This window comes from Marmota monax, unplaced genomic scaffold (assembly GCF_021218885.2).
Source record: "Marmota monax isolate L192 unplaced genomic scaffold, Marmota_monax_Labrador192_F-V1.1 WCK01_AAM20220418_F8-fsc00232, whole genome shotgun sequence".
Taxonomy (NCBI): Eukaryota; Metazoa; Chordata; class Mammalia; order Rodentia; family Sciuridae; genus Marmota; species Marmota monax.
In genome coordinates, this window is record NW_026695232.1 from 1,665,297 (window position 1) to 1,895,776 (window position 230,480).

The 230,480-nt window shown below is 34.5% G+C and overlaps 2 protein-coding genes, 2 non-coding genes and 1 pseudogene across 7 annotated transcripts; 1 reads left to right on the forward strand and 4 right to left on the reverse strand.

Moving 5' to 3' along the window:
- Positions 1 to 659: 659 nt before the first annotated feature.
- On the reverse strand, positions 660 to 35,944 carry Usp14 (ubiquitin specific peptidase 14). Of its 2 annotated transcripts, XM_046438522.2 has the most exons (16): positions 35,735 to 35,942; positions 30,026 to 30,171; positions 27,311 to 27,343; positions 22,506 to 22,610; positions 20,977 to 21,080; positions 18,035 to 18,093; positions 14,693 to 14,823; positions 13,526 to 13,606; positions 13,013 to 13,098; positions 11,879 to 11,993; positions 9,680 to 9,745; positions 9,443 to 9,535; positions 8,024 to 8,152; positions 2,663 to 2,723; positions 2,216 to 2,323; positions 660 to 1,565 (listed from the first exon to the last, which is right to left on the reverse strand). In XM_046438522.2, the coding sequence occupies exons 1-16, from the start codon at positions 35,748 to 35,750 to the stop codon at positions 1,414 to 1,416; spliced, it is 1,485 nt and encodes a 494-aa protein (XP_046294478.1). In that variant the 5' UTR covers positions 35,751 to 35,942; the 3' UTR covers positions 660 to 1,413. The 2 variants fall into 2 exon arrangements, with proteins under 2 accessions (XP_046294478.1, XP_058433073.1); XM_058577090.1 differs by lacking the exon at positions 22,506 to 22,610 and having other exon boundaries at positions 35,735 to 35,944.
- On the reverse strand, positions 12,850 to 12,956 carry LOC124088785 (U6 spliceosomal RNA). The gene has a single exon (XR_006850465.1). It is a non-coding gene; the product is annotated as a U6 spliceosomal RNA (small nuclear RNA).
- A 31,729-nt stretch (positions 35,945 to 67,673) lies between the features above and the next one.
- On the forward strand, positions 67,674 to 68,386 carry LOC124088757 (methylthioribulose-1-phosphate dehydratase-like; annotated as a pseudogene).
- Positions 68,387 to 78,375: 9,989 nt separating this feature from the next.
- Positions 78,376 to 230,152, reverse strand: Rock1 (Rho associated coiled-coil containing protein kinase 1). Of its 3 annotated transcripts, none has more exons than XM_046438524.2 (33): positions 229,979 to 230,152; positions 192,033 to 192,114; positions 170,066 to 170,166; positions 169,416 to 169,553; positions 167,724 to 167,899; positions 166,583 to 166,667; positions 165,241 to 165,385; positions 164,203 to 164,341; positions 162,045 to 162,136; positions 152,072 to 152,231; positions 148,507 to 148,567; positions 144,498 to 144,583; positions 140,891 to 140,939; positions 131,579 to 131,714; positions 129,785 to 129,876; positions 129,438 to 129,684; positions 120,684 to 120,790; positions 119,273 to 119,423; positions 114,851 to 115,011; positions 112,646 to 112,830; positions 110,800 to 110,869; positions 107,794 to 107,888; positions 100,553 to 100,718; positions 99,359 to 99,452; positions 99,020 to 99,108; positions 95,049 to 95,237; positions 93,930 to 94,089; positions 88,444 to 88,514; positions 88,159 to 88,247; positions 84,133 to 84,211; positions 82,349 to 82,610; positions 81,120 to 81,327; positions 78,376 to 79,860 (listed from the first exon to the last, which is right to left on the reverse strand). In XM_046438524.2, the coding sequence occupies exons 1-33, from the start codon at positions 230,069 to 230,071 to the stop codon at positions 79,857 to 79,859; spliced, it is 4,062 nt and encodes a 1,353-aa protein (XP_046294480.1). In that variant the 5' UTR covers positions 230,072 to 230,152; the 3' UTR covers positions 78,376 to 79,856. The 3 variants fall into 3 exon arrangements, with proteins under 3 accessions (XP_046294480.1, XP_046294479.1, XP_058433072.1); XM_046438523.2 differs by having other exon boundaries at positions 144,498 to 144,586; XM_058577089.1 differs by lacking the exons at positions 192,033 to 192,114; positions 229,979 to 230,152 and adding an exon at positions 176,071 to 176,453 and having other exon boundaries at positions 144,498 to 144,586.
- Positions 223,061 to 223,167, reverse strand: LOC124088784 (U6 spliceosomal RNA). The gene has a single exon (XR_006850464.1). It is a non-coding gene; the product is annotated as a U6 spliceosomal RNA (small nuclear RNA).
- Positions 230,153 to 230,480: the final 328 nt, after the last annotated feature.

A 230,480-nucleotide genomic window follows, 5' to 3' on the forward strand; every position in this document is an offset into this window, starting at 1 on the left:
AGAAAAATGGCCATTATGCTCTAGGAACCTTAATGGTTACCAATGTTCTGCCCTGCAGAGCATTAAAACAACATAGGCAAAAAAATGAGATCATGATAATCCTCAAACTTTATTATAAATATCTGACTCAAAATCAGACGATTATGTTCATATTCTATCCTTTATCATTTCCTTAGCAGTCAATCAAGATTCCTGAAACTGACTAATTAAACTATTAAAATTTAAGAAACTGATCATCTTCAAATACCCCATACTCTTGGTGTTTTCTTCCATTAACTTAAAAAATCACTAATGTTAAATTTCAAGAAGGACATTAAGACTTTGGGAATTAACGAGAGTTAAAAAACAAATACCAATGAGCCAAGGAATGAACCTGGTAACATCATTGCATTCAGCATGCAAAGAATTCCATTACTCTTATAACTTTGTATTGCTTTTTAAAGGGAATATGGGCAAAGTCTTATTTGGTTTGGGGTAGCACATGCTAGACAAGTGTTCTACTACCACTAAGCTACATCCTCAGCCCAAGAAAAGTACTTTAAATGGATGCTTAACAGCACAGGAATATTAATCATTTTCAGAAATTATATAGTATTAAACATTTGAATCTTCAGCCAAACTCCCAATACTCAAAAGACAAAAGACTTGAGGTCAAAAGCTGTTAATCCCTCCTTTTTTTTTTATTAAATATCCTCATTTTCTAAAAATAAGCAACCAGAGCTTGTTAACATTTTTTTAAGGTTGATTACTACAAAACCATTGCAAAGTCAAATGTACAAACCATAGTACATCAGAGAGAGACACAATAATAAATGTATAATCAAATGTACTATTATTGATCACAATTTATTTTAAAGTTATGAAAAGCCAGCAACAGTCAGGCTGGACAAATACTTGATTGCACCCATGTTTTCATGGGATGTGGACAGCAGCACTGAGTTACACAATGAGAGCAACACTTCCTTTTCCACCTTCCTGGAAAAATGTTTGTTAGATAAGGCAAAGGATGGGCAGCTACTGAAAGGCGATATGAACCATGCAAGAACAACAAAGAACAGGTAACGGGTGTGCAATAAATTGTTCAATCTTGGGCTGAGAGAGCAAGAAGAAAAACTGCAGGAGGTAATGGGTGAAAGGCATTTCAACTAAGAATTTTTTTTAAATTAATGCAAGAAATAACTTTTAAAGAATGTCTTCCAGCCACCTTTACACAGGGCAGCACAATCCAAGGGTAATTTTCTTTTCTGTAATTTTAGGTTGATGCATAAGTGGTCTGTTTCTGCCCTCTCTTGTTCCACATGAAGGGGGAACAGATAAAACCACCTAAATGTCTTCCTCTAAAGCTCTGGATTATAGAAATGATCAACAAAAAACATTTATTTCACACCTAGGCATAAATAGCTAAACTGAAGATTACTGTTCACTTTCCTCTTCCATTATTTCAACTCTGCGAGGCCCGTAGAGTAAAACATAAGCAATATGCCAGTCTCCACCACCAGAAAGCCGCAAGATATCTTCTGGTGTTACAATGCTGACTTTATCATCATCAAATTTAATCCATTCATCTAAATAACAAGAAAAAGAAAAATAGTATCATACCCAATTCTCTTCAGCATCCCACTGCAAAAACAGTACCAACCTGATGCACAGCAGTACTCTCCCCGCCTGCCAACACCTCCCCAAGTGTCCAGGGACCACCCAGGATCAAGACTACTTGAAGGATTCCACGATGTCACAACTATTTTAATACTACCACTAATGCATTATTTCCCTTTTCCATCCTCATTCTCTCAAGTGTACTTTGGAGTTTCCAGAGGCCACATGATGTGTGATAGTGCAAGAGAAGACTGAATGTAGAACCAGATGAGAATCCAGTGTCTTCTATTAAGACAGCAGACAGACAAAAACTGTAAATAACATTTCTAATTCTTTGTTTTGGAAAATGTCGGTATTACAACGTTATTTCTATTAATATGAAGTGGGTTTATTACTGTCAATTTTAAATTTCTCAGCTTTAATTGCTAATGTTGAAAATATGAATAAGTAAAACCTCATAAACAAAAGTCCAGGGCCTCTACAGTTACAAATGTAAAGAAGTTCTGAGACTAAAAAAAAAAAAAGAAAGAAACAAAAACAAAAAAGAACCCCACAGTGCTATAAAACTTATAATAAGCAAAGTAGCATTCAACAGTTGAAGAAACAATACACTTTTTACCTTGTTTCCTTTTCACCCATGACACATAATGACCTGAAGAACTAGACCTTCCCTGGTGCGTTAGCACTGCTTGTAAGTCATAGTATCCACAATTATTGGAGCCAATATCTAAAGAGAGATGAATCCAGTATTATCAAACAATGAACAGACATGTGCTTTTCTCAAACAAGGTTATAATAACTCAACAATAACTCAAGTTCAGATTAAAGAAGTACTACTTTATTAGAACCCAGTAAATGTCACTGTCCAGAGTTGAGACTTCATTAGTGATGTTTTAAAAAGTGTATCACCCACAAGTATACACTAAAAAAGTGATTTTACTGTCATATGAAGGCAAATTATTCTTTAAGAAACCTGGCTTTAAAAAAAAATTTGAACACATATGGCAAGACAAATAATTTTACCTTAAAACATAAATACACACAATTAAAATGAAATTTCACTTACCATCTGCAAATGAAAAGGGTTCATACTTAACTTCTTTATGAGGACTACTCTTCTTGTCACCCTGAAGGTGGAAAAAAAATGTTTCAGATAAAATCATTTGGAAATAAAAGCTTAAACTCTTGTTCAATGTTCACTAAGACAAAATGATGATTTACCTTACAAACTACTAATATAACTACAGTTAACATACAGCTGTTAAAGCCAGAGGTCCTGTTGTTAACAATATATAATCTTGTTAAAGTACAATAACAGACTCCCTGAATTTCTGACCAGTGGTTAGCCACTAATGCTAGAACATTCCAGTAAATCTAGCAGTGTACTTAAACATTGTTCTAGGGTAGAAAAGGAAAACCTAATTCTGTAATTTCCCCCCAAATACTATCAAACCATATGGAGGGGGAGGGGGTAGAGAACTACCTGAAAACACACAAGCAAATTCAAATTACTGCAACTTAGATGAAGTCTACTAAGCCATGGCTACCTTCCACTTTAGCTCAAATTAACTTAAATATTTACTGATCAAAAATTTACCTATGCTAAAAGAGTTATGATTACTATATAAGCAAGGTGCTTTAGTGGGAACTCACTGCCTCCACTCATTTTAGTGTATTAAAGAAATTAATCTATCCAGGCCTAGTTAACAAAGTTCTTGAAAACTATAATGGAAACTATAAGACATATAATGGAACACATATAATGTGTTATATATGTGTTATATATAACACATATAATGGAAACATAAAACTATAAGTTCTTGAAAACTATAAGACAGAGTGGCTAGAATTCAAGGGATCCCACAACCAAAAAAATGGCAATTAGGTCACCTAATCCTTTTTTAGAGCAAATACCAACCAAGAATAACCACTAAAAAAGCTATACAAGAATACATTCAGGGCTGGGGATGTGGCTCAAGTGGTAGCACGCTCCCCTGGCATGCGTGCGGCCCGGGTTCGATCGTCAGCACCACATACAAACAAAGATGTTGTGTCTGCCAAAAACTAAAAAATAAATATTAAAATTCTCTCTCTTTAAAAAAAAAAAAAAAGAATACATTCAATTTAAGATCTAAGACAGCATACTGATTCACAATTTGGAATCACTGTGCATTTTCTGTGCAGATCAGAACTGAACTGCTTTTCTTAATGATGACACAGTTTATTATCCTTTTTTCAGTAAAGTGAAAGTTCTTTTTGTTTTAATTCTACATTTCATAAAAGTACATATTTTAGTGCTCAGAATTTATTTTATCTTTATGTAAGCTTGTCTTTTACAAAATATAAAATTAATGGTAATTTTAAAAAAATACATTCAAAAACATTGTAGATAAAACAGAATTCTAAATTGTTTAACCCAAAAGAAAGCAAAAAAAGAAAAACAGCAAAAAACAAAATAGATTTAAATCCTAACATCAAAAGAGGCAACAGCTGCATGACATGTAAATGGTCTAACTATACCAACAGAATTTAACAGAATCTAAATCACCTGTGTTCTCTTACACAGGGGAAAACTAGAATCAAGACATAACAGGAAAATTTCTGAGACATTTCCTTTTGTTGTAGATGGACACAATGCCTTTATTTATTTATTTTTATGTGATACTAAGGATCAAACCCAGTGACTCACACATGCTAGGCAAGCGCTCTACCACTGAGTTACAGCCCCAGATCTTCTGAGACATTTCTAAATAATCCATGATCAAAGAGTAAGACTTGAGATAATTTTTGAAAATACAAGAAAGATAATTTAAATGAAATTAAAATTTGTGGGACACAGTAAAACCACTGTTAAAAGATATATAGTACAAAGTGGGTATAATTTTTTGATGGAAAGTTTAAAATTAATAATGTAGGTTACCACCTGAAAAATTTAAAAAAATAAATAAATAAAATAAAGCAAGGTGAAGAAAAGAAAAAAGGGCTGAAAAAAAATCAGATTAAAAACAAAACAGAAAATCAGCAAAACAGAGCCAGCTTTTTGAAAGATCAATGAAATTAGCAATGCTCAACTGGGGGAAAAAAATTACACAAATTAATAATATTAGGAATGAAACAGGTTAGATCACTGCACACCCTGCAGAAATTAAAAGGACAGTAAAAATACCAGGGCCAGATATAGTGGTGCAAACCTATAATCCCAGCTCCTTGGGAGACTGAAGCAAGAGGATCTCAAGTTCAAGACCAGCCTGGCAACTTAGTGAGACTCTTCCTGTCTCAGAAATGAAAAATAAAAAAGGCTGGGATGTAGCTCAGTGGTAGAACTCCCCTGAATTCAATTCTCAGTACCCCAAACTAAATAAATAAATAACAGGAACAACTTTGTAGACAGATTTGATAAGCTGAATGAAATTGATCAATTCTATAAAAACAAAAACTACCAAAACAAACCTAACATGAAATACATCATTTGACTAACCATAGAACTATGATTATATTAAGTCTGTGATTTATAAACTCTTGAAAAAGAAATCTGCAGACATGGATTTTAACAATTATACCATTAACACAAATTCTAGACAAACTCTTTCAAAAAATAAGTGTAAGGGGAAAATGAGATAATAAATGAAGTCAGCAAAGTTGAGGTATAAGCTCAATATACAAAAATTGATTATATTTCTATATACTAGCTAGAAACATTTGACAATGAAATTAAGAAAGCAAGCCAGGCACATTGGTATATGTTTGTAATCTCAGCTACTCAGGAGACTGAGACAAGAGGATCACTTGAGCCCAGGAATTTATGAACCTGTTTGGGCAACATAGTGAGACAAAGGAGGGACAGAAGGAGAGCGCCTCAAAAAGAATACAATACTGGGACTAGGGCTGGGGCTATAGCTCAGTGGCAGAACACTTGCCTTGCACGTATGAGGCACTGGGTTCGATCCTCAGCACCACATAAAGATAAACAAAAGGCATGCTGTCCATCTACAACTACAAAAAAATTAAAAAATGAAAAAAAAGAATACTTAGGAATAGATTTAACCAAAGATATGTAAGACTTGTACAGTGGAAATTATAAAAAAATTTTGAAAAAAATTAAGACCTATTATATACAAAATCATTATCAGTATCAAATACTATATTGAGATGGCAATATTCTCAAATTCCCAGAGTCCATGTGATCCCTACCTAAATTCCAACTTTTTTTTTTTTTTTTGAAGAAATGAAAAAAAGTGACTGTAAATACACTTGGGAATATAAGGGACTCAAAATAGCTGGAATATGCATGTAATCCCAGTGACTCAGAGGCTGAGGCAGGAGGATTGCAAATTCAAAGCCAGCCTCAGCAACTTAGCAAGTCCCTAAGCAACTTAGTGAGACCCTGAATTCAAATAAAATATAAAATGGGATGAGGATGTGGCTCAGTGGGGTTAAGCGCCCCTAGGTTCAATCCTAGGTACCAAAAAAAAAAAAAACACCTCAAACAATTTTCAAAAATTACAACTTTTGAAGGTTCACACTTCACAATGATGACAGACAGACCAATGAAATAAACTCAGAGTCCAGAAAAAAACTCATACATCTATGGTTAATCAATTCTCTATAAAGGTGCTAACATATTCATTGGACACAGACTAATAAATAGGAGCTGAGATGATGAGACACGTAAAAGATTGAATCTAAACATCACACCATGTAAGTCAATCCAGACTGGACCTAATGGAAGAACTCAAACTAAAAAACACTTTAAAGAAATCATGGGTATGAACTTTCATGGTTGAAATGCCATGAGATACCAAAGGCACAAGCAACTATTAAAAAAAAAAATGAATTTAATTTCATCAAAATTTTTGAAAACCTTTCCTGCAAAAGATCTCTATGTTAAGGGGGTGAAAAGCAAATTACAGACTTGGACAAAATATCTGCAAAAAATAGTATCTAGAATAAAAAAGAAGTCTCAAAACCCAAGAGTAAAAATATAACCAACCCAATTAGAAAACAAAAGAGTCATTTCAGCAAATAAACACATAAAGATATGTTCAATATCACTAGCCACTAGAGAAAGACAAAGATAACACAAGACATCACCACAAAGCTATCCATTCACTAGAATAAAAACAGTGACACCACCAAACAATGTATTTGTGGAAAACTGGGTGAGTCTCACTTACTGTTAATGGGAATATAAAATGGGATAGCTGCTCTACAAAACATCTGGCAATTTCTTGAAAAACTACATGTGTAACTACCTTGCACTCCTGGGCATTCATTCCAGGAAAATAAAAGACTATGTTCACACTAAAATCTAAAAATGAACGTTACGTTAGTACCAGCTTTCTTCATAACAGACAAAAAATGGAAACAACCCCAACATCCTTCAATAGGTAAATAGTTAAGCAAAACTATGTGTTTTTCACATAGAGAAATATTACTTGGGAGTAAAAAAAAAAGAACTACTGATATACACAACAACCTGAATCAATCTCCAGAGACTTGTACTGAGAAAAATCAATCCCAAAGATTACATTTAAAAATGTAAGTTTTGATTTCATTCATACCATTTTTTTTTTTTTTTTTTGTACTTGGGATTGAACCCAGGAGCACTTTACCACTAAGCTACAACTTTTTTTTTTTTTTTTTTTGAGACAAGGTCTCACTAAGTTTCTGAGGCTGGCCTCAAAATTATTTTAGTATTTCCAGGCAAACCAGTACCATCTACTAAAAAATGACTTAGTTATCAGTGCATATCCATGAACCAATATTGTGCACCTCTCATTCCATCTTTAAAAAAAAAAAAAAAAGAAAGAAAAAAGGATATTTCTTTATCTTATATGGAAAATAATTATACCAAAAATTCTAAGTAAAATTTTATATGAAGTGCCATGAGGAGATAAATATAAAAGGAAAGAAGCTGCACCTTATAAAGGAAAAAGCTTATTCTACCCCAAAGGACTGGTTTACCAGAGGTAGGGTTCCTGTTTCTTATGCCAGTGTTAATTTTACACTTAAAACTTCAAAGGAGGGCTGGGGTGCATGAATAAAATACAGATATTGTGTCCATGTATAACTAAAATATATCTTTAAAAAACTTCAAAGCTTACACCACTACATGTAGAATGTATATATGTCATAAGTGAAAAGTAGGTTCATTCCATTTTTATTATAGGTTAATAGTCCAAATAATAACTGCTGAGCAATGATTTAAGATTAAAATAATAACATTAGAAATTCAGCAATAGGGCTGGGGATGTGGCTCAAGCGGTGGCGCACTCGCCTGGCACGCGTGCGGCCCGGGTTCAACCCTCAGCACCACATACAAACAAATATTGTATCCGCCGAAAACTAAAAAATAAATATTAAAATTCTCTCTCTCTCTCTCTTTAAAAAAAAAAAGAAAGAAAGAAATTCAGCAATAAGAACCTACTGTATTTGGCTGTTGATTCACTTTTTTATCTTCTAGATCCTTGAATTTTGATCGAAAAGAGATCATTTTCTCTTGAAGTTCTGGTGTACACAGTTCATATACATCCAACATAAGAGGAAATTTAACATCCTATATACCAACAACAAAAAAAATTAAAGACATAAATAGATTGAAAATATAATAGGTATTTAAAAGAACAAAGTCATGTTTTCATAATTTCAATAAAGCTACAAAAAAAATCTGTAAAAATCATACAGAAGACTCTGCAGTTGAATAAGACCTCTTAGAACTTATTCTCCATTGGTTTCTAACTTTAAGGTAAAACTTTCCAAGTATGTCTTATCATGACATGCTAGCTTATGAAATTGACCACAGAAGAGGTACCAAAATTCATGAAGAAGCAGCAATTCACAATTAATTATTAGACTAGTTGCTGGGAAAATAATGGATCCCCAACACTGGAGTTAAATCACAGCTTTCTTTAAATTTGAAAACAATTTTACCTAGAAACAATTCTAATATAGTTAGTTCAATGACTTACATTAAAATATATTGACATAAACACTAGATACTTAACCTATATTTAACCTCTTATAACACTAAGGCTAAGAAGAAAATGTACTATGTTTTCAGCTCAAAAGGCTAGAATTATATACCTCTCAGAAGGAGCAGGAATTCTGTGGACTTGTAGCAGAGCCACAGTTCAACACAGTGAAATCATAAGGCTGGCTCCAGAAGCATGAGATTATCATTTAAATATTCTTTCAGCACTAGTGATTTGGCTTTCCGTTTACCTGGAGGAAAGGAACTACCTAAAATATAATGCAGTGTGCTTTACGGTCTTCTTTCTCACTCCCATCCCAAACCTACTGAATTGGTACCTAAGAAGTGAAAGAAAGATCTGATCTAAGGCAGTGTTTCTGGGGAATACAGGAGATCCATCAGAATTATCTGTGACTCTTTTGACAAATATAAGACCCCAGGTTTCACCCAAAATTTAAATTAGATGTTTGGGGCTAGAGGGAGAAGCCAGTTATTTATATAATTAAGAATAAAAAAGACAGGGACTGAGCACCATGGCACATGCTTGTAATTCCAGCAGTTTGGGAGGCTGACGCCAGAGGATTGCAAATTTAAAGCCAGCCTCACCAACTTAGTAAGACCCTGTCTCAAAAGAAAAAGAAAAAGGGCTGGGGATATGGCTCAATGGTTGAGAGCCCCTGGGACTAAAAAAATTAAAAGGACAAAAGATAATTCCAATACACATTCTTTGTTTAGAACCACATGTCTAATGTTAATAACTCCCCTAAATATTTCAAAAAAAAGCTCACCTATCCCTAAAGAAAAAAATAAGCCTATTATAAGTTAGGAGTTACCTTCAAAGAATTTTGTTTTATAGAAAAATAAAGTTCAACTAACCTTAAGAACTTTGGCATTCACAGATTCCTTCTCTTTATAAAAAAATCGAACCATCTGAATAGTTAAGTAAGCAGGTAGCCGGCTGATCTTGGACTGAGGAGAAAAAAATAGAAATCCTTTATATAGATGAATACCATAGAAGTTTTTAACTCTTTGGTGGTAGAAACAAAGATTGGGTAAAACTGGAAACCTCTCCATAAAATGAAATTCAATTTCAAAAGGAAATGTACAACTTACAGATTTGATATATAAAGCATTTCTTTGCAATGTCGGAGACTGTTTGGTGATTTCTTCCTGAAGTCGCTATAAAAAAAAAAAAAAAAAAGTTTTAAAATGACTTCTATCTGCAACATAGAATCACACCTTTAATTCTTTTTTAAAAAAACAGCACTAGGGGGCTGGGGTTGTGGTTCCATGGTAGAGTGCTTGCTTAGCATGTGTGAGGCACTGGGTTCAATCCTCAGCACCGCATACAAATAAATAAATAAATAAAATGAAGATGTTGTGTCTGTCTACAACTAAAAAAAATTTTTAAATAAAAACTAGCATGACTTAATAGACAACATAGTATGTCAATGAACTTACATCATTAGAAAAAACAATGTGATAGAAGACATTTAGATATTGTTTTTTAAGGCTTCAAATAATTTATACTGTTGAGAACTCCTAAATATAAAATGTTTCAAGTTTTTAACTTATGATCCAAATATTGCTCAGGTTCAGAGAATATTTTATATAACAAACTCTTCTGTCATTCCTCTATTATTATCAAAAAACTCAGAAAAATTAAGAGAATGTAGGAACCCTCGTTCTTTATGCTTTATATAAAAAAACCTTCCAACATCAATCGTGTATTTTTGAATATGAGAATAACACATAAATCTCTGTTAATCTAAAGGATGTGAGGAAGTTTTAGCCACTATGCATATCTCAACTAGCACAATCACCTTTCCACTTTTGACAGCCTATGTAACTTTAGGCAAGATATTAATCCCCTCTGGGTTATCACTTGGTTAAAGGTAATAACGAAACACATTATAGTGCTGCTGTTAGAAGTACACAAGTTAGTACACACAGAAAACCTGGGAAACTTCTTGGCATATACTATATATTCAATAAGGATCAGCTATTACTTCCAATGTTATAAATTAAAAACTTAGCCTCAAAAATTTGTAGTAAAATTTAGCACTACTAAACAAAAAAAGAAATCTGAATTAAAAACAACTTATACTTGGGGCTGGGATTGTGGCTCAGTGGTAGAGCGCTCACCTAGCATGCACGGGGCCCTGGGTTTGATCCTCAGCACCACATAAAAATAAATGAATGGAATAAAGGTATTGTGTCCAACTATAACTAAAAAAATATATAAATAAATATTTTTAAAAAACAACTTATACTTAAGCATGATATATGTATTAATTTTTTTGTTTGATTTTTAAAAATTATTAATCACTTTAATGACAAAAACCTTAAAAATTATAAAGAAAATAAATACACCTCAAGAATACATGTTTTTCAAGATAGATGATTGTCATCACACCAGCAATACTATCAAGCTAACCTATTATCACCAACCAGCCTTCCTATAGAATTTCCAAGTGTATTTTTCTATAATTTTACAAAATTATGAAGAAAATGTCATCTTGAAGAGTCCCTGTCCAAGCATTACATTCTGAACTCTCCAATTAACACTTGTATTTCATTATTTGATGCCCTGAACTTGTATGTCATGATTTAAGCAACCATGTCAATAGTGCTTTTGCCTGTGAAATGAAATCCTGAGGTTTGATTTCTGAATTTACCATTGATTCTTGTTATTCACAGTGCTCATGTTTACACTGTCACCATAAGCACTAAATTAGTAAATACCAAACCACTGTCCCTAGCAAAAACACAGTTAGGTTCCTGCAAGCCTCTGGTCACAATCTTTCCATCAATCAATCAATACATAACCTTGTTTTATGTGCAACTGTGTTTAAAGACACCTTATTTCAGATATAGTGTCAATTCAATTAACACTGAACTTATAGCCAACAGCAACATAACTCAGGTGCAAATGATACTCCTCTAATATATGTATTTTCTCAAGTACATCACAGCCATCGCACATTTAAGACACAGACAGCACTTCAGCACTATGCTTAGAGATCATATTAGACATTGAAATCACCAAAAAAAAAATTATTATTAAAAAAAAAGGATACTTGCATATAGTATGCAAATTGAAAAATGAAGGCAGAATATTTCCTTGTTAGACCGTGGCTGGGACTGAATGTGTCAGGCAACTGAAAATTTATGCTGTTCTGCAGTGTGTCTGCAAGTCATTATTAAGCACAATGAGTATTGTCTTTGGGGTTACAAATAAATTTTAGCAAGCAGGTATTTTTACAAATACAGAATCTGTAAAGAATGAGAATTGACCTTGACTATCCTTACCAATTTAAGTCCTGTAAAAAGATACTTGACTTCCTGATTGATAAAACAGCTAAGCTGAAGTTGATTTTCCTTTCCTTTGGTAACTTCTTCTTCGTCAGATTCTGTACATTTCATGCTTTGCAAAACAAGATAAGGAATGCCAAAAGGTATTCGATTTGTTTTAATCTTAAATATACTAAATTATCCTAATGCTATTAAATAAATAATCATTTACTGATTAAATTCATAATCATTTAAAAGGTATTGGTCTCCCACTTCACTATACTTCAAATGTTCATAAGCCTACCAATGACTTTATAAGTCATGATTATATTAAATATAAACTGCAATAAAATCTCAACAAATATGTTGGTATTTACTTATGATCTTAAAATGGCCTTAATAACCCAAAAATAAACAAATCTTTTCTAAGTTTCTACCCATAAACTAGAAAATAATCCTTTCTTGAATTCATGTTTATAAACTGGATCCATCTTGTTTATATAATGTAATTAAAACACTTCATTTCATACATTAAAAATTCTCTATGAGATAATGATGGAGATTCTAGTAAAGATGTTCAAGATGCTCTTAGGGAAAAGTCCTATTATTACAGTAAATACATTTATCTAAACTTCAAGATCACTCCAATATATATATATTTTTATGAATTTCTTATTTCCATTGTATTTTTTAAGTATGAAAACCTCTGAAGGGGGCTGGAGCTGTAGCTCAGTAGTAGAGTACTTGCCTATCATGTGTGAGGCACTGGGTTTGATCCTCAACACCACATAAAAATAAATATGTATTTTTTAAAATTTATTTAAAAAGGAAAAAAAAAAGAAAACCTCTGAAGAATTTTTTTCTATGCTATCCACCATACCAATCAACCAACTATGCTATTTATGTCAATTTATCTTTTTATTTTTGTAGCAAAATATATTTTCATAAGATAGTAACTATGGACTATTAATAAATTAAAATACTTCAAAGAAAATATGGAACACTTCACAAATTTGCATGTTATTCTTGTGTAGGGGCTATGCTAATTGTCTCTGTATGGTTCCAATTTTAGTTTATATGCTACCCAAGCAAACATACCAATTTACTTTTTCTTAAGTTATAGTCTATACAAATCTTGGCTCATAAGGATACGTTGTTTCAAATTCAACACCGAAGAACTGATCAATTAAACTTTTCTTTTTAGAAGGTGTCACTGCTGATGCAGATGAAGAATCTGACTGCAAAATTAAAATGAAATTAAAATTCCAGTTTTACTTTGTATAGATATTAATGTATTTTTCCTTTTACACAATCCAGTTTAGCAATACATATTTAAGATTTTTTTAAATGTAGTCCCATTCTGTAAACTCCTTCTGATTCACAAATATTACCAAAAGATTACAGATACAATACTAAAATTAAGATTACAATATAATACAATATTAACATTACAACAATATTAATAAATTAAGCTTAATAAATAATGCACTAAATTAAATATCAGATTCAATCTATCAAACTCCAACCACAGGTTGACCATCTAAAAGCATTCAAATGCATATCTACTTATTAAGATAAATTTATTTTTAATCTTTTTGGGGGATAAAATAAAAACCAACAGTGAATGATATAATGAAAGTCTATAATCACAAATGCATTAAGTACCTCTTTAACAGAATCATCATCTATGGCTTCCAATTTTTGTTGTAATACTCGCATCATTTGTATCCAACATTCATTAGCATCCTGTAATTTTAAAGAAACAACACAGTAATCCAAGCAGTGACAGTGGTTGGTCAATAAATCCTTCCAAAATAATTACTATTTCCAAAGGGGAAAAGTGATTTCTTAAAAATTTGATAAGATCTTAAAAAAAAAAGTTCCAGAATGGTTATTCATTCAGCAAATATTTATTGAGCTCCTACTTGCTCGTACTTGTGCTACTATTATAGATATCTAAAATATATAGTGAAGAAGAAGTAGTAGTAGTAGTAGTCCAGTGGCAATAACAGATACTCAAAATATAATTCAGGTGGAAACAAGGTCTATGAGGAAAAAAAAAAAAAAAGCAGTATGGGAGCAGAAAGTGACTGTGGGAAGGGAAGGACGTTAGAATGTTAAGACAGTCCAGGTGTGAGACCTGAGGGGGCCAGGCACACACATATCTATCTGTAAGCAAAGGGAACAAGAAAAAAAGACACTACTGGAAGAGAAAGGTTTAAAGAAGGCCAATGAAGTCATGAGGCTGGAGAGAGGTTAAGCAAGGAAAGGAGTAGTACTGATAAGCTCAGAGAGGCAGCAGGAGGCTAGTGTGATTTAGGACTATGGTAGAAAAATCATTACCGGGTACTAAACAGGAACCTATTCTTTTTGAGTTTGTGCTGGGGACAGAACTCAGGGCCTTACCTATGCTATGCACGTGCTCTGCCACTGACCTAAATCCCCAGTCCTATTTACATTTTTATAAGGACTGGGTGCTATATGGAAAAACACCGCCAGGAGCCAAAGCACAAGCAAGGTGAGAACTGACAGGCTACTACCCAACTCTAGGCAAGAGAATATTTTGTTATGAATAAGAGCAGACTGAGGGGCTGGGGTTATAGCTCAGCGGTAGAGCACTTGCCTCGCACCTGTGAGGTACTGGGTTCGATCCGCAGCACCACATACATACATACGTAAATAAATAAATGAAATAAAGATATTGTGTCCATCTTTAAAAAAAAAAAACCTTTATAAAAAAAGAGCAAACTGATATTTGTATTTCCAAATATATTAAGTAATAAATATGTTTCCTAAGTTTACATTTAATGAAAAAAATTTTGCCCTAATTACCTGTTGAAGATATTGTCCTTGTTCACCCTTCTCCGCAAACTGTGGGAAAGCCATGTGCAAAAACTGCAGTAGAATAATAGGTGGAATACTAGAAGAAGTTTTATCCATGGAATCAAACAAATCTCTAAGGGCTTAAAAACAAAGCAAATATTGCCTTAGAATAATAACATATTTAATACATGCTACTATAAATTCTTAATTCTTAAATTTAAAAAACCCTGCTCAACTATATTTAAGTATATCTATTCTTTCATAATTGTTGTACTACTAATAAGATACTCACTTTTAAATCTTGAAGAATTCACCAGATGTTTTTATAATGCAGTCACTAGCTATAAACAACTTCTGAGCCCTGCTGCTCTTTCTCCTTGCCAGCCTTTGTCTTCCCCAAACAAAGCAGGGTGTATTAACTCAATACAGAGAACACATAACCTCTGTCTAAGAATCAAACAAGCATATCATCACTGTTCTGCCATTCTGCCATTATCAGGCCATGAGATCACCACTTTCAAATTACCTTCCTTTAAACACACAGTTGGTTCCTATCTAATGAACTCTTGAATATTGAAATATGAATCCTTACATATTTCTTTACTCCATCAAACAGCTAAGAACCAAAACTACTTTGCCTTCTTCAAAACCTTTCCCCACTAATCCTCGCCTACCAGCCTTAAACCTCAGTCTTGAAATTAGCTATGCTAATTCAGAATACCTTTCCTCTGCTGACTTCATAGCTATCACACCTCACCTTTTCTTCATGTATTGCAAAATTCGGACCAATTTTATCTTGTATTGTTTTATTAACACCTAGGATGTAAAATGTCATTCATCTGTCATTATTGCAGAGGCTCAATAAATTGTTCTTGAATAAAAAAATTAAACTGGATGTTTAAAAAATATTAAATTAAAATATTAAGAAGATAGGCATGCTGGGATTACCCAGCAACTCAGGAGGCTAAGGCAGCATCGTAAGTTGAAGGCCAGCCTCAGCCACTTAGCAAACCTGTTTCAAAATAAAAAAGGCAGAGGGTACAGTTCAGTGGAAAAATGTCCCTGGGTGGTTCAATTCCCAGGACTACCAAAAAAAAAAAAAAAAGAAAGAAAGAAAAAAAACACAATACAGATTGAAAGACTAATAAGACATGACAACAACACTTCCAAGGCCAGATGAGACTGGCACATTCAAGGTGTATGGCAGTAAATGACAACAGTAACTAAATGCAATGTGTGATACTGAAGCTGATAAAAACATTGTAATGAAAAATAGTGGGACAGTGGCAATGAATGAAGTCTGTATTTTTAAACATCGAACAGTAAAGTGCTAAACTCCCAGATTCTGAAAATGGATCGCTATTTTACAGTTATAAATAACATCCTTATTCTTAGGAAATAATTAATATTCAAGAATAAAAGACATGATGTCTGGTACCTTATTCTAAAATGAGTCAGAAGAAAACTGCAAGCAGTACAGAGAAACAAGAAACTAAATAGATGTGACAAAAAGTAACTGGAAAATTCATATATACTTAAATTCTGTAAATTTAAATTTCAAAATAAAAATTTTGAAGGCAAAAAGCAAAAATATTTGGAAGGTAGGAAAACTTCAAGTTCAAGGCCAACCTTGGCAACTTAGCAAGACCCTAATTTTAAAAAGACAGGGGGTCTGGGAGCTCAGTGATAGTGGGGATTGAACCCAGGATGTTCTATCACACACACACACACTCACACACACACACACACACACATACACACACACAAAGCAAAAATGTAAAAAATAGTACTTTCACCCACCAATACTATAAACCTACTATACGATGCAGGACAAGTTGCTGAAATTCTGAATTACTCTTATTAAATACACAAAAAGAAAAAAAATCAAATGAACTAGATATAAATGATCAACTTTGTCACTGAAAACTTAAGAAATAAAACAAATATAGAAGTAAGTTCAGGTTAAAATTTAACTCAAAATGATGCAAAAAAAACCCCTACTGTTTATAGTACTAAAAATTAATGGTTGACAACAATGAGACACCACCTTGCATGCACCCCTGGGATGGCTAAAGTAAAAAAGTCATAATACTAAATGTTCACAAGGATGTGGAAAAATCAAAACCCTACTATATCACTACAGGGCATGTAAAACGGTACAGCTCCTTTGGGGAAGAGTCTGGCAGTTTCCTCAAAAGGTTAAATATTAAGTTACTTTATGATCCAGAAATCCCACTCCTGTTTATATACCCAATATAAATGAAAACACGTATTCACACAAATATTAACACACCAACATTAGCCATATTCATAAGTCAAAAAGGAGAAACAATCCAAATGTCCACAGATGATGAATAAATGAAATGTGATATGTCCATACAATAGAAGCTTATTTAGCAATAAAAAGAATGAAGTACTGATAAATGCTACAATGCGGATTATCTTTGACAACATTATATGAACTAAAGGAAAAGATTACACTGCAATAGTCTATATATATAATTTACAGAAAATGTCCAGAATAGGCAAATCTGTAAGACTAAAAGCAGATTAGAGGTGGGAAGATGACTGCTCAGTGTTATGGAATTGCATTACAGAGGGGTTTGTTTATCTTGAAGTAATAAAAATGTTATAAAATTAACTGTGGTGACAATCAGACAGTACTGTGAATATATTAGAAAATAATGAATAGTACACTTCAATGGGTGAATGTATGGTATGTGAATTATATTGCAATAAAGGTGTTGGGGGGAAAAAGCATGGCTGCAAAACCCTATCAATCTATTCCAATTATTTGAGAGAGTACTCACGTATAAAAAGATCCAAAATTATTCTCATATAAAAAAGAAACAAGGTATTTCTACCCTTTAAGAATTTCTAGGGCTGTATAGCTCAATGGTAGAGTTCATGCTCAACACACATGAAGCCCTTTGATTTTATCCCTAGCACGACCAGAAAAATAAAATTAAAATTTTTTCTTTTCTATTTCTCTTCATAACTTCTTTATACTAACAACCACTAAGACTTTTATAATGATCACATCAACCATGATAAAACTTATTTCTGGCTATCCCCAAAGTCATTCCCAAACATAAATGTATCTAATAGAACCTGAAATCAAAATAATAATTCAATCCAAAAAAATCCAAATATTATTTTTCAAAAAAAAAAAAATCACTGGTTTATAATTTGTTTAATAAGTTTCAAGTTATTTAATGTGAAATATAAAAGCAGTCCAAATTTTAATGAAGTAGTGTACAAAATACATTTTGTAAATTGAAAAGGTAGCTGAAAAATAAGTGAAAAGTAACACTGATTGAATATTATAAGTAGTCTATTTATCATACTGACCTGCAGTAATATACTGTGCTGAAGCCATTTCCCCTGAAGCTCTCAAGGCACCTGCATACCTAGGAAAGTTATGACAGAATTAAACAATAAGATTAAACTCATCTTGAAACTCAAATGGGAAGAAATCAATTAAAAGAACTGATGACACCCTCCAACTGATTCTCAGAATATTTTTTCTCTTCTTGTCTTGCTCATGTAAGCATTATATGGTTAAAAAAATGCTTAAATCAAAAAATCATGACTACATTCAGCATTAACTTCCTGTATAACATTAAAGATGTCATTTAAGTTTCAAGTCAGTTTGCTCATCAATAAAGAGTTTCTATTAAAGGAATTTTAAATTCATTTTTCAGATTTATGATGCCAGGTTAATTTACAATAGTACTATAGAATAATCATCCAAAGGAAATAAACCAATCATTATTCATATAGTATCTTATAACAAAGGATCAGAAACTATCATTCATAACAAACACTGAGGAAGGAGAGCAATCATACATTCACGGTGATGAAAACCATGCTTATGTGCTACACACCCACTATAGAGGCTAAAAGGAAAAAGATCAATAGCACCCAATGCTGACAAGAATGGACAAACAGAACTACTAATATAATCAATGATGTGAACAAATCTCAAAAACTTTTTGCTGAGTGAAACAAGTCAGACTTAAAAAAAAAAAAAAAAAGTACAACCTGTATGATTCCATTTATTTTAATTTCCAGAATGTGCAGACTAAAATGAAATCAAAAGTTGCTAAAGGTGAGTAGAAAGGATGAGGATTCACTGAAAAAAAGCATAAGAAAACTTTCTAGGATGACTGAAATGTTCTATATTCTGATAGGAAACAGATTACAGAGCAAATGTAAAACTCAAAGAAAAAAAAAACTGGTCAAACTGAGTACTTAAGGTATGTACATTCTTCTAGATCTGTTATGTCTCAATTTTAAAAAAGCAAAACTCTGTGCTAACATAAGTACAATGAAAGAGATCACAGAAAAAAAATATGTTAAACTATATCCAACTGAAGTGTTTTTTATTTTCATGTTTGTTTACATCCTTTTGAAACTGCCATGACTTAAAAAAAAAGCAAAGCATTCTGCACTTAAAGGATCAAATAGGAAAAAAAAAAAAAGAACTTTAAGTAAGAATACTTCCAAATTTCAGAGAAATGAAAGCAGGATTTACAACCAAAGAGAGAATAGAGGGGGGGGAGGAGGAGGAGAGGGAAGAGGAGGAGGAGAGGGAGGAGAAAAAGAACAAGAACATCAGCAACAACAACAACAAAACCCGTTGACAGTTATTTTTCCTTGGTGGTTCATAGGTATTTTTCCACTAATTTCATGTGTTTATGCTCACTGATGAGGACCTATATCAGTCTTGATTCTGATTCTTTTCTGTTAGTAGTTTTATTTAGCTTTTTTGTTTTGTTTTATTTTGTTTGTTTTAATGTGGTAGTAGGGATCAAACCCAGTGCCTCCACAAGTTCTAGGTAAGTACTCTATCACTGAGCCACAACCCCAAGCCCCTGTTTGTAGTTTTTAGGGCTATTTTTGTTTTTCAAAATTTTCTAAAAATCTAAGCGTGGGGTTTCTTTTAACTTATCCTAGTACTCATTGGAAACTTTTAGATATTGCCTGTCCTCTATCTAGCTACTTCTTTTTTTTGGTGTGCTGGGGATTGAACCCAAGGCCGTATGCACACAAGACTAGCTACTTCTTTTATTATAAATATTAACATTTCTAGAACTATTTTTTTTAATATTTATTTTTTAGTTGGACACAATATCTTTATTTTATTTATTTATTTTTATGTGGTGCTGAGGATGGAACCCAGGGCCTCGCATGTGCTAGGTGAGTGCTCTACCACTGAGCCACAGCCCCAGCCCTCTAGAACTATATTTCATGTCTAATTTTTTCTCCACATTCTCAAGAAAGATTTATATATTGTGCCCTGGAGAATGCCTCAACATTTTACTGATTTGTATGTCAGGTTTTTTTTTCCCCCACTGCTTATTTATCATGACAATAACTATTGGTATAGATGTGTAGAAATTATAACATTCTTATATTTCTAGTGAGAATGTACAATGGTACAACTACTTAAGAAAACAGTTTGACAGTTCCTCAGAATGTTAAACAGAGTTAACATACGTCTGAGCAATACACTCTGGTATATAACCAAGAGAAATGAAAACAATTTGTCCACGCAAAAATTTATAAATATCTGTTCATAGCAACATTACTCACAACAGCCCAGAAGTAGACACAATCCAAATGCCCATCAACAGAACAAAGGGTAAACAAAACTTTATAAACATATACAATAAAATATTTTAAAAGGAATGACATGTTGACATGAATAAACATGTCAACCTTGAATAAACCTTGAAATTATTATGCTAAGTGAAAAAGAAGCTGGTTCCAAAAGCCACACAGTATATGATTCCATTTACATGTAAGAAATGCCCAGGACTGAGGCTGTTGCTCAGTGGTACAGTGCCCACCTAGTGCATGTGAGGCGCTGAGTTCAATCCTCAGCACCACATATGAATAAATTAAAAATAAAGGTATTGTGTCCACCTACAACTAAAAAAAAAAAAAAAACTAAAAAGAAAGAAAGAAAGAAATGCCCAGAATGGGCAAATTCATAAGACAGAAAGTGGATTAATGGTCACCTGGCGCTAGAGGTGGGTGGAAGAATATTAAGAAGCAACTGGCAACAACTAATAAGTTTCCTTTTGGAGGGATGGATTCTAAATTTAGACTGCAGTGAGCTGCACAACCTTATAAATATAATAAAAACCACTGAACACTTGAAAAAAGAATTGGTATGATAAATGAATATCTCAATAAAGATGCTAAAAAAACAAAATACTACTACTATCCACCCAAATGTGAACCTTCCTCATCCAGAAATTTAAACCATTTCTCTTTAGTCTTACCTTTTAAGGGCATCTTTGAGTTCAGGCACAGATCGAATACATTGAACTGTAGCATTCATGTAACAAGTGTTACCAAGATTTGTCAACCCACATGGTAATTCCATCTGATTTTAAAAGAGAATTAATTCATATTTATAAAATGACATGGCATATATAAATCACTAAAGTTCACACAAATCAAGTACCATTTACCAGTGCCTAACAACTTATATTGCACCTTCAACCAACGAAGAAATTTTATTTGCGTCATGCTGGCATTAATTCTGTTTTAATTCCTTTCTTGAGAATAAGAACTACCATATCAGTCCTACCTCCTTTGCAAGCTTATAAACAGACTAGGGAAACAAAATATGCATAAAAGCACTGCAAAAACACCCAAAAAACTAACAAAAAAAAAAAAAAGAATGATGCGACTAAATGCTACATGTTAAAAAAAATATTGACTCATATGTATTGGCCAGTTTTACACTGATTCTGCATTTATATTCAAGATATGGGCTGGGTCATAGCTCACTGGTAGAGCACAAAAAGCAAGCAAAGCACTGGGTTTGATTCCCAGCACTGTAAATGAAAAAAAAAGAAGCTTCAGGGTAATTAGATAATTTAACATGGAGCACTTGAGAATTTAAAGACCCTAGCATTTAAAGTACTCTCTGAATCTGTTTTCTCATTAAGATAATAGTAAACAGTATTTAAACAGTGCTATCTGCCAGATATTTATTGCAGATATTAATTTACTTTATAACTTTATGTACATCCTACAACAACTCTTATCTGTAAAGTTACAGTCCTTAAAACCTCATAGTTTTGAGGCTTATAAGCATAAGCCCTAACTTATTAACTTTATTTTTAAAGCTAAATGGAAGTAAAGCCTAAATAAATTCACTTGCAAGTTAGAAAGGCAATAACAGGGCTGGGGCTGTAGCTCAGTGGCAGAGCGCTTGCCTACCACATGTGAAATACTGGGTTCAAACTTTAGCGCCACATAAAAAAATAAAGGCATGATGTCCATCTACAACTACCAAAAAAATTTTAAAAAAAGAAAGCAATAACAATCAAGGTGTAATGACTGTTTTAAAAAAAAATCTAGGGGCTGGGGTTGTGGCTCAGAGGTAGAGTGCTTGCCTAGCATGGTGAGGCACTGGGTTCAATCCTCAGTACCACATAAAAATAAAAGATATAACTAGAAAATAAGTATTTTTTAAAAAATCTAATTGTATGATTTATTATAAGCCAATTTCAAAAATAACAACATTCTTGGGCTGGGGTTGTGGCTCAAGAGGTAGAGCGTGCACCTAGCATGCATGAGGCACCGGGTTCAATCCTCAGCACAACATAAAGTAAAAGACATTGTGTCTACCTCTAACTAAAAAATAAATATTTAAAATTATAATAATAACTCTTATTTACTGCCAAAAACACATCTTGATATTAATGATTAAAATGTTTAGGTGCTACTTTCTGAAAGACATTTTAATAATTGTCTTTCTAAAAGTAGTGAAGAAATGCAAAATGTGATCATATCTTACAGCAGATGCTAACTGCTCTTCTGTCATGTCTTCTACGAAGACAGTTTTAGATGAGGGTTCCTCCGGAAGAGCATCTGCTGACCCCATCATTAGTAGAGTAATTCCCTATTTAAAAAAAATAATAATAATTTCATGAAAAGCCTAAAAGTTGATAATGTTTACATCCAGTAAAAAGAAACAAAAGAACACATATTAAATTATTCTACTGACTGATTACAGGCGTCCCAGCAATTAAAAAAAAAAAAAACATGCATAATGGTCACATCTCACTTTTTTTGCAAAAAATTTAGCATAAAATCTATGATTATGTAGTAAAATAGTTTATAACAAACATAAACTGCATGAAAGCAATAGCACAAAAACAAGAACAGGGAAATGGAGGTATACTGTTGTAAGGGTCTTATTACCGAATTCATTTGTTATTTGAAGATACACACACACACACACACACACACACACACACACACACACCCTTATAGTAACAATTTGAAGATACTGTTTAAGACCGCTCAATATCAGGAATCAACAAACTTTCCCCAGTAGGGCTATATGATACATGTTTGAGACTTGGTGAGTCACATAGTTGCATATTCTTGTTATTTTTCCCAATTGTTTGAAATTCAAAAAACCATTCTTAACTTTCAGAATGAAAAAAATAGGCTACAGGACATTTCTAGACTACAATTCATAATTCGATGATCCCTGCTTCACTGTGAAGAAAAGATTTCAAAGAGCTTTTGTTACGTGGATTTTATCTATCAATATTTATCACATTAAAAATTAAACCTGGGATTGGGATGTGGCTCAAGCAGTAGCGCGCTTGCCTGGCACGCATGGGGCGCTGGGTTCAATTTTCAGCACCACATAAAAATAAAATAAAGATGTTGTGTCCACCGAAAACTAAAAAATAAATATTGAAAAATTCTCTCTCTCCCTCTCTAAAAAAAAAAAAAAAAAATTAAACCTGAGGGCTGGGGATGTGGCTCAGTGGTAGAGTGCTCGAGTAGCATAAACGAGGCACTGGGTTCGATCCTCAGCACCACATGAATGTAAAATAAAGATATTGTATCCATCTAAAACTAAAAAATAAATATATTTTAAAAAAATTAAACCTGAGAAATTTTAATAAGTATTTATTCATTTAAATATACTCTACCCATTTAATGTTAACTTAAAGACAGGAGGCTGAGGCAGAAGGATTGCAAGTTCTAAGCCAACCTCAGAAAATTAGTGAGGCAACTCAGCAAGACCCTGTCTCTAATAAAATATAAAAAGGGGCTGGGGATGCGCCTCAGTGGTTAAGTGCCCCTAGGTTCAATCTCTGGAACAACAAAAAAAACAACAGCAGAAAAAAAAAATTGCAAGATGGTAATCGTAAATCCAAACATATCAATAATTACATTGAACATAAATGATCTAATACTCCAATTAAAAGGGAAAGATTCTAGATTGAATAAAAAAGCCAGACCCAACTAGATGCTATCTTTTAAAAATTAACTTTAAATATAAAGAAACAGACTAAAAGCAAGAAGGAAAATGAAAACAATGATTTAAAAAACAGTGGTCATGTAAAGAAAAGACAAAGTAAATCTCAGAACAAGAAATTTATCAGAAATAAAGAACATTTCATAATTAAATAAGATCAGTTCATGAAGACATAACAATCCTATGTTGTGTATCTAATAAGAAAATATCAAAATCTATGAAGCAAAAGGTGACAGAACTAAAAGGAGAAATGATCAAATCCACAATTATAGCTGGAGATTTGAATGCACTTGCTAAACAAGTAGACAAAACAAGTAAACAAACAAAAAAAGCAATAATGATATAGAGGACTTGAACAATATAAACCAACAGGACCTAACTGACATTTATAGTTTATAGAACATTTTATCTGACAACCGAGAATACATACAAATAATTAGATATAAACAAGTAACAATAAACTTTAGAAGACTATAATAACATTGGGCATGTTATCTGACCACAAGAAATTAGAAATCAATAGCACATATCTAGGAAAAGCTTCAAATGACTGGAAATTAACCTGATTCTAAACAACCCAAGGGACAAAAAGGAAATCATAAGGTAAATTAGAAAATGTTCTTTGCTATATGATAATAAAAATACAATATATAAAAAACTTATGTATGCAACTAGAAGAGAAGTTAATAAATTTAAATCTTAGGAAAAAATAGTTTTCAGAGTAGATATCAATTGGGCAATAATATAAATCAACAAAATCAAGAACTGGAAAGGTTTACTGATAAATCCTTAGCACACTGATCAAAACACAACAAGCAAAAACATCCAATTTATAGGCATGGTAGTAATCTCACTTACTTGGGAGGCTAAGCAGGAGGATCACAAATTTGAGGTCTGCCAGGGCATTTTTTTGTCTCAAAAACAAAAATAAAAAAAAAAACTGGGAATATAGCTCAGTGGCAACATAACAAGACTCCATCTTCAAAAAAAAAATTTTAAATAAACTACTATGTGTTGAATTTTGGTATTCTGTGAAAGGATGTCTATAATTTTATCTGAAAAGACACTTCATTTTCCACCTGTATGACTACGTGAGGCATAAACTAAAGCCACACATCACAACAGAGTGAATATAAAAGAAAGTACAGAATTTAGCTGTTTTCTATAAAACGAGTCAAAAATTGCCTGGCACAGTGGCGCACACCTTTAATCCCAGCAACTCAGGACTCTGAGGCAAGAGTATCACAAGTTCACGGCCAGCCTCAACAACCTGCCCCTGTCTCAAAATAAAAATAATCCAGAGATGGAAGTGTAGCTCAGTGGTAGAGTGCCTCAGGTTAAATTCCTAAAATGTTCCTCCAGCGCGGGCGCGCACACACACACACACACACACACGATTTGCAAATATTTATAACAATGCCAGTTCCTTTACTACATTTTTGTGTTGAAAAATATTTTTTAAATATCAAATGAACAATCCATTGATTATATTAGGTTTTAGATGTTTAGTTTGTTAATTCAGTTTTAGATGTATGTATGTACTTACTTATGGTGCTGTAGATTGAACCCAAGACCTTGCAGATATTAAGCACACATTCTACCACTGAGCTATATCCACAGTCCCGTTATTGTTTTTAAATGAATAAATATTTAAAAATGTATCAGCTTTAACATCTAATATCAATGGATATATACAAAACTCTTTGGGGTTTTCGATCCATAAAGTATGCAAAGGGGTTTGAGAACTGCACATTCCAGAAATGCAAAGGTTTACCAATTAAAAATTGCTGGGCCCAATGGCACACACCTATAATACCAGCTATTCAGGAGGCTAAGGCATGAGGATCATTTGAACCCAGGAGTTTGAAGTGCTTGCCTAGCAGGCACCAGCCCTGGGATAAGACCCCAGTGTGAAAGGGTATATGGGGGATAACCAAATTACCAAAAGAAAAATCATATGATCATTTTAACCAGAAGCAGAAAAAGTGCTTCATTCAATAGCCATTCATAATTTAAATCTTAGTGAAGTAGGAAAAGATGTCTACTCTCATCACTTTCTATTCAATATTAATGTATTAGAAGTCCTAGCAAGAAGTTATGAAAGAAAATGAAATTAGAAGTCATTTGTTTATCAATTATATGTCAACAATAATTTTAAAAAGAAGTGAAAAAAGAAAGGAAAAAGTAAAACTCATTATTTTCAGATAATATGCCTATGTACACAGAAAACATCAAATCTAAATCCAAAAAGCTATTGGAACTATTAAATGAATTAATTATAAGATCTCAGGATGAAAACAAACTTAGGAAAATCAATCATATTTTTTACATTCTAGCAATAAATGCTGAAAAACACATTTTATAAAATATCATTCAACAGCAAAGAAACCTTGTTCTAAACCATAAAAGATTCTAAACGAAAAACCTACAACTCAAAGACAAAATAAAGACCTAAATAAACTTAAGAATTTATTTATTTATTCATTTACTTCTTTTTTGGTACTAGAGACTGAACCCAAGGGTGGTTTACCACTGAGCTACATATCCAGGCCTTTTGATTTATTTTGAGACAAGATCATCCTAAATTCTTTATAAAGAATTTATAAATTCTTTATACTGGCTAAATTACTGAGGCTGGCCTTGAACTTGCAATCCTCCTACCTCAGCCTCCCAAATTGCTGGGATTATAGGTGTGTGCCACCACATCTGACTATTTAAGGATTTTAATACTCCATATTAAGACAGTCATTCTCCCAAAATTGAATTTAGATTTGATGAAGTTTCAAGCAAAATCCTAGTAGTCAATTTGTAGAAATTAACATACTTGGGCTGGGACTGTGGCTCAGTGGTAGTGCACTTGCCTTGCATGTGTGAGGCACTGGGTTCAAGTCTCAGCACTATGTATAAATAAATAAAATAAAGATCTATCAACAGCTAAGAGAAAAATATTTTTTAAAAATTATAAAAAAAATAAATTAACATACTTATTCTAAAATTATAAGCAAATACATAAGAGCTAAAGTAGTCTTTTAAAAGGAGAAAAAGTTGGAAATTTTTAAGACTTTTAATATAAAGCTTTAATAATCAAGACCATGTGGTAGTAGTACAACTTTAATCAACTAGATCAATGAAACAACAATCCAAAATTAGACCGACAATTGATTTTCAAGAAAAACTAACACAATTCAATGGAAAAAGAAAAGTATTCAATAAATGGTACTGGAACACATGGATATACATAATAAAAAAAAGTTATTTGGAATTTATTTTTGGTGTAATAATTATGTTACTGCATTGTAGGAAGTATTCTTAATACTTACATTTTTTATTTTGATGTTTCCCCAATCATCATCCTGTTTCAAAAACAAACAAAAGAAAATTTAACCATCTCTGCACAAGTACTAAGTTTTAAAAGCTTCCTCAAATAAAATTTATCCTGCTTATGAATTCTATTCAAAATTAATTCAATCAAAAAAAAAATATCTGAAGCCGGACACTGTGGCACACATCTGTAATCCCAGCAGCTCAAGAGGTTAAGGCATGAGGATCACAAGCTCAAAGCTAGCCTTAGTACTTAGCAATGCCCTTAACAACTCAGCAAAATCCTGTTCTAAATAAAATATAAATAGGGGCTGGGGATATGGCTCAGTGGTAAAGTACCCCGGGTTCGATCCCTTGTAACCAAAAAAAAAAAAAAAGGTTTCAAAACACATACAACCAAAAAGCCAGGAAGTCTAACGATTGCATACAGTGACACAATCTAAGTACAGGGCAGCACCAAGTACTAAAACACATTTAAGTATACTTAGCAAGTACTAAATATTTGATGACAAATGACAGATCCTAATGTTTTGCAAGTTTAGAAGAGAGCGAATTAATAACTAGGTTATATGACAAGAATATGAAGACTAATTTATAAAATAAGGCATAGGTAACTAATGTGACTATATAATTTATCATCCAAACCAGGAGGCTCTTGAGAACGTAAGTGCTATTAAAAATTATACCAGGGGCTGGGATTGTGGCTCAGTGGAAGAGCGCTCACCTAGCACAGGCGGGACCCAGGTTCGATCCTCAGCACCACATAAAAATAAAGACATTATATGTTGGGGCTGGGGATGTGGCCCAAGCGGTAACGCGCTCGCCTGGCATGCACAGGCCGCTGGGTTCGATCCTCAACACCACATAAAAATAAAATAAAGATATTGTGTCCACCCAAAACTGAAAAATAAATATTAAAAAAAAAAAAAATTCTCTCTCCTCTCTCTCTCTTAAAAAAAAAAAAAAAGACATTGTGTTGTGTCCATCTACACCTAAAAAATAAATATTAAAAAAAAAAAAATGATACCAGGCCAGGAGTGATGGCACCCACCTATAATCCCAGCTATTCAGAATGCTAAGGCATAAGAATCACAGGTTCAAAGCCAGCTTGGGCAATGAAATGAGACCTTGTCTCAAAATAAAAAATAAAAAGGGACAGAGAGGTAATCAATGATTACTAGCCTAGCACACGCAAGGCCCTAGTTTTAATCCCTAGTACCTCAACAAACAATAATAAAGTTTTAAAATTAAAAAATAAATTATACAAGGAGGGAGCTGGGGATGTAGTTCAGTGATAAAGAACTTGCATAGTATGCACAAGGCTCTGGCATTCAATTCCCATCAAAACAAAAACAAAACAACTAAAAATATATTAGGAAAGTGAACCAAACTGATCAAGACAAACAAACTCTCAGCAATATCTGCATGTCCACAAATGTTTTGAGTCCTAAATCTCACACTTATGAAGCAATTTACAAAAACTTTTGCTTCATGTGTTAAACCAAGATTTTGTTTTTTTAAGGCCATCCCTGTTCCACAGATGTAGTAACTTACTATAGCTAAGCCCTTCCCCTCATAAGATGAAGTCAGTCCCACATTACTCCTTTTCCTTTTTATTTTTTTAAAAATTTTATGGTGCTGGGGATCAAACCCAGGGCCTCATGTGCCAGGCAAGGATTCTACCACTGAGCTATATTTACAGCCCACTCTTCTTTTCACAGAAGGTACCAGATATTCAATATGCGTCTCCCCTTCATTAGTATGACTAATCATCTCTTTGGACACTCTTGTTTAAAAATGGAACAGTAACTTCCTAAAGGTCTTTTTCAGTTTAAGAACTAACTATTGCCTTTAATCATAAGAAATGGTACATCTTGGGGACTGAATCCAAGATCTTGTGCATGCTAGGCAAGCACTTTGCCACTGAGCCATACACAATTGCTTATTTAAAAAAAAAAAAAAAAATACTTTCTCATTTTTTTGTGGCCCTTCATCAGTGAAGCAGATATATGCTAGAGTCACTGTGATCATGCCAAAGGAACTAAATGAAAACTTAGGTCCCCTTGCTTTTTGAAAAATTTGACTCTCATCTCTTAGATAGGTGATAGCAATTGCTCAAGAGACAAAAGGCTTCAATGTGTAGGACATAAAAAAAGAAAAAAGGGAAAAAAATTTTAAGCTTCTAGTATTCCAGAATCAGAGTTTTGGAAGAGATGTTTAAGAACTTTAAATTTTAACATTTAAGTTCATGTACAATACATTTTTTACTATTTTAAAAAGAAAACAAATCTAATCATATTGTTGCATGTTTTTAAGAGAGAAAATTTTCCATCTCTATTAACTTAAAATTACTACAGAAATAAATTTTATGTTGGTCAAACAAAATTAAATACTTTTAATATGTATTCATAGGAAAACAAGTCAAATAATACTAATACCAATAATTATAAAATATCCCACTCCCCTAACATTCAAAGATATCTAATTGCAAAATAAAATCTAAAGTGATACTTTTATGTTTTGAAATAGGCACAATGTTCCTCCCATACGCAACATAAATACGAACAGAGCTTTAAACCCATAAAATTATATATTTTCAGTGAGTAAAAAAGTACTATAAATGGTATATTAACACTAAACAGATTTCTCAGTGTTAATTATTTTCACTAATTATATAATGATAGCATATAAAGAAAATCTCAACTAAATTTTACCTTCAAGGTTCCTCCTTTCACCATAACTTTCTGTCTGGCTGGCTGGACTCCAGTCAGTGCAAAAAGCTGAGCCTTGAACACCATTGGAGGTTCATCAGTATTCAATTCTACACCTTCAAATTTCTCCTTTCCCCATTTTACAGTAACTGTAAATTTAAAAAAAAAATTTCATTTATAAGATTTCAGGTTTAAGCCAGTTGCGGTGGCATACGCCTGTGATCCCAGCAGCTAGGGAGGCTGAGGAAGGAGAATCTTGAGTTCAAATCCTGCCTCAGCATTTAAGCAAAACCCTAAGCAACTCAGGGGGAACCCACCTCTAAATAAAATATTTTTTTTTAAAGGGAGGAAGAGGTTTGGGGACTTGGTTCAGTGGTTACACACCCCCGAGTTCAATCCCTGGTACCAAAAACAAAAGATTTCAGTTTTAGAAAACCCTCTGGGATCACCCACTGAGCTAGTTCTTGAAAGTCAAACTATGCCCTTTCATCTTTTTATGCTCATAATATCTACTTGATCAAGAAACATATGCATACAGTGTGACCTGAATAAAATTTTACTGACTCTAACTTCTCATTCATTATATAAATATTGGAACATTAGACTTGAATTGACTAATATCACAAAATTGGTTAATTATTAATTAATTAATAAATATACAAGTTTTGCCAGGCACAATAGCACATGACTGTAATCTCGGCTGCTTGACAGGCTGAAGCAGAAAGATCCCATGTTCAAGGCCTGCCTGGGAGACTTAGGGAGATCTTGTCTCAAAATAAAAAATAGGGGTTGGGGATGTAGCTCAGTGCTAGGGCACCCTTAGGTTCAATACTCAATTCTGCAGCAGCAACAACTACAAGAAATATCCAAGTCTTCTAAATCCTACTCCAGAAATCTCTGCAGACTGAAGTGGATTTCTCATCACACTCAAACTGAACAATTTCCCAGAATAAAGAGGTTCACAGCCTTCATGAAGTGTTTATCCAAAGAATCATTTGAATCAATACATACTGTTGGAACAAAAGGAGGAGAGAAAGGTTATACAGCTTACCAGGAGACAAGAAAATCTTGGAATAAAGTATACTGAGAATAGGCCAAGGATTATAGGTGTTGTTCCTGAGCAAGAAATGCTCAAATATTAACAATCTATAGATATACCTAAATCACTAAAAAAAATATATAAAAATCCCATATCACATTTATTAGGATGGCTAGTACTACTGGTTTTTTAAAAATTGTTTGTTTTTTAAACAGAACAAGTGCTAATGAGTGTGTGGAAAAAACTGGAACCCATGTACACTGCTAATGTAAGTGTAAAATGGCAGCCACTGTGGGAAACAATCTGGCATTTCTTCCAAAAAATAAACTCAGAATTAAGATATTCAACTACCAAGAAGTACTGAAAGCAGGTACTCAAACAGATAACAGTGTACATGTTCATAGCAGCATTATTCACAACAACCCACAATGGAACAGTATTCAGCCTTATGAAATTTTTACATATACTACACAACATGGATTAATCTTGGAGACACTGTGTTATGTGAAATAAGCTAGTCCTAAAAAGACAAATACTGGGCTGGGGTTGTGGCTCAGCAGTAGAGCACTAGCCAAGCACATGCAAGGCTCTGGGTTCTATCCTCAGCACCACATAAAAATAAATAAATAAAATAAAGGTATTGTGTCCAACTACAACGAAAAAATTAATATTTTTTTTAAAAAGACAAATACTATATGGTTCCACATATATGAGGTACCCTGAGTAATCAAATTCATAAAGACAAGAAGAGAATATCTCCTGTCATCAAGTAGGGTAAGAAGAAATGGGGAGTTTTATTTAATGGGGTACAGAGTTTCACTTTTAGAATATAAAATTTCTAGAGAGAGACAATAATGATGGTTGTGGAAAAATGTGAATATACTTAGTGATATCAAACTATACAAAAAACAGTTAAGATAGTTGCTGGGTGCTGTGGCTGATGCCTGTAGTCTTGGCAACTTAGGAAGCTGTCAGAGAAGGGCAACAGCCAGTTAAGATGGTAAATTTTGTTACATATATTTTACTCCAATAAAAATATCTTGGTCAGGGTTCGATCCTCAGCACCACATAAAGTAAAATAAAGACATAACTAAAAATATATATCTCCTGGTCAGCCTCATAAAACAGCTAACTTTTAAAACAAGTAATAATAAACTCAAGGATACACATTGTTTCCACTGAAAATTTTATATCTTTAAAAATGAGAATCTCACAACTAATAGTTGTCTGATTTCAAACTTCTGAAATCAGAATTTGAAAACCTGCTTCCAGTTCTATCATCAGTTCGTTGACTATATCAAGCACTCACTTTAATTGACAAGCACAGAACCTATATATACTTACTATATAAATTACACAATAATGTTATTATATATTATAAAGGTATGGAATACAGAGGAATGCTTCATGAACAAGAAAGGATTTTTTTATAGGAACTGCTAACTTTGGAATTATGACCATCAACTGTTTTTTGTTGTTTTTGTTGTTGTTTTGTTACTGGGGATTGAACCTAGGGGCACTTAACCACTGAGCCACATCCCCAGCCTTGATAAGTTGCTAAGGCTGACTTTGAACTCATGATCATAGAGTCTCTGGGATACAGGTATATGCCACCATAACTGGCTAGCCAAAGAATAAAAAAGTTTTCCTAAAAGATGAGATAGAGGCTGGGGATATGGCTCAAGTGGTAGCACGCTCACCTAGCATGCGTGAGGCACTGGGTTCGATTCTCAGCACCACATACAAAAAATAAAGATATTGTGTCCACTTAAAACTAAAAAATAAACATTAACAAAAAAGATGAGATAAATATTCAATAGCATAGAGCAATATGGTGCTTTCCAAAATGTAAAAAATCCCCAAAGTGAAGGGGAAATAGCAAATTAAACTGAAGCTGACTAAGGATCAAGTCAGGAAGATATGTAAGTCAAACTAGAACACACATGTGAGTTCTATGTTGTAGGCTATGTGTAATCCCTGAAAGACTTTCATAAAGGATATCTTGGTCTGGTTTTGAATAGTATTGGATTACTTTAGCAGTAGCAGGTAAAATCAATTTGCAGGTGGTATAACTGTAATCACTAAGAAAATAGAAATACAATAATAGGGGGCTAGAGATGTAGCTCACAATTGGAGAGCCTGCTTATGATGTTCTAGGCCCTGGGTTTGTTCCCTAACAACAGAAAAAAAAAAAAAATTAAGAAACATACAGTCAGATGCAGTGGTACATGCCTATAATCCCAAGATACTTGGGAAGCTGAGGCAGAAGGATTCAAGTTTGAGGCCAGACCAGGTAATTTAGCAAGTCTCTGTCTCAAAAGAAAGGGCTGGGGACGTAGTTTAGTAGTGGAACAATTCCCTAGCCCTGGGTTCAGTTGGCAAGGAGGGAGGGTACAAAAATAAGCCAAGCTAAAGATGATATAAGATTAAATCAAAATAATATTAGAAATTGCCAGTCCTACAGCACATGCCTGTATCAGCTGAGGCAAGAGGATCTCAAGTTCCAGGCCAGTCCAGGAAAAAAAAAAAAAAAAAAAGCTGAAGATTTAGCTCAATGGTAGAGTGCTTGCCTAGTTGAGAGACAATTGAGAAAGAGAGGGACCAACCAGAGAAACTTATTTAAAATTTATTTAGCTGTGTCACTAGCCATGGATGGCCTTCTTAAACTTTTTGCTTATCCAAAAAGGGAAATCATACCAGTAACACAGGATTATGTTAAAGATTAAAACAAGGCAAAGCATATAAAACCCCAGCTCACATGGCGTGGCACTGTGGCCCATGCCTGTAATCCCAGCAGCTCAGAAGCCAACCTCAAAAACTTAGAAAGGGGGCTCGGGATGTGTCTCAAGTGGTAGCGCGCTCGCTTGGCATGTGTGAGGCACTGGGTTTGATCCTCAGCACCACATAAAAGAAAATAAAGATATTGTGTCCACCTAAAACTTAAAAAAAAATCTATATCTATATATAGATATAGATATAGATATTTTTTTAAACTTAGAAAGGTCCTAACCAACTTAATGAAACCCTGTCTCTAAATAAATTTTTTTAAAAAAAGGTCTGGGGATGTGGCTCAGTGTTTGAGTGCCCCTGGGTTCAATCCCTGGGTACAAAAAAAAAAAAAAAATCCAGCTTACATTGGGTGTTCAATAATCTTTATCGTACTTATCTTTAATCATTTAAGAATCTAGATAGTAAAACTTAAGGAATGGTACTTAAAATGTTCTCTTCATTTTAATATAAGGCTTTTTGCTGATCTTGAAAATACACTCTCAACATGGAGATGTCAATGGAAGGGACCTTTGAAATTTACTTCAATACCTACATGTTGGGAATGAGAAAAAGATCTGATTAAATATTTAACACAGAACTAAATTTTTAAGTTAGAATCTATTGTGGCATTTTTTGCAGGAATAAAGAGAAAGACTGGTTTTGTTGTATGCTTATAAACCTACCAATGTGTTAGTAGGTAGCCTTCTGTATCAACCATTATTTAATTAATGCCCCCTCAATTTAATACTGCATATCCCATTTCAAGATAGGATATTTCAAGCTGTGGCTTTAGAAAAGGGTTGGGTAATTATTATTAAAGCTTGGATTCAAAATTCTAGACCATCAAGAATCCAGCTAGAGATTAAACAGTACTCTTGATTCACTGAAAATCCTGAACCTTAAAGGAACTATGACACAGTCGGGTAAGGGACAGTCAATGAATCACATATCCATACCTAATTAGGGCCATTATACACATGTTAGGTGCCATTTTGAATAAGACTGGAAAACAGTAGGTCCATTAAGTAAGTAAAAATGTGATTCCTGGTCAACATGTTAGGCAGCCATCGAGCAAACCAGTCCTGTCAAATGCCAAACAAAAACGCTGGCGGAGGGCTAGGAATATGGCTCAAGTAGTAGTGCGCTCCTCTGGCATGCATGGGGCGCTGGGTTCGATCCTCAGCACCACATAAAAATAAAATAAAAGATATTGTGTCCACCTAAAGCTAAAAAATAAACACACAAAAAAAAAACGCTGGCGGATATTTACATTCGTCTACCTCTCAAAGCTAACACAACACTTTGGTCACAGAAGTCCAATACAATATATGATGAAATGAAAATGAATAAGTAAATATACAGGTTTTTCAATCTGCCTCGGAATAGAACTGAAATGGGCATAAAGGGGGCAGCTGAGCCAAAAGGCAGCAAAGGGTGAGCAAAGGGCAGCTATCAACCCCAAGGAGGATGAAGGCCACTCTTAACATCCCTGAGTCCCTCCATCCCTACCCTCTTTCCCTACTTCCTTCCGCAGCTGCCACCAAGAAGCCCAAAGGAATAGCACTGCACCTGCAGCCTGGTCCCTGGCACCCCAGGACACACCCTCACCTTCCCCAGCACACTAGGACAGCGACAAACTATTCTGCAGAGTCATGACTCGGAGCAGCTTCCCCATCTCTACTCCGGCTCCCATCCCACCCAGCAGGCGGCTCCCACGCGTGGCAAGTCTCCGTCGCAACAGGGAGGGGAAGGTGCCAGGGTCGTTCCCGCTCTGCAGCCACCCAGAGCACCCCACCCTTGCGCTCCCCCAGTCCATGCCCCGCGCCCGCCTCTGCAAGCTAGGCCTAAGTGGAGGCCTAAGCGTCCGCCTCGAGAGTGCGATAAGAGGCGAGGAGGGAGCTCACCGGAGTACAGCGGCATGGCGGGGGTGCGCAGGGAGGTGGCGGCGGAGGAAGGCTGGTCCTGGCAAAGACCGCGCAGGGAAAGGGACCAGAAGAAGCTTGTGGAGGCGGCCGAGGTGGAAGCACGGTGGTGGCGGCTCGGGTGCGACGAGTCTCATTCAAACCGGCCACTGGCGATGACGCAGCAGCACGCAGTTCGCCCACAGAGAGACTGCAGGGCGGAGACGCGACAGGGAGGGCAGGGGCGGAGCCTGCAGGGTGGCTGGAGCCGGGCGGAGGCTGGAGACCGACATGCGGAGCGAGGCAGGGGCGGGCCGTGGGCACGCGGCCCCAGCCGCCGGAACAGGTGCGCGCCTGCGCACTGGACGCCCACTCGGGCTGACTGACCGCGTGGTCCACGAGGCCCCGCCCGCCCCGCGGGTTGAATGGGAACCTGCCTTACCCCTGGCTGTCTGATTTTTAAAAAGTTGACTTTTCCCTGTTTTCAAAAATGGTGGGTCATTGCAACCAGAGATTTTTGGTTTTCACGTACCCAGCTAGGGAGCTGGGAGTTGAGGGGCCTTGCTCTATGTCACATTTATTAAGGGGATTAAAATGTATTGAGCATCGTGATTGTACCTACATAAAATTAGTGATTGTACAAGGACTTATTCTAAATCCCAGCTCTTATGAGCTGTAGGACTCTGAGCCTTAGTTTATCTATATAATTGAAATGATAGTGTCTACATTCTGATTGTTTTGGAGATTAAATTAGGTTATGTAAAGAAGGTACTTTGCACAGTATGAAATAAATGATAACTATTATATCACTTATAATATTAGATAATTTATAGTTGTTGTTATAACAGTAAAGACTTGCAAGGGGTTTCATAGAGCATGGTTACAGAAGCAGGCTATGAGTAGCTTTATTGCCTGTTTTGCAAATGTCTGGTAATATAGTTCTCTAAAATAGATTTTTAAAAACAGTGCATGTGTCTGGAGTGGTGGTGCACGCCTGTAATCCCAGCTACTCAGGAGGCTAAAGCAGGAGAATGTAAGTTCAAGGCCAGCCTGGGCAACTTAGGGAATGACTGTCTCAAAATAAAAATGAAAAGGGCTAGGGATGGAGCTGAGCAGAAGGGGCCCCAGGATTTAGCCTCTAAGGTTGTGGGGAGTGACGTGGAATATATAATGCATAGGTCATTTATGGAAAAGTCTTTGCTGCCTCTTGTTGAAGTTGATAGGGAGACCTAAAGATGTAAGGGTGCAAGTGCAAATCATTCTCTAAACTGCACTCCCATTGCACCCAAATGTTCCCTTAGTAACTCTGATCACACTTCTCAATGTGTTTTCCTCATTATTATAAACATGAATCTTGGCTGTTAGGCACTTGGGCATTATTTGATGCTATGAGAATTGGATATGAAAGCAACATACTTTTGATACCACCCATTACCAGTGACAAGTCCTGCTTCCTCACATGTTGAAGTATAACATTAGAGAAGCACACTGAGGCAAACATATAAAGCAGGGTTTATTTAAAAGGGGTAACATAGACTTCTCCTGGGAGGGAGTAGAGGGCTATGGCTGGTATCCTGGTATCTCAAGAAGTGAGGGTGACCTGCCTTTTTATATGTCTTAGGCTTCCTTTGTTCTCCTGCCCTCTTCCCTTATCTGTCTCTTTCCTGCCCAGGAGATGCTCAGTGAGATCCCCAAAACGTGAGAAGCAGATGGGCCAGAGGGGCCAAGGTGGCATGATCTTGGCAGGTGAGGAGGGACAATCCCTTGGACAGGTTACCATAGCAACTGGTTGGAGCAGGGGCAGGTTATCTGGATAAGGGTGGAGGAAGGGCACTGAAGGCATTAGCATTTCAATCCCTCTCCGATTTTCTGAACTCACTCAAATTGGCCTCCTTGATCCAACCTGACTTGATTTACCTATCTATACAGACTGCTTGTCTAATTCTGGCTTCACTTTAAGCTTAGTTTTTCTATACATGACCTTCTAGCTCAAATTTGTTTTCAGCACCACAATGTCTCCTTTGGTATAGCTAACTTCTTCCAGCCTCTCTGGAGATCTGTTGAGCTAAATTTAAAATAGATAGGAGCTGTGAAACCATTCTAGCAACTGAAAGGGAACATAAAAGGAAATTTGCAGAGCTAAGTGCCTTGATGTATGCCTGTAATCCCAGGGGTTAGGAGGTTAAGGCAGGAGGATAGCTAGTTCCAGGCCAGCCTCAGCAATTTAGTAAGGCCCTAAGGAACTTAGCAAGACACTGTATCAAAATAAAAAATAAAAAAAGGGCTGGGGATGTGGCTCAGTGGTTAAGCCCCTCTCGGTTCAATCCCTGGTACCAAAAAAAAAAAGGAAATTTGCAGAACTAGCCTTCCACTGTGTCAGAGAGGGTTGTAGATGACAGCAATAAGCCCTGTTCTACCTATATTTAATGGATAGACTCCTCTTTGTAAGGTGGACTTCTTTAAATAATGAATATATTGGTAAGATCTCAACAAGCATGTTTATGAATAAATAAACAAGGCTATTAAAATATACAGTGAACTAACTACCTGTGGTTTATTGATTAGAATGCCCTGTGCTCATCTTGCTAAAAGAAATTTTGTACAACTTTAAAGTCTCCGTTTATTGCTAAATCTTTCAGATAAAACTTGAAGCCTACTCCCATTATTGCCCCTTCCTGCCTATGAAATAGTCTTACATTATTAGCTATTTTCTTCTTTTATTCAACTAGCATGTAGTGACCCGGACATGTAAAATAGAAGTTATGGGTGCAAAATGAATTAAACAAAGGTCTTGTCCTAATAGAACAAAGTATGTGTAGGAATATTAAAACATGCACATATTAGCTCCATAACTTTTTCCCTTAATTGGAGCACCTGACTGGAAACAGGAGAAACTAGATAATTGGTTGGTATAATATAGGGTAGCAGCCCAGCATGATGGCATACACCTGTGATCCCAGCCACTCAAGAGGCTGAGGCAGAAGAATCACAAGTTCAAGGCCAGCCTGGGTTATTTTAGCAAGACCCTGTCTCAAATTTTTTAAAAGAGGGCTGGGGTTATAGCTCGGTGGTAGAGCACTTGCCTGGCACATGTGAGGCCCAGGGTTTGATCTTTAACACCACATAAAAATACAAGTATTGTGTCCATCTACAACTTAAAAAAAATTTTTAAAGGGTTGGGAATGTACTTGGTGGTAGAGCACTGCTACATTCAATCCCAGCAACATACACACACACACACACACATGAAAATAATATAGGGTAGATAACATCATCAACAAGAAAACCAGGGAACCAGCACAGAAAATGGATTAGGAATCAAGAGAATTGGACAGCAGGGAGCAAAGGCAAGATCATGTCATACAAATAGCCTGCCCACTCCAGTCACCCTGGAACATTTCTAATCTTGTGTCTACATCACTCCCTCAACATTGTGCCCTGAGAAAGAATATGTAATTGGCCAATGTTCCCTTACCCTCTAAGCCTATAATGAAAGGAATTTCAGGCTCAGCCTCCCATCCAGACACATTGAGGGATGGGGCATGGACTATTCAAATGGAGAAGAAAAAAAAGGCCATATATTAGTTTTCCCTGGCTACTGTAACCAGCTACCATAAACTTAGTGGCTTAAAACAGTACAAATTTATCATCCTACAGCTTTGGTGAAGAGACATCCAAGGATGGTCTTAACTTTAATGTGTTGAGTCTTTAGCCTTTCTGCAGGCTCTAGAGAATCTGTTCCTTACCTTCTCCAGACTCTAGAAGCTGTCTGTATCTTCAACTCCAGTCTCCGTCCCTGCAATGGCATCTCTCCAACTTCAGCAGTCACTTCTCTGACCACTGCCTCTCTCTTTATAAGGTCCCTTGTAATTACATCGGCCCCACCTGGATAATCCAAGATAATCTTCTCATCTTAACCACATCACCAAGTCTCTTTTGGAAGGTAACATTCACAGGTTCAAGAGATTAGGACATGGGTGTATTTTCAGAAGTATTATTCTGTCTACTAGAGACGATCATAAATAAAAATAGTAAACATCCACTATACTTTTTTTAATCATGTATCATTCTAATGTTCTGATGTTGCTGTCTATTAAGTTATGTCTTTCTAGGAAAAAAAGCCCAGCCTTAAATAATTTAGGATCCTCAATATTTGTGTGTATACACATATACACACGTATATACATGAAGGGGGGAGAGGGAGATGGCCTAGAACAATACTTTCTTTTAAAAAATGCGTTCATAAGTATTTCATAAAATTGATGCAAAACCTATTTGGGGGTCAACAGATGATGCAGATTATATAAAGTGAATGTATGCTGGTATGATAAAGAGGCCTCAAGATTTAATTACTTAAAGAAGCTAGAAGGTTATGGAGGAGTCAGGGGAGAGCAAAGGCAAGGTTGTTTACAGACCATCATACTTTCTACCCATAAAGCGGCTCCACTACCTGCTGCAGAAGGGTGTCTCCAAGTTGAATATAAACTTAAATCACCTGGGATCTTGTTAAAGAGAGAGTGAGAGAAAGATTTTTTTAATATTTATTTTTTAGTTTTCGGTGGACACAACATCTTTGTTTGTATGTGGTGCTGAGGATAGAACCTGGGCCGCACGCATGACAGGCGAGCTCCCTACCACTTGAGCCACATCCCCAGCCCAGCAGATTCTCTTTCCACAGGTGTTTGGTAGAGTTTAAAATACTAATGAGCTCTCAAGAGACACTAATATTCATAGTCCAAAAATGACCCTTTTGAGTAGCAATGTGTTAAGGGTCTTGTCTTTTCCTTCTTGGTTGAAGATGGTTGCAGGCACATCCAAGTTTCAGCTCACAGAAAGAAGAAATAAAAGGGGGAAAAATACAAGAGAGCAATTTCCTTTTAAGCAAGAAGAACTACAGCAATGTTTACAAGTTATTTCCATTCACATTTCATTGGTGAAAACGGTTATATGGCCATGCTTAGCTACATGGAAGCCTGGGAAGTATAGTTTCTAATAAGACATAGCACACAAGCTTAAACCTATTATTATACAGGAAGGAGACAGTAGTTCATTTTGGTAGAAAACCAACAGTTTCTGCTATGCAAATGTTGGTTTCTTTTGTGAATAATCTTCAAGCTTATATTTTTTTCTAAAACAATTAACAAAATTCTTTGTTTTCTCAGCTATAAAATGAATATGATAATGTCTATGACTCAGGGTTGTAAGATTTAAAGTGCATATTATGTCAAAAATAATGGGCCAGGGATTGGGGTTGTGGCTCAGTGGTAGAGTTCTCGTCTAGCATGTATGAGGCACTGGGTTCGATAAAGGTATTGTATCCATCTACAACTAAAAAATATTTTTAAAAAAGAATAATGACTAAATACAGTTGACTCAGAACAGAATAACCGATGCACTTGTATTTTTACCTATTTACCTTCCAGATTAAGTTCAATTCCTACAGTTTCTTATTAAAAATTTTCTTTTAAAACAAAAATATTCACAATTGGACACAAACTGTGCTGCTTTATGCTTAATATTTTCCTCCGTATACTATTTCAATTAAAATTAATAATATTTGAATCAGACATGACAGCACATACCTGTAATCCCAGGAGGGGTTCAGGAGGCTGGAGCCAGAGGATTGAAAGTTCAAGGCCAGCCTGGGCAATTTAAACAGATCCTGTCTCAAAATAGTTTAGAAAGGGTCAGGGATGTACCTTAATGGTAGAGTGCTTGCCTAGAATGCATAAGGCTCTGGTTTCAATATCCAGTGCTACAAAACAAACAAAATAAATTGCATGATGTTTGAGTATACAGTCAGTCCTCTGTATTCACAGATGCCATATGCATATATATATAGCCAACCACAGATCAAAATTTTTTTTGTAATTGTGACTTCACTGACCATGTAGAGACTTTTTTCCTGGACATTATTCCCTAAATAATACAGTATAACAACTCTTTACATAACATTGACATTGTATTAAGTATAATAAGTAATCTAGAGATGATTTGAACTACATGGGAGGATGTGAATAGATTCTATACAAATACTGTATCCTTTTATATAAGGGGTTTGAGCACAGGAAGAGTTTGGTGTCTGGAGGAATTCCTGGAACCTGTTCTACTCAGACACCAAGAATTGACAGTACTGTGCCTGCCTTCTCTTTTTTGCTCCTTGCTCCTACCTTGGAAGGTGTACTAAATTTTTCTCCACTTACTCACATCTCGTGTCTTTTATATATGTGCCTTACAAACCGGAAAGTTTTTTTCTGCCTCTTTAAGCAACTGCAGCTTGAAAGCAATGTTTAGTTACTTTGTAGAGCATGATGTCCTAACATACACAAGGGTCTGGTTGATCCCCAGCATCAGAAAAAAACAAACAAAATTTGAATTTCTGAAATCCTAGATTTCAAGGAATTGAGATAACATTTAATTGCCTTCTATCTTTTAATATTTAATAACTTTTAACACTTAATATTACTTTTTTTTTACTTTCCATTGAACCTAGGATATGCTAGGGAAGCACTCTACCCTACCTAGCCCACTTAACCTCCTGCCTCAGCCTCCAGAGTAGCTGGAGGGATTACAGGCATGCACCACCTTGCCTGGCTATAGGTAGTATCCTTAACATTTAATACTTAATGTTTTAATGTGTGTACATAGCAAATATATACATATATATATGCATTTTAATCTTTTATTTTAAGAAAGGGTCTTGCTAAATTTTTAAGGCTGGTCTTGAACTTGTTTCAGCCTCTTGAGATTACAAAAATGTGGGATTACATGGGATTAAAAGTGTGTGCTGGGCTGGGATTGTGGCTCAGAGGTAGAGCACTTGCTGCCATGCGTGAGGCACTGAGTTCAATCCCCAGCACCACATACAAATAAAATAAAGATATTGTGTCCACCTATAAATGAAAACAAATATTTTTTAAAGTGTGTTCCATGTGTCCAGCAATAAGTTATATATATTTTTAATTTTTTTTCAAATGTTATTAGTTTATTTTTTATATGGTGCTGAGGATCGAACCCAGTGCCTCACCCGTGCTAGGCAAGTGCTCTGCCACTGAGCCACAATCCCAGCCCAACAGTTATATTTTAATCCTTCCATTTAAACTGTGAAATACTTCTTTGCATCTCCTTCAGAAATATTTGACAATTCAGTTAGATAATTCAGGATCATATTGTGCTCTGAAGTACTTTAATAATTATAATTAGATTGCTATCTGTTTATTATCTGCTTCATATCAGGACAGTGACTTGGATATATCTTATTCATCTCTATGTCCCCTAGGCCTGGAACAGATCCTGCATGGGGTAAGCAATCTACATATTTGCTGCATGAATGGATTAAGGGTATTAGTGACAGGAATTTAGAGAAGAAAGAAACTGAAGTGAGTGTAAGGCAGCTGGAGGTAGGAGAGCTCTAGAGAAATACAGAAAATGCAAAATTCCAAAGCAATCAAATTCATTAAATCATCAATTATTCATTGATTATTCATGGACCCTACATTCCAGGATGTTACAGTCCATCAGAATATGTAGGAAAAAAATATTAAAATATGTAATAACACTGCATATGGATCTAGGAAGAAGACTAAGAAGAGGGGCAGAGGACACACAAGGCAGAGGACCTATGTGTGGAACTGTGTCAACAGATAAGACAGGGTGGGTAAGATGAATGTAATTACAGAGAGCCTGAGTGCCAAGATAAAAAGTTTAGTCTCTACTAAGTGGAGTTCCCTGTATTCTTTTTTTTTTAAAGAATTTTTTTAATATTTATTTTTCAGTTTTTTCGGTGGACACAACATCTTTGTTTGTATGTGGTGCTGAGGATTGAACGCGGGCCGCACGCATGCCAGGCGAGCGCGCTACCGCTTGAGCCACATCCCCAGCCCCCCCTGTCTTCTTAAAGTAACTGTTTTTGGTAAAAAAATGGAATATTGACATTTCCATGTGCTAGACTTTTCCAGATACTCTCTCCATTTCAAAGATCACTGATTAGCAAAGATATAACCTAAATAAAGAATTATTTTTTATTATTTATTTTTTAGTTGTAGTTGGACACAATACCTTTATTTTATTTGTTTTTTTTTTTTTTTTTTTGTTAATGTGGTGCTGAGGATCGAACCTAGTGCCTGACACATGCTAGGCAAATGCTCTACCACTGAGCCACAATCCAACCCCTTTGAGCCCTTTTATCCCCCCATTTCACCTTCTGATTTCTTTCAGCTATACCATTTGTAAAGATCTAGCTTGATCTGACTGCAGCTGTCTTGGTTCATTTTTTTATTTTCTTTTTATTTTTTTATTATTAGTTGTTCAAAACATTACATAGTTCTTGACATATCATATTTCATACATTTGATTCAAGTGGGTTATGAACTCCCATTTTTACCCCGTATACAGATTGCAGAATCACATCGGATACACATCCACGTTTTTACATATTGCCATACTAGAGACTGTTGTATTCTGCTACCTTTCCTATCCTCTACTATCCCTCCTCCCCTCCCCTCCCATCTTCTATCTCTACCCCATCTGTTGTAATTTAATTCTTTCACTTGTTTTTTTCCCTTCCCCCTCACAACCTCTTATATGTAATTTTGTATAACAATGAAGGTCTCCTTCCATTTCCATGCAATTTCCCTTTTCTCTCCCTTTCCCTCCCACCTCATGTCTCTGTTTAATGTTAATCTTCTTCTCATGCTCTTTCTCCCTGCTCTGTTCTTAGTTGCTCTCCTTATAGCAAAGAAGATATTTGGCAAATAGTGATAATTTAAGTTCTTCTTTTCCTATTTTTATGCCTTTAATTTATTTTGTCTGTCTAAATGCTCTGGCCAGTGTTTCGAGAACTATGTTGAACAGAAGTGGTGAGAGAGGGCATCCCTGTCTTGTTCCAGATTTTAGAGTGAATGCCTTCAATTTTTCTCTGTTCAGAATGATGCTAGCCTAAGGCTTAGCATAGATAGCTTTTACAATATTGAGGTATGTTCCGGTTATCCCTAGTTTTTCTAGTGTTTTGAACATAAAGAGATGCTGTACTTTGTTGAATGCTTTTTATGCATCTATGGAGATGAACATATGGTTCTTATCTTTAAGTCTGTTGATGTGGTGAATAACATTTATTGATTTCCGTATATTGAACCAGCCTTGCATCCCAGGGATGAATCCTACTTGTTCATGATGCATGATCTTTTTGATATGTTTCTGTATCTGATTTGCCAGAATTTTATTGAGGATTTTTGCATCTATGTTCATTAGAGATATTGGTCTGTAGTTTTCTTTCTTTGAAGTGTCTTTGTCTGGTTTAGGAATCAAGGTGATATTGGCCTCGTAGAATGAATTTGGAAGTTCTCCATCTTTTTCTACTTCCTGAAATAGCTTGAAAACTATTGGTATTAGTTCTTCTTTAAAGGTTTTGTAAAACTCTGCTGTATACCCATCTGGTCCTGGGCTTTTCTTAGTTGGTAGTCTTTTGATGGCTTCTTCTATTTCCTCAATTGATCTTGGTCTGTTTAGGTTGTGTATATCCCCCTGTCTCAATCTGGGCAGATCATATGACTTAAGAAATTTATCGATGCCTTCACTATCTTCTATTTTATTGGAGTATAAGGATTCAAAATAATTTCTAATTATCTTCTGTATTTCTGTAGTGTCTGTTGTGATATTGCCTTTTTCATCCCGTATGCTAGTAATTTGAGTTCTCTCTCTTCTTCTCTTCATTAGCATGGCTAAGGGTCTGTCGATCTTATTTATTTTTTCAAAGAACCAACTTTTAGTTTTGCCAATTTTTTCAATTGTTTCTTTTGTTTCAATTTCATTGATTTCAGCTCTGATTTTAATTATTTCTTGCCTTCTACTTCTTTTGCTGTTGTTTTGCTCTTCTTTTTCTAGGGTTTTGAGATGAAGTGTGAGATCATTTATTTGTTGTTGTTTTTTTCTTTTTTTAAGGAATGAATTCTAAGCAATGAATTTTCCTCTTAGAACTGCTTTCATTGTGTCCCATAGATTCCGATATGTTGTGTCTGTGTTTTCATTTATCTCTAAGAATTTTTTAATTTCTTCCTTGATGTCTTCTGTAATCCATTGATCATTCAGTAACATATTGTTCATTCTCCACGTGATGCAGGATTTTTCCTTCCTTCTTTTATCGTTGATTTCCAGTTTCATTCCATTATGATCAGATAGGATGCATGGTATTATCTCTACTCCTTTATATTGTCTAAGAGTTGCCCTGTGACATAATATATGGTCTATTTTTGAGAAGGATCCATGTGCTACTGAGAAAAAAGTGTAACTGCTTGATGTTGGGTGGTATATTCTATATATGTCAATTGAGTCTAGGTTGTTAATTGTATTATTGAGTTCTATTGTTTCTTTATTCAACTTTTGTTTGGAAGATCTCTCCAGTGGTGAGAGAGGTGTGTTGAAGTCTCCCATAATTATTGTATTGTCATCTATTTGACTCTTGAACTTGAGAAGAGTTTGTTTGATGAACATAGCTGCACCATTGTTTGGGGCATATATATTTATGATTGTTATGTCTTGTTGGTGTATGGTTCCCTTGAGCAGTATGTAGTGTCCTTCTTTATCCCTTTTGATTAACTTTGGCTTGAAGTCTATTTTATTTGATATGAGTATGGACACTCCTGCTTGTTTCCGAGGTCCATATGAGTGATATGATTTTTCCCAACCTTTCATCTTCAGTCTATGTATGTCTTTTCCTATCAAATGCATCTCCTGTAGGGAGCATATTGTTGGGTCCTTTTTTTTGATCCATTCTACTAGCCTGTTTCTCTTTATTGGCGAGTTTAAGCCATTAACATTTAGGGTTACTATTGAGATATGGTTTGTACTTCCAGCCATATTTGTTTATTTATGTTACTTAACATGATTTGTTTTTCCTCTTTTATTATTTTTTCCCTTTACTGTACTACCTCCCACTGTTGGTTTTCATTGTTATTTTCCATTTCCTCTTCCTGTACTGTTTTGCCAAGGATGATTTGAAGAGCTGGTTTTCTAGCTGCAAATTCTATTAACTTTTGTTTATCATGGAAGGTTTTAATTTCATCTTCCATCCTGAAGCTTAATTTCATTTGATACACGATTCTTGGTTGGAACCCATTTTCTTTCAGCATTTGAAATATGTTGTTCCAGGATCTTCTAGCTTTCAGAGTCTGTGTCGAAAGATCAGCTATTATCCTGATTGGTTTACCCCTAAATGTAATCTGCTTCCATTCTCTTGTAAGCTTTTAAAATTCTCTCCTTATTCTGTATGTTGGGCATCTTCATTATAATGTGTCTTGGTGTGGATCTCTTATGATTTTGCACATTCGGCATCCTGTAGGCTTCTAGGATTTGGAATTCTGTTTCATTCTTCAAGTCTGGGAAGTACTCTCATATTATTTCATTGAACAGATTGCTCATTCCTTTGGTTTGGACCTCTATACCTTCCTGTATCCCAATAACTCTTAAGTTTGGTCTCTTTATGTTATCCTATATTTCTTGGATGTTCTGCTCATGGTTTCTTAACAGTCTCCCTGAGCTGTCTATGTTCTTTTCAAGTTGAAAAACTTTGTCTTCATTGTCTGATGTTCTATCTTCTAAGTGTTCTACTCTGCCGGTAATACTCTCATTTGAGTTTTTAATTTGGTTTATTGCTTCCTGCATTTCTAGGATTTCTGTTTGTTTTTTATAACCTCTGTCTCCCTGTATAGTTGATCTTTTGCTTCTTGGATTTGTTTATGTAATTCATTGTCAAAGTGATCTTTCATTGTCTGATTTTGCTGTCTAATGTCTTCCTTGAGACTCCAGATCATCTGAAGCATGTATGTCCTGAATTCTTTATCTGACATTCCATCTGCTGCAGATATTACCTCTTCTAAAGTTGAGTTGACCTGCATTGCTTATGGTCCTTTCTTTCCTTGTCTTTTCATACTGCTCACGTTTCTTTCTGCTTTGTGAAACTGTTGTGTTATTGATTTTCCCCCTATATATTTATATTGCTCTTGTGTAGTTCCAAAGTCTCCCTTTTGTGGAGAAAGACAATGTTAACAGTTCCCAGTATCAATAGTACATCATCTAAGCACATGTTTTCCTTATTTCTACATTTATAGCTAGACTCTATGTCTACAAATGTTGGTTTCGATTATCATTTACAAATATAGTCATTAGTTTCATGAAAGGTATACCATTTCTGGTAGCTTGAAGAATAACTGAATTTCAGGTGTAGGATGTTATGTTTAGGGGGAAAGGAGTGAGGGTATGTGGTTAATCTAACTTAGTAACTTTAGAAAGCTCTAACCAATAGATGGGTAATTTATGGAAGAATGTATAGATTCAAATTTCTATCTGTATTTATAAGATTACCCTACTTATAAATAGTAAAATTTAGGGGGTTGCAAGTGGGATAGAGGGAGTAAGAAGGAGAAAAACAAATAACAAGGAAAGAAAGATAAAAAAGAGAGCGGGAAAAAGAAAATAAGAGAAAAAAGAAAAGAAATAAAAAGGGGGGAGGGAGGTGGGGCATATGCAATTCCTCTACATTATATTATTCTGGTGATTCAGTTGTTAAAGACCTTTTTCATGCACAATTCTTGGTTTCACATATGTTGAGGTTGCGAGGACCAGAGGGGGAAGGGTAGAGGAGACTGGATGAATGGGCTCCTCCTCCAGTTGGGGTGGTCTGTCTACCCAGCAGGCGGGTGGCTGGGCCCCTCCTCCAGTTGGGGTGGTCAGTCTACCACGCAGGCGGGCGGCTGTGCCCCCTCTCCGGGTCTCATGGTCTGCCTACTGTGCAGACAGGAGGCTGGGCTCCTCCCCCAGTTGGGGTGGTCTGTGTACCACGCAGGCGGGCCGCTGGGTCCCTTTTCCGGGTCGCGTGGTCTGCCTACCACGCAGGCGGCGGCTGGGCCCCTGCTCCAGTTGGGGTGGTCTGTCTACCCCATAGGCGGGCGGCTGGGCCCCTCTGCCTTGGTTCATAATCACCATGATTGCCCCAGAGTAACTCTGGCCAGTCTTCTCCGCATAGTTTCCAAGCATACTACAAATAAATGAAACTGTTAGAGTGGTATGTGGGCTTTATGACCAGACCCAGGGTCATCAGGGCCAGAAACGTGTCCAATGTCTTTGATTTTAGCTTGAGGTAAACTAACTATATTCTGGTTTGGATGAAGTCACTTTTATCCAGACCCTAATTGTAGGAACCTACCTGTCTTACTGCCACCCAATACATACTTCCCCAGTAAATCGCATTCTGTGTAATCCTGGATATGTTTTCCTCTTGCTTTGGTCTCTTGCAGCCAGCTCTCATATGCTGGGACCAGTTTTTTGGTTTTTTTTTTTTTCCCCAGAACACATTTTTGTATAGTGAAATATTTCCAACAATAGAAACTAAAAATATTAGGCTTCCTTTCTAAGTAAGCATCTAATGGTTTTATCCATTCATGATGCTGCCCAATTGAATGATCTCTTAAGGTTGCAAGTGATTTCTAATTCGAGCATGCATTAAATACGGAGTACTCAAATATTCATTAAAGTATTCATTAAACCTTTAGTACTTTGCCTTTGAAAAGTCTGCCGTAAAAAATGCTGAAATGAGGCACTGAGAATAACTGATGCTCGGAGGGAAGATTCCATCCAATAGATTCCCTCTCCCCACTCTTGAGGGTCTTCCCAGCAGTGTTGCTCCCTAACCCAAACAAAATGGAAAAGGGATAAAGACAGAGTTTGACTTTCAGAAAAAATAATAAGTGTTTTGTACATTCAATGCTTGCTATTCATTTAGTACTTACCAGCTGTATTTTTCTGTAAAGAACTTTCTTTCTTCAACTCAGCTATGATTTGTCTAGAACATATTCATATAGGAAAAGCAGGGTAGATAAAATTTAATATCTTCCCCTTTATTGCCAATTTTCAGCGTCAGATATTGGTGTTCTAGTTATTAACAATGGCATCGGTTCTCTTGCTCATTCTCACGTAGCATTATTAATTCATTGTGTAGGCAGTGTGTTCCAGTCCACTGGCAAGATGATTTTGAGTAGAAGTCTTGCTCTCCCTTTCAGTCTGGTTTCATCCCTCCTATCTTCTGGTCTTCCGCCTGCTGATTGGGGTTCATTTTCCATGTTCATATCTGGCTATTACAGATTCAGTCACTAAGCTAAGGAGGGCTCCAGTTCAGTTAGTGGTCACTTCTGTTATTACTCTTCTCACCTTTTTAGACTCACAGCTCCTCATAAGGAGGTAGAGAGGGGATTTTTTTCTTTTTTTGTTTTGTCTATTTATTTATCCATTTTGGCTTCCAGCCTGTTTCATGAGAGGGACCCCTCCATTGCCTCTGGCTATAAGCATGAATCCACTCTTATTCTATCAGGTTGAGCATTTTAACCTGTTGTACAACAAGAGCTAACCTCTTTGTCACCCCTGCCTGCTTCAGACCCACAACCCAAGAGGTCATGACTTCATCTCCACTGCCCACTTTGATATGTCGCTCCATTTCTGGTCCATGTGGATGTTTATCTTGATCTTGAGTCCATCTGTAAGTTCTATATGTGGGGTGTGTGTGTGTATGTCTAAGAAAGTATTTCTCCATTTTTAAAAATTAGTAACTTTTGAAACAAGCAGTGTTAGGTTCACAGAAAATTGAGTGTTAATAAAAGAGATCCTATACACCCCTCCCAGCATCCCCTAACATTGGCAGGCGATTCCTATTCGTGAGGTGCATTTGTTAAAATCAATGAATAAACACTAACACATCAATATCACCCAAAGTCCATAGTTGAAATTCAGGTTCATGGACTGGGCATGACCCAGTGATAGAGTGCATGCTTAGCATGTGTGAGGCCCTGAATTTGCACTGTCTAAAATTCCTCTGTCCCCTTCTTGTTCATCCCTCCCTCTCTTTGGAAAGTTATAAAGGCCTTTTCAGATTTGCTTCTTTCACTTAGCAGGACACATTTAAGTTCCCTCCATGTCTTTTCATAACCTGGTAGCTCATTTGTGTGTGTGTGTGTGTGTGTGTGTGTGTGTTGTGCTGGGGATTGAACCCTAGGCCTTGTGAATGCAAGGCAAGCACTCTACCAACTGAGCTATATCCCCAGCTCTCATTTCATTTTTTTTTATCGCCCAATAATATTTCATCCTGTAGATGGACCACCAGTTCAAATGTTCATCTAGCCCAGAAACACCCTTGCAGAAACAAACAGAATAATAGCTCGACAGAAGTCTGGTTAACTCATGTGTCAGTCATATCAACACATAAAATTAACCATCACAACTGTTATACCAAAAATCATAACATCATTAAATTTGGAGGCACCTTAACTGACAGAACAGTGTTAGAAGTAAAGTTCCTTTCACTTCCCCCAAAAAACTGAGATGCTGAAACCAGAAGAAAGGCAAAACAGATGATGAGAAGCAACCTTTCAAATGTTTCCTATAGTGAGTCTCTGGCCCCACCAGCAAGTGAGGCTAAATAGACCCCAAAGCTTCACCAATGCTATGTACAAAAGCTTGTAAAACTGGTCAAGAACATTATGTTGTACTCGAGGAGGTTTATATTAGACAATTCTAACAGTGGTTAATTTGAAATCAGCAAAACATTATTTAATCCGTTTCTCAGTACAATCTCAATCCCTGCTCCTTATCACTGTCCTTTAATTATGCAAGCAACTTTTCCAGATGATATCACTGGCACTGTGGTAATGAGACTATTTTGGTAAGATTTAACTAAGTAAGTATTCTGTGTTGGTCCAATTTCTGTCAATATAACAAATACCTGAGGTGATCGACTTTTAGAGAGAAAAGACTTATTTTGCTCACAGTTTTGACGTTCTCTTCCATGACTAGTTGGTCCCACTGTTTGGGGCCAGTGGCAGCATGTGATGGTGGGAGCACGTGGTGGAGCACGACAGCTCACCTCATGACCAGGACGTGAAAGAGAGAAAGAAGACAGAACTGGGATCTCAACTTCCCCTTCAGGGGCATGTCCCAATGCCATGAAGATCTCCTGCAAGGCCTCTGTTTCTAAAGGTTCCACCACCTTCCAATAGCACCACCCTAAGGACCAAGCTTTTACCATGGGGACCTTTGGGGGACATAGAGATGAACAGAAGTCTGAACCATGGCACTAGCTTCTCTTTAAGTTAAAATGGATGCTCATGCATATTGACTTATGTTCACGTTGTTACTTTCAGGCCATCTGGTATAATTTATATATGGGCCATTTACTTAAATATGAAAAAGTGCATACCAAATTACTGAAATTGATTCTGACTTTCACACTCTTACAGAGAGATGGGGCCATTTATTTGCTTCTGAAAAATAATTCCTGTGACTCTGGAAGAAAGATTTCACTACCCTAATAGAGAAACATAGGCTTTCTCTAAACTGGTTTAAAATGAAGGGCTGAGGTTCTTGTAAATTTTGACAATGTCAGGTTCCTTGAAAACAAAGGTTTTGGACAAGGAGCCTAAGACAGGAGAAACAGACATCAAAGGCAGCCTCCACAACTTAGCGAGGCCCTAAACAACTTACAGAGACCCTGTCTCAAAATAAAAAAATAAAAAAGGCTGGGATGGGGCTCAGTGATTAAGCACCCTTAGGTTCAGTCCCTGGTAGCAAAAAACAATCAGACAAGTTGTGAGTTAATTGTTTTTTTAAATTAATTTTTTATTTATAGATGACAGTGGAATGCATTACAATTCATATTACACATACAGAACACAATTTTTCATATCTCTAGTTGTATACACAGTATATTCACACCAATTTGTGTCTTCATACATTCACTTTGGATATTAATGTCCATCACATTCCACCATCATTTCTAACTTCATGTCCCCTCCTTTCCCTTCCTACCCCTCTTCCCTATGTAGAGTTGGTGGAACTTTGTGGGTCTTCTAGGTATAGAATCATATCATCAGCAAACAGTGCCAGTTTGAGTTCTTTTCCTATGTGTATCCCTTTAATTTCTTTTTTCTGTCTAATTGCTCTGTCCAGCTTTTCAAGAACTATGTTAAATAGAAGTGGTAAAAGAGGGCATCCCCATCTTGTTTCAGTTTTTGGAGGGAGTGCCTTCAATTTTTCTCCATTTAGAATGATGTTGGGAAAAAAAAAAGGGCTTCTGTCGTGAGTGGCACACGTAGGGCAACTCGATTGCTCTTTGTGCGGAATCGACATCTAGAATGATGTTGGCCTGAGGCATAGCATAGATAGCCTTTATGATGTTGAGATATGTTCCTGTTATCCCTAAATTTTCTAGTGTTTTGAACATGAAGGGGTGCTGTATTTTGTCAAATGCTTTTTCTGCGTCTATTGAGATGATCATATGATTCTTATCTTTCAGCCTACTGATGTGATGAATTACATTTATTGATTTCCATATGTTGAACCAAACTTGCATCCCTGGGATGAATCCCACTTGATCATGATGCACTATCTTTTTAGTATGTTTTTGTATTCAATTTTCCAGAATTTTGTTGAGAATTTTTGCATCCATGTTCATTAGAGATATTGGTCTGAAGTTTTCTTTTTTTGATGTGTCTTTGCCTGGTTTTGCAATCAGGGTGATATTGGCCTCATAGAATGAGTTTGGAAGTGCTCCCTCTTTTTCTATTTCCTGAAATAAATTGAAGAGTACTTGTGTTAGTTTTTCTTTAAAGGTCTTGTAGAACTCGGCTGTGTATCCATCTGGTCCTGGGCTTTTCTTGGTTGGTTGGCTTGTGATGGTGTCTTCTATTTCATCACTTGAAATTGATCTGTTGAAATTGCATAACATTATATCAGTATATCATCCTGAGATGACTTTGATAATTTCTATTTTACTGGAGTACAAGTTTTCAAAATAATTTATAATTATCTTCTGTATTTCTGTAGTGTCTCTTGTGATATTTCCTTTTTCATCATGTATGTTAATAATTTGAGTTTTCCCTCTCCTCCTCTTCGTTAGCATGACTAAGGGTCTGTCAATTTTTTTTGTTTTTTCAAAGCACCAATTTTTTGTTCTGCCGATTTTTTTCAAATTTTTTTGTTTCAATTTCATTGATTTCAGCTCTGATTTTAATTATTTCCTGTCTTCTACTGCTTTTGTTGTAGATTTGTTCTTCTTCTTCAAGGGCTTTGAGATGTAATGTTAAGTCATTTATTTGTTGATTTTTTTCTTCTTTTAAGTAGTGAACTCCATGCAATGAACTTTTTTCTTAGAACCACTTTCATAGTATCCCAGAGATTTTGATATGTTGTATCTGTGTTCTCATTCACATCTAAAAAATTTTTAACCTCCCCTTGATGACTTTTGCAACCCATTGTTCATTCAGTAGCACATTATTTAGTCTCCAGGTGTTGGAGTAGCTTTTGTTTCTTATTTTATCATTGATTTCTAATTTCATTCCATTGTGATCTGACAGAATGCAGGGTACTATCTCTACTTTTTTATATTTGCTAAGAGTTTCTTTTTAGCATAGTATATGGTCTGTTTTAGAGAAGGATCCATGTGCTGCTGAGAAGAAAGTGTATTCTCTCATTGAAGGATGAAATATTCTATATATGTCAGTTAAGTCTAAATTATTGATTGTATTATTGAGTTCTATAGTTTCTTTGTTCAGCTTTTGTTTGGAAGATCTATCTAGTGATGAAAGAGCTGTGTTAAAGTCACCCAGAATTATTGTGTTATGGTCTATTTGACTCTTGAACTTTAGAAGAATTCGTTTGATGAACACAGCTGCTCCATTGTTGGGGGCATATATATTTACAATTGTTAAGTCTTTTTGGTGTATGGTTCCGTTGAGCAGTATGCAGAGTCCTTCTTTATCCCTTTGATTGACTTTAGCTTAAAGTCTATTTTAGTTGATATGAGGATGGAAACCCCTGCTTGCTTCCGCAGTACATGTGAGTGGTGTGATTTTTTCCAATCCTTCACTTTCAGTCTGTGGATATCTTTTCCTATGAGATGAGTCTCTTGGAGGCAATATTGTTGGGTCCTTTTTTTTTTTTAATCCTATCTGCTAGACTATGTCTTTTGATTGGTGAGTTTAGGCCATTAACATTCAGGGTTATTATTGAGACATGATTTGTATTCCCAGCCATTTTTGTTTATTTTGGTATTTAATGTGACTTAGTTTCTCCTCTGATTAGATTTTCCTTTAGTATAGTACCTCCCTCTGCTGATTTTCATCATTGTTTTTCATTTCCTCTGTGGAATATTTTGCTGAGAATGTTCTGTAGTGCAGGCTTTCTAGTTGTAAATTCTTTTACTTTGTTTATTGTGAAAGGTTTTATTTCATCATCAAATATAAAGCTTAATTTTGCTGGATACTATTCTTGGTTGGCATCCATTTTCTTTCAGAGCTTGGTATATGTTGTTCCACGATATTCTGGCTTTGAGGGTCTAGGTTGAAAAATCTGCTGAGGTACGAATTGGTCCCCCCTATATGTGATCTGATTCCTCTCTCTTGCAGCTTTTAAGATTCTATCCTTATTCTGTATGCTAGGCATTTTCATTATAATGTGCCTTGGTGTAGTTCTGATGCAATTTTGTACATTTGGTGTCCTATAAGCCTCTTGTATTTGGTTTTTCAATTCATTCTTCATGTTTGTGAAATTTTCTGATATTATCTAATTGAAGAGGTTGTGCATTCCTTTGGCTTGTGCCTTCCTCTATCCCAATAACTCTTAGATTTGGTCTTTTGATGCTGTACCATAATCCTTGGATGTTCTGTTCATGGTTTATTACTGTCTTCACTGTGTGGCCAACTTTATTTTCCAGATTGTATACTTTGTCTTCATTATCTGACTTTCTTTCTTCCAAGTGATCTAGTCTGTTTTTTTCAGTCTTTCTTTCTTGAAGTAATCTTTTGCTACCTGTATTTGCTTTCTTATTATTATCTACCTGTATTTGCTCTTTTATCTCTTTGTTGGAGTGATCAATTTTTGCCTGTATTTGCTCATTTAGGTCATTCTTTAAATCACAGATCATTTTAATTATGAACCTTCTGAACTCCTTCTCTGACAGTTCATCAACTTCGCTGTCCTTGGGTTCTGTTATTATAGTGTCCTGGTTTGTTTGGGCACTTTGCTCCTTTGTTTTTTCATGCTGTCTATGTGTCTTCCTTTCTTGCAGTGTGGATCTGAGATATTACAGTTTCTTCCCTATATTCTTATAGTACCTGTGCAGATTGTCTATATCTATACCTCACCTTGATGTTGGACTTCCAGACCCTACTGGTGTCCTCAATGTATGCTACTGCAACTAATGGCAGCAATAGCCAAGGTAACTCAAGATAATAGTTAAGGTGCCCAAAGATGGAAGCAATTTCTTACAAAGATGGAGCTGAAAGGGTGGGGCTCACACTCTCTTTGGGATGCCTTCTCTGAGATTCAGCTGCTTCTAGGCACTGCCTTTTGTCAAAAAGGTAGGGGCTACTGCATGGGGAAGGCTATGGCAATGACTGCAGTGTCCCAAGATGGAAGTGGGTTAGGCTTAGGCTCCCAGTGGGGGGTTTGAACTCAGATATACCCTGGATGCAAGGATCTGGGCTGAGCCTGACCTCCCCCAGTAGTCTGATGATCAGAAGGGGAGGTCCTATGCCAGAGGCTGGGCTCCTGGGCCTTCTGTGAGGCTGAGTCCCGAGCAGGCCTGTGTGGGAGGATCTGGCATGAGTTGTTTTCATTTTTGTTTTGTTTTGTTTTACATATCAACACATATCTTGAAATTCATTTTATTAATTTTATTAATTAATTCATCTAAAAATATAAATTTTCACTTTTACTAATATTGTCTTTCCAAAGTTGATGAGATAAATGATAATTTTCATATCATGTTCTTTGGAACACTGAAACAAAAAACATTAAAGTGGACAATTGGTAGCAGCAACAGAAATATTGGTTTAAAATCTGTTCTTGTGTTATCAATAATTTCTTCATGTTCCAGAATGCCCTATCAAATAATTACAGAGGTGTTATTGTTTTCCTAGTAACAACTCACTTGGAAACCATGGCAACAAGACTAGAAATTGCTCTCCTCGGTTAAACACATTTTAACAAAGATTGCTGGTGGGCAGGGTATGTGGGAGGAAAACAGTAAATATGTAGACCCCTCCCAAATGAGAACAGACTGATTTGGGTTTGTTTCTTTCTTGTGGTACTGGGATTGAACCCAGGGTCCAGCCATGCTAAGCCAGTACTCCACCACAGAACTACATCCCCCGCCCATTAAAATGGTATTTTGGGATAGGGTCTCCCTAAGTTTCCAAGGTTGGCCTGACATTTATGATCCTCCTGCCTGAGCATCTCAAGTAGCTGGGTTTACAGGTTTAGACTGTTTTTAAATCACATATATCTTATTACCAATTTGCTTTTTCAAAAAAATTGTATTAGTTTTAGTTATATACAACACCCAAATACAGCCTGACATAATCACAAAAGCATGTAACACAACCCGCTCTGATTCAGGCCCAGCACATCCTCCGACCTGGCAACCCCCTACTCCTCTCCTTTCACCCCAGAAATCCCTCTTCAATCCATTTACAGTCTACTCTTTTTTAATTAGTGTCCCGTGGATACACCTGGTATACAAAAGTTCAGTTAGATACATTCCAGTATTCTTCCCTTTTCCCATCCCTTTTTCCTCTCCTCCTCCACCCCCTTTGTCTGCTCTACTACTCTACTGATGTTTCCTATATTTTGAGGAGATTCTTCTCTTTTTTCCCCCTTTTTCTCTTTCTTTCTTTCTTCTTTAACCCACCTCCCCCATTTTGGATTAACTTCTGCATATCAGAAAACATTCAACCTTTAACTTTTTGGGACTGGCTTATTTCACTTAGTTTGATGGTCTCCAGTTCCATCCATTTACCAGCAAATGCCATGATAATTATTCTTTGTTACAGCTGAGTAATATTCCGTTGTGTATATATACCACTTTTTCTTTATTCATTCATATGTTGAAGGGCATCTAGATTGGTTCCCTAGCTTGGTAATAGTGAATTGTGTTACTATAAATATTGATGTGGCTGCATCACTCTAATATGCTGATTTTAATTTTTTTTGTATATATACTGAGGAGTGGGATAACTGCATCATATGGTGGTTCCATTCCTAGTTTTTTGAGGACTCTACATACTACTTTCTAGAGTCATTGCACTAATTTGTAGTGCCACCAACAAAGTGTGAGTGTACATTTCCCCCCACATCTTGGCCAGCATTTATTATTATTTGTATTCTTGATAATTGCCATTCTGATTAGAGTGGGATAAAATCTCAATATAGTTTTTTTAATATTTATTTTTATTTTTTAGTTGTAGTTGGACACAATATCTTTATTTTTATGTGGTGCTGAGGATCAAACCCAGGGCCTCGCATGTGCTAGGTGAGCACTCTACCGTTGAGCCACAATCCCAGCCCCTCAATATAGTTTTAAAAAATTTACATTTCCCTATATGCTAGAGATGTTGAGCATTTTTTAATAAATTTGTTGACCATTTAAATTTTTTCTTTTGAAAAGTATCTTTTAACCCTCACATTCAAATTTATTTTATTCCACAGAAAAGTTCACCACATTTTACACTTAAAATTTCATATAAGAAATATCCCCACATCTTGTTTCTACTAAATACCTGCCGCAGTCTGGCTGGGCACAATTCACGAGCCACTTATCAAGCAGGAACCAACTTTATTCTTAACACACACACCACACCACACCACCTGAGCTCTTCAGGAAAATCCCTGAGAGCCCAACTGCCACCTCTGGCACTTCCAGTGAGCACCTCAACTGGCCCTCTTCCCGCTCTTGAGGCCAATTGGCTGGATGGCGTGGGTGGAGCCAAAAGAGTCCCCCAATGAGCAGCTCCGTGGTCTGAAAGGGCAGGGAAACAGTCCAATGAGCGTCACCGCAGAGGAGCCAATCAGCTGGAAGTTTGCTGGGGCCGCTTCGGCTGCGGCTCTCAACATCTCCCCCCTTCTGTTTAATTAAACAACAAGCATGTGGCTTAGGGACCGTGCCTGTCTTAGGTTGTCCAATACTACATACGGTCCTTACCCGTCATCGGATGAGCTGACCTCAAGGCGTCAGCCTCCTGTCTTAGGTTGGTACCATTGCAATTGGATCTTACCTGTCATTGACTACTGGTCCAGCATACAGCCACACCTGTGGATAGGCCTTTGTACCAGTGGGGGGGTGAAGTTCTTTGCTTCACCTCTGTTCGCCCCCAAATTTTAGCTGAACAACCAGCACAAGCAGAAGGGAGGAGGATACAAAATGCCACGAAACCAAGCCAATTGACGGCTCCTTTTGGAATAATTGTACCACCGATGACATCATCAGCAAAAATACCCCGGCACTACCACAAGTTGCTGCACCAACAGATAGTTCACAATGCATACAAGTGATACATAGTCTAAGCAAGTTTTGCAAGCAGTTCAAAGCAGAGGAATTCATTAATATGTCCATTTCTTCCCAAAGCAAATCGACTTTTTGATTGAGCATCACTTGTTGAGTTACATTATTCATTGATGCATCAGTTTATACAGTTTGTTGTGATAGCTATTGCAGAAGCTGTAGTTTGGTTTTATCTTTGTTTTCACCAGCAATGGGATGAAGATAGGAATTCTGGCAATGATAACTAAAGAAAAAATTATGTAACATTCCAGCAGGCACTAAAAGAAAGCAATTTTTTGAATAATTTACATTATCCTGAACAGAATTATTAAATATAATGAAAAGGAAAGATGAAAGTAAACAAACAGATCTGTTAACCTCCTTTTTTGTTCACATATTAAAACAATCCTCAACAGGTGTTTACCCAATTTAAATTAAACCATTTAAATCACATGAATAAAAAAAAATATTTGGATCCATTTTTTAATGAGCGCTCATCATATATGATATGTGTACATACGCACATACAAACATACAACACAAAACACAAGTGTGCACACATAATATAATACATACAACACATAACATAATAGTAAAGGCCTTGTAACTTTTTATAGGTGAAATCTCCATTGCAATGTTTAAAAACTCCATAGTCAAAAAATAGAACTGATCAGCAAAACATTAACCTAGGTCTGTATGAGCTCAAAAAACAAAATAGAACTTCATGATGTGGGAAAGGGCAATAATAAAATAGATATTGAAAAAAGCATCCTGGTTTCATTAGCCTCCAGGTGTGGGAGAACCACTGTCGCAGATGTACGGATAGCCAAACTGGAGTTCTGGATATCAGCTGTTATGGATTTGAGCCAAATCATCTTCTTTTTGGTCTGTAGAAATCACTTTAGTTAGTCTCTCTGGAACCCAAATCAGCTGCTGTTCTCCCTGTGGAAACACACAAACAGACCTCCGACTCCAGACAATCACTGGGTCAGGACCTTTCCATTGTCCTGTTAAAATATCCTTCCAAAGTACCTTAGGCTTATGTACATTTTTTGGAGACATATGTCTTTCTGCAGCACTAAGCCCTGATGAATCCAAATTTAAAAAGTTTAGAGTAAAAAGGGTTATTTTAAGTTTATCTTAGGGGGATATATACCCCTTCCCAATTCCCTCTTTTTGCTTTAATAAGTACATTTTAATAGTTTGATGAGCTCTTTCAACTATGCCTTGTCCCTGTGGATTGTATGGGATTCCTGTTATATGAGTAATGCCAAATGATGAGCAAAATTGTTTAAAAGAGGTAGAAGTATAACCAGGGGCATTATCTGTTTTTAAATGTTTTGGAATGCCCACAGTGGCAAAATTTTGTAAGCAATGAGCTATAATATCTTTAGTTTTTTCTCCGGCATGAAGGGAGCCCATCAAAATCCAGAAGAAGTATCAACTGTAACATGCAAATATTTTTAATTTTCCAAATTCTGGCAAGTGTGTGATGTCCCTCTGCCAAATATGGTTAGGTATCAGTCCTCTAGGATTGACTCCAAGATTAACTTGTGGTAAAAAAGTCACACAATTTTGACATTGTTTTATTAAATGTCTAGCTTGTTCCTTAGTTATTCTAAAATGCTTTTGTAAAGTATTAGCATTGACATGGAAGGATTTGTGAAAATTTGTAGCTTCTTCTAGTACAGAAAAACATGTATGTCATGTGTAGTTTTATCTGCTAAATCATTGCCCAAACTAAGGGCTCCAGGCAATCCTGTATGTGCCCTGATATGTCCTATAAAGAATGGATCTTTTCTGTCCCAGATTAGACTTTGTATAGTGGAATATAAAGAGAAAACAGTAGAGGAAGGGGAAATCCTTCCAGCATCTTCAAGGGAATTTATAGCATTAACTATATATTGACTGTCAGAAAATAAATTAAATACAGAATCTTTAAACATCACAAATTTTGTAGTACTGCATTAAGCTCTACCTTTTGAGCTGATTGTTTGGGTACTAAAAATATAAAAGCTTGATCAGGGGTAACTACTGCTGCTGTACCATTATTTGACCCATCAGTAAATATTATTGGAGCATTCATGATAGGTGTTTTTTTTTTTTTGTCATTTTTGGAAAAACTACAGGATGCGAGGATCAAAAAGACAACAAAGGATTAGATGGTAAGTGATTATCAAATGAAACATTAGATTTACACATGATTATTGCCCAAGTATTTAACTCATTAGCTAACTCATTAATTTGATCCATAGTATATGGAGTAATAATTTTATTAGGAGAAATTCCAAACACTCCCTTTGCTGCTTTTATTCCTTTGAGTATTAATTATCCTACAGCCTCAGGATACCTAGTAAGAATAGTGTTAGGAGAATAAGATAAATGTATCCATAATAATGGACCTTGTTGCCAAAATACTCCTGTAGGAATATTTTTAGTTGGTAATACAATAAATAACAGAGGAAAACTTATATCAATTCTATCCAAATGCATATTTTCCATATATGTTTCTGTGGGGAGCCATTCTCACACGTGACTGGGCAACTCCCGGTTTGGGTCTGAGGCGCTCTGGCTAAACTGTGTCGGAGCTTTCCCGACCCTCTCCTGGTGCGAGAGCCTGTCCGTGTGGGGGTGTGACTGACCACTGACCCCGGGGGGCCAATCACTGACCCTGACCTTGGAGTGCTGCCCCCCTCAACCTTCATTGGATAGAATTCTCCCCTAAATTTCTTGTTCCCCAATAAAAGTCTACTCCCTGGCGTGCTCCCTCTCTCTCCTGCTAGCCCTGAGTAATCCCTGCTGCCCTACCGGGTGGTTCGAGGTGGGAGCCAGAGGGGGAGGAGTCTCGGACCTGGTCATAGAAAAAGGTAACTGAGTCTGTGTGTTTATTTCGATCTCACTAGTTAACGTTTATGCCAAGAACCTCTTTAATGAAACCAGTGCACTGGTCACATAGTAAAATGTTTCAATGAGTTTTAATGCCTTTCTTGCTTCAGGCGTTAACATGCGGGGTGAATTTGGATCTGATGGACCTTTTAGGATATCAAATAAAGGTCCCAACTCTCCTGTTGGTATGCCTAGATAAGGCCTTATCCAATTTATGTCTCCTAATAACTTTTGAAAGTTGTTAAGTGTTTTAAGTTGATCTACTCGTATTTGAATTTTTGGTGGGTGGATCATTGTCAAGGATAATAGAACTCCTAAATAATAAATTGGAAAATTTAATTGTACTTTATCTATTGCTATCTCTAGATTATAATTTTTTAATAAGTTTGTAAGTGTGGCATAACATTCTTGCAATGTGTTTTTATCTTTGTGTGCTAACAATACATCGTCCATATAATGAAATACTTGTAGTTCAGGATTTTGATTTCTAAGTGGCTGGATTGCTTTGTTAACATAAATTTGACACATAGTTGGGCTGTTAGCCATCCCTTGAGGGAGTACTTTCCATTCATATCTCTGATCAGGATCTTCATCATTCAGCACAGGGACAGTAAATGCAAAACGTGGACTATCCTCAGGATGAATTGGAATGGGAAAAAAAAAACAATCTTTAATATCTATAACTAAAACATACCAGGTTTTTGGCAAAGCAGACAATTGAGGAATCCCTGATTGAGCAGGTTCCATGATAACCATCTCATTATTAATAGCTCTTAAATCTTGCAATAATCTCCATTTGCCAGATTTCTTTTTAATAACAAAAATGGGAGTATTATGGGGAGATACAGAAGGTTGTATATGTCCTTCTGCTAACTGTTGTTTGACCAGGTCATGGGCTGCTTGTATCTTTTCTTTAGTCAGGGGCCACTGAGGAACCCATACTGGTCTTTCTGATTTCCAAGTAATTTTTATTGCCTCAGTGGCCCTTTCTGAAAACCCAATCTATGTCTATTTATTCCTTGATCTATTTGAATTGGTGCTGCTATACCTTGTTCTTGTTCTCCTAATCTTTTTTCTTTCCTGAAACCTTGTCTAGCCCTAATAGTGGGCGCATTTGGATTGATCTTATTTGTTAATGTCAAACCTAATTGATCTAGGACATCTCGTCCCATAAATTTATAGGAAGATGATCCAATACATATGGCTGTATAGTTCCTTCACATCCTTCAGGATCCTTCCAATCTAATACCATTGCACTTCTATGGGGATTAGTTGCCACTCCTAGGCCTCGAAGCATTTGAATGGCTTGTTGTAAAGGCCAATGTTTTGGCCATTCTTGATGAGAGATGATGCTAAGATATGAACCTATATCCAGTAGCCCATTAAATTCATGTCCTTGAATATTTCTTTTTAGCATGGGGCGAGAATCTAAATTTAAAGAAAGCATAGCCCAATCTATACCTGTGGAGCCTAATCCCCTGGAACCTCTTTCTACAGTACGCCTGGAAAATTTATCATATAGGCTGGGTATTATTAATAATTCTGCTATTCTATCTCCTGGTGAAATTACTGATATACCCTTTGGAGAACTGGCTATAATTTTTGTTTCACCTTCATAATTGGGATCAATTATCCCAGGACTTATCATAAGTCCTTTTAGAGTAGAAGAACTGCGTCCCAATAATAAGCCTACTGTTCCTTTGGGAAGAGGCCCTTTTACCCCTGTGGGAATGATTTGAACTCCCATCTCTGGAGTTAGTACTGCTCTGTCGGAGGCGCAGATGTCCAATCCTGCGCTCCCTGTGGTTTGTCTAGTGAGGGATCTAATGGATAATGTGTCCTGATGGTGTTGCTGGGTTCCTCCAGTGCCCCGTATATTTGTGGTCGTGGGCCCCGGAGCATTGGGCCCCCCTGTCCATTTTTTGGCAATGAAGCCTGATTCCTTTCTCCATGATATCGTGGGTAAACACCTGGTCCTTTTCCGTTTTTTGATAACGGAGTACCCTCTATGGTGGTTTGAGAACGGCATGAGCCAATCAGCTGGAAGTTTGCTGGGGCCACTTCGACTGCAGCTCTCAACAAATACCTATTCATCAAATCCCTTTTATGATTTTCACTTGGATAGTTTTTGTTGGGGGAGCGGGTACCAAGGATTGAACTCAGGGGCACTCAACTATTGAGCCACATCCCCAGCCCTATTGTATTTTATTTAGAAACAGGGTCTCACTGAGTTGCTTAGCACCTTGCTGTTGCTGAGGCTGGCTGGCTCTGAACCTGTGATCCTCCTTTCTCAATTTCCCAAGTGTCTGGTACTACAGGTGTGCATCACTGCGCCTGGCTTTTTTTTTTTTTTAATTATAACATTTCTGGTTTTCTCTGTAGAGAATCAGAGCAACTAGTGCCTATGAGAAAATTTTATTCTTTTGTCTGTTCTCTTTATTTTGGAAAAAGAGGCCTCTGCCTCGTTTCTCAAGGATGGTTGTTTGTTTAGGTCTGATCTCATTTGATCGTGGTGTAACCAATCAGACCATTGCTTGCCTCGGCCCACAGTGAGATGGTCAAGGACAGACATGACTCAGGCAATGAAGCAGTCCCAAATCCCTGGAATGATAAGCCAAAAGAGATGCTCCTGGGGATGACATGGCTATTTGTGAAACACAGACCAAGTGCCACAGTGACACAACTTCGATTGGAGAAGAAAGGTACCCCAAAGGAGAAAACTAAGTTGGAGATAAAAAGTTTCTGACAGCATCATTGGAGCCACTGGATTCATGCTGCAACCTTTCCCACTTGACTTTTAAATTAATTACATGAGTCAATAAATTTCCTCTTTTGCCAGTTTGATTCCTTATGCATATATTGTATGATTTTCTGATATGCATTATTTTTACATTTCTTTCCATACACTTAAAAGTATTTTATAATCATATTTTATATACTGAATAAACATCCTCATTTATTAAAAAGCATATCACTTTAATAACCCTTTTAGAAAAACACTATATGTGGTTGAAGAAGCATTAGATTATGAATTAGGAGACTCAGGTTTGATTTTGTTTTGTATCAGATTGCAGTTGAACACATTTGCATGTGTCCTCTCAGAGTGTTGATATCCTTATTAAACAATAAGTAGTTTCAACTTAAGTATTATAATTTTGTTATTCTCAAAAATATAGCTCAAAGGGGGCCTGGTGTAATGGCACATACTTGTAATACCAGTGACTCAGGAGGCTGAGGCAGGAGGATCACAAGTTCAAGATCAGCCTCAGAAACTTAGCAAGGCCCTAAGAATCTTAGAGAGACCTTGTCTCAAAATTTAAAAAAATAAAAATAAAAAGGGCTGGGAATATACCTTAATGTCAAAGCATCCCTGAATTCAATCCCCAGCACCAAAGGAAAAAAAAAAGGAAAAAATTTTAAAGAAATACAGCTTCAAGGAGAAAGTGGAAAAGATTTCATTAAGTGGGAGGAAACAAAAAAATTAAAACACTTTTCTTTCAGCAAGACATGGGTACTAATTTGGATATTCATCTCTTTGATTTGTTGGTCAAAGAAAAAATGTAATTATGCCCAAATACATATTGTTTCCTGACATTTCCTGCCCTTCCATATGGGAAGATTATGTATCTTCATCCCTTTGATGGCAGACCTGGCTGGTCTGATGACTTGTTTCAACCATGAAAAGTGAGTACCAGCGACATGGATTGTCTGTGCAGAGATGTTCTCTTTTCTTTTGCCATGATGATGAGCAATATTCAAGAGAGAGGCTAATCCATTAGCCTGGGTCGCAGAGTAAATAGGGTATGAAGCAACGCTGCTGCTGACCCTGATGAATGCCCAGCTGAAGGGAGAAATAAACCTTTGTTTTTGTAAGCCAGTGAGGTTTGGGAGACTGATACCACAGCATAATGCATAATCAACATTGTAATGGTGACTGTGTCTGTCAGCTTTCCATTTTTTATAAATGTATATATATAAAATACCCAAGATAAGCAGCTTATAAAGAGAAAAGGTTCATTTTGGCTCACAGTTTTGGAAGTTTTAGTCCACGATTAATTGCTTCTATTGCTTTGGACCTGTGGTGGCCCATCCTGGTGGAGCAAGAGCCCTTATCTGATGGCCAGAAAGAGAAAAAGAGGAAAAAGAACTGGGGTCTCAATATCCCCTCTAATGGCACTCCCCAGTGACCTGAAGACTTCCCACTAGACCGCCACCTCTCAGGGGCTTCCTACTACCTCCCAACAGTGCCACCCTAAGGACCATGCCTCTACCATATGCATCTTTGGGGATATTCTGGATCCAAACTATGGCAGTGACTAAGCAAAACTGTATTAAGGTGACCATGCAGACCCTAGAGATTCAATCCATAATCATAAAGATTTAATTTGTTCTATGTATATAAATGTAAATTTGAGGTCATCATAATATAATAATTAAGGTTAAAGCTGGCTCAATATTAATAAATATTCAAAATTCATACAGGGATTATTTTTTCTAGGTTTTCCTAAGACTAATTGGTTAGATGTCAACTAATACTTAATATTGGTTATTTTTATTAATGGAATAATAAAATTGCAGTAGTTATAGAATCAAAAGGGAGGCACATCTAAAGATTTCTTGTGAAATGAAGTGGTGATTGAAATAAGAAATGATGATTTTTTTTTGTACCAGGGATTGAATCCAGGGGCATTTAACCACCAAGCCACATCCCAGACCTTTTTGTATTTTATTTAGGAACAGGGTCTCACTGAGTTGTTCAGGACCTCACTAAATTGCTGAGGCTGGCTTTGAACTCGAGATCCTCTGGACTCAACCTCTTGCCACTGGGATTATAGACATGTGCCACCATGCACAGAAGAAATGATGATTTTTAAAAGTGAGGCTGATGATGAGGTAGAAGCTGAAATCCTGAGACTTAAAAAAAAAATAAGTTTTGGGGAATGCGGTTGTAGCTCAGTGGTAGAGCGTTTGCCTAGCATGTGTGAGGCACTGGGTTCCCTCCTCAGCACCACATAAAAAAACAATAAATAAATAAAATAAAGGCACTGTGTCCATCTACAACTAAAAATATTTAAAAATTGTTATATGAATCCCATCAGAAATTAGAAAGGAGGTTAAAAATGTTCTCTAAGCAGTAGGGTGGCACTTGAAGCACTTTTAATAAATTGTGTTGGTAATCTAAGGCCTTTTAGACTCTAAAAGAACACTTAGTAAATATAAAAATCGAGATTACTATTTCAAGGGACTTTATAAACGATGAGTTTCTGATTGTAGGCAATTTTACCTGCCATGTTCTGAAGTAGGAACTACACTATCCTGGAAAAAAAAATGACTCTAAGAGAGCTTGAAAGAAAAAGTGACTTGAAAACATAATGGAAGTCAGATATGGTGGCGCACACCTGTAACTTTAGTGACTTTGGGAGACCAAGGCAAGAGGATTGCAAGGTTAAGGCTAGCTGGCAACTAAGTGAGGCTCTGAGCAAATTAGTGAGATCCTGTCTCAAATATAAAAGGGGGGCCGGCACTGTGGTGCACACCTGTCATTCCAGCAGCTGAGGGATTACAGCTGAGGTAGGCTGAGGCAGGAGGATCTCAAGATCAAAGACAGCCTCGACTGTGGCCTGGTCATGGTAGATAGGTGGAATGCTGAGTGCAGAGCCTTAAGATGGCTGGAAACCATGGGTGCCCCTCCTCTGGACCATGTCTGGCTGCCATGCTCTGGGGAGACAGCTGCTCATAGTGTTGCAGTGTGCAGGACAATGAACATTCAAGACACCTGATCCCAGTAGTTTGCAAACAGTTTTACCACTTGAGTTGGGTCACTGGGACTGGAGGAGGAATTAGCTTGGAGTATGGCAATGAAATCTACATTGCTCCTTCAGGAGTGCAAAAGGAACAAATTCAGCAGGAAGATATGTTTGTTTGTGATGTAAATGAGCAGGATATAAGAAACTAAAAAAAAAAAATAGCCAGTGCAATCCTCTTTTCATGAATTCTTACACAATTAGAGGAGCAGGTGCAGTGATTCGAATCCACTCTAAAGCTGCTGTGATGGCCACCCTCCTCTTTCCAGGATGAGAGTTTAAAATTACACATCCAGAGATGATCAAAGGAATAAGGCAATGTACCTCAGGAGGGTATTTTAGATATGATGATATGTTAGTGGCACCTATTATTGAGAGCACAACTGAAGAACAAGACCCCAAAGAACTAAAGGCCCGTCAATGAATAAATATCCCGACTCCTGTGCAGTACTGGTCAGGTGTCATGGAGTGTATGCCGGGGGAAATACGTGGGAGAAGGCTAAAATCATGCGTGAATGTTATGACTATTTTATTGATATTGCTGTAATAATGATGAAGGTAGGACTTGATCCTATGCAGCTCCCAGTTGGAGAAAATAGAATTGTATAAGCCAAACAAAAGTTTAATTACACAGTTATAAAACTAAACTTAATTATTATTTAAGTAAACCTTGATTATTTTTTAAATGAGTTGAAAGTTTTCAAAACACTATTAATTGGTCACTAAATACTACAGATGATCACATTTAATCTCTTCTGACATGGAATGGTATTTGCTCATATTTTTGAGCATCTGTAGATTTTGGTATCCAAGAGGGTAGGAGGTCCTAGAACCAATCCCCTGTGAATACTGAGGGATCAGTGTATTTCTTGGTGGGAACATTTCCATGGGATCAATCATAGCAGTGAAATTTCATATCAAAGGCACATAAATACTGCCAAAATTAACTTCCCCAATAATAAATTGCCATTTTTTAAAACAATGCTTGAAAATGCTGAATATTGTAACACACACACACAAAAAAAAAAGAAAAGAAAAAGAAAGAAACCTCATAAGTTTAGTGAGTGAAAAATGACATATTGGTATTTTAGTTTGTAGTTTCCATAATTTGGTATTTTAGTTTGTAGTTTGTAGTTTCCATAATTTGTCTAAAGGGGTTAGCACATGGTAGACAAATGCTCTACCACTGGGATCTACTGCTTTTGGTGTTGGTTTGTTCTTCTTTTTAGGACTTTGAGATGTAATGTTAAGTTATTTATATGGTGACTTTCTATCTTTATAATAAATGAACTCAAAGCAATGAACTTTTCTCTTAGAAATGCCTTTATAGCGTCCCAGAGATTTTAGTATGATCTATCTCTTTTCTTATTTACCTCTAAGTATTTTTTTATTTCATCCCTGATTTTTTCTGCTTTCAATTGGTCGTTAAATAGTGTACTATTTGGTCTCCAGGTACCTCTATTTTTTTATTTTATTGTTAATTTCTATTTTCATTCCATTATGATCTGATAGAATATAAAGTATTATCTCTACTTTTTTGTATTTGCCGAGAGTTGTTTTGTGACCTAAGATATGGTCTGTTTTAGAGAAGGTTCCATGTGTTGCTGAGAAGAAAGTGTATTCAGTCTTTGATGGATGAAATATTCTATATATGTCTGTTAAGTATAAATTATTATTTGTACTTTTTAGTTCTATAGCTTCTTTATTTAGTTTTTGTTTGGAGTATCTATCCAGTGGTGAGAGTTTTGTATTAAAGTCACCCAGTATTATGGTCTATTTAATTCTTGAAATTGAAAAGGGTTTATTTGATGTACAGAAATGCTCCATTGTTTGGGGCATAAATATTTACAGTTATGTCTTTTTGATGTATGATTCCCTTAGGCAGTATGAAATGTCCTTCTTTGTCCCTTCCAATTAACTTTGGCTTGAAGTCCACTTTATCTGATATGAGGATAGAAACTCCTTTGTTATGGTTTGTATATGAGGTGTTCCCCAAAAACTCACGTGAGACAATGCAAAAAGGCTTGGAGGAGAAATGATTGGGTTATAAAGGCCTTAACCCAATCAGAGAATTAATCATCTGATGGGATTGAGTGGTAACTGAAGACAGGTGGGGTGTTGCTGGAGGAGGTGGGGCATGAGGGACATGGCTTTGGGGAGTGTACTTGTATCTGGCAAATGGAGATCTCTTTCTCTCTGCTTCCTGATCATCATGTGAGCTGCTTCCCTCTGCCACACTCTTCTGCCATAATGTCCTGCATCACCTTGAGCCCCGAGGAATGGAGCCCACTGTCTATGTATTGAGACCTCTGAAACTGTGAGCCCCTAAATAAACCTTTCTTCCTCTACAATTGTTCTGGTTGGAACCTTTAGTACAGCAGCGAAAAAGCTGACTAAAACACTCTGCTAATTTATAAGATCCATGTAAATGATGTTTTTTCCCATCATTTTACCTTCAGTCTTTGAATACCTTTGCCTATAAGGTGAGTCTCTGGGAGACAGCATATTGTTGACTGTTATTTTTTAATCCAGTCTGCCAGTCTATACCTTTCGTTTGATGAGTTTAGGCCATTTACATTCAATGTTATTATTGAGAAATGATTTTTATTTCATCATTTTGATTTACTTCTGGTTTTTAATTTGAATTAGTTTCTCCTTTGATTGACTATTCTTCTAATGTAGTTCCTTTGCTGGTTTTCACTTTTTATTTTTCATTTCTTCTTCATGAAATACTCAGTGTTTTGTAGTGCGTGCTTTCTAGATGTGAATCTTTTGTTTATTGTGGAAGATTTTTAAAAATATTTTTATTAGTTGTTGATGGACTTTTATTTTATTTACTTATTTTTATGTGGTGCTGAGAAGCAAACCCAGTGCCTCACACATGCTAGGCAAGTGCTCTACCACTGAGCTAGAACCCCAGCCCTATTATGGAAGGTTTTTATTTCATCATCAATTCTGAAGCTTAATTTTGCTGAGTATAGTATTCTTGCCTGGCATCCACTTTCTTTCAGAGCGTGGTATATATTATCCCAAGATCTCTTAGCTTTAAGGGTCTGGGGGGAGACTTGGATCGGTTTCCTCTAAATGTGAGCTATCTATCATATTTCTCAGGCAGACTTTACAATTCTATTCTTATTCTGTATGTTAAGTATTTTCATAATGATGTGCCTTGGAGTGGGTCTGTTGTAATTTTGTATATTTGAAGTCCTGTAAGCCTCCTATATCTGATTTTCAATTTCATTTGCAAATACATTTTCTTGAAAGCCTGGTTGTTATAAATATACCACAAAGATATAAAAGACACTAACCTAAAGTTTGACAATTTTTTTTTAAATGTAATACAGTCTGTTTAGAAAATAAGAAAATAGGGCTGGGGATGTGGCTCAAGCCGTAGCGCGCTCGCCTGGCATGCGTGCGGACGGGGTTCGATCCTTAGCACCACAAACAAACAAAGATGTTGTGTCCGACTAAAACTAAAAAAAAAATAAATATTAAAATTCTCTCTCTCTCTCTCTCTTAAAAAAAAAAAGAAAATAGGGGCTGGGGCTGCAGGTCAGTGGTAAAACCCTTGCCTCGCACATGTGAGGCACTGGGTTTAATGCTCAGCACCACATAAAAAAAAATAAATAAATGTTGTGTCCCTGTACAACTAAAAAAGTAAAATAAGAAAGAAAGAAAGACAATGAGAAAATAGTGAAGGTGATTTAAAACCAGTTATAGAGCTGGGCACCTTGGCACATGCCTGTAATTCCAGGCAGAGGCTACAGAATTGCAAGTTCAAAGCCAGCCTCAGCAACTTAGCAATGTCCTAAGCAACTCAGAAAGACCCTGTCTGAAAATAAAAAAACGAAAAGTACTGGGGATATGGGTCAGTGGTTAAGTGCCCTGGGTTCAAACCCTAGTATCAAAAAACATCACCAAACCAATTATAGGGGGCTTCTACAATGTGCTTTACATAAACAAAATATTTACATATAGGAGAAAACCATTATAATAGTTTCTCTCCTATTATTTCTTTCTTTTTTAATATTTATTTTTTTTAGTTGTAGTTGGACAAACACTTTTATTTTATTTATTTTTATGTGGTGTTGAGGATCGAACCCAGGGCCTAGCACGTGCTAGAGGTGCACACTCTACTGCTGAGCCACAACCCCAGCCCCTCCTATTTCTTTAAATGAAATAAATACTTCTTAGACTATAAATACAATGCTGAAATAAACAAGTTAGAATATTACATGTGAAAAATATACTGCTACTTATATAAATATAAAGGCCACTTAAAACAACTTTATATGCATATATGTAAGGATATTTTGTAAAGGGGTGGAATATGAATGAGAAGACTATACATCAAATTAAGAGAAAATAGAGAAAAGAGGTACAAATAGGCCTTTGGTTAAATCCGTATGTTTTATTTTTTTAAGAAAGCAGTTTGAGAGCTGGGGTGTGGCTCAGTGGTAGAGTGCTTACCTAGTATTCATGAAGGCCTGGGTTCCATCCCTAGCACCACAAGAAAAAAATTAAAAAAGCAATTTGAAGAAAACATGAAGATATTTAAGTTGCTAATTCTAGGTTGTAGATATTAAGCCACAATGTGTATTTTTATTTTGTGAGTAATTACAAATATCAATATTATGAATAAAATTAATAAAATGAGCCCATAAATGGTAGTGATTAATGTAGCGTAATTATATGAATAATTAGAGAACTGTGGCATATGAGACAGATATAGGAGTTCTTGCTAAGTAGTTTGAGTATAGCAGTGACCTGTAGTTGACAGAGAATGTAATGTATATATGATGTAAAAAAGAAATACCTGCTAAACACCAAATATTAGTTCTTAATATGATGAAATAATAACATCACACAACATATTTATACAATTGAACCATATATAGAGATGTTTTAGTGAATAAAGTTCTTGTTAAATGGCATATCATAAAGAAATATTATCTCTAGTGTCTATAACACTCAAAATTCACTATTTCCTTCATGAGATATAGGCAATCAATAGAGGCTTTCAGTCCAGTAAAAAAAAAAAAAATTCAAGACACTTATTAACTTTTTTGCACGTATAGTTCTCGGATTAAACTCAGAGGGCCTCCTGCATGTTAGACAAATCCTCTACTACTGAGTTATACCTTCAGTCGTGACAGTTAGTATTTTGTTATTATGTATTTCACAAACCGTTCCTATCTATAGCTCAATCTACTACGAGTTCCAATTATAAAGCTTAGAAAAATAATTGGTATTTTTTCATACCATGACACTGAAATCAAATGGTGGGTTTTTTTCCTCCCTAAATAATAGGTTATGATATGTGAAACATACTCAAGTCCAGTAAAGGAAGAGTCAAGATTCAAATTTGTGACTCTTTCTTTCAAAGCTGTAAGTTAACTTTCATATTTCATCTGGAAAATTGAGATTTGTAGCCATATAAGAGTAAAATTTCAAATTGTTTCCTCACCAATAAATTACGGATGGTAATACCTCATAAAGTTGTTGTGAGAATTAGATGGTTTTCACAAAGCTGCAAGTCATGTTTTGACTTTGAACTTCTGAGTTCAAGATCTTGAGGTATCTCACTAGAGGAAATAACTTGACATTTTCATCTAGTAGTTGTACATTTGACTTTATTTATGCTCCTCTTGTGATTGACATACCTTCAAGGAGACTGGATCTGAGTTAGCAAATGTGTTGCACATATAGAACTTACCCAAGTAGAATTAATGACACATTGAGGAGGAGTAATGAAGAGTAATCTAAGAAACATAGTAGGCCAAAGTAAAAGGCAGATCCAAAATATTTTCTTCTACACAGCTGGGCCCATGTTCCATTTTTGCTGTTTATAATAGTTGTTGTCTTTCTTAAACAATTAGACTAAGTGAATGTTTGATTTTACAATGCCAGTGATCCAGGCAAATGAACTAGTGTATTCAATTTAATGGCTAAATCATCCTATAATATTATTATATTAACGTTCATAAACTTGCAAAGAATCATATTAATAAAATTAAACAACAAATCTATTTCTAAATAGTTTAATTTTTTCCTTTTAACTCCAACATCTCAAAATACTTCATGGTAAATAGAGAGCTCAGGAAATAATGTCATATTTTATTGTTTATATGATTCATTAATATTTAACAAGAGAGCAGATTTTCAATTACTTTTAGTTCAGGCTTTCCCTATGTAAATGGAGTTAATATTATTCTTTCTCTACCTCACAAAAGTCCAAGTTACAATACTCTGGGGCTAATACATATCAAATTGGTTAATACTGGCAATGAAAGAATAGAGTGGGCAGGGGTTTAGGTAGGATAGAATTAAGCTTTTTACTATAATATCCTTTTACATTTCATTTATTGCCATAAGCATAGATCTTGCCCAAAATATAACACTAAAAACATAAAAGATTTGGTGAAAATATATCTAGAGCATTGAATGCAGTTTTATACACACATATTATCTAACCAGAAATTGATTTTAACAACTATAACAGGATAGCAATATATATTATAAAAATAAAGAACAATTGTGATTAAAATTTCTAAGTGTAGGGCTGGAGTAGAGTAGTTGCCTAGCATGTGTGAGGCTCTTGGTTTAATCCCAGCATCATTTAAAAAAAAAAAAAAGAAAGAAAAAGAAAAAAGATTTCCAAGTGTGGATTAAAAAGGCTAATCTTATTATATTCTCAGAATATAACCAATTTATTATATTAACCTTATGTGAAAGTGATCAGAGTTAAAAATTATTTCCATTTGTCTTTTTTAATTTCTTTGATTTTTTTATTATCTTCTTGGTAGATATATTATACTTCTTTCAGTGGATTTGTTTATTCTTTTAAATAGTACCATTAATTTTTTTCACTAATTGTCTGTTACTAGTATACAGAAAAACAAATTATTATTGTATACTGACCTTGTAGGTAGTAGCCTTTGAAAGTTCACTATAGACTTCTACATAAACAATTATAACATTTACAAACATGTCAGTTTCATTTCTGTGCCATGGCTTACCATGTTTTTCTTTATCTTAACATGTCTATAGACAGGAAGACAAAATTGTAAAGATATTGATTGATCCATTAGTAGTCTGAATGCAAAACCACTCAAAATGCTAGTAGCCTTATTTTTTTTTTTTTTTTTAGTGGAAATTAAAAATATTTTAAAGCTTCTACACAGCTGGGCCCATGTTCCATTTTTGCTATGTTTATAAGTTGTTGACTTGGAAATGCAAAGGGCAAAGGATAGCCAAGTCAAGAATGACAAAGTTGAGGGCTGGGGCTGTAGCTCATTGGTAGAGCACCTGCCTCGCACATGTGAGGCACTGGGTTCGATCCTCAGTACCACATAAAAATAAAGATATTGTGTCCAACTACAACTAAAAAAAATATATATATTAAAAAAAAAAAGAATGACAAAGTTGAAGCAGTGGCACACACCTGTAATCCTAGCAGCTCGGGAGGCTGAGACAGGAGAATCACGAGTTCAAAGCCAGCCTCAGCAGTGGCGAGGCACTAAGCAACTAAGACCCTGTCTCTAAACAAAATAAAAAACAAACAAACAAAAAAATAGGGCTGGGGATGTGACTCAGTGTTTGAGTGCCTCCAACTTCAATTCCTGGTACCTGCCTCTGCCCCCCCCCGCCCCCCCAAAAAAAGAATTACAAAGTTGTAGGACTTACATGACAGATATCTTATATTTAAAACAGTATGATATTGGCAAACAGAGAAACTGATTTATTATGCGGAAAGAATTGCCTTTTCAGTAATTCCTGCAGACCAATGGATATCCACATGGAAAAAATAAAACAAAAACAAATTCTTGATTTCTATTTCAAAAATAAATTCCAGCTGCATTATAGAACTGAGTGTGAAAGGCACTAAGTATAAAGGCAAAGTTCAATAAATCAGACTTAACTAAAACTTAGAATTTTTGTTCATCAAATGATATTAAGAAATCAAAAAGCAAATGTAGTATGTGTAGTACATTGTATCCACAAGTGACTACATTTTGACATTGCCTTTAATTGTTCATCATAATACATGCTAATAGATGATAATCTTGTGTTTTCTTTGTTAAATTTTTTTTAGTTGTTGATGGACCTTTAATTTTATTCATTTATTTATATGCAGTGCTGAGGATTGGACCCAGTGCTCTACCACTGGGCAACAACTCCAGCCCCAATTTTGTGTTTTCTTTCTGAGCAAAAAGCATTCTAAAAGTCTTAGACAATGGAAAACAAAAACTTGAAACTTAAATTAGCAATGCAGTAAGAAGTAACAAAATTACTTTTAGTTTGATTATTACATTATAGTCTTTTTCATTTCACTTTCTGCAGCTCTATTCATCAGTTTTATATTGTACACTGTTCTGAGTAGTGTGATAAAATCTCGTGATGCTGCTCAAATGTGCATGACCTGTTGGACCAGTGTTTACACACTGTATATACTCCTGATCTGTTATTTGGTAGACATTTTGGTTCTAAGACTGGTATCACAGTGCTTGTGCTCAAGTAACCTTTGTTTAACTAAAAAATGGTCCCAATGCAAGAGTAGTAATGATGGCAATTTAGATATGCCAAAGGTAGGCTGTAAAGTGCTGTAAGTGAAAAGTTCTTGACTCAATTAAAACATAAAATCACATGATGCAGTTGTTAAGATATATGGTAAGAATGTTTTCTGTAAAATTGTGACAGGAAGAGAAATTTGTGCTAGTTTTGCTGTTGCACCTCACACTGCAAAAGTTATGGACACAGCACGTAAGTGCCTAGCTAAGATGGAAAGGGCATTAAATTTGTGTATTTAGGTAGGTATAAGAAAAAACCGTGTATCTGATACTATACTCGTATCCAGGCATCTTAGATGTAACCCCCTCATGGTGGGATTACTGTATATAATTTCTAGTGGCATAAAAAGTAAATGAAAAGGGCTGGGGCTGTGGCTCAGTGGTAGAACACTTGCCTAACACGTGTGAGGCACTGGGTTTGATTCTCAGCACTAAAAATAAATAAAAATATAAATAAATAATTAAAAATAAAGGCCCTCAATAACTATAAATAAATAAATATGCATTTTGTTAAGTAATTATGAGTTTGAATGCCATGTTTAAATTTTTTGCTTACTGATATTTTTTACTTAAAAATGGAGGACAGGTTATTTTGTTCAAGTTGAAACCTCAAAAAACCACAAGTGATCACAGTTGGATTGAGCCTGGACATAATGACAATACCTATGTTTTCTTTATATTATAGAGGCTAAGTCCCAGTCAGGTCTTAGCTAAAGCTTGCTTATGGGTAAATGGGCTGGCTTGATGTTGAACTTTCATTTCATACTCTTGTGTCTTCCTGTAATTGAAGTGTAGAAAAAACTAAAAGATAGATACATTTCCCAGACTTTTTTGCAGCTAGTTCTGAATGTGATTTAATTTTTGGCCAAGTAAATGCACCTATATATAGAAGGCTGACGTGAGATGGAGGCTGTGCCGTTGTTGGCAAGTAAGGGTCATGAAAGTGATTTTTCTGAGGTGGTGTAGACAAAGAGATCCCAGTATATGGACATGAGATTGATAAGTGGCAAGAGGAATGGTATAAAGCATCTAACTGGGTTGGGATCATAGCAGGCACACAAAGTGTTGTAGAAAAACAGCAATGCCAGTGTGGCTTCCTGATCATGGTTCTCTCAGGATTCTCACATTGTTGAGGAGCCAGCTTTCCTGGTTGACCTCATCTTTCCTCAAACTTGTGCAGTTCTCAAGAATTTTATGTTCAGATTACTATTTTGTTTAAATCATTTCTTGCTTGAATTAATGAGAATTAACTGTGTTCTTTGCAACTGGACTTTAATATATTGGGTAATTAATGATAATCGTTCTGAGAAGGCATTAAGGACATTGGCAGACATGTAGAGGGTCTGAGATTTTACCCAATTTGTAAGCTACAATTAAGCAGTCATGAATCTAGGCAGAAGACCTCAAACTCCTAGGTCACAGTCAAATGACTTTATTATTCACAGTACAGGAAGCAGCACCAACCTCATGTTCCTTTTAGTTCCCTTTGCTACAAAGTCTTAAATGGTTAATACAGAGTGACACAGATGGGTACTGTGCATATGGTAGCTTTGCATCACAGGTAAGGAGCTTAAAGTTTATGGAACCTGAATCTTTTGTAATGAGCAAAGCTAGCTGGCTCTGACCACGGAGGGAGAACATTATTTTCATTATACCGGACAATAAATGGACCTGCCTTCCTCTAAATAGACACACTATCTTCTAAGGCTATTCACTATATAAAGACCCTTCAAAATGACAGCCCAGAATAAAGGTTGTCAGAGCCTCTGCTTACAAGAAATCGAAGTGGCCCATAGAGAACTGTTTCCTAATAGATACTTTAACTATAGCCACTCTTGTTTGTTTTAGAGTCCAAACCAGGTATTATCTTTTAGAAATACACATTTAATGAACATTTGTATACAATCAGGGACTAATTTGCAATGCTTTTCTATTCATTTTCAGCCACAAGAAAAGACCATAGCAGTCATCATTAAAAATATCCTTCCATAAATTACTTTTATTTCTCATTAAATGAGCACAGAGTCATTAGCATATTAATAACAGATATGTTTATTATTACATATCCATCAGTGCGGCTTTCAATACCACTTGAAACATGCATATCATCCTAGAGACGATCAGTTTTCCAGTGCTTCTTATTTGATACACATTACTGCAAAGCCATTATAAATTACTGAGGAGGTATTTGGTTAAAAAAATAAACAATAAATCATACTGCCCATACAAATCAACTCTTGTTACTAGACAAGAGTTTAACAGTATTTATATGGTAATTCCTATGTTAACTGGAAAACATCATGGATGTATTGCCATAATTTTCTTTTTACATTGGTGCAACCTTGAATAATTTCTGCAGATAGTTTTATAAAGTCATTCATTATTGTAGCAGGTAGTTTGATGCAAAGATTGTACTCAATTTATGAAAGTCCAACAAATCTCTAAACATTTTAAATTAAATCAATTATCAATGAAAAACCCACTGACACACATAATTTTTTGAAAATCTGTTTTTTTGAAATTTCTATACTTATGGCAGTAAAATAATTATCTCAAATTAAGGCACTAAAAGGGCAATGCAACTCCCACTGAAAGTGTTCTAAGAATAATTTACATTTCAAACAGTGCATACATTTCTTATATGTTTGTTAACTTAATGTCTTTATCACTTAAAACCACAAAGAAATACATTATATAATTACAGAAATGATGTACCCCACAAAATGCTTTTAAACTTGGTTCTTTTGTACAGTTAGTTCCTAATGTCTCTAGTAGTAAAATAATATGGCTTGGCAAAAATGCATAGATTAAGTGTAATTTTTTGTCTTTCCCATTCCCCAATCTACAAACTTGCTGAAACATATACAGTATTGTAAAGCATAATGTAAGATATTTAATTTCTCCTTCAAGTCCATCACAAGCAATCAACAGTAAGGCTTTTTAATTCTACAGTGAGGGCACTGAAGTTCAAGCAATGTCACTGTTTTCTTAAAATAATTTTGTAGTCTTGCAAGAGCACAAAAACTTAAAAGTCATTTAAAAAACAAAACAAAACAAAAAACTTCAGTTTGTCTCATTTTGAGATATTTTCTTTACTCCTTCCATGAGCTGATCTTGATAGTGATGGCCATTCCACTTGAAAGTGAAAATTCCTTCCTCTCACTCATATGAGGAAAACTGCATTCTATCACAACTGACAGGCGTTTTCTTAGAAATTCAAAAAGGCAGCACCTTTTTAAAAAAATATATCTAGCTAAGCTTTCCCCAATTGTATCTGCATTACATAGTAATAATTAATCTAATCTACCTGTAGGCAAACCCGCAATAATAATAAAAAAAACCCTTTCAGTGTGCTTTTGTGCCAAAGCAAGGACAGAATAACAGCAATCTTAACCCTGAAGCCTGTGATATTTGTGTCAACGAAACAGCCTGTCTGCTCTGCATGGTTAAAGAAGCCTGGTTTATCAGGTAGCATCCCACATGATTCCACAAGGCAGTAGGTCACATGGTTAACTGTTGGAGGAAAAAAAGGGGAAAAAAATCTGTAATTTAAGAAATATACTCAGTTTAAAAATACAAGAAACAAAAATTAGAGGGCTGGGGGTTTGGTTCATGAGTACAGAACTTGCCCATCAGGTGCAAGCCTGTGAATTTGACTCATAACAACTCGGGGAATAGGGGGGAGGTACATACATATTATCTTTATATAAAATAATCAACAATTACATAAAACTCAAAAAATAGGGAAAAGGAAAACCATACTTAAAATTATCTCCTTTTTGCTTCTACCCTTTTTTAAACATATTTTTTCACTCAGCTATACCCAGATGGTTGATATAGCCTTCTACTTAAAGAGTGATGTGATAAACTAGAGTTATATGTGACTGAGACATATGTAAGAAATATGCTATGAGTCATTTCAAAGATCTGGTTACTGACAGGACAGAATGAAGGAGAGATTTTTTACTTGCTTGAAAGATGTGGGTAACATAAGCAGAGACACAAATCAGTGTTAGGTATCATCTTCTATATTCTAATGGCCCTCTGCTCTAGTGATTACATCTGAAGGGGTGTTGGTAGTTGGTATCAGAGAAAGAACACATACTTTAGAATAGGACAAAAACTGATTCCAAATCTATAGGCTGTGTGACCTAGTGAAAGTTCCTTTATTTCTCCCATAGAAAACATTTAATTATGTACTGTAACTAGCATGTTAGGTATTTTTGAAAACATTTCATTGAAAATTAAAAAAAAGGGACTTAACTGAAAAGTTTATTTGTAATACCATCTTTATCAATAATACCAAATAATTTTAATTTTCATAGTTAAAGAAGATGAGGAAAGTTTCATATAACCTTATTTGCATTAAAAAAGGTATAAATTACTAGGTATAAAAACATTAATGGATAAATATGTGCTTTGTACATCAACTTATGATAGGGCTGGGGTTGTGGCTCAGCAGTAGAGCACTCGCCTAGCACGTGTGAGGCCCTGGGTTCGATCCTCAGCACCACATAAAAACAAACAAAATACAGGTATTGTGTACAACTAAAAAATAAATATTATAAAGAAAAAACTTATGACAATAAAATTTGACACAGAACTAAATATCACATTAATTAATAATATTAATTTTTAAAATGAATCATAGAGTAACTGTGAGTCTATAAAGACCTAATTATAAATGATGTCCTCTGTAGTGAAAAAAATGAGATTTCTGATTTTAACAGAGACTTTCACACTGTTAAAAAGGTTAACATTTTAATCCTTACCTAGTTTTTCCAGATGTATTTTTGACCACTTTCCGGAAAGACTGATTTGCAGTGGATCTTGTAGAAAGTGTTCGAGGTGAGGCACGAACAAAACCAGATGGTGGATTTTTAGGGATCTTCTTTACTAAATGAGTTACCCATTTTTTTTGTTCATCCTGAGAACATGCTAACAGCAGCATATCTCTTGCTGATGTTACATCATAACTTACTATATTAAAAAAAAATAAGCAAGCACAATTAAAACCATATAATATTAGAACCCCAAATCTATCAAATGTGTAATTTTTCATGTTTGTATAGTTTCAAATTAAACAACTATGCTTAATTAAGTTTGAACAATATATTCCTTTTTTCTTTAATTTAATTAAGGCTGAACTTAATTAAAAACAAACAAAGCTAGTAGCCAACAGTCATAAAGTAAGAAAAATAAAGTAAAAAGCAGAAGTGAAATAAATATATTTATAGAACTTAAGTTTCTTATCTTAAAATAGCTGTCTGTACTCTATGTTTTCCCTTTAGGTTCCCTCTGATTAAACTGGAAGGTATTTTTGTCTATGATACAGCATGCTGGTCCAGGCAGAGAAAGCCAGACAAAAGAAGGTAGGCAACAGGTAAAAATTCACAGAGGAATATAGTGAAACTCACCCTATAACTCTTCTCTCCAATTTAGGATAATTTCTTTCTTTTCTTTTCTTTTTTTCCCTAGTACTGAGGATGGAACCCAGGGGAGCTTTACCACTAAGTTATATCCCCACCCCCTTTATTTAATTTTTTTAGTTAGGGTCTCGGTAAATTGTATAGGCTGCCCTCGAACTTGTGATCTTCCTGACTCAGCCTCCCAAACTGCTGGGATTGTATGCATGCACCACTGTGCACCACAGGATAATTTCTTAATAGTTTTTCTTTTGTACAAGAAATTGAACCCAGGAGTGCCTAACCACTGAGTCACATCCCCAGATCTGTGGCTGGCTTTCAATTTGTGATCCTCCTGCCTCAGCCTCCCAAATTGCTGGGATTACAAGGGTGCACCACTGTGCCTGGCAAGGGGGTGATCCTCTTTAAAAAGAAAAAAAAATGTACTTAAAGCTAAATCTGTAGCTGTAAAATTATACCTGCAATGTTTCCATCAGTGTCAAAATAGTACTTCTCATAACCTACCTTTTCAATGCGATATAGAACTCATTATTTTATTGGGACTAAATTTGTAAAAAATAATTATCATGCTTTACCTTTACACGGAGAAATTAAGTCTTCTTTCTTATCTAAATGATCTCTGTGGCACTTAACATGGCATCTTCGACACTCTAGGGCAGGGGGTGGCTTAAAAACATGCCAGAGAGGTTTGGCACAGGCCTCACAATTGGCAGGAAAGTGGTAGAGGGTAGGAATGAACTCATGGCCTTTGTGATTTTGGAAATTAGTTTTTTCAGCTTGCTGTACTGGTTCCATCTCAACATCTTTTCTACATTCACCTTCATTTGCATATAGTATCTACATTCAGGAATAGAGAAAGAAAGAGAAAAAAAATCTTAATCTGTAAATAAAAGTTGCACATGTATAAAAGCAATGGCATATTTTTACACTTATTTCACAAAACACTCAGTACTTAGGTAAAAAGAGCCTTTTAACAATTATAATTTTAGGGCTGGGGTTGTGGCTTGGTGATAGAGAAATTGCTGAACATTGTGAGGCACTGGGTTCAATCCTCAGCACCACATAAAACCTAGGAATTAAACCAGAGACCCTGCTTCTAATAGAAGAAAAAGTAGGCCCTAATCTCCTTCACGTTGGGTCAGGCCCCAACTTCCTTAATAAGACTCCTGTAGCGCAAGAATTAAAATCAAGAATCAATAAATGGGATGGATTCAAACTAAAAAGCTTCTTCTCAGCAAAAGAAACAACCTGTGAGGTGAATAGAGAGCTTGCAATTTGGGAGCAAATTTTTACCACTCACACATCAGATAGAGCACTAATCTCTAGGGTATATGAAGAACTCAAAAATCTTAACATCAAACAAACAAACAAACAATCCAATCAATAAATGGGCCAAGGAACTGAACAGACACTTCTCAGAAGATGATATACAATCAATCAATAAATCAAACAATAAATATGAAAAAATGTTCAATACTGCTAGCAATTAGAGAAATGCAAATCAAAACTACTCTAAGATTTCATCTCACTCCAGTCAGAATGGCAGCTATTATGAAGACAAACAACAATAAATGTTGGTAAGGATGTGGGGGAAAAGGCACATTCATACATTGCTGGTGGTACTGCAAATTGGTGCAGACAATATGGAAAGCAGTATGGAGATTCCTTGGAAAACTGGTAATTTGACCCAGCCATTTGACCCAGCTATCCCTCTCCTCGGTCTATACCCAAAGGACTTAAATACTACAGGGACACAGACACATCACTGTTTATAGCAGCACAATTCACAATAGCTAAACTGTGGAACCAACCAAGATGCCCTACAGCAGATGAATGGATTAAAAAATGTGGCATATATACACAATGGAATATTACTCAGCAATAAAAGAGAATAAAATCAGGGCATTTGCAGGTAAATGGTTGGAGTTGGAGAATATAATTGCTAAGTGAAGTTGGCCAATCCCTAAAAAACAAATGCTGAATGCTCTGATATAAGAAAGCTGATTCACAGTGGGAATTCACAGAGCATGGGAGGATTAGACAAACTCTAGATAGGGCAAAGGGGTGGGAGAGGAAAGGAGGGGACTTAGGGGTAGGAAAGATGGTAGAATGAGATGGACATCATTATCCTAAGTACATGTATGAAGACACGAATAGTGTGAATATACTTTGTGTACAACAAGAGATATGAAAAATTGTGCTCTATGTGTGTAATATGAATTGTAATACATGCTGTTGACATATAACAAGTTAGAATTTAAAAATAAATAAAATAAAATGGTGAGACAGGGGAAAAAAGTTATTGTGTCCATTTACAACTCAAAATATTTTTAAAAAATTTACAAATCCATATTTTTACCTGGAATATTTTAGGAATTTCTTCAGTTTCGGCTCTGTACACATCTCCTTGAGTTACAGGTCGAACATGAAACAGCTTACTAAATTAAAAATAAATATAAGCCATTATTAAAAATTCATTTACAGCAAAGAACATCCAGGTGGCAAATAAGCAAATGCAAAGATATTCAACATCGTTAGTCATTAGGAAAATATACTGTTAAAACTACAATGAGCCAGGTACAGCAGCACACCCTATAATCTCAGAGATTCAGGAGGCTGGGGCAGGACTGCAAGTTAGAGCTAGCCCAAATACCCAGCAATTTAGCAAGACCCTGTCTCAAAATAAAAATAAAAAGGGCTGGGTGTGTACCTCAGTGGCAGAACACCCGTTGGTTCAATTCCCAGTTTTCCACCAAAACCCCCCAGACCAAACAAAAAACCCTATAATGCATATCACTATCAAAAATTTTTAGAACAAAAATAACAATAACATCAAATGCTGCAGAGAAATTGGATCCCTTATACAATGCTGGTGTAAATGTAAAACTACAGTACTACTCAGAAAAAGAATATAATAACTTCTTACCAAACTAAACATATACTCAACATATCACCCAGTGATCACCCTTTTGGATCTTTATTCTGGGAAATGACAATTTCTATCTATACAAAAATTTGTTTGTGAATATTCATAGTTGCTTTATTCATAATAGTCCCAAACTGGATACAACACAAATAAATGGTTTAAAAAACTGCATCTGTATTATGGCATATAGTCATTCCTCAGTATCATTAGGATTGATTCCAAGACCCATTTGCAAATATCAAAATCCCAGTCCCCTTATATAAAAAGGGTATTTGCATAAAACCTATGCACATCCTCCCATGTATCTAAAATAAATTCTAGGTTACTTTTTAAAATTTTTTTTTGGGGGGGAGGGGAAGCACAGGGGATTGAACCCAGGGGTTCTCTAATACTGAACTACCTAGCCCTTTTTATTTTATTTTGACACAGATCTCAAGAAGTTGTCCAGGCAGGCCTAGAATTGTGATCCTCTTGTCTCAGCTTCCCAAGTTGCTGAGATTACAGGTATGTGTTACCATGCCAGTTTAGATAACTTGTAAAACCTAATACAATATAAATTGTATGTAGATAGTTGATACATTGTATTGTCTAGGGAACAATGGTGAGAAAAAAAAATCTGTACATATTCAGTACAGACACAAATTTTTTCCTGAATATTTCTGATCTGTGGTTGGTTGAATCCTCAGATGCAAAATCCAGAGGGTCACCTGTACAACTCAATAACCATAAGAAACATCAATTACAAGTACAATTTATTTCAAGGTAATTATGCTGAGTGAAAAAAATGTGAGTGCAAAATACTTGATTGCAAAATATTTTAGTTCATTTATATAACATCCTCAAAATGACAAAATTATAGAGTTGGAGATCAGATTAATATTGCCAGGGACCAAGTAGGTAGAGGGAAAAAACTGTCTATGGTTATCAAAAAAGGTGTCACAGGGATCCTTGTGATGGAATTATTCTCTATTTTGACTCTGGTAGTGTTTTATATAAATCTATGAGACAGGGAGGTAGATTGCAAGGAAAGAAGTTAATTATTTGGAAATAACATGATTTCCTATATAGAAAAGCCCTGTGAAATTGATTTTAAAAATATTTTTAAAAAATCTAAAAATAAAAAAAGAAGCATGGTTAGAGAATTCAAGGTCAATATATAAAAATGTATCTAGCTCAGACTTAGCTTTAAAGAAAAAAATAAAAAAATAAAAGTGCTGAAACAACCAGATACCCATGTGGGGGGAAAAAAAAATCCCTGACTTCAACCATTGCTTTTTACCAAACACAGAAATTAATTATAAACTTAAATACATAACTTAAACATAAAATGTGGAACAGTAAAGCTTCTAGAAAAAAAAAAAAAAAAAACAGGAAAATACCTTGCCTCTGGGCAGGCAAAAATTTCTTGAACAGGATATAAAAGGCACTAACCATTTTAAAAGCTGACACATTGATCTTTATTAAAAGACACCATTAGGCTGGGTGTGGTGGCACATGCCTGTAATCCCAGTCGCTTGGGAGGCTGAGGTAGGAGGATGGAGATTCGAGTTCAAAGCCAGCCTCAGCAAAAGCGAGGTGCTAAGCAAATCGGTGAGACCCTGTCTCTACTGGGAATGTGGCTCAGTGGCCAAGTGACCCCTGAGTTCAATCTCTAGTCCCCCGTCCCCCTAAAAAAAGATACCATTAAGAAAATGGATTGGGGGGGGCTGCTTTGTAGCTCAGTGGTAGAGCGCTTACCTCGCACATATGAGGTACTGGGTTCGGTCCTCAGCACCACATAAAAATAAGCAAACAAAACAATAAAGATAAAAAGAAAACTTAAAAATAAAGAAAAGAAAATGGATGGGTAAGCCACAGACTGGGAAATACTTGCATAACATATTTCTAACACAGGGTTCTTATTCTAAATACATGTATATATATTCAGAATAATATTTATTTACATATATACAATAAACCAATCTCAAAAGGATAAGCAGCCCAATCAAAAACTGGGCAAAAGACTTATAGTTCAGAAAAGATATAAAAATGGCCAACAAGCCAGGAATGGTGATGCCTGCTTATGGTCCTAGCTACTTGGGAGGCTGAGGCAGAAGGATCATTGTCAGCCCAGGAATTCAGGGTCACCCTGGGTGACACAGTGAGAACTTATTTCTTAAACAAACACTCAAAAAAGATAACACACAAAAAGATTTTTGATGTCATTAGTTACAAAGAAAATGCAAATTATAACAATGAGCCAGGCCTGTAATCTTGCAGCTCAGGAGGCTGAGGCAGGAGGATCTTGAGTTCAAAGCCAGCGCCAGCAACATAGCAAGTCCCTAGGGCAACTTAGTGAGACCCTATCTCTAAATAAAATATAAAAAAGGGATAGGGATGTGGCTCCTTGGTTTATTGCCCTGGATTCAATTCCCAGTACCAAAATTCAAAAAACAATGAGGTAGCTCCATATCCACTAGAATAGTTGGCCACAAAAAAGAAGTCTGACACCGTCAAATGTGACATGGAGCAACAAAATGTATACCTTGTAAGTAGATATAAAACAATAAAATCATTTTTGAGAAATATTTTAGATTTTTAGAAAGTTAAATACAGATCTATTCTATAACCCAGGATTCTATTCCTATCTTATTTACCCATGAGAAATGAAAACATGTATCAGTAATTTTTAGTACTTGCTCAGTTCTACTTACATCCTAACCATGATCAGATTCACAAATATTTAATTCTGAACAGAAGTAATTCTTTTTTTTTTTTTTAATTTTTTATTGTGGGTTGTTCAAAACATTACAAATAGAAGTAATTCATTTAAATTTACATTTCTCTTGAATAGCACCTATTATTTCACTTTGAATTTATGTTGTGTTACATGTTCTACCTTTTCTAGTACCAGTCTCTGAGCTCCTTAAATATGGAACTTAATTATCTTTATAACATACTATTGTTCCTATAGAATGAACACTAGGAAAATAAAAACTCTATACTAAACATGTTTCTCTGATATATTACTAAAAAAACCACAGGTATGTTAACAATACCTCTTAGTAGTGATCAAAGAATTCCATACTTTTTAAAGATACTCTGAACTCAAAACTACCAAATGCTTGAAATAAAAAATTTGTCTTTCAAGTACGTGAATTAAGTACACAAAATTTTCCTTCTCATATTGTGCCAAAGATTTCATACAAAGTGAATAAATTTAAGTCTATTAAAAACAAAAGTAGAGGGACTGGGGTTGTGGCTCAGTGGTAGAGCACTTGCCTTGCACGTGTGAGGCACTGGGTTCAATCCTCAGCACCACATAAAAACAAACAAACAAATAAATAAATGTAAGAAAACAAAAAACAAAAACAAAAGTAGATAACATTGTTTAAATAACATATAATGCAAAACAAGTCTAAAAATAAATTTCATATGTTAATACTCAAGTAACTTAAAATTCAATCAAAGTCAACTTACTCTATGTCCAATACCATAGATGGATTGGATTGTTCCTTATCTTGTTCATCATTATAGAACAAAATTTTTTTGCTGCTTACGACAACATACTGCAATCAGAAAAAGGGAGAAGAATTATAAGAGTAACATTAGCTTGTTTTAAAGTGATAATTGTAACATTTGCCATTTATGTCTAGACTATTTTGTATTAATCTAAAACCAGTGTTAATAACAGAGCAGTTAACATAAGTTTCATGCTTCAAACATATTACAAAATATCAATTAAAAAAAGTAGGTATATATTACCTGTTTCTTCCAGCCATATCTTTTGATATTTCCTCTATTTGGTACAGAAAGCCAACCTTCAATTCTTGATTCTAAGAGAAAAAGCATATTATACAGCAGTCAGTGTTAAATTGTAAGTGAAGGAAAAACTATTTTAAGTTGTCCTATAGCATGCAGCAACAGGCAACTGAAAATGGCTAAATGAATAATGCTATAATTCGCTCTTCATGCTTCAGTCACACAAATCAACTTTAATGGCCATACAAATATTGCAGAAAAAAATTCCAAGCCACTTTTCTCATCAAATGGACATTTAGTACTCAATTACAAAAGTATGAAGTAACAGTATCTGTAAGAGCAAGGCAAAACTGGAATGGATTGCAGCTTAAATGGGACATAATATAGAACACTTTAAATCACTTAACATTCATATAAAAATACTTAGCAAAAAGAAAAACAAAAAAAGAAAAAACTATGCAGCAAGTGGAACAAATCAGAGCCATGATTTACACAAGAAAGAGCAAGCAAAAGTACAGAAGTGTCCTATTACTCACAGAAGACAAGAATAGAAGATAAATAAATAAGGAATGCAGGCAGAATCAACTAGATATAAAGAATAAGAGATAAGCATTTTATTTGTTTTCTCAGTGCAATTTTCTGATAAACTTTCTGGCAAAATATTCACAACAATTTTAATTCAATTGTCCAAATTCTACAAGCAAGTTCAAACTAGGTGTGAAGCCTTTTAAGTTCACAAACTTAATAAACAGAAAAAGAACACAATTAAACTGATCAACTGCTAATATTTATATTAGTTTCTGTGTACCATAAATTCTCTATTTCAATCAAGGCCTTTTATATGATAATTATTGCTATTTAAATAAAACTAATGTTTATCAGAAATAACTGGGGGATAAAGATGATTCCATTAGAAATTACTATTTAAATAAACATTAAGTATTTTCTTATTTGTCATATTCAAAACATGAAAGAACAAAAAGGCAACCAATTTTAAAGTATGATGCTATAATGTAATTGATTGTATTATGGCTCAAACCATGATCCTAATGGGACCATGTATTGTCCCTCTATAATACAACTTAAAAGCCGTAAAGCTCAGTCTTGGGATAATAACAACAGATGACATTTACTGAGTTCAAACCCAGGCTAATTTATGAGCTTATGTTTCTGCAGCACAATGCTAGTTTGTGTCCCCAAACAAACCCTTGCAGTTCATTGAATAATGGTAATGTTCCTCCTGTTCCCACTTTTCACCAGATAGTTAATGTCTCCAAATTTTGTTTGTTAATCTTTCATATAAATTATAGTTATTATAGGAAAAAATAAGAAAACTGAGGTTCAAAACACTTAAATTCTCTTATGCAACTTTTTTCTTAAATTGCTTCTATTTATCAATTATTATTTTGTTTCCTTGTGTAATTTCTTCATAAGTTTTGTAAGAGCAGGGATCCTAAAACTTGTTTCATGTTTTAGGATCCCTAACACACAAAGAAGGTGCTTGACAAATTTGTTGATTATTTTGCTATTCTGATTTTTATCTAAATTAGCAATTAAAGACATGCTCCGTAAATACTGGTTACAATTTAACAACCAAACAGGCAGTTTTATATTAAATAAAGTGTAGAAGGCTGCTGGTCATATATTGATCATTCATAAATACTTTACCTTACAAAAGGAAAAAAATTGTTGCTAGGAAGTTTTTCCACTAATAGTGCAAAAATTGCAGTTTTTGTCTTAAAGTATGGTTTGGAAAACATTAAGTTGAACAGTAGCACAGTAGTTCGAATGAAAAGTAGTGTTAATATTTGACGATACAAATAAAGCTGATTAACACGTTATTCTTTACTGAAAATAAAGGCCCATAAATTTTGACCTTTATACAAAATTGTGTATTCCTAAATATTCCACCTCCTGCAAAAAACTTCTCTAAGAAAATCAATGCCCAAAACATTTATGCTTTTCTGGATTAAGGTATGGGTCAGGAATTGAACTAAGTTCAGTGATACATACTAGCTTCTCTTGTTTCCTTTCTTACTCCTTAGATGCAGATTAACATATTTACTAGTTTTTATATATAAAGATCTCCTCTAAATCAAGACTCAGTATAACCTAAGTGGCAATCTGAAGGTAAAATGCTATAAACTCTATCTTTCACATAACAAACATAGAATTTTGTTTCTCCAGATAAGTGAAAGAAACTCATGCTGAGAACTTATTATTCTTTTTATTGCAGTGCTATGAATGCAACCCAGGGCCTTGTACATGCCACTCTACCACTGAGCTACATTCCCAGCCCAAAACTGAGAACTTTTAAGTGTAGATTAGCATCAACATTTTGCTACAGAAGTACAAAACAACCTGGCTCCAGGTTTTATACAGTGTATTTGTAGAACAATTTTAACTTACAAAAAATTAGATATTTATTATTGCAAAATCAGCAATTGATTCTTTTATTCAAATAAGAGATCCTAATTATATGCAAATCAATATATAATATAGTCAATTTAAACATCAAAGCTAACCTCTGAAGACTACCAAAGTGATTACTGGGATAAACCACATACTATTTAAAAAAGAGAGGCAGAGAAACATTCTAAAATATTTTAATTATATACAAAAGTAATATAAAAAAGAAAATGAAAATAACTAATGTTCAAGAATTCAGATGCACTGAATTCAGAGACTTTCATATATTCAAATACTTGGAAGCACACCAAGCAATCCACCAATCTAAGGTTCCAAAGACTGAGATCAAGATGTATTAAAAAGAGAATGATGCAGATAATTCCTAAGAGATAATGAATATTAATGGTGTACTTTTGCCAAGTGTTTTTGTATTTCATCTACTACCTTTTCTTTAGGTAACTAGGTCAATGGTTCCCAAAGAAGGAAAGAGAAAAGAGGAGAAAGTAGAGACTGTTATCACATAAAAATTTTTGTAATTTAGACAAAAGGCTAACTATAACTTTATGGGTGATCTTTACATTTATACAGTGTGCTACGTCACAACCTGCCACAGAATCAAGAGGAGGATGAGACATAAAAAAGAATTAAGAGAATGTAAGTATCTTCAGTTATAAGTCAGAGAAGGCATACTATTTTTTTCCCCTACGATTTTTGGAATTGAGAAACTTAGAAGATTTTTTTTTGGGGGGGGGTGCTAGGGATTGAATCCATGACTTTGTCCATGTAAGGCAAGCACTCTACCAACTGAGTTATATTCCAGCCCAAGGAGAGACTTAATCTGTAGTTAGTGTCAAGATGCCCACTGAGCAAATCTACAAGAGGCTGATTCCTAGATGTAGAAGATAATTAAATTAGAATCTTTATATTGAATATTAAATCTTAGAGAAATCATAAAAGACATAGTATTAGTTCATTTACCAAACTACTCAAAAAGTCAAATCATTCATTTCTACTTCTAATATGAAAACTGAGGTTCAAGACTGTCAGATCTTTGTAAAGTTTCAACATTAAGAACACAGTGACAGGGAAAGGGCTGGGGTTGTGACTCAGTGGTAGAGCACTCACCTAGCATGTGTGAGGTGCTAAGTTTGATCCTCAGCACCACACAAAAATAAATAAAGTATTATGTCCAACTACAACTTAAAAAAACAAAACAAAACAAAAACCACCACAGTGATGGGGAAAGAATTACCTAACTGGCTTGTTTTATAACAAAGGAGAAATGCTAGCAGTACTTTTGTCTGGAATTAAAAAACTTGAAAACAAAATCCCTGAAAATACATTAATATTCTAAGTAATAAACAGAATAAAGACAGTAGAAATATTTAAACTCTCTTTGCTAACTGACTCCTAAATTAATTTGGATTCTGAAATCTATATGGATTCCTAGCCCAAATCTGCCTTTGAATTTAGCCTTCTCAATATGCCAGGATGGAGAATAAAATTCATCACCTTCTTTGGAGGTCCCATCAATACATCTTTCAATTCAATTTGTCTAATGAAATGTCTAACCTACTAACCTAAGACAGAGAAAACTCAGGTGCACATAAAATATTAACCAGGTTAGAGAGAAATGGGTAGGAATAAAGAAAAAGTTCTGGGGCTGGGATTGTGGCTCAGTGGTAGAGCACTCGAGTAGCAGGGTGAGATCCAGGTTCGATCCTCAGCAACACATAAAAATAAAGGCATTGTGTTGTGTCCATCTACATCTAAAAAATAAATATTAAAAAAAAAGAGAGAAAAAGTTCTAGTCAATATTTTAACTGACATTGAATAGAGTTAAGAATCCCTTTAGCCCATAAATATCTTGGGGTTAACAAAGAGGGAATTAAACTATAATTTCAGGTCAAAAATTAAAACAATGTAGCCAAAAACCTCTAAAAGTCATGTTTTTACTGATGATTAAAACTAACTTTAGAAATATATTTAAAAAGCTGAAGCTGGAGGTACTTGTTAAACCTAAAGTGATCTTCCTATAATGTGTTTCTCAAGAGGTAGGTGATTTCAGATAGGCAAAAAGTGGAAAACAGAAGGAATTCCTTGACAATTAGAACAGGAAATATTCTTCCCCTGCTCTTCCTTTTCCAGATATCAGAGTTTGGGCTAGTAAAACCAGCAAAGAATGGGGCAGGGATCACATGATATGCAAGTAGGAATTGAATTCAACTTTCCAGTTGGAGTTCCAATTTCTGGATCAAGAAAAATAGTAAAATTTTCTAAATAGTCCATCAAATTTCTTCTATGAAATTTTCAAAAACAAGCAATGTATTATCAATAGAACCCTGATAATAATTTATGCTGTTTTATAAAATCATCTTATTTATGAATCACTCAGGAAATACACTAATTAAAGTCTATTTTCAAGTTTAGGTAGAGCAAATTTCTAAAACCCTGAACTTGTGCACATGCATATACACCACACACACACGTAAATGTTTTAATATTTACAACCCATTCCCTTCATTTCTACTATAATTAAGCCAATAATGAAGTTGTGTCTATTTTTAACTGGATGTCATTGGGAAAAAAAAGAAGACAAAAAAGTTTGAAATCTTAGCCACTCGCTTCTGCCTTATTTGGTTCCCTATCCCTTACTGCATTTTACTATCCCTCTTATGTATTTCTCCAAATTTAAAATTCAACAAAGTCATATTTAAGTTTAATACTACTACATTATGTAGGTTTCTATATATAGCTGTTATGGTTTTTATTATGAAGTACAGTTAGTTTTAGCATGAGAATATATAAAACATCAAATAGCTGCTAGTCGGAAAAGTATAATTTTTAGGTTTCTACTCAGGTGGAGCTAAAATTTTTTAAGCCTAAGACTGCTTATGACTGTATTTTATAAAATGCACCTAGTATATAATTAGCATATGTCTTGGCTATCAGAAATAATTTCTTCTTAAAAATCCATGGACAAAATGAGATAGAAAACCAAATGGGTTAAAAAAAAATTCTATGTTAAACCTAAAGTGATAAAAAAAAAAACCTGAATGGCATAACAGAATTATTCTTACCTGGAAGGTTTCCATCAGTTTCATCAGCACTAGGAAAACTAGCAACACTAGTAGAATCCGAAAGATCCAAAAGTTTAGCTCGTAATTGTTCAATATCACTCTCTTTGCTAGCCAACTGCATCTGAAGTTCATTCCTATGTGTACATTCTTCTACCAATTGCTATTTTTGAAAAATATCAAGATAATATCAAGGTCAAGTAATTTCCATCATTAAGAATTATAAATAAAAGTAATCTAAACTGCTAATATGAAAAACTTACTATAAACCATGAATATTTACTACTACAAATTTTATTTTATTCTTTTTGAGACAGGGTCTTGTTACGTATGTTACCCAGGCTGGCCCTTAACTTCTGAGCTCAAAAGACCCTTCTGTCGCAGCCTTCTGAGCATGTCACTGAATATGGCTACTACCATATATTTTGATGCTTTTCTCAGTAAAGCAATACTAGGATAAGCTGCTTTTCTCCTTGCTTTTAGAAGAATTTCTGAAGTTTTTTTTTTTTTTTTTTTTAACATAAGGAATAAAATATGTTAAAGCATTAGGAAATGCTTTTCTGGCTCCATACAAATTAGTTTAAAATGAACAGAAAACTTCTCCAGATGGTTGAACCATAAATGATGGAGTCAGTTTAGATCTCAGTCTGTGTTTTTTATCAGAGATCATGTTCATAATTTTATGTTATTAACATGCCAGAAGTATAAAAAAATTAAACTTGATATTTAGATTTCAGAAAAGTCTTGACTAGAAAAAAAGCTATAATACTTCAAAACCTCTACCCCAACTATAATCAATATTATAACAGCCATATTCCAATTTCAGTCTGAAACCAAGGAAAGAAAACCCTTGATTGTATCTCTTAAAGTAGGCCCTCTTAAACAAAGCAGCTGTTAATTGATAAAAAAGGTACAGTTAACTAACAACCATATGGCAGCTTTCAATCTTTTCAAGATGAATATTTATATTAAATTAATAATGATAAAATTATGAAAGTATATATTAACGTATGAACTTTTTTATATAAGAAAATCCAACAAGATAGGTAACAAATATGTACAGTAATAACAATTTATGAAAATAATCCTACATGTGCCTGTTTGTACACACACAAACCTTACCGCTTGCATGTCATTGAGTTCCTTCTGATGTTTCACTACCATCTGGTTGAATTTCTCTCTTTCTTGGTTGAGTTCCAGTTGTAGCTTCCGATTTTCCTTCTCTTTCTTTCTCAAATCTTGAGTATTAGCTTTCTTTCTATCAATTTTAAAATCTTTGCGATTCATTATTTCTGCCAACTTGTTAACAGCCTATTAAAATATTAAAATATTATTAATAAGGATCTATATTATAGTCATTCAATTTAAATCTCCACTAAAATTTTTTTTTTTTTTAATCAGGAAGCAGAATTTTTTGTGGGTCTGAAAATTAGAACAACCTAATGAAGCCTGGAATATGGTAACTGGTAGCACAAACCACTAATAATGACTTATCTCACTATTCCAATGTAAGAACCAGATAGTCTTGCAAAAATCAATTCATTGTTCAATAATTATGCACTACTTATTATGTTGCAGGCACTTTATTAGACACTAGATATAAATATAGGAATACAGTTATATACCAAAGGCATCCTAGTCTGGTGGAAGAGCTAGACATATAAGCAATGCAGTCATAGAATAAATGAGAACAAAGAGGCATGCAAGGGTACTATGGGAACAGTATCCAACTGAGACTTGGAGAAGTCAGGATGCTTCCTGGAATACCTACAAATGTGTCCACATGTTTCTTTCTTTCTTTTTTTTTAATGTTTATTTTTTATTTATACACAATACCTTTACTTTATTTATTTATTTTTATGTGGTGCTGAGGATCGAACCCAGGGCCTCACACGTGCTAGGTGAGCACTCTACCACTGAGCCACAACCCCAGCCTCCTTTCATTCTTTTCTTTTTTGTGTGTATGGACAGCATGTCTTTATTTTATTTGTTTATTTTTATGCAGTGCGAAGGATTGAACCCAGTGCCTTACACATGCTAGGCAAGCACTCTGCCACTGAGATACAGCCCCAGCCCTACATATATTTCTTCTTTTTTTAAAAATATTTATTTTTTAGTTGTAGTTGGACACAATACCTTTATTAGTTATTTTTATGTGGTGCTGAGGATCGAACCTAGGGCCTCACATGTGCTAGGCAAGCACTCTACTGCTGAGCCACAACCCCAGCTCTACATGTTTCTTAAAGAAAATGGGAGTTGAATAAGAAAAGGAGAAATGATATAAAGGAGAAAAATCCAGAGATGGTGCTAAGCACAGGAAACAATACATAGGCAAAATGGCCCAAGATAATTTTTCCCCCCTTTGGACAAGTAGGAAAACAGGGAAAAGGCATCTGACTAGGTAGTTATCATAAGGCTCTTTTCAAAGTAAAAAGTCATGTTAACATAGTTCAGGTTAATTCCTTTTGCAAGAAAGAAAACAAGTACATTCAAATTGAGATAGTAAAATTAGTTACATAAACTATAAAACATGTTATGCATGGTATATTTGTTCTGCAATACTGTTTAAAAAAATATTTTTCCAGTAAGAAAAGAATGCTATGGGGATGGGGCTATAGCTCAGAGGCAGAACACTTGCCTACCATGCTTGAGGCACTGGGTTCAATCCTCAGCATCACATAAAAAATAAACAAATAAAATAAAGGTATTCTGTCCATCCACAACTGCAAATAAATAAATAAACAAACAAATAAAAATGGGAAGAAAAAAAAAAGAATGATATGTACCATAATTTCTTTATAGATTAGATATGAGGAACTCCTGAGTAACTTAATGCAGCAAAAGCTTACTTCATGGAACTCATAATATGCATTATGTATTTATCAAAAAAATGAAATACAGAAACATATTAAGAAAGTTAAAAACCTGTGTAATACCACATCCCTCAAAGATCAAAAAAGTTTCCTTTGCTTTTCTTTCAATTTGCTAGAAGTATATCATCTTCTATGCTTCCTAAACATAAAAACAAACTACATATTTAAATTTAAAAACTGGAATCACATTACACATTTTGTGCTACAACACAATTTAAGTTTAATGCTATATCCTATATCATGGAAAATACTATTTTCTCATACCATTTCACACAAATCTACTTCAGGAAGAGCCTCATACACTCTAGGTGAAAAAACTCTACTACTGAGTTGTGTTATTTTTATATTTTCACTATTAAAAAATGATACAGTGACCGAGTGTGGTGGCGCATGCCTGTAATAGCAGTGGGGTGGGAGGCTGAGGCAGGAGGATCGAGAGTTCAAAGCCAGCCTCAGCAACTTATTGAGGCCCTAAGTAACTCAGTGAGACTATGTCTAAATACACACAAAAAAGTCTGGGATGAGGTTTAGAGGTTAAAGCGCACTTGGATTCATTTCCAATACCAAAAAAAAAAAAAAAAAAAAAGCAGTAATTACTTTTTTATTTATTTCTTTTAAGCATTTTTAAAATGTATTTCTTTTAGGGTTGGGGTGATAGCTCAGTGGTAGAGTGCTTGCCAAGCACAAGGCATTGGGTTCAATACTCAGCACCACAAAAATAAATAAATAAATAAATAAATAAAGATATTGTGTCCGTCTACAACTAAATTTTTCTGCAGGGGGCGGGGCTGGAGGGCCACCAAGGATTGAACTCACTGAGCCACATCCCCAGCCCTTTTTTTGGTATTTTATTTAGAGACAGGGTCTCATTGGGTTGCTTAGTGCTTCAGGTTTGCTGATGCTGGCTTTGAACTCAGAATCCTCCTTCCTGAGTCTCTTGAGCCCCTGGGATTACAGGGCTGTGCCACCACACCCAATTCTAAAAATAGTTTAAAAATTTATTTCTTTTAAGCATTTAAGTAGAATAAATTCTTAAATGTGAAACACTGGGTGAAAGATTTATGCATAATAATGCTTTAGTCTATTAAATTATTCTTATATTTTAATTCCTCAAATAGTATATGAATGAATTTTCCCTACGTTCTTGACAACTGAGGAGTTATGTCTTGTTTAACTCTGTCAAAAAGATAACTGAGCTCTACAGACACTTGAAATTTTACATAAATGTTAATCTTTTCCTTCATGACTTTTTTGTGAATTTTTAAAAATTCTATCTAGTTTCAGATCTCCATTTTTTAAAATATGTTTATTTTTATTTATTTATATGTGGTGCTAAGGATCGAACCCAGGCCACACATGTGCTAGGCGAGCGCTCTACCACTGAGCCCCAGCCCCAGCCCCCTCCTTCATGATTTTTGTCGTGGTATAAAGGTAAGAATTGGTATGAAATTTGCAGTGAAGGATTTTCAAAATCTATTAAATGCATTTCTGAAACATTCCTTTAGTTGCAACATGAAGCACTGAAGAGAGAGAAAGCATATTAGTGTTAAGGGGACTCTATGATCATTTAATTAAAAGGAGAAAAAAATTTAATTATAAAAAATCAAATGAAATACTTAATAGGTTATAAAGAATTTGAATTATTGGATAACTATAAAATAATAAGATGTGGTTTTTAAAAAAATCTTTATTTTTTAGTTATAGGTGGACACAATATCTTATATTTTTATTTTTATGTGGTGATGAGGATGGAACTCAGTGCCTCAGGCAATGCTAGGTGAGCGCTCTACCTCTAAGCCACAACCCCAGCCATAAGATGTAGTTTTAATGGACAAAAATCTTAACTACAGCCATCATTAAATTCAAAGCAAAATTATACATGCACCCCTACAGTTTATTTTTTATTCCCACATCTTCTCTCTTGTTTTCAATACTGTGTCTTCTCTTCATGTTTTCCTATTATTAACAACAGGTCTTCAATACAGTTTAAACACATTCTAACTAAACAAACTGCTAGACAAACTAGCTTTTAAAATTAAAGTTCTATTTCCCAAATAGGTCATCTATATTTAGTGGGAAGAGAAAACATTATTTTTCAAATGAAAAACTTGAACCTTATTACTGTAGTTTTAAGAAAAAGCGTATAAGGAGTAATTATTAACTTCCCCAAAATATGATACTCAAATACAAACCCATAGAAAAGGTTGAAAACATGTATACCTGTGTTTTAAGGGTTCGTTCTGTATTGATATTCTTCTCAAAAGTAGCCTTAAGATTATTGATCTCCTCCTCCTTCTTCAATTTATATTCTGCCAGCAAATTATACAAAATGTTATTGTATAGCATTAAATAATTTAATTTCTGCATTTCAAATTAACATTGTCCTCAATTATTCAAATTACTATGCATTATATGATAATTTCCTATAAATTCATTAAGAGAGTTCTTAGGGCTATCGAAGTTATTTAATATATGAAAACATATTTCAAAAACCAAACAGATAACATAAACAGGTAGTCACTGAATTTAATATTATGATTAAAAAAAAACCCTACATACCTTCCTCTGCCTTCCTCATTTTATCAGTTAGCTCTTCATTTTCTTTTCTTAATAATTCAATATCTTTGGTTAGCATGCTGTTCGTTTCTTCAAGCTAAACAAAGCATACAAAGATTTAAGCTAACAGTGTGATCTTTATCTGTAATCTCTTGTCTATTTCTTGAAGCAGCTTTCTTGGGTCAATTCAAAATACTGTTCTTCCAGAAGTCCTCAAGTCAACTGCTCAGACTCTTTGCTCCTCTTATATTTAAAGCTAAAACCTTAAAGATAATATTTTACATTTTCCATAGATGAGGACAGGTCAGACATCACAAACTACAGAAAATACCTAGTTTCCAGTTTAAGATATGTGGACATAAATAAATTCTAGGTATTAGTTTCCAAAATTTATTTCAGTATATGCATATATAGAAATAAAAGGAAAAAAGCATAATAGAAAGAGAACTAGGCTGCAAATTAGGAAATCTTTGTACAGTTCTAGCTCTACCATTAATCTACTATGTGATCTTGGGTAAGTAATTAGCCTTCTGGGCCTCAGTTTCTTCATCTGAATAATGATGATGAAAATGACAATAAATATTGATTGATTATTTAAGTAATATATTTATTTATCATTCATTTAATCCTCATAAAAATCATATAGAATGGGTATTATTTCTGTTTTATACATAAGGAAACTAAAGCTTAGAGAAATTAAAGCAACTTGCCAAGATCACATAACTTCTTGGGGGTAAAGTCAGGATTTGAACCCAGGACTGCTTAAACCAGAGCACATGTAGACGACTTCAAAACAAGAAAAATCTTTTTAACTCCTACTTTAGTCCCATAATTCTATAAAGACTATATATAAAACTCAGGAATAGGTAATTATAATACTGATTTTCTTATAATGGATTCATATATTATCCACAAAGAATTTTTCATCCCAAGTTGATTTCTCTGAACTTCAAAGAATTCTGCCTCGTAAAATCAGTTTTAATGTATTACAAATAAACCTATAAGTTTTATAGTTAGGAAAAAAAAAAAAAAGCCCAGTACTGTTTTGGATTGAATAATCTTATACATGAGTATAGAATAATCACTATGTATAAAATGTAACTATGCGTACACACATATTTCCTTTAATGCTTTATATGTAACCTATTTTGATTTACATCAATTTTAATCTACAGATACTTTACCTATCACACTTACCCGACTAACAGCGTGATCTTTATCTGTGATCTCTTGTCTATTTCTTGAAGCAGCTTTCTTGCTTTCTTGGGTCAATTCAAAATACTGTTCTTCCAGAAGTCCTCGAGCCAATTGCTCAGACTCAGCTTTTGTTTCTGCTAGATCCAACTGAGTAGAAAGGGTTTCTCTGCAACAAATTTTTAAGAAAAATGGATAATTCTCCCAACTTAATCACATGTTTAAAAACACAAATATCTTTAAATGATAAAAAAGAACTAAAGATTTTATTGATTAAAGTAAACTTTTAAATCTGCTGCAAATGTTCTATAGAAGTAATGAATTTTTTTTTTTTATTGTTGGTTGTTCAAAACATTACATAGTTCTTGATATATCATCTTTCACACTTTGCTTCAAGTGGGTTATGAACTCCCATTTTTAGCCCATATACAGATTGCAGAATCACATCAATTACACATCCATTGATTTACATATTGCCATACTAGTGACTGTCGTGTTCTGCTACCTTTCCTATCCTCTACTATCCCCCCTCCCCTCCCCTCCCCTCTTCTCTCTCTACCCCCTCTACTGACCTTCATTTCTCCCCCTTGTATTATTTTTCCCTTTCCCCTCATTTCCTCTTGTATGTTCTTTTGTATAACCCTGAGGGTCTCCTTCCATTTCCATGCAATTTCCCTTTTCTCTCCCTTTCCCTCCCACCTCTCATCTCTGTTTAATGTTAATCTTAGAAGTAATGAATTTAACCTCTCAAGCTATCTACTTTTTTTTTGGTACTAGGGATTGAACTCAGGGGCACTGACCACTGAGCCACATCCCAGCCCTATTTTTTTTTTTTTTTTGGTATTTTATTTTATTTAGAGATTGAGTTGCTGCTTAGCACCTCACTTTACTGAAGCTGGCTTGAACTCACAATCCTCCTACCTCAGCAACCCCCGCTCCCTGCAGCTGGGATTACAGGCATGTGCTACCACACCTGACCCATCTATTTTTAAATAGGAATTTATTGTGGATTTGAAATAGAAGATAGTAAAGCACATGGAAAAGTCACTGGCTGGCAAATTGGGATGCCAGACCTGGATCTTTATCCTTATCACTAATTGGGAGGATCATTGGGAGAGTTCCCTATACTTCCTGGAGCTCAATTTATCAACTCTATAAAATGGAAGGGCTAAATTAAATTATTTATGACATCTCTTTTAAATGCAATTCAAGAAGATTATAAAGACATAGGTTTGTGATCTACTATGAAACATTTGGAAATGCTTTTTGGAAATTACACTTTAAAATCTTTTAGCTTGTTCTTCCCAAAGAAACTCTCTTGGATAAATTACCTTGTTTACCATTACATCCTCCTTGTATACCACAGGGACTCAATAAATGTTTTCTGAACAAATGATTCTGTACCTTTATTTTCTAACAAGGCAACTTTTCTAATAAGTTAACTAATATTAGAAATCAATTTTTCTGCCTTAAAACTAAGGAGGGAGACATATAGTATTCACATATAAGGAGGGAGACATATAGTATTCACATATACAGAAAAAATATTCATTCATTTACCCAACAACTATTTATCTGAATGTTTACTATGTGCCAAATACTGTTCTGTGAATTAAGGCATACAGTACTAATAAAATTCCTGCTTTCAGGAAGCATATATTAGTGGAGTCATACAATTTAAAAAATGAACAAGTAATATGTAGTATATCATAGGGAATAAAATTAGATAAAATGTGGAAAAAGTTGTGAATGTGATCACAATTTTATCATACAAGTAATTGAGAAGACCACTCTGTTAAGATTACATTAGAGAAGAGACATGAATAGCAATGCAGGTTATTTGGGAATACAGTACTTCAGGCAGAGGGAATAACAAGTAAAACAAGTAAAAAGTTTATTTGTAATGCTATGGTGGTAGGAGGGAACAGATGTTTTCTCCTCACTTCTAGGAAATAAGGTCATTAACTGAGGATGAGAAGTTGCATTTGAGGAGAAGAAGATACAAAATACTAGTTAAAGAAGAGTGAGTACATTAGAAAAAGAAAACATTGCTTCAGGTACATGATATTCTTATCTGGGGTTATTGTTTTGCATTAAATTCACATAAGAAATATCTAAGTTATAATTCAAAATGCCAAAAAATGTTTTTATCCTAGAATATATTTCTATACTTGGTCATGAAATTGCACAGCAAAGAATGAAATGGTTCAGGGTAAAATTATCTTCATCTATATACACCAAGACTTCTTTGTAACTCTTAATGGTGAAGGACCTATCTTTATTAATATTTAAAGTCATTCTCACCTTTATTCTCCTGTCTTCTCAAAGAACTTAAATTATCAATAATTCCATTCTTCTTAATTATAATGCCTGGAAAATTCTCTGGCCCATGGAAAGTACTCAAATATTTTATTTATTTGAATGAATGCATGTGCAACTTTTCCCATACTCCATTTACACATGCTCAAATTAATGCTACCTCTAAAAAAGGGGGGGCTTCCCTTCACATTCTCCCATTCTCCTCCAGCTACTGCTACATTTTGTCTTAACAGTCACATCTCTTGAATGTTTCTTCTTCCCCCCTTAAATGGTACTGGGGATACAATATAGGGGCTTGCACTTACTAGGCAAGCTCTCTACCATGGACCTACATGCCCAACACTGAATTTATTTTTTTTAATTTTATTTTTTAGCTATAGTTGGACATAACACCTTTATTTTGTTTATTTATTTATTTTTATGTGGTGCTGAGGATCGAACCCAGAGCCTCGTATGTGCTAGGCGAGCCCTCTACCGCTGAGCCACAACCCCAGCCCCCAGCACTGAATTTTTTAATTTAAAAAAGATTTACTGAATACTGTAATGTTGCAGGTACATTTGTAGGTGCTGGGCCTATACGAATGAATCAGAACTAAGAAAAAAGCTCTGTTGCATAGGTATGAGGCTGAAGTTTTAGTGGAAAGAAAAACAACAAATGAGAAAAGTAATTAAGCAAAACCATAATATATGAGGGAGATAAGTACTACAAAGAAAAATAAAATAGGAAATGACACGTGAATTGAGCAGCAAGGAAATGGGATTGCATGGGATGACTGGAATTTCGGAAAGCGTAATCAGGGAAGGTCTCTTTGAGATGATGTTTAGACCTAGACTGAAGAGGGTTAAACGGCAAGCCATGTGGTCATTTAGAGGAAAATGTTCTGGGCAGGGGGAAGAACAAGTCCAGAATGACAGGTTTGTTGAATACTAAGAAAATCAACGTGAGTGTTGTATATACTCTATCTCTATTTCTACCCTTTCCATGCATTCTTTGACTTTAGTATCTATTCTCATCACAATTTAGTAATTGGTCTCATCAAGTTAACAATCAATCTTGGTACAAATATAATGGACTATTTATTTATTCCTTGACCTTTTGAACAGCTGGCATTTAAACCATTTTCTCTTTCTTAAAATATTCAATTCCCTTAGCTTTTGTACTACCCGCCTCTGACTTTCTCGTGTATTATTACTGATTTTTTACTTTTTCTACCTCTGTTCATTCTGAAAAGTACAAGATCAATAAGTTCTTCCTTAACCCTGTGTCTTCTGATCCTATACTTGGGGTTATAATTTGGAAGGAATAAGTGTCCACAAAAGTGTTTATAATCTAGGTCACTATTTAACATAAAAATCCAGATTCCTGGCTTCTCTTGAAAAATCAGAAGATCTTGTAGCCAGGCATGGTGGTGCACGGCTGTAATCCCAGTGGCTCAGGAGGCTGAGACAGGAAGATCTAGAGTTCAAAGCCAGCTCAGCAATGGCAAGGAGCTAAGCAACTCAGTGAGACCCTGTCTCTAAAGTTTCTTATAATTCTCACAACTCACACAATGAATATATATGTATTTAGCTAACTTCAGCTCAGGTACACGTATGGTTTCAAGGTTCATGAGTTTATAGATTGTGAGATACACCATCACATTAATAATTCTCAATTATCTTAGTGACTTCATATGCAATTTATCAAATCAGCCTTAAGTCCCTATCTTTCCTCTGAATTCTACAGCAATAAGCCCAAAAGCCCAGGTTTTCATTTCTATTTGGATATCCCAAAGCACCTCAAAGTCTACAGACCTGACATTAAAATAATCCCTCAATTCCCAAACTCGACATTCTTTTAATTCAGGAATTACTATCAATTCAACTGTTCTAGTAACAAACTTGAAGAGTTGGCCTGAAATTTTTCCTAAACTTTACTCCTACCATCTCTCTAAATCTCCAAATCCTACTTCTACTTCCCATTTCTTTCCATATGCTTTCCTCTCTTCCTACTGCCAATTTCCACTATGATTTCATATCTAGATTATTCCAGTGGTTGTATAATTGATTCCCTTTATCTACACTGTTTTGCTCTAGCCCAATCTCTTCTCCACTCTTTAATCAGAGTGAACTTTCTAAAATACTTGTCAGTTCTTGGCTTAGAATTTTCATTTATTCATTTTATATTTATGAAAAAATTTTTGAGGCAGGAGAGGGTCTCACTATGTTTATCCAAGCTGTTCTCAAACTCCTGGGTTCAAGTGATCCTATTGCCTCTGCCTCCTGAGTAGCTGGTACTACTGGTGGGCACCACTATGCCTTACTGTGAACACTTAATTCTTTGCAAGACCCTGATCTAGGTGTTGTGTTGGGGATATAAAACAGAGAAAAATAAAACTCTTCACTTTTCAATGTTTTAAACTTCTTAGCTTGACACACAAGGCCATTTATAATCTGACTCAGATTTATCTCTCTTATCCTTTCTGTCACAAACTAAACTATGTACTGTTCCTCAACTCAAATTAGCCTGGTTTCTACCTATACTGTCCCCCTTTTCCGTTACCTCACTCCCTGGCTAAATTCTATTTTTTACTTAGTTCTTAACTCTTTTGGGAAATGTTCTCTGAATCCCACATGGTTAAGAAGAGCTATATCCCCCCTTCAATGTGTTTCAAAAGCATTTTGCCTTACCTTAATTAGATCTGTTTCCTCTATCAATTCTTAAGCACTTAAATAACCATAACTTACTAATAATTATATTGTTGGCACAAAGTACAGTGCATAGCAATAGGGATAATCAATACATTTGTCTTAAATAGATAAAACAAGGGCAAACATATTAACCCTATGAAACAAAATAGTATATAGGGAATTAGAGACTCTTTTCACAGCGAATGCACACACCTTGGACTGCACATTACAATGTGGATACCACACAAATGGCAGTTAACAAATTAGACTCTACAATGGGGCTACTGTTGGATTGCCCAGGAAAGGAAGCTTTCTAAATCAGACTATAATTATTAACTCTAACACTTGGCTGCCAAATTAATATGTTGACACTTAATGTGATGCTCAATTTTATGATGATCAACAGCTCAGTAATAAATCATTGTCGATTTTGTGTTTCAAATATTTTAATAACTCAAATAAGGCCACTTAATCATAAAAAAAAAGTAATTACTACCAAGGCATTATGATATTAAGTCAACAAGGCTAAATAGTAAAAAGTCTCATCCAAGTTTATTTTATAAAATTGTTAAAAATGAATTTAAAATAAAAAATATGTATTCTGAGGTCAGGTGTGTAGCTCAGTGGTAAAGCATGTGCTCAGAATGCATTACACCCTGGGTTTAATCCCTAGCATCAAAAAAACTTACATATCTCAAAACAAATGAAGAGTATAAAAGTGGAACATCTCCACTTCCCTAAGGTGATAAGGATCTAACATTGAATATCTATGGTTGCTAACAATACAAAGAGACAATAAGGCATTGCAAGGTTTCATATAAAGTAGACTTCTCCCTTCTAAAAGTCAGATTTAAACCTATTAATCCTCCAGATCAGGGGTGTCAAATTCCTGTTTCAGATGGTATAAATATTCTAAATCTGCATTAATGTGACTATTGAGTATCTATGAAACATAGGAAGTACATCTAAGGAACTAAAGTTTAATTTCATATAAATGAATTTAAATTTAAATGACTACATGTGGCTAGTGGTTACCATACTAGACAGAGCAGCTCTAGATTTAACAACTGATTTGTGAGAAACACAAAGGAGGTAATGGTTCGACTAATCATGGAAACAGAATCAGCAAAATCACAACTAAGGGAAATACTACATGCCAAAAGATCTACTTAAAAAATTTTAATTTTTTTTCAAAGGAGGTTAAATGAAACAATATAATAATATCAGATAATTAGTTTCAGAGTCCATTCTGACACTCTCTAACTATGTATGAGACCCAGCTAAATGAGTCACTATCTTTTGGGGCCTCTCAGTTCAATTCTAAAATGAGGTTGTTATCCTTAAATAGATTTAAAAGGTTTACTTGTTTATTTAGTGCTGCTAAGATATTGAACCCAGGGCCTTGATCTGGAGTCCATGTTTTCTTCTTCTAAAGTATACATGTAATGGAAATTAACCTAAATCATAATACTAAGAAGACAAAAACCTTCACCTAACATAAAATAATGACTGCAAATAGAGAATGAGTTACCTATACATAAATAAACATCTAAAGATTGACGGACCCTTGAAAACAACTTCTTGTCAGTCTAAAACAGTGAATTTCTATGCAACCACTACATCATTACTTTATTACACTGCTTCTTCACTGTAAAAGTAAATTTCAGCATAGACTAATTTGTTCTCAATTATCCAAGTAAAATGTGTTATACCACTCCCATCAAAATAATGGTACACCTACTCAACGTATGGTACATCTACTCAACCTATGTTTATAGTTTAGACAAAGTGTCCCCCAAAAGCTCATGTGTGAGACAATGCAAAAAAAAGCTTATATGTGAAAGGCTTGGGTTACAAAAGCCTTAACATAATCAGTACATTAATCCTCTGATAGGGATTAACTGGGTAGTGACTATAGGCAGGTAGGGTGTTGCCTGGAGAAGATGGGTCACTGTGGGTGTGCCTTTGGGGTACATATTTTATCCATGGTGAGTGGAGTCTCTGCTTTCCTCTGTCACACCTTCCACTATGACATGCTGCCTCACCTTGGGCTCAAAGCAATGGAGCCAGCTGTCTATGCACTGAGACCTCCGAAACCATGAGCCCCAAATAAAATTTTCCTCTTTTGAAATTGTTGTTGTCAGATCTTTTGGTCAAGGCAAAAAAAAAAGCTGACTAAAACAATATCTTTAAGATTAAATTTAAGAATACTTTGTTGTAGTACTGACTCTTATTCTAAAGCAAAATGGACATACTTTTCATTTTGTAGTTCTTGTATCTTCTTTAAATTTTCTCTGTTTTTTTCTTCAATTTCTTCTTTAAGTTCCTTTACCTGGGTTTTATAAAGTGTCTGCAAAACAAGTGATAATAAATGAAGGTTTGTGGTATAAAGGTGTATTAAAAATCGTAATGCAAAAATAAATAAATAAAATTAAACTCATCCCAGAAAAAATATATATGTTTAATATTCATACTTCTTAAAACTTATGTTTTACTTGTTTTAGAATATATTTGATTTTTTTTACTTATTACATATTAAATATTTGTACATTTTGCTTGAGGAACTCTGAATACATCAAAAAATGCCAGTATCAATATTAGTATTTCAAAGTTATGCAAAATAAATAAAAAATTACTGAAATTAGCAAACAAAAAGAAAGAAATAAAGGTTTGTGCTGGGCAGCAGTTCAGCAGTTTCTTATAAACAAGAAACATATGTCCAACAATTCTACTCCCAAATATTTACCCATGACAAATGCAGTTATGTACACAGTCTTGTACATAACTTCCCATTAAAGCGATATTTATTCACAGCAGCTCCAAACCAGAAGCAATTCAGATATTCATTAATACACTTGTTAAAAAACTTATGATGTATTCATACTACTCAGCAATAAAAAGAAATGAACTGATACATACAACATGATAAATCTAAAAAATGTGTTGAGTGAAAGCAACCAGGCATTAAAGAATACACATACTGTTTGATTTCACATATATGAAATCCTATAATAGGTGAAAATAATCAGTAGTGACAGAAAGCAAGTCAGTAGTTGCCAGCAGATGGAGTTGGGTAGGAAGAAAGGGGCCACAAAGAAATTTTCTGTGGTGAAGAAAATGTTGTACATGTTGTGATGGCAGTTACATGAGTGTACATATCTGTCAAACTTCTTAACCCTGTACATATCTATTATATAGAAATTATACTTAATAGCATACAAATTGTATTTATTTGAGAAAATATTTTTCAAAAATCTAGACAAGTACTACTCATATAAAGTTCAATTCTTGAACTGAATAAAATTACAAGAAGTACTTCTCTTTTTGGCTGAGGTGGATGGAAAGGGTGGCTGAGAGACAGAAGTATCAACGTAAGAACATATACTTACAGTAGTACAATAGTTCTCAAAAAATTCATTAGGCTTTTTTGCCAACTCCATCAACAAATGATGAACAGATCAGACCCAGATGTGGTGCTGAAGTAACAGAAAACTTTAGTTCTGATGTCTATTTCTTTCTTTCTTTCTTTTTTTTTAAAAAAAACAAACCCCACCCATTTTAGCTTAAAAGATGGGATAAGGAAAAAGAATATTAAGGACCAGAGTGTAGCTATAGAGGACAACTTTTTATGCTGCAATTACTTCTCTAGAAATAGCACTTCTCGAGGAAAAAATAATTTGTATTGTAATGCAAATGAAGAAAAAAGAGAGGGCTTACTGTAGTTTAAGTGTTTATACTTTTTAAAATTAAAATAATTCATTTGCCTGTAGGAACTAGATTCTCATCTCTTTTCTCATTTTAAATGATGAAATTATATGAGGAATCAGTTAAGGGATAAAATGAAAAGCAATTCAATTTTAAAGTCCAGATTAAAGTTAAATTTTAAGTTTGGGTCATAATAGCTTATTAATTGAATGCTACCTAATGGAATCCTCATAATCAATGGAATAAACTGGAACTAAGAGATGGGGTCAGGTTTTATTATTATTTTGTAGAGGCAAAATCAAGAATCCACAGAAACTACCACAAGTCATTTGATATCCATCTAAAATCTGGAGGCACTGCATGAATATTCTGTGGAAGCAGGCAGATGAAGAATGGAGGATGCTACAGACCACTATGCAGAAGTTGGTAGCACATACTTGAATAATTAAGATTAACCTAAACCCGGGGAAAGATTTTAACAATATTGATTATTATTTTTTTTAATTGAAAAGCATTCTTATGATGGCTTCTTAAGCCAAGAAAAATAAAACAAAAAATAGAAAGTCATAGTGTTTATTAGAAGATAAATAGTATATAGAATCAATGTATCATAAAGCTCTAAATTATGTAGAAACTATATAGAGGTCTAATGGTGTTCAGATTTTAAAAATATATATTTTAATTGTAGTTGGACAAAATACCTTTATTTATTTATTTTTATGTGGTGCCGAGGATCGAACTCAGGGCCTTGCACGTGCTAGGCGAGAGCTCTACCGATGAGCCACAACCCCAGCCCTGTTCAGATTTTTTTTACTGCACAGCGATGAGCCACAACCCCAGCCCTGTTCAGATTTTTTTACTGCACAGATCATTACTTCCAATATCATTCACACTTGGTTTCTAGGGTATGTTCACTAATGTAATCTGAATTCCATGCATTTCATCAAACTGACTTTGACTTGTAGATCAGGTGGCTGCCAGGGTAATACTAACAGTACAAGTTGACAACTATTTAAGATGAAATGAAATGGCAAAGCAGAAGGTTGGCAACCAAAACAAAACAGAGAGGTTTTAATAAAGCTTCAAAGCATCAGCTGTAAATGTTCATTACAGCAGTAAAAATAACTTGGCCTACAGCAAATTAAGAGGTAGAATGATAAATACAGAGGAAAAAGCCAAACAAATTCACTTAATGTGTACACGGAGCTAAAACAGAAAAAAATGCTCTTAAACATTAGTTCTATCTACAACTCAAAGGCCACTTTGATATGTAAAAGTGAGCTATTACTACAAATGGTTTGCTGATAAGAAAGCAGAACCTTTAATAGTCTTATTTATATCTCTAATTTGATGGCAATTTTGGAAATGTTTACACAAAAATGGTCATTTCTTTAAGACCATGAACTCAGATTCAGATATGAAATGTAGACATAGGGATGAAAAGGGAGAAAACTTCACAGTATTTGAAAAACAATCAGTATGTAGAAAAGATCTAAATGCCTTGTTTTAAGTAAGGTCTTGAAACAGTCCACATGTTAAAAATGATTCTCACTTACTGAGAAATATTGTTCAGCTTCAAGCTGATCTTGTAGCTCCCGCATTTGTCCTTCATTTCCTCTATACTGTCTGCAGATAAAAGGAGAAACAGTAAACAAATGCTTCTATTTATACTAGACTTTAAATTAATCTTAGTTTATTAAAGTTGCTAAAATTAAAAAGATTCCCTACAATAACCTTTTTTTTAAATATACTTCATTATACAGCATTATTTTACTAATTCATTTTGTCAGTCACATTGTCTGGTTCTATCTTCCTCTTTTTGAAATGATGCTATGCAAAGGAGAGGGATTCCTTTTCTAATTAGGGTCACTTTCAGGAGACATTAATTGTGCATCTATTCAAACCAAAAATAAAATTATTTTTTTGTCAATTTTTGTAGAGAAAAGCAATGAGAGGGATACATTTTAAATGCCTTAGGTAACAAGTAAACAAAACTAGGCAGGAATATTTAATAAGCAATTATTCACTATTATATAGCACGGCTAATTAAGCACAAGGAGGGAGTAGTGGAAATTAATAATTAGGAAAGGAAAATAAGAGCAGCAAATTGAGAAAGGAGAAACACAGGCAAAACATGTACAGAGTACACACATAAGCACAACTGATAGGAAAAGACTCAAATGGAACCAGTGCACCTCAAAGACACAGATTTTCAAAGGTTAATAACTTTATCTGTAACTGCTAAATTTGAATATTAGTAATAACTTTGTATTTTTGTACCTAACAAGGCATGTAGTAGATGAAAAGTGTGTTATAATGTCCATTCAATGCTGTGTTGAGAGTTACTTGGGAAGAAGAAAAATATAATTCACATTAATGGGTGAAAATCGTGGCTCTAAAAGGTGTAAAGAATTTTACCAACATAAATCTAACTTTACTTTTCTTTCTTTTTGTACTAGGGATTGAACCCAGGGGCTGATGTCCGCTAAGCAAGCGCACCATCACTCAACTACATTCCCAGCACTCCCATTCCCTGCCTCAGCCTCCTGAGTAGCTAAGATTACAGGCATTCACACCTGTGTCCTGCTTAAATCCAACTTAAGAAAAACTGACAACTTTATCCACGGAACACTGAATTGCAAATAAAACTGGCAAGTGAAAATATTATAAAACAAAATAAATTTAAAGGAAATAAAAATGTATGACTTGGCATAAATTATACCATATTCGATATTAAACTTTTGAAGCATGTCTTCATAAATTCAAAGCAACATGGACACTCCATCTCAAGTAAGCATGTACATCATTTCTCAAGAGTAATACAAAAAGAAAAAAGACATCTTGCACTCTAAGATGCACCAAAACAAACAAACAAATAAATAAATCAGAAAAAAAAAAAACCCTCAGAGACTCATGTCTAATTCTAGACTCCAAAATGAAGAAACCTTGATCATCTCATTAATAAAAAAATAAATTTTTGAGGGGGGGGGAATGCTGGGAAGTGATACTGGCCAAATTATATTGTATGCACATGTAAATATGTAACAACAAATCTCATCATCATGTACAACTACAATGCACAAAACATGATTTTTATAACTAGTCTGAAGACATGTGATGACCTTTATGGATACAAAAAACATGAGAAAATTGTGTTTTATCCATCATAAACAGACTTATATAAAGTTTGAAGCCTATTTTTAAATACCTGTATTTTTAATTTAGTAAGTCTTCATTCCAAAGCCTAAATTCCCTTGCAAGTAATTTCCTCTATTTTTAAGGGCTTTTCCTGACTTCTTTTCAGAAACTCTGAGTACATAATCTGAACACACAAAAGATATCAAACACATAAGCCAACATTGAACACAAAAAAGAAAACACAATGGTATTTTCAATACTTACTTTGTAAGCTGAGCTAACTCAAATTCTAATAATCTCTTTGCTTCCAATAAAGTATTTATTTCTTGTTTCATCTGCTTTTCTAAACCTTTTAAATTATCTGCCTCAAATGCTTGAGTCTTCAATTCATTTTGTAACAACAGTCGCTTATTGGATTCTTGCTCTAATTGCAGGCTTAGATTCTTAACCTAAGGGTGAGAAAAATAATTAACATCTTAAATTTCTTTACAATAATTTATTTGGAATTATTTGAAAGAATACTAATCAAACCTCAAAAATATAATAATTCTTTATTCTAATAAAGAATATTAGTATTCTAATAAGTCTCCATTTTTCTTTATGTTTATTATTGGATATTTACTAATAAGTCAAATCAATTCCCAAATTTCAAGTTTTGTAAAAAAAATATATATACAGTTTCTTTCTACCTTAACTAACATCAACATTTTGGAATACAAAGTGATCATAAAAGCCACTTTTTTTTGGGGGGGGAGGGACAATCCAAAAGGGTATTTAAAATTTACTGTTTATTCATAAATGCTCTAGTATACAACCTTCCAAAGCTTACAAAACAAATTCAATATTTAATTTATAAATATTTGTTACCAATATTTGTAAAATACTAGGTGATGGGACCAATGAATCAAAAATTCTTATGATGGTTTACAGTGCTTTCATGATCCACTCTGTTATGTGACAGACCACTTGTCTAATCCTATCACTGGTCATTCTCTACAATGTTATCATATTATTCAGATCCTCAAATGCAATAAACTCTTCATCTCATAATTCTTACACATGCTATTCCTTCTATCTTCTTCTTTGAAGGGTTATAAACTAGAGCACATCCAAACTAATTACTAAAAATTTATTCATTCCTCAGCTCTTAAGTGTCACGCCCTTAGCAAGCCCTTCTTTAACTCTCAGATGTGATTAGTTACATACTACAGCATTCCATACTTTCTTTTTTTTTTAACTACCTGGCATGCTTGTAATTTTAATATTCCACATTTCCCTCTCTGTGATAAACTCTCAAAAGATTACACCTACCTTATTTACCTCAGTAACCCCAACTCCTAGCACAGAGTTTGCATATAATAACAGGTAGTCAAGAATTTTTTTTTTTTTTATATTTTATTTACATTTTAGTTTTCGGCAGACACAACATCTTTGTATGTGGTGCTGAGGATCGATCCCGGGCCGCACCCATGCTAGAAGAGCGCGCTACCACTTGAGCCACATCCCCAGCCCCAAGAATTATGTTTTTAAAGTGACTATTATCTTTCAAATTTCCAACATACATTCCTCCAGTGTGCCAGCTCTGAAAGGCATCTCTAATCTCTCTCCATTTTAGTTAATTCTATATACCAATACCAGATTAATTTTCCTAAAAGAATGTTGTCACCTAAAGCTACTACACAAGTTTTAAAGAGTATCAATACTTTGGTCCCAAAATTTCTCCCATGATAACTCAACATGTCTTTTCTTCTTCTGGTCAGATCAAGTTCCCTTTTGCCCTTTAGTCACATATCTTATTACCTATCAAGGGGAGTGGATACTGGGGATTGAACTCAGAGGTACTCTTCCCAGCCCTCTTAATTTTTTATTTGAGATAGAATCTTGCTAAATTGCTCAGGTTAGTCTCAAACTTGCTATCCTCCTGCCTTACCTCCCATGTAGCTGGGATTATAGGATGCTCCCCTACCCCCAGCTCAGTCTTTAATTTGTATCTTACACTGATAATATTTCCTCTACCAAGTTAAGTCTTGGGAATGCTTTTCTATTTTCAGGCTTACAAAGAATTTCCAAAGCATGTATAATATACCAACATATATTATCTTTTCGTCTTTTTAGCAACAGCTTTATAAATGTGTAAACCAAGTTTGCTTGTTTGTTTAAGCCAAGTAAGTTGTGTAACCCAAGTAAGTTTGTTTTTTAGTAGAATATCAGTTTCTTCAGGGGAGGAACTATGACATTTCAATGCAGTTGTACTGTCATAATGCAAAATGAAAAAAATTCTATGAAGTAAAGAATTTGAAATGAAAATTCTAGGTGCTAGGATAACCATATATTGTAGGGAACATAAAAACATGTAAGTCATTTCATTCAAATTTCCATTGTATTTAAATTACTGATAATGGCTCTTCGCACATAACTTACAATTGTTTCTGTTCTAAAAAAAAAAAAATTAGTGTGATTTTTTCTTACTTCATCCTCCATCCTTTCTTTATTTTCAGTCAAATGTTCCAGCTTCTGCTGAGATTGTTTCAGATCAACATCTAACATAGAACATTGTTTCTCAATCTGAACAACTCTATTTTCAGCCTTCTCTCGAGCTTCTCTCTCTTCCTTCAGCTTTTTTTCCATCTCTGTATAATAGAAAAAAGTTAAAAACATTCACTTGAAAGAGTACCTTAGTATTTTTCACTTTTCATGGTCTGTAAACTGGTTTTAAATGTCTCTACTATTTTTATTCTGGGACCCAGAATAATAACTTCCAATGTTATTTGAATTATTTGTGTGGTAAGGATCTCTAAAGTAAAAGTTATAAAATACAATAAAGTAGTACAATAGTACCTTTTAAATCCAGGCCTTGCCCAATGATGTAAGAGATTATTTAGTACCATTTTCAGAGTAGAAGGTAAAGACAAAAGAATAACTAAAGAGAAAAATGAAAGTAGACTAGGTAAAAGCAGAAATATATAGTTATATGTATATATAGTTATTAATACCTTGCATTGTTCTGAAAAAGTTTCAAGAGGCTTAAGGCTATAATAGGAAGGATGATTAGATTCCATGGTATTCTAAGAAACCTACTTAATTATTACCAGAAGATATTTGTCTACACTGAGGTGCCTTTTTTGAGAAGTTGGTTTCAATGGTTAACTAGTAATTTGCACCAATAGGATTCAAACATAGTTAAATCTGCTCTCTCATTCTCAGAGACTGCCTTCTAGGTGACAAAATAGAAACCATCAGATGAAGTTCCTTATAAAAACATATACTGGAGAAAAGATAGCCTCTTCAACAAATGGTGCTGGGAAAATTGGAAATCCATATGTAGTAGAATGAAATTTAATACCTATCTCTCACCCTGCAAAAAACTCAACTCCAAGTAGATCAAAAACCTAGGAATTAGATCAGAAACCCTGAACATACTTAGAAGAAAATATAGGTCCAATACTCCAACATATTGGATCAGGAACTGATGTCCTTAAAAGACTCCTGAAGTACAAGAAGTAAAATCGAGAATCAATAAATGGGATGGTATCAAAGTAAAAAGCTCCTTCACAGCAAAGGAAACAATCAGGAGCACGAAGAAAGAGCCTACAGAGGGGCTGAGATTGTGGCTCAGAGGTAGAGCGCTCATCTAGCATGCATGAGGCACTGGGTTTCATCCTCAGCACCACATAAATATAAAATAAAGACACTGTGTCAACCTATAACTAAAAAATAAATATTAAAAAAGAAAGAAAGAAAGAGCCTACAGAATGGGAGAAAATCTTTGCCACCTGTACCTCAGATGGGGAAAAAAAAAAAAAATCAAATAACCAATCAATAAATGGGCTTCCTTTGCTGAATAGGCACTTCTCAAAAGAAGAAATATGAATGGTCAACAAATACATGAAAAAATGTTCAACATCTCTAGCAATTAGAGAAATGAAAATTAAAACTACACTGAGATTTTATCTCACTCAAGATGGTGACAATCAGGAATACAAATAATAATAAATGTTGGTGAGGATATGGGGAAAGGGTACACTCACTCACACATTGCTGGTAGGACTACAAATTGGTTAAACTACTCTGGAAAGTAGTATGGAGATTCCTTAAAAAAAAAACCTAGGAATGGAACCACCATTTGACCTCTGTTATTCTACTCCTTGGTATATATATCCAAAGGAGTTAAAATCAGCATACTACAGTGACATAGCCACATCAGTGTATATAGCATCACAATTCACAATAGCTAGGCTGTGGAACCAACCTAGTGCCCCTCAACAAATGAATGAATAAAGAAAATGTGGTATAAATACACAATGGAATATAACTCAGCCATAAAAAAGGATGATTTATGGCACTGTTGGTAAATGGATGAAACTGGAGACTATCATGTTAAGTGAAATATGCCAGTCCCAAAGCCAAAGGTCAAATGTTTTCAATATGTGGAAGCTAACCCATAGTAAGTGGGTGGGCTGGGGGAGAAAGAATAAAAATTCAGTAGATTAGACAAATGGGAATGAAGGGAGACAGGACAGGAAAAGGAAAGATAATGGAATGAATCTGACATAATTTTCCTATGAAATACACCATAGTGAATCCCACCATTTTGTACATCCACAAGAATGGGGCCCTAATTAGCATAAGATATATTCCATGCTTATATAATTATATCAAAATGATTTTTACTGTCATGTATAACTAAAAAGTATCAATTAAAAAAACAGGAATATCCAAATTGGGGAGAAAAAAAAAAGAAATTGCCCTCTGATTTCATGTATGACACCAATTTCTCTGTCTTAAACTGAGTGAATGATTTGTGGCTTACAGGTGAGATTCTCTCCCACACATAGCTATTGTGTGTGAATCTAGGAGGAAGAACAGAGAGATGAGAAGCCAGTGATTCTGTCTGTAGTGTGTGTGTGTGATAAAAAGGTGGTGTTCTCCAGTGAATATATGGTTAGAAAGAAACTAAAAAAAGAAAAACAACAACAACAAAAATATAGAATGTTAAGCGGCCAAGTAGTTCTACTTGATTTCAAAATCTAGTTTCAAGACGACCAGATGGCCATTAACCAGATTAGTGAGACTAAAATATAAGAGCAGGTCTGGTGAATAAGATCACACTAGCTTTCTTTTTTACAAATGAAATTTAAGGTGCCAACTGACACATTCAGTAGTAGGTTAAGAGTGAGCAGAAGGTGAAAAAAGACTTTTTTTTTTTAAGTTTGGTTATTTTAACGGGATGGATAATAGGTTGCTGCAAGGGTTTATCGATTAGGTTTTTTTTTTTGTTGTTGTTGTTGTTTTAATATTTTTTTTAGTTGTACATGAATTTTATTTATTTATATGTGGCACTAAGGATCGAACCCAGGGCTATAACCCCAGCCCTGTCAGTTTTTAAGAAGCTCAGTGGTAGAGTGTTTGACAAGCTAGCATGCATGACGCACATGATTTAAACCCTAGCCACTAAGCCCCCGCCAAAAGATGGGCAAGATATGTATATGTTTGTAGCCCCTGTCCAGCACGGGCTACTGAACTGAGGTCACTCGGGTAAACTTGGAGTGACACAAAATGACCACGCAGACATGGAAATACCTTTTTCTGGGCTTCAGGACGGTTTCCCTGCCTCCAGCAGCAAGCTCCCAAAAGAAGGGCAAGAGAAAAACAAGAGAGGCTGACAAGAGAGAGGGAGCACGTTCTGAGGCTTGGTTTTTATTTTTTGGGGAAGCTAATCCATGGAACATTCTATCAAAAAAAAAAAAAAAAAAGGGCAAAAGGGTAAGATTACAATAAACAGGTGGGTGTAATTCAACCCCATTGGGTGATGACCACTCCCAAAGCTGCACCTTTCTTATCCAAGCGGAGGTAAAGTCCACTTGCAATGAAGGTACCTGTCCAGTACCTCTTTACTCAGGACTTAAAGGTGTGTGCATAGCTCCTGTTCAGGGCGGCCCCCCACATATGTTTATAACAAGAAAGAAACAAGTGGTAAAGTGAACATTGAGGACAAAAAAAAAAAAAGGGAAAAAGGATAAGTAGTTAGGATAAGAGGTGACTAGTTTTGCTTATAGTTAGAACATATTATATAGGAAGAAGGTTACCCTTTTAGAAAGATAAGATAGGTAAAGAAGTAGGATAGACTGGTAAAAGTAAGAGAACTAGATTTAGAATAGCTTAGACCTATGCTTTTATTATTTCTCTGACAAACTGAAAAAACTAGAATGATAAAAAAATGGAATGGGGGTGGGGGCTGGGGTTGTGGCTCAGCGGTAGAGCACTCGCCTCCCACGTGTGAGACCCTGGGCTCAATCTTCAGCACCACATAAAAATACATAAACAAAATAAAGATATTGTGCCCATGTATAACTAAAAAATATTTTTTAAAAAATGGAATAGAAAGTTTGAAAAGAGAAATAAAGGTCTGGAAGATCCTTCTGATGAGAGATATATTTAAAAAACTGATGGAGGTTAGAAGTAATGCACTAATATTCATCTAAAGTACTATTTAATATAAAACAAAAAAGTGGTTGGTCTGAATTATGATTATCTTTGTAGGCTAAATACAGTGGAAATATAAAGGAACATGAAAATTGGAGGTACAAAGTAAGAAAGCAGATGAATTAACAATGAGGTCCACAATGGATCAGGAAGAAAATCAAGGAAAGGGCTAAAAAACTGAGAGAGAAGAAAGACTCCACTAACTTTTATAGGAAAGAGACGGTAAAAGAATAGAGCAATAGAAGGTTAATTGTAATTTTTTTAAAAAGCGGCTAAAAAAGGAAAGAAATCCTTTCCCAAGTTATTATTATAATTATTCTTTCCACTATAAAGTTTTGATCAAAAGCAAATTTCTATAGGCATTACTTAAAATTAATCTTGTCAAAAATATTACAACTCAACACTTACCACACATTGCAACAGACTTTGCCTCTTCAATAGACTGATGTTTATCAGTTAAACGAGCTTTGGTTACTTTGTGTTCATTTACCTCTTGTTCTAACCTTTGTTGCAATGATTTAAGCTTGTAGTTTAAATCTATCTCTAAATTATTCTTTTCCTGTAAAATTGGAATGTGAAATCACATAAAAACCATGAAACAGGCACATGATTAAATCTTACATTATTTAATATCCCAAAAGAGATAAATGCATTACTTTTTAAATCACAATAAACATATCTAAAAGCAAAATATCACTTTTTATTTTCTCCCCTTTTTTCCTGTTTGAATCACTAACCATGGCTAGTGTTGAACAAGTTGTGCTGGTGGTTACATTCAGGATGATTCACTGCTAGGATCACAAATGAATAATCTTTCAGTTTATTTATTTTTTTACCACCATTTTGTAAAAACAGTATTAAACTATTTTTATTTATGTTGACACTTATACCCACATTTACTTTTCTTTAACAAAAGAGACATCTGATGGCAAGTCATTGAGATAGAAAGGGAGAAGTAGTAAAAATGTATTCCATTTCTTTTTGTGTACTTCTATTGATTCTTTCATCCTATTTCCATATTTACACAAGCTTGGCCATCAAAAACTCTTCTAAAAGTTACAAAATATGTTCAAAAGCCAAGATAAAGGGCTAGAGTTGTAGCTCAGTGGTATAATGTTTGCCTAGCATGTGTGAGGCACTGGGTCTGATCCTTAGCACAATATAAAAATAAAATAAAGGTACTGTTTCCATTTACAACTAAAAAAAAAAAAAAGGTCCAGATAAGTTAGTAGCTTTTCTGATAATTTATCTGAGGTTCTACTCAATTTACAACATTTCAGGGAGGCCCTGAAAAAGACATAGAACAGTAAATTATCAATTTAATCCTTTCCTCAAAGTATGTAATAGAGGATAACACATATTTGATTGTTCAATGAAAAGGCTAATTGTTCATGCTCTTTTCTATTTCGCTGAATTTTACAAATAAAATGGATTAAAAGTGCATGGTCTACTAAATACTAATCCTTTATTTTCCTTTTTTTTTTATAAGACATTATAGTAAGAATGAGCACCTTCTTCTTACCCATATAAAAGTAACCTAGAAAAAATTTATTTTTAAAAGTTATTTCCATCCAAAACAATTTGTGTTGATCTTTTAAATGTTAAACATCAAACTCTCTCAAGAATACAAACAAAAATAATAGAATAAGAAGACCCTGAGTAAGACATACATCCCCACATACTAATAAACCAATCAAACAGAAAAGCTTTTAGAAATATACCTAAACATTACAAATGAATGCTATTTTATAAACACACCTCATAAATTTTGATGATTTTTAAATACTATCTTATAATTGATACATGTTATGTTATTTACCTTTTCTGAATGATTATGCATGTCTTGAGCCTCTTTTCTTTCTCCCTCCACTCTTTCAAGATTATGTTTGAGATGCTTCACCTCCTCTTGTAAAGATGTAATTCGAGCTATCAAATGAGAAAAAAAAAAAGTTTAAGTCTGTTACCACTAAAAAGAAAAGATTTTTTTTTCCCCAGGAAGATTATTAAATTTTAAAAAAGTAACTGAGTGTGGTGGTATATACCTATAATCCTAGCCACTGGGGAGGGCTGAGGCCGGATAGCATGTTCAGAACAACTTAGTGAGACTCTGTCTCAACATAAAAAATAAAAAGGGATGGGGATGTAACTCAGTGGTTAAGTGCCCCTGAGTTCAGTCTCCAGTAGCCAGCCCCTCCCCCCAAAAAAGAATAAAAATATAAATGGTAACTAGATATCTTCTAATATATATTCTTTCTTGTACAACTAATCAAAAAGATGAAGCCTGAGCAGGGGCTAGAAATCAGACCCAAGTTCTTATGCATGCTCATTTCTAGCACATTAAAACTAACATTCTTTAGTTGATTAAGGCAAGTATTCATTAAATGTCATGAATGTGCTAGACACTATGCAGTGTTTAACAAATTTCGGTGTGTGTGTGTGTGTGTGTTTTGGTACTGGGGATTGAACCCAGGGGTGCATAACCACTGTTCCACACTTTCAGTCCCTTTTTATATTTTATTCAGAGACAGGGTCTTGCTAAGTTGCTGAGGCTGGCTTTAAACTCACAATCTTCCTGCCTAAGCCTTCCAAGTAGCTCCTCCATCTCAGACACCAGGGACATACATATAACCCTTAAGAAATACCACTATATACAACACCACAGTGACTATATTAGGATTGATAATACTTGAACATTGTCCTTGATAAGGATGTCAAGCAACTAAAACTCTCATATACTGTTAATGAATATAAACTGGTACAGCTACACTTTGAAATATTTGAAAGTATTTATTAATAGTAAACACACATATATATCTTATGACTCTGCCACTCCTAGGTGTCTCCTCAACAGAAAGCACATATATGATTACCAAAAAGTACATACAATAACGTTCATATTAGTGCTCTTCAAAAGAGCCCCTAAAAGGAAATAATCAGAATATCTATTTACCATAGAACAAGTGACAAATAAATTGCAGTGATTATATGTAATAAATGGAATACATAATCAAGGGGAAAGAACAAACTACTTCCATATATAACAATATGGATGAACCTCACAAATATGTGAGTCTAAAAAGCCAGAAAAAGGAATGTTTACTACATGACTCTATTTATAAAAATTTCAAAAACAAGCAAAAAGGAAAACTAATTTATGATGTTTGTCAAAGTAGTGATTATTTTAGGGTGAGAAGGTTAGTAACTAAGAGGAATCCCACGGGACTTCTGGGTTGCTTGGCATGTTCAATTTCATGATGTTCCTATTATGAAAATTGTTCCCTTTCTCCCTCCCTCCCTTCCTTACCTCATTCTTTCTCTCTCCCTGCCCCATCTATCTTTTTTTCTATTTGTAGTACTGACAAGTGAACTCAGGGGCACTCTACCACTGAGATGTATTCCCAGTCTTTTTTTTTTTTTTTTTTTTCTTAAAGTACTGGGGATTGAACCCAGGGGTATTTTACCATTAAGCCATATCCCCAGCCCTTTTTATTTTTTATTCTGAGACAGGGTCTTACTAAATTGCTTAGGCTCTTCATTAAGTTGTTGAGGCTGGCCTCAACCTCAAACTTGCAACCCTCCTGCCTCTGCCTCCTACAGGTGTACACCACCACGTCTGGCTATATGTACATTTTTATATATTGTATTTTCATTTGTGTAGATATGTTAAGTTCAACAAAAGTCTTACTTAAATCTGAAAGTGTTAAAATCTCCAAATAAAATATATCTACAAAAAGGTATAAACTTGAGGTTCACCAATAATATGCAACAAGTAAAAACAAATGAATGGGGACGTCACTCAGTGGTAGAGTGCTGGCCTAGCATGTGTGAGACCCCGGGTTCGATCTCCAGCACCGCAAAAAAGAGAGAGAGGAAAAAAAGGTAAATAACAGGAAAATACATATTAAGAAAAAAAGTTTCAATATTTGATATATTTAATTCACTTATAGTAATACAAATTCTAATCCACTAAAATGATGGTCATTACAAAGAAACAAAAAGGCATTTGTGAAATACCCACAGCTACCATATTCAATGAGCAAACCAATAAGAAAATTCCATTTATAAGCATATCCCCAAAAAAGAAACTTCCCATAAAGAAATTTAAACAAGGAAGCGTAAGGCCTGTTCACCGAAAACTAAAAGCATTTCTAAACCAAGTGTAGTAATGCATGCCTATACTTGAATATTGTCCTTGGAGATTGTTCTCAGGAGGTTGAGGCAGGAGAATTGTTTGAGCCAAGGAGTTCAAGGCCAGTCTGGGCAACAAAATGAGACCTTTTCTCAAAAACAAAACAACAAACAAAAACAACAAAATAATAAAACATTGCTTAAAAAAAAACTATACCCCATGTTCATGGAATGGAAGACAATTTTGTTAAGCTAGCAATACTACCCAAAGGAATCTGTAGATTCAACCTTCAAAAATTCCAACAGTCTTTACTGAACAGTGGAATAGCCAACCCTTGAATTCACAGGGAACTGCAAAGAACAGCTAAAATATAATTGCAATACAATAATACCAGAGGACTCAAATTTCCCAATTTCAAATCTTGATATAAAGCTACAGTGATCAAAACAATGCAATACTAGCGTAAGATACCAATACAAACCCATGGAATAGAATTGGAGATCCACAAATAAACCCATACATCTATGGGAAATTTGTTTTATTTTTTCAGTGTTAGGAATTGAACCCAGGGCCTCACATGCATGCTAAGCAAGAGCTCTCCCATCAAACTCCATTCCCAAGGCATTTTTAAAAACCAGAATAGTCTCTTCAGCAAATGGTGCTGAAAAACTGGATATCAAATGCTCACCATTATGAAAAGCACTGCTAAGCCAAGTGTAGTAATGCATGCCTATACTCCTAGTTATTCATTTCATTTCATTATGGAGATGAAAATGAAAACCACAGTGAGGGCTCGGGTTGTAACTCAGTAGTAAAACACTTGCCTAGCATATATGAAGCACTGGGTTTAATTCTCAACACCACATATAAAAATAAATAAAATAAAGGTCCGTGGACAACAAAAAATATATATAAAAAATAAACAAATCCTTCTTAAAACAATAATGGAAAGTAAAATGGTGCAGACATTGCAAAGAACAGTCTAGAAGTTCCTCAAATGTTAAACATAATAATTACCATATAACCCAGCAACTCTACTTCTAAATATATTCTCAAAACAGCTAAACATAGATACCCCAACAAACAAATACTTGTACACAAATGTTCATAGCATTGCTATTCATAATAGCTGAAAGGTAAAAAAAAAAAAAAAAAAATCAATGAGAAGCTATGCAAACTGCTGTCTAATACAACAGAATACTTCTCAGCCATTAATGGAGTACTGATATATTTTAGAATACAGATGAACTTTAAAATCTTTACACTATATGAAAGAAGTCAACATAAAAGGATACCTATTGTATGATATCATTTATAAGAAATATATAGAACAAATAAAATTCAGAGACAGGAGATTGGGGGCTGCCAGGAGCTAGATGGAAAGGAAAATAGGGAAACCCAGCTTAATGGGTACAGAGGTTTCTTTGGGGGTAATGAAAATGTTTTGGAACTAGACAGAGGAGGTAGTTGTATAACATTTTGAAATTGAGATATGGTATTTCTGTTCTAATACTTCGATAAAAGAAAGAAAGAAGCATTTAATCTGACTTTCTTTTATAAGGTGACCTTCAAGGAAACCTGATGAGAAGTTTCTCTTCACAGTAGTATTCCAGTTAAAAATTAAGAAAGGATAAAATTACAAGATCACTATTTCTGCAAATGCTTAAAGAAACAAAATTTAGTTAATAATCATCAGTGTCTGCCAACACCAAAAAGAGACTTTATGTGCCTCGTAGTGTCTAAACACCAGTTAAGTATCCCTGTCAAACACTGCAAGTCTCTAGATCTAACTTCCAATTTAAAGTACTACAGGGGATAGAGCAACATATTAAATGACACTGGCAGATAATTTCAGCAAAATACAGAATGGGAGATACTCGTAGGTCAAAATCCTGATTTGTTCAACCACAAATAAGAGCAACAAGAGAATACAATTAACAAAATAGGATAAACATATATTAAAAGAAACTTGAGACATATTAATAAAATACAATGTACATATTTTGAGTGGCTGAATGTTTGAAATTTTAATTCAAGTAAAATAAGTCCAGTAACAAGAACAAATTATAAAAATATTGGAGGAACTTGAGCACTTAGTAGATACCTTTTTATCTTATTTCTTTATTTTTTTAGTTGTAGATGAACACATAACTTTATTTTATTTATTTATTTTTATATGGTCCTGAAGATGGAACCCAGTGCCTAGCAAGTGCTCTACCACTGAGCCACAACCCCAGCTCCTCAAAAGTTAACTTCTTTTCCAGCTTTCATAATGATATTATGGTTATGTTTTATTTTTAAAAATCCATATTTTTAAGAGATGCTGAAATATTTACCAAATTAAACAATACTGATGCCTGACATTTGCTTCAAAAGAATTCAATATGAGAGGACTAGGGAGGCGGGCAGGGAAATAAAAATGAAACAAGACTGGCTACCAGATGATTGAAGCTGGATGATGAAAACGTATGGTCATTTTGGTATTTTACTTTGGTATATGTCAGAAATTTTCCAAAATAAAAAGTTAAAAGAAAAATTAACTAAGTGATATAGTTTTTGAAAAAAAAAAAGGTTTTTAAAAATGGCTTATTTTTAAACATGTCTTCTGCATTTTAATCTGAAAAATCAATAACAAACTTACTATATGAAAAAGTTTGTCATTTCAATTAAAATTTTCATTCCTCCATGATATTTTCATCTTTCTCTATTCCTTTTCATTAAGCATCTACAGCCTAAACTTTTGGAAGCTTACTTTCCTGTATTGGCTGCCTTAATGAAACACTAGCCCAGCTGCTGGCAAACATCAGGACTACAGTCTGTTTCTATAGAGACCTGAAACTAAGAGTATCTTTTCTATTCTTCTTTTGAAACAGGGTCTCACTGTGTTGTCCAGACAGGTCTTGAACTCCTAGGCTGAAGTGATCCTGCCTCAACCTCCCAAGTAGCTGGACTACTGGTGAAAACCACCATGCCTGGCTTTTAATTTTTTTAAAGAGTTACAAAAAAGAAGAATGTACAACAAAGATTATATGTGACCCTAAGATATTATATATAATCCAATTATATTTAGGAAGTCTCTCACACATACACTGACCACTCGTGTACATGAAGGATATTTAATTAGGGAATAACAACCATGAGTCTGCCAGAAGCCCAGCAGCCCAAACTAAAAGAAATTTATACTTGAAGGATCTAAAAATTCTTAAGGACCGTAAAAGATTAACGTAAAAATTATGATTCTTGGGGCTGGGGATGTGGCTCAAGTGGTAACGCACTCGCCTGGCATGCACGGGGTGCTGGGTTCGATCCTCAGCACCACATAAAAATAAAGATGTTGTGTCCACAGAAAACTAAAAAATAAATATTTTTTTAAAAAATTTTCTCTCTCTCTTAAAAAAAAAATGATTCTTTTAACCACACTGCATTAACAGAAGTATAAAAAATGATAAGTTGATTAATAATACATCATGCCATGAACTCTTCTTAACTTTAAACAATATCTAAAAAAATTAGATTCAGTTAAAAAAAAAAACACTACTGGGACTGGGGATGTGGCTCAAGTGGTAGCGCGCTAGCCTGGCATGCGTGCGGCCCGGGTTCGATCCTCAGCACCATATACAAACAAAGATGTTGTGTCCACTGAAAACTACAAATAAATATTAAAATTATCTCTCTCTCTCTCCTCTCTCTTTAAAAAAAAAAAAAAACCACTACTGATTAAGCACACAGATAATGGCCTCTCCCTTGGAAGCAAGCAGTCTAAAGCTTGGTCATATTGGAGAGAATGTGGAGAATAAAGAATACTTTTACACTGTTGGTAGGATTGTAAATTAGTACAACCACTGTGGAATCAGTTGGAGGCTCTGCAAAAAACTAGGCATGGAATCACTATAAGATTGAGCAGTATTGCTCCTTGGTATTTATCCTAAAGAATTAAAGTCATCAGGGCTGGGGCTGTAGCTCAGTGGTGGAGTGCTTGCCTAGCATGCATGAGTGTTGGGTTTGATCCTCAGCATCACATAAATATAAACAAATAAAATAAAAGCATTCTGTCCACCTACAACTCCAAATAATAATAATAATAATAATAATAATAATAATAATAATAATAATAATAGAATTAAAGTCATCATACTATATAGATACATGCATACCCATGTTTATAGCAAAACAATTCACAAAACCAACTATGGAACCAGCCTGGGTGTCCATCAACAGATGAATAGATTAAAAAAATAGAAAATGTGGTGTATATATACACAATGGAGGGTTTTGTTTTGTTTTGTTTTGTATTTTAACCCAGGATTAAACCCAGGGGCACTGAGCCACATCCCTATCCTGTTTTATTTTTTATTTTGAGTCAGGGTCTCATTAAGTTGCTCAGGGCCTCACTAAACTTCTGAGGCTGGCTTTGAACTTGTGATCCTTTTGCCTCAGCCTCCCAAGCTTCTAGGATTATAGGCATGTGCCACCATGTCTGGCCACAATGGAGTTTTATTCACTATAAGAAAAATGAAATTATGTCATTTGTAGGAAAATGAATGGAACTAGAGACCATTATGTTAAGGGAAATAAGTCAAATTCAGAAGGTTAAGGGTTGTTATGTTTTCTCAGCTATTGGCTGAATGATATATGAACATGTAACAACAAATCCCATCATTGTGTACAACTATAATAGACCTATAAAAAATGTGGAAAAAAAAGCTTAGTCATAGCCGTGAGCAATGGTACATGCCTGTAATCCCAGCAGCTCAGAAGGCTGATAGGAGGTTCAAAACCCAGCCTCAGCAAAAACGAGGCGCTAGGCAACTCAGTGAGATCCTTTCTCTGAATAAAATCTACAAAATAGAGCTGTGGATGTGGATGTGGCTCGGTGGTTGAGTGATGCTGAGTTCAATCTCCAGTACCAAAAGAAAAAAAAAGCTTGGCCATAAACAGAAGATAGAAAATTTAAAAGAATGTTAGAACTTGAAGGATTTCTAGAGGTAATCTAATCATTCTCCTTGGTTTACAGATAGAGAAAGGAGATGAGATAGCTAATACACTGTACAAAAGGGCCTAGAAAAACTTGACTCAAGGAAGTTAAGTATGAGGCTTTCCTAAAACATGCAAAGAGGCTACTTTCTTGGTTATAGTCAGCTCTATTTTAAGCCTGGTGCCTGGGAAGTAAGATTTCACAATAATCCTTAGCTCTGAACCAATGAGAGATCCTATTTTCGTTTCCAAAGTTACAAAAACTGACCCTGACCTCTCTCCAAAGAATTATAGCTAATCATCAAACCCCATGAGACCCAAACTATGTTCCATCTGTGACTAAGGTTAAAACAGACTCCCCCCACCAACCAATTCTTTCCTTAGAGGTCTGTCAACTTCCATGTGTATCTGATTTGATTAGGTAGCATGGATGCTGCTACTAATAGCAATAAAAAAATTGAAAAAATATCTGAGAAGTGGGTAGAGCCAGGCATCTCTGAAATAAAACCAGATAGATGTTATTTACTATTATAAAACTATTGGCCTTTACATACTTTTATACTTGATCTTCTCCCTTTAAGATTCACAAATACTAGTATCTTTAGTCCCAACCTTCCAAGTATATAACTCTCTTTTTATAATGAGATTCTATTTCTGCAAATGAGTTTCTATGTCCACCTATAATACCTGAGGAATTCCCAGGATTTAACAGTGATAATCCTCTATGTATAGATTAGTCTCACTTTGAATAAGGCCTTTATAAATTAGTCAACTTTTTCAATTACATTTTCAGTTAACTTGGCTATAAATTGTAAAATATTCGCAGTACCCGCCTTACTAGAGTGCCTGTGAGAGTGTGGAGATTACAATGTGATAAAACTGTAGGCGGGCTGGGGATATGGCTTAAGCGGTAGCCCGCTCGCCTGGCATGCACGGGGGCGCTGGGTTCGATCCTCAACACCACATAAAAATAAAAAATAAAGATATTGTGTCCACCTAAAACTAAAAAATAAATATTAAAAAAAAAAAAACAAAAACTGTAGGCATTACCCTGCAAGAAAAAGAATGCTACTTGTTTCAGGTTTCACCATTTTCTACATGAAGGCATATGATTTAAAAAAAAAGTCTCATATTTTAAAAAATGATACCTTTTGTTATGTGTTTTTTAAAACAAAATAAAGAACAAATGTTGTATAATTAAACTTATTTGAGGAATCTAGAGTAGTCAAATTCATAGACACAGAAAGTAGAATGGTGGTTATACAGGGCCAAGGGGGAGGGGAAAACAGAGTTATTGTTTAATAAGTAGAGTTATAGTTTGAGATGATGAAAAAAGTTCTGAAGATGGATAGTGATGTTGGTTACACAACAATGGAAATATACTTAAAATCATTGAACTGTACACCTCAAATGGTTAAAATGGTTAATTTTATATTATATTAATTTTATCACAATAAGAAAAAATATTACCTTGAAGGTCTCCAATCATTTCAGAATCATGACCTCTGTCTCTTCGTTCAGCTTCCAATACAGCTTGTAGCTGGTAGTAATCCTTGTCTGTTTGTGACTTGGAATTCTCTAAAATTCTGTTTCTCTCCTGCAATTCTCTGTTCAGGGACTCTAGCTGGCTAATTGATATGCTCATCTCTGTATGACTCTTCCTTAATCTTACAGCTGTGTCTGACTCTGTCCTAAGCAAGTCATTGGCTTCTTCTAGCTATTTAAAAGAGAGAGAAAAAGAATTTTGAACAAAATATGATTATAATTATTTTAATTTACTATAATTTAAAAATAGGAACCTTATCTGAAAAACTTACCTGCTTTTGTAATTGTATCAGCTTCTCGTTTGTAAGCTGTGAATTCTGACTTACTTTCTTTAAGTCTTCCAACTGATCTTTTAATGTAGAAACTAGACAGTGAAAGGATATGTAAAGATTATAAACTTTTAATAGAGGAAACATAAATTGCTTTTTTTTAAAAATGACATTTATTCTTAGACCATAACAGTCAGCCAAACTAGGTCCATTCCCACTCCTAAAACCAAATTCCTGCTTGGATGTCCTAACATTTTAAATGCATCAAAAAGTATATCATCATTTTATAATTCCAGAGTACAAAAATGGATGTTTCCACTGTTGTAATATCTCAAATTCTGTTATTGCCTTAAAAAGATCTATTAGAGTAATGTTATAAAGCTAGTTTTATTATTTGTTTCTGAATAGTACAATTACTTGAATCATTTGAATAGTTCAGTATTTTTAAAATGGTATACAAAATTCAAAAGGCACTAAACGGTAAGTAATGTAGAATAAGTCTTCCTTCCTCCACATTATGTCTGCATCCTTTGTGTATCTCTTAACTGGTTCTTCTCCCCAGTAACAACTATTATGAATTATTGCATATGCTTTCTAGGATAGTCTACAAATTGATATCATAATATAAAACCATATACTTCTCTTGTTTTCACATGCATATCTACATAAATACATATACTTAATTTAAGCATATGTAAAAAAGCACTCATTAAAACACAAACCATCTATACTGTTGTCTTTTCAAGATATATCTTGGAAATCTTTTTATATAACAGTATATAAGGAAATACTTTATTCTTTTATAAGCTGCATACTATTTGATCATACAGATACACCAAAATTTATTAAATCATTGATTAAACTTACAATGTTTATAATTTTTTCAATTAAGCAATTCTATAATGAATAGCCTTGTGTATATAATAGATGGCACATATACATAAGTATATATGTAAAGTACAGTAGAAGTGAAATCACTCTATCAAAGGGTATAGGAAACCATTTTAAGTGTATTTTTAAGATTGGAATTCAAACATGAAATTCTAACTTAGGAGTTCTCAAACATGGCTGCTTGTTAACAGTGCCTGGGGAGTTTATAAAAAATACTGGTACTCCAGGTGTGGTAGCTAAGGCAGGAGGATCATGTTTTGAGGCCAGCCTCAGCTATGAAACCCTGTTGCAAAATAAAAAACAAAAAGGGCTGGGGACATGGTAGAGTAGAAAAGTGCCCTTGGGATCAATCCGTAGTGCCAAAAACACACACCAAAACAAAACAGAAAATACTGATGCCCAGGCCATATGTCTATATCAATTAAATTAGGATTTCTGAGGTTTACTCATCAGTATATTTTAAGGCTTCCAATAGATTTCAATATGCACACAATGACAACATCACTATTCTTGTTAAATACCACTTACAACTGACTTTAATATGTCATAAATTTACCTGGAGATATTTAGAACTGTAGTTTCATAAATGGGCATTAAATTTAAAACAACCTAATGATAAAGACCTATAGGAGAGTGTTAGAAATTACAGGGTCTAGAGGCATAGTTCAGTGACAGAGTGCTTGTCCAGAAATTCTAGCATTTTTTTTTTTTCCTTTAGTATTGGGAATTGAACCTAGGGGCACTCTACCACTGAGCCACATCCCTAACCCTTTTTACTTTTTCTTTTAAGAAGTTGATGAGGCTGGCCTCAAACTCGGTGATCTTCTAGTTCCACCTGCGGAGTCATGGGGATTACAGGCATGTGCCAGTCAAAATTCCAACATTTTTTAAAAAGTAGTAATTTACCTTCATTTTCTACATTTCTTCTCTTTTCATTTTCCTGTTCAGCTTTTCTTTGGTACTCATTAATTCTATGTTGTAGCAACATTTTTTCCTTCTCAATTTGAGACACTGTAGATTCTAGATTTCTTCTTTGATTCCCCTGAAATTATAATGACAAAAGTTACCACTACAATTAATAGTCCTTGTCATTTATGTTCTTAAAAAAAACAGATAAAAACTGAACATGGATTGTTTTTTTGCTTGATAATCAAATAGTACCTCCTTATAACTTTTTAATAACAGATGAAGCACACCTTATAAATAACAATCCTTATTTAAGCTAGATAAGTAAAATTCAGAATTCTGAATCCATGAACTTAAAATACAAATATATCTTACCTTTTCAGATCAAAAATTGCTGTATTAAAGGCACCTACACTGTATTATATTACAAATATTTTGGTTTGTTTACAATATTCAATTTAACTTATGAAAGAATCAGACAGTTATTAAATATTTGAACATTAATGCAAAGCTGAAATGGTTCCAAATGGTACAGAGGTCACCACTCCAAGTCACCTCATATCAATAATATTTTGCTTATCTTTTCTAAGATTCTTCATGTATCTACCTGCATTAAAAAGTAATCAGCTGGTTGTGGTGGCACACGCCTGTAATCCCGCAGCTGAGACAGGAGGACCATGAGCTGAAAGGCAGCCTCAGCAACAGCAAGGCACTAAGCAACTCAGTGAGACCCTGTTTCTAAATAAAATACAAAATAGTTCAATCCTGAATACCCCCCCCTCAAAAAAAAAAAAAGTAATCAAGGAAATACTTTAGAAAAAGAAACTACAAGGGGGAGTAGGGTGTTAAAGTAAAAATAGTCAAAATTTCACAACTTAAAAATTTATCTCCTGTTTCTGAATTACCACTTCTAGGATTATCTTATTTTTGACGCTTCATTTTTATCTTTAAGACTCTACATCAGGGAGACCTGTTTTATAGTATGTGTCTTCTCCAGGCTTTCCCATCTTTAATCAAAAACTACCTTTTAAGTGAGATGCTCTCGGAGAGATTATTGTAAAGGTGACACAGACCTATAAGGCTTTTCAATTTTTGAGATTTTATCATTTTAACTTTAAATCCATTTGAATTGTTGTGTGTACCAACAGTTCATTTCTTCTTCCATGGTACAGGTATACCAGAGTGTTTAATCATCCACCCATCATAGGATAGTTTCAATTTTCGGCTATAAGTAAAATTGCTATAAATAATAATATACAGGTTTTGTGAGAATATATAAAACTTTTCATTTTTCTGGAATAAAAGCCCAAGAGTACAATTGCTGAGTCACACGGGTGGCACATTTAGTTTTTTTAAGGAAATGTCCAAATGGTTTTCCAGAATGTCTACCATTTTACATTCTCATCTGCAATATACAAGTGACCCAGTTTCTCCACATTCTGTCAGTTTGGGTGTGATACAATTTTAAATTTCACTTGTCCTAATGGATAAAGAATGATAGTTCATGGTAGTTATTATTTGTTTATTGGTAAGCTTTGAGAGTTCTTTTAAAAGTCCTTTGTGAGATATATAGCTTGTAAATATTTTCCTTCAGTCTATAGCTTGTGATTTCTTCCTCTTTAATAGGGTCGTTTATAGAGCAACTGTTAATTTTGATTAAGTCCAATTGATTGAACTTTCCTTATATAGAACAAATCTGTGGTGTCATACCTAAGAATTATTCTAACTTACTGGTTCCAAAGATTTTGCCTTTATTTTTTCTTCTAGAAGTTTTATAATTTTATATTTACATTTAAATCTATGAATCATTGGGTGAATTTTTGCATAAGGTGTAAGATAGTAAGGTTCATATTCTTGCCTATAGGTATTTAACTGTTCTATTATCATTCGTTAAAAGACTATCATTCCTCCAATGATTTGCTTTTGCACTTTTGCCAAAAAGAAGTCAGCTATAATCATGTGGAGCTATTTCTTTGTTTTCTACTGTTCCACTAATCTATATAACCATTCTTTTTTTTGGCCCTGGGGATTGAACTCAGGGCACTTGAGCCACATTCCCATCCTATTTGTATTTTATTTAGAGACAGGGTATCACTGAGTTGCTTAGCACTTCACCATTGCTGAGCCTGGCTTTGAACTCTTGATCCTCCTGTCTCAGCCTCCTGAGCCGCTAAGATTACAGGCCTGTGCCACTGCACCCGGCTATATGCCTATTCTTAGTATCATGCAGTTCTGAACATCGTAGTTATGATTTTTCTAAATAAACCACCCTATCACATGTATAAAACGTCTAGACAGTTTTAATTATTCCTTTCTGTTCCTCCCTACTCTTGACTTATTATGAATGGGTGGGTATTGCATTCTATCCAATGATATGTCTGTATCAACTGATATAATCATTTTTCTTTAGTAACTAATATGATGAATTAAACTGATTTTCAAGTATTAAAATAAGCCTACATCTCTGAAATAAATCATGGTTGGGTTTACCTTTTTATATATCACTGAATTCTATTTTGATAAGACTTTTTGTGTTTGTATTCATAAGGGATAATGGTCTATAGTTTTCTCTGTAGTATGGTCTTTGGTTTTGGTATCATGTTAATATCAGCCTCATAAAACTAACTGGGAAGTGTTCTCTTACCTTTTGTGAGAAAGAGTACAGATTTGGTGTTTTCTTTTTTTTAATCCTATTTTTTGGTCTTAATTTATATCTGCTTTTTACCTTTTTATTATTTCTCCTATGCTAAATAAACTCACCCACCTGTAGACTTTTTTAAAATTTTTTAGTTGTTGATGGACCCATTGCCTCATACATGCTAGGCAAGCGCTGTATCACTGAGCTACAACCCCAACCCCAAATTTGGTGTTTCTTAAACCCTTGGCAGAATTCTCTAGTGAAATCACCTGTCATGGGGAATTTTCATTAGAGTTTTAAAATTATGATTTTGCTTTACATAACACTTATACAGGACTATTAAAATGATCTATTTTAGGGGCTGGAGTTGTGGCTCAGCGGTAGGGCACTCGCCTAGCATGTGTGAGAACCTGGGTTTGATCCTCAGCACCACATAAAAATAAATAAATAAAATAAAGGTATTGTGACCAACTACAACTAAAAAAATAAATTTAAAAAAATGATCTTTTTTACATTGTATGAGTTGTGGCATTTGTATTTTTCAGGGAGTTAATCCTACTTTATCTTAATTTCACACTTGTATTTAAAACTGTTCACAGTATCCCCATATTCCCTTTTCATATTCAGAGTCTATAATGATATGCTATTACTAATATTGGTAATTTGTGTCTTTTTTTGTCAGTCTTGCTAGAGGTTTATTCATTTTGTTGGTCTTTTTCAAACATTTTTTTTTTTTTTTTTTGGTCATTGATTTTCTCTGTTGTTTTTCTGTTTCCAATTTCACTGATCTCTACTTTAGTTACATTATGGATCTGGAATGTCCCCTAAAAGTTTGTGTCTTGAAGGCTTGGTCCCCAGTGAAGCAATGTTCAGATGTGGGGCATTTGGGAAATGACTGGATCCTAGGAGCTCTAACCTCATTAATGGGGGTAATCCACTGATGGAGTCACAGCTGGGAGGCAGTTCAAAGTGTGGGAGGTGGGACCAAGTTGAAGGAAATGGGTCCTTGGGGACTATATCTTTTCTCCAGCCGCTTTCCTCTCTCGGCTTCCTAGTTGTCATGAAGTGAGCAGCTCTGCTCCACTATGTTCTGCCTCACCCACAAGCCCACAGTTAATAGGACTAAGTGACTATGGACTGAAACCTGTGAAACTGTGAACTATCTGTACTCCTTAAAAGTTGTTTTTCTTACATATTTTGTCACAGAGGAAGAAAGCTGATTAACATTAACAGCTCTTATCCTTACTGTTCCTACCTTTCCATTGTTGTGGGTTTCTTTTTGTAGTTTGTTGAAGTAGGAGCTTTGATTATTGATTTGAGACTTTTCCTCTTTTCTAATGCAAACATTTAAGATTCATTTTCAGCACTATGTTAGTTGCACTTCACAAATTTTGATGTTGGATTTTCACTTCAATGCTCTTAGTATTTTTTTAAAATGAAGTTTGGAAGCCAGGCACAGTGGTGCATGCCTGTAATCCCAGTAGCTTGAGGGGCTGAGGCAGGAAGATTGTGAGTTCAAACCCAGCCTCAATCAGTAACTTAAGAGAGGCCCTAAGCAACTCAGCAAGACCCTGTTTCTAATAATATATAAAAAAGGGCTAGGGATATAGCTCGGTGGTTAAGCACCCCTGGGTTCAATCCCTGGTACAAAAAATAAAATAAAATGAAGTTTTGAGATATAATTAACATTGAATATAGTTTTTCATTTTCTTTGAGCTGATATCTTTGACCTAAGGTTTATTTAGAAATGTGCTGTTTGGTTTCTATGGGTTCACGGTTTTCCTATTATCTTTCTAGTTTGATTATATTTTGTTCAGAAAACACTATATGATATATTCAACTGTTTTAAATTGGTTTGCTTTCTAGTTCAAGATGTGGTATACTTGGGATGTGGTCCTTAAGCACTGAAAAGATTATATATTCTACTGTTGATGGGTAGAGGGTTCTATAAATGTCGAACAGACCCAGTGGCTGATGGTATGGTTGGATTCTCCTATATTTGTGATGATTCTCTGTCTAGAAAGAGGAGTTGAAATCTTCAACAATAATTGCAGATTTGTCTATTTCTCTTTCAGTTTTTACTTCAAGTATTTTGTAGCTCAACTGTTTGGTGTATAAACATTTAGAATTGCTGTGTCTTCTTGGTGGACTGATTATTTTTATCATTATGCGACATTTCTTTCTGCTCTAGGTGATTTTCTTTGAGCTTAAGTCTACTTTATTTGGTATTAATATTGCCAATTTCATTAGTATTTATATATCATTTTTGCTTACGTATTTATATATCTTTTTACTTTCAATTTACCTATGCTTTTATATTTGAAGTTTTTGTAGACAATATATTAAGTGTGGGATTTTTTTTAAAAAATGAATTTTAAGGGCTGGGATTGTAGCTCAGTAGCAGAGCACTTGCCTTGCACGTGTGAGGCAGTGGGTTCAATCCTCAGCACCACATAAAAATAAATAAATAAAATAAAGATATTGTGTCCATCTACAACTAAAAAAAATCTATAAAATTTTTTTAAAACCTCTGTTAATTGGTATCTATTTAATTTTCATTTGATGTAATATTAAGGTTAATTCTGCCATTTTTCTTTGATTTCTGCTTTTTATCAATTTTCTCTTTCCTGCTTTTTTGTGGGTTACTTGAATATATAACATACATTATTTTTTAAAGAAGAAAGGATCTGTGGAGATAAAATCTTTTATTTGTGGAGTTTTTTAGTGTATTTTCTGGTACAGATTTTTCACTGGATGCTTTAGATGTGTTGTTATATATAAATACCATTATATCACATTGTACTAGTGCTGACATCTTACCAATTCATGTAGAGTCTCATTACCTTCCTGTTTACAATCATCTTAAATATTTTCTTTACATACACGGAGAACTACATCAGACAGTCTTATAGTTTCTCTACAACTATCAAATACAACTAAAAAAAATTAGAAGGAAAATGTATTTCTGTAATTTTATTCTCTCTTCTTTTTTTCCTTATAATTCAAGATTCCTTCTTTTGTTATTTCCTTTTATTTGGGGAGGGAGTAGTACTGAGGATTAAACCCAGGGGACTCTACCACTGAGCTATACACCAGGTCTTTTTATTTTTATTTTGACACAGGGTCTCACTAAATTGCCCAGGCTGGCCTCAAACTTGTATTTTCTTGCTTCAGCCTCCTGAGTACCTAGGATTACAGATACAGATATGTGCCAGCCTATACACTTATCACTTCCTTTCTATTTAGAGAATTTTCTTTAGTCATTCTCTTAGGGAAAGTGTACTGGCAAGTTACTTAATTCCTCCCATCTGAGAAGTTCATTAATTTTCTTTTTTTTTTTTTTAGTTGTAGATGGACAAAACACCTTTATTTATTTTTTTATGTGGTGCTGGGAATCAAACCCAGTGCCTCACATATTCTAGGCAAGAGTTCTACAATGAGCTACAACTACAGCCCCCTTGATTTTTTTAAAATTCATTTGGGAAGAATATTTGAGCATAGAATTCCAGGTTCACAGGGTATATTTTTTTTTCCCCAGCACTTGAAAAACGTGTCACTTCCCTCTTGTCCTCATGGTTTCTGATAAGATATCTGCTTTTATGTGCATTGATTTTTCCCTTTTAAGTAAGGTGTCTCTTGCTAAGTTTCACATTTGCTCTGTCATTTGCTTTTAGAAGTTTTATTATGTCTAGGTGTAAACTATCTTTGGATTTATTCCTTTTGTGGTTTGTTAAGCTTCTTGTAGGCTGATGTCTTTTACATGTAGGTTCATGTCCTCTGCTATATTTGTGGAATTTTCAGTCATCATTCCTTCCCATCTCCTTTCTTCATTCTTTCAGTAATTCCAATGATAGAAATGTTAGAACTTTACTGTTACAGTTCTACATGCCCCTGAGGCTCAGTCACTTTTGTGTCCCATACATCTATTTTCTCTGTTGTTCAGACTAGAAAATTTTTATTGTTCTATCTTTAGGTTCTCTAACTCTTTCCTCTGTATTACTCTGCTGCTGACATCATTCATCAAGATTTTTATTTCAATTACTATAATATTTTTGGTTGGTTCTATTTTATATCATTCATCTACATCTTTGCTAATACTTTCTCTTTGCTGAAGCATTTTTTTTTAAATTTACTTCAAGTATGTTTGTAGTTGGTCACTGAAACATATATATGATTGTTCCTTTAAATCACTCTCAGATATTTATAACACTTGTGCCACCTTGGTGTTGGTATCTGACTTCTCTCATTCCAGTTGAGATGTTTCTAGTTCTGATTATGATGAACAATTTGCTATAAAAAGCTGGACATTTTTAATATTATCTTATAACATTCTGGATCTTAATTTGAATCTTCTACTTCCACTAGCTAAATCATGAAGTCAACCTAGGTGTTCATCAACAGATGAATGGACAAAGGAAATGTAATATGTATAGTCAATGGAGTTTTATTCAGCCACAGGGACAAAATTATGCAAGAAAACAGAACTGGAGATCATAGTTTTGCATGGAATAAGATTCAGAGAGAAAAGTATCATATTTTCTCATATGTGTAGAAACTAGAGGGAAAGAGGGAAAAAGAGATGGCATGAAAGTAGAAAGGTGACCATTAGAGTGGAGGGGTAGCAAAGGTAGGAAGGAGAGGGTGGATGGATATTAGAGATTGAGATTGATCAAACTGTGTTTTTATGTATATGTGAATATGCCACAATAAATCTCATCCTTCTGCATAATTAAGATGAAATACATAAATAAAATGCCTGTTTCAGGACGCCTTTCTGTCACTATTCTGGTAGGATTAAGGAAGTGCTACTTTATTTCTGCCAGGTGAAAATAGATAACCAGATTTTGCACTTAGCTTCTATTGATACCCAAAGTTTGTATGTGTGTGTGTGTGTGGGGGGGTGCTGATCTTCATTACCGCTGGATGACAATGGGAGTTCTAGCACTCCATCAATTACATGCCTGACAGAGGGGAATACCTTATTACTATTTCTTAGGTGGACTACACAGTTACTGTTGTGGAGAAGGCTTGGCATTTTCAGTGGTGAAAGTTCTGACTTTCTACCATGCCTCTTCTGGCAAACACCCCAGAAAATAGTGGGAGGGGTGCCATGCCATTACAGGTAGCTGTAAGTGGAAATCTGGATTTTCCTCATGGCCTCTGCTACACTGTCTGTGGAGAAGGAGGAGGTTAGTTACCTCACATTGGGGATGAATATCCCTTTACTAGGCTTTCTTTGATATTAGCTCATCTGAGGCTGTGGTATATTACAGCACAGAGGAGGTGGGAGTCTAGGCTTCTCACTTAGCTTTTGCTGGTGGGGGGTGGGGCTACATTTTTCCATGCCATTTGCCTGAGTAGAGCAGTAATTGTGTAAGTTTTCTGACTTCCTAACCTACTCCTTTTTTGGTCCTTAAGTTAGGGAAAGGCTTTTCTTAGGGTTTTTGTCTGTGCTGTTGGCATTTCTAGGTTGCTGCCATCTCCAGTAAGCAATCTGAGATACATGTGCAGCAAAAAGAGAGCCCGGAGTATTCATTCCTGTGTTGTTTTTCAAGACCCAAGTACCTAATTTACCTGGTCAGCCTTCTTCTTTCCACCTTTCAGAATACTTTTTTACATTTGCTTTGTATTTAATATCTATGGATTTTAGCTGTACTTAGCAGGAAGAATAGGGAAAAGTACTTTCATGGTGTTTTTCCCATAAGTAGGACTATTCTAATTTATAATTAAGATTTCCCTCTCTATCTTTAATTTGGAAAAAGGAATGACAAATCTAACAATCTAAATTTTATCTGTTTTAAAAATGAAATAAAATAAAAAGTGAAAGATATTCAAAAAGGATCCCTTAAACACTAAGAGTAAAAAATACAGTGCAAAGGCTAAGTACATACTGCCCAATGGCCAACTGGTAAAATATTACTAAAATCTTCACAGATGACTGACTGACTACATGTACATACAAAGCTACAAATGAAAGAGGATAAACCCGTGACAGATACCATTTCTTAGTAAAAATAGAGAGGTTAAATCTAAAAAGGACAAGAAAAGTAATATACTAAAGAAAGACTACAGATAGTCTTCCTTTCAAGGGACTCTTCACATACACAGTAGAAAGATATCTACAAGGAGACTAAGAGGAAAGAAAATGTATTACATATTTACAAATATTAAAATCATCCTATTATCAGAGAAGTTTATGCTATGTTTCTCTAATAAAACCATCCTAGTAGGTAATCATGGAAAACATGAATAATTCCAAAATCAATGTACTTCCCATTTGACCACATGTAATTATGTTAATATCAATCCTTTAAAAATATTTTAAATTAGATTCCTTCCTCATTCCTATTTGTCTCTTCCTGATATAGTTCTAGATTCAATTTCTGATCTCTAACTTCTCTTCCTTCTTTTCATTTTTCAACTTTAAGGACTTTTGAACTAAATTTTATATTCTAAAATTTCAAAATGGTCATAGAATAAAATTGTACAAAGGAAACTTAAAAGTATAAACTGCACTACTTGAACCTGCAACTCCAAAGGCTTTCATCTTAATTCTCTAGTTGCGTTTTGTGTTTCAACTATGTAGTTCAAATGCAATTATCTCAGAAAATAAAACAATCTAAAAATGGGAACAATCTCAAAAAGGAAAACCTGTTTAATAAACAAAAATGTACCTCTTCATCCAATTCTTTCATTATCTTGTCTAGTTTTATATTTGAAGTTCTGTAAAAACAAAAGCAATACAGATTAGAAATATATTGTTTATTGCCCAGAGTTGAAAATCTATATATACGAATTTTTTTTTAATTATTTATTTTTTAGTTTTAGGTGGACACAATATCTTTATTTTATTTTTATGTGGTGCTAATAATCGAACCCAGTGCCCCACGCATGCTAGGTGAGCACGCTACCACTTGAGCCACATCCTTAACCCCATATACCTTACTTTTTCACAACTAGGGTTTCTTAATCTTTTTCGGTGCCATGAACTTCTTTGGCACTCTGGTGAAGTCTATGGCCTTTTTCAGAATAGTAATTTTAAAAACATAAAAAATACAGAAGATTAAAAGAAGCCAATTATATTGATATACAGTTATAAATTCTTAAAAGCAAATGTATATGCTTTTCATTACTATATGAAATCACAAGGTCTAGTAGCAGTAATTTCAAGGTAGTAATATTCAGAGATTAACTAATAACTTTAATATAGGAAAATATCTGTGATTTTTATTAGTAATAAAAAGCTCACAGCTACTGCTTATTAACTTTATTGTTGCCTTTGAACAGAATTTAAAAATGATAAATGCCAGTTATAAGTTAGGGAAAATATTCACTTTTTCTCATCCATCTTTAAGGACCTTGAATTTTATCCAGGAGAATTTTATAAATCCCAGAGTAAATGACACTACCTAGAAATCATCCTTGACTCATTTTTCTCCTTTACTCCCATCTAGTTTGATAAATATCAAGTGCTGCAAATTAACTAGATAGTTCTTTTTAAAAATTATATTTATGTACACTTTCTTCCCTTTTTTTTTTTTTTGTGGTGCTCTGTGTGGATTGAAGCCAGGGCCTCATATATGCTAGACAAGTACTATACCACGCAGCCACATCCCCAGTCTGATGTATTATTAAAAAAAAAAAAAATACACACACACATCTTTATCTTCTTGGTTTAATAACTTTCAAAGGGTTGGCTGGGTGAGGTGGGACATGCCTGTAATCACAGTGGCTCGGGAGGCTGAGGTACTAAGCAACTCAGTGAGACCTATCTCTAAATAAAATACAAAAAAATAGGGCTAGGGATGTGGCTGCAGTGGTTGAGTGCCCCGGAGTTCAATCCCAGGTATGAAACAAACAAAAAACTCCAAAGTGTTTCTATCAGACTTAGGATAATTTCCAAGTTTCTAAGCTTGTCAGAAACAAAGTCCTGGGGAAGGGGTTGTAGCTTACTGGTTGAGTGCTTGCCTCGCATGCATGAGGCACCAGGTTTGAGCCTCAGCACCACATAAAAGAAATAAATAAATAAACAAAGAAAGGTTTAAAAAAAAAAAAGTCCCTCAAGATCTAGACCTTGCCAACCTCCCCAGCCTAATTTCAGCCTTTTTTTTCCCCCTTCAAATGTTACTACCTAATCAATCTCTCTTACATCAAGGCCTTCACAGATACGTATTCCCTGGATCCTAACAAATCCTTCTATTCTTTCTTAGTATTTCCCATTGAACCTTCTGGTTCCAGTTTTTCTAATCTACAACAAAATAGTGGGTTATCTCCTAATGTATACTTGTATCATTTTCTTCTCTCTCCACCTTACCACATACCATACTAATTACTACCTTTGTATCTTCATTGTTGATTACAAGCTCCATGTGAAGAGGGTCTATTTCTTGTTTTAGTCAGGATTGCACTGCTGGCAAGCACATTATCTGATACAAATTGACATTTTTTTTTTTTAATTAAACTGGTTTGAATGTGCAGAATTAGATTAGAATTAGTTTTGACTTTATCTATATGTGGTGGTAGTTGGGGAAAATTTCTAGATAAAATTTATTTCTAGCCTGCCCACTTAGAACCAACCAAATTCTTCCAGTTCCTGGAAGGGTAAAAGGCTAAAAGTAGGACAGGGAAAGACAATCTAAAAACAACCAGCTATAGCCTCAGTAATTTAGCAAGGCCCTCAGCAACTTGGCAAGATCCTGTCTCAAAATAAAAAATAAAAAAGGGTTGGGATGGGCTGGGGTTGTGGCTCAGTCAGTGGTAGAGTGCTTGCCTAGCACACATGAGGCCCTGGCTTTGATCTTCAGCTCCATTTATAAATGAAATAAAGATATTGTGTCCACCTACAACTAAAAAAATAAATTAAAAAAAAAAAGGGTTGGGATGAACGGGTTGGGATGTAGTTCAGTGGTAAAATGCACCTGGGTTCAATTCCTGGTACCAAAATAAACAAACAAAAAAAGCTACATTTTTGTGGAATAAAGCTCTAATGGATATGTGAGAAAAGAAACAGGATAAAACATTTGAATGCTCATGAGAAAATAAATGTAAGCAAATATTAATTTACAATTCTCAGCATTAAGTCTTTAAAATTAAAAACTATTCATCAGGGATGGGGTTGTGGCTCAGTGGTAGAGTGCTTGCCTAGCATGTGCCAGGCCCTGGGTTTGATTCTTAGCACCACATGAAAGTAAATAAATAAATAAAACCAAAGGTATTGTGCCCAACTACAACTAAAAAAATAAATATTTTTAAAAAAATTATTCACCAATATGTAATTTAAAAAGTTCTTATCACATTTTAATTCCATTTTCTTGAGAGTACACCTTTTCACATGATTATCAGCCATTTTGGTTATTCTATTTCTTCCTCAAATTGATGCCAATCACTACTACTAACTTCAACACTCATTCAACAGTTTCTCCATTTCCTCCCTTTATTTCTATATTATATACTTAGAAATTCCTTCCAAATTCTGGGATCAGTTGATTGCTTATTTATAGTGCTTTTACTTTTTTTTTTTTTTTTAAGTTTATATTATACACTTAACAATCTACCAGGGATGGTATACAGTGAGAATTTTACCTGTTTCCTACTTCTCTATAGCTATCTGGTCACAACACTGAGTATTTATAATTTCATTTGTTGAATATTTAATCTATGTTACCTTTATATTTCATTTATTCAATACTGTTCACAAATGACATAATTATAAAAAGTTATTGCTTGTAATTATAAAAAAATATTGCTATTAATAAGAAATAGCATTATGCTAAGTTATTTTAAAATAATAACATTTGATCATCCATTATTTCATAAATATATATGCTATTAGAATTTGATGCAGGTGAAAAAATTCTGAGTTACTGCTCTAAGGAATCACAGTGGAAATCAACGACTGCATCAAAATTTAGTGAATTTTAAACATCAACACTTCACATTTTATAAAGTAATTTATTTAATGTAAACTAATTTGCTCTTTCAGTTAGCTAATTAAAATGAGAGAAAAAAGTAAAGGATCAGGTTATTAACTGAATTAGAACTATACATATTTTTAAGAAGGAAGACTACCAGAAACAAATGAACTTTAATAGTTTGAGGAAAGTACATTTACAACTAAAAGCCAACATCAATGTTATTTTTTTATTCTAGCTAAGACATTCTTCATGGAGGTGTATCAGTAGCAACTTTAATATTCATCTACTTTTGAGTGTTTATGAGTATGAGCTTTAAAGTATTTGCTATATACAACTATTAACATGAAAAACATAATTATATTCTTACCTGCACTTCTGCTCCATTTCATCTTTTAACTGTATTTCATTATGCAGCTGTTCTTCTAGCTTATAAATTGTTTTTTGCAAACTTTCCTGCTTTAATTGAAAAACAAATCCATCTCATTCAACTAATAATATGGATAGAGAAATTAAGAATAACAAGTTTATGGTACCATTTTACATCTGTTTAGGAAATAATTAATCTTATCACTTTCTATTAATTATTATTACTTTAAAAAGTATTTTCTCAATATTTACTTGTATCTCAGTACTGTACTATGTGTCAGTAACACAAAAATTTAAAAATGGTCTGGCTCCTGTTCTCATAAAGCTAATGATGTCCCTGTTCTCATTAAGGTAATGGTGCATAAAGAAATGGGAAGTGATTTAAACATTATACAATGTTTATATATATTGAAACATTAAATGGCATTTCATTAATATGTACAATCTTAATTATTTAATATATCCATTAAGCACCCACAATGAGCCAGGTGCAATAGCACACACCTATAATCCCAGCAGCTCAGGAGGCTGAGTAAGGAGGCACGAGTTCAAAGCCAGTCTCAGCAAAAGCGAGGCCGCTAAGCAACTCAGTGAGACCCTGTCTCAATAAAATACAAAATAGGGCTGGGGATGTGGCTCAGTGGTTGAGTGCCCCTGAGTTCAATCCCTGGTACCAAAAAAAAAAAAAAAAAAAAAAGCCACAATGACCCAAAGATATGTACAAAATATGAAAATATGAATCCATGGTAGGTGATAATATAGTATTCTGAAGGACAGAAGGGTGAGTGACTTCTAATTCTGCCAGAAATATGCAATGTTTGAAGTAATACCAAAAACATGAGAAAAAATTACCCAGAAGAGACGGTAGTAGAAAGAAGATATTTCAGCCAGAATGAACATACAAGCCAAAAGTAGAGGTAGAAGAAAATAAATTTGGGAAATGGGAAGAAATCAGATATGGCAGAGTTTAGCATACAAGAGGGAAAATAACTCTTATCAAACCTGACAAGTATGGGACCATGATTCCTTGATTGGAAACTTTAACCTATAAGCAATATATGACATAACATTGGCATCTCAGAAACCAAACTTCAATAATAAGGTAGATTAAAGGGAAGTGAAATTCTAGAAAGAACAACAAGTTAACAGGCTATTGAAAAAGTTCCAGTAAGAGTGAATATTGATCTGATATAAAGAAGAGATTATAGTTATGAAGAGGAAGAAATGGATAAATCTCAATTAGAAAGCAGATTTATGACCTCAAAAATAATTAGAAATGAGAGAGAACATATATAGTACCATTATGAAAAACAAGAAACACAAAAGTTATTGCTGGGAGGGCATGAAAGAGAAAAATTGTGTTTAGCTTTAGCCTTATTAGAGAGGCCAGAGATGTATCCAAAAGAGACGAGTTTTTATATAAAGCTTTGAGGAAGAAGGTAGATATACAAGAGAATACCAATAGAAATGAGCAGAGACAAGATCACAACTCTGGGAAACATTTAATAATTGAGTAGAGGAATGAAAATAAAATTCAAGGATGCAGGGCTGGGGGTATATAGCTCAGTGGTAGAGTGCTTGCCTAGCATGTGTGAGGCCCTTAGTTTGAACCTCCACATAAAAGTAAATAAACAAAAAAAGGTATTGTGTCCATTACAATTAAAATAAATAAATTTTAAAAAATCAAAGATGGGAGGAAAGGAAGGAAATAAAGGAAACATGAAAGAATTATAAAAGCTTAAAGTTTCAAAGAAGAAAGAGTAGTCAATATCAAATACAGCAAAAAAAATTATTCATCACATTTGGCAACTGCAAAGTTGTTAGAATTTTAACTAAAACACTTGCAAGGAAAAGTTGAGAATTAAATTAGTTGATTTCTGTACTTAGTTCCCTCTGTTCTTACCAGAGCAAAAGATAAAAAAGCAGCCACTGACAGTAACTTACAGCAATCACCACTGAACAGAATCAGCCCGAAAGATAAATCCTTTGAATATTTCTGAAGTCTTTTTGTTGTTGTTGTTGTTTTTCTTTTTAGTTAAACATGACAGTAGAGTATCTTCTGATGTTTATATAAACATGTAGTACATCTTCTTCTAATTAGGATCCCAGTATTGTGGTTATGCATGATGTAGAGATTCACTATGACATATTCACATATGTACATAGGAAAGGTATGTCCGAATCATTCCACTGTCTTTTCTATTCCTGTCTCTGCTCCCTTCCCTTCCATTCCCTGAAATCTAATGTACTTTTAATCATACAATGCTGTGAGAGCTGGGTTACAGCAAGGCCTTAATATTACCTTCCCTAGATCAAAAGTGCTTTTATTTTAATGACATCTGAGCCCCAAAGCCTTGTGAGCTATATAACTTACTTGCGAGCTCTTTGTGATGAAAATTTAAAAGAGAAACAAGTAACTCACACAGTTCTTTCCTCTTTTTCTCACCTTCTCTTTCTACATTTAAAACTAAATACATCAGAGAAAGAGAAGAACTGTACCAGCTTCTAAAAAATGTTGTTACTTCTCTAATCCTCTGGTAAGCTCAGGCTGGGGTTCTAGCTCAGTGGTAGAGTGCTTGCCTCATATGTGTGAGGCCCTGGGTTTGATCCTCAGCACCACATAAAAATAAACAAACAAACAATACAGATATTGTGTCCATTTACAACCTAAAAAATATATTTAAAAAAACATGTAGGCTATAGTACAGTGTTTAAGGAATGTTTTAAGGATGGTCAAATGATTATTCCTGATTTTTTTTCCAGAAAAGTCCTAGTTAACACGAAAGAATTTCCTCAAATGTAAACAAATAAGAGTTTTTAAAATACAACAAAACCTCTCTCATGAACATGAACCATAAGAGCAACAGAAGAACTCACAATTAAAATGTACTTACTAGAGTAATTTAAATCCCAGTGGAAAAATTAAATGGTGCTTATTCTCCATTTCCCCAACAACCTTCTAGTCTTGAAGATCTATCCTCTGTTCATCTTTGCCTTAAAATCTGCAAACTGTAATACTCTGTTGCCCTATCATTTTGAAGTTGGTTTCAAACCATGGGAGAGACCAACAGGAAATCAGAGGGTAGAGAAATGAAGTATCCATTTCTCCATATCCTTCTGGCTTTACCATAGCTTTGGAAGTGTTTTATGTTCCTCTTCTATGATGTTAGGCTTTCTCTGAGCTACCACTACAGGATTTTCTCTTTGCCTCAACTATGGGAGCAATGGCTTCACACTGTTTTTAACCAACGCTGATGTTCACAATGTAACAGTACTTCCATTAAAACTTCATTTAATGAATTCATGAACAAAGTGTGATTAAAATACTTGCTAGGATAAGATTCAGCCTTACAAAGAAAAGGATATTGTGATATATACCACAACAACTTAAAGAATTATGCTAAAAAAATAAGCCAGTCACAGAAGGATAAATATTGTGTAATTCCAGGAGGTAAATAATCAAATTTATTGAAACAGAAAGTAGAATAATAGTTATAAGGGCCTGGAAGAAGAGTGAAATGGGGAGTTTTTTTTTTTTTTTTCAGGGTACAGAATTTAAGTTTGAGATACGAAAAAGTTCTAGAGAAGGATAGTGGATGGTTGCACAATTCTGTGAATGTTCTTAATGTCTCTGAACTGTATACACTTAAAATATAGTTAAAATGGTAAATTTTATGTTATAATTACTTTACTAATACAAAAATATCTTCATTTAAATCTTCCATGTCTAGACCCTTAGTGATGAAATACTTATATTACTGATTTCAAAGATTAAAAAGACAACTATTGTCAATCTGTGTAGCAATTTAGTTTACTGTCTTTACATAAATTATTTCATTTGATATTCAGAAAAATTCATATCAGAAAGGAAACAAGAGATAAAAATTGCCAGAAAAATCTAAGTGCAATAACCACTCATTCATAAGCAACACATAAGCTTACTCAATACCACACACAGAAATACATGATACGTAAAACAATTTTTAAAAAGCAAATAAGAAAATACCTACCAAGCTTTTATCCACATTGGAACTGGTTCTGTTATCATTAGGATTTGCAGAAGGTAAGTATCTGGGGGAAAGGAGTTTAAAAAGAAAAGAAACAAAACAACCCACCTTAATATCCAATAACAACCAATAACAAATACTATATGCTTATTTTATGTTCAGTATTTTACTAGCTATGTTTATAAAAAAATTAGGCACAAGTACATATTTTTATTTTAGAAATGATACATAATTAAATGAAATCCCAGTTAGGTCTATAATCATATGACTTGCTTGCTATTCCTGCTACAAAACATGTGACTATTTCAAGGAAGACAAATAAAAAATATAAATAGTCTTAAATTAGTTGAAATCAGGTTTTCTTGGCCATAAGAGCAAGTTGCAATAGGTTTGCCACCAACAGTAACTAAAAGTGATTCCAATTTTAGAGCCTTTTGAATTTAACAACGAGGGACAAGGAATCGTTGACCTTTAAGACAGAGTACAACTACCTCCACTTCCCTCAACTATCCTTTAGCAAAACATAATATTTGCTTGCTTGGGTTTAAATTATTTCTTTTTTTTTTCTTGCCTAAGTAATTGAAATAACAGAATCAAAGTCTGGGTAAAATCCTACCAAATTTTGGGACACCAAGCCTTGAAGAGTTCTTTAATTTAATTCAGAGTAAAGTTAGAATTACATAAAAATACAGGTGGTTGGTGAGACTTAAAGATCTTCACAGGGGGAGCTGGGGTTGTGGCTCATCAGTATTGCACTCGTCTAACACGTGCGAGGCGCTGGGTTCGAGCCTCAGCACCACATAAAAATAAATAAGTAAATGTCCAACTGCAACTAAAAAAAAAAAAAATGATTTTCACAGGGCTGGAGTTGTAGCTCAGTGGTAGAGGGCTTGCCTGGCACATATGAGGCACTGGCTTCAATCCTCAGCACCACATTAAAGAAAAAAAGGTAGGTAGATAGGTATTGTGTCCATCTACAACTAAAAAAATAATTAAAAAAAGATCTTTACATGTCTTACAGCAATATCAAATAAGTAGTTAGATAGATAGTATATGTGAAATTTTTTTCTAAGATACCAAATATCATGTAAAAGTAAGGTACTGCTGCTATTGCTCCTGCTATCACCTCCAACATGATCCAATACCAATATTATTATTTCCACCATCACCACCACTTACTGTCAGCACTTTAACTAGAAGAGTGCTCTCAAAATACCAAATAGTTACAGTACATTTCACAGCTGTATAGGTTCAGCTATTAACACATAGGTATTAACAGTGAATAACAACTATACTTTAGCAATAAAGATCTCTGCCCTTGACAATTAAAAGATATTTTTATATTTCAGGGATAAGAGTTTCCGAAGTTTTCTAGTTCACACTAGTATATTCAAAATTAGACTTACATATAATAGTAAGGGTCACTCATATTTTATTGCTTCCTTATTAAAAGCAATCACACTTTTACCTATTCATATTATAGGCACTTATCTTAAAATTACTATATTAATTGATAAGGCTATGACATATGACACTTAAGAACATAGTAAAATGTCAAGGCTGGAGACACAGGTCAGTGGCAGAGCATTTGCCCCTAATGTGCAAGCTCTGGGCTCAATTCCTGAAAAAGAAAAACCAAAAAGCCCTATACAATAAAATTTCTATTTTTAAAAAACCTAAAAATTGAAGACACGACTTGGTGTGAATGAACGTTGTATACAACCAGAAATATAAAAAATTGTGCTATGTGTAATAAGAATTGTTATGGATCCCACTGTCATATATAAATAAAAAAACATTAGTTAAAAAAAAACCTAAAGGGGCTGGGGTTGAGTATTCGACTAGCATGTGCAAGACCCTGGGTTCAATCCTCAGTACCACATAAAAATAAATAAATAAAATAAAGATATTTTTAAAAAATATTTTTTAAAAAAAACTAAAAATTACACTTGAGACAGGAATAAAAAGGAAAATCAGAGAACATAATGAAGTACATGGCAATGTAGTACAAATAACTTAGTGTTTAGTTAATTAAAGATTACCTTTGTATAGAAAAATGTAAATAAAATAATTAACTGTTGAACTATAGTATAGAAAAATCCAAAAATACTGGGAGTTGTTTTTAATCAATATCCTGAGTGTTTCAGAAACCAATTAAAAGAATAATTGATAAAAGCACCAAAGAAAGAAAGAAAGAGAGAGAGGGAGGGAGGGAGGGAGGGAGGGAAGAAATTTCAGCAAAACCACTCTTTTGTGTATATATGTCAATATAAAATAGCTACATTATTATACACCCCGAGTGTTAGGGGGAAAAAAATGACTAAATTATTGGGCTTTTCTCTGAGTCAAAACTTATATGTTTTGTGTATTCAGTATTGTTTTTTAGTGCATTGTTATAGAAATTTCATAAAGCAGGCCTAAATTGCCTTCTTATTTTCTAAACTTGCCTTGAATCACTTACAGTTAGCTATAATAACTAGTTTAATAATTGCTCCAAATAAATACCTAAAACTACTCTAATGTAGTATAATTTGATTTTAAGAAAATTTATTCTGAAATAATTAAAAAAATAATAGTAAAACTTAATGCACCCAGTTATTGTTGTTATATGATTCATTGTAATATATTAATAGAGAACTTTCTTTGGCTTTCAAATAAGAGGTATGTATCAACTTATATTATTCATTTCCTATGATGTGAGCAGTTCAAGAGAAGGTATTATAACTTGGTCATTTTCTTCCTGCACCTTGGTATTTAGCTTATATTTGACAAAGAGAAAGTTATCAAACATACCTTTTTGAATGAATGAATGTCCAGCACAGAAATAATGTTAAACTTACATCACAAGTACATTTGGAAAGACTAAAATTCACATTACCTAATACTAATAGTAATAACAGCTAACACTGAGTATTTTTACTCCATGCAAAGTGCTCTAAGTGCTTTCCTGTGTTTTGCTTTACTCCTCCCTTATAAAACTCTCTGATGCAAGTATTATTGATATTATCATCATCCCTATTTTTGAGGAAATGAAAGCATAGAAGATTAAAGTTACTAATTCAACATGATATGATAGTACAGAAAATACTATTTGTTGTAATACATAGTGAATTTATTAAATAGTATCTGGGAAAAATCGATTTTTGAAGAGCTAAAAATTATGGACCTTGGGTAACAATATAGAGATGATATTGCTAGGAAAGTTAATATTATATATTATTCCAAACTGTATTATAAATCATAAATCTTTAGATAACAACACTGACCTAAATATCAGTATTAACAGTGTCTTTTGACCTATTAATTGTCACTTGAGGACATAAAGTACATCAGACAGCAATTTCTGAAAAACAATATCCTGAATATAAATGAGTCTAAAAAAAAAAAATCAAACATGAAATGCTAGAAATACCATGCATCACTGAAAAATGGTATTATAAATATTAGAAGATATATCTGTATATCTCATTAAATATACTTTAAAAGGATCTTTAGATATCTCTAAGAAAATAATATGAATATAATAAAATCAGAACCCACCCCTAAAATTACTATTTAGCTTACTTACCTACGATTGCTATAATATGTAAATCCTACAAAAGGTAGTTGATTGCCAACAAAAGCTTTAGGAATAGGGAATGTTTCTTCATCTCCTTTATCATCTTCTAAGTCATCAAAATTACTAGTATCAATGTCACTACTTAAATCAGGTACAACTGGTGCTACAGCTAAAAATAGAAAGAAAAGTGTTGTTGATTTCAAATATACAAAGTGACACAAAGATTCTATACCAGCCCAGTATGGTAGTGTACATCTTTAGTCCCAGCTACTTAGGAGGCTGAGGCAAGAGGCTCCCTTGAGCCCAGGAGTTCAAGATCAACCTGGGGAACAGAATTGAGACCTCATCTCAAGAAAAAAACAATAATAAATAAATAAATAATGACAATAATAATGATGTTTCTTTTCTAAACAGCTGTAAAACAAATTCCAAACAGGATGAATCTATTACACTAAGATTCATTATAATTAATAAATGTTAATTATTAATTCATTCATTTGTAATTTATAAATCTACTGTTCATTGCTGTATGAGGAATAATATTCACAAACCCATAAATATTCATAAATCTATGGTTTGTAAATTTGTCACTAATTTTATTAATAAACTATGAATTAATAATTTGTTAATGTTTATTGATAGTTTGTTATATAATTCTTGAAATGATATATACCAAATCACCTATAATTCAAATTTAACTTGAATATTACAAGTCAAGTTATTAGGATTACTTTAAATACATCACTGTATAAATTTCTCAAAAGCATTTAGGATTATAGAAAAGAATTTCCAGAACCTATAACATTACAAGCTACACTCTAAAAAGTTGGGTTAATTTTAAATACAATATTGTTTTATTAATCTGCTATGAAGCAAGCCAGAAATCAAGGTTAATTCTTAGTAGTCCTGAATATAATCACTAATTTGAAACTGAAATATTTTTATTTTTATTCACATCAAATCTACATGATCAATATTTCTATCATTCAATATCTCCATAAGATTAAACAATAAGGAGCAAATGATTTTGAATTAGTTTCAGACTAGCTACTTCCAGAATTAAGTGATTAAGAATAATTCAGTATTTACGACACGGTTAAAAAAAAAAAAAGCAAGGACACAAAAACATGGATAAAGCATCTCAAGATTGTAAACATGATGGGGAGGGGCAAGACTTACATATACCTAATAATTTAAAATGATATGCGACAGTCTTTATTCATAATCCAGGAGAAAATACCACATTAAAGCTTGAATATGCTATAAGGGGTACATTAAAAATAAATTTAGGATACATATTTTTTAGTTTAAAGGCACAATAGTTTATAATACACAAAATGAATTATTATCAAAATACTAAATACTCATTTCAGAAACAATTGTTTCCTTTTTCTTTGGGAAAAAAGATAAAGATAAGCAAGGCAACAAAAAAACAACTGAACAGTTTCATGGTCTTAATCTCATATAAAGGAACTATTTTTTTAGTTAGCTGGGTGCTTCAGGCAAGAAATATCTATTTTCAGGCAATCTTAGACACACTGAAATATCTGAATAATTTGGGAACACAACAACAGATTTAGCCCAACAAAGTTGTAGTATTAACTAACAGCAATGAGTTTAAAAAAAAAAAAAGTTCTTCTACCATTTATTTCTTTAAGGCCAAGAGAACTGCTTGACCATACAATGCTGATATCCTAATAATTAATTTCCTAATATGTAAAATGAGAGAAAAATAAAAGGTTGCTGAACCCAGGGAAGTCTACAGTCAATTATGGAATGGCACGCATTTTACTTTCAAAAAATTCTCAATCATGAAGAAATTTTGCCTACGGGGGACTTTTGGGAATATCTGTGTACATTTCTGGTTGTCACAAATACACAAAATCTTAAAATAAACTTTCTTAAATATGTACCAAAGGCTATAAAGGATGAAGAAACAAACTATAGGAACCAGAAGAATGCTATCTTAAATAGAAAATATTAAGACAGAGACAGAAAAAGGAACAAAATAGAAATTCTGGTGCTGACATGAAAAAGTAAACACAGCGGAAGGGAAGTATGGCACCATCAACTAGACCAACACATGCATTATGGGAGTTCATAGGGAGAGGAGAAAAAGCAGCAGAAAATATATTTGAAGAAATAATGGCCTCAAACCTCCCAAATCTGATAAAAGATGTAAATTTATATTCATATATAATGTAAATGAGGGTCAACCAAGGAAAGTGCCAAAATATCCACATAAAAATGCATTATAATCAAATAGCAAAATCAAGCTGCCCTAACTCAAGGCCTTAAAGAAAGATCAGTAAACCTAACTGCGCACATAAATGTAAAAGCCAGTATTATAGTATTTTTGGTTTGTAACAGCTTTTTTCTCCTCACATATGATTTAAAAAACAAATGCATTATGCAATAATCATAAACTTAAGTTAATGAGCATACAATATAAAAAGATTTAAATTGTGACAATGACAATATATAGGGTAAGGACAATTTGTATAAAAGCCATTTTTGTATGATACTAAAAGTAAACTAGTATCAATTCAACTTAGACTGTTACCAATTTAGGGTTTTAAATGTAATCTCCATGTTGACCAACTTAAAAAACATACAGAAAAGGAAAAACACAAAAGGTAGTAATTAAACACTTAAAAAGCAAAAATAAAATACAGAAAATAGAAAAAGAAATCTTTCCTTATCAGTATTCACTGTAAATTTAAACGAATTAAACTCACCAATTAAAAGGCTGAGATTGGCAGAATAAAATAAAAAATGATCCAAGAATATGTTCTTTACAGAGACTCACTTTAGATCAACAGACATAAATAGGTTGAAAGTGGAAAATACATTCCATGCAAAAGAGGAATGGCTAGGGCTGGGGATGGGGCTCAAGTGGTAGCGGCTCGCCTGGCATCTGCGGGGCGCTGGGTTCAATCCTCAGTACCACATAAAAGTAAAAAAATATAAAGATGTTGTGTCCACCGAAAATTTAAAAATAAATATTAAAAAGTTCTCTCTCTTTAAAAAAAAAAGAGGAATGGCTAAACTGACATCAGACAAAACAGACTTTAAATCAAAACTATTGAAAGAGGCAGAGAAAGACACCACACACTGATAATATCAAGAAAAAGCTTAATATATTAAGAAAATGTAACAATTATAAATATGAACAACACAGCTCCAAAGTATATAAAGGAAAAGCTGACATGAATTCAGGGAGAAAAAGAACACATAAAGACAAAATCAATAAGAAAATACAAGATTTGAACAACCATAAACCAACTAGATATATAATAGATATACAGAACACATTTCACCCAACCAAAGTAGAATACATGTTTTCTCAAGAACACTTAAAAGACATTTTCCAGGAGGGACTATATATTAGGCCAAAAAGAAGTCTGAATAAATGTAAAAAGATTAAAATCACTTTTCAAATCACAATGGAATTAAACCAGAAGTCTGAAAATATTGTGGAACTCAAAATTTTCTTAAACCACCAAATGAGTGAAAGAACAAATCAGAGGGAGATATAGAAAACTATTTTGATGAAAATGAAAATATCATGCCAAAACTTATGGGATTCAGTAAAAACAGTACACAAGAGAAAATTTCAGCTGTAAATGTCTATATTAAAAACAAGAAAGATCTCATAAACCATTAACTTGAAATTATAAAACTAGAAAAAAGTAAATAAATCTAGAGCTAGCAAAAAAAAGATTATAGTACAGATAAAATAAAGAACGTAAAACCAATAACAAAAGTTAATAAAAAAAAATTAAAAGTGGTTCTTTAAAAAGCTAAAAATAAATGACAACCATTTTACTGAACTTAGGGGGAAAAAGACATGAACAATAAAAGTAAGCATAAAGATACTAATCATTTAGGAATAAGAAGTATTAAAGAAAGTACTATGAATGAGTATGTACCAACAAATTATAGATGAACTGGACAAATTCCTAAAAACACCATCAACTAAAACTTGCTAAAATAAAAGTTAGAAATTAGAAGAGACCCAAAACAAGTAAAGAGATTTTAAAAATAGTAAAAAATATCTACAGTCTACACAACACAAAAAGTTCAACACTAGATGGCTTTACAACATAAACCCACCTCAAGCACTTCTAAAAAATAGAGGGAAAAGTTCCTAATAAATTCCATGAGATCAGCATTGCTGACACCAATAACAAAGACACCAAAACAAACAAAAGCCCAGAGTAATACCTTTTATTAGCATAGATACAAAAAAAAAAGTTGCAAGTAGAACACAGTGCCATATTCAAAGGATTAACATGTCATAAATACAGCCAATTTTATCATCAACTAAAAAAATTTTAAACAGAACTGTACTCTATGACTAAATGGGATTTACTACAAGGTACTTCACCACATCAGTCAGTGCAATGTATCTGGTCCTCTATATAAACAGGTTGATTCAACCAAAACAAGATTCAAAATAACCTTTAAAAAGAACTGTGTTTAAAGATGTACAGACTTTTTTTTTGTCATTTTTCCCTAAAAGAACGGTATTACAACTATTTATTTATAGAGATGAGTCAAAGTATGTTGAAAGATGTGTGTGAGTTCTATGCAATTACTGTGCCATTTTTTTAAAAAAAAAATTTTTAATTACAGTTGAACACAATGTCTTTATTTTGTTTGTTTATTTTTATGTGGTGTTGAAGATTGAACCCAGTGCCTCACATGTGAGAGGCAAGCTCTACTACTGAGCCACAACTGCAGCCCTACTGTGCCATTTTATATCAGGGACTTGAGTATTTTCAAATTTTGGTATCTGTTCAGGGTTCTCAAACCAATCCTCCATGGACACTAAGGACAACTATATTACAATAACAGAATAAAGGGAAGAAAAACACAATCATTCCACTTGATGCAGAAAAAGTATTTAACAAGTCTAAAATCCCACAACTACTATCATACTCAATGGTTAAAGACTAAAACCTTTCCCCATGATAAGGAATACAAGAAAGCCCATTTTCACCATTGCTATTTAACATTATACTTGAAGATCAAGTCTGAATAATTAGGTACGGAAAAAAAAAAGTGGTGGTGGTGGGGGACATATAAACTGGAAATAAATAAGTTAAAACTACTCTATTCATAGATGACATGATCCTATACATAGAACATCCCAGGCCTGTCATGGTGGTACACACCTATAAATACTAGCAAATCAGAAGGTTGAGGCAAAGGAGCACAAATTTAAGGCCAGCCTTGGCAACTTAACAAGATCCTGTCTTGAATAAGAAATTAAAAAAGACTGGGGATAGGCTGGGGTTGTGGCTCAGAGGAAGAGTGCTCACTTAGTATGTGTGAGACACTGGGTTCGATCTTCAGCACCACATAACAATAAAATAAGGGTAATTGTGTCCACCTACAACTAAAACATAAATGTTATGGGATGTAATTCAGCGATAAAGCACCAGTAGGTTAAATCCATAATAGCAAAACAAAACAACAAAATTTTTGTGTGTCAAAGGATACTACCAATAGAATGAAAATCTGGGTGTGGTGGTGCATGCCTGTAATCCCAGTTATTTAGGAGACTGAGGCAAGAGGATCAAAAGTTCCAAGTCAACCTCAGTAACTTAGTGAATGAGACCCTGTGTCAAAATAAAACAATAATAAAAGGGGGTTGGGGAATGTGGATCAATGGTTAAGTGTCCCTGGGTTCAATCCCAATACCTATGGGGGGAGGGAGAAAGGGGGAGAGAAACCCAGAGAATGGGAGAAAATATTTGCAAACCATGTATCTGATAAGGGATTAATATTCAGAATACATAAAGAACCCCTACAACTCAACAACAAAAACACACAACTCAACTCAAAAATGGGCAAAAGACTTTCATAGAAATTTCTCAAGCAGATATGTGGATGGCGAATAAAATAAGCACATGAAAAGATGTTTAACATCCCCCCAGTCATTAGAAAAATGCAAATCAAAACCATAATGAGGGCTGAGTTGTAGCCCACCGGTAGAGCGCTTGCCTAACATGTGTGAGTCACTGGGTTCGATTCTCAGCACTACATACAAATAAATAAAAAGTCCATTGACAACTAAAAAATATTTTTAAAAAACCATAATGAGATACAACTATATTCTCATTAGGATGGTTACTATTAAAAGAAAATCATAGAAAAGCACAGTTGATGAAGATATGCAGAAGCTGGACCTTAGTTCTTTATGTATTCTGCCCATGGGAGTATAAAATAGTGTGCTCTAACTGCATTATTTTATAGTGCTCATATTGTGCTTGTAGCATACCAAATTATTTGGGTCTTTTCACTTCTTTTGTCTCCTATCTTTAAACTTACTCTCTGTCAATTCTTCAATTCTGTCTCAAATGAGTGAATGACTAACTTCACAATCTTAATACTTTGTGCCTCTAAATTAAGAGTGAACACAATCAAGAAACTCACAGGAAGTCTGCCAAAAATCAAGCATTTTGTACCCTGCTCCCATACGACTGAGGAACAAAAGAGTAAAACTAATTGGCATTATAACTTAGAGATGTGTAAGTGACAAAACTACTAAAATAATTATTATAAAAGAAAGCAGTCTTGCCAAATAAAATTGTATAGAGTCAGAAAATTAAAAGGAATCATAGCTTACATAATTTTTAAAAAATTAGGTTAGTGAGGTCAGTTCAAATAAAACTATTCTTGGTATTTTAGGGGTGGGAAGTAAAAAAAAAGGGTAGGAAGAGTAAGAACAGTAAGTTCTAGAGGCTTCAATATTTCTTTGTCTTTTTCAATAACTACAAAACAGGATCTACTGAGATTAGGAAAAGCTATCAAAATGTTTATTGCAAAACTGTATCAAATATATATTTTAAAAAGAAAATAATATTACTAATAAATTACATAACAAACAAATTCAAAGAAGCTCTTCACAGTTCCTTTGATTTATCAGTGAAGTCATTGTTTTTTTTTAAATAAAAGCATTTACGTTAAGAATATACAGCAATATAATAAAATGTCATTGATTTTGTACTCAATATAATAAAATAATATAATAAATAATATAATATATATTATATAATAATATATTGATTTATTATCATATTAATTTATTATAATATATTTTAATAATATATTAATTTATTATTATATTATATAATAATATAATAATAAAATAATAAAACAATATAATAAAATGTCATTGATTTTGTTGAGAGCCAAAGCCGAAGGGGCCCCAGCAAACTTCCCGCTGTCAGCTGATGACTGGCTCACTGCGGCCCCAGCAAACTTCTAGCTGCCAACTGATTGGCTCCTCTGCCATGATGCTCATTGGGTTGTTTCCCCGCCCTTTCAGACCATGGAGCTGCTCATTGGGGGACTTTTTTTGGCTCCGCCCACGCAACCCAGCCAATCGGCCTCAAGAGCAGGAGTGGGGGAGGTGGAGAGGCTTGTGGAAAACCGGTGGTGGCAGTTGGGCTCTGAAGGTTTTCCTGAAGAGCTGTGTGGTTTGGCTGTGTGTTCTAAAAATAAAGTTTGTTTCTTTTGACAAGTGGCTCCTGAATTGTGCCCAGACTGCGGCATTTGGTGGGCCACAGGGGAAACAACCCAATGAGCATCACCGCAGAGGAGCCAATCAGTTGGCAGCTAGAAGTTTGCTGGGGCAGCTGTGAGCCAATCATCAGCTGGCAGCTGGAAGTTTGCTGGGGCCCCTTCGGCTGTGGCTCTCAACACCCCCGATTTCATGAGACTATGAGCTCCACAAGTGTAAAATTTTTGTTGGCATGATCACTGATGCTCTCCTAGTTCTTCAAATAACATAGTGCTCACCACGTAATAGGTGTTCAACAAATAATTTGTCAATTAAATTGCCTCCATTCCTAATTAATAATTCAGTTTTGAATCCATAAAATATACTGTATTTTTCAGAATTATTTATCATGTGGTTATCCTATGGTTATTTATGCATTTCCTAACTTCATTTGCAAAACAACTTAAGGCAATTCCAAAGATAATTTAAAAGGGGCCTAAAGAAAACTTTCTTCAGATTTATAATTGTATTTGTATACTGTTTTCTTAAACTTTGCTAAGAGAATAACTTGAATAAAAACACAAAATTTTACAATGTAACCATTTGTTTTACTTCCTGCTCAACTTTATCTTGGAATATTTTCTCTTGCAGCCTGAAGATTATCATGTCACATTTACTAATGAAGAGGAGGAAGTTCCTCATTTCTCAGCATAACTTTAATACATTCGCCCAAGGTCAAGGTCTTCTTATAGCACTCAAGACAGCCAATCATTCAATGCCATTCTTTGTTGAAGTATAATTTCTTGATTTCCAGAAAAAATTATTTCCCTTTCTTCTTCTTAAGAGAATTTTATAGCTTTGCAAAATATATGGACTATACTTGGAAAATATTTAACTGCTTCTTTTAAAACATTTAACAACTGGAATATTGACTGACAAACCTATATGATCTATTTCTTCAAAGCTAACTAAATCCACTCCCTATCCCACCAAAGAATCCTCACTGTCTAAACTAATTAGGTAATTCTTAAGACAAATACCTAACTTTTAAAATATATTTTTTGTAGTTGTACATGGACAGAATGCCTTTATTTTTTTTATTTTTATATGGTGCTGAGGATTAAAACACAGTGCTTCACACATGCTAGTCAAGTGCTCTGCCACTAAGCTATAGCCCCAGCCCCAAATATCTAATTTTTTAACTGTTCTAAAACTACCTAGATGAGGACTGAGATTGTAGCTCAGTTGTAGCGTGCTTGCTTACGTAGCCGTGTAAGGCACTGGGCTCAATTCTTAGCATCATATATAAATAAAATAAAGGTACTGTATCCACCTACAACTAAAAACATTTTTTAAAAAAAAAACTACATAGGTGAGTTCACTCCAGTTATTACTATTCACTGCTACTGATATAGCAGGAAGTTAGGGACTGCTATACACATTATCCTTTTTCTGAAAAGTAAAAAGGACAAGAAAATTCTGAGGCTTCATAAGGGTAAAAGATGAATTCTTGTCTTTCTAAATCTACAAAGATGATGAGAACCCTATTATACAACAATTTTGATTCAACTACCTTGTGCAAGATTTTCTGCAAATAAACTTATAATTTTAACTTTATTTTAAAAATATAAGGAAATGTTCTAGATTAACTGAAAATTAACTTCCTTACACAGTACTCTTTTTTTTTTTGCACCAGGGATTTAACTCAGGGGCACTCAACTACTGAGCCACATCCCCAGCCCTATTCTGTATTTTATTTAGAGACAGAGTATCACTGAGTTGCTTAGTGCCTCATAGTTGCTGAGGCTAGCTTTGAACTCATAATCCTCCTATCTTAGCCTCCAGAGCTGCTGGGATTACAGGTGTGCGCCACCTCACCTAGCTACATTATTTTTATATCTTAATTGCAAGCTGCCAAGACCCTGATGAAATCAAATATATCACAATTTCCAATACCCTCATAAAATTAAATTCTAGTATTCAGTAATAATAAATTTCCTAAATATAAGTTTTAATAAAAATAACTTGCCCTTTCACAAGAAAACACATTTTAAAAGTCAAACAATATACGGGGTAAAAATGGGAGTTCATAACCCATTTGAATCAAAGTGTGAAATATGATAGATCAAGAACTATGTAATGTTTTGAACAACCAACAATAAAAATTAAAAAAAAAAAAAGTCAAACAAATAACAATACTACTATTACTTGACTTAATTTACTTCCTCCACAAGGAAACAACAAAGATCAAATATCAAATTACAACTGCTGAGACCAAATTCATTCCACCTGTATTATTCATCTTGCTATCTTGAGTGGGACATGAGGGGAGGAGTTATACAATTTCCCCAATATTATCAAATACTCTTGTTTTTTAGTAGATTAAGACAATTTCCATACAGAACAGGGATGTAGCATCAGAAGTTACTTACAAATAGGAAATCTAATGTGCAAGAAAAAAAAACTTACTGTCTCGGAGTGTTTCCCAAGCCCACTGATCATTTTTGAAGAACAGATGTCGTTTGATTTCTTCTACACCATTTCTTCCTAATCTCACTTCTCTGAAGAAAGAAGAAAAGTAATTAATTTTTGTTATTGTTGTTGATGGACCTTTATTTTTATTTATTTCTTTTTATGTAGTGCTGAGGATGGAACCCAGTGCCTCACGCATGCTAGCCAAGTGCTCTACCACTGAGCTACAACCCCATCCCAAATATTTAACATCTTCTTATAACCTGTCTAGGTTTATCTGTAGACAGAATAATAAACCTGTACAGACCTTGAAATTATATTTTTAGCATAATTTTCAGCCAAAATAGAGAATAAGCAGAAGACTGAGAACACTAAAGAAATCATTTAAAGAATACTAAGGGAAAATATACAAAAATATAGACTTGTTAATATTCCATGACTCTTGTACTGATATTGAGAATCCAGATGAATCATCCTCTTGCTTCAACAGCATGATGAATAAAACACAATGCAGTTTTCTTCTTATGATTATAAAGTTATGCATTTTTCTTTGCAACCAACAGTTTTCTTTTACACCAAAAAATTCCAGAAAAACATTTTATATTTAAAATTTTACTTTCTAAACTATGCAATATTTCTGACCAATCAAAACCCAATGATTTTTGTAGCAATTCCTGACATTGCTACAAAATTCAGAGCTTTAACTGGACAAGGTATTGATTGCTGGCCTTGTTTTGGTGAGCATCAAAATTTTAAAAAATGTGCCTTTAGCTGAATTGGAAAGAGGAACTTAGCATGGTCTGTTCTCCAGTAGAATACAAAGAGGATACCTGAATTTCAATTTTTTTTCATAAGTTAAAGAATAAATTATTTTAGATGTATGATATTGTCTCTAAGAAGCTGTCACTGACTCTTCCAGACTGGATTAGAGAACCTCTCTAGGACTCCCACAGTACGTACGTCATCGTAATTATTTTTCTGTTCTATAAATGCCTAATTTGTTTGTGTAGTTGTGGCCCAGTGGTAGAATGCTCGCCTAGCACACACACGGCCCTGGGTTCGATCCTCAAGGCTACATAAAAATAAATAAAATTTTTTAAAAAGGTATTGTATCCAACTACAACTAAAAATAAATATTTTTAAAAAAATGAACTATTAGAAAAAATACTATGAATCTTGCTCACTTCTATATGACAATCCCCCCAACACAGTTCTTTAAATTAAAATGTAAACTTTGAAAAGTCTACCTAATTTCACAGTCTAAAGGAAATAAGGAAATATAAGTTAGTTTTAATAAAAGTGACTTAATTTTAATGAAAATGAATCTTAAAATTGAAAGATATTTAAAGTCTGAAGCCACCCTATTATTTAAATTAATCCATAATCAAAATTAAATGCATTAAGTGTAATCTTATTACTAAGTTACTTGATTCATTTTTATATTTAAAAATAAACCACTACTGAGTGCTTGCCCAGTATGTGTAAGGATCTGGGTTTGATTCCCAGCACTGCAAATAAATACAACAGAACAGAACAGAAACAAATACAAAGGAAATCACAGAAATATACAAACTATGACATTTTTGTTTCAAAAACAAAGTACATTTATCTAATACTTGCTGAATATAGAAAACATAATGCCAATGACAATGTTGAGAAAAAAGGAGGTAGAAAATGTATATATTTATAGCTTTATGCTTTCTCTAGGTACCATCAAATAGAAAATTGGAAAATGCACCATCATTTTTATATAATTATAAGAAAAAAACTCAACTAAATAAATACATACCACTGATGTGAGATGCACTCTTGAGATGTTAAAATGTTAAGAAAAATTCTTAGACTCAACAAAATACACTGTCATTCTGATAATTAATCAAGTTAAAAAATTTAACAAAAAATGTTATCTGCTCTAGCCATCAGCAAAGACTACGTTATTATCCCAATGGCTTAAGTACAGAAAGTAAGTTGAAATCTAAAATAACAGAGTATATTATAAAATTATACCAGATTTCATTGTCATAAATGATTTTGGGAATGGGGGAATTTATATTTTATTAGTTCACATGTAGGAGCTTAGATATGATCTTACAAACTGAGCAGTAAGATTAGAATTCTTAAGAATTAACAGGAGTTCAATGTCAAGATTATTTACCTGTCAGTAAGGAAGGCACAAATGAGATTTTTTGCTTCTTTTGATATGTCATTATCATCAGGGAAAGTTAGTGAATTTTTATGGTTCATAATCTTACTGTAAGTTCCAACCAAAGAATCTGCATAAAAAGGTGTATCACCTGAAAAATTGATAAGGAACATAAAAGCAAAATAAAATACATTTCAAAAAAAATCTATGTTAAAGGAAAAGAGTCAAAGTTCCCTTTTTAAATATGTGTTAAAAGTGAAGCTAGCCAATCCCTAAAAAACAAATGCCAAATGTCTTCTTTGATGTAATGAGAGCAACTAAGAACAGAGCAGGGAGGAAGAGCAGGAGGAAAAGATTAACATTAAACAGAGACATGAGGTGGGAGGGAAAGGGAGAGAAAAGGGAAATTGCATGGAAATGGAAGGAGACCCTCATTGTTATACAAAATTACATATAAGAGGTTGTGAGGGGAATGGGAAAAAAAACAAGGAGAGAAATGAATTACAGTGGATGGGGTAGAGAGAGAAGATGGGAGGGGAGGGGAGGGGGGATAGTAGAGGATAGGAAAGACAGCAGAATACAACAGTTACTAATATGGCATTATGTAAAAATGTGGATGTGCAACCGATGTGATTCTGCAATCTGTATTTGGAATAAAAATGGGAGTTCATAACCCAAAAAAAAAGAAACACACATTCAGGCTGGGTCTGTAGCTCAGTGGCAGAGCACTTGCCTAGCATGCGTGAGGCACTGGGTTTGATCCTCAGCATCACATAAAAATAAAAAACAAATAAAAGGCATACTGTCCATCTACAAATACAAAAAAAAATTTTTTTAAAAGAAAATATACATTTATTATAATAAAAGAACACGAATTTGCTCTAATCCTTTAAATAGCTTTAAAAAACACATACAAAGCAGATTTTGGATCATGTGTATTTCCTATAAACAAAATCAACATTACTTAATATAACAAATATTAATTAGAAGAAGCCAAGCAGTGAGTTTTGGGATGAACTATATTAGGTACATAAAACCCTCATTACTCACCTACAAGCATTTCATATAAAAATACCCCAACTGACCACCAGTCACATTCTCGTCCATAATAACCATCACCACCTTGGGATTTTAATACTTCAGGGGAAATATAATCAGGTGTTCCAACTGCTGTATCACATCGTACCATACCTTCCTAAAAAAAAGTAGCAGGTCAAATTTTGAATTAGGATATTAAGTAAAGTGTCAATTATTTAAAATGACTTTCTTCTTAATATAACTGTAAAACTCTAAATCTCTGGGCTACTAAATATTATATCAAAGCAATTCAAACTTGAGAAAAACTAACACATAGCTGCTTAACCATCTATACAAAACACATGAACACTATATTCACACTATAACCATATATACTACATAGCATATACACACACTCAGTAATTTTTATTTTAACACTGACTAGAAAGACATATTGCCACCATTTAATATTCCACCAGTTGTGCCTATATAATGATTTTATCTTAATTGGAGAAAACAAGCATATAAGCCAATAGATTGAAGGACTGAAAAATGAAGCACTTTATAACATAAATATCAATTTTACCTTTTTTTAAAACACTAAAAAGACTGTTTAAAATGCTTAAAAATGTGAATAAAACATACAAAAGTAGACTAAAATATAAATGGGGAAGCATATGTATTAGGAAAGGACATAATAGCGTTGAGGACACTGAATATCTCCTACTCCAAAATTATTTGCTTTTTATTAATGCAACAAAATTATAACCAAATGTTCACACACAAGTTATCATGTAGTGTTTCCTACTAACCAATATAAATTAACAGAGCTTCCTGACTACTTTTCTGTGGTAAATTAAATCATATATACTCTTTCAACTGAAAAGAAAGTGGCATATTTGTTCTTTTGGCTGTGTATATAAGTTATTTATTATATAAATAGTGAGCATGCATATATTTTTAGACTGACTCCTAAAATAAGCAGCAAAATCTTTTCTACATGTTAACAGAAAGCAAATAAAACACTAAAAAGTAGACACATTCCTGAAATTCAATTTTTATGGAAGTCTAATTTTAACAATAGTGTAAGTACTTAGTGACATTTAAGCTAATGCCATTTCTAGTTACCAGCAGTGTATATTATAGAGTTGTTATAAAGGATTTAGTAAATCTGGAAATCCACATTTACCCTAAATAGACAGGAAAAATAAATCGCTAACAAGTTACCAATACAACATTGAAACCATGGTATTTAGTTCAACAAATACAGGCACATCAATTCCGGGCAAGTCCAAATATGGTTGGTGAATTCTTATAGCATTTTCTAAGAAGCTTTTACTTTGAATTAACAAAAATTAAAGTGTAATTAAGTAACCTTATTCATCTTCATACAAGTACCAAAATCTGCTAACTTCAAATGTCCAGATTTATCCAGCAGCATGTTATCAGGTTTCACATCCCTAAGGGAAGAAAAAAATAGCAGAATATTTCTGAAACAGATCAGACACTAGTGAAAATTATGAGGCAGTTATTTTAGGTCAAGTATTCTCAATCTATATAAGGCCAACTTTGATCTACATGTGTTCCCTATCCACATCTAGAAACTGAATTTTCATCAAGCAAACTCCTTTATATTTTAATGCCTTAAAAGAAGACACACACACACACACAAACACACGATAGAGCTTTGATTCTTCAATCATTTGAGAGAGATTAACCACCAAAAATATCACATTTGAAAATATAAAAGGTAATTGAAACATGTAAGATAGGTAAGTACATAAATAACACCAGGACAGTTTCTAAGTCATTTTCATTTTTCATCACTGACATGCAAATACAGCAGAGCAATTGTATATAGGATTCAGACAGTGTTTGCAAAAAAATGATATTGTTCTAATGCATAAATAAGACCTATTAATCAAAAGAAAGTCAATTTATATTAAAAAATTAAAACCAAAGTAACACTCCAGCACATACTTTATTTTTTGGGGGGGGGAGGGGGTACCAGGGATTAAACTCAGGGGCTTTCAATCACTGAGCCATATTCCCAGCCCTATTTTGTATTTTATTTAGAGACAGGGTCTCATTGAGTTGCTTTAGTGCCTCATTGTTGCTGATGCTGGCTTTGAACTGCCTCAGCCTCCCAGGCCATTAGGCTTACAGGCATGAACCACCACACCCGGCTCAGTGCTTACTTTAGAAAACAATTATTACTTTTCAAAATACCATTTAAAAACTATGTAATCAGATATAGTATATATATACATATAAACATAAAATATACAAATATATAAAAGCTATAAAATCAGATATATAATAATGATATTAAAGAATACATTCATATCAACATTAAACTAAATACTAAAACTATCATTTCTAAATGTCACTCATGTCACATGGGAAGAGACTAAGTAAATTTAGAGTAGAAAATATTCATCAAATAAATCAAAGTTTCAGTTCTTTTTAGCTATTCCCTTTAGCAAATGAAAGATTTAAAGCATTTTTATCTTTACCTATGAATAAAACCCATGGAATGGATTGCATCCAATGCAAGAACCACTTCTGCAGTATAGAATCGTGCCCACTTTTCAGGCACATCATAGTTGCTCATTAAGTTTACAAGATCTCCACCAGGCATATATTCCATCACCATGTAGAGATATCGATCATCTTGGAATGCATAAAAAAGCTATAAAATGCAAAAAAAACAAATTCCTTAGAATGAAGTAAGATTGTTTCATTAAAAAACTAACAAAATACTAATGTTAATATTCAAGTAAAATAAATTAAAGAACAGTTACAAGTACAATTTAAAAAAAGACAAATGCCTCACAGTCTGCTGTATATTCAAAAGAACTATAAACCTTTTTCTGAAGAGTTAAGTCACCTTTTCCTTCATAACTTTCTTTACTCTGAATTTTTTATATAATAATTTTTTATTTATAATAATTTCAATAGAGAATATACAAATCTCTTAAGCAAAGAAATATAGTACCTCTTATTTAACTTGTGCATTACTGAACTGTACTATTAAATTTATATCAACACCACAATTCTCTAAGAAGTCTTTGATAAATCAAGCTACAATTTCAACTGTTCCTTATTAGCAGCTTGGCTCTGGCAATCTATGACCACAATTTCTTCCAGAAGATATAAAGAATAAACCTTTCTTGACTTTCATACCTTGCGTTCAGTCAACATCTGGATACCTGGCAATTAAATAATTAACAAATGTTCAATGAACAAAATTATGAATTAATCTACAACTTGGGGGTACACCTAATAGCAATTATATTCCTGGACTGTTAAAAAATGATTGAACATAGGAAGCACTTAGTGCAACAGATGCTCAATACGTGATAGCAGTTGGTAGAAGTAATAGTAACAGTTAACAAAGAAATAGGAAAACAGCAGCAGCAAAAGACTAATCAGGAAAAGTAAAGTCCATTAATAAGAAACTGGCTAGAATATTAGGCATAAATGTATTAGGTGGCCACATAAATTATGTGAAGTTAAAAGAGCAAATTTTTAAAAGAGCACCTTCACTAAATACTAGAAATTTGGAATAAAATAAGCTCTAGAGAAAATAATACCTAATATACATAGCTGTTTAAGATCTTCATATTTCCTTTTTTTAAAGGTATTTAATGATTTTAATTATAGATTTATTTTAATTTTAAGAATATATTTGGGAGAGGCATGAGAAACTAAGTGGCATTCATGACTATTCAAGATTAAAGTATACAATAAGAGAATCTTATGTTTGCCAAAAACAAACAAAAAAACTCTTAAATTTCAGGGTGGGGTTGTGGCTTCATGTTAGAGTGCTTGCCTGCCATGTGAGAGGACCTGGGCTCCATCCTTAGCACCCCATATAAATACATAAGTAAAACAAAGATCCATAGACAACTAAAAATAAATAAATAAATAAAATTTGAATTTCAATATTAAAGTATCTATTTAAAGTATAATATACTTTCCTCAAATCAAAGCAGTTATTCAAATTCTAAAGAAACCATTATTTTGCCTTGGTCTTTCTGGAGATGATTCAACTAAATTAAATTTTATGATTTAAATAACAACAACAATATATTAGTCAATTCTATAATTGTAAAAAAAACTACTACTGTTCTATAAAATAAATTTCTCAGATATGTTTAGTTATAAACTAGAGCAGCAATAATCAAACAGTAGCAACATCATACCTGAACAACCCAAGGACTGTTAGCAAAAGCCATGATGTCCCTTTCTTCCCAGAAAAAAGCAGAATCAGATCTCTTAATCATTTCAAATTTGCTGAGAAGCTTCATAGCATATACCTTCCTCGTAGATTTATGCCTTACCTTTAAAATTGAAAACAAACTTTTTTTGAATACTTAAAACTCAATGTTTCACAGAATATTTAATATTTTAAAAATAATTTATTATTTATTATTTAGCATTATTTCAGCTATTTTTATTTCTTCTATTCTGCCGAATTATCCCAATTAGCTAATGACAAGGCTTTAATTACCAGAAGTAAGTAATGTTAGAAAAACTTTATTCCTTATATCACAGCACATTTGCTATGTATGCTACTTTATAAAGTTTACTACTCCATAGTATTTTAGATAGTCTAATATTAGAGCAAAAATTTCTCTTCTTATGCTTGAGATCTTTTTGTTACACATGGATGCTCAGGGAGAACATTTTCGACTTACTGCTAGACTTAGTTCAAGGCTTAGGCAAGAATCATTAGAACAATTTAAAGCAAGAATTCTGTAAAATTAATATTTTCCCAAATATACATGTTAGACACACAGGATTTTTTTTATTTAAAAAAGTTCTCTATAAAAATCTCATTAAAATAACCTACCAATTGAACTTCTCCAAATGCACCTCTACCAATCACCTTCACTACTTCATAATCTTCAGCTTTCATTCGTAAATCTCTAATTTTATTTATTGTGTCTTTATCTGTATGAAAAGAAAAGTATATAATTTTAAGTCACTAAAGCATTATAACTAAACATCACTTATAATACAATTCTTGAGGGGGAAAAAATGAAAAACAAAAATTTCATAGAATGTTTAATGTGGTAAGATTTCTTTCCAAAATAATTTCTGGAATTGCTCCACTATACTATTAAAAGTTTTTATTAAAATGTGACAATAGAGCTGGCCATGGTGGTGCACACTTTAATTCTAGCTACTTCAGAGGCTGAGGCAAAAGGATCAAAAGTCTGAAGCCACCATTGGCAACTTAGCAAGACCCTACTTCAAAATAAAACACATAAAGGGCTAGAGATGTAGCTCAGTGGTATAGCATTACTGAGTTCAATCCCGAGTATCATACACACAAAAAAATGTTTTTTAAATAAATATTACACTATGAACAAAAACTAAACATAATTCACTTATTCATTTGTGGTATTTTAAGTAAATATCAAACTTGAATTTAGGGAACATGAATAGATAACATTAGATTCGTGAAATAAAATTTTGTTTTTATTAAGTTAGTTTTGAAGACTCCTTAAAAAAGATATAAGTAATTTTAAATAGTAAAGGCAAACATAATAAAGAATCTAAATGAATTTTCCAACTGGCAATGTTTAGTTCAAATTACTACATTTCTCTATTAGAACCTAGATTTTAACTTAAAATATTCAATGGGAATAATTGCATTTATTTATATAAACTTTTCATGCTATAAACTATAATAATTTACATATCCCTACTGGGTAGATATTCTAATTCCTAATTTGGTCACAGATTAAAATAGAGCTATTTTAATCCACATGGGTCAACATTGGCATGAGATTACATGAAAAAGTTTCACATATTTCAGAGCTGCACAAAATTTTTTTTAAAAAGCTATTAAACTTGAGCTCTAGTTCACAATAAAAGTGCCAGTAATATTCTTGTCTCTTTTTAAAAAGGTACATTAAAATTCAAGCATTCACATACATTATGACTAACACACCCAACAGAGAACAAATTTCCATACAGGGATAACATAAGTACATTTAATTCTGGGGGTTATATACCCATTACAAGATGCATTACAAAGATATCAACAATAACCAATTTGTTGCACAAATATTTATTTCTACTACATATCAGGCTCTAAAGTATTCACTGAAGATACATAAAGGCAACTTTAAAACCTAGTTCCTGCTCCCAAGAAGTTCAAACTCTAATAAATGAAACAAACAATGAAAAACAATCCAAAAAAAAAAATGTAATAAGGGAGATAAGCACAGTTTTTCAAGTCCTAAGGAGGATACTTAATTCAAGCTTGCCTTGGAGGGAGATGGATAAAAAGGTTTTCTAGAGATAACACCTAAAAGATGTCTAAAACAAAGAGCAACAGTTAGCCAAATGAGAAGGAATAAAAAGTAAGAACATTCAGGTGGATGGGCAATAAAACCAAAGGCACAGTGGAACTGTATATAAGAAGTTCTCTGTTGCTGAGTATAAATCAACTCTGTAGTAAAGATGGCGAGCCCAATATTGGTTAAAGAGTTTGAATCTTCCCTACAGTTTATAGGTATAGGCCAGTACTTATAAACCTATTATTTAATCATAAAAATCTTTTTCAGATTAAAGTTTAAAGCAGCTCAATATTACATGTCATCAAAAAAAGTGCTCTGCTCTGGAAAATATGGTGAGTGAGGGATGCTAGATAGGGGCTGAAGTCTCTTATACTTTATGAAGCCTCTTATACCTTAGTCCCTTGGGGGGTACTGTACCATCTGCTGGGAACTGAGAAGTGCAATCTGAAAACCACTAGCATGGGTTGAAGGCCATTAAAAAAAAAATAAGGCAAATAAAACAGTCAAACATTTCAGCTAAATTACTCTGGAGAAAATGTAAAAGATGAATTCAATAAGGGCAAGACTGGAGGTGAGGAGAATTTTTAATTATATTGGTGAAATAAGAAAGTCTTGAACCCAGATAATGTATTACATAATAGTTCATAAGGTTGAAAAAAGATCCCTGGCTCTAGTTACTTGAGGCTTAGAGCCATAAAAAGATTATAAAATCTTAAGGAAGACTGCAGACAAGACATCTAAAATCCAACATATCTTTCTCTGTTCTACTATCTTTGATTTTTAGCTTATCCTAATACAGGCTTACATGCTAGCAAGTGTAAATGCCTCTTGATTGATGATGGCTTTCAAACTCAGAAGTTTCTGTGGCTCTAGTTTTCCTAGTTTACCTCATCAAGAGTCCACTCTAGAATTAATCAAGGACTTAATGGCATAGTCTAACCAACAGCCTTTGGTTTCAACATTCAGGACTATTTATCCACATCCACCCTAATCTCAGGATCTTAAAAACTGTTTATTGGAAAGTAATAATGTAGTAATAATAGTATCCCTAAGCCTAGGGATACTATTTACAGCCTGATCTTCATAGGTGTATGATTTATTTGAGGTAGAAAATAGTGTAATTAGATGCCTTCCAAACCTATCTTAGATGACTGGATGTTACCAGATATCCATACCCCAATGCATGAAGGTTGGGCTGGGTTTTAGTTGAAATCTGGGATTGTCAAGAAATATTCATTAATAATAGTCCCATTTATGTTATTTGGCACATGGCTTTCCTAAATTCAAATCTGTGTTTCCTGACATATTGATACCAATCCCAAATTGGCCAATTATCCCCAATCCTTCATCAATAATTTTCTACCTCTCCTTTATCTGAACAATCTCTGGGAGCTTGATATTCATAGTTAGTCAGCCCTGGGCATTCTAAGACATGATTATAAAATGGTTGCTTATTATTGCTTCATTTTTCACAACCAACATAGGCTCAGACATATAATCACAACTGATTATAATATAAATAACTTATAATTATAATTAATATCAAAATACTGGGATCAGAAATAATTTTAAAAGGAAGAACATTAAGGATTAAAAGACAGCAGCAATGATTTTTTTCCAAAGTCATTTCAAGCAGCACTAAGAAAATCGCCTTTTACGGAGTAGGTTCTGAATAAATAGTTGTCTAAATATGTCATCCTTCATTCATATGTCTTCCTCACACAGAGTTACCTAGTAAGTTGATTTGTTTTATTTTCTGTTTGTTTTTACCCCTCCAGATGTACCCTCTTTAGTCACTTTAAACTCACAGTGCCTCTTCAAATAACAAGTTTAGGAAAATAACTCAAAACAGAGTCTTGTTTTTCAACTGACAACTGATTTTGCTCTTAAGCCTTCAATTGTTTAACAAACTGTTCTTGCCCAAAGACTAATCATTTTTATTATATATTTTTGTTGTGCTAGGGATTGAACTCAGGGCCTCAGCATGCTAGGCAAATGCTCTACTACTGAGCTGTTTCTCCAGCCCCAAGGCTAATAGTCTTAAGCAAGTTTTTCTCTCTGTACATATTTGTTTGGCTTCTGTAATCATATGCCACCAGCAAACAGCTTTCTCTGGCTAACAAATAACCCACTAATAAATTTAGGTAAGAATGTAGCCTCATGTCCTTTCCATTTTTGTAAACAAATTCTACTCTAATGATATATTCCATTTCTTCTATTTTTTATAACTGTTTTTATAACTGTTGCTGCTGGATGAGGTGGGAATGTTATGATTAGTGCATAGTCTGATAATTCACTCTATATGATATTCTTCTAGCACAGCTATTATGTCACTGAATACTAAACACAATCCTCTCCCACCTAACTCAATGAAATCATTCATACTCCACTGTGCCTCAAAAGGACAACCTACTAAGTACACTTTTTTGTTTTCTTATTTGGAAACAACAGCTAAGCACTGATAATAAAAAATAAAACATTATGGTATGATGATACACATGGCACTCAAAACACTGGAGTTGTAACAGTAACATTATGATTTATACTGCCTTGAGCATTAGTGTGAAGCCATGAAAGTGCCACTTGTATCTCTGTTGTAACTACTCAACTCAGCTGCCGGAGGGAGGGAGGGAGGGAGGGAGGGAGGGAGGGAGGAAGGAAGGAAGGAAGGAAGGAAGGAAGGAAGGAAGGAAGGAAGGAAAAACCCCTGAAAAAAAATCAAGTGTGGCAATGCCCTAATAAAACTATTTATGGGCAACAAAATCTGAATTTCATGTCACATTATTCTTTTGTCCTTTTTTTCCAATCATTAAAAAATATAAAAACCATTCTTAGCTCATAAACTATTAGGATAGCCGGCCAAATCTGGCCTATAGGTTTTTAGTCTGCCAATCTCTTCTCTAAAGAAACCTAGCTCCTCTGAAGACACTGCTTCCTCTACAGCTCTCATGTGATGACCTTTATCCTCCTACTAGTCCCAGATGTGGAACTGGTCAAATCCACTGCCGTCTCCACACCCCCAACCCTAAATCTGCCAGCTATGATTTTCATTGTTTTAAGCTATATGTCTCTCATTGTTGATGTTACCTACTGACTATCAGGTCACCCCATCTCATTACTAAAAAAATCTTAGTTACTGAACTCTCCAATATACTCCTATTTTAATTCTTAGTGATTTTAATATACACATAGTCGTTTTGCTTCCAATAATTCAGCTTCTTCTTTCTTTCAATGATTTTGTTCTCCACCTTATCCCACTCACTCATTTCCCATAATTTCAATTTCAAACCTTATACTCTCTAAGCACTTACTTAGGTTACATGCTCAGCCCTAATATAGCCTTTTCATTTATTTTTAATTGATTCATAAACCCATAAAATTATACATATTAATGGGATAACATAAAATGTTTCAATAATGTACACGTTTATATTTATCATTTATGAAATTTTAAAATATACTCTCTAATATCTTAACTCCAAAAATCTCTAGCCTCACCAGACTGGTTGATTATAACCATTTTTACTGTCCCCCATTGCAGTGATTCTTATCTTTCCTATCTACTGGCTTAAATTACCTGGTCAATTAAAATCACTCTCTTGTCTATACCTTCAATACCTTCAGCTCTCTTCTGCTTCATTTGATTTGGCAATCTTAAATCCAACTTGCCAACTACTCTTACATCAGCACTCATGCAGCTGAATATGTCTGAATAAATACATAAAGTCACATAGTGATCTAATTTTAAGTTTATAATCATAAACATAAAGCTGGCCCTTAATTCTGCTTGGCAATCATACGTTTCTCTAGCCTGTTCACTCTCCCATTCTCCTACACACCATATTTCACATTTTCTTCTTTTCTTTTCATTCCTCCCACAACTCTCCCACTGACCCTCATTCACAGCTAATGTTCTTGTTGATCAGTACAATGAAATAAATGAAACACTCAGAAGAAAAGTGCCACCAGCTACTCAATTTCTATCATGTGTATTCATCTATTTGGTCTTTTCACCTTGTACAATAAACTATTTCAATCTTAAGTCAATCCATTCACCTGTGTACTAATGTTAATCTTTTTTACTAGTTCAGGTCATTCCTCTAGTAATCCTTTCTTTCTCCTGTATCACTAAGATTTCCCCCAACTTTAATCCCACCATGTTGTTTTCTTCCTTACAAACAAACAAAAAAGTTCTTGATCCTATTTCTATCACCAAGTACTATCTCATTAGTCAAGCCCCTAAGTGCAGCAAAATTCCTGAAATGCTGTTTATACTCTGTTCCTAAAACCTTCTTTCCATTTATTACTAAAACCACTTCAGATGAGCTTTGACTCACTTTTCTATCAAAATTGCTTATCAAAGTCACAAACAAGCACTACACTGCTAAAGCCAATGGCCAGTTCTCAATGCTATTTGTGCTACAACAGCTTTAACACAGTTTGATCACTCTCTCCGAGTATTTGTTCTTTACTTGACTTCTAGGACATCACATTCTTTCAATAATACGGTTATGTTTTGGTTTTACCAACCTAGTTCAATAGCTACCTTTTCAGTTGCCTTTGCTGGTTCCTCCTCTTCTCCCACAGTTTTCAATGTCATAGCATCCCAAGTCTTATTCCTTAATAGAGTTTTCTTCTATATCCTCACTTCTTTGATGGATTTAAACCATCTACATTATCAGTCCCTTGTCTCTTTTAATCTCCAGACTTTCGTATTCAACTTTTTTTTTTTTTAGTTGTCAATGGACCTTTATTTTATTTATTTGTGGTGCTGAGAATCGAACCCAGTGCCTCACACGTGCTAGGCAAACATTCTACCACTGAGCCATCACCCCAGCTCTCCTATTCAACTTCTTTCAAAACATATTCAAAATATACCTTTTTGGAGCTGGGTGTAAACTTAGTGGCTCAAGAGGCTGAGACAGGAGGATCACAATTTGGAGACCAGACTAAACTTAGTAATATTCTATCTCACAATAAAAATAATAAAGCTGGGGACTTAGCTTAGTGGTTAAGTGCCCTGGGTTCAGTCCTCAGTATTAGAAAAACAATGTGTGTACACAAACACACATACTTCTTGGGTAATAATTAACTTGAATTTAAAGGGCCCAAAATTAAAGAGATATTCTCACCCAAAACCTCCACATATGACTCCCACACTTGGGCCGAAGACTCAATTTTCCTCCTGGCAATAACCCAGAAGACATTCATTTTGTTTAAGTATAAATGTGAGCATTTATTTAGAATGAATAAAGAAATCAAGACAAAGTTACAAATATAAAAAACTGATCACATCACTTAAAAATTCTAGAAAAGTAAAATCCTATATTTCTTATTAACTTTTTCAATACTGTTTTTACTTTTTTTGATAATACTATTTACTTCTTCATATAAAAACATATAACAACTTTCTAATATTTTTAGAAAGAATAAAAAGGTTCTGGCAAATGAAACTGACCAAATTCAATTGCTATATTTTGTGTATGTACAAATATGTAATAATGAATTCCACAATTATGTATAATTATAATGCACTAATAAAAATTGCTTTTGAAAAAAATTTTAAAAGTCAATTTTTAGGGGGCTTTCTTGACTTTTTTTTTTCCTCTTACACTTCACATCCAATCTTTCAAGAAAATATGTTGGCTCTCTCATTGAAATATAGCTAGAATCTAAAAACTTTTCACCTTCTGCTACCACATTGTACACCAAGCCACCATTATCTCTTTCTTGTACATGTAAAAAAATGTAACAAATTAATGCAACAGTCCCTTAACCAATTCCTTGTGTCCACCCTTGCCTCTCAATACCCTACTCCAATGGAATTAAGTTTCTAAAACACAGCCAGATCATGACACTTCTCTGCTCAAAACCCTCTAATGTCTTGTCACCTCACCAAAAGCAAAAGCCCAAGATCTTACATCAACATACATGATTCTACATGACCTAGCTTCCCATTTTCTTTTTCTTATCCTCTCTCCACATTCTTACCTCTCTGATATCATTCTACTCTTTGCTCCCTGTTTAATCCTATTCAGCCACACTGGCTTTCTTGCTATTCCTTAAATAGGCCATGTGCACTCCCTCCCTCAGAGCCCAATGAACAGAGTATGAAAAGGAAAAATAGTAACTTTCCAGGTGAAAAGCTTGACAGATACTACCCTAAACCAAGTTAGTAAATAAATTATAACATATTATCTGAAATATGATGAAAAGGACACTTCATCTTTGTGGTATTCCCCCCAAAACTCATTACCCTGTCTAATTATAAGAAAACATGAAACCAATTCAAAATCAGAGACACTCTATAATATACCTGACAAGTAACCTTCAATATTGTCTAGGTCATAAAAAACAAGAAAGAATGAGCAACACAGACTGGAGGAAATTAAAGGAAAATGATGAGTAAATACAATGCAGTATTCTAGATTGGATTCTGGAACAAAAAAAAGAGAGAGATTACTGGAAAAACTAAAGATACTGGAATAACTTCTCCAGCTAATGTGCCAATATTGATTTCTTAGTTTTGTCAACCTACCATGGTTATGTAAGATGTTTACATTAGAAGAAAGGAGGTGAAGGTATCTGTACTATTCTGCAACTTTTCCATAAGTCTAAATTACTACAAACACTTTTTTAAAAGAATGAATATATTTAACATTTTTTTTTTAAAGAGAGATAGTCTCACCTGGTCATTCCAGGTGGCCTCAAATTCCTAAGCTCAAGTGACCCTCCTGCCTCAGGCCTCTCAAGTAGCTGGAACTACAGGTATGTGTGTCACCATGCCTGAATTAATGTTTCTTTTTTTAAAAACCCATCTGATTTAGTAATTTTTATTGGTAATAATTTCAAACAGACTATTTTTGCAACTTCCTAGGTTATACCGCATAATACAGGTTGAACATTCCTCAAGTGAAGAATCTAAAATTTAATGTGCTCCAAAATCCAAAAATTTTTGAGTGTCAAAAAGATGACAGAAGTAGAAAACTTCACAATTAACCTCAAGTGACAGCTCAGTGAAATTATAGATGTACTAATAATATTGTATAAAATTACCTCCAGAGCTCTATGTAAAAGATGGATATGAAACAAGTAAATTTTGAGTGTAGATTTAGGTCCCAGCACCAAGATCTCTAGTAGTATTTATGCAAATATTTAAAAATCTGAAAAAAATTCAAAATCGGAAACATTTCTGGTTCCAGATATTTAAGATAAGGTGTACTTAAGCTGTATATTAGATTTTAAAGCTCCATTAAAAAATTCTGGGGCTGAGGCTGTAGCTCAGTGGCAGAGCACTTGCCTAGCATGTGTTAGGCACTGGATTTGATCCTCTGCACCACATTTAAAAATAAGGGGCTGAGGATATAGCTCAGTTGGTAGAGTACTTGCACAAGGCACTGGGTTCAATCCTCAGCATAATAAATAAATAAATAAATAAATAAATAAATAAATACTGTACATCTACAACTATAATTTTTTTTTAATTTTTTATTGTTGGCTGTTCAAAACATTACATAGTTCTTGATATATCATATTTCACAATTTGATTCAAGTGGGTTATGAGCTCCCATTTTTACCCCATATACAGATTGCAGAATCACATCAGTTACACATCCATTGATTTACATATTGCCATACTAGTGTCTGTTGTATTCTGCTGCCTTTCCTATCCTCTACTATCCCCCCTCCCCTCCCCTCCCCTCTTCTCTCTCTGCTCCCTCTACTGACATTCGTTTGTCCCCCTTATATTATTTTTCCCCTTCCCCTCACTTCCTCTTGTATGTACTTTTGTATAACTCTGAGGGTCTCCTTCCATTTCCATGCATTTTCCCTTCTCTCTCCCTTTCCCTCCCACCTCTCATCCCTGTTTAATGTTAATCTTCTTCTCATGCTCTTCGACCCTACTCTGTTCTTAGTTACTCTCCTTATATCAAAGAAGACATTTGGCATTTGTTTTTTAGGGATTGGCTAGCTTCACTTAGCATAATCTGCTCTAATGCCATCCATTTCCCTGTAAATTCTATGATTTACAACTATAATTTTTTAATTCTGACTTATATAACACTGTGTGGAAGGCATTTTGGCAACATGTATCAAAATGTAAACAAGGATACAATTTCTAACTCAGCAAATCTTGAAATTTATTCTAAAGAAAGAATAAACAGGTATAACAAATTGTACATACTTGTTTATCACATTCTTGCATTTATAGTGTAAGTATATATTAATAATTTGCTATTTTTAATAGTGAAGAAATAGAAAAACTGAAGTGTTCATCATTACAAATTTTTTTAAATTATGGTACAATCCATGCAATTGAATAAATATATATATATATGTGTGTCTGTGTGTGTGTGTATATATATGTATATATATGTGTATATATATATATATATATATGTGTATATATATATATATATATATATATATTCTTAAGAATGTGTTATCTAGGGGCTGGAGTTGTGGCTCGGTGGCAGAGTGCTTGCCTAGCACATGTGAGGCACTGGATTCTATCCTCAGCACCACATAATAAATAAATAAATAAAGGCATGCTGTCCATCTACAACTAAAAAATATATTTTAAAAAAGAATGTGTTATTTATATTTATTGGCAGAAAGATATTCACAATTTGTTTTTTTTACTGAGCACACTGGTTAGCTGACCAAATTCCCCTTTGATTTTTATGTAGGATGTTCTAACTTTCTGATCCAATGATATGTATGTGCTAAAATGCACATTCCTGGGTAATCACAGAGATGTTTTGTAGTTCATATTTCCTTAGGTAAAACTGTTAAGTTATGATTACGATCACAGTTTTAAAATACAGTGTTCAGCTGCCTTCCAAAATGACTGTACCAATTTCCACTCTCACTTATATTCATCAATCCTAGAAATTATTTCTATTTTTCCAAAGTTGGAGAGAAAAAAAAAAACTTTTCCATAATTAAACTTCTGATATGACAAAATCTGTCAATATTTCTGTAGTCTCTAGTTCCAGTATTCTGCTTAAAAAAAAAAAAAAAGGCATTCCCTACTTTGAGGTTGATTATAAACATAATTACCTGTAATTTTATCTAGTACTTTGTCTTTTCATTTGTATATGTTGTAAAATGGGCACTGGGTTTCATTTTCTCTCCCAGTGGAATATGGTCTCAATAAAAATTATTGAATAACCTACCTTTTCCCCAATGACTTACATGCTATATTAAGCTTATACTGAATTTGTGATGCTGGGGATTGAAGCCAAGGGCCTTGTGCATGCTCAGCACTGAGCCACATCTAAGCTCCTAAGCTTACACTGAATTTTCATATAATAAAAAAGTATGTTTCTAGACTCTATGATGATCTACTTGTCTTATGTCCTTCAACAAAGTATTATTTTTCTTATAACCCAGTACATAGTTTGAAAAGATAATCCTAAAATATTATTAGGATAATTCTGCCTCTCTCTGAAATGTAGACACATTACCACTTAAGTGTTAGACTCACTAAACTATGCAAGTCATTTACATATTTAAAAGAGAAAAAAATTCTGCCAAGGATACTGTCCCATATTAATGCCTGGAATGAACCTTAATTCCTAGCTGTGTAGAAGAAAGTTCCTTTGTTTGTTTTTTACAATGCTGGGGATTGAAACTCCAGACCTTGTGCATGCTGGGCAAGGCCTCTACCACTACCACTGAGCCATAACCTCAATCCCAAGAAAGTTTTTAATGCTACTACCAAATGGTAGTTCTACATTTTTAAAAAATCACTTGAAAAATTTTTAAAATACAATTGTACACTAATCATAATATATTATCAATATAATCTATATCCTCCTCTTAAAAAACTTACACTTTTTAAAGTGTAAGTATTTTAAAAGTAAATAATATATAAAAGATAGTACATGCATTTTGCTGTTGTTTTAGAACTTTTATTCATTGGAATCCCCCAGAAAAGTGAAGACTTCAAGCTACATCTAACTTTATATTCATAGTCCATGAAAACCAAATTTAATTTTCTTAGAGCTAAAATAGCACTCATCTTTAATATTGCATGATTTTACTAATGTAACGAGTCAAAAACATGAAAATGAGAGCTCTTCTACAAGTCATAATAACTTTTCATGTTTTCTTTAAATTACTATAGGATACAAGAAAAATTTCCCCTTATATTGAATAATATGTGCCATTTCCTTCACAAAAAGGTTGGGAGTGAGATTTGACATTTACAATTTAAAAAAATATACTGTGACACCAATAAAGATAACTGTGCAAGGGCAAAAATAGATGGATGGAAGGCTTTATTTAATTGAAAATAATGAAATCTGGACAAGAGTGGTTGTGATGGAAAATAAAATTCAAGTCTTTGAAGTCTTACAGAAATTTAAAAATATGCATTTATTAGTCTTTTCTTTCACTTCCTATAATCAGACCATTTACCTATCTTTAAATTAATTTTCTGGCAACTAGACCAATCTCCAAAGTTTTTCTATAAACTTTCATATCAGCATGTTAATTCAGTATTCTGGGTGGAATCTGTACTGAATTGGGGGTATAAAATAATTTTAAATGCTCAATGTTTTTCTCATTTCCTGAACAACTTTTCTTCAAAGTTTTAAAAGCTCATGAGAATAATGAAAACAAAACCTAACAAAGTAATTCTTTATTATCCAATACTAACTCAAAACTCCACCATACCACGTCAGTCTCATCTTCTACCATCTGTCCTTCTCATCCTTTTTCCCTCTCATCATGAACTAAAATTAATTTATATCAAACTCTTAGTTAATCAGAAGATATCTGTTCCCTCACTGCCTGAACTGATAAGATTCCTCAACTGATAATTCTAGCCCACACTTTAAGACTCAACTAGAATATTACTTTTCTATGAAGACTTTTGGGTCTTTTATTTGTTTGGTTTTTGTTACCAGGGATTGAACCCAGAGGCACTTACCACTGAGCAACATCCCCAGACTTTTTTATTTTAAGACAGGGTCTCATTAAGTTGCTGAGGGCCCTGCTATATAGCTGAGGTTGGCCTTGAACTTGTGGTGCTCCTGCTTCAGTACCCCAAAATTTATCATTTCTTTGTGGTCAAAATCCTTACTCAGGCTTTTTGAAATATATATCTATACATCTATCTATCTATCTATCATCTATCTATCCTCACCCTACTACTGCAAGAGAACACCAGAATTTATTTCTCCTATCTTACTATAGCTTAATACCTATAGACAAATTTTCCCCTCCCTCCCTTCATCCTACTCTCTCAAGTCTCTGGTAACCACTATTCTCTCTTAACTTATGAGATAACTTTATATTTGTGAGATCATGTGATATTTATCTTTCCCTGACTGGCTTACTTTACTTGGCATAAGGATCTCCAATTTCATCCATACTGTCACAAATGACAGGATTCCACCCTTTTTTCAGATGAAATGTACTCCAATGTATATAGAGTGAGACCATTTTTTAATCCATTCATTAGTTGATGGATATTGAGGTTGATTCCACATCCTATCTCTTGTGAATAGTGCTACAATAAACACAGGACTACAGATGTCTCTACAACATAATGATTTCATTTGCTTTGAATCCATGAGTGGGATAATTGTATTATACTAGCAGTTCTATTTCAAATGTTTTAATGAAATTCCATAGTTTTACTTAATAGCTGTAATTTACATTCCCACCAACAAAGTATAAGGGTTCCATTTTCTCCACACCTCACCAATACTTTTCTTTTGTCCTTCTGATAATAGCCATTCTAACTGAAGTAAAATGATATCTTATTTTGATTTGATTTATATTTCCCTGATGATGACTAACGATATTGATCATTTTTTCAGATATGTTGGCCCTTTGTATGTCTTTTTTTGAGAAAGGTCAACTTAGTTCTATTGCTCATATCTTAATCAGATCGCTATTTTGCTACTTCATTTTTTTAGTTCCTTATGTATTCTTATTAACCCCTTATCCGATGTATAGTTTGTAAAGTTTTCTCCATTCTGTGGGTTGCCTCTTCACTCTGATTGTTTCCTTTGCTACACTGAAGCTTTTTGGTTTGATAAAATCCCATTTATCTACTTTTGCTTTTCTTTCCTGTGCTTCTACAGTCTTATCCAAAAAATCCTTGCCTATTCTAATATCATGAAGTGTTTCCCTTGTATTTGCTCCTAGCAATTCAGTTTCTGATCTTACATTTTTAAATCCATTTTGAGTTGATTTTTGTAACTGGTGAGAAGTGGGGGTTGTTATGGTTTGGATCTACAATGCCACCACCCCCACCGCCAAAAAAAAAAAAAACAAAAACGTATGTGTTAGGCAACACATCAATTTTCACCGTTAAATGATTAGATTATAACAGCTGTCACCTCACTGCTGAATTAATCCATTAGTAACAACCTAAATGGACTCCTGGGTGGTAAATCTAAGGGAGGTGGGGCATGTCTAAAGGAAGCAGGTCACTCCTTCACTGCTTTCTGGCTGCTATACACTGAGTTTTCCTCTGCCACATCCTTCTGCCATGATGTGGCATAAGGTCTGTCTCACCTAAGCTCACAGTCAGCCAGCCATGGACTGAACCTTTGATACTGTGAGCCCAGAATACATCTACCCTCCTCTATGTTGTTCTTATCAGATATTTTGGTCACAGAGACAAAAAGCTGACTAACCCAAAGGTCAAGTTTCATTCTTTTGCATGTGGATATCCAATTAAGCAGCAGCATTCACTGAAGAGACTGTCTTTTCTCCAAATTGTGTTCTTAGCACCTTTGTCAAAAATCAGCTGGCTATACAAGGGGTGGGTTTATTTCTAGTATCTCTGTTCTGTTCCACTGGCCTAGGTGTCTATTTTTATGCCAATACCATACTGCTTTCATTACTCCAACTTGGTAGTATAGTCTTTGAGGTTGGGGTAGTGTTACCTTCTGCTGTATTGTTTTTGCTCAAAACTGCTTTATCTTATCAGGGATTTTGTGGTTCCATAAGAATTTTTAGGATTTTCCCCCCCTTGGTCTGTAAAGAATATAACTGGTATATGATTGGATTTTCATTGAATCTGTAGATCAATTTGGAAAGTATGAAGATTTTTAACAATATTGATTTTCCAATTCATAAACACAGGATGTGTTTCTATTTTAGTGCTCCTCCTCAATTTCTTTCATCAATGCTTTATAGTTTTCCTTGTAGAGCTCTATCACATCTTTATTTAAATTTACTCATAGGCATTGTATTTTATTTTATTTTATTTTTTATTTTTTTTTTAATTTTTTATTGTTGGCTGTCCAAAACATTACATAGTTCTTGATATATCATATTTCACAATTTGATTCAAGTGGGTTATGAGCTCCCATTTTTACCCCATATACAGATTGCAGAATCACATCAGTTACACATCCATTGATTTACATATTGCCATACTAGTCTGTTGTGTTCTGCTGCCTTTCCTATCCTCTACTATCCCCCCTCCCCTCCCCTCCCCTCCCCTCCCCTCCCCTCTTCTCTCTCTGCCCCCTCTACTGACATTCGTTTGTCCCCCTTATATTATTTTTCCCCTTCCCCTCACTTCCTCTTGTATGTACTTTTGTATAACTCTGAGGGTCTCCTTCCATTTCCATGCATTTTCCCCTTCTCTCTCCCTTTCCCTCCCACCTCTCATCCCTGTTTAATGTTAATCTTCTTCTCATGCTCTTCGACCCTACTCTGTTCTTAGTTACTCTCCTTATATCAAAGAAGACATTTGGCATTTGTTTTTTAGGGATTGGCTAGCTTCACTTAGCATAATCTGCTCTAATGCCATCCATTTCCCTGTAAATTCTATGATTTTGTCATTTTTTAATGCAGAGTAATACTCCATTGTGTATAAATGCCACATTTTTTTTATCCATTCATCCATTGAAGGGCATCTAGGTTGGTTCCACAGTCTAGCTATTGTGAATTGTGCTGCTATGAACATCGATGTAGCAGTGTCCCTGTAGCATGCTCTTTTTAGGTCTTTAGGGAATAGACCAAGAAGGGGAATAGCTGGGTCAAATGGTGGCTCCATAACCAGCTTTCCAAGAAATCTCCATACTGCTTTCCAAATTGGCTGCACCAATTTGCAGTCCCACCAGCAATGTACAAGTGTACCCTTTTCCCCACATCCTCGCCAGCACTTGTTGTTGTTTGACTTCCTAATGGCTGCCAATCTAACTGGAGTGAGATGGTATCTTAGGGTGGTTTTGATTTGCATTTCTCTGACAGCTAGAGATGGTGAGCATTTTTTCATGTACTTGTTGATTGATTGTATGTCCTCCTCTGAGAAGTGTCTGTTCAGGTTCTTGGCCCATTTGTTGATTGGGTTATTTGTTTTCTTATTGTCTAATTTTTTGAGTTCTTTGTATACTCTGGATATTAGGGCTCTATCTGAAGTGTGAGGAGTAAAGATTTGTTCCCAGGATGTAGGCTCTCTATTTACCTCTCTTATTGTATCTTTTGCTGAGAAAAAACTTTTTAGTTTGAGTAAGTCCCATTTGTTGATTCTAGTTATTAACTTTTGTGCTATGGGTGTCCTATTGAGGAATTTGGAGCCCGACCCCACAGTATGTAGATCGTAGCCAACTTTTTCTTCTATCAGACGGCGTGTCTCTGATTTGATATCAAGCTCCTTGATCCATTTTGAATTAACTTTTGTGCATGGCGAGAGAAAGGGATTCAGTTTCATTTTGTTGCATATGGATTTCCAGTTTTCCCAGCACCATTTGTTGAAGATGCTATCCTTCCTCCATTGCATGCTTTTAGCCCCTTTATCAAATATAAGGTAGTTGTAGTTTTGTGGATTGGTTTCTGTGTCCTCTATTCTGTACCATTGGTCCACCCGCCTGTTTTGGTACCAGTACCATGCTGTTTTTGTTACTATTGCTCTGTAGTATACTTTGAAGTCTGGTATCGCTATACCGCCTGATTCACACTTCCTGCTTAGCATTGTTTTTGCTATTCTGGGTCTTTTGTTTTTCCATATGAATTTCATGATTGCTTTCTCTATTTCTACAAGAAATGCCGTTGGGATTTTGATTGGCATTGCATTAAACCTATAGAGAACTTTTGGTAATATCGCCATTTTGATGATGTTAGTTCTGCCTATCCATGAACAGGGTATATTTTTCCATCTTCTAAGATCTTCTTCTATTTCTCTCTTTAGGGTTCTGTAGTTTTCATTGTATAAGTCTTTTACCTCTTTTGTTAGGTTGATTCCCAAGTATTTTATTTTTTTTTGAAGATATTGTGAATGGAGTGGTTGTCCTCATTTCCATTTCAGAGGATTTGTCGCTGATATACAGGAATGCCTTTGATTTATGCCTGTTGATTTTATATCCCGCCACTTTGCTGAATTCATTTATTAGCTCTAATAGTTTCTTTGTAGACCCTTTTGGGTCTGCTAGGTATAGAATCATGTCATCTGCAAATAGTGATAATTTAAGTTCTTCTTTTCCTATTTTGATGCCTTTAATTTCTTTCGTCTGTCTAATTGCTCTGGCCAGTGTTTCGAGAACTATGTTGAACAGAAGTGGTGAGAGAGGGCATCCCTGTCTTGTTCCAGATTTTAGAGGGAATGCCTTCAGTTTTTCTCCATTCAGAATGATGCTAGCCTGAGGCTTAGCATAAATTGCTTTTACAATATTGAGGTATGTTCCGGTTATCCCTAGTTTTTCTAGAGTTTTGAACATAAAGGGATGCTGTACTTTGTCGAATGCTTTTTCCGCATCTATCGAGATGATCATATGGTTCTTATTTTTAAGTCTATTGATGTGGTGAATAACATTTATTGATTTCCGTATATTGAACCAGCCTTGCATCCCAGGGATGAATCCTACTTGATCATGGTGCACAATTTTTTTGATATGTTTTTGTATCCGAGTGGCCAGAATTTTATTGAGGATTTTTGCATCTAGGTTCATTAGAGATATTGGTCTGTAGTTTTCTTTCTTTGAAGTGTCTTTGTCTGGTTTAGGTATCAGGGTGATGTTGGCCTCGTAGAATGAATTTGGAAGTTCTCCCTCTTTTTCTATTTCCCGAAGTAGCTTGAAAAGTATTGGTATTAGTTCCTCTTTAAAGGTTTTGTAAAACTCTGCTGTATACCCATCCGGTCCTGGGCTTTTCTTAGTTGGTAGTCTTTTGATGGTTTCTTCTATTTCCTCAATTGATATTGGTCTGTTTAGGTTGTCTATATCCTCCTGACTCAATCTGGGCAGATCATATGACTTAAGAAATTTATCTATGCCTTCACTATCTTCTAATTTATTGGAGTATAAGGATTCAAAATAATTTTTGATTATCTTCTGTATTTCTGAAGTGTCTGTTGTGATATTAGGCATTGTATTTTAAAGAGATCAATTTTATCCCATATTCCAAGTGTATTCTTAGATCACTATATCTGATACCTGTCAGCAAAAAGCAATTAGTGTTGAGCATGGTGACATATGCCTATAATACCAGCAATTGAGGAGGATGAGGCAGCCTCAATTACTTAGCCAGATCCTGTCTCAAAATCAACTAATAAAAAGGGGGATGTGTCTCAGTGGTCAAGAACCCCTGAGTACAATCTCCAGTACCAAAAAAAAAAAAAAAAAAAAAAAAACCAATTAGAAACAAAACACCAACCTTTAATAATTTTGATGTGAACTAGGAGTACCTAAATGAATTTCAGCAGTAAATGAAATACTATCCTATGAAAATCTATTATGCTATATAAAATATTACATAAACATGTCAGGAATTGAAGATGAATGTTATAATTATATTGAAAAATAAGTTTACTTTTAACATGTTTTTTCACCTTGTTTTTTGTTCATGTTTGCTTATTTTATTATTTCACATTACATGTTGTTTTATTTCAAACAACTTGTAAACATTCTTTCTTGAAATAACATGTTGATTTAGAATTAAGTTCATTATTAAATGAGCATTAAAACCATGTTTCTTTTTAAAAGTTGGGTTTATTAATGTATAACAGAGTGTTTCTTGTTGGATGTAGATTTCAATGAGTTTTGAACAATACTAGGCTTATGTAATCATCACCACAAAGAAGTTAAAAGAATTCCAAAATTTCTTCATACCCCTTTCTATTCAGTTTTTCATGTTTATTAGTCATTTCTACAGTCTTATTCCAGGCCTAGGCAACTTCCCATAATTTCAATCTCGAAAGTCTGACATTTCTAGAATTTTCCACAAATGGAATTATACAGTAAATTCCCCCACACACACCTTTTTTTTTTTTTTTTTTTTTTTTTTTTTGCTGTGCTGGGGGTTGAATTTAGCACCTTGTATATGCTAGGCAAGCATTCTATCACCAAGCTACATACCCAGCTTGAAGGCAGTCTTTGACCCTGGCTTTTCTCATTCGGCAGAATATTTCTCTGAGATTTACTGATAGGATTGTCCATGTCGGTAATTTGCTTCTTTTTATTGTTAAGAATATTCTACTATGTGGCTATCACAAATCGTCATCCATTGAACAGTTAATGGGCACCTGAGTTGCTTCCAGTTTTCAGCATTTACAAACAAAGCTGCCTTTAATGTTCTTTGTGCCTTAAATAGGTCTTTGTGTAGACATATACTGTCATTTCTTTTGAATAAATACCTAGGAGTAGGACTCCTGAGTCATATAGTTGGGTGCATGCATAACTCAAACTCTTCCAAAGTGCTTTATCATTTATAAACCAGCCAGCAAAATATCAGAGTTAGAACCTCCAAGTTCTCATAAATACTTGATATCATTTTTTTTAAAGATTATAATCATTCCTATGGTGTGGTATTGCATCTTACTGTTGCCATAATTCGTAACTTTCTTTATTTTGGGGGGGGGGGGTACCTAGGGGCACTCAACCACGGAACCACATCCCCAGCCCTATTTTGTGTTTTATTTAGAGACAGGGTCTCACTGAGCTGCTTAGCACCTCACTGTTGCTGAGGCTCACTTTGAACTCGAAATCCCCATGCCTTAGCGTCCTAAACTGATGAGATTACAGGAGTGCACCACCGCACCCAGCCATAATCCCTAATTTTCTACTGACCATGTCGAATAGTTTTCCATATGCTTATTGGCCATCTTCGTATCTTCTTTGGATAAAAAATCCATTTAAATTATCTGTCCAGTTTTTAACTGTATTTTTATTACTAAGACTTTATATATTCTGGATATCAGCCCTTTGTCAAATAAACGATTTGCTAATATTTCTTTTTATTTTATGGGTTGTCATTTCACTTTGATAGTTTTTTTTTTAATTTTTTTTTTAATTGCAGTCGGACACAATACATTTATTTATTTATTTATTTATTTTATTTATTTAATGTGGTGCTGAGGATCAAACTCCTCGAATGTTCTTACCGCTGAGCCACAACCCAGCCCCTGATAGTGTTTTTGAAACACAAAATTTTTAGTTTTGATGTTTAATTTATCAATTTTCCTTGTAATTTTGATATTTTATCTAAGAAACAACTGCTTAATCCAAGATCATGAAAATTTATACCTGTTTTCTTCTGAGAGTTTTATAGTCGTAGCTCTTTTTTATAACTTAATTTTTGTATATAGTATGAAGTAGGAGTCCCACCTTCATTCTCTTACATACAAGGATATCCAGTTGCCTGAGTACCATTTGTTGAGGATACTATCTATCTTCTTTCAGATGTTTGCAACTATTTTCTCCCAGCCTATGGTTTATCTTTTCACTTAGTTTCTCTTTTGCTTGTGTGTTCGTTTGCTGATTTTTGTGGTATTGACGACTGAACCCAGGGACACTGAGTTAGATTCCCAACCCCTTTACATTTCTTAGAGACAGGGTCTCACTAAGTTGCCCATACTGCCTCAAACTTATCTTCCTGTTTTAGCCTCTCACATTGTTAGGATTACAGCTGTGCACCACTATGCCTGGCAATCTGAGTACTTTTGACATTTTAATACTAATCTCTCTTTTCCTTCCGTTCTCTTTTATTTAGATCTTGTCTAATTTATGTCTGCAGTATTGTGTAGTTCTTAGTATATAGATAGGTCTCACACATTACTTTGCCAAATATACCCCCCAAAATTAAGATAGCATATATTTCAATTCTTGCCACACAACTTTTACAAAATTATACCCCACTCTTGGCACCATCTTGTCTACCATCAAATAAGAAAGTGTATTTCTCCATCTTCTTAGTTCTTTCACAACATATTATCAAGTAGGGAGGTAAACAAATGTAAACATTAAAAGAACTGTACTGTTATTTCAGTAGAATGTGAGAAATTATTAAAAGTTTTATACTTAAAAAGTTCCCAATTCAGAAGCTGGTACCATATTCTAAAATAAAATTGAGACTGAATTTTTTTTTTAAACCAAAAATTGGAAGAACATAAAATTGGTAAAAAAAAAAAAAAAATTCTGTGGCAAGATAACAAAATATAGAAATGATAAAAGTAAATTACAACAAAGTAAAAGAATATGACTATTTATTATGATAAAACTTTTGTAATAAAACATATGTAATCAAAATGGAAAGATAACAACAAAACAAACCCAATCTAAATGCAGTAATATATATGGTTTAGCAACAGAAATAAATTAGTAAAGGAGGATTTTATAATCTAGTTCTTATTACTAGTTCCTTATGATTAAAAGTTTGAAACTATTTTAAGTCATGTAATCATATTTTAAATTTTAATATGAAAATCCAAAATGGAATCTCTAGGAAAAAAATTTATAGGGGCTGGGGTTGTGGCTCAGTGGTAGAGTGCTTTGTCTAGCATGCATGAAGCACTGGGTTCGATTCTCAGAACCATATACAAATAAGCAAAATAAAGGCCAACAACAACTAAAAAATATTTTTTAATAAATTTTATGAAACTTAAATAGAAAACAATTTTCATGGACAAAATCTTCATATCTTAAGAGTTTCTCATGTCATTTATTTATTTATTTTTACCTGTGAGTTTTCAAATAATGAATTCATTTATAAAAGAAAAATATGAAAAAGATACAAAACAAAATACAACATATAATTGAAACACAGTGTGTGTGTGTGTGTGTGTGTGTGTGTGTGCGTGAGCGTGAGGGCGGGCGCTGGGGGTGGGGCCGCAACTGGGGATTGAACTCAGGGACACTCAACCACTGAGCCACATCATATTCCTAGTCCTTATTTGTATTTTATTTAGAGACAGGGTCTCACTGAGTAGTTTAGTACCTCACTGTTGCTTAGACTGGCTTTGAACTTGCAATCCTCCTGTCTCAGCCTCCAGAGCCCGTGCCCAGCTTATATATGCACTTTTTAACATACTTATTTCTGCTATTTATTTTTCATCCGCTTCTCTGAAAATTACTTTGTAGATTTTTCCACTAGACACTCAAACTAGCTAATAAAGTTTCTTTCACATTTTCTACTAATATTATGCAGGAATTATTGATAAAATAACCAAAAAATACAAGGAAAAAAGAAAGGATTAAATTATTTAAATTAAGATGTAGTTATATACAATCCGCCATTGACCTCCACAAAAAAATTACTTACATCTGCTTAAAAAGTTGTCAATATTTTTGTTTTTTCTTAAGGCAGGAAAATCCAAATCATATACCAAAGCATCCAATCCATCCTAAAGAAACAAAAAAACAGTTAGTTTTTTTGGATCACATTAGAGAATTTTGCTTTTTTAAGATTAAAGAATAGAAGCTACACTTAATATTTAATTTCCCATCTCTAATATATCTTGTGTTCATTTAACACAAGATTTTTACACCCTTTTACAGGTTAGTGAGTAATGAAATTAGATAAAAGCTGTTTTTATTTCATATGTAGATTTTCCACTTTCTAAACCGGCCAGGCACAGGAACAGGAAAATCACCACAGATGAGCAGCAGGTGATTTTAATTCATGCATTTTTCTCCACATAAGGGCATGTCGTTTTACATTTTACCTCCTCTTTATTTTCATTTCACAAGTATACATCAAAAACCTACATTTCTCACTACAAATACTTTACAAGGTAATAGCTAAATAGTTAATGAAGCATGAAGTTTAGTATAAATTCCACATAATCCCAAAGACAAGTTATATACACATATTTAGTTCTAAAAATGTATTAAGTTTTCATAGAGTTCTTTCTTTCTTTAAAGCACTTTCTAGGGCAACCAGTAGTAAAGGACAAGTATGAACATTTGTTTTTCAGTGGATATTTACTAACCAAGTACCAGGGCACTGTGAAGGTGTACCAGTCAGTGTTGGAATGGAAAGGCACTTATTTAGACTATACATCCTGCCATATGGCAGAAGCAGGAAGAACATTCAGGTAATTCTAACCTATCTCTATTACAAAGTGTCACCCTCTGGTAAATGTGGTTTGTTTAACAATGATGTATAATGATGAAGAATGAGTTGAGTCACGCTTAAAAAGATTCACTTGCAGAGTTGTTGAGAAATTTGAGCATTAAAAAAAAATTACTTGCTTTTTAAAGGAAAAAATAGTGTATTCACATGCTACTGCTGGGAGGTCAAGTCACATAACCTTTCTGAGCCTCAGTTTTCTTTATTGAAAAATGAGGATAATGAACACCTATCTGCAACTCATATAATAAATTTGTGACAAGAAAGCAAAGTAAGAGAAATGTTTAGCCCTTAATAATATCACTTCTCTATTTCTGTAGCTGACATCAGAAAGCTCTACAAGTTAGTCTCCCTGTTGATAGAAACGACATTAAAAAAAAAACAAAAAGAAACACCTTCTAATCATACAGTCATAAAACCTTAAGAGTAAATCTTAGATCATGATGTCAAAAATCTTCCTCAATGCAGTAATCCCATCTGGCTTATTCTGGTCATAGTATTTGATTATGTATTTGTCAATGAAAGACTAGCTGACTCCACTAATTGCTTATGATCACTATGTGTTTGGACCTATCACTGTATGCTTTAATTTTACAGTAATATGAGATAGTCTATTGCTTTTTCAGTATCATCCATATGCAAAAATCACATACCTCTTATCAGAGAGAGAAAACTGGCAAGAAGGTATTCTAGCATAATTTAAAGCATATTCCAACTGAGGCTAAGGGAGTGAAGACACTAGAATGAGGCACAGAGATGCAAGCTTCCCCTTTAATGCAGAGAAGAAGTTATACAATATAAGCCATGTGCATACCCAACCATAAATTGGGGCAAGGAATCCGGACTTTCACTCAATGTTCTAAATTCTGTAACAAAATGAAGAAAATACTTCTGCATTTCCTAAAGTTAAAATTTTGATAAAGGGATTCAGGACCTTAACAGAAATTAATAGTCTTCCAAGTGCAAAACCAACTGACAAGGAATGACAGCTTAAGCATATAGTCTTACTTCTCCTTCATTAAATTTCATGATTTAGAAATGAAGCAAAGCTACAATCTACTTTCACAACATGTTTATCATCTAGCTTAATCATAAATTTAAGAATGCAGAGGAGACTGGGCACAGTGGCACATGCTTATAATTGCAATGGCTCGGGAGGCGGAGGCAGGAGGATCAATAGCTCAAAGCCAGCCCCCAAAAGTTAGCAAAGCCCTAAGCAACTCAACACAACCCTGTCTCTAAATAAGATATATTAAAGGGGGAGAGGGGGCTGGTGATGAGGCTCAGTGGTTAAGTGCCTTTGGCTTCAATTCCCAGTACCCCCCCCCCAAAAAAAAAAGAATGTAGAGGACAGCATATATAAAAAAGGGACCAATCAATGCTAAAGAATTACAATAATTAAATTCTTTGCTACTAATAGTTAAACAATGGTAGTATACCAGTTATAGAAGTAATATTTTAAAAGAAGCTAGTCATGTAGAAATAGTCATGTAGAAAAGCATTTTCTCATATATATACAAAGGCATGCATAACTAATTGCAAGTATAACATTGTCCAAGATTATCTTTAAAGTATGAACATTTCTTATGTCCTGAGAAGCACTGATATGTGCCGGGGTAGCTGGGCTATCTCAGAACAGAGCTGTAAAAGGTAAAAGAAAAAAAGCTGTAAAAGGTAAAAGTAAAAGGTAGAAGAAAATTATTCACCTGAACACTTGTACAAACCTTAGTTTTACAAGATACTCTTACAAAAATAAGAGTCCTATATAAAATACCACTTCAGATTAGATCTATTAAAAAATAACATGTTTATTATAAGGCAGGAGAACATAAAAATCATAGAAAAAATGGTATGTTATATACATATATGAAATATTCATTTTTTGGTAAATTTTCAAAATCTAAGTGTTTATTATTCTAAACCTAACAGACATATTTGGGGAGAAATTACCCTGAAAAATACCAGAGCTTTTGAAAACCAAGTTATTTCTAAACTAGACTGAACACTGCTACTAAAAGAATGATACCAAACTTTGATGACAGAGGATATACTATTTAAAGAAAATGTTTAGTATTATGAAGTAGAATGTTTTCAGTAAATCCCTTTACTAGTAAAGAAATAAGAAATTCTCAAAATTAAACATTAACATGAAAATGAAAACAGAACTGCCTTAGAAAATTTTAACAAACTAAATACAATTAAAATGTGTTTAATAAGTATCACATTACTGTATTCATCACCTTGCTGTATTCATATCAATCAGGGCAATTATAATGAAAAAAAAAACTGTTCCAAGTTACTCAGACCACCAAATAATGGCTTTTCCCAATTAGTCTCCAACAATGCCCTTGCAGTATCATTTTCTCTGCATTCATATAGCTAGGCTTGAGCTGCAGAGTACAGTAATTTCCCAAATAAGCCTTACTCACTCTATCCCACTGCCTTTGCACCTGCTCTAGTCTCCAGCTGGAATGTGAACACTCATATTCAGACTGCCTCAAATATCCATTACTTTTTGCTGCCTTCCCAAAGATCCTGCTATGTTAATAAAGACTTCCTTTGTTCTCCCTATTATAAGAATTGTTACATTTAAATACTATATTATAATTATTTATTTACGAATCCTTCTCCTCTTTTGTAGGGAAACAAAAAAATACTAAACTTCTCAGGGAGTTCACAAGTAGGTAGAAAAAGAAAATACAAGATATCAAGTATTATAAGTAGGTCTTACATAAACAAAGAAAAGACTGATCTTTGGGGCTTTAGAGAGGACATAAATTTGGGCTGAATCTTGAAGAATAGAACTTGGAATAAGATGGAGGTGGGTCAAAGCAATCAAAAAAGAGGGAAAAAAAGGAAAAGTTAGAGAATAAAAACAGAATGTTCTAGATTGGGAAGAGTAAGAAGGAAGTTCAAGAAACAAAAAAATGAAGACGGGTTAAGGAATGTTAAAGGTATGACATACCAGGCCAAGAATTTGGGTATTTATCTTTGGATATCCATTTGAAAACAGAGGAATGGGGGGGTGACATACTGGTTTTTATTTTAATAAAGTCTGGCAATGAAAAAGCTGACAAATTAGATCCAGAAGAAACTGGAAGAAAGTGGAACAATTTAGAAGGATGATGTGGCAACTCAAGAAAAAGAGAATAAAAGACTGAACTAAACTCGGGAAATGGGAATGGAGCCCTAGAAGCAAAAAAACCTGATGAATGACTAACTGAAGGAGGAACAGGAAGGGTTAAGAATGATTATATCTTCTAATTTATATGAGTAGACAGTGACTTCATTAACCAAGGCAGAAAATGTAAGTTGGAAAGAGAAATGCTTTAGACATAATAAATTTGAAGTCCCCAAGGGACATCATTTTAAAGATAACTATTGCAGTTGAAAATATGACTTTGACTTCAACTAAGAGACTGGGACTATTATATACACTTGGGAGTCACGAGAGCACACTTAATCCATGAGAACAGATGCAGTTACCCAACAAGAGCAAACAGAATGAAGAAAAGAACCTTGGGAAATACTGACATTTGAGAGGTAAGCTGGGCAAAAAATGTGCAAGGAGCACGCAGGAAAAATGGAAAGACAAAATCACATCAGTAAAGCTGAGGTAACTCCTGGAAGAAACTTAAGAATAACTAAAATGCAAGAGAAAGGTCAAATAGAATGAAGAATGCAAGAAAAGCCAAATCACTTGTAATTAAAATTCCACTAATGACAGCTACACAACCATATAAATGACTTAATGCCACTAAACTATGTACTTTTTAGAATTAGTTAAGTGTTAAGTTTTGTTATCTATATTTCTCTTTTTTAAGTCACTATCAGATGTCAGAAAAGTTACCACTAGCAAGATCCAAGCTCTCTTTCCCTAACAAAACATTATTCTGACTCTCTTTCCCACACAAGCGCGCACACACACATACACACAAACACTCCCCAACCAGAGCTATTTGAACCAATTTTTATATAATATTTTTATACCTTCATTTTATTTATTTTTATGTGGTGCTGAGGCTCAAACCCAGCACTTTGCACATGCTAGGCAAGCTCTCTACTGCTGAGCCACAACCCCACACCTAATTGAACCAATTTTATAGAAGCTCTGGGAAAACTAAGGATTACAGCAAACAAGCAAAAGTACAATCAATTAAGTCATCTTTAAAATGACAGAAAAGTTGTTTGTCAGTTTACTTTTTGTTCCACTCCAATGCAGAGAAGTATAGTCATAGTCTTGAGCTGCCAGCAGGCTGGTTTCTATCACTGCCCCCCATACCTTGACCCTCCAGAAAGCAAAGTAAAACTGTACTGTATTTACCATTTTAACCTATCTGGGAGATACTGAAGGAACTAACAAACTGAAGGAACTAACCACAAAACTTACAACTAAACCAGAAGATGAAGGATTGCAGACACAACATATACAACAGACCATCTAGTACCAGAGAAGAAGCTGGAGTGAGACTCACCAGGAATGAGTAGAAAAATAGCAAGTAGAAAGCCACCTGCGTGCTCAGGCAAAAAAAAAAAAAAAAAAAAAGCATGTTGAAAAAAAATGCTGAAAAGACCCTAAGCTTTTACCTTAGATTGATTCTGAAACTCAGAGGAAACCTAGTTAAGTGGTGAAGGAATACCCCTGCAAAAAACAAATCTGCAAAGACTAAAAGAGATGAGATTCTCATTCTCCCTCCACCCCACCCCTCTAGGTAAGGTTTTCTTGGTGTATGTTTGCACATCTGAAATTCAAAGAATTCAAAGAAATTTCTGTCCAAACATTAGGTGAATACAAACCAGAAGGAGAGAGACTTCAGTAATCACCAATAAGGAATAATCTAACAACAACAAAAAAAAAAAAAAAAACATGGAAAACTTTCGAATATATACAATATCAATGATAAAGCACAACACCCAACAAATTCTGGAAAAGAAAACACGTCTGATTTCCAAAGTTAATACAATAAAACAGTTAAGTGACTAATTTTCAATTTTAAAAAAGTTACAAGATTCACAAAGAAAAATATAGCTCATCTAGAGAAATAAAATAAATGAACAGAAACAATCCCCAAGGAAGCCTATACACTGGACTTACTAAACAAAGACTTCAAGAATTGTTTTAAATTACATTTGAAGAGCTAAAAGAAACAGAACTATAGGAAAACTATATATGAGCAAACTGAGAACATCACCAAAAAAGAAATTATAAAGGTACCAAACACAAATTCTGACACTAAAAAGTTATTAAATATAAATGGACTAAGCTCTCAAAACAAAAGACAGAGACTGACAAAGTAAATTTTAAATACACACACACATCAATCCATCTATATGCTGTCTTCAGGACAGGTGCTTCAGATCTAAAGACATAAATTAAAAGTTAAAAAAGAAAGATATCCCATGTACATGTTAAGAAAGACAAGAAAAAAAGAACTGAATTGGATAAATTAGTATCAGAAAAAAACAGATTTTTGGTTTAAAATGGGGGGGTGCTAAAAGAAGCAAGGAAGTATATATTGATAAAAGGGTCAATTTTTCAATAAGATATAATAATTACAAACTTATATGAATCAAACAAACAAAGGCCCAATATATAGAAAAGAAACAACATAGAACTGAAAGGAAGAAATCATAGTTCCGCAAATAATTGTAGATTTCAATGACCAAGTGTCAATAATGAATAGAACCACCAGAAAGAAGATAACAAAGGAAACAGTAGATATGAACCAAGCTAGACTCCACCCAATCATAGAATACACATTTTCCTTAAGGGCACCTGGAACATTCTCCAGGATAGATGGACCTATGTTAGGCCATCCTGCCGAAGTCTGGCTGGCCACAAATCACGAGCCACTGAAGCAGGAACAAACTCTATTTCTGAGCTCCACGAGCACACTCCACACACGCTCCCCGCGAACTCTCCCCAACGCCAAGCGGCTCCTCCAGGAACCACCAACCGGAAATCCCTCCTCCCGCACTTCCCCAACCAATGTAAACTCTTCAGGAATCCAGGGAGAGCTCAACCGGAAATCAACGGGAACTCCGAGAGAACTTAAGTCATTATCTTAATGGCTCGCTGGCGTCACCTCTCAACCTACTACTTCTGGCAAAAATGCCATGCGTCATCCCGACTGGGCTGTGGCCCTCAACACCATCCAATAAATCTTAACTTTCAAAAGATTAAAATCACAGAGTATCTTTTCCAATCACCATGGAATGAAACTACAAAACCATAACAAGAAAAAAACTGGAAAATTACAAATGTATAGCAATTTAAAAATGCACTCAATACAATGGGTAAAAAGAGAAATATGGAAAAATAGAAAATACTCTAAGACAATGGGAAATGAAAACATAACAAACCTTGCTTCACTGATAAAGTCTACCAAATATTTAAAGAATTAACACTAAGTTGGGGTTGTGGCTCAGCAGTAGAGAGCTTGCCTGGCATGTGCAAGGCACTGGGTTTGATCTTCAGCACCACATAAAAATAAATACAATAAAGGTACTATGTCCAACTACAACTAAAAAAAAAGAATTAACACTAAGTATTTTGCAACTCTTTCAAGAACCAAAAAGGAGGAATTATTTCCTGACTTACTCTGCCAGGCCAGCACTGCCCTGATTTCAAAGCCAAGACATCACAAGAAAACTACATGTTACAGTTTATAAAATGTGAATGGAGGCAAAAAAATGTTCAACAAAATACTAGAATACAGCAACATATAAAAAAGATGACACACCAGGTCCAAGAGGGCATATAAAAACCTATCAATGTTATATACCATATTAATAAAATAAGTCTGGGATAAAGCCACATGACCAATCTTATTAGAAACAGATAAAGCACTTAACAAAATTTACATACTTTCCTAATTTAAAAAAAATCACACTCAAAAAACTACAAAGAAAAACTTCTATTAAACATGAAGGCCTTGTATGAAGAATCCATAACTAACATCATATTTAATGGTTAAAAGACTGAAAGCTTTTCCCTGAGATCAACAACTTTTACATTATGTATATTTTGCTGTAATTTTTATTTTTAAATATAGTTACTATGAATCTGAAATAAGAAGTTTTATCAGAATAGAAGGGATGAACACCAGCTTATAGTGGGCAGGAAAGTTAATAGCCAAGAGAAATGATAAAGATTAAAATCTTGCATGATTTAGGATATAAGTTCAATGGAATATCTTTAGGAAAAAGATGTATTCTTATGGAAGGTAAGTGAGCAAGGGTTTAAAAAAATGTTAAATAAGACAAAAGTACAAAGTTGAGTAATTAACTTATAAGGTAGAAGAAAAATACTTCTATAAAAAGGGTACAATGTAAAAAGGACAGGGAATCATATTCCAAGCTAACATTAAATGGTCATGTGACTTGGAGCAAGTTATTTAACCTTTACCATCTCAATGTTCTCATCTATAAAATGAGGATAATTACTACATAGGACTGTTGTAAAATAAATAATGCTGTATTCTAAAAACACACAGACTCCTAGGCAATTTCAAAGAGGATAATCTATTCTTACCATTTTAAAGGTTTATAGGTATGGGTGAACAAAAGCTAGGTGTTGTTAACATGAATAACAATTTCAAATGGCTTAAATTCTATGTGGGAGGAGTTGCTTCTCAAGTGATTCTTTTTTGTAAGTGTCTGATTCATTTCTTTGGGGAAAAAAAATAGATGTTTAAAGTCTTTTAGTTAGTAGTAGTATAAAAACATTTTTGACCAGACCTGAATTATGTGAAAACAAGAAAAGCAAACAGGGATAAAAAGACTAAAGTAAATTATGGCTAAAAATTTTCCAAATTGGCAAAAGACATAAACTTATAGGTCGACAAAGCTGGCCATACATCAAACAGGACATAATCAAAAGAATTCAAGCCAACAACAACAAAAATCCTGTCAAAACAGAATTCTATACCCATTTTTTTTTTAATCAAGACAATCTCAGAGTATGGAAAATTAGCACCTTGATTACCAGCAGAAGAAATTCTCTTAATAGAAAATGAAAATGTACTGGTATATTAAGACAGAATAAGAAAAGTAAAAATGTAGAAAAATATAATACACATTTTTTCTCTTGAAAGTTGAAGCAAAAATATTATATTGTCTGATTATTTCTCAATGTTTATAAGATGTTAAAAGTAAATATATTATTAAAAAAAAAAGAGCACAAAGTGACAAAGGAAGTTAGATTTCTACCCTTTATCTGAATTAGTAAAAGTCAACACTAAATAAGGTAAGGTTCTATGTGTCTAATATCTAGAGTAACCAATAAAAATATGAGAAATGATAAAGATTAAAATCTTGCATGATTTAGGATGTAAGTTCAATGGAATACCTTTAGGAAAAAGATGTATTTTTATGGAAGGTAAGTGAGCAAGGTTCTAAAAAATGTTAAGACAAAAGTACAAAGTTGAGTAATTAACTTATAAGGTAGAAGAAAAATACTTCTATACAAAGGGTATACAAAAAAGAAAAGATATACACAGAAAACACTATTAGTAAATCAAAGTGGAATTATAGTAAATGTTCAAGTATCCAATAAGAAGACAAAAACAGGACTCAAAAGTGAAAAATCAAGGTCAAACAGAAAACAACAACAAAACTCCAGCAAGTTAAAGCCCCCAAATAACAACAGTAATATTAACTAAACAGCCTTCAAATTAAAAGACAGATTGGCAGAATGAATAAACATGACCCATTCACAGATAAGAAATTTACTTCAAATGTAACCATATACATAAATTGAAAGTTAAAGGATGAGAAATGATTATAGAATGCAAATATTAATCAAAAGATAGTCAAAGTGGCTATATTATCAAAGTGAACTACACAGCAAAGAAAATTGCTAACAACAGAGTGGAAAAGTACATCATGATAAAAGAATAATCCATCAAGAAGGGCAAGCAATCTTGTGTGTGTGTGTGTGTGTGTGTGTGTGTGTGAGAGAGAGAGAGAGAGAGAGAGAGAGAGAGAGAGAGAGAGAGAGAGAGAGATGCTGGTGACAGAAGGAGGGGGAGGAGATATGCTGGGGATAGAACCCAGGGCCTCACCCATGCCAGGCAAACACTCCATAATGGGTTACATCCCCAGCTCAGGACAGCAATCTTAAATATGCATGCTCTGAATAACAGAATTGGGAAATAAGTGAAACAAAAACTGATAGAAATGAAAGAGAAATAGACAAATCCACAATTTTAATTGGCAATCTGAACACTCTGCTTTCAATAACTGATAGAATCAGCAAAGAGAACTTAATATCATGAATCAAGAGGATTTAACTGACATTCTTTACAAGTGATCATGGAACACTTACTAAGACAGAACATATCTTGTATGAAATATAAAAGAATTTCAATTATACACTATGTTCTCTGACCAAAACATAATCAAACTACAATAAATAACAAAAAGACAGGAAAATCTGGGCTGGGGTTGGGGCTCAGTGGTAGAGCACTTGCCTCGCATGTGTGAGGCACTGGGTTCGATTCTCAGCACCACATATAAATAAAGTCCACTTGACAACTAAAAACCTATTTTAAAAAAAGATAGGAAAATCTCCAAACACTTGGAAAATAAACAACAGATTTCTAAATAATCCATGGATCAAAAAGGAAGTCTCAGGGAAATAAATAGATATACTAAATTGAATGAAAATGGAGATATATCAAAAGCTGTGGAATAGTTAAAGCAGTACTGAAAGAGAATGCACAGCACTAGCTGCTCTTATTAGAAAAAAGTAAGGCTGGGCTGGGATTGTGGCTCAGTGGTAGAGCGCTTGCGTGAGGCACTGGGCTCAATCCTCAGCACCACACAAAAATAAAAATAAATAAATATATTTTTAAAAGGTTATCTTCTTAAAAAAAAAGAAAAGAATAGGCTGGGAGAAGAGGTAAGGGGAGACAGGTGCAGTGCAGCTCAGTATTAGGGCACTTGCTCAGCATTCACAGGCCCAAGGTTTGAACCCCAGGGCTGAAGAAGTGGAAAAAAGTAATGATTTCATACCCACATTCTAAATTCTTTAGAAAAGAAACTATACAAAGAATAATTAAGGCTGGGGTTGTAGCTCAGTGGCAGAGCGCTTGCCTTGCACATATGAGGAACTGGGTTCAATCCTCAGTACCATGTAAAAATAAAAAAACAAAATAAAGATATTGTGTTCATGTATAACTAGGAAAATTTTTTTAAAAAGAATAATTAAATAAGTCTAACATAAACCAAAAAACAAAACAAAACAACCATTAACAAAATCTCACAAAGTCAACAGTGGAAACTCAAAGAAACAAAGAGCTGGTTCTCTGATAATAACAATCAAACTGACAAATCTCTACTAGCAAGATTAACAAAAAAAAAAAAAGAAAAGAAAAGAAAAGAAAGATGACACAAATTGCTAGTATCAAAAACAAAACAGGGGGCTGAGGTTGTGGCTCAGCAGTAGAGCACTCACCTAGCACGTGCAAGGCTGCAGCACCACAAAATAAATAAATAAATAAATAAAAGGTACTGTGTCCATCTACAACTAAAAATAAATATTAAAAAATATAAGTGCGGGAGGGGGGATGGTAGAGGATAGGAAAGGTAGCAGAATACAACAGTTACTAATAAGGCATTATGTAAAAATGTGGATGTGTAACCGATGTGATTCTGCAATCTGTATTTGGGGTAAAATTGGGAGTTCATAACCAACTTGAATCTAATGTATGAAATATGATATGTCAAGAGCTTTATAATGTTTTGAACAACCAATAAAAAAAATTAAAAAAAAAAATACAAGTGCTATCACTAAGGGTTCTGAAAATATACAAAAGATAATAAAAGAACACCATGAAAAACTAAACATAAATTTAAAAACTTCAATGAACAATTCCTTAAAAAACACAAATTAACAAACTCTATACAAATAAGATAATTTATATAATGCTATTAATGAATTATGTAAAGCCTACTAAAAAAAATCCTCCGGAGTTATACAGAGAATTCTACCAACTATTTAAAGAAAAATTAACACAACTGTACACAATCCCTTCCATAAAACAGAAAAAGAAAAAAGTACTTTCCAACTCATAATATGCAGCCAATAACACTTTAATATCCAAGTTACTACCAGATAAGAAAATTAAAGACCAATAACATTAACAAATATACATACTAAAGCTTTAAACAAAATAGTAGCCAGTATAATTCAACAATATATAAAAGGAATTATAAACATAACCAACTATAGTTTATTCCAAAGATGCAAGATTTATTCAATACTAAAAAATAAGCCAATATAATTCACTGTATGAACAGGCAAAAAAAATCACATGATCATATCAACAAATACAGAAAATGCTTTTGACAAAGACCAACACTCATTCATGTGGAAAAACTCTCAAAATTAGAAATAGAGTTGCAGGGGCTGGGACTGTGGCTCAGCTGTAGAGCACTCGTCTAGCACGTGAAAGGCCCTGGGTTCGATCCTCAGTACCACATAAAAATAAATAAATAAAATAAAGGTATTGTATCCAACTACTTCTAAAAAATAAATATTAAAAAAGAAAAAGAAAAAAAGAAATAGAGTTGCACTTCCTCAACTTGATAACGAACACAAAAAACCTTACAACTAATATACTTGATGATAAAAGACAGAGTATTTTCCAGAGTACCACTCTTCTTACTCAGTATAATATTGGAAATTGTAGTCAATGTAATAAAAGAAATAAAAAGCATGCATATGGGAAAGGAAGAGATAAAATTATTCATATTTTCAGATGATTGTGCAGAAAATCTCAAAGAAACCACAAAACCAAAAAACAAATAAAAACCACCCAGAAGTAGTGAGTTCAACAACATCATTAGGTCATAAGATAAAAGATTAACATGCAAAAATCAACTGCATTTCTAAACATTAACAATTAACATGAGAAAACTAAAATAAAAAAATACAGGGCTAGGGCTGGGGCTCAGCAGTAGAGCGCTCGCCTAGCACATGTGAGGCCCTGGGTTCGATCCTCAGGACCACATAAATAAATAAATAAAATAAAAGTGTTGGGTCCAACTACAACTAAAATATATATTTAAAATAAAAATACAATGTCATTTACATTTATTCAAGCAAAAAGGACAAGCAAAAAGGAAATACTTGAGTATCAATCTAACAAAACATATAGAGGATTTAGGCTAAAACCCACAAAACGTGAATGAAATTAATAAATAAAAAAGATGTACAAGATGGAGAGAATAAATATGGTATTTGTGGATTAGAAGAAACACAGGCCAGATGTGGTAGTGCACGCCTGTAATCCCAGCAGGAGGCTGAGGCAAGAGGACTATTAAATTGAAAGCCAGTCTCAGCAACTTAGTAAGGCCCTAAAGAACTCAGCAAGACCCTGTATCTAATACAAAAAGTGGGGTGCAGGAGTAGGGATATGACTCAGTCATCAGGTACCCCTGGGTTCAATCCTCAGTACCAAAAAAAAAGAAGATAAAAGAAACATAAAAGACATTCAATACTCCCAAATTTTGAAATATAGATTTAATGCAATTCCTATCAAATCCTAGCAAAACTTTTTGTCGATACAAGCAAGATCAGGCACAGGAACCAGAGTAGCAAAAACAATTTTGAAAAAGGGGAAAAATCTAATTACCCAAGTTTTAAGATAGTATATAGCTATAATAATCAAAACAGTGTGTCATTCATGAAAGGATAGACAAAAATCCATGGAACAGAATAGAGAAATGAGAAAGAGACCAACACAAGTAGAGCTATACAATTTATGACAAAGGATGAAAAGCAATCCAATGAAGGAAGGTAATCTTTTCAATACATGGCTCTGGACCAATTAAATACCCACGGGGGGGGGGGGGGACCTCAACTTCACACTTTATTAAAAAAAAAAAATCAACTGAAAATAGGGTAAAATCTCTATGACCTATAGCTCACTGAAGACTTTTTAGACATATCACAGAAAGTATCACACATAGAAGAAAAAAAATCAAAAGAATTGAACTTTATTGAAACTAACAACTTTTGCCATATGATAAACCCAGTTAAGAGGATGAAAAGAAGCCAAATACTGGGAAAACTACTTGCAAATCACACATACCATACTTTAAATACTCTAAAAACTAAACAGTAAAACAAAACCAGATTGGAAAATGGGCAAAAGATTTGAACAGTTATTCCACCAAAGAGGAGATAATGATGGCAAATAAACACAGATATTCAACATCATTAGTCATTAAGGAAAGGCAAATTAAAATCACTATGAGATAAACACTACACATTCATTAGAATAATATGAAAAATAGTTGCAATAGCAATACTGATTCAAAGAAACTGGATCTTTCATACATTGCAGATAGGCATGCAAAACAGTAGGTCCACTCTGGAAAATACCTTCTCAGCATCTAACATAGATCTCAGCACTGCATTCATGGGCATTTATCCCAGAGAAAGGAAAACAATGTCCATGCAAAAACCAGTATATAAACATTTGTAGCAGCTCTCTGTAACAGCCAAAAAGTAGAAAAAACAAAAATGACCTTCAGTAGATGAATGGCTAAGCAAAATGCGGTACATCCACACCATGAAATAATACTCTGTAATAAAAGAGAACAAATTACCAATATAGCTATAATAACCAAACAACTTGGACGGATCTCAGAGGTCCTATGATGAGTGAAAAAAAAAACAATCTCGAAAGATCACATGTGGTATGATTTCATTTTAATAACATTCTTCAAATAAAAATTTTCAGAGGGTGAACTGATTAATGACTGCCAGAGTTAGGGATGTGGGATCTGGAAGTATGATCTTTTGGGCTAAAAAAAATATGAGGATCTTTGTGATGAAGGAATAATAGCTCTGTAATTTTATTTTAGTGATGGCTATTGGAATCTACATAGGAAAAACATGCAAAGCATTATACACATATATCTAATTAACTGCAACTACCTGATTGGAAAATGGGCACCATATAAAAATAAATATAGTATAGTTAATAATAATAAATATAGTATAGTTACTATAGCTAGGGAAAACTATTAGGGAATGATAAATGGATGAAAGGTACACTGGACCTCTCTGCACTATATTTACAACTTTCTGTGAGTCTGTAATTATTTCCGAACAAAAACTGAAAAAGACAAAGAACAGATGCCAATGTGAAAATGATACATGGAATAGAATTATCTGATGAAGTTCTTAAAGCAATTATTATTAAAATGCCCCCAATATAAGGGCAAACACTCTTAAAAGAAATGGAAAGATACTCTAGGCAATAAACAGAAGAATCAAATGGAAAATAAATTCATTTATTTATGGTAGTACTAGAGATTGAATGCAGGGGCAATCTACTACTGAGCTACATTCCCAGCTCTTTTCTTTTTTTATTTTTGAGAAACAATATCACTAATTTGCTGAAACTAGGCTAAAACTTGTGATTCTTCTGCCTTAGCCTCCCAGGTCACTAGAATTATAAGCATGAGCCATTGTGTCCATCCCCAAATGGAAAATTTAGAATAAAGAAATTCAATAACCAAAATGCAAAATATACACTTGATAAGCTCAATAAAATCACAGAAATATATACTTGAAGATACATCAGTAGAAATTACCAAACTTAACAACACAGAGAAAAGAAATTTCTTTAATCAACAGAGGACCAGCAATCTATGGGATGATACCAAAAAGGGGAATATTTGTATCATAAGAGTCAAGGACAGGACTGGGGTTGTAGCTCAGTGGCAGAGTGCTTGCCTAGCACTGGGTTCAATCCTCAGCACCATATAAAAATAAATAAAATAAAGGCATTGTGCCCATTTACAACTAAAAAAATATATTTAAAAATAAAAAGAGTCAAGGACAGAAAAAACAATGTAATGTAGGAAAAATGTTTGAAGAAATAAAGATGGAAAACTTCCTATATGTGCTGAAGGACATAAACCCACTGATTCAAGTAGCTCAGCAAACTCCAACAAAAGAAATCCATTTCCAAATATATCATTATTGCTGAATTAAAGATGAAAATATCTTGAGCACAAACAGAAGAAAATAACACATAACTTATGGGGGAGGGGGTTGAACTGAGTAACTGCAGATTTCTCTACATTGATCATGTGAAACTTCTGAAAGTAGAACCCTTTAAATATTTTTATTGGTGTGTAGTTATTAACAGGCGGATTCATACATACACATAATCTGATCAATCACATTCCCCAGTATATTCTTTCTCTCTCCTCTCCTTGATCCACTTGCTCTATTCTCCCGATCTCCTTTCTATTATATTATTTCAATTAGTCCATTATAATTGTTCATTATGGGATTCACTGTGATATATTCATATATCAACACAGCATAATTTGGTAGATTTTGTTTCCTAGCACTTCCCCCATGCCCTCCTCTCCCTCCTGCTGGATCCCTTTCCTCTATTCTAGCTCTCCTTTCGATTTTCATGCAATCTTCTTTTTAAATCCTCCCCTCTCTGCCGCAGTCTGGCTGGGCACAAAATCACGAGCCACTCACAGCCTTGTAGATTCAAACAGCAATTCTTTATGATATTATTTCAGTATGGGGTGCCTCCTTTCTCTAATCAATTCCTCTTCCTCGGAGGCGAACAACTTCAAACCTTGAGTGAACCATTTTCTCCAGTTTGGCTGAGAAAGTTCTAGGAACAGGCACCTTCTCTTCAGATGTTCCCCGTACGGGCCACCAAATGCCGCAGTATGGCTGGGCACAAAATCACGAGCCACTCACAGCCTTGTAGATTCAAACAGCAATTCTTTATGATATTATTTCAGTCTGGGGTCTGCCGCAGTCCGGCTGGCTACAGCAAAATAACCGGGGTGACGAATAACTTGTGTACGTTGATACAGCAGGAGTGGAAGCCGTTTATTGCAGGACAGGAGCAGTATTTATACATTCCACACAGCTTATCTAATTAGCATAAACTAGATACATCAGTCAACCAATAAGGAATCTCCACACTTAATGGCTCGCTTTTGTTACTTCTCAAACCACTCCCTCTGGCATTTTGCCAGGCACCATCCAGACTTGTTTATGAACTCTAACATTCCCCTGGCAAAATGCCAGGTGTTATTTTGACTTGTTTACAGACTCTAACATTTCCCCCTTTTGTTTAATTTAAATAACGACCATAGTGGTTTTTACAGAAACACCATAAATAACCTGCTACAAACAGAAAGGGAGGATACAAAATGCCACAATACCAAGCCAATTGATGGCTCCATGCAAGAAGCCCTTGGAAAAATTATACCAGCAATGATACCGTTAGCAAAGATACCGAGTTACAATTTGTTGTAGATTACAGTTTGTTGTCTCAGTCCAGGTAAAGCAGTATCTCAATAGATTAACTCACAGTCTAGGTAAATCACAGTCCAGGTAAGTTCTGCAGGCAGCTAGCTTAAATCACAGTCCAGGTAAGTTCTGCAGGCAGCTAGCTTGATCCGAAGTTTCGTCTGTTTCTCAGCCGAAGTCTCATCCGGTTTTCAGCAACACTGGAAATTCTTCCACCTTGGTCTTTACTGGCACTGGGACGAAGGCAGGAACTCCGGATGGCTAAAGAAAATCCTGTAGCATTCTACTAAGAAAACAACCTTCTGAACAATTTAGTACATTATCTCAAGGTTTTTTTGCATTTGAAATAAGCATTAATAGTGCTCATTACTCATCAGCTTCCAGGTGTGGGAGAACCATTGTAGCTTAGTTATTGGCATTGAAAATGACCAAACATCAGGGACACCAGTAGTGTCTTCTGCTGGCTGTAGTGCCTGGGCAGCCCCAGATGGCCCTGGGGAGTGTCCCGGACTCAAACTGCTACTGGGCACAGGGAGCAAGAGGCTGTGAGACTGTGCCTCCAGGTCAGGTCTAGATTTGGGCTCGCAGCAGTGGAAGAGCCAGCTCCCCGGCCAGGAGGCGGGGAAGGGCCAGTCACCGCCACCTCTTGGAAAATCCTTGCTGCGCTGTGACCAGCTCGCACACGTGGCAGCCGCAGCACCGATTCACGCACCCTCCGGTAATGAAAAGTATTCAGTAATAGCCTTTTGCTGCAACTTTTTTCCTGATAATCTTTCTTCTTGTGAACTTTCTTTTTCTTTCTGACTAGAGTTCCTGGGCTCTTATCAACACATGCCCTAACTATTCTTGGTTCCACTGGGGTGTCTTCTTCCCTTAGTAATTTACTTCTCACCCCTTCCATATTTTCATCACAAAGACAATACAATACACTGAGACAAAACAAGACACAAACATACTGTATCAATCTTCTCCATTTTCTCGAAATGGTCATTTTTCCTCTCGCCCTATCTGCCTAGGGACGAGCAGATTTGCTCCCGTCCTATCTATGGACGGGCAGCTTTTTTTCGTCACTTACCCCCGAGTGTCCCGGGGCTCCCCGTAACGGGCCACCATCTGCCGCAGTCCAGCTGCAGCAGAATAATCAGGGGGGGGATGAATAACTTGTGTAAGTTGATACAGCAGGAGTGGAAGCCGTTTATTGCAGGACAGGAGCAGTATTTATACATTCCACACAGCTTACATCAGTCAACCAATAAGGAATCTCCACACTTAATGGCTCGCTTTTGTAACTTCTCAAACCACTCCCTCTGGCATTTTGCCAGGCACCATCCAGACTTGTTTATGAACTCTAACATTCCCCTGGCAAAATGCCAGGTGTTATTTTGACTTGTTTACAGACTCTAACACCTCTCCCCCTCCCCCTCCTCCTCCCCCTCCTTTTACTGAGGTGAGGGGGTAAGGAATAGGGGACTCCTAAAGGAATTTCTTCAGACAGAAGGGAAATTATAGAAATTTGGAACATGAGCCAAGAAAAAAAAAGAGCAACAGAAATGGTATCTTTTCTTCTACTGAATTATTTAAAATAAGTCTGGCAAAATCAAATAACCCAATTGATAAATGGGCAAATGAACTAAACAGATACTTTCCAAAAGAAGAAATACAAATGATCAACAAATATATGAAAAAATGTTCAACATCATTAACAATTAAGGAAATGCAGATTGAGACTACACTGATATTTCATCTTATACCAGTCAGAATGGTAGTCATCAAGAATATAAATAATAATAAATGCTGAGACAATGTGGAAAAAAATAATGTTTACACTGTTGATGGGATTGTAAATTATTAAAAGCACTGTGAAAATCAGTATGGCGGTTCCTCGAAAACTAGGCATGAAACCACCATACGACCCAGTTATACCACTCTTCAGTATTTATCCTAAAGAATTAAAGTCATCATACTAAAATGATGCATGTGTACCGATGTTTATAGCAGCACAATTTACAATAGCCAAACTATGAAACCAGCCTAGGTATCCATCAATGGATGGGTGGAATGGAGTCGTATTCAGCCATAAAGAAAAATGAAATTATGTCATCTGCAGGAAAATGGATCAAACTAGAGACCATCATGTTAAGCAAAGTAAGTAGTCAAACTCAGAAGGTCAAAGGTTATATGTTTCCTCCCATATGCAGAAGCTAGAGAGGAAGAAGGAAAAGAAAGTTGGGGAGAGTCTCATGAAAACCCAGGAGAGATCAGTAGAGGAAAGAGACCAAAGGATGGGAGATGGGGAGTGAGAAGTGTTAGGGAGTGATATCAGCCAAATTACATATTATTATATGGTGCGCATGTACGAAAATATTAACAACAAATCCCATCAATATGTACAAATGTAATGCACCAATTTAAAAAAAAAAAGTGGGAAAAAAGTTAAACAGTAAATAAATAAAGTAAATGTGACAACTGAAAGCAAAAACTGTAAATTAACTGATGTCTTTTCAATGTATATAACAATAAGAAAATTACAACACAGAGGACAAAGATAACAATATGAGGGCAAGGTTATTGATTAAGTTAAAAATGAATGTTGAAATACCTAAAGTAGCAACAGCTAACAATATCCACATAAAAGATATAGTATGGAACACATTAGATAAGTTAAAATGGGGCTGGGGATATATCTCAGTTGGTAGAACATCTCATACATAAGGCCCTGGGTTCAATCTCCAGCACCACAAAAGAAAAAAGAAAAAAAGTATACTCAAAAGCAAGAAAGAAGAAACAGTAATGAAAATTAAGGGAAGAAGCACAAAACAATATAAAGGGAGACTTAGCCAGATGTGGTGTGCCGCAGTCCAGCTGCAGCAAAATAACGGGGGGGGGGGGGGGGGACAACTTGTGTACATTGATACAGCAGGAGTGGGAGCCGTTTATTGTAGGACAGGAGGGGTATATATACATTCCACACAGCTTATCTTAATTAACATAAACTAGATACAGCAGTCAACCAATAAGGAATCTCCACACTTAATGGCTCGCTGGCCTTACTTCACAAACCACTCCCTCTGGCAAAATGCCAAGCGCCATCTTGACTGTAATTTCAGCAACTCGGAAGGATCAAAAGTTTGAGGCCAGGTTTACTACTTAGTGAGGCCCTACACAACTTAGTAAGACCCTGTTGCAAAAAAAAAAAAGAAAAGGGCTGGAGAATATGGCTGAGTGGTAAAGCACCCCTGGATTCAATGCCTGCACCAAAAGAAAGCAGGGAGGGGGAACTTAAATCCCAATATATCAATAATCACATTAAACATGAGTATTCTTAACACAAGGATCAAGAGACAGATAATCAGAATGAATGTGCTATGGTCTGTGTCCCCCAAAATTTTTGTGCTGAAAACTTAATTTCCAAAGAAACAATGTTGGGAAGTGGGGCCCTTTTGGCAGGTGTTTAAGTCATGAGGGCTCTGTCTTCATGAATCATTAATGTCAGAATAAAAGGCTTCCTGCAGCAATTTGGCCCCCCCCCTTTTTTTTTTTGCCCCTGCCCCTCCTTCTGCTATATGAGGACACAGTGTTCTTCCCTTTGGCAAGACATGGCATTCAAGGCACCAACTTAAGAAACTGAACTATCATCAGACAACAGAATTTCCTAGCTCCTTGACCTTAAGTCTTCCCAGCCTCCAGAATTGTGAGAAAATAAATTTCTATTTTTAAAAAATTATCCAGTCTCAGGTATTCTGTTATAGCAGCAGAAACAGATCAAGAAAGTTATTAAAAACAACCCTCATTATAATATAAATAACATTTTTACTAAAACTATTTTGGAGTTATAGGTGTAGTTCAGCAGTTGAGTACTTGCTTAAGAATATTTGTATCATAAAAGTCACAGAAGGATGTGGTGCAGGAAAAATATTTGAAGAAATAAAAATTGAAAACTTCCCATATTTGTGGAAGAACACAAACCTATTGACTCAAGAAGCTTAGCAAACCCCAACAGAATAAACCCAATATCAAAGAAATCCATTTCCATGTGTAATGCTTTTTTGAAACATGAAAATCCAACCTCACACAGGTAGTTGGAAAGGGAAGAGAGCATTTTAATAGCCTTTTCAGATAATTATGGAAATACTTTACTACTATACCAAACTCAACAAGTGGTGTTTCTTAAAGTTTGGTTGCAATGTGGAGAAACCCTATCAATGAATTTTTCTTTCTTTCTTCTTGTTTTTTAGAATCGTTCTAAAGAATATATAGCTTTTTAAAAAACTAGTTATCCCTAGAATTACTAAAGAAGGCATAAGCACTAATTTTTTCATGTATGATAAATAGTCATTTACTGACTATTCACAGCAAATCTTTTTTCCCTACATTTTTTATTGGTATATTACACTTGTATATAATGGTAGCATTTGTTATTACATATTCGTACACCCATATAACAAAACAATATAATTTGGCCAATATTACTCCCCACCTTCTCCCCCTTTCTTCCATAACCTTTTTGTTGTTGTTGTTGTTATACATAGACACAATATTTTTTTAGTTATACATCGACACAATATCTTTCTTTTGTTTATTTATTTTTATGTGGTGCTAAGGATCAAAATCAGTGCCTCACATGTGAGAGGCAAGCACTCTGCCACTGAGCCACAACCCTAGCCCTTCAATAAACTTTTCATACTCAGTTTTCAACTGTATTCATGAATGATTTTGTAACATCATAATCTGGCCATTTAGAAAATACTGGCTCTGGGCTGGGGTTGTGGCTCAGTGGTAAAGCACTTGCCTAGCATGTGTGAGACACTGGGTTCAATCCTCAGCACCACATATAAACAAATGAATAAAATTAAGGTCCATCAACTTCTAAAACTATATTTAAAAAAAAATACTGGCTCACTAAATCATGCAGTCCTTCCAAACACTAACCCATTTCATAATATAGAAAAACTATATGTATTAATGTCATTATCAACCTCACAGGGAAAATGTTTATTTATCAGGAAGTTGTCAAGCTCAAGGTGGTAGATACAAGTTTCCAAAATTCCAATTTTCACCTCGAGGGCGGTATTTTGCACATGGTTCTAGAGGTACAGAGGCCTCATCTGGTGATGGCCATTTTGCTGACCAAGTCCCAAGGCAGTGCAATGCATCACCTGGCAAGAGTCAGGGAACGCATGTCCTTTAACTGTTTCTAAAAGAGAAAAGAATGTCTATTAAATGGGAGGCAAGACTTTTTCCATTTACTCCCACTTCAATTAACTTGTTGTCCTCACAGCAGCTTCCTAAAAGTGGTACAGGTATGCAGGAGGTATGCTATCTAGCTACTTGGCAACTATTCAGTCCCTCCCAAACATGGCTATACAATCACCTAAATCCTATTAAAAATACAAAATCCAGCATACAACATCTCCCAGTTCCAATTCTCATATGGTAGGATTGTATAAAGCACAAGAATCTGTATTTGGTTCTGATATGGCTGATTCCACCGTCAGGCATCTGGCAATCCTTCACTATGTCACCAAAAGACATGTATACATCACCAAAGCAAAGTAGCATAAAGGTTTCTTTCCCTTAAAAACAAACTTTAGGGCTGGGGATGTGGCTCAATCGGTAACGCGCTCGCCTGGCATGCGAGGGGTGCTGGATTCGATCCTCAGTACCACATAAAAAATAAAATAAAGATGTTGTGTCCACCGAAAACTGAATCAATCAGTCTCTCCCTCCCTCCCTTCCTCCCTCCCTCCCTCCCTCTCTCCTCTCTCTCTTTAAAAAAATAAAAACAAACTTTATCCCAGTTGGTGGTCTTGAAGTCAGTCTCTAAGAACTGGATGGTAAAGTTCTAATGTTGGAAAATTCAATAATTTTTAAATAATGTTTTCTACTTGAGAAAAGCCATTTCCAAAAAAATAAAATAAAATATAAACTATCACTATTTAGGTTTCCCTTAATGATGAGTTTCCCTTTTAGTAGGGAGGTATATGTTATTTGGCAATGTCCATCATGTCATTTCCTTTTCTCTTGATAAATGAAATCCAATTTCCACCAATCCCTCCTGCAACTCTAACATACCTTGGTTTTGGCTGGCTCACTCCCTAGTTCTGAGACTGAAGCAGACCTATTAAGCTCATTAGCAACTATTCTTATGATCATCATGATTTGTTCAGATAGAGGAACATGACCTAAGTTGGTCAGTAGAAACTATTTGAAGGTCAGAAGAAGAGAATTTTTCTTTTCACTGTAAGTGAAGCTAATGGCCTCATCTTGCAACCATTAAGAGCTGCCTAATTAAGAAAGGAAATAAGAAGAAAGAGATCCGGAAACCCAACTTCTAGTCGCATCATTTGAGCTTTGAATCAAGACACTACTGAAGGGCTGGCGTTGTAGCTCAGTGATAGAGTGCTTGCCTAGCATATGTGAGGCACTGGGTTTGATCCTCAGCACCACATCAATAAACAAACAAACAAACAAATAAAGGTATTATGTCCATCTACAATTTAAAAAATGTTTTTTAAATTACATTACTGGACATAGAATCTACCTAAGAAATATTCAGAGGCTTTTTTTAAAATTTTGGTTGGGTTTTCAATCTTGTACAATCAAAAATTCCTGACCAAGGGGCTGGGGTTGTGGCTCAGTGGTAGCGCGCTCGCCTAGTATGCATGAGGCACTGGATTTGATCCTCAGAACCACATAAAAACAAAATAATGTGTTCGCCTAAAACTAAAGATACATAAATAAATAAATGTTTAAAAAAATTCCTGACCAATATAGGTAAAAAGGAATCTTTATAATAGGCTCTCAGCCTTCAACTCACTAAATTCAGTGGTTACTCTGGAACTACTAGAAGAAAGAAGAGTAAGCCAAGGACTGGGCTGAATGCTACAATTATAAAACAAGTCCACTGTTTCTACTCAGATAATAATTTAATAATTTAATCCATTTAAGAATAACAAATACAAACTATAAAAAATATGTGAAGTTATTAAGTTTTTCCTCTTCTACTCAAGAAGACTGTAGATGCAATGGGAAATGGGGCCAAGTGGGGTAATGCCAACAGGTCAGTTAGCAACCTGGAGCAGCAAGATAAGCTCCTGCAGGTGAAAAACCTTGGAGTCAAGACAGAGGAATACAGGGCCTATTGGCAAAAAAGATCAAGAAGTCACTTATCAGATTACACTAATTCTGTGAGGTTTCAAATACTGCTATGAAAAAAATGTACAAAGCTTATTTCATTTAATCCTCATCACCACTCTAAGAAGAACATTATTATTCACTCTGTCTTACAGGCTGAGTAAAATGCAGTTTAGGAGAGTTTAGGTGACTTATCTAAAATCACGGAAAAGGGAGAAAGAGGAAGGGGTATTAGTATGAATATCTACGATACTGTCTACTCTGCCCCACTGCCTTCATTTTCCTGGAAACTACCTGTCCATTCTCATAGTTCTCATGTGATTGTAACCTCCTTATCACAATTGATTAGTTAAGAAATAGGCACATAACTCAAGCAACCAATGAATGATTCAATCAATGAATCAATGAATCCTTTTTTTCAGAGGTCTAGATTTAAAATTCAAAGATCTGAAATCAGTAGTCACAGCTGAAGCTATTACATACAAAGCTCTGGCATTCTGGCCACCCATATTTCCACATGTAACTAAAATCAGTCTATAATCAGGGAAAACTATGTCAACATAAAGTATATGAAAGAGGGCTTTGCTTGCATTTGAGGTCTACATTCCAGTTCTTGGCGAAATTCAACTGAATCTTTTACCTTTAATAAGATCAAAGTTCACTGAATCTATCAATTCTTTTTGTGTACAAAAATTCAAGTTCGGTTCCATTACTGAAAGAGTCCTGATTCAGAGAGAGAAAGAATGGGAGAATGGGGACAGAAAGGTAATCATTCAAAACAAACAGTAAGTATTAACACTAATATTTAGAATTATTTAATCTTAAGGAATTTAAATAGAGAAGGAAGATTAACACAGAAAACAGGCCCATACCAAACAGCTATGATATAATAATAAAAATGGTATAACTACCTGAGAACAGTTATACTATAATATCTCATAAAAGAAAATAACAATGTAATACAATTATGATTTACATTACACTACAAAGATGAGAAAACTAGTAAACAGGACATGGGGGAGAATTCAAGGAAAGGAAAAGGTAGGCCCCAGAAATAGGAAAGCAAAGGTAGGAAAGAACAAACAAATTACTGAAGAAAACAAGAAAATCCACCTGGAGCACAGTCTGGGGGACTAGTAGAAATTAAGATTAAATAAACAGGTAGGCTGAGACCACATGACAAAAAGCACTAGGATTTAGAAAAAGATAAGAGTGTGGATCATATTGGCATATTCCTAGGCTATCCCACTATTCCATGAATGTTCAATTGAAAAATTGGATTTGGGTGGGACAGCAAAAAGAGAAATAATAGATCAGATTCAAGAAATATTAAAAATAAAGTATCATATTCAATTTTCCTCCCAAGTTTCCAAGTAGTAATTTTACCTATAGCTGAGCTTTCATCAAATCAATACTACAGATAAAGCCAGAAGAAAAGTAACTATTAACACGTATCAGTGTGTGTAACTATGATGCTGTATATAGAAAATTTCATTTAATCCTCAGAATTAAAACCTATAAAGTTCCCATTTTGCAGATTAAATATGTTCAGGTTCTAAGAAGTTAGACAACTTGTCCAAGGTCACACAAATAAATAAAACCTGGCCTAAGGAGTCAGAAGATAGCTAATAATTCACGTGGTCAACACAAAACTCCAGGACAAATCATTAAGATACACAGTGATAACAAGCAATGGTGATAATGATTGCTAACATTTACAAAACACCAGGAACTATGCAAAGCACTTCATATGCATTATACCATTTAGTATGGGAAAATGATATATTTGAATGTTAAAACTGTTAAAAACTTTGCCCAAAAGTCAGAGAACTAAAAGTGTCTGACCTGAGTGGGATTCACACATCATAGCCTGATTCCAGAACTCACACTCTTAATCACTTAGGCCTTCACCACTATGCCTCCCTAACCACTAGCCTACTAGAACTGAGCAGAGAAAATACAATTAGGATGACATGAATAATCCCTTTAGGGTGGATGATAAAAACTGGAGAAACATTTTCTTACTGTTATAGAAGTAGTAAAACCCAAGCAACCATTCAAAGAAAAATGGAAGCATATATCTAAAATATAAGATTGGGAATTTAAATAAAATCATATCTACAGACAAGTTAATTTGGAAATGGTTTTGATTAGTGACTTTAGTATCATACTCCTAAATACAACCAAGGTTCAAAGTCCATACAGTTGTTTTAATTTACAATTGAGAGTCAAGGGTAGAATTCAGGACTTCCAACTCCACATTCTTTCACTATTCAAAACACACATTCTTAGAAATCAAGCAAGCGCACGTGCATGTGTATTATACACATATATAATATATATATTAGTTGGCTAGGCTTGACAAGGCAGTTCTGTTTATGTTATTTAATAATAATAAACATGGTATAACTGGATATCATAGAGCTCTAGTAAATTATTAAGCACCAAAACCTAGTAAATCCTAAAGCCAATGTTTGAAACTAGTTTTCTCTGATTTAAAAACTCACGCTCTTGGGCTGGGGATGTGACTCAAGCGGTAGCGCATTCGCCTGGCATGCGCGGGGCGCTGGGTTCAATCTTCAGCACCACATAAAAATAAAATAAAGATGTTGTGTCCACCGAAAACTATAAAAAAAATAAATATTAAAAAAAAAAAACTCGAGGGGATCATGATTATGATCCTCTAACAAATAAACAGTTTCTCTTCTATAACAATTAAAAAAAAACACTCACGCTCTTTAATATGTGCATGGGAGAGTGGAGGTAAAGAATGGCCCTACTAGATAATAAAAGCTAAAAAGATAAAGTCTTAATAATTGGCATGTGGTACTAGCACATGAATAAACAAGACAGACCAATGCAAGAGAAAGTTTAGAAAAATTCCAAGTACATATGGAAATGTAATATATGAAAAAAGTGACATCTTAGCCCAATAAAGATAGTCATTTTAAAATAAAGGCTGTGAAGATAACCAGATAGCTATCTGGATAAATATAAAATTGAAGCTGGACATAGCGGTGCACCCCTGTAATCCCAGCGGCTCAGGAGGCTGAGGCAGGAGGATCAAATATTCAAGGCTAGCCTCAGCAATTTAATGAGGCCCTAAGTAACTCAGTGAGACACTGTCTCTAAATAAAATACAAAAAAAGGGCTGGGGAATGTGGCTCAGCAGTTAAGCACCCCTGGATTCACTCCCTACTAAAGACCAAATTGGATGTATCTTAGAAGAAAATATGGATAAATCTCTTCATAACCTGGACATGAGGAAAATCTCTCTATGATGCAAAGTCTTTTAAGCAACAATAGAGAAGACTAATCTGAATATTCTTTTTAAAAAAAATTGTGTGGCGGGCTGGGGATGTGGCTCAAGCGGTAGCGCATTCACCTGGCATGCACGCGGCACTGGGTTCGATCCTCAGCACCACATACAAATAAAGATGTTGTGTCCGCCGAAAAACTAAAAAATAAATATTAAAAAAAAAAAAATTCTCCCTCTTCCTTTCCCTCTCTCTCTCCCTTTTAAAAAAAAAAAAAAAAAACTGTGTGGCAAAAAAACGTGGAAACAAAATCATACACATAACAAATTGGGGCTGGGGATGTGGCTCAAGTGGTAGCGCGCACACCTGGCATGCGTGCGGCCCGGGTTCGATCCTCAGCACCACATACAAAGATGTTGTGTCGGCCGAAAACTAAAAAATAAACATTAAAAAATTCTCTCTTTCTCTCTCTCATATCTCATCTCTCTCTCTTTAAAAAAAAATTGTAGATATTTGCATTTTGCCACAGAAATAGGGCTATCATCCTTAATACATTAAAAGAAACTCCTAAAAAAATGAAGGAAAAAAAACTTTAAATGGCCCTTAAAATATGAGATGTTCATAATTCTAATTCATAAGAGAAACAAATTACAACTATACTGAGTCCTTACTTTTCACCTATTAAAATTCAAAAGTCTTAGCATACTGTTCATGAGGACAATAGATAACCCCTCTTACCAGTGCAAATGTGAAACATCTTAACTCCTTGAAGAGGGAGAATACTTCAACAATTAGCAAAATTACACATGCATATACCTTTGACTCTGCAATCTCACTTCTACGAACCAACTCTAAAGACACCCTGGCAAAAATATGAATTGACTTATATGCTTTTGTCTTTGTGTGTGTGTGTGGTGCTGGGGATTAGAATGCAGGGCCTTGTGCACACAACGCAAGGACTCTCCCAACTAAACTATATCCCCACCTCTGAACTGACTTACATGGAATGTTACTAACTGCAAAAGATCATGAACACCACAAATGTCCACTGATATGAAATTGAATAAACAATGTTACAAAACAGCAAACTATGCAGCTACCAAAAAGAAAGGAAGATCTCCATACACCAAGATAGGGTCACTGTATATGTTACTATGTGTCAGAAATGGATAAAAATATGAATTTTAAAAAAAAGAACAGGAAAGGGAAGAGAAGAGAGTAGAAGAGGAGATGGATGAAAGTGAGATTCTTCTAAACATCTTGAATAGTTTCCATGGAAAAGTTTTACATACAAAAAAAATAAACTTAAATTAAAAAGAAAGCAATTCCTAAATATTTAAAACAACTTCAAATGATTTAGCCTAGCTGATGTCAAGGTGGTAAAATAATCTGTATGAAGTACCTTGTCTTCTTTTCAAAACCAAAATTCTGGGCTGGGATTGTAGTGGTAGAGCTCTTGCCTCGCACGAGGCCCTGGGTTCAATTCTCAGGTCCACATAAAAATAAATAAATATAAAAATAAAGATATTATGTCCAGATGGACTAAAAAATTTTTTTTAAATCTATTCACTGAATAAAGACAAGAAACAATCTGAACCCAGTAGCAATGAGTATTCAAAACATCCTACCCTACAAAAGGAAAGTTTCCAGGAGAAATGGCTGATTTTCAAATCTGGAACAAGAAATGTACAAGATGAACCTGGGCATCTTAATGTAGCAAAAATAAGGACGCTTTATCAAAGATTATTAGGGTCTTAAACAAGTAACATGGCAGAGCTGGAGATGTAGTTCAGTGGTAGTGCACTTATCTAGCTAGCATGCATGAGGCCCTGGGTTCAATCCCCAGCACCACAAAAACATAACAAAGGACACCAAAATAAGAAGTGGGTACCATCAATCAAAGGGCAAACAGAGTTATCAGCAGGGATGAAAAAACTGACAAACACACCAAGTGTTTTTTAAATGTTTCCATGTTGCCAAAAGTAAAAAAAGAAAGAGTGGGAAACAGACATTGGCTATATCTTTCTGCTATACCTTATGGATTGTATATACTCTTCTGCAAACTAGACTTTCAGGTAATGAGAGACCCTAGGAGATTGTAAGGCTGAGAAGAATAAGGGCAGGGGATATATTCCCCTGCCTCTTACTGTCAGTTGCCAAATCACTCTTGTCCAAAAGTCCCAGGAGTACTGTACTCTCCCTACCAGTTTCCTTAAATATTGTCTTTATCGCTGTAACTAGTCCTTTTCTTAAACTTCCCTCAAATTATCCAGTTTGGCTGTGCCAAGTCTATCACAGTAAGGCTCCAAAATACCTTTCTCTGCAAAGTGGCAATTAAAGAAAGACTGAAGTACTCATCCTGTATATTATGAATAGTACTTCAAGGTAACTCAACAGCCCCACTTGGTGAGTTCCCGTTCCTTTCTCAGCAGAACAACCGCTGATCAATGAGAAAGTAATAATAGAATTAGAAAATCATTATTTTGCTATCCCTACTAAACTAACTAAAAATCATCAGTGGATGGAACCATTACATGAAAGTTCAATCAAGTATTTTACAAAGGAAGTTACTAGGCTATTGCCATCTGAACAGAATGATCCAATCTTAACATTACTAAACATAGGCCAGTCAGACATTATATTATATGCCTCTCCATGTGATGCTAAAGAAAACACAATCTAAGAAACACTTGAGTGCAGGAACAAGTTAAATTACATCATGGAAACTAAAAGAAAATCCAGATAATTAAACGAGGTATGATATGATTAACCCAAGTCTCTTCACCAATTCACTGGAGGAGGGGTGGGAAGTTGGAGGAATGAGAGTTTTCTAAATTAAAGACTTGAAAGACCAAAAAAAAAAACCAACAACAACAACAACCCTAAGCCAACAACATCACCATTTTAGACATTCAGGGAAATGTGAATATAAACAAAATTAATGATACCAAGAATATGCTGGTTTGTTAGACATGATAACAGTTATATAAGAAGATATTCTGTGTGTGTGTGTGTGTGTGTTTAAGAGATGCTAACAGAAATATGGTAAGGGTTAAAAGATAATATCTAAATGTTAAGGGGCTGGGATTGTGGCTCAGAGGAAGAGTGCTCACCTCACATGCATGAGGCACTGGGTTAGATCCTCAGCCCACATAAAAATAAAATAAAGATATGTGTCCACCTAAAACTAAAAAAATAAATACTTAAAAAATATATCTAAATGTTAACATTTTGGTAAGGAAAAGATTGAATGAATGATGGATAAATCAAGCATGACAACACTTTGAAAAGTGCAGAATGTGGATAATAGTAGTTCACTATTCTACTGCTGTGTGTGTTTGAAACAAGCAAAACAAAACTCCATGTTTGTTTTTTTCTTTCCCACTCTAACTACAGTTTTCAAGCTTGAGTGTCTAAGAAGCCGTATCTCATGCAGACTCAATCCTAGGACTCATCCCCCAAAATTCTGATTTTGTTTGTCTGGGCATGAGCCCAGATTTCGTTCTTATTTAGTTTTAAATATGGAACACTTCATGAATTTGTGTGTCATCCTTGCACAGGGGCCATGCTAATCTTCTCTGTATCATTCCAATTTTAGTATATGTGCTGCCAAAGCGAGCACCCAGATTCCATTTTTAAACAAGTTCCCCAAGTCAATCTGATATAGACAATCTACAGACTCACATCTGAAAATTATATACTTCAGTCTGTGGTACCAAAGTATATATACTCCAAACCTTAACAGAAAGGCATGAACTCGTGTCTCTTACATCCCCTTAGTCTTACCCCACCCCATCTTAGTGCGACAAACATTTAATCAGTCATTTTCATGAGACTATAAACTTCATTAAAGTTGGACCCGTGTTTTGATTTTACTTGCCATTATGTCCCCACTGTCTATCATAGGGCCCAGCATACAACACACATCAAATAAACACTTGTTGAATGAATAACAATAAAGAAAAAAGAAAGAAAGAAACCATGTTAACATGGTCTGGTGTTTCAAAATTAGTTCCAGACAACAATCTGAGAAAATTTTCCATTTCTTGACAAAAGTTGATATAGGAAGTATGGATCAATAAGTCATGAGGTACATAGGCTAGCCTACCTTTCAAAATATAACAGAAGTATAAAACCACCTCTCAGCTTTCTGAGACGCTGGATTTTAGACATTAAACACCTAGCTTCCTACTAATTCTTTAGTAACTATAATAAAAATGTTCTGTATTTCACAGTCTCAAACCGGGAGGACAGATATATTAGAAAAGTAAACTATACACACACATTCTAATGGACATACAAATAAGTATATTAATTACTGCTTTCTTTAGTTCAAAAAGTACAAACCCCATAGTTATAACATAAGTCACAAATTCAAAATATAATTGGCAATATAACAATTAAAATTAATTCAGGAACTAGTTCCAAAAACAGTGCTTATCCAAAATGGTACCTATTCTTATATTTCTACTCAACAGCATGTAACCTTTAAATTTACTTTTTAAATCAAAAGCCAATGATGATTTTTTAAAAGTTTTTATTAAATTATAATAAAGACTCAAATGTTTAGAGACACAAAGGACATCAGTTAACTATCTGTTCACTGTTCATTTTACAAATGGGAAAACTGAAGCCCAGATAAGAAAAAGATTTAGTTGGTCACACAGAAAGTTAATAGCAAAGTGAAGCTGTGCCAATGCTTATAATTTCCAGTCCAGTGTTCTTTTCACTACTCCATGTTAATTGCATATTAAAAAAAAAAAATTACCCACTGTGAATTACAGTACTATCTGTTCAGTCTTTTCTTTTTGTTTTGGTACTGGGACTGAGCCCAGGCACTCTTTACTACTAAGCTACATCCCCAGTCCTTTTTCACTTTAAGATGGGGTCTTACTATAAATTGCCCAGACTGGCCTCAAATCTGCAATCCTCCAGCCCCAGCTTCCTGAGTTCCTAGGATTACAGGTGTATACCACGGTACACAACTCTGTTCATCTTCTTGTACACATGTGTGCATGGTATCCAACATCTATGTTATCTTAAAACTAAATGAATATATCCCTTTTGTCTGAGGATGGGAATGGGAAAGTAGAACTACTGGATTACTTTCAGCAACAAAACTCCATAGTTAATATTCCCTGATATGTGGACTCTTCATAATAGAATCTGTATTTTTCACTATGTATCCATAATATCAAAGTTTATAATCATGAAACAAACTATGAAGTTATATAAAGTCTAACTTAAAACTGAGAATTTACTTCTTGTTCATTATAAACTTTTGTATGTGGTTCCTTCTTCTGGATTAAAAACATTTCTGACTCAAGAGATTAATGAATGACCCAATTCATGTCTCAGCTGTTACTCTGAACCACTTCTCTATACACCCACAGCATGCCTGTAGTGCAAGAAGGCCTATTTACAGAATACATACTCAAAGTGTAAGATACATAGAAAGAGAACAAGATAACAACCAAATGTCAACAAATTAGATCCCAACTATCTTTCATATCAATTGAAACTCAGCACAAAGTAGGTCTCCAAAAGCCCCTCCCTGCTCTATTGAACCGATCTAAACAGCAGCATTTTCAATTATGATTAGATTGGCTGCTTCAATAAAGCACAACTGAATTAGGAATTTATAAGCATGGCTTGAGGTGTCAGGTAAATTACTCTGCACTTACAGAAGACATAGCAAGCCTATGCTATGCACAGTGACTAGCATGTATCAATAACACTAAAAATATAATAACAATGGTTATCAATTATCAAATGATCACTAAATGCCATATGCCATTAACTGTTTGCCTGTATTATTTAATTCTTAAAACTAATACTATAACCCCCCTTCCATTTTCCCAACTATGAAACAAGCTTTGAGAGGTTAAAATAACTCACCTAAAATCTTCCAGCAAGTACCTTACAAAGCCTAGATTTGAATCCAAGTTTAGATCCTACACCCTACACAAAGATTTACTGAATAAATAAATGAATTAGAAGACTAGTTTGGCTTTGGTCTTGTTTTTGTTTTTTAATGTTCTTGCAACACACTAACATCAAAATAGCCTATTCTAAACTGGGCAAGCATGTGCCAGTAGCCCCAGCTACCTGGGACACTGAGGCAAAAGGATTGCTTTAGCCCAGGAATTTGGTCCAGCCTAGGCATCATAGGAAGTACCTATCTCTTTAAAAATAAACCAAAAATGGTCTGATCCAAATCAACCAGATGTGCAACCTTCCTAATGTTATCACCCATTAACAAATCATAAGCACTGGCAGGCTTATGGTTTAAGGGTCAAGCATTTAACAGGTTTTTTTTCATTTCACCAACCATAACATAATCCCAAATGTGATCAATTCAACTGGCAGGGCATACAGAGAGATTATACAGCAATTATCTAGGATCTGAAATGCTTCTGAATATCCACTGTAATAATTCAGTGTATGAACTAGGACTGTCAAAAAACTTTACAAAAAAAAATTCCAGTTTAGCAACAGGAATAGTAGTGATGTTGACAAAACAGGTAAATTCATACCGAAAGGATTGTTTTGGAAAATGAGGGATTTGAGCGATGACACGACATACAAGTAGACATGCCTAGAAAGCAGGCATATATTTAGCATTTGGAATAAAATAAAAAAGTAAAGTTCTGGGCATCATGGACATTAGCAGGTAGTTGAAGCTGTAAGAATGGATGAATTCTCCAAGACAGTGAAGAGAAAGGTAAGTATTAGAGGACAAAAACCGAGGCAAAGAGAAAAATAAGTCAACAATAAAAAGATGGGAAAGCACTAGGTCAAGGAAGTCCAGGAAAAGAGAATTTAAAGAAAAACAAAGACTAGTGTCCAAACCTTCACTTACACTGTCATTTACATTATGAAAAACTGATTAATGAGAACTGTAGTAACAAACATGCACAAAAGGACAGCACAGCATAATTCTGGTTCTTTTCCCTCTCTTTCACAAGTCCACTAATCCACCTCTACCACTTACGAGGAAAATGAAAAGAAAGGTCATGCTCTTCGAGAAAAAACTGAACAGCCAATTATCAGGGTTCTTCCTGCTACATTATTTTATAACCACTAATATTCATTACTATTCCAAAAGGAAAAGCTGTTTTGTGGGCAAAATTAGGTTTAAACAAGACATTTGCCAGCAAACTGTTCTGAAGTCAGAAGATTTGGGTACCTCCATTACTGAAGAAAGGATCTAGTAAAAGAAATGAAGAATAAGAAATAAGGACAACTCTACATTTTGAGATTACACACATAAAAAATCTAGAACTAGAGTACTGCACATGGCACATAATACATAATAAATATCAGTTAAATAAATCAACAAAGGTAAAAATAATATAGAGAGAAAAGCAGCCCATGTGAAAGGGGGATGGTCCCTCCAAGTTCAGATGAGAAAGAGTAAAAAAAAGACACTGAAAACAAGTGACCTTATAAGCCATTCTGACTGGGAACTGGGGCTTGTGGCCCAGTGGAAGAGCACTTGCCTAGCACTTGTGAGGACTGGGTTTGACCCCAGCACCACATTTAAAAAAAAAAAAAACTAAACAAACAAAATAAAGGTATTATATCCATCCACAACTAAAAATATTTTTTAAATACTATGCAAGGAAAATTTATGCTAGTGTGATATGGTAATAAAATTTCAATTGCACCTTTCAATAAATAGTTGTGAAACCAAACAGAAGGGCCAAGATGATGAGGAAGGGGGAGTAATCAAATGTAATCAAATCTGTCCATTAACGGTTCTCTTTTTCAAAATGTTCTTTAGAAGTCTTGGGTTCCATAATACCTAGCTGTTCTAACTCTGCCTGATTGATTTGATATTACACATATAAAAAAACTAGAACTAGAATACTGCACTTGATTCCTTGACCCTCCTGTTTTCAACCTTCATCTTCCAACCTTGTTTCTAAGGTTTCTCCTTTTATCACTTGAGTTCATTTTAATTTGTACCTCTCTGCAAATGACTTCCAAATCACTCTTTTAATTATGAGCTCAATGCCATATCTCCAATAGTCTACAGGTTCTTTCTTCATGGTTGTCCCACTAAACCCTCAAACACAACAAATTCTAAAACTGAATTTATCTGTAGGCCTATTATTTCTAAACAATTTCCAAACCTGACTTTGCGATTTTCACCATTCTCCCTATAATCCAGGCTCAACATTTTTAGAGTCATCTGACTACTGGCTCTCCTTTGGTTACCCTTTCTTCTCAACTCTACCAATCAAGTTCCATCAAGTCTTCCTTCCTCATTATCATGCCCCAGTTTGGGGCTTCAATCATTTCTGGATTGTGGTAATGTAAAATCCCCCCAATCTCACCTTATCTTTTGTCCTTTTTACACTAGCTCACCTTACACACAACTGCCAGATTCATCTCTTCATTTATCCTCTGAGCACTCAAATCTATAATCTAACCCCAATCTGGCCTTCCAATTTTATCTTCTGTTTCCCTAAACATGTCAAAACCAGTCGTCTCCACTCTGTATTTATATTATCCTACACCTCACTGAAGACCCTCTAACCTATCATCCATCATAAGCATACTTTGGTTCTCTCAACTCACAGTAATTTCTTCCCTTCAATTACTAAGAATGGATAGATAGATATTCTAAACAATCACTTGCAATTGATCACTTTTTTGTGTGTGTGGTGCCAGGGATTGAACCCATGGCCTTGTGCATGCGAGGCAAGCACTCCACCAATTGAGCTATAGCCCCAGACCCTGATCACATATTTTCTTAACTGTGAAGCCTTTTGCTTTGTTTCTGTGTATATGTGTGGAATTAATTCTTGTTTTCTTAAACAGATTGGACTCTCAAAGAAAGCACTTGACTTTTATTTCCTTGTATCTTTCACATCTCAAAATACCTCTGAGGTTTCCACCAAATGAAGGTCTTAACAAGAGAATAGAAGACAATTAATGAGGGGAAAACAAAACAAAACAAAAATCCACAAATTCCTTCTTGTAACCCACTTCACAGAATAAGGAGATCAAAAAGCAAAACAAGGCTAGGGATGTAGCTCACTGGTAGAGTCCTTGCCTACCATGTGCAAAGTCCTGGGTGTGATCCCCAGCACAGCAAAAAGCAAACCAAAATCTAAGATACAGAGAAATTTGATAAATATTAAAAGACCAATTAGATATAGAACACATTAAAGATGTGTTCTAATTCCTTGCATTCCTCTCATTCAATAAAATGTTTTAACTTTATTAAGCAATAATCTTCTCTACTATTTCTCAATCTGAAGAACTTCCATAATGTGGGCAAAACATTACAAACACATTACCCACAATACTCTTATTTCATAGTCAAGGATGCTTAGAGTAATTTTGAAAGCTTTGAGGAGAAAACTTACAGACTGAAACCACACACAAGTATTCAGTGTAACTGAAATTATGTTAATTTTAAACAATCTACAAAATTTTCCTGATTCAAAATGAGATTTTTAAATGATATTTCTCTGAATGGCATTATTCTATTCCCTTAATCCCCAAACTGTGCCTATCTAACATTAATTCTCTGAAGACACTAAAATTATTTTCATATACACGCCCTGAAATTTTAGTTTTGAAATTATTATGTTTTGTTTGGTCTAACATCATATTACATATACTATAATACTATAATATAATTTTTATTTAAAAAACTATTAAAAAAGTAAAAAGAAATTCACAAAAGAGTTTACAACTATTGGGAATGAAACTTCCATTATTTACAGGTAATTGTATATGCTAATATAGGATTTCGGCTTCTCATAAGAAGTTTTTTAGAATGTTTTAAAAGTTGACAGTGTTACATACAACACCATCAGGGGAAAAAAAAAAAGCAGTTATAACATTTGTAAGGTATTTTTCCAATCAACAATGTTGTAAAAGACGCTAACACTGAAAACTTCCTGCAGACTCAAGACGCCTATGACATTTCAACTCAAAAATCACTTCCTCATATCCATTCTTGATTGTCACTTCCAAGTCTACACACTAAATCCCTAGCACATCTAAATCTCTGAATGGAACAGGAGTCTTTCCAACATGACTGTCAAACCGATCGGGAAGATTCATACTTACTAAGATCGCCATTCAAAAAACTATATACGTAGTGGCAGTAAGTGACGTGATAACCTGATATAAGGCTTGCAGCAGCAGGAACTAATGTGTCCTTTGTGAAGAACTGGGCCAGAACTAAAAGTTCAGAGAGCGCTGAGCAAAGAGCCAGTCGCAGAGTAAAAAGGGCCACACCATGTGGTTTTAGTGGTACTCCAAAAATTCCTTGGAAAACAGAAAATCTGGCGTTTTTCACGATGATTATGCATACCTGAGACTCTTGCAGTTAACCAGAATGAAAACAAGAGTGAGGCAAAACAAGCGGGACCCCAGACAAGCAAAAGGGAACGAAAGGTGCCACTCACCAACAAACAATCCGAATTCACTTCCGACTTGGGATCCCGTAGCAGGTTGTCGATTTTTTCAAACCGAGTCTCAAAACTGTCCCCAGTCGACATGTTGCTGCTCCTGTGACAATACCCTCGTACCAGCACTAGCAGCGGAAAGCAATTTCAACCAACTTCCTCCGCCGTGGGTTCGCAGCCGCGGGCAGAAGGAGCCGGAACCTCAGGGTCACCAGGTGTGCCCGGTTCCCCCTCCTCCCCCTCACTGAGGGGACCTTGGTTCTCCACACCCCGGGCTGGGGGCGACAGCGACCCACAGCCGCCCGGACGCCCAAAGTCGCATCCCACCCGGCAGCCCCTCACGACAGCCGACAGCGCCGTCGCCAGCAGCCTCGTCGCTCCGGCCAGGCGCTTCAGCCTAGCGGGCCCCGGCTGCCTTCGCCATGGAGGAGCCCCCGTCCCGGGATGGGCAGGAGGAGGGAGAGCGAGAGCAGCAGGGTGGAGACTCCCTCGGGGCAGCCGG

Coding starts and splice junctions, on each gene's coding strand:
- Usp14 (XM_046438522.2), bottom strand. Junction 18,094..20,976: donor CTCAAAGATGCCCTTAAAAG/GTAAGACTAAAG, acceptor TAACTTTCCTAG/GTATGCAGGTGCCTTGAGAG. Junction 9,746..11,878: donor TTTTTACAGGACTTAAATTG/GTAAGGATAGTC, acceptor TTTTTTTTATAG/CGACTTCAGGAAGAAATCAC.
- Rock1 (XM_046438523.2), bottom strand. CDS start 230,071: ATGTCGACTGGGGACAGTTTTGAGACTCGGTTTGAAAAAATCGACAAC. Junction 88,515..93,929: donor AACTGATGGAAACCTTCCAG/GTAAGAATAATT, acceptor TTTTTCTCTTAG/AATCAAGAATTGAAGGTTGG. Junction 88,248..88,443: donor GATATGGCTGGAAGAAACAG/GTAATATATACC, acceptor TTCTGATTGCAG/TATGTTGTCGTAAGCAGCAA.